The sequence below is a fragment of the Saimiri boliviensis genome, chromosome 11 (assembly GCF_048565385.1).
Source record: "Saimiri boliviensis isolate mSaiBol1 chromosome 11, mSaiBol1.pri, whole genome shotgun sequence".
Classification (NCBI taxonomy): domain Eukaryota; kingdom Metazoa; phylum Chordata; class Mammalia; order Primates; family Cebidae; genus Saimiri; species Saimiri boliviensis.
Genome location: NC_133459.1, coordinates 71,250,445 through 71,538,802, shown reverse-complemented (window position 1 = coordinate 71,538,802; position 288,358 = coordinate 71,250,445).

Sequence of the window (288,358 nt, the reverse complement as noted above, 5' to 3'; positions counted from 1 at the left end):
GATGCAAGATGTCCGAATAGGAACAGCTCCAGAGTGCAGTTCCCAGCAAGAACAACACAGAGGGTGAGTGCCCACAGAATTTCCAAACAAATTTTCACTGCCCACAGACCAGAAGATTCCCAGGCCAAAAAGCACCAGGAGTATTCAGCATGGCAGTTTCAGCCAGTGCTGGGTTGGCGCATAGAAACTCACACAAATCTGGGTGTCAGTTTCAACTGGAACCTGGAACGCCTGGGAGATAGAGCTGCCTATTCAACTGAAAGGAGAGGGCAGAGACAGGGAGCTAGGCGATCTGGCTTGGTAGGTACCATCCCAACAAAACAAGCAATCTGAAACGCTTTGGATTGAGAGTTTTGCAGCAAGCACAGCTGGACCCAGGACCATACAGCTCAGTCGGGGGAAGGGCGACCACCACTACCGAGGCAGTCCACCAATACCAAGGCTGTTCACACAGCAGCTGGGCAGAGCCTGCGGCAGCTCAGCAATGCCTCTGCTGGCAGACTGTGACTAGACTACTGCATGTGGGGCAGGGTATCGATGAGAAAAGGCAGCAGCATGACAGGAACATATAAATAAAGCCAAACTTCCTAGGACAGAGCACCTGGGAAAAGAGACAGTTATGAGTTCCCCTGCAGCAGACTTTAAAGTACCTGCCCAGCAGCTCTGCATGGAACAATGGAGCTCCCCAGCACAGCACTTGAGCACCTATATGGGACAGATTGTCTCCTTAAGCAGGTCCCCAACCCCCATATATGCAGAGACATCTCATAAAGGAGAACTCAGGTCGACATCTGGTAGGTACCCTTCTAGGATGAAGATAACAGAAGAAGAAACCAGCAGCAACCCTTACTGTTCTGCAGCCCCTGCAGGTGATTCCCAGGCAAGCAGGGTCTGGAGTGGACCTCCAGTGGTCCTGCCACAGAGGGGCCTGACTGTTAGACAGAAAACTAAGAAACAAAAAAAAAAACTTCATTATCAACAAAAAGGATGTCCACTGAGAGACCCCATCTGAAAGTCACTAACTACAAAGACCACAGGTAGATAAAGCCACTAAGATGGGAAGAAACCAGAATAAAAAGGATGAAAACACCAAAAACCAGAATGCCTCTCCTGCTCCAAAGGATCACATCTCCTCACCAGCTAGGGATCAAAGATGGATGGAGATTGAATCTGATGAATTGACAGAAAGAGGCTTCCGAAAGCGGGTAATAACAAACTTCTCAGAGCTAAAAGAACATGTGCTAACCCAATGCAAAGAAACTAAGAACCTAGAAAAAAGGTTAGATGAGATGTTAACTAGAATAAACAGCTTAGAGAAGAATATAAACAACTCGATGGAGCTGAAAACACAGCGTGAGATCTTCACAAAGCATACACAAGTTTCAGTATTCTAAACTACCAAGCAGAAGAAAGGATATCAGAGACTGAAGATCAACTCAATGAAATAAAATGAGATGGCAAGATTAGCAAAAAAAAAAAAAAGTGAAAACAAATGAACAAAGCCTCCAAGAAATAGGACTATGTGAAAAGACCTAGTCTACCTTTGATAGGTGTACCTGAATGTAACAGAGAGAATGAATCCAAGCTGGAAAACACTCTTCAGGATATTTTCCAGGAGAACTTCCCCAACCAAGCAAGGCAGGCCAACATTCTTGTCCAGGAAATACAGAGAACATCACAAAGATATTCTTTAAGAAGAGCAAACCCAAGGCACTTAATCATCAGATTCACCAGGGTTGAAATGAAAGAAGAACTGCTAAGGGCAGACAGAAAGAAACGTTGGGTTACCCACAAAGGGAAGCCCATCAGACTCACAGCAGATCTCTCTGCAGAAACCCGACAAGCCAGCAGAGAGTGGGGGACAATATTCAACATCCTTAAAGAAAATAACTTTCAACCCAGAATTTCATATCCAGCCAAACTAAGCTTCATAAGTGAAGGAGAAATAAAATCCTTTATGGATAACCAATTGCTGAGAGACTTTGCCACCACCAGGCCTACCTTACAAGAGCTCCTGAAAGAAGCATTAAACAAGGAAAGGAACAATCAGTACCAGCCACTCCAAAAATGTACCAAATGGTAAAGACCATTGATACACCAAATAAAATGCATCAACTGACAGGCAAAAAATCCAGCTAGCAACAAAATGGCAGGATAAAATTCACACATAATAATATTAACCTTAAATGTAAATGGGCTAAATGCCCCAATCAAAAGACACATACTGGCAAATTGGGTTAAAAGTCAAGACCCATCAGTGTGCTGTATTCAGAAAACCCATCTCATGTGCAAGGATACACATAGGCTCAAAATAAAGGGATGGAGGAAGATTTATCAAGAAAATGGAGAGCAAAAAAAAGCAGGAGTTGCAATCCTAGTCTCTGGTAAAATAGACTTTAAACCAACAAAGATCAAAAGAGATAAAGAAGTGCATTACATAATGGTAAAAGGATCAATGCATCGAGAAGAGCTAACAATCCTAAATATATACACACCCAATATAGGAGCACCAAGGTACATAAAGCAAGTTCTTAATGACCTACAAAAAGACTTAGACTCCCACACAATAATAGTGGGAGACTTTAACACTCCACTGTCAATATTAGACAGATCAATGAGACAGAAATTAACAAGGATATCCAGGACTTGACCCAGATGACCTAATACACATCAACAAAAATCTCCACCCCAAATCCACAAAATATACATTCTACTCAGCACCACATCACACCTAGTGTAATATTGACCACATAATTGGAAGTAAATTATTCCTCAGCAAGTGCAAAAGAACTGAAATCATAATAAACAGTCTATCAGACCACAAGGCAATCAAATTACAACTCAGAATTAAGAAACTAACTCAGAACCACACAGCTTCATGGAAACAGAACAACTGGCTCCTAAATGTCAACTGGATAAACAATGAAATGAAGGAAAAAATAAAGATGTTCTTCAAAACCAATGAAAACGAAGATGCAGCATACTAGAATCTCTGGGACACATTTAAAGCAGTATCTAGAGGGAAATTTATAGCAATAAATGCCCACATGAGAAGCAAGGAAAGATCTAAAATTGACACCATATTGTCAAATTTGAAAGAGCTAGAGGGGCAAGATTTAAAAAACTCAAAAGCTAGCAGAAGACAAGAAATAACTAAGATCAGAGCAGAACTGAAGGAGACAGAAACAAAAAGCCCTTCAAAAAAATCAATAAACCCAGGATCTGATTTTTTTGAAAAGATCAACAAAATAGACAGACCACTAGCCAGTATAATAAAAAAGAAAAGGGAGAGAAATCAAATAGATGCAATTAAAAATGATATAGGGGACAACACCACTGATTCCACAGAAATACAAACTACAATCAGACATTACTACAAACAACTCTCTGCACATAAACCAGTAAACCTGGAAGAAATGGATGAATTCCTGGACACTTGCACCCTCCTAAGCCTAAACCAGGCAGAAGTTGAAACTTGAATAGACCAATAACAAGGGGTGAAGTTGGGGCAGCAATTCATAGCCTATCAATCAAAAACGTCCAGGTCCAGGTGGGTTCACAGCTGAATTATACCAGACATATGAAGAGGAGCTATTACTATTCCTTCTGAAATTATTCCAAACAATACAAAAAGAGGGAATGCTTCCCAAATCATTTTATGAGACCAACATCATCCTGATACCAAAACACAGCAGAGACTCAACAAAAAAAGAAAACTTCAGGCCAGTATCCATGGTGAACATAGATGCAAAAATCTTCAATAAAATACTGACAAGCCAATTACAATGGCACATCAAAAAGCTTATCCATCATGATCAAGTAGGTTTCATTCCAGGGATACAAGGCTGGTTCGACATACACCAGTCAATAAAAATTAAACCACCACATAAACAGAACCAAAGAGAAAAACCACGATTATCTCAATAAATGCAGAGAAGGCCTTCGGCAAAATTCAACAGCCTTTTTGCTAAAAACTCTCAATAAACTAGGTATCAAATGAACATACCTCAAAATGATAAAATCTATTTACAACAAACCTACAACCAGTATCATAGTGAATTGGCAAAAACTGGAAACATTCCCTTTGAAATCTGGCAGTAGACAAGGATGCCCTCTCACCACTCCTATTCAACATAGTATTGAAAGTTCTAGCCAGAGCAATTAGGCAAGAAATAAAAATAAAACATATTCAATTAGAAAAGGAGGAAGTCAAATTGTCTCTATTTGCAGACAACATTATCGTATATTTAGAAGACCCTATCATCTCAGCCCCAAATCTCCTAAAACTGATAAGCAACTTCAGGAAATTCTCAGGTTACAAAATCAGTGTGCAGAAATCACAAGCATTTCTATACACAAATAAAAGACTAACAGAGAGCCAAATCATGAGCAAACTCCCATTCACAATTTCTATAAAGAGAATAAAATACCTAGGAATACAAGTAACAAAGGATAAAAGGACTTCTTCAAGGAGAACTACAAACCACTGCTTAAGGAAATAAGAGAGGGCACAAACAGATGGAGAAACATTCCATGCTGATGGTTAGGAAGAATCAATATCATGAAAATAGCCATACTGCTCAAAGTAATTTATAGATTCAATGGTATCCCCATCAAGCTACCAGTGACCTTCTTCACAGAACTGGAAAAAAACACCTTAAACTTCATATGGAACCAAAAGAGAGCCCACATAGCCAAGACAATCCTAAGCAAAAAGAACAAAGCTGGAGGCATCACGCTATCTGACTTCAAACTATACTACAAGGCTACAGTAATCAAAACAGCATGGTACTGGTACCAAAACAGAGATATAGACCAATGGAACAGAACAGAGGCCCTGGAGGCACTGCAACATGTCTAAAGACATCTGATCTTTGACAAACCTGACAAAAACAAGCAATGGGGAAAGGATTCCCTGTTTAATAAATGGTGTTGGGAAAATGGGCTAGCAGCATGCAGAAAGAAGTAACTGGAGCCCTTCCTGACACCTTACACTACAGTTAACTCAAGATGGATTAAAGACTTAAACATAAGACCTAACACCATAAAACTCCTAGAAGAAAACCTAGGCAAAACCATTCAGGACATTGGCATAGGCAAGGACCTCATGACTAAAACACCAAAAACATTAGCAACAAAAGCCAAAATAGACAAATAGGATCTGATTAAACTCCAGAGCTTCTGTACAGCAAAAGAAACAATCATTAGAGTGAAGTGGCAACCAACAGAATGGGAAAAAATTTTTGCAATCTACCCATCTAACAAAGAGCTAATATCCAGAATCTACAAAGAACTAAAATAGATTTACCAAAAAAATGCAAGCAAGCCCATGCAAAAGTGGGCAAATGATATGAAAAGTCACTTTTCAAAAGAAGACATAGATGAGGCCAACAAACACGTGAAGAAATGCTCGTCATCACTGATTATTAGAGAAATGCAAATCAAAGTCACATTGAGACACCACTTCACACCAGTTAGAATGGCGATCATTAAAAAATCTGGATACAACAGTTGCTGGAGAAGATATGGAGAAATAGGGACACTTTACACTGTTGGTGGGAGTGTAAACTAGTTCAACCATTTGTGGAAGACAGTGTGGTGCTTCCTCAAGGACCTAGAAATAGAAATTCCATTTGACCCAACAATCCCATTACTGGATATATACCCTAAGTATTATAAATCATTCTATTATGAAGACATATGCATATGTATATTCATAGCAGCACTATTTACAATAGCAAAGACCTGGAATCAACCCAAATGCCCATCAACAATAGACTGAACAAGGAAAATGTGGCACATATACATCATGGAGTACTATGCAGTCATAAAAACGATGAGTTTGTGTCTTTTGTAGAGACATGGATGAATCGGGAAACCATAATTCTCAGCCACCTGACACAATAATAAAAAATCAAACACCATATGTTCTCACTTATAAGTGGAAGTTAAACAATGAGAACACATGGACACAGGGAGGGGAGCACCACACATCTGGGATCTGTTGGGGGGGCCAAGGGAGGGGGAGGGGTGGGGAGATCAGAGAGGAATAACATAGGGAGAAATGCCAGATGTAGGTGACGGTGGGGATGGAGGCAGCAAACCACATTGCCATGTGCGTACCTATGCAACAATCCTGCATGATCTGCACATGTACCCCAGAACCTAAAGTACAATTAAAATAAAATAAAATAAAAAAGGATTCAGAAACCAGGCATCCTATGTTTGAATCTTGCCTCTACCATTTATTATGTAATCTTTGGTAAATAGTCTTTTACACCTTTATTCACTTAAAAAAATGGACATTATAGTAGTTCCTGGTTTATAGGATATTCTGAAGAATTTAAAAAATGAGATAAATAAACTACTTGGAAATGTACCTGGCATATAAACATACTCAAAAGTTATCTATTATTATTAATTAATTAATTAATTAATTTTACTTTAGGTATATACTATATCTGGCATTTCTCCCCATGTTATCCCTCCCTACCCTCCCCTCCCTCCCCACCCCCTGCTGTCTGTCCCCTATGCCCTCCAACTGTCCCCAGTGTGTGATGCTCCTCTCCCCTGAGTCTATGTGTTCTCGTTGTTCAACACCCACCTATGAGTGAGAACATACGGTGTTTGGCTTTCTGTTGTTGTGTCAGTTTGCTGAGAAGGATGCTTTACTTATTTATTTATTTATTTTAATGCTTCACCCTTAAATTATCAAGAAAGAGAACAAACATTTCGCCATAAGACATTTCACACTCTATGCTTCTCTTGCAGAAAATTCTCTTCTTTGGAATGGAATAAAGTTGCTAATCTGTAGATAAGAGCATACATTCAATGCCTTTAGATAGGCTCACTTTTAATAACATTGTAGTTAAATTGTACACTAAAGACAAACTACACAGAGTAACGGAGCTGCACCTATTAAAGAGAAAGATACATGGAGAGTCCTTCCAAAACCAGTCTTTCCAGGAAGAATCACACTTGATATTAAAAGCAAAAAGTCAAAATCAGTAAGTGAAAAATATTAATAAAATCCTCAGTTTACTATGGATAAGTTTTAAGGTAGGGAGTATTCACTGATCATTAAGGAATATAAAGAAGGTAATGGAGAACATTGAGAATGGATCTCCAGATTATTTTCTTTTGGGAAACTCTAAAATGTTAGCTGAAATAGAATTTTTTTTTTTACTTCTGTGGCCAAATAGCCAAAGGAATTCATCTGATGAAGTACAGTCCAACAGGCACCCCTCTTTGCTACTGTGGGCCAGGTGTGTTAGTCAACTTATTTCCACAGCAAATCAAAGTTTACACGGCAAATTTAAATTTTCAGAAGCAGTTCAGTGTTTCCATCTGCAGTTCTTAAGAATTGATTACAAAGTGACGGAAAAGAGTGGTTTTCACAATATTCTAACAAGAGACACTTCATACTGACTTAGAAAAATCATGCTAGATCCTGTTCAGTGAAGCACTAGAACAAAAAACACAAGTGGTTTGACCATGCTACACCATGCATAAGGTACTGGATCCACTGTCACTGGTTGCCAGATAAAAACAAAGACCTTGAAAAGTAAGGCACTCATTGATTTGTTTTTGAAGCTTTGATTGCATGTCATCAGCCTGGGTGAGTTTGGTGAAAACAGAGAAGCAAAATGCAGCATGTTCTGGGCAAGTCACTGACAGGAGCTGAGGTAGATGCTTTTGGGAAAGCTGCTCACTGAGCTGTGACTTGTGAGCTCAAGCATTTGTCCACATGGTTTTTGCTATGTGGCTGTGTATCCTGTCTCAGAAGTTGATTTATGAGGTTTGACATGGTGCTGTATAAACACAACAGTGTGCTACATGGAAAACAGGAGAAAATGATATATTAATTCACAGCAGTCCAGTTGTCTTGAGATCTTAAGTCCCATACCATGGCAGGACAAATGAAAACTCATTAGAAGTAAATATTTCTGTCCTTCATACTTGAAAATGGGCTTTTGGGCAACTGCCAGGAAGATCTCCGTAGACTCTAGGAAGTTTTTACATCCTGTGCATAAGTGATCTCTACTTACGTGATTTACACTCTATCACTATATTCCATTTTGCTTTCTGATAATTCTGTCAAATCATCTCAAAGAAAAAAAAAGATATTTAAATTTAACATAGATTTTCATAAAGTTACACATGGAAGTAATCTGGACTGTTCAATTTAGTACATACCCAATTTTACCCACAAGATAATTTATCTAACAATGAATCTTTAAACTGATTTTATGGTAGGCAGGTGATAAATGTTTTCATATATGATAGCAGAACTATGACTTGATCTGTTAAAAAAAAAAAGTAAGTGGGAAACTCTTTGTAGTTACATTTCTTTTGGATGCATATGCACCTGATGCAAATCTTGGCAAGTAATTCAAGTATAAACATGTTACATTCTCTCTATAATTTGAATGAAAATTATTTTTCAGAACTATTATTCCAGTGAAGGAGATAATTATAATCCCTGTCAATTTAGTGTATCACCTTGCCACTTTGTTATCCAGGAGTCTATCCTTTGTTCTGGGAGGCTCTAGTAACGGTACAGGACGGGGCAATGGATGGCCTCTAGGCTTCAGTCACACGGCTGTGTTGTCCTCCTTTAAAATGCCCTCTTTCAGGTTGGAACACTGTTGCAACACACTGAACCTAAATACCTGCCCTTTTCTAGCGACTTTTTTCCCGCTCAGCTACTAATTCACCATTCCCTGGTGCTTAGGAAACATCTGCTCTTTCTAAAGCAGCCTGGGATCATGAGGTAACAGGTAAAACTTAAGGATCTTTGTCCCAGGTGCACCACATGCTAGAAGCAAGAAAAACTGGGCATTTTAAAACATTTTCTGGTGATCCAGTTGGGAACATAGCACAGATTTGTCTGCTCTTCAATATTCCCAAGGTTATATGAGATTTCCTTTTCCAACCCACTGAGACTATCTTAGAGAAGCTGGGAAGGCTATAAGTTTATTGAAATTTCCTTGCAGTGACCAAGATAAAACTATTTCTTGTAAAATGGAGTCATGAACTAGAAATTAAGTTTATTATAAATGAAGAGTTTCCCATTTGAATAAATATCTTGGACCCAGAGTTTTGCAGAAAAGTGAATTACTAGGCAGAGGGAGAAAAAAAAAAAAAGAGTGAGAGAGAGCTCCCAAGCTATTGTGGGAGGGGAACCTGGAGAGGGATTTTCTTTCAGGTAAGGAGTAGAGGGAGTTTTAACCCTTGAGCTATTCCCTACCCATTCATGTTCTAGTCCAATGAGAAGAGTTATTTCAAACTTCCTCTGGAGTAATTGATCTTTGACTCTGATACCGGATTGGCTACTTGGTCCACAGCAGAGATCCCTCCTCCCAGAGCTTCTGAAGCTTTGGACAAAGGAGCCCACCTGGATTTCTCTACCTAGCCTGTGCACAGGAAATCCAGGAAAAGAACTTTACATTCCTGGATGAAGGTGTGGAGCCAGGAAACTCCCGTCTTTGAAACTATGCTCCTTGTGGACCTGGGAAAAGAAGTCTTTCTTTAACACAGTCCCTCTTTAACACAGATACGTGACTCTGGTATAGCAAGCCATTAATTGTTTTCCATTTTATATTCAGTAACCACATTTGAAATAATTGAGGCAGATACCATCATATGAAGATAATTTGATGGAGTAGCTTTGTAGTCAATATGGTAACTAGACTCCAAGATTTCCCTATAACGATTCCTGTCTCCAAGTGTCCATCTCCTTGCAGTTTCCCTCCACATTGAATCTGGGCTGGTTAAAATGCAGCAGAATGGCATTGCTTTGTCTCACAGGCTACTGTAGATCACAAAAAGGGTCTTGCAGTTTCTTTTTCAGTCCTTTTGAACTATTGCTTTTGTGAATCTTCCTTCTGGAAACAACTACCATGCTGAAGAGTCTAAACCATGTGGAGAAATGATGTGTAATCACTGTTTTACAGCCCAAGAGAAATGACCAATCAATAGACAACATCAGCTTTGTTAGGTAGGTGAACTGTCTTTGATATTCCAAACTAAACAGGCAACTGATGTTTATAGCACTAGTTGACATCATGCGGAGCAGCTGATCCTAATCAATGGACCAAAGAAGGAGCAATAACAAAAGAGTTTTTCTTTTAAGTTATTGGATTAATGCGGGGCTAAGGTGATATGGTTTGGTTGTGTTCCCATTATAATCTTCATCTTGAATTATAGTTCTCATAATCTCTATGTGTTGCAGGGGGGAGCTAGTGGGAGGTAATTTAATCATGAGTGCAGTTTCCCCCATGCTGTTCTCCTGATAATGAGTTAGTTTTCTTGGAATCTGATGGTTTTATAAGTGTCTGGTCAATTTCCCCCTGCTGGCACTCGTTCGTTCTCCTGCCACACTCTGAAGAGGTGCCTTCCACCATGATTGCAAGCTTCCTGAGGCCTCCCCAGCCATGTGAAACTGTGAGTCAATTAAACCTCTTTTCTTTATAAGTTATCCAGAGTCAGGCAGTTCTTTATAGCAGTGTGAAAATTGACTAACACGTAAAGGAAGGTTGTTAATTAGGGATAAATAATCGTAATAGTCAGAAAACCTGACTCTGTCCCTAATTTCTATGGGGCTTTAGAAAAGTCACTAAAGCCACATACACTTCAATTTTCTTATCTGTAAAATTGAGAAAATAATAGTACGTCCACAGGAGTAGAATGAAATTAGATATAATGCGAGTGGATTTTTTTTTAAAACTCTACAGCAGCTATAAGTATATATTAACAGTATTCACTGTTTTGTTTTTCTGATAAGGTATCATGTGTTGAAAAATTAAGTGACTTGCTTAAGACAAATAACTAGTAAGTGACCTGAAACTTAATAGCTTTTATGAACAATACTCTTTCTATTTCTTTGTGTGTCTAATTATATCTTCTATTTGTAAATTTTTTATTTTATTTTATGATACCCTTCACATGTAAGGCATTTCCTCATACATAATAGAAAGTTACTTTTTTGTCAAGGAACAGATAAGTATTTCATTTGAAAATGTATGCCTTTGGCACGTTTTATTGATGGTCGTTGAATATAATTTTGTCTAAAACAAAAGCAAAATATCTCTTTGTCAGTATGCAACAACAGTATTGATTATAATATTTTCTATCACAACTTTATGCCATTATTGCATATTTATATTATGCTTTTACAACAAATCTCACATTCTTTATTACCTATTGGTGCATAGGTGGAAGTAAAAATTGTTTCTTAGTTAAGAATTTTATGACCAAATTATCCTAGATAGATAGGCTTTAGAAAGAAAGTAAATAAATATAAAGGAATACCAAAGAATATATTTATATTATATATTTAAGAACAAAAAATACAGTGGTTATTTGCTTGTTTGATATTTAAAATATTTTCAAATATTTTAATTAATAAAATAAATAAAAATTTATTGTTAAAAACTACTCATTTTGCAACTATTTTTTTTAGATTGCAAATAATAGAGAAAATTTTAAAAAACCAGATAGTTGGTTTTATTTTTTATTTTTTAATATCAAAAAGGCAAAGTATAACAAAGCTGATTCATTGACTTAGTATAAGGTGGCAGATACTTTGCCTCTTTTCATGAGTTAAACCTAAGATCTCGTTAGACTACAAATCTAACATTTGTTTATGACCTGTAATATAACACACATTGAACTGTGTTTTTTGTTTTTTCCCTTTGGTAAATTCTAAAGGTTTATGAAAATTTAAGGAGTAACATGATAACATGATCTTTCTGTATATGCAGAGCTTGATGCTTTTGTTGTTTTTTTTATAACCAGAATGAATGTAACCATTATGCTGAAAGAACAGGATTCTATAAGGTTTGAATAGGAAACATTTTTTTGTTTTTCATGTAAATTTGTGGACTCATTCTTTGTATCTTGGGTGAAATCTCAGAAGGCTGTAACTATTTGATCATTCTAATATATTAAAATTTATTTTTATTACTTTGGTCAAATAACAGTTATAATTTAACTGTTAAACAATACCCAACACAGTCTAATATAGAAATTCTGAACATCTTTTAAAGTTGTGTCTTCTTACTTCACTTGTCTTGGAACAACTTGAATCTGGGAAGCCTGCAATGGTGAAGAAGAGTCTACTAAACCTCTTCTCTATGTTTTTAAGTTAATATGTATTTTCCTTTTACCTCAGTCCCATTGTCTAATTGCTGTTTCCAACCTTCTAGTTATAGCTGTGAATAAGGCAGAAGATATGATAGGAGACTTGAAAAGGCCTATTTTACTGGTACATACGTGTGAATGGCATTGGTGCATACTGCAAACAGTGAATTTTAAATCTGGCATTTCTCTCATGAATGCTTCTGCAGGTTTCTCAGAGATTTTCTCATTGAGAATATCCAACTAAACGTTCTGTTTGAGCTGGATTTTTTCTGGTTTTCTTATTATTTGAGCCCTCAGTTGCTGGCATTTTAAAACCTTTTCAACATGACTCTATACTGGAGTACCACAATGCCTCCAGGAGACTCTCTTGGGCAAAGTCCCTGTGAAGTTAATTCCTGGCTGGCTCTCTACAAGATGTCCCACATCTGGTTCATGGGTGGTACTCGTATCTACTATACACAGCTTCCTCCCAACCTAGTCAGTTTTTCTCCCTCTGCCCCTAGAGAGGGCATTCCAGCCCCAGATTTTTATCTTTAGTCTTTTGGATTTAGGCCAACTACCATTAATTTCTGCCGCTTCATCCCATCACCTCTCCTAAAAAAGATTCCAGGTAATAATTATCAAATTTTCCATGTGTCCCTCTAAAGTTTCTCATACTAGGCTTGAGGTGGATGAAAAGCCTCCCTTTAAAGTACTGTGAACCACCTATCTTGTCATGGCAGCAAGGAGACACAGGGAAAATTTATCTTAAAAAAATTATTTTGGCCAGGATTTTTCAATTTCAGCTTTTTTTGATTATCAAGTCAACTGATTGAGTGGGGGAAGATTCACCCATAATGGACAGGCGCCATGTCCAATGGATGGATAGGCACCATTCACTTGATTGGGACCCTGGATTTAAAAAAAAGAGAGAGAGAGAGAAAAGAAACATTTATACCCTTTCTCTTCTGGAGCTGGGACATGCTTCTCTTGCTCTCGGACAGCGTAATTCCAGGATCCTTTGGCCTGTGGACTCAGGACTTACAATACACTCTCCTCTCCCTTCACCCCAGGTTATCAGGTCTTTGTACAGATAGCCTATTATTTTTTACAGTATTAAGATTGAAAAGATGAGAACAAACCAAATATATGACATTATAGGAGTAGTTTAGTTATAGTACAGCTATACAATTAGACATTTAGGAAAAATTGATATTTTATAATAATTACCTATAACAAATATGGGAGAATGAGGGTACTGAAAATCTGGAAATGGAAAATGGGAGAAAGAGTTGATAATCAAAATGTCCAAACCAAGTTGAAGCTTTCAGAGACATCAAAGAAACCAAACATATATGGACACTAAAGAGGAACCATGAACAGGTACCCCCTGACAAGTTCTGTTGAAACTAAACTGCCAACTCTGAGGAAGCTGTTCCTTATGTGTAGTCATCACTGCTGTAGATCTACAGCCAAGCCCTTAATGGTGTGCTTGAATCCACTTTTGATTTAGTATGGCCAGGAGTCAGGAAGACGAGCTTATGTGAAACAGAGAAAAGTGAGAAATAGATGGGCATCTCCATGTGTCTGTTACTTTGGCTGATTGTGACAACATTCTGCAAGTAGTGGTTTCTGCTTCACTGCTGCCAGATCTCATGTACTTTCCTCTTTTAGCTAACTTTTACCCAGAAATGTACAGAGCAGATGATTCTGGAAAACAATGTCCAGACTTAACCAACTTTACATAACATGTTCCAGCATATTCTTTTTAGGGTACTTAATTCCAAATACTAAGAATAATTTCATTACTACTAATCAGTTTAACTTGTCCAATAATTACTTATTACCTACTATGTTCCAGTCACTGTGCTAACATAGTCCAAGCATGTGCAAAAATGGATTCTACCCTCACAAGAGGCATAATCTAGTAGAGAGCAAGAATGCAGGTGAAGATAAAAGCCCAGAATGAGAAGCACAGTAACAGGGGCAATATAAAAGGTTTTGAAAGTACCTAAACACTGTATCAAGTCCAGCCATGGGATCAGAGAAGGTTTCCCAGATGCAGTTACTTTTACATGGGTCAGTTAAAAAAAAAAAAATCGAATTTGTCAGAAGCATTTGTCAGAGTGAGTGTACCTGTATTAGGGGATAATTATATGACACGGTGGGGAGTAAATGGCACAAAGTGAATGCTCCACAAAAAGCAAATATTTTAACACTTGCAAATATGCTGTAGCAGATATTGTAATGTTCTAGGTTTTGCATCCCTGACTTTCTGCCTGAAGGCTTTCTGACTACAAGTGCATGTTTAGCCTAGGGCCGTATTATGACTTCTATGAACCCTAGACTAATTGGTCTTTGAGGGACCCTTTCTCTATTGAAAACAGTATTAAACTCTATGCTTTATGACTATGTTCAAATAAGATAAAGACCAAGATAATCTATACTAGCTTGTAAAATTTGAATCCAAGTTAGTTATTTAGACTTAAATATTTTCTTTGAGCATTTTTTAAAATGAAATTGCCACTTTTCAAATAAGACTATGGAAGTATGTGTAATGGAAACTAGTAATTATTTAGCTAATTTGATCACTGCCAGTGTCTAATTGAAGTTATTCCTGTGTCCAAAAGATACATGTACAGTATTTCAATCTCATGGATAAGAACAGTAGACTAGTTGACTAGTCTAACTTCAGACTAGTTAACTTCAGAGTTTGAACATTTCTTAAGAATTCACCATTTCCTTTTTCCAGACTTTAATATTTTAAAATGTATCTTAAGAAAGTAGTTACCAGTTCTAGTGTGTTGCTTGTGGTTTTCCTTACAAATACAAGTTAGGTAACCTGTTGGAAGGGTTAGTTTGTAGAATACCCTTTGAGTCTATCCACAAAACTTATCTGTAACAAGGAATTCAAGCAAATCTGATATATTTGGTATTGTTGCATATTTCTCAAGGGTATCTCAGCCAAATGGGTGGATAAACTTTTTCTTCCTCTAGCCAAACTAAATGAAACATGCCTACTCCTAAATTTTAAAGTTGGTCAATAGTTAGGATTGCTAATAATTTACATTCCCTACTTTTTATTGCCCCTTGGTATTCCAGACAACTTATCTGACATGGCATGAAATGACAAGTTCCTTTAGAGAGGTGTATACACAGTAATTATTGTCCTCTATTTTATCTAACTGTAATTTTCTGTGGAGTTCTTATCCTCTTGGTGATACACTTTGCTTTATTGTTCTTGCTTACTTATTTGCGTATTTTTTGGCTTATGCTTAAAAAATAAAATCCGTTTCTATGAACATGTATCCTCATTATGAAAATAAAAATGCATCTCCTGATAAAGAAACTCAAAGCTCTAAAATAGTTTTACTAATATGGAGTTACCCTAATGCCTTTGAAGTATCAACAAATACTTTTCTTTCCACATTTCTGAATCTTTTATGATAAATCAACTTCCTAACACTCAACAGAAGAAAAAGTGGAAGACTTTGTTTGTCCTTTTACTCTTTTATTCATCAAACATATTTTTTTCTATGTTATAGAGTCCTTGCCGTCATGTAGTAGAACAACTAAAAGGAAAGCCAAAAATTTCAAAAATTATTAAATTGTGAATTAATTTCTATCAATAAACAATTGGTAAACAAAAAGTAAAGTTTTGAGTCTTCCAACTCACTGACTGGATCCCTCTCTTAGCCAAAATAATTCCAAAGAAACCTGAAAAATTAGCTCAGGCCATGATGCACATGTGGGTTGGACATGCCTCATTATGCTCTCCTCCCTTTGAAATTCAGGCACAAATGACCTACTTTGACATAACAGAAATCGTAAGATCGACAAAACAGACTATAGCAATAAGATGCCAAATTTCAACCTGACTCTAGTAGAGCATCGCATGACACATAGCAAGCCCTAATGGAAAAGAAACGTATTTTACCCTAAAATAAGTTTCTTTGACATATTTCAAAATGGCCTTGCAAAGCTGTCTCTTTTACAGGAGATTTGCATTCTGTAAATATTTAAATTCCCTTTTCAGGTTTTTTTTCTATCTCTGAAGAGATTATCTGAGAGTTTAACACCTTTTAAAAGTCTGAATAGAAAACATTTGCCAGCTATTGCCTGTAAAGTTAGCCACTTATGAGACTTAATCTACATAATAAGAACCTTGGTTTCCATAACTCTTAATCTTAACCCAGATATTCCTGTCTATTGAATCCAAGTCTTTAGATAATAAATTAAATCTTTCAACCAATTGCCAATCAGAAAATCTTTAAATCTGCCTATGACCGGTAAGCCCTGCTTTGGGTTGTCCTGACTTTCTGAACCAAACCACTGTAACCTCACATGTACTAACTGATGTCTGATGTCTCCCCCAAACATTTAAAAAACCAAGTTGTAACCCAACCACTGGGGGCACATGTTCTCAGGGCATCCTAAGGCTGTTTCATGGGTCATGGTTCTCACACTTGAATTAAAATAAATCTATTTAAATATTTTAGAGTTTGGCTTTTTTTTCATAAAGAAATATAATACCTTGATGTATTAATACAGTGTCTGAACTGCTTTTCTATGGTAAATAAAATTAATTCTTTATTTTTTTAAAAAAGAAAAGCATTCTTAAGAGGACAGAGTCATTTCAACTTTTCGAGTTCTATGTATTCAAATTCTGACCACTCTTTTAAGAAAGGCCCACTATAAATGTTCCATGACACCTTACCTGATTTTCCATCCATAAGTGCTTCCATCTTTCAAAACAACAATAGAATTTAATGTTAAACTTTCTTCTGAAATGTATGACTTTCTTTCTTTCTTTTTTAAACATGCAGTTATATGTACTTCTGTCACTAGAGAGTAAGAAGTCTGAAATTTTAGACTATGATATTTAAATTTTAATATTCAGTCATTCACTGCAATATGTAACTAATAAATATTGGTAAATTAACAGATGAATAAAGAGAGCAACATTGGCAACATAATGTAGTGGGAGACTCCTAACTATTCTTCCTACAAACACACCTGATAAACACATACACATGGATCAATTCTGTCCAGAGAAAGCCAGAATCCAGATTAGTTTTTAAAAAGTGCTTTTAAAAAACAACAAGAATTAATTTTCTTTACCATGAAAAGGAGCTCAGACACTGCGTTTAATATACATCAGGTTATTATATTTGTCGATGAAAAACTTTTTTGATGAAAAATACTCAGATAACTAACAAGATATCCACATTGAAATGGGTGGTAAAGTGGAGATCCACTCCTGCACTAGCCCCACCCTGAGCAGAATGCCTTACACTCAGGAAAAAAATCACAACTCTCAGGTTCTTCCCAAGGGATCTGAAGGGCTTTTATCATACATATAGTGCCCAACTTTTGTAGTTCCTGCCAGAGGATTTGGCTGTTAAATCACTGTGCTAGAGGAATGACAGGGACAGGGCAGAGAAGGATTTCCCTCAAGCACAAAGAACAAAGGGGATTTTGAGCTGCATAAGCACTCCCAGCAGCTGCAGCCCTAGGGATCAGCCCATCTTCCAACTTTCCCCTGGAAGAGGGTTTGGCTGCATGCTTTTCCAGCACCTCCCAGTGGTTCTGGCCTCTACTTATCAAATAAAGAACAAATCTCCTCCAGCCTAAAGGGAAGGAATGGCATTCCCAGTGCCTTCTTCCCCGGCTTGCTCCAGAAATAATTTTAGCCCTATAATCTCTCCATGAAAAGAGGCTACAGGCTTTTGTCAGCAACAACAGAAAGGCAGCACTCCCACACCCTCTTCCCTGGTTTGTTCCTGAGAAAAGATAAAGTTCTGCAATCTCTCATGTTCATAAAAATTTCAACAAATATCAGTCATACTTTTGACCGATAGGCAAAGGGCCTGAAACAGAACAATGGTTGAAGATTTGGGGAAAAGAAGGTAGAGTCTGTAATTATTTAGAAGTTAAGGTTGGCAGCATTTTGTGTTTATTTGGTAGTGGGTGCTAGGAAGGAAGGAGAAGTAAAAAGCACCTCTCCAGTTTTGTACTCAGTTTTCGATAACTGATTGGACCATTATGAGACTGCAATATTAAGCGGATAACTAAACTGGTTTTGGATCTTGGCATCATCACTCATTAACTGCATTATCTAAGAATATTATTTAGCCTTTTGAACATTTAAGTTTTCTTGCTGTCAGAATGGAGATCACATTACCTACTTCATAGGGTTGTTATATGTGCTAAATAACACAGCATATCCAGTGGTAGTTGTCGATGAAAAAAATTTGTTGATGAAAAATACTCAGCAACTACCACAGTTCCTAGAAGGAAGCATCAGATACTATAAACATTAGCTCTTGGCTGTAATAAACCAAGAACTCTCCACTACACTCCAGCCAGGTGGCAGAGTGAGACCTTGTCTAAAATTAACAACAACAAAACCAACCAACCAAGCAAATAAACACAAACAAACAAAAACTCATTAGTCTGTATTCATCTTCTATTTCTATGTTTTCTCCAGCCCATATACAGAGAGAGTGTACAGCTTGGTGAATAAATGTTTTGACTTTGAGTTAAACAAAATGAACTCAAATTCTGGCTGTACTGAACACTATTTGATAATAATGAGTTACTTAATATTTCTAAACTTCAGTATCATAATCTGTGACATGAGGATAGACATGTCAACATTTCAATGTTTTCCTGGGGATTGAGTGGGATAATATATTTAAATTGTCTTTCATAGTGCATGACATATTATAACTACACTTAATAAACAATAATTATTTGTAGAGTGCTCCTAGAGGACGATTTAAGAGAGTCCCCATAACAGATTCAAGATTCCTTTTTTGATGCCTGTATTATTTGTTGTGCATACTTACTCAAAAGACATATGTCTATTGTTACCAGTAGCAATAAATTTCAAGTCTGAATAACTAGGACAATTGTGTATCTACACTCATGATGCATAATACAATGGAAATGTCATTCAATTGAAACTATTATTATTATTTTACTTGAACTTCAGAACCAAGAGCAATTATTCTTTAACTGTTCTCCTGCCGGTGTTTGAAGCATGATGTGACAGTCTGAAGCATTTATATAGTCCACATGATTACTAGCTTCCATGCCATTTGTACTATGAAAAAATATTCTGTTTACTTTAAGTTCTAAGTAATGCTTTTCAATTTTTGGAAAGCTTGATAAGCTAAACCAAGTCTGGCTGAAACGGAATATAGCAGTATTATAGAAATTCTGTTGGGGTATGTTTTTTAAAGATTGTAGAAAAAAACTGCCAAATTTGAGCCATCTGTTCACATATTAGTTCTTCAATATTAATAGGCTGGGCAACAGGGAAATTTATTTAATTATTCTTCATGGCTGGTGCATCAGGTAACAATGATTATCTTTACTTTCATCACAGCAGTGCTACTGTGCAATATAAGCTCAATTTGTGTTCAGAATATGATTTTAACTGATTCTGATACTCTGGCAATTTTAACAGTATTATAATATTACTACTTACAGAACAACAAGCAAGTCAATAAAAGCAAAAATCAAAAGCAGTTTGAGTGAGAACTGACTGGACCAAAAAAACATTTCTGAAAATGTCAGTACTAAAGTATTTTCTGTAGGATCGGATTTATGTAGACTGGTTTATTGGAACTTTCATGGTGCAGAAAGTGAGGGTTCCCCCTTAGTTTTGCACTTTGTATTGGTTTGGACAAACATATAACAGTATCAATCATTTTTAATAATTTTGAAATGATGGGTCTTCATCTGTTATCAATGCACACTTTGGTAGAATTAGCTAAAGATAAGAAGGTAAAAATAAGAGATTTTTAGAAGAATGGTTTATGGAGATCTCAGCTCACTGCAACTGAGATCACGCCATTGCACTCCAGCCCAGATAACAATGTGAGACTCCATCTCAAAAAACAAAAACAAACAAACAAACAAAAAAAACACCCTGCAACCATTTAAAAAATTTTCCTCTGGGCTAAAGCATTTTTCTGGTTACAGTTTCTCACCAGTCTTGTACCAGTTATGTTTTTATCTTGACCCTAATATTTATGAGCAGTCATGGTTAATCTCTGTGTCAATTTGGTTGGCTTAACCACAGTACTCAGATATTTGATCTAACACTAATCTAGATGTCACTGTGAAGATTTCTTTTAGACGATAATAGCAGTTAAATCTGTAGACTTTGAGTAGAGCAGATTACCCTCTATAATGTGAACGAGCTTCACCCAATCAGTTGAAAGGGAAAATTATGTAGTCTTCACTGGGTTATTATTGAGATTAAATAAACTTGTATATCTTTAGCATATCTGGAAAAGAGGAAAGTATATTATGTGTTATATGCATACTTTCTATTATTTTAAAGAATTTAAGGCCATGCTTTCTGTTTCAAATTACCTGCTCTACAGTGTCTTCCAGAGAAATCCTGCCAGAGTGGAACAGGAAGCATTTTTACTGAGGATATAAATTTTAAAATCAGAGGTCTTTGATGCTTAACAAGAGCACATAAATTGCATTTATTTATTTTTTTTATCTCTCCCAGTCTACATAAGCACTGTCTTATTTGTTCTTCTGCATGAGATCTTCTAATATAAAATTACAGTTTTCAGAGTCAGACAGGATATATGATTCTTAAAACCCTGAAACTTTTTACTCTTTCTTGGTTGTGCACAAGACCTTTAGTCAGGATAATCAGCATATTAAAAGTAGGTGTACATACTAGTTTTATTTTCAGATGAAAAGGTATGGTACAGTTTAAAGAACAATGAAGTCACTAATGGTTTAATAGGGCACTTAGTGAAGAGTATATGTTCCATGAGTTAGAAAAAAAGCACTTTCAAAAAGTCCATTAAGAATCAAAAAGCAAAAAATTTTTGGGCTGCATACAGCCCCCAAATGAATTATACTACAACTTCTTTTAAAATAGAAAAATCGATTTTATCAAAGCTAAATTCCTTACTAAACCCAGGTCCTAATAATATCACTTCTGAAGTGCTTCAACGGCATTCCGACTGACTTCCCAACCACCCAATCTTTCTCACAGCCTCACCATTAACCATACTATTAAAAATGATCTCCATCCAGCAAATAAAAAATAAAAAGAGAAAAGGGAGGGTAAGAATGAAGGTAGAAGGAAACTAGATCTGATTATGTCATTCAGATTCTTTTTTTTTTTTTATTGTACTTTAGGGTCTGGGGTACATGTGCAGATCATGCAGGATTGTTGCATAGCTACACACATGGTAATGTGGTTTGCTGCCTCTATTTACATTCTTTTGCTTTAAACATATTTTCATCTCTTGGTTTCCTTTTCCCTTCCTTGATTTATAAATCTCTCCAAAGACATTCAACTTACTGTCCTATTTCCTGACATTTCTTTAAAAGTCCACTCTGCATTTCTGCAGAATAACATAAACACTCTCCACTGACGGAGACTGTTCTAAGGATATTCCACTAATTTTCAGAATGAACAGATTAAATATGTTTATACATGCCATTCCTTATTCCTAAAGTGCTCTTCATTCCGTTGTCTGGAGAGCTCTCATTAATTCTTCAACTTTCAATATATTAACTGGATATAGCAAGGGCAGTACGTTAGTAACGATAGAATAAATGCTGTAACAAACAGCTTCAAAATCTCAGTGGCTGTCACACTATTGGGTATTTGGCAAGTTGCCTTCCAGAGTAATTCAGGGACTCAGGCAACTTGTATTTCAACACTGATTTTCTATGGCTTTAGAGTCCTCCACTGGATTCTCTATGTTTAATCAAGTGTTGAGAGAAGAAATGTCTTCTGAGTAATTTTAAGAGCCACTTCTGGAAATAGTATGTGTCATTTCTGTTTCCATTGGTGAGAAATAGTCACATGGCCTCACCTAGTTTCAAAGCTCCAGGAAAGGCAACCTAGCAGGAAGATTCAATGGAGAAATCGCAGGGCAGTTGATGAACATCCAGGGAACCTCTGTTAAAACAAGTTACATGTCACCACATCAGTATATCCTCCAAAGTACATCTCAGGCGGAAATATTTACTTCAATCTTAATGACAAAACCATTTTTTGTCTTGTTGTGACTTATATCATATTGAATTGCAGTTTATTTTCATGTCTACCTCTTTCAGAGGACTATGAGTTCTTAGAAGAGAAAAGCTATGTCTTATTTTTTTTCATCTGTAGCAATTATCATATTTGACATATAACAGTGTATAATATGCTTGTAGGTGAGTGATTTAAGTAATAAATACCATTCATAAATGGTATTTATACCATTATACCAAATAAATACCATTATGTAATTATAGGGAATTCATTGGCTACCATTAAAATCATTAAGTAGAATATGAAAAAAGTTTTGTGACTTAGTATTTCACAAAGAAAGTAGGGTTTCATTGTCAAAGTATGAGAAATAAGGAGAGAAGTAGTAGTGAGGTAGTATTATGGAAGGTAAATTTTTTTTTTTTTTTTTGGTCTTTTTACTTCTCTAACAATGTATTTGAGTACTACATGCCAAATTGACCTTTGGTTATGGAAGGAAGAAGATTGCCTTTAATTATAGAAATCTTAAAGTGTTGCACTTAATGAAGACAGAGAAGCTCTAAGTGCTAGCTAAAAATAATTCTGAATGTAATATTTGACAACAGACCTTGAGTTGGAGGTCATACACCCTTTTATACAGCAGCCATTATAACAAACATTTAAAACATTTATATAAGCCAATATATGGTTTCCATGTGCAATCTAAAAATCTATTGCCACATTATTTTATCATAACATGTAAATATTAATGTAAATGTACCTCCATCTAAAGACTCTACTTATAAAGTAGTATAATATAAAAATAAATAAATGAAGATTACTTGGGTAATTATAAATAGATATTAGCATAGCATTCTAAGTAAAAATAGTATTGTATTAGTTTTGTAGGGCCAGCATAACAAAGTATTGCAAGTTGGGAGGCTTATAGAAACCCAGAAATTTATTCTCTCACAGTTCCGGAGGCCAGAAGGGTGAAATCAAAGTGTCAGGGCCCTGCCACTATCAAAGCCTCTAGGGGAGGATCCTTCTTTGCTTCTTCCAGTTTCTCATGTTTCTCATCAATCCTTGGCATTTCTTGGTTTATAGATGCTTTATTCCAATCTCTGCCTGTCTCATGTAATTTTCTATGTGTGTGTCTCTCTTCAAATTTTCCTCTTTCTATAAGTACACCAGTCTTATTGGATTAAGTACTCGTCTTAAGTTGATTAAATCTGGGAAGACCCTGTTTACAAATAAAGTCACATTTACAGACACTTGGTATTACAACTTCAACTTATCGTTTTTGGAGAGACACGGCTCCACCCATAACAAACGTGTAGGAAAAACCACACCCAGGTAATTAGTTTATATCTTTCTTGTTTGTTTTCTGCACTTTCCAATTATAGTTTTATTGTTGTTTATTGATGTTTGTGTGAAGAAATAAGGACATTTTACATTTGGAAAGGAATTGTTGTCACTTCTTTCTTTAGCTTCTGGAAAAGCACTAACATCCCATCCTGGCAGATGCTAGCAGCTCTCTTTTCTCTTCTTGTGCCTAATGAGAGCAGCTGGTATTCACACACCAAGTTCCCAAACAATGCAATCATTCCAAACTGCCAGTGATTTCCATAGCCCCAACCTTGTAGGAATCAAGCCTTTCAGGCTCAATTTTAGCACAGTTTTGACAGGTTTTTGAGGTTTATTTTCCATCCATAGCCTAATGAGAATATTTGGTATGTGAATCCAATGGACATACAGCTTAAGAAACTGCACTGTAATTCATATACCTAGCTGTCCCCAAGGAGCGCTAATGTACCACAAAGTCGTCTCTCAAATATATTAGCATTAAACTAAAACATCAAAGTAGTCTCTTCCATGCAGAAACTTCTTGTCTCAAAGACAAATTAAATGTGAATTTTGTCATTTTCCTGCTAAAATGCTAAGGAAGACATTCAGTTTTTTTCTTGGCCCTTTCTTTGGTTTCCTGCAGTAAAATGCATCAAATTATTCAATAAAAATCTTAATGCCAAAGAGAAAAAGAAGAAAGCTGTATATTGCCAGGAAATTAAACAATACTATACCTGGAAGGGATCATGCTGGGATAGCTAATTAAACATTTGAAATATTGTATGTATGAATTTATAATATTTGCTTCAAGCTTGGTTGCTTTTCTGGTTCTCTTTAATATATTTCACCAGCATAAAGTCATATGAAGTTAACTTATTAAGCACACACTCATATCTCTTGGTTCCACAAATATAACACTATAGGTTGTTTTGATTTGGAGACCAGGAGTTGGAGAGGCATAGGTTTTAAATTCATTCAGACAAGAGGTTTTCTTTTTTATATGCAGATCATGGGAAAATACAATTTATATGTAGGGTATGTTTCCTAATGACAATCTATTCAAAAAATGTTTTAGCGCTTACTATATGCAAAACTGTGTGTTAAGTGCTATCAGGGACGGAAGTGTGGCATTAGAGAGGAAAAAAATTATAATGTTTGAAAATGTGATAGAAACATCAAAGGTAAATGAAATTAGCTATGTAAATTATGAAACATTAGTCATCACTACTCCATAGCTTCTTTGAGAGTATAAAATCTCTACCATCTCTCAAGGTAACCAAGGAGTTGTCACCCTCTTAAAGCACTACAATTAAATCTAGATTGCTATTCCCATCTGAGTATTTATGATAAGAAGTTAAATTCTTGAAAACAAAGACTGAATAATACACGTTAGCTGTAAATATTTCTCTGAATGAACAAGCTTAAAAATTTTAAATGATCCAAAATCCCACAACCTACATTTACTTATATGGCCTTTTTCTTCTTGTATCTATCCCAATAAACAAGCAACTCTCTATCTTCTTAAACTATAAGAACGTAAGTTTCTGATTATATCTGGAACATTTAATTTCCTTAGAAATTTATGTTCCATTGAATCCATTGAATATAAAAGTAAAGTATCAATTAAGTATAGATTTGAAACTCATTTGTCAGCTAGGTTCACCGTGTGGATATATGTATATATATATGTGTGTGTGTGTGTGTGTGTGTCTGTGTGTATGTGTGTGTGTGTATATATATATGTATATATATACACAGAGAGAGAGAGAGAGACTGTATCTTATTATAATAATTGTAATACACTATTAAAAAATCAAAGACAGTTGATATATGTCATAGAATGAAGAACAATGGTGCATTCTCTATCACTTTTCAGTTTCTTTATCTTTGGAATCATTTCACATTAGAGATTCAACAAATATGTATTGGATCATATTAGGAGACAGACACTGTTCTAGATAGTAGCATACAGAAAGGACTGAATAAAAGGGCAGAGGTACCTGCCTTTAGGTAGCTCACCTCCTAGGACAAAGAGGAAGGCAATGTGCAAGCAAACAAATAAACACAATAATTTCAAAAACCAAAAAGTTTAATAAATGTAATCCCAGTACTTTGGGAGGCCAAGGTGGGAAGATCACAAGATCAGGAGTTCAAAACCAGTCTGGCCAGCATGGTGAAACCATGTCCCTACTAAAGATACAAAAACAAACAAACAAACAAAAATTAGCCCAGCATGGTGGCCTGTGCCTGTAATCCCAACTATTTGGGAGTCTGAGATAGGAGAATTGCTTTGACCCCAGGAAGCAGAGGTCGCAGTGAGCCAAGATTGTGCCACTGCACTCCAGCCTGGGAGACAGAGCAAGACTCCATCTCAAGAAAAAAGTTAATAAAATAAAAATATCTCAGTAATATAAAAGAGAAAGATTGAGAGTGATAATAACTCAATGGAACCCCTCTCTTAGAAGATCTAAATGAGGAAAATGATTTGCCTTTGTAGAGAACATTGAGGTAATAAGTCTTTAACCAGAGGAAACATTTAAGAACTAAAGACCAAAAGCAGGGACAAGCTGTTCAAGGAACAGCAAAAAGGCCAATGTGGCTGGAGCTGAGAGTAGTCAGGTAACAGCTGGGAAGGAAGGTATTTGCCAATTTTAAAAAGCCTTTTAAAGCCAACTTTAGAAAAAAGAAAAAAAAAAGGTGTAGATTTTCTTTAGAATAAAACACATTAGAGGTATAGGAAGATTTTAAACAAAGCATTGAGGTGCTCTGAGTGACATCTGAAGTAATTAGGGTAGGTTTGCAGTAAATGAATTGCTGAGGAATGTATCCTAAGGGGTAAAGAGTAACCTCTGTAATAGCCACCAAAATCGGTGGATTATGTAAGATGCAAGTTTCTCTCTGAGGTAGACAGAGAGGCAGGTAGCTGACAGTACATAGGCATTTCTCTTTCTCCTCCACAGGATCATCCCAGAGCCCAGATTCTCCTATTTTGTTGCTTCCATGGTAATGTAATTCTCTGTTATCGCTATTATTTTGTGATAGCTCCATTTTCCCCATTGCAGCTGATCCACTAGCATTATGTTCACATTCCAGCCTACAGAGAGCAAAAAGAGAGTGGAAGATAAGTAATTTATCTTTTTGTTGAATGTTACACACATTACTTCTGCTCACACTTCACTGACTAGAATTAAATATATGGCCACATAACCAGCTAAAACTTGTGGTTCGATTACTAAATGGAAAAAAAGAAATATGAGTATGGAAATAGGAAAACCAATACAAAGGTATATACAGCCATCCTGATCATATAACAAAGGATGGTCTCTTGGACTAGAGAAGTAACAATAAAGAAATTACCTCGTGAACACAAGGTGTTCTGCCACACATTGACTAAGCTGTAGAGCTCAGTCCTTACACTCAATGGGTCCAAGGTCAAATGGCTTTACGTCAAATATTACCACCAAATTTACTACTTTGAGACATTCATTAAATCACTCAAACCTTCTTTTCATTTTTCACATCTGTAAATATCAGACGATAATAACAGCTGTCTTTTGGATCGATGGTGATAATTAGTGGCAGTGTTACATATGAATACAGTAAAATAATGCTGGAGGTGCAGTAAGTGCTCAATAAATGCTAGGAGTTGCTTCTCTGGGAGTTGTTGGAGTTTGCATCTTAGCAGAATAAATATGCTAAAATAGAATACCAGACATTATTCTTTTTAATAATGCATTGATTATTTTCTGGAACTAAAAATCTAGCCACCTTCCTTGGTAGTTTAATCTATTGCATTTCTTCTCTGCCCCTTCATCTGGGTGCCAAAGAAAGATAAAATATTCTTCCATTTGGTTATGCAAAAATTGCATAAAATTAAGAATGCTTATTTGTCCTTAAATTTATTTGCATAAAATTAAGAATGCTTATCTGTAAATCCCTTACAGTTAATGGCATTGCTCACTTAAGGCACCTGTGTCATTATATATTTAACAACCTCACAGGATATATCACATTGTTAAATTTATCTGTGTTCTTTAACCTTGGAGCTAGATATACTTTCAAAAGGCAACTGGTGACAGCTGCCTCATGCCTCACTACATATTTGTAGGAAAAAAAGTAGCTGCAGTTGATAGGGAATAACAAAGACCAATAAAAAATGCTGTTGTCATAATTTCAGGAAGGAAAGGAATGGCTCTGTTCTAGTGAGTCCACAAGCCGATTTTGAAAAACTCAGGATTATTCATCAGACTTGGCCTAAAAGATGGAAAAGGAGAAAGTAGAATAAGCAATGATCAGTAACAAGGTATTCAGGATCACAGGACATGGGGAAAGGGAGATAGAAGCTGACGTGTGTCTTAGTCCTTTTTGTGTTAGTGAAACAGAATAACAAACTGTGTAATTTATAAACAGTAGAAATTTGTTTCACAGTTCTGGATGGTAGAAAATTCAAGATGGCGTGGTCACATCTGGTAAGGGCTCTCTGGCTGCGTCATAACATGGTAGAGGATATCATGTGGTGAGAGAGCATGTGAGAGAGGACAGAGAGCAAGAGGGGGCCAAGTTCAGTTTTATAAAAAGCCCACTCTCACAATAACTAACCTACTTCTGTGATAATGACCTTAAACCATTCATGAGGGCAGAGGCCTCATGATCTAATTACTTCTTAATAGGACCTGACTCCCAACACTGTTGCACTGGGGAAAATGTTTTCAGCACATGAACTTTGGGGGACACATTCAAGCCATAGCAATCTATATACTTGTCTATGAGAGATACTAGTGAGAAAAGATGTGTGAGACAGTTCCCATAGCATCTCAAAGACAAGGACATTTTCCAGATTTGTTTACTTGGAGATAAAGATAAGTTTTCAGTAGTAGCATAATAAGTACACATAGACATGAAGTTCATGTGTGGTGGAAATCCTTAAAGGAAACTCTCCTCAAAGTAATACGAAGATAGAAGAAAAGCAAGTTTATTGTCATCATGTTTATTATGAATGCAATTTTGTTATGGCTACTAGAAAAACAGCTTGACCCTTGTACAAATTGAATTAGTGGTTCACTGTCTTGTTCATAATTCTTGTAGAAGAAAAGAGGTAAAGATTACATTATGGCAGAAAATCAAAATCTCTGGACACACTTCCCAGGAGAACTGTACCCAAAGCCAACGATAAGAAAGGGTTCAAATAACATGGGTAGGATTGATTACAGGTGGCTAGACGTTGCTTTCTGCAAAATGAGGCATTTAGTGAATAGATTTGAAAGGAAAAACAGTAAATAATAAGAATATGAGAAAAATGCAGAATATCAGAATGCCCTCTGGTGGGAGAGATAGTTTCAAGCAGGACTAGAAGCCATATAAAATGTGACAGATTTGATTGTATACAAACTACTAAAATGTTTGCATGGCAAATATACTCAAACAAAATAAAAAGGCAAATAATAGACTGAGAAAATGTAGTTATACAGGATATGATAAATGGACAGTTAATATGTCCTTAGTATATGAAGGGTTCCAATAAATTAATTTCAAAATGTGGAAACAATTTCAAAGAATATCACTTCATGAAGAGGATATACACTTGATCAATAATCATATGAAAAGAACTTTTGGGCCGGGCGCGGTGGCTCAAGCCTGTAATCCCAGCACTTTGGGAGGCCGAGGCGGGTGGATCACGAGGTCGAGAGATCGAGACCATCCTGGTCAACAAGGTGAAACCCCGTCTCTACTAAAAATACAAAAAAAGTTGGCTGGGCATGGTGGTGTGTGCCTGTAATCCCAGCTACTCAGGAGGCTGAGGCAGGAGAATTGCCTGAGCCCAGGAGGCGGAGGTTGCGGTGAGCCGAGATCGCGCCATTGCACTCCAGCCTGGGTAACAAGAGCGAAACTCCGTCTCAAAAAAAAAAAAAAAAAAGAACTTTTGCTTAATTATGGGACACGTAAGTTAAAAAAAAAGAGGTTTTGTCCATCAAATTTAAAATGTTTAAAAATTGAAGTTATCTAATTCTGACAAAAATGTACAAAACTGGGCTTTTTCTTTGGTTTATCTGAGAAGGTGAGTTGCTACAACATTGCTAGAAAATAATATGGTATTATAAAATACATTTTGAAATGCATATAATCTTTGGCCCAGATATCACACTTTTTAGATCTTTCTCATACACCAAAACACAAATACCTCTCTATAAGATTAATTGAATAAGAAATTTTTAGTCACAAAAATATTGTTTAGAATGAGTTTAGAGTGAGGGGAATACTATAAGTACCTGAATATCGGTTTGCTGAAAAGAATATTGTATTGATATTATGATGGAAGAAAAATTCAATATCCATATGAATTAAAGAAAGATTGGGTATCAAGGCAGAGGAGAAGTGGATCCCCAACCAAACAAAGGGCAGGATGCACGGGGCTGATCACACGGTGGCATCGTGCTACCTAAGATCTAAAAACATTATCTAGGCCTAAGTTAATGAGGAAAAAGAGCAGCAGCAAGATAAAATGAAAATTCACATCTTTCCATTTTAAGATAGTAGGTTTCCAAATCTAGCTCAACTCTATGATCCTCAAATTTTCTCATCTGAAGAAATGGAGGTAAAATACTGAAATCCCAGGACTGCTGTGAGAATTAAAACAGATAACTTTAAATCATTAAGTGTGGCTCCTGGTAGAGTGAAGGTTCTCAAATCTGGGAAAGAAGATGCCGTAGGTATCTGAAGACTGCCCAGAATCAGATTTGCTAGGACTGATCTCGATATTGAGATCTAAGATTGGCACCGTACAAGAAGAGAAAGCCTGACCCATTGTTCATGCCAGCCTTGCATATGAGAAAAATTATTTTGGGTTTAGTTGCTTTGAAATATTGTTGTTATTGTTTTCAGACACTTCCTGAACATATAAATATTCATGAGTGCAAAACAAATGTTGCAGTTATCATCCAAATTAAAAGATGCAACACCGCTTAAGAGGAAAATACGCTGTAAAGATATATTTTTTAAAGTTTAGTGCCTTCAAAAGAGAATAGAAAGCTCCAAAAGAGAATAGAAATTTATAGAACTTAATTTTTTGTTTGTATTCAGCAGAGAACAAAGAAACTAAGACTGATAATAAACGTCCCTGTTTTCTACAAAGGAATAAAATTTGCTTCTGTCACCACTTCAGGCAAGCCTTTTCACAAACCTCCCCACCCCCCACAAATGCATATTCCGTCAAGAAAACCTAGAGTTGAAATTTTTACAAAGAATATGTAAAACAAAACTACCAAAGAAATAATGATTTATACACATTTGTTCATTTTGCTCAGAAAAAGAGGCAAGTCTATATAACCCTCATGAGTTTTTTGTATACTTTCTCTGTAGAAGTTAATGGATATGCAGCATTGAGTGATGGTTAGCTACATAGCAAATATAGAATTTTTCTATTAATCCATTTTAGCTATTTATTGGCAATTTTTAAAAAAACAACCCAGGTGATAATCTATAATAATCTTTTAGTTGCAGATTTAGAATAGTTTTTATAATAGACTTTAATTTTACAGTTTAAATTTTATATTCTAAAGCTTTAGAAAGGTACATTACACTTGACAAAGCAATTCCAAATTCCAAGAAAAAAATATTAAGGTGCTAGTTATATAAAATTAAATTACAAAGATATTTATCATGATATTTTATGTATGAGTAAAAATAAGGAATAAACATAAGTGTTTTATAATAGAGGATTGGGTTGAGCAACATTGAGTACTTACTCAACATGATGCTATTGAACAATTGATATAGTTTGGCTCTGCATTCACACCTGAATCTCATGTCCAATCGTCATCACTACATGTAAAAATGGGTCTGGTGAGAGGTGATTGGATCATGGGGACAGTTTCTAATGGTTTAGTACCATCCTCCTAGTGCTGTCTTGTGAGTTCTCACAAAATCTGGTTGTTTAAAAGTTTTTAGCATTTCTGCCTTTGCTGTATCTCTCTCCTGCTTCACTATGGTAAGACATGTTTGCTTCCCCTTCACCTTCTGCCATAATTGTAAGTTTCCTGGGGCTTCCCAGCCACACTTCTGTATAGCATGTAGAATGCTGAGTCATTTAAACCTCCCTTCTTTATAAATTACACAGTCTCAGATTGTTCTTTACAGTGGTGTGAGAATGGATTGATAAAGAAAATTGGTACCAGAAGTGTGAAACTATAAAAATATCTGAAAATGTGGAAGTTAGTTTGGAACTGAATAAAGGATAAGATAGGAACAGTTTGAAGGGCTCAGAAAAAGTAAGATGAGTGAAAGTTTGTCACTTCCTAGAGAACTATTGAATGATTGTGACAAAAATGCTGACAGTGAAGTTCAAGCTGAGGTGGTCTCAGATGGCGATGAGAAACTTTTTGGGAACTAGAGTTCATGTCACTCTTGCTATGCTTTAGCAAAGAGACTGGTGGCATTTTGTCCCTGCTCTAGCAATCTGTGGAACTTTGAATATGAAAGAGATGATTTAGGGTATCTGTTGGAAGAACTTTCTAAACAGCAAAGCATTCGAGACATAACCTGGCTGCTGCTAAAATGTACAGTCATGTGCATTCACAAAGAGATAGTATGAAATTGGAACTTACATGTAAAAGGGAAGTAGAGCTTAAAAGTTTAAAAAATTGCAGCTTGACCATATGGTAGAAAAAAACCTCATTTTCAGTGGAGAAATGTAAGCCAGCTATGAAAGTTGTGTAAGTAACAAGGAGCCATATGTCAACAGCTAAGACAATAGGAAAAAATGTCTCCAGAGCATTTCAGAGAGATCTTCATGGCAGCACCTCTTATTATAGGCCTGGAGGCCTGGTAGGTAAAAGTACTTTCATGGACTGGGCCCAGAACCTGCTGCTCTGTGTAGCCTCTGGACATGGAATCCTTCCTCCTAGCTGCTCCAGCTCCAGCCAAGGCTAACTGGAGAAAAGGTACAGTTTGGGCCACGACTTCAGAGGGTGAAAGCCTCAGGCTTTGGTAGTTTCCACATGATGCTGGACCTACAGGTTCACATAAGGCAAGAACTGAGGTTTGGGAACCTCCACCTACATTTCAGAGGATATATGGAAATGCCTGTATGCCCAGGCAGAAGTCTGCTGCAAGGGCAGAGCTCACATGGAGAATCTCCGCTAGAGCAGTGCGGAAAGGAAACATCGTGCTGGAGACTCCATACAGAGTCCCCTTTGGGGCACTGCCTGGTGGAGCTGTGAGAAGAAGGCCATCATTTTCCAGACCCCAGAATGGTAGATCTACCAAAAGCTTGTACCATGCACCTGAATGCCAAGCATCAGGCAGTCAATGCCAGCCTATGAAAACTGCTGAGAGGGCTAAACCCTGCAGAGGCACGGGGTAGAGTTACCAAAGGCCTTGAGAGCCCATCCCTTTCATCAACATACCCTGGATGTGAGACATAGTGTCAAAGGAGATTATTTCGAAGCTTTAAGATTTAATGACTGCCCTGCTATGTTTCAGACTTACATGGGGCCTGGAGCCCCTTTGTTTTGGCCATTTTCTTCCATGTTCAGCAGGAGCATTTACCCAGTGGCTGCATCCCATTGCAAACTGGAAGTAACTCACACTTTTTTTATTTTACAGGCTCATACACTGAAGGGACTTGCCTTGTCTCAGCTGAGAATTTGGACTTGGACTTTGGGTTAATGCTTGAATGATTTAAGACTTGGAGTATTAATGTTGGGAAGGCATGGTTGTGTTTTGAACTGAGAGAAGTACATGAGATATGGGAGAGGCCAAGTTCAGAAGGTTGTGGTTTGAATCTGAGTTCACACTCAAATCTCATGTAAAATTGTAATCCCCACGGGCTGAAGGATGGGTCTGGTGGGAAGTGATTGAATCATGGAGGTAATTTCTAATGGTTTAGCACTATCCCCCTAGTGCTCTCATTAGTGAGTTCTCACAAGATCTGGTTATTTAAAAGTATTTAGCATATCCCCCTTTGCTCTCTCTCTCTCCTGCTTTGCCATGGTAAGATGTGCTTTCTTCCCCTTTGCCTTCCACTATGCCTAAAAGTTTCCTAAGGTCTCCCAGCCCTGCTTCTCTAAAGCCTGCAGAACTGTGAGTCAATTAAACTTCTTTTCTTCATCAATCATTCATTCTCAGGCAGTTTTCTATAGCAGTGTGAGAATGGACTAATACAACCATCAAGAAAAATGTAAATCAGTATTTATTGAGATGATTTCTACAATACTTGATAAGTAAAAAAAAAGTTTACTTAATGTATGAAAGAATTCTCATATGCATACACAGTGACAAGCAAGAAAACAATAGGTAATCACACAAATGAAGATAACTATAAATATTGTTAATAGTTATTTTCAGGGATATATTGTAGATTTTAAAAATATTTTGCTTATTTACATGTTTTCATTGTTTCTAAAATCAGCAGATACTACTTTGGTCACAAAAACATAATTACAGAAATAATGCAGCCAACATTTATTGATGACTCACAATGTACCAGAACCTATTCTGATCATGTCCTGTGTATTTTTCATTAATGCTTTTGACAAACATGTCACATTGATACTACTTTTTAAAAATTTTATTTGACTGATGAGAAAACTTGGAACATAGAGTGGATACAGCAGGGATAAGCGTGCTTACCTAGGCAGCCTGCCTTCAGAGAAAATTTAAAAATTTAATGTGTTTCTGTGATGCCCCCAACAAACCTCCATTCCAGCACTCAGTATTCTCAGTATTCTTTATGTTGTTGATTTATTTATGTTTTTTTGCCTTTAGAATTTACAATCCACTTATTTTCCCCAATATTTGAAAAATTTCCCCCACCATCCATAAAAAATGCTGGTCAAATGGGAGATCCTCAATACATAATTGATGAATTAATGAGTGAATGAACAGAATTCAAAGATATTCCTTAGATGTGTAAAACTATGTTATTTTCTACTGTACATGATTTACACATCTGTGTGGGTGTGATGTTTCAGAATAGTGGCAAGCCTTTCAAATAAGAGAAGAAAGTATGTCTTTGCTTCCCTGTATTCTCTCCCCACTCAAAAAAATTTTAAAGAATACTCAGTGGGCACACACAGATCATTAATTTCAAGAGAAGGAGTCTTTCAAGATAAAGCACAAAAATATAAGATTGTCTGAGAAGAAAATTCAAGAGGCAAAGAAGGAATTTTATGTCTTTTATTCTTACAGAGAAATAACTATATCTAAAAGTTTATTTAATTTTAAGAAAGTAGAAATAGAGATGAGGTGAGAAAAACTTGCACAGATTTAACAAACTCGTGTCAAATCATTCGTTGATTTAAATTAGGTGGATTTCAATCATAATAAGTTTTCAATCAAAATAAGTTTTGTTTTTATTGTTGTTAGTTTAACTTCACTGTGTAATACAAAGTCAAAGCGATTGGGAGATTGGAAATTTAGAGAGAGTTATAACTTTGTAACCACAGATTGATAGTAATAGCCACCACCCTGGAATTAGACTCTCTAACAGATTATACAGGAAAAGTTGCAGGCATAGAAAAGTAAATGTTTGAATTTATCTAAGAATAAAAAAACAAGGTAACCATGTTTTTAAAGTTATATAAACTGATGTGAAGAAATATTAAGTATCATAAAATCACCAAATTTCAGATAATTAACAGGTGCTATAGATTAAACTTTTACTTTAAAAGCAGGTAAATGGCCCATCAATGGAGATGTTTTAGTTCCTGATTGAATGAACAGAGGGATTACAATTTACCTCTCCATTTTTCATATAGAAATAAGACTTGAAGATAAAGCGAGCCATGCAATTGAGGAAGATGAAAGATTCCATTGACAGAATGTACATTGTAATATATTGGCTAACCAATGTCAAATGAATTTTGACCATCAAGGCAAATAAATGTGCAAATTGCTCAATATCTGCTGGTACATCAGTTTAGCAAACATCTGAACGTTCTTCACATACTTTTATAAAAAATTGGCTTATAATTATGCTTTTTATTTTAATCATGGTTTATTTGATGACTTTGTTTAGTAGTCTGATTGCTGAGTGCAAAATGAGCCTGTCTGCCAACATTATATCCACAACTTTCAGAGAATGTTTTAGAACATGTTTTAGTAGCTATTAAGTGAGGTGCTGTTGAGTTGGATGTGTAAGGGAAAAGCATAATCAACCTCTTCCTGTCAATGCTAGCAGCTTGAAGCAGTCATTTCATATTCCCTGAAGCAAAAGCTATCTGAACACTTTCATTAAATAAGGTTCATAAAAATAGTACTAGTAAATGTTACAAAGAGAATCATTTTGTTAGTTTTCCTAGGTTTCCATTAATCAATTCCACAGTGTAACAAGATTTATTAGTGGTCTGTGAGTGCCACTAAAATTGGCCAACTCAGAAAGCAAGAGTCCCAAAATAGTACTCCCCCTTTACCCACAGGGGACATGTTCCTAGACCATCCAGTGGATGTCTGAAACTACAGACAATAACAAATCACTGTTTATATATATGAACACCTATGATGAAGTTTAATTCAAAATTAGGTGCAGTAAGAGACTAACAAGAATAAACGACAATAAAATAGAGCATTGTTTTTCACTGAGGTTCACCAACAAAAATTTAAAAAATAGAACAATTATGAATGATATGCTATACAAGTTATGTGAATGTGACCTCTCTCTCTCTCAAGGTACTGTAATGTTTTTGGACCATGGTTGAATGCGGGTAACTGAAATCACAGAAAGCAAAATCATGGATGATGGAGGTCACCTAAAGTCATTTCAGGAGACTCCTTTCTGTCCTTACTCTTGGAAGGAGACCAAGGAACATGCCATTTAAGATGCATGATTTGCTGTCCTGATTTTTTTAAAGCCTTTTGGTGGCAATACGATGGAGAAGGGCAGTGTTTAAGCTACGCCTCAGAGACCTACTTACCAAAGGCCAACACTGAGGTTTTACACTTCTCAGCACACCTGAGACTTTAAATTATGAGGAAAGTACGGGTCTTGTATTGTCTCCAACTGAAAGCAAAAGCCTGGAGGGGATGCAGGCATAGCCAACCATTCAATGTGACAACAAAACAAAACACAAGCTCTACCAATGGTGGCCACAAATGTTATCTTCCTGTGAAAATAAATGCACATTATTACTCTTCGGTCAACTGGAATATCACTGTTAGTTTTGCAAATGTAGCAGCAATTCTTGAGTGTAGTGTGTATCAGATAGATATGTACCCTAGGTACACTTGTTTAATATATGTGAGGGGCTGTTGGATATTCATTATTTTAGTCATGCCTAGGCGTTGAGATTTCCTTCCCATCATCTTGGACATTAAAACCTTTAAAATTGAAAAACATTAAGAATAGTGTTTTTGTAAGCCACAACTTAATAATATTATGCAGCTTACCTAAATTTTTAAGCTATGATAATCTAAGTTGGATCAATCTAGTAGTTTAATATCTTGGGCCTCTTTTTATCCCATACTCAATGTTTCTTTCTCCAATTATCATCACTGCAGTATGAAAATGAAATAAATGACAGTAGAACACTTGTGGTTAGCTGAAAATGTCCATGGCTTTTAAAAAACCATTTAAGTCACAAGGAGAATATTACTATTCCTCTGAAGTTTGCTATGAAAGTGCTTCATAATTACACCATAATCTCAGTTATCTTTAGTAGTATTTCAAGGCCATAATCTTTTTACAATTTAGGTTTAGAGAATTACCTTATTTGCAATGACTATTCAGAAAAAGGAGAAGGAGATTTACAATACAGGTCATAATATTTTTCTTCTTTTGAATTTTTTACCAACATATGATTTTCTACACAATATACCTTACTGAGTCTGAGTCTCGAGGGATTTAGTTTTATTGATAGAAGAAGAGAGAATCAAGTCTGCTGTGCGGATAATTTATTTGATTTTACTATGCTGGGTGTTTTTATAAGAAAATTTTAAAACAAAATTAAACTCATTTCAAAAGCAAATAAATTGTTTTTGCAACAAAGCAATTAAGGAAGTCTGCTTCTCAAAAGTGATGGGTAATAGTCTAAGCACACAAAAAAAGGCTAAATTGCCTTCTTTTTGGGAACTGTGTTATATCTCTTGAGGTTTAATAAGAAAGGGATGTTTGGGATTAATATGAAGATTTAGAGCTCTCTCATCTGAAATCATTAAAAAAACCATCAAATATATAGAAACGGAGTAGAATAGTGGCTACCAGAGATAGGGATTGGGGAGGGAATAGGAGATGAGGAGATGTGGGTCAACGGGTACAAAGTTGTGGTCATGTAAAGCAAATAAGAAGTATAGAGATGGAACATACAGCATGAGAACTCTAGTTAGCAATATCATACTGTACACTGCATGTGTGCTACGAAAGCAGATTTTAGAAGATTATAACACACACACAAATACGCACACAAGATAATTATGTGATAAAATGGATATCTTAATGAGCATGACCGTAGCAATTCTCTCTTTATGTGAATGTGTATCAAGACATTATGTTGTACACCCTACCTTTAAACAGCAAAAAAAGATTCAGTCCACACTGTGATTTTTGAATTAAAAAATTCACTTCAATTTTTAAAGTTAAAAATCAATTCAAATAAATCATTTTATAAATATTTCTTTAGTCAGTTTCTGAAATAAGAACTATTTTGAGGTAATGTGTAACAGTTAAAACTCAAAAATTACCTTTGTTATTTATGTAGATATGAGCAGGTATATTTTACAGCAGTAGAAGGGATAGCTATCTAGTTTTAATTAACAGAATCCACAAATATTAAACATAAAAGGATGCAGAAAGTGCTTTTACTATCTCTATGCCATGTTCAACACTATATTAAGAGCAAAGGGAGTCTATGCTAGAAATATAGTTTGCGTCTGTTTATACAAGATTGATATACATGAGGAAAGGAAGAGAATCAAGATAGAATGTGTCATTGTGAGTAATTACGTGAATTTTTATCGCTGAAATTTAAAATGTGAAGAATGAAGGAGTAATATAGATAAAGCTGATGTAAACTACAGTAGTCAGATAATAAAAACTTCAACCTCTCACGCTGAAACAATTATAAATCATCACAGAGGCAACCTTATTCCAAGGAATAATTTTAATCCTAAAATTGATACAATCAAATTTGCATGGGTTGTTTTGATATATATTTGAAGGATCGATTTGAGGAAATCAGAGCTACGCTAAACGTTCACCAGGACATTTCCAAGACTAGAAGACTACTGCCGTAATACAGAACCACAATGAGTACAGCTTCAGCTAGGACTCTAAGAATAAGGATAAATGAGAGGGATATACATATATGTGTGTGTATCAAGACATTATGTTGTATACCCTACCTATAAACAATAAAAAAGTTTCAGTACCTATTATTTTTGAATTGAAAAATGCATTTCAATTTTTAAAGTTAAAAATCAATTCAAATAAATTGATTTATAAATAATACGTTCTCCAGTCAGTTTCTGAAATTAGAATTATTTTGAGCTAATGCATAACACATAAGCTACCTGTGGGCCAGAGGAGAACTTCCTGCCCCTGCATTGCTGCTGTACTTCACCCTCTGCCCAACTCAATCTTCTCTCTATTCACTGGAATTGACTCCAAGAGTACTCTCTGATTGAAGGTACTGCTTGTTAATCTCTATCTTATCATCTGCTCCCTGGAAAAATTAACCTGCAACTATGCATGATTGGCTTAAATTATGTATAATTTCAGCCAGTGAGATGTAAAGGAAAGTATACTGGCTTGTCTGAAGGAGACTTTGGAATGTGGACTTTTGAGATGATGCTAAAATCCGTTGAGAATTTGGGGAACTGTTGGGAAGGCATGATTGGTTTTTAAATGTAAAGATATGAGATTTGGAGAAGCCAGGGGCAGAATAATATGGTTTGGCTCTTTGTCCTCACCCAAATGTCATCCTGTACCCTGCAAAGTCAATAGGGCAGAGCTGTCCAAGACCATGGAAATCTACCTCTTGCATCAACATGACCTGGATATGAGACATGGAGTCAAATAAGATAATTTTGGAGCTTTAAGATTTGATGGCCCCACTAGATTTCAGACTTGCATAGGGACTGTAGCCTCTTTGTTTTGGCCAATTTCTACCATTTGGAATGGCTGTATTTATCCAAGGCCTGTACCACATAATATTTCTTTTTAAACAAAAATACAAAATCTTGAGTAAAGAAGCTTTCTTTTCCATCTTCCATTCTGTTTGACTGCTGGAAGCTCTCCTTTGACCATGAGAATGAATCAATATTATATTTGATATGAATATATCCCACAGTATCAATGAACCTCTGGAAATAGCTACATTCTGATACTTTGTTATATAGAAACATTTAACTTTATATCTACAGAGACACTGTTATTTGGTTCTCAGTTACTTGTAGCCAAAATCATACTATATGACATTGGGGTGAGAACATAGGTGTCGATGGAGGTAATGAAGGTCTAGTGTGGGAATTGCTTTTCCTGTGCGTTTTGAATGTAGTGTTTAATTAACCATCCTAACAAGGGTCCTAGAGACCTTTCTTAATCTTAGTATTTACTGATTTATTCTGGGTATACCACTGATACTTCTTTAAATTTGATATGTTTTTATCCTTTTTTATTTGTGGGCTGTTACTTATGTTAGTCTTCTTTTTTCAGTCAATCAAATATTATGTTCTTCATATTCTAATTATTTTTCAACTCATATATAGTTGATGATACTCTTTCTGCTTTTTTCAGTACTGTAATGTATTTATTATTTTAAGTACATTATTCTGCAATTTAAGATGATACATAACAATAAAATGGGAGAACTCATACTACCTGATTTCTAGACTTATTGTAAGTATGTAGTAGTTAATAAAGCATGCTTTTGACTTATGAACAAAAAAAATTTTTCACAAAGTAACAGAATATAGAGCCCACTGATAGACCCACACATATGTCGTCAATACATTTTTAACAAAGCTTCTTAAGTAACTCTTTTCAACATATGATGATAGAAAATGTTCACATAAAATAAGAAAAGAAATGATGAAACTCAATCACTTCCTTATATGCAAAAAAATAATTAACTAAAAAGGGGTTGTGATCCTAAACAGAGGAGATAAAATTATAACATGTCAAGAATTAGCCAGATGTGGCATTTTCATGACCTTGGATTGGGCAACACTTTATTTGGTAAGAGACATACATATAAACTATATTGGGAAAAAATGATAGCTTTGATGGCCTTCATCAAAATTAATAATGTCTTCCTTGAAAGACACTATTAAAAATAATAAGTCACCGAGTTTGTTTTTTTTTTAAATATATATACTGTATTAGTCCATTTTCATGCTACTGATAAAGACATATTCAAGACTGGGCAATTTACAAAAGAAAGGTTTACTGGACTTACAGTTTCATGTGGCTAGGGAGGCCTCACAATCATGGTGGAAGGCAAGGAGGAGCAAGTCACATCTTATGTGGATGGCAGCTGGCAAAGACTGCTTGTGCAGAACTCCCATTTTTAAAACTCAGATCTTGTGAGATCCATTCACTATCACAGGAACGGCACAGGAAATATCCACTCCCATGATTCAATCATCTCCCATTGGGTCCCTCCCACAACATATGGGAATTATGGGAGCTACAAGATGACATTTGGGTGGGGACACAGAGCTAAACCATATTATTCTGCCCCTGGCTTCTCCAAATCTCATATCTTTACATTTAAAAATGAATCATACATTCCCAACAGTTCCCCAAATTCTCAACTAATTTTAGCATCATCTCAAAAGTCCACAGTCCAAAGTCTCATTGAGACAAGCCAAGTGCCTTCCACCTATGAGCCTGTAAAATCAAAAGCAAGTTAGTTACTTCCTAGACATTATGTGGTACAGGCTTGGATAAATACAGCCATTGCAAATGGTAGAAATTGGCCAAAACAAAGGGGCTACAGTCCCTATACATGTCTGAAATCTAGTGGGGCCATAAAATCTTAAAGCTCCAAAATCATCTTCTTTGATTCTATATCTCACATTCAGGTCATGTTGATGCAAGAGGTAGCTTTCCATGGTCTTGGACAGCTCTGCCCTTTTGACTTTGCAGGGTACAGGCTTTCTTCTGGCTGCTTTCATGGGCTGGCATTGAGTGTTTGTGGCTTTTCCAGGTGCATGGTGCAAAATGTTGGTGGCTCTACTATTTTGGGGTCTGGAGGATGGTGGCTGTCTTCTCATAGCTCCACTAGGCAATGGCCAGTAGAAACTATGTGTGGGCTCTGACCCTAAACTTCCCTTCTGCATTGCCCTAACAGAGATTCTCCATGAGGTCCCTGCCCCTGCAGGAAACTTCTGCCTGGGCATCCAGACGTTTCCATGCATCCTCTGAAATCTAGGTGGAGGTTCCCAAATCTCAATTCCTGACTTCTGTGCACTTGAAGGTGCAATGCCCCATGTAGAAGCTGCCAAAATTGGGGCTTGCACCATCTGAAGCAACAGCTCAAGCTGTACCTTGGCCCCTTTTAGCCATGGCTAGAGCAGCTGGGAAACAGGGCATCAAGTCCTTAGGCTGAACACAGCATGGGGACCCTGGACTTGGACGACAAAACCACATTTCTCTCCTAGGCCTCTGGGCCTGTAATGGGAGGGCTGTTGTGAAGACCTCTGACATGCCAAGGAAACATTTTCCCAATTGCGTTGGCAATTAACATTTTGCTTCTCATTACTTATGCAAATTTATGTAGCCAGTTTGGATTTCTACAGAAAAAATGGGATTTTCTTTATCACATTTCAGGCTGTAAAGTATCTGAACTTTTATACTCTGCCTCCCTTATAAAACTGAATGCATTTAACAGTACCCAAGTCACCTCTTGAATGCTTTGCTGCTTAGAAATTTCTTCCGCCAGATACCGTAAATCATCTCTCTCAAGTTCAAAGTTCCACAGATCTCTAGGGCAGGGGCAAAATGTCACCAGTCTCTTTGCTAAAGCATAACAAGAATAACCTTTGCTCCAGTTCCCAAAGAGTTCCTCATCTCCATCTGAGGTTGACAAAGTTCAGTTACAAAGTTCAATTGGCTTATCAGTTAGGGCTGGAATAAGGAACAATAGAGAATGTCTCAAGGTTAAGTAGGTGCCCCAGGGGTTGATTATTTCTTCCTTTTTTCATGGTTTTCTAGTTACTTTAGATTTTCCAGAAACTCATCTGGAGTGTCCATGCAGGTCATGGAGGTTAACATGGCATCCATGGCACTGTCAGTCAGCCTAAAAGAACTTACATTACTGTCTTTTTATATTAGCAATATAAAGGAAAAATAAATGATGAGTGGAGGGCAGTGGAATATCTGGATGGGTGGCAAAGAGGGTTGAGGGGTGATGTTTCTCAGGGCTTCTTCAATCAGGATTGGGTGCAGTGCAGAAACCTAAAAATGGGAAACAATTTAGGTTGCTGGGAGATTTCAGGGCAAGGAGTTGACATTGTGGCATTGTTGGAAGGAGCATTTGTCCTATTGACTAACTGGTTATCTTGTATACAATTTTGTCGGAATTGAGAGATTAATTGGAAAACATAGGGTCCAAATAAGAGAAGTAGAAAGAGTATCAGAGGACTAGGGATTGGAAGAAACCATGACTCCCAGTTAGAGTGTGCAGCCAGTCCAGTCCACTTTAATTTATTGATGGCATCATATACAAGACCAGACTGGTTCACAGAATTAAAATTGAAAGTGCTGTTTTCTGTCCATTTGGATTGAGGCCAGGCCATGTTACAGAGGTGTTTAGCTTTCAGATTGGATGACAGTTGAAGAGGTTTTAGGTTTTTTATGTTGCACTCTAGAGGTCAAAACTAAAGAATAGAGGGCAAAATATTGCCCCTGGGAAAGGAGATAAGTTTTAAGGAAAGAAGTAGAGTAGAGACTAGGAGAAGGAGCGAGCAGCTACCAGGGTTTTCAGTAGGCATCCCTGACTGAGTCCTGGGCTATAATGTGGGTGAGTGATCAAGGCAGGTGTCACCACAATTGACCACTCTCTCTCTTTCTTTAAGAGAGGAGGAGACAACTCTCTTCCCCATCTCTCTCTCTTTCTCTCACTCTCTCTCTCTTCCTTTAGAGAAAAGGAGACAAGTTTTTCCCTCCTTGTCTCTCTTTTCCTTTAGAAAAAAGGAGACAAGTCTCTCCTTTCTCTTTTCCTTTAAATCTTTCCAGTAGAGATGGAGGAGACACTCTATCCGTGTAGAGCCAGAGGAGACAAGTCTCTCCCTCTAGCCCAAAAACTCCAATGTGGGTCAAGGACTTGGGAAGACAGTCTTCCCTTGGTGTCTGGTTTTCAAGTTAAATATAATATCATTTAATCTGGCATTTCCACTTATGGTTTCTGTCTAAAAGAAACTAAAACATATGTCCATAGATGGATCTCTAAACTAATGCTAACAGCACTTTATAATAAATTTTGTAAAAGACTTGATACGGTTTGACTCTGTGTCCCGTTCCAAATCTCATCCTGAATTGTAGCTCCCGACGTTGGGGAATGGACCTGGTAGGAGATAATTGTATCATGGGGGTAGATTTTCTGCTATTCTCATGATAGTGAGTGAGTTCTCAAGACATCATGTGGTTTAAAAGTGTGTGGTGGCAGGTTCAGTGGCTCTCGCCTGTAATCCTAGCATTTTGGGAGGCTGAGGCAGATGGATCACCTGAGGTCAGGAGTTCAAGACCTGCCTGGCCACCATGGTGAAACCGCATCTCTACTAAAAATTCAAAAGATTAGCTGGTCATGGTAGTACACCCCTGTAATCCCAGCTACTTGGGAAGCTGAGGCAGGAAAATGACTTGAACCCAGGAGGCAGGGGTTGCAATGAGCCAAGATTGCACTATTGCACTCCAGCCTGGGCAACAAGCGTAAGACTCCATCTCAAAAAAACAAAACAAATAAAAAGTATGTGGCACGTTCCCCCTCCTGCCCTTCTGCTCCCTCCCTCCCTCCCTCCCTCTCTCTCTCTCTCTCTCTCTCCCCCCACCCCACAACCCACTTCTCTCTCACTCTCTCTCCTGCCACCATGTGAAGAAAGTGTTAAAGTATTTGCTTCCCTTTTGCCTTCCATCCTGATTGTAAGTTTCCTGTGGCCTCCCAGTCATATTTCCTGTTATGCGTGAAGAACTGTGAGTCAATGAAACCTCTTTTATTCATAAATTACCCAGTCTCAGGTAGTTCTTCATAACAGTATGAAAACGAACTAATATAAGACTTTGTTTTTTAGAGCAGTTTTAGATTCATAGCAATTTGACAGAAAAGAACAGAGATATGCTACATATCCCACATCCCACATATGTATAGCCTCCCCAGTGTCGGCATCCCCTATCAGTGTCACATTTGCTATAATTGATGACGGAACATTCACACACTTACTACCCAAAGTCCATAATTAACATTAAAGTTCACTCTTGGTGTTGTACATTGTATGGGTTTGAACAAATGTATATTGACATGTATTCACCATTATAGTATCATACATATAGTTTTACTGCTCTAAAAATTCTGTGTTCTACTTATTTATCCCTCTTTCTCCCTAGTCTCTGGCAACCACTAATCATTTTTTCCCCGTCTCCATAGTATTGCCTTTTTCAGAAAGTCATATAGTTGAATTATAGAGTTTGCAGCCTCTTCAGATTGGCTTATTTCAATTAGTGCTACACATTTAACTTTCCTCCATGTCTTTTCATGGATGGATAGCTCATTTATTTTCACCATTGAATAATAAATAGTTCATGTCTCAATGTTCCACAGTTTATTCATTTACTTAGTGAAGGACATCTTGATTGCCTCCAGGATTTGACAATTATGGATAGAATTGCTATAAATATCCATATACAAGCTTTTGTGTGAACATAAGGTTTTAACTCCTTTGGGTCAATATCAAAGTGCATGATTGCTGGATTATATGGTAGAAGTATGTTTAGTTTTGTATGAAACTGCCAAACCATTTTGATAATGGTTTAGAACCAAATTATAAGAATCATTTTAGCAGTTCCATACAAGACATCAAAAAGTTCATAACAAAACTTCAAAAGTGGCTGTACCATTCTGTTTTTAATCTTCTTTGCTGGGGTGTCTCTTAAGGTCTTTGGCCCATTTTTTTAAGTGGGTTGTTTGGTTTCTTATTGTTTTAGTTCTAAGTATATTTTGGATAACAGTCCTATATCGGATATATCTTTTTGAAATGTGTTCTTTTAGTCTGTGACTTGACATTTCGTTCTCTTAATGGTGACTTTTGCAGAGCAGAAAATTTTAATTTTGATGCAGTCAGATTACCAAAATTTTCTTCAAGGGTTGTAGACTTTGGTGTTACCTAAGAAGTCATTAACAAATCTACTTTCATCAAGATTTTCTCCCATCTCTAAGGAGCTTTAATAGTTTTGCTTTTTACATTTAGGTGTTGTAATTCATTCTGAGTTAATTTTTGTAAAAGATGTAAAGTCTGTGTCTAGATTCATTTTTTGTCTATATGTATTCAATTGTTCCAGCATCATTTTTGAAAAATATTGTATTTTCTTTATTATGTTGAGTTTATTCCTTTGTCAAATATTAATTAACAAACAACAGCTTTCTTTTTAACAGCCTAAACTATAAGTAATCCAAGTGAATATCAATTAGGTAATTGATAAACAAAACGTGATATGATTATGCAACCCAAAAGCATGATGTTAAGGCTACATATTGCATAATTATGTGATTCTGCAGAAATTACAGAAAACAAACAAACAAATAAGCAAAGAAACAAACAAAAATGCTAGGGAAAGCAAAGGAATGAATGGTAAAAGAATCCATAGGGATGGGAGAACATTGAATATGCAGAGAGAAACGAAATATCTTTAGGAAGGTTCAAATTATTTTATATCTTCATGTGGTATTATTTCATTGTGGGTTATATTTGTTTAAACTTATTGAACTGAGCTCCATGGTGATGAGGATCACTGTCAACATGACATATATTCACACATATCATATTTTTTAAAACAAACAGCATATTTTTCATAAATTATTAATTGATTTTATTACATGTCTATTTAGTAATAAGTGCCTAATTCTTTTGTCAAGGATCAAAATGGAAGAATGTGTTCTTTTTTCCAAAAATATTTTGTTAAAGAAAATTGTATAGACTAATCAGTCTTAAGTAATAACTGCTTGCTCCGTTATTATACTTTTTGTTTTTAAATGTATTTCTACTGAACCATTCAGAAGCGTGGGTAGCTATGAACAATGTGTATACAAATTTACTTTGGCAGTATATATAAAGGTTAGTCCTATATCAGATGAAATATGCTAATGAGCTTTGTCTGGGTGTAGGTCTATGTATTCACAAAGACTCAGGTAAAGCAGGGAAGCCCTTGCACTCATTCAACGGAGAAAGTGCACATCATTTCCACTCTGACTCCTGGAAGAGCTTCAGAGAATAATTTTGAAACTTCATGCCTTTATTTCCTATTTGAGTGAAAATCACCTATTATAGAGTTCCTGTGATAAAGAGAAGTAAACATAACAGAACAAAACGAAATAAAAATGTTCAAATTTGTTAAAAAAGGACTTAAGAAATTACAATGCTAAATAAATGTAAAGAAATTAAAATGCTAAATAAATATAAAAAAACATTTTGGGAGACATAAACTCTGTTTTTATTTTGAGTTTGGAGCTGATTTTCTCTGCATCAGTTCTCTCAAACATATGCAACTATTTACCTCCTCCACAGATACTTATATTGCCATATGGATTATTTGTTAACAACCCAGTTTCTAGACCATTGGAAAGGACTAGAACTACAAAAAATAAAAAAAGATTACATTGCAAAGTCATTGAAGTTTAAACCTAAAAAGGAGTATTTACTTATAGAATTATATTCCTGTTCCATCTATAAAAATAGTAAATGTATAAAATTAAAATGTAAAAATTGAGCATACTGAAAAATAAAAGATATATAAAATAAAGAATATTTACAAGGTATCCTTCTTAAGAGAGTTTAGTATGTACATGTACTATCTCATATTTGATCATCCAGGGCAAACAATGCCATATTAAAATTAAGGCTGAGATGACAAGAGTGCACTTGGGAAGTTAAGGAGACTGCAGGATATGATGAAACCATATTTTTTTTTTTTTTTTTTGAGACGGAGTTTCGCTCTTGTTACCCAGGCTGGAGTGCAATGGCGCGATCTCGGCTCACCGCAACCTCCGCCTCCTGGGTTCAAGCAATTCTCCTGCCTCAGCCTCCTCAGTAGCTGGGATTACAGGCACGCACCACCATGCCCAGCTAATTTTTTGTATTTTTAGTAGAGACGGGGTTTCACCATGTTGACCAGGTTGGTCTCGATCTCTCGACCTCGTGATCCACCCGCCTCGGCCTCCCAAAGTGCTGGGATTACAGGCTTGAGCCACCGCGCCCGGCCGATGAAACCATATTTTTAAAGACTTCTCATTCTAATGAAAATTAGTTTGGAATCTTCATCAGTGTAGTCAGAGAAAAAATTATTTTGTCTACAGTACCAAGATTAAAACGAGATCTGCTGAAGAAGAAATAATGAATTTATTCTTCACATTTATTCTGTGGTACAGAAGACACATTGCTCTACATTATGCTTATATTAGACTTAAATAAATTTCATTATAAAAACAAGATTAGAAGAGAGCTTTGTAATTTGAAAACATACAGTACTATATGAATTTTTATAATAAAACATTTTCAGGATGATAATATGTTTCTGTGCTTTTAGATAATTAAATATCAAAGTACACAGAAGTAGTTTTTAGTCTAACTTTGTAGATTTAAATCAAGGGAATTTAAAATTCAATCACTAAACCTTTATAATTTCTGCTGCCATTTATAATGCTTGGCACTGATTACCTCTATTTAGAGTCAGTGTGCAAGTGATGTTTGTAACATCTGAAAATAAGAATGGCAAGTGCAGAGTGTGAAAGTAGTGAGCACTGAAATGTTACATTACCTGGTGATTGTACCTTTACAAAATCAAGTCTGTCAGAAAATATTAAAAGAAATAAAAATTCTATTGGACATATTTAGCTTTCAATACATAAACAAGTCATTTATTTATATATAGTAGTGTAACTGTAATTCTCTCTCTTTTATTTTTTGCCAAACTCTATACAACGTCTCACTCCATAAAGCAAAAATCATACCAGGCAAACCAATGTGGTTATTCTTCTTCCTACACATGATTGCCTATTACTCTTTGGTTGCAGAAATACTGTGACATAATTATAATAAGCTTTCTCTTCATATTTCTTATAGCCCTTCATCATAAAAGTAATGACTCCTGCTAGATCCAAGTTCAATGTAATACCAAATCAGAAGTATTTCCTTTTTAACAGTGCTACCCTAATTCTATGAGCCAACTAATTTCCTAGGTAAATCCATTAAATAATTTTCTGTTAAGCTATTGGTTAATATTAACACAGATAGATATTTAAGAGGTATTTTTTAAATGGTTGTGTAGAACTCTAGGTGATTGAGATGCTATAAGGGAATAAAAAAAGATTACATGGTAAAAGATAGCACCTTCTTGCCAATTCACTAGGAACTAATAATGTGCTTAGTTTTGTTTAATTCAGAATTTTTTAAAGTCATAAATATAAATCCTTAGATGTATAGGACATTTTGGGAAAACCTGTTTCAAAGGCTAACTTATTTGTGAGTAGAAAATAAACCTAATACAAACAAATGTACATTTTTTCTATATTTAATACATTTGACAATCATAGCAGATATGCTAAACAATACAATTTCTATTCATTTGTATAGCTATATTAGATTTACATTTTAAAAAATGGTCAGATATTCAAATTAAATTATTTTTGTTTATTTCAATCAAAATTACACATATATGCTTTTTAAAGAGACTGTTTATGATTCTAATTTTGGTTAAAATAAAATCAGTCCACTATAATCTATTTCTCCTGCTGATTACAGATAAAATTTCTGGAAAAATGAAAAAAGCAATTACCTGAAGACTCTCAAAGTCAATCAAAAGCAGGTGACTTGTGAAGGGTTACCAAAACTTGGGGAAGCAATCATCACATAGTTAAATTTCCCTCTGTCCTAGCCACCGTTTTTTCTCCTGCAACTTTGCCTAGAGGCCAGGACCCCATCATACTGCTGCTTGATGAAGCAGTAGTATGGTCAGCTAACGCTGCAACAGAAAATCAATTTTCTGGCCAGAGCAAATGATAAAAGGGCTTGGGCCGCTTTGTAGGCAGATTGTAGGGAAATCCAAAGAAGAAAAAACTGAAGAAAGATAACTTTTAATTCTGTATATAAAGCCATATGAGTGTTGTTTGGGGCTTATCTTTAAGGGGCACATGTGAAAAGAGTATAATAAAAGAATTTGAGAACTGAACTCAAACTTAAACTTCTGCCCGTGTTGCAAACTAATACTTAAGTGGTGTATCTATGAAACAGACCCAAAGCAGCATGAAAATCCTTGAAAACCAAAGTGACATTAAAGTCACTGCTCATAGAAAGTGAGGCAGAACTTGCAGACTGAACCCAATCAGGCTGATTTTCTGTGCAAATAAACACACCGAAACAACAGCATAGTTTGTAAGATTATAACAGAATTCAGTCTACAAAACATGCCATTCAGAATGTCTAGGATTCAATCCAAATTTACATGACATACAAATAACAGAAAATGTGAACAGTTTTCAAGTGAAACAATATTCAATGAATTTCAGCCCTGAGATGTTGGAATTCAAATATTGGATATATCAGACAAATTACTTTGAAGTGATTAATTGTAACTATGATCCATGAGGTAAAAGTAAACACTTGAAATAAATGAAAAAATATAAATATTCGGCAAAGAAATTAAGAACATTTTAAAAGGTCTGACTTGATATTCTAGAACTGAAAATTTTAATGCCTAGACTTTTTAAAAAAATCACTGATTGTGTTCAGTATTAGAGGGAAAGTAATGGAGATGCTAATCACTGAACTTGAGGAAATTGATAGCACTTATCCCATCTGGAAAATATGTCTTGAAATATATGAATAGAAATCCCAAAACCTGTGGAAAAATATTATAATGCAAACAGCTTTTAAAGGGGTTTCAGAAGGAAGAAAGAGATAAATACAGAAAATAAAATTTTGAGTAATAACTAAAACCTTTTCCAACTTGGCAAACATCACAATTTTAAAGATTTAAGAAATAAGCAAATTCCAGACAAGTTAAACACAGGCAGCAACAAATAGACACATTATAATCAACTGCTAAAAATCAAATATAATAAGAAATTCTTGAAATCAGAAAGAAAAAATAATACATGACATGGATATTAATCATAAATTTCACCGAAAAATGAAAACAAGTTTCTCATCAGAAAATATAAAGACCAGGAAGATGGCTTAATAAAGAAAATCTTAAATAAAAGATAACAATGATAATTTTTTTCCAGTGAGATTATTCTAAAATAAACCCTAAAGAAAGTACTTTAGAATAATGGAAAAAATTCCAGATGGAAATTTGGAGGCTTAAGTATGAAGAAGGAGAAAATCAATGGTAGATTTTTGGTAAATATAACCTAATCCTTTAAGAACGTTATATATGATTCTTTAGATTAAAATGATAACATTGTCTATTGGAGTTTGGTAAGTGTATAATAATATGTATGATAATAATACCATAAAGTTCAGTAGAGGATGATAAGGGAGCCTGTATGTTTGCCAAGCTTCCATATTTTACTTGAAGTATTATATTAAGTATTACTAGACTGTGAAATGTTAAATGTACATACAGTAATCACTAAGCAACCCTTTAAAAAATAATAGAAAGGTGTGACTAAAAATCCAATGAATAAATAAAATGCAGTACTAAAAACAAGCTAAACACTCCAAAATAAACCACAAAAGGATCACCAAAATGAAGTTAAAACAGAGTGGACAAACTGGAAAAAAAATTAGGTAATATGGTATCATTGAATCCAATCATATAAAAATTTAAATAAAATCTAAATTGCTAAAACACATTAGTTAGAAGACAGATTATTAAATTGGATTTAAAAAATCCAACTACGTGTTGTCTGATAAGAACCCAGTTTAAGTAGAAAGTGATATTAATTTTAGATAATGTAGACTTAAAAAAACAGAATAAAATCAGAAATGAAAATGACATGGCAATCTTGAATGTATGTGCGTCAATCAACAAGAGTGTTCCAAAATACATGAAGCGAAAACAGACAATACTGAAAAGCAAAACAGACAAATGCACAAGTATAGTTGAAGATTTCAACATTCTTCTCTCGAGAGTTAAAAAAACAATCAGGAAATCAATAAAGATATACAATACCTGAATAACTCTATCAATGACATTTATATAACTGACAATCAGAGACAATTCCACTCAGCTCCACATTATTTTCAAGGTCATATGAAACACTAAAAAATGACTACAGTCTAAATCATAACAATAAAGCAAATCAAGTCTTAAATAAAGATAATTAGAATAACTGAAGAAAATACAAAAATGTTATTTTACCGTAATAGAATTAAAGTGGCATGTAAAAAGGAAGAGTTATATTTGATAGGTTAAGCAGGCTTGAAAAGAGAAGAGTTATATTTGATAGGTTAAGCAGGCTTGAAAAGAAGAAAATTGAGGAAGTACATTTCTAGAATTCTTTCTTGCTACATTTTTTGGTGTGTGTAAAAAGGAGATACGAAGCACTTAGAGTGTAATGTTAAGAGAAAGCATTTATTTACAAAGCTATTTACTTACTTGTATGTTTATTTTCTTTTACAATGAAAGAGATGTAGCTAAGTCTTCCTTTCTGCTAACCAAAATCTCTGTACACCGCATACTAATTCCCCAGGCAGATAGGGCATAGTAAAAATAAAAGGAAATGTGATATATCATGTGCAACTTTTTTTTTTTTTTTTTTTTTTTGAGATATCACCTCACTCTGTCACCCAGACTGGTGTGCAGTAGAGCAATCTCAGCTTACTGCAACCTCCACCTCCCAGGTTCAAGCAATTATCTGCCTCAGCCTCCCAAGTAGCTAGGATTACAGGCACCCACCACCATGACCAGCTCATTTTTGTATTTTTAGTAGAGACAGAGTTTCACCGTCTTGGCCAGGCTGGTCTTGAACTCCTGACCTCATGATCTACCCACCTCCACCTCTCAAAGTGCTGGGGTTACAGGCTTGAGCCACCGTGGCTGGCCCATGTGCAACTTCTTACAAAGACTCTTACCAAAATGTAGAGCAGGTGGTTTAATCATTCTTTGATTTTTTAAAGTTAGATTCACATAATTTCCCACTATTTAGGTGAACAGTTTTTTGCACATACTTATGCACCACCACAGTCAAAATATATTCTGATAAATGAAAAAATTCTCATGATGCTCCTCCTGCTTCCTCCTACCCCCGCTGGCCCTGGCAACCACAGATCTGTGTTCTGTACAGGGACAGATAGCTTTTAACACTAGGCTTTATTCTTTAATCAACATCTCTTAAGAAATCCTGCTATAAAGCAGATTAAAGTAGAATTGCTCTGGGAACATGAGTTTAGGCATTCTAGGAAACTAGAAATTTAACCTGACCTTCATCTACTATGTTACATGGATGCCATTTCCAGTATACCTAGGTATCTCAGGAAGATTCTTGAAGCAATGGTTAAATTTCTTTTCTATTTTTTTTTAAATTTACATGTTTTGAAGCTAGAAAATATATTATTAGTATGTCAGTAGATTGCTTCTTTATAAAATATGCATTTCATGAACATAGGACCCTTGGAAATCTGGAAGAACATATTGTGCATGGGTGCTGAAAGTGTTGAGCTTAGTAATGTTGAAATCCATTCATGGTAGGTGATAAACTTTCTGCCCAAACTTTCTACATAGATAACTGATAGAACTCATGATTTCTCCACTTCTCCTAAAGACTTAAAAAATACTCTACACCTTTAATCATATTGCTAATGTATTTTTAAGTGGAAAGGTCACCAAACTGAAAAATTTGTTTTCTATTATTGTTAGGTTTTAGCTGTTGATTTTTTTAAATTTTTTTATTTATTTGTTTATTTTATTTTATTTTTATTTTTTGAGACAGAGTCTTGCTTCATCACCCAGGTCGGAGTGCAGTGGTGTGATTTTGGCTAACTGAAACCTGCGCCTCCCATGCTCAAGCAATTCTACTGCCTCAGTCTCCCAAACAGCTGGGACGACAGGTGCACTTCACCATGCCCAGCTAATTTTTGTATTTTTAGTAGAGACAGGGTTTCACCATGTTGGCTAGGCTGATCTTGGACTCCTGGCCTCAAGTGTTCCATCTGCCTCTCAAAGTGCTGGGATTACAGGCATGAGCCACCGTGCCTGGCCAGTTTTTTGTTTTGTTTTGTTTTGTTTTTTTTAAATGAAGGATCTTTTACATAAATAAAATATATAAAATTTTAGTTCTGCAATTATGTGAGTTTTGACAAATGCATGACCTCAATTCCATCATTTTAGACAGTTTATGCCTTTTATATTGTCAATCCCTGCACCACTACAAAGTGACTACTACATTTCTAATTTCTATCATCAAAGCTTTTTTTTTTTTTTTTGGCCTGCTCTAGAAATTCAGAGAAATGAAATTCTATAGTTTGTATTTTAAGTACAGTATGTACATGCAGTATGTTTTTCAGATTTATTTATATTGCTGTATTTTCCTTTCTATTGATGTGTAAATATATCATGATTTATTTATTCCTCTACTTATTGATGGACATTTGTATTGAATATATATTTTTATTTCCATGAATAAAACTGTTATGAACATTTGTGTACAAGTTATTCATAGACATACATTTTCATTTTTCTCTGATTACACCAGAAGTAGGGCCATAGAGTAGATTATATTTAACTTCATAGGATTTAGCTAAAATGTCTTTCAAAATGGTTGCATTAGAGCTCCAATTGCTCTACAGTCTCAGTACTAGACGTTGTCAGGATAAAACGTGTTTATGATTTTAACGTGCATTTCCATTACTACTAGTGATTTTACAGATTTTCGCTCCTTGTCATGTGTAACAGATTATTTATATATCATCTTTTTAAACTTTATGTTTAACATTTTTATCCAAATGTTAATTTTGTGTGTGGTTTTTTAAAAATTGTAAAACTTGTTACATGCATTAAACCATTGTTAGATATATGTGATGCAAATATTTTCCCTTTCTCTGTGCCTTTTCTTACCATTTTCTTCTTTGGAAGAACAGAATATTTGCTTTGCTAAAATCTATCTTACAAATTTTACATTTCATTGCAAGAATTTCTGCTTCCTAAAAAATGTTGCTTTATATTCGTATTTTATTCCAGAAGCCTTATAGTTATAAACTTCCCTACACTCTAAGGTCTTTCTCAATTGGCTTTCTGTGTATAATGTGAGGTAGTGGTTTAATTTTATAATTTCATGCAAATATCCAAACATTCCAGTACAGTAGCCACCACACAAAAGCAGCATGAACCCTCACAAAAGCTTTGGTTCAGATATAAAGTCTGATGATGGCACATATACCCACCAAGAGATTATAATAAGGTTTATTACTTACTTAATGAGGATTTCTGGAGAGAACAAATCCAGCTTCCCAACTTGGTTCAAAAAATGGTTTAAAAGACCTAGAAAATACTCTGGCTTGGACTTCTTATGGTAGCTGGGGTGTGTGCACCAAGTGAGGATTTAACTTCAAGTTAGCACTAAATGAGGAAGAGAGCACGTACAAATTCTTAGCATCCTGCCCAGGACATGGGTCATAAATGGAAGAGATAGAAGTGAGGCTAAAAGCTGTCAACTGTCAAACATCAAAAGATGGAGTCAGACTTTATTTCATCAGGCATCATTTGTTAAAAGGATTGATGTTTCCCCACTGCATTACCTTTGCACCTGTGTGGAATGTGTTGAATGCACACTTGTAGATCTATTTCTGAACTGTTTCTTCTAAAAATATTCCTATTATTGCAAACCATGACACCATCTTCATTAGTGTATCTTTACAGTAAGTCTTTACATTGTATAGAGTATGTTCCCCAAGCTTTTTTTCAACATTGTTTTGATTATTCTAGATAGATATATTTTAGATTTAATTTGTCAATTTTTATAGAAAGGTGTATTGATTTTTATTGATACTAAATTGAATTTATAGATTCATTTGGGAAGAATAGCTGTCTTAATATTGAGTTTTCCAATCCATAGTCATGTTGGCTTTCTATTCTTTATGTCTTTTTAGATTACTGATTTTAAAACTTTCTCTTTTTCCTAAAATAAGCACTTTGAGCTATACATTTACACCTAAGCACTACTTTGGCTGAATTCCATAAACATAGACGAATTATTTTATTATAATTCCTATAAATCATGCGCATATCTACATGTGTGCATGCATGCACACCCATTCATATATAGTTTTCATTGTGATTTTCATGAGCAATAGATCAATAGATTGTTTTAAAGTGTATTGCTTACTTTCTACTTATTTAGGACTTTTCTAGCTATCTCATGGTGCTCATTTCTAATTTAATTCTGTTGTAATTTAAAAGCATATTTTGCAAAGATTTAAACTATTAAGGTATTTTGAGGCTGATTTTATGACCTAGAATAAGATTCATATGAGTACATATTCCAGATGCATTCTCTCATACTTATAAGTAGTATTCTGTTAGTTACTGTTAGGTCACATTGGATAATAGTGTGTGGTTCATATCTCTTATACACTTACTAATGTTTTTGGCTGTTTATGATGTACTAAAAGAAGCAGTTTAAAAATTTGGGCCGGGTGTGGTGGCTCAAGCCTGTAATCCCAGAGGTTTGTGAGGCAGATGGAACATTTGAGGCCAGGAGTCCGAGACCAGCCTGGTTAACATGGTAAAACTCCATTTCTACTAAAAATACAAAAGATTGGCTGGGTGTGGTGGTGCCCACCTGGGGTCAGGAGTTCAAGACCAGCCTGGCTAACATGGTAAAATCCCATTTCTGCTCAAATTACAAAAAATTGGTTGGGTGTGGTGACGCCCACCTGTAATCTCAACTACTCGAGGGGCTAAGGCAGGAGAATTGCTTGAATCTGGGAGGTGTAGGTTTCAGTGAGCTGAGATCACATTGCATTCCAGCTTGGGCAACAAGAGTGAAATGCCATCTTAAAAAAAATTTGCCTTAGCATGAATTCATCCATTCTCTTTGTGTTTCTGACAACTTTTGTTCTATGTATTTTGAATTTTAATTATAGTTGCTATATATTTAAAATGGTTGAATTTTCTTTATAGAGATACTGTATATCTCTATGAACAAGCATTCATCATTACAAAATTTTTCTCTATTACTAGTAATACACCTTTTCTTAAATCCTGCTTTATTTGACATTGATATTGCCATACCAGCTTGCTTAGGCTTCATGTTTTCAACTTTTTAGTCTTTTTACTTGGCATCATTTCCCTGTCTTCCATGTTTCCTCAGCTAGAAAATATCTGCTTTTAAATGTTGAGTGTTTAATCCATTTACATTTATAGCATTTTTTGGTATGTTTAGGTTAGATTCTTTTTTTATTGTCTCTCTGTTCTTTGCTTTTGTTTTCCTGTCATTTGTGTCACTCCAGTCTTTTCTTTGCATACCATGCTCTTTACTCTCTGTAGGCTTATTATCCGTGATTATTTCGGCTGTCATTCGTGTTTCATTGTTGCTTCAGAGGTTAGAGTATGCATTTTTAAATTATCACAGTTTACTTGAAATCGTGTTTCATTGTTGCTTCAGAGGTTAGAGTATGCATTTTTAAATTATCACAGTTTACTTGAAATTAAAATTGTGCTACATGTGATTGTCATTGTAATTATTATTTCATAGTATTTGCTGAGCGTCCTGGACCTATGGCTTGATTAGTCAAATTTCAGTGAGGCCCTAATTTACATAGTGAATTCCTTAGTCCTTGGACAGACCTTTAGTTGTTGCATTTGACTTCTTGGTTACAATGGAAAATCTATGGTGTTAAATCTCTCTAATTTGCTGATAGTTGAACTCCACATTTGCTCTCCTCTATGATGGGAGCTAATGGGAACTTTGAATTTTTAAGCTTCTACCTATTGTTTTGATTTTGTGGTCTTTTGATACATCATAATTGTGTGTCTGTGAAGGATTTTAGGAGGTTTCTGTACATATTTTGGAGCTCTTACTCTGTGGGTCCTATCATTCCAATATTTTCTCCCTCAATTTTCAGCCCCTGCTGCAACCCTAAATCATACCTCTTGATCCTTTAAGAAATAAGTCTTCTTCAGACTTATTGATGGGCATTTGGGTTGGTTCCAAGTCTTTGCTATTGTAAACAGTGCTGCAATGAGCATTCATGTGCATGTGTCCTTATAATAGAATGCTTTATAATGCTTTGGATATATACCCAGTAATGGGATTGCTGGGTCAAATGGAATTTCTATTTCCAGGTCCTTGAGGAATCTCCACACTGATGGCATGGGGAGAAATGGCAGATATAGATAATGGGGAGGAAGCCAGTAAACCACATTGCCATGTGTGTACCTATGCAACAATCTCGCATGTTCTTCACATGTACCCAAAACCTAAAATGCAATTTTATATATATATTAAATAAACCTTCAGCATTCTATTTGAATTCTACCTAGTCGCCATGTAAACAAGAGGGTTTTCAGGGAAGAGCTATATAATTGTAGCTTTCACCCCGTGTTTTCCTGCTTTTGATGATTCAATCTCCTCCAGTATCTGCCTGCTTCTGTTCACTCTACAGTGTCTTCAATTAATGAATTGTTTTTTATATTTTGTCTACAGATTTTGATGTTTGTCAGCAGGAGGGTTAGACTGATATAACCTGTTTTGCCATTACTGAATGCTAAAAACTTGCTTTTAGGTTTGTTTTGAAAATATGGTTAATTATTATCTTCTGAGTATGAAAGTAATAAGGGTCATTATAAAATATTTTTGAAAACACATCACATGAAAATGAAGAACATAAAAATTACTCTATTATTACACTAATTAGAAATAAACACTTGATATTTTTATGTATATTCTGCAATTTTTATGTACTAAGAAAATATGTTCATAGTTAAAATCTGAAATGCTATAGAGATATTGCTGTATACTTAAAGTCAATTTTTGTATAGGCATATATTTAACAGCATAATATTCATTTTTAATTTTCATAGCCTTTTATGACAGTTTTAATAACTTTATATCGTATCCTCCATTTAGACATCATTTGTCTAATAATTCTAATGCCCTTTATAAGTTATAATTTGTAAATCATTCATCTCATAAATAACAATACTAAGTATCTTTGTATGCAATTCTTTGTCCATATTTATGATTATTTCTTCAGTTCAGGATTCTAGAAATGAATTACTGAAACAGAATAATAAGTATACTCTGAAATTTCGTATGTATTTTGCTAAATTCCTTTATAAAATTTTCTTATCAAATTTTTCTGAAAGCAGTGTGTGTTGGTGTTTATTTTATATTTTCAATCAGCACTTCTTGGTACTTGATTTTGAATTTATCTAATTGCGAGAGTTTGAATGGTTTTTGTTTGGTTATTTACTATTTGTGTTTTCTTTTACTATGATCATCTATACATATTCTTTATCCATTTTGTTGATTTGTATGAGCTTTTTTTAAGGAGAAAACAATACATTAGGGTTTATTAATCTCTAGAATAGGCTATAGGACTAGGTGGCTTGGTTTTGGGTTTTTTTTTTTTCCTAACTTTTAGGTTGATAGAGTACATGCACGGTTTTACGTGGGTAAATTGTGTGTCACTGAGGTTTGGTGTACATATTATTTTGTCATCCAGGTAATGAACACAGCATCTGACAGGCAGTTTCCCAATCTGTACCCTCCTTCCACCCTCCACCCTCAAGTAGTCCCCTATGTCTGTTATTCCCTTCTTTATGTCCACGTGTACTCGGTATTTAACTTCTAGTTATTAGGGAGAATTTGTGGTGTTTGGTTTTCTGTTTCTATGTTACTTCACTGGTTATAATGGACTCTAATTCCATCCCTGTTGCTGCAGTGACATGATCTTGTACTTTTTACGGCTGTGGATAGTCTGTGGTGTATATGTACCACGTTTTCTTTATTTAGTGTACCATTAATGGACATCTAGGTCGATTCCAGGTCTTTGCTATTGTGAATAGTGTATGACTTTACTTATCTGTATTATCTGCATTACACACTTTTATAGCCTATAGTTGTGTTGAGAACTATACATTTTGTTTCTGTTTATACCCTATAGTTGTGTTGAGAACTAGACGTTTTGAATATTGTAATGTTTTATCTCTGAATATTAGATTCTTCCAGGTTCTCATGTGTTCTTGTTTTCTGTTTCAATGGCTATAGCTGTCCATATCTTCAGTGAACTTCCAAACTATTTTTTTGTACAGACTGTATTTCTTGTTATGTAGTCACTGAAATCTGTGTTCTGCCATCACCTTGACAGCTAGTAACCTGACAGGAATTTCCTTGTGTGCCTGAACCCAATTGCTAAAAAAGTATCCTGTCTCTTTAAATTCTTTTGGCGGATACCACCTAGTAAGCTACTTTAGTTTAGTGAGGTTGAAACAATGGTCAGCCTCTGGGCAAGTTTCTCAGTGACCAACTGGGAAGATCAAAATACATGCCTCAAATGCTTGGAGGATTCTGTTCTTATTGCCCATCCTGGCACCAGCAAGCTACACCATGAAAGTAGGTGTTTCCTGAAGCTGCCTATTCAGAAGCCAGGGAGTGGCAGCTGCTATGGAAAAAACGCTGAGATGTGTAGAACATTGTCTGCCTCTTTCTTCATCATGTATTCTCCTGAATGTTGTAAATGTTAGATTACACAGTCACAAAATAGTTTATTTTCGTAGTTCTTACCACGTTAGCAGTTGTTTTGGTGGGGGACTGATTCCTGGAGCTTCTTACTCTGCCATCCTCTGTAATATCACTCGGATTCAGTTTTTGGCCACGAGACAAACAATGTTTACTTTTACCGTCGAACTTTTCAATAACATCGTAGAACTTACTGCCAAATTTCACCCACTCAGATGTGTCTGCTTCCTCAATAATAAACCTTAAATACACACTTTTCAGATGTCTTAACACAATTTTCATAGAATAACATCTCTGGAAGCAGTTTCACATTATACAAAATTTACGTTTGCAAAGTATGGGAAAATTTCCCCAAGAAGGTAATAAGAAATCTCACATGTTCTGACATCCTGTCTATCTTATTAATATGGTACTGCTATCTAGCATCAGAAGTTAAGGGTAAACACAGAAAGCTAGAAAAATATCCTGGAAAATCATAGGGGACCTGAATCAGCATTTGATCCATGTAAGGAGAATGAGAAAGAAATGAAAAAGGAGCTGTGAAAGACTGGTATATACTTCAAAATGTGATACAAAATATCTTAATATGAGCAGTTTCATTTTGGTATTTTTAATGTGGTAGTATTTAATGTAGCAGTATCAAGAGCATGATGTTGCTCCTGAAATTTAACTCAGAAAATTTTCTTCATAAATCTGTAACCACATTCTTTATATCCTAAAGGTCTTTCTATGCAATATTAATACATATTCTTTTTATGCAAACTCATTTTGACAGCAATGGTACAAGCATATGATTCATTTCCATTTAGATTTCTTACTTATTAAAAATAATTTAAGAAAAAAAATTCAACCAGCATAATTTATTAGGCAGTACAAAGACATTTGTATGATGCTTATAGTTCAAAATTGATTTCACATTTTAAAATAATTTATAAAGGCAAAGAAAAATATATTCATACTGACACATCTTGAAATTCAAAATATATGCTACATATGAATAGATGCAATACATTTCTTTCTGTATTGATTTGTTTTACAAATGGAGATAGCACATATTGAGAAATTTTTATTTGAATAAGAATAAAATATTCTGAGCATTAAAATGTGCTAAATTGATTTTATTTAAAGAATGCTAATGCTATTTTAGCCCTTCCCTCCCTTTCCGAATCAATTGTTTGGGAATTATAATGCTTTCATTGCATTATCATTGCTTTTATTTTGAAATGGAAAGGTATATATAAGATTGATAAACTCTAAAAGGAATTGCTGGGCCCATGCCTTGTATAAGGTGACACACAAAAAATCAGTAGAAAAGGGGAAGAAGAACACTGACATTGGGATGATAAAATCATGTACAAAAATGAGTTGTTATTTGGTTGTTTCATGCCTATGTAGCAGATTGGTTTCGGTTACCTTGATAATTTGAGGAAAAGTTACTTGAAAAAATATTTCTCTTCTCTATTTTAGTTTGGACTAATCTGATTGACACTTACATTGGAAAAAGACGCAAGGAACTTTATGGAACTATCAATCTGCTCAGGCTGTATTGGCAGCCTTCAGTTTAGCTATTTCATGGATTCAAAAGAACAATTAATATGTCCTTTCTCAAGGATCTCGCAGTCTAGTGAGGAAGGCAGACAATGTAGCAGATCCCTAATGAACAGTGTGATGGGGCTAAAATGCAGGAAGTCTCGGGTATGTTGGGAGTAAGGAAAGACACTGTACAGACAGCTAGGGAAGTTTTTCACCTGCAACTGAAAGGAATTATTTTTGCTCATAACTCCCTGGGGATTTTGTTGGATAGCTCTCTTCAGCTTTTACAGAACTGTGCTTTTTTCGTTTTTATATGTTTTATTTATTCTGGTTGAATTTTTTTTCTTAAATTATTTTTAATAAGTAAGAAATCTAAATGGAAATGAATCATATGCTTGTACCATTGCTGTCAAAATGATCATAGTTATTTATTCCTTCATTTATTTGTATAAGTTCATGGAGCACAAGTTCAATTTTATTACATGTATAGATTGTATAGTGGTGAAGTCAGAGCTTTTAGGGTATCCATCACCCAAATAATATACATTGTACCCATTAAAAAACTTAAACTGGGCACAGTGGTTCATGCCTGTAATTCCAGCACTTTGGGAGGCTGAGGTAGGTGGATCACCTGAGGTCAGGAGTTGGAGACCAGCCTTGCCAACACAGTGGTGAAACACCATCTCTACTAAAAGTACAAAAATTAGCCGGACATGGTGGTGGATGCCTGTAATCAAAGCTACTTGGGAGGTTGAGGGAGGAGAATTGCTTGAATCCAGGAGGCAGAGGTTGCAGTGAGTGGAGATAGTGCCACTGCACTCCAGCCTGGGTGACAGAGCTAGACTGTCTCAAAAAAAAAAAAAAAAAGAACCTTAAATTACATATTCTTACTATAAACTCTCATGTACTTTGCCGAGTTAGTAATTATATGATCATTTAGGGTAGGCTGTCACTTAAAGTTATATTGGATTAAATAAATCAGCATGAATTTCCTTCTCATATAAGGCTTCTTACAGCTTGGTATCCCTAAGAGCTATGGTAGTTCTGCTCTACAGAGTTATTCTGTATTCTGCAATGGATGGGTTTAATTTCCAAGGCCACTTTATGGTTTGCAATGCCTGCTTCAGCTACAACTAGAACATATTTCAGAGAGGAGGAAGCACAAGAAGGAGTGGTGGGCATACCCCATGCGTCTTTTAAGGCCAATTTCCAGAAGCTGATGTGGGGTATTTTAGTTTGCCTAACACCGGCAATTACTTAATCATCCAGTTACACCTAGCTGCCTTGGAAGCCTAAGAAATATAGTTTTTCTAAGTGGTCATTATTTTTATTGCAGAGATGACAAGAGACGTTTAAAAACCTCTTCTAAACTTGCTCACATAGGCCATGTGCTAGTGCCTTCTAAATTTATATGTCTTCATCTTCCTTGACATCTCAATGTAGTTGTTCAACCATTTACTGAATATTTGATTTAGGTCAATAAATTTATATTATGCACTTACTATGTGTTAGATTATGTGTTAAGTATTATGGATAAAATAGTAAATATAAATGTTCTTCATCTCTGCCCCTAAATAATTTATAGATTAATTCAGTGTCAATTAACATATAATTATTTCACAGTTTTATCAGTTGTGAATTAGGGAAAATTTAGGGTGCTATGATAGAAAACGAGAGGATACCTAACAGATTTGGTGGTCAGGAAAAATACTGTAGGTTAGATGACATCTAGGTTAATACACAAAATTAAAAGTTGACCAAATGTGTTTTAAGTGACAAAGTATTCCATAAATGCTCAGCAATACAAATATATTAAAGCAGGAAAAATCCAAGGAGCAGAAAGATGGTGTAGTGTTACAGTAGTAAGTGTGGAGTGCTGATGTCCTAGAGATGATGTGTAAAAAGTCAGGAGGAGAGAAATGAAGGGATGTTCAAGTCAATTAAAGAATTTTGGAATTTTAGAGAAAACAGCATTCTAATTTAATGCTTCTAAACATTAAATAGTTTAGAAGAATTTCTTCTACCAAAGACCAGGTAGAAGATTGTAAAAGCTACAGACCTCATCATAATAACTACACCATAATAAAATTCAAAAGAGGTAATCTAAAAGTTCATATGTATTTTTTATAGTTGGTGAAGAGAATGGTTGCACAGAATTGTAGATAAATTAATTCCAGAGAGAATGTGCCCTTCCTAAGTGGACAGAGACTGGTGCTGGAAAGATTTTTGAAAATTCACTATCTTGTGTTTTCTCTTAGCCTCTTCTGCAATCTTGTAATGCTTAGTCTTTGTGTTACAGTTTGGGTATCAGGCACTTAGGAAAGCCAAATTATGTGGTGATATTAAAGGACAGAAAGTTTATACAACTTATACCTCACTCTCTGACAGTACACATTTTGAGAGAGATAAGCACAATAATTAGGACAGAGTATACTACAAGCTTTACTCAAGGATAACTGGTATAAGGTTCTATAATTTGGTCAAGGAATAGGGGAGTTTTTCAAAAAGGCATCAAGTTTGTCGTACTTGGATTGGACTTTGAAAGATGATTGGAATACAATGGAAAACTCTCTATGGGCTTATACAACGAAGTAAATATATCCATGTTTACCACAAATCCTAAGTAATTCTCCTAGGTCCAAATGAGTTAAGTCATTCTTCTCCACTCAGTCCAATATACAATTTCTGACAGCAGAGTCTAACCTGCCTTTTTCCAGAATTTCTTAGACCAGGAACCATAAATCCAGGTTATATTCCTAACCTCTTAAGAATAATCATCTCCAAGGTAAAGGTAGCATTTTTACATTCCTAAGTGCATCACCTTTGCTGTCCTCTTTCACTCTTTTTCTTTAAAATTAATTGCATTCTATTTACATGCTAATAAGCACACCCAAAACCAGTCATCAATATTTCCTTGAGGAGAAAGTATCAGGTACACTCAGCAACCCAAATATGAGTGCAGCCCAATGCTTAAGCACATGGTCAGTTCTGTTATTTGCTATATGTATGAACCTGGGCAAGTTTTTTTTAAGATATCTAATCCTCAACTTCTGCATTTAGAAAATGTAGATGACACAATACAGGGCTGAAACTAAGGTTGTCCTATATGCAAAATTTAAGAGGTTACCCCAAAACATATTAATCTACATAACTAATATATTAATACCATATTTTACAAAATCAAAATGTAAAATACTGATGAACAAAATATCAAAGTTTTACATAAAGATAAGATTTGCCCTGAACTTACACAACTCATCTTTCTTACCTCACTCGAATCTCAACTGTGATAAAATACCTACTATATTAGTCAGGTGTCTCTCATATATATTGATGAAAAGATATTTATTAAGGGGATTGGCCCATGTGATTATAGAATCTGAGATATCCCAGAACATGTTTTTAGTAAGCTGGAGACCCTGGTTTTTTGGTATTTGGGCTTAATCTAAGTCTGAAATCTTCAGAACCAGGGAAGCTTAAGACATAACTCTCAGTCCCAGACTATAAGCCTAATGACCCCAGGGGACTGTTGGTGAAAATCCTGGAGTCCAGAAGCTGGAGAGCCTGAAGTTCTGATGTCCAAGGGGAGAAAAGGGATGTACCCACTTCCAAAGTGAGACAGAACATAAATCACCTTTCCTCTGCTTTTTTGTTTTATCTAAGCCCCCAGCCAATTGGATGGTTCCCACCCTCAGTGAAGGCAGATATTTCCCCCCTCAATTCTGCAGCTCACATGCCAATCTTCTCTAGAAACATCTTCACAGACACAACCATAAATCATGCTTTACCATTTCCCTGGGTATTCCTGAATCCAATTTAGTTGACACCTAAAATTAACCACCACACCTACTTCATTAAATTATTATAAGATTTTAATGAAATGATACATATAAAATGGTTAAGTAAAAGCTCAGTAAAACAAAATTATATCCATTATCTCATTTCAATTTGAATTAGACAATTAATTACGTTCATAAAAGAAGTACTGACACTTGTTTACGAATGTGTAATTCAATAATTTATTTCAGAAGTGGAAACATCACAATACAACACCGACAATAGAATTGATGATACCAGGTAGAATTTTTACTACATAAAACAGAATTGAAATTTTTCAATGAAAATGCAAGTGCTTGATTATGGCCTTGTTAACTACCAACTCAGCATTACAGCACTATTTATTTTTAGGCACAGCTGCTCTAACAGATTAATGGTGCTTTCTAACTTTTATCATTGATTAAGATCAACAAATTCACGTATAAATTCCAACATAGGTGAGTGTGGTGGCTCATGCTTATAATCCCAACATTTTGAGAGGCCAAGGTATGCAGATCACTGGAGGTCAGGAGTTTGAGATCAACCTGGGCAACATGGTAAAATCCTGTCTCTACTAAAAATGCAAAAATTAGCCAGGCATAGTTGTGTTCCCCTGTGGTCCCAGCTACTTGTGATGTTGAGGGAGGATCACCTAAGCCCAGGAGGTTCAGGCTGCAGTGAGCCATGGTCACTGCACTCCAGCCTGGGTGACAGAGTAAAACCTCATCTCAAACACAAACAGAAACAAAACGTAGTGAAGTGAAGATGGTATGACATAAATGGAGAGAAAAGTGGGGTATTTTGTGATTAACCAAAATACGATTGTTTCTATTTCTTTTAGATAGTAACAATAATTTGACACAATATTTTATTAAAAATTTATAGAAAACAATAGTCTGAGATTTAGCTCTGGGGTATATTTCTTTTCTTCATATCAAACACAAGGAGGGCTTTAGGACTTCTCCCATAAAAACAAGAATAATTTCTGCTGAAATGCTGCAGAACATTTTAAAGACCTATGACTCCTGAAATTGTAATAGAACACTAAGAATATTCAGCTTTCTAAAAGTTGAAACAAAAATATAGAAAAATAATTCCATATTTGACAAAATTTTAACTGCAAAACTAGTTATTGTTCAATTGAGGATGGACAGATTAAGAAATACTTTTACTAATATCTAACAGTAACATCTCTTATAAGGAAAGAAATCATAAATATAAATTAAGGAGGTTGTTCAGAGATTGACTGCCAAGATTCAAATCTCTGCTTAGCATCCTATTTTTTTCTTTTTCTTTCTGCTTTTTTTTTTTTTTTTTTTTTTTTCTGAGACAGTGTCGCACTCTGTCACCTGGGCTGGAGTGCATTAGCACAATCTCAGCTCACTGCAACCTCCGCCTCCTGGGTTCAAACTATTCTCCTGCCTCAGCCTCCCAAGTAGCTGGGATTACAGGCACCTGCACTCAGCATCTTAATAGCTGTGCAACGTTGGCTAATCTATTCAAACTCTACATTCTTACTTTTCCTTCCTCGGTTAGATGGGACTAGCATAATATAATAGAGCTGCTATATGTATAGCACTTATTAAAATGCACATCATTTCATGTATAATGAATGTTAGCTTTGGTACCTATTATTAAGCATAAATTCATTCATATATCCAGCAAATATCTATCAAGAGAATATCATGTGTTGTGGCCCCTCTCATTCTACAACATTTTCTTATTTTTTGCTGTTCTTTGCTCTTTATTAATTTTTTGATGACATATATGATGTGCATGCTGCATGGCTTAGAAATGTTTCTTTTTGCCTTCAATTATCAGTTAAAATATCACCTCCTCTGTGAAAGATATGCCAAACTACATTTGACTTCTCTGCATCCATAAAATTGCATTTAAAAGAGCTGTGCTGTAGTTAATTCCATATATTTTTATCCTTTACTGTTGCTTAAGGAAAGCCATTGTATCTTCTCTGTCTTTTAATACAGGGTCCTGAGAGAACAGTGTTGGGAATATAGATCCACAGGAATCATCATCTGAATTGATGGCTGGATAAATGTGTGCATTAGCTTGAGCTATTTGGCATCTTCAATCTGTTCACTTGAAATAGAGGAAAGAGGAAAAATCTATTTCAAAATTGTTTGGATTATCTTGTAAGTGTGACTGTCAAATTCTGAAGAGGAAATTATAATAATGAAGATCTCAAAGTTCATCATGGATCAGATATTCCTAATGATAAGCACTAGTTAATATCCAACATTAGGTAAGAACCATTATGCAAGAATCAGAGTTCTATCAGGAAGGTTAATAATTTAAGTGACAGAATATGATCCCCTATTTTAATAAGAAATTAGAATTTGCATGTGGTGTTTCTTTCGTTATAAATTCAGGCAACTTCTAAGGGTTTTCTGTGTCACAAAAAGTACGTTATTTTATTTTTATTTTAACCAGGCCATGGCTTCTATGTTGGGTTAAAATACTTTAAAATTGATGAGAGTGTTTCTGTGTGTGGCTCATAAATAGAACTTTTCATATTTCTTCCTTTCTCTAGACATTACCTGCTGTTTACCTTTAGGCCTGACCTAGACACAAAAGCATACTTTATAGCCAAAATAATTACAATACTCTTGTCTTCCCTTTTTTAATTTTCACTTTAATTTTCAATTGCCTTACAAATAGGTCAGATGATATGTCTATCATTTAAACATTTCCTCTGAGACAATATTTTTCTCTCATATCAGTGTCACTTGCCTGTGGCCCTAGTGATCAGGGGCAGATACAATTATTTATTTGTGACAGACCATGTGTGACACCATATTCTATTTTAATATAGCGTGTGCGAGAGCTAGCTCTTTCACTGCTGCCTTATCTTGTCCTCTCTCCCAACTCCACATTAAAAGAAAACGAAATGGGATATCAGATCTGTTTTCTGATAAACACTGAATGATAATTGAAAGATGTTTGATGTTGAAACAGGTGGTTACAAATTAAGTAAACAAGGAGTGTATTTGTGAAAGAAACATAGAGAGAACAAGGAACATAGAATTGCCTTTGTTGGTTTTACTCTGGACAGAAGGGGTACATCATGTGGCCCAGATTCCAGATGCTTTTTTTGCCATTTCACATGCCCTGCAGCTGCTACTTCTGTTGTGATTGCTGCATCACCTCCTGTCATTGCCCACTTGAAAGTGAAGAAATGTCTCTAACAAAATGAATGAAACAGTACTCACGGTGATTTTGCTTTTGTTCTTTAGTTGAAATAAGCACACATCACAGATCTCTCATATTTTTTTATTCCATGTGTACCTCTCCTAGATCTCTAATAATGTGAGAATGTAATTTGGCTCAGAGGCTTAAAAAGGAATTGTACATTGAAAAGCCATACAGTACATATTCAATTTGTCTTCTTCATAAATTTTTAAATATCAAAATTATTAGGTCGGATTTAGGACCAATTCTCTGAGAAAGTTTATGATTAAAAGGCTTAGTCTGTGCATGGCCATGAGATAATGAAGCAGTCAACACACCTTTATAATTTTATGAAGAAGGAGGAAAGAGGTTACTGATCTCTGCCTTCCATATTGCCAAACTGATGTGTACATGGAGTTTGGGTAATATAATACATATTCATGCTGACAGCTAATTTTCAGGCTAATGTAATTCAAAACAGAAAAGATAATGAACCCTAAAAAAACAGAGTTTGTAAATGGAAATGCTGACACTCAAATCTAATAGCTTTGGTATTGGGCACCAAAAAAAAAAGCTAATTTTAATGAAGATTTGAAAGTAGATGAGGCATTTATCTTAGGTAATTATGGTGCTTCTATACAACTAATATCTAAATGGAATTTAAACCATTTAAATGACCCAAGGGAAGGAACAATTGTAGGAATAATTCCTGCTCAGTATGATTCCATAAAGGTTATCGGTATGGGTATATTTCAAGAGCATTTTTCCCCATATAAGAACTTGGCACATTCCAATTATAAACATACTCTTATTTTCTAACTTTGATTTTAGAAAAACTGCTTCCAAAATCATTGTAGTTGAAGTTTTCTTAAATTATACTTTTTAGAATAAATTTATTATTTTTTCTGAGACAGAGCCTCCCTCTGTCACACAAGCATGTGTCACCCATGTCAGTCACAGCTCACTGCAGCCTTAATCTGTGGGGTGAAGTGATCCTCCCAGGTCAGTCTCCCAAGTAGCTAGGACTACAGGTTCATGTCCCAATGTGTGGCTATTTTTTAAATATTTTTAGAGACAGAGTCTCACTGTGTTGCACAGGCTAGTCTTGAACCCCTGAGCTCAAGCGATCTGCCTGCTTCAGCCTCCCAAAGTTCTGGGATTACAGACCTAAGCTATGATGCCAAATAATTTATTTTAAAAATTGTTGATAAGGGAAAAGATATGCTGCATGTCTTAGTGGCCACTTACTGAGTCTCTCAGTATCTTTTGCTAAACCTAGATTTAGCATCTTAGCTGACATCCCTGTCAGACTTGCTCATTTACTCTGGGTGTCAAATGAATTCATGTATATTATAACTATCTACTATGAATAGTTCATAATGTTAAGAAACATTTAATCCTTTGGGGAATATATGTAAACACATTCAAATGTAAATATAGTTCTCCTCCTGTAGAGATTTCCAACCCAACCGCAGAGATGGAATCCTAAAGAGATAAAATTTAAACACATGAACTAGTGAACACTCAAGGCTTCAAGTCTTATTCCATTGCATTATTCCCTGTTATTTTCTCAGAACTCTTCAAGAATAGGCATCGTTTTCATTTCCCCAGGACCATTTTGATAATTTGGATATTCTTTTCCATTACGAGACAAATGACTGAAGTTAAAACTCACTTACTTAAAAAAGTCTTCAGCACATCAATTATGTGACAAACCATTAGTAATACCACCTTGAAGTTTACTAAATGTTTTATCATGGTTTGTTTCCTTTGAACCTCATAACAATTTAATGAATTAGAAAACTGAGCTCTTATTTTTCACTTAAATGTATAAGAGGCAAATGAAGCATAGATAATAAGTGAATACCCAAATCATTTGACAGTTAAAAAGTGAAAATAAAAATAAAACTTTATCTTCTACCTTTATAAAATCAAAATAGCTATTTTAGAACAGTTTTAAATTCACAGAAAAAATGTGACAGTAATACAGACAGTTCTCATATACTGTGTACCTGATTGTTAAAATCTTATATTAAGATGGTACATTTGTGATGATGATGAAATAATATTGATGTATTATTGTGAAATGAAGTTAATCTATACCTGATTCATATATTCTTTTTTTGACCTATGTCATTTTTCAAAATTCTAGTATCCCATTAAAAATACCATCTTACACTTAGTCCTCATATATCCTTAGGCTTTTCTCAGTTGTGGCAGCTTCTTGAACTTTCCCTGTTTTTGATGAACTTAACAGTTTGGGGAATATTACTCATATATTTTGTAGATTATCTCTCAATTGGGATTTATCTAATGTCATTCATTATTAGATTGAGATTATGGGTTTTGGGAAGGAATACCAGAGAGGCAAAATGCCATTTTTATCACATAAAGGCTGCATACTATATACATGTCATCTCACTGTTTATTTTGTCCTCTATCACTTGGTTTAGGTAGTGTTTGTCAGGTTTCTCTACTGTAAATTTACTCTTCTCCCTTCATTCCACATTGAAAGAAAGTCACTATGTGCAGGTCACGCTTAGGGAGTAAGGAGCTGTGTTCTACCCCCTACAAAGTAGAATATCTATATAAATTATTTGGAGTTCTTCTGCATTGGAGATTTCTGTCTTCTCCATTTATTTATTTCTTCAATTGCTTACTTATATCAGTGTTGATTGTTGACTTAGGGATATTTGTTAGATACTCTAAGTTAGAATCCAGCACCACTTACTTTATTTTGTTGCTCAAATTATTCTACATTGGGCTATTACGAGCTCTTTCAGTTGGTTCTTGTGCCTCTGTGACATACATCTATCAATGTAGTGAGTTTTTGTTGTTTGTAGTGAGTTTTTGTTGTTTGTTTTGGCTTTGATCTTGGTTTGGTTTAGATTTGTTTTTTTTTGGCGGGGGTGGGGGGGGGGGCGTGCGGGGCAGGCCCTTACCCTCTAGCACTCCAAGTTGCTCTGAGCTCATCTTGAATATTTCCTTATCTTGTAATAGAAGTAGTCATGTCTTTTAGGAGTGCTTGTTTCTTTTTTTTTTTTAAGAATGGTATTAGAACCCAATCTTTGGGCGCTAAATGTGCTTGTTGTTTTATTCTTAATTTTCATCCAGTTCAATTTCCAAACCACATTTTGCATATCCTAGGAAAAAACAGATGAAGAATGAGAAACACTCTGCTCTGATCGAATTCCCTCTGAAGGGCTTGAGTTCTTTATTCTTGTTTTTGAAAACTGACTACCACTGAGACCAGCATTCTTCACAACTACTCCGGATGCAATTTTTACACTATTAGTTGAGATTGCTTTTTGTATTCCTATACTATATGTGTAAAAATAAAAAGGGAAGGCTTAATGTGTGCAAATAAATAATGTTTCTAAGGTCATGGAGATAATTGAGGGGTGAGCATGAATTAAAAATTAAAAATTGCCTTCCAAAAACATTACAGTGCTACCATACACTACCTCTTTCTTTGTTATTGACCCCATACCACCATGACTGCAATCACTATTACTTTTGGATTAAGTGTGGTTATAATCTGCTTGGGTTTCTAGAGAGTCACAGACCAGTGAAAGAATTTCAGTGGAACAAATTTATACTCCTAAGGAAAAATTAAATGAAAAAAAAAAATTTAATGAGAACATTTAAAGATGAATCTTGCCCAGCAAAGATAACTAGTACATTGTATACATTCAGTAACAGTTTAATAGATCCTGTTGTGCACAAAAATGCAATAAGCACTGGTGATCAACAATTTCATTATTCCTTCTACAGGCAAAGGGACTTATTCTTTACATAGGAGAGAAAACTATTTAAGCAAACATATAAAGGTAAAGAAATATAGAATTAAATGTTTGTCGATTTAAACAGTGGTCCTCAGACTTTAATGTGTCTAGGAATCATCCAGGAAGTCCAACAAAATACATATTCTGAATCAATCAACCTGAAGTTGTGTTACTGAAACTCCAGAGATTTTGTCTTAAGTTCTGCTACTCACAGCATAGAAAGCCAGTCACTGAGACAAAGAGTATTGCCAGAGTAAAAGGTATTATTTGGACACTGTAGCCAAGGAGATGAGAGATCAGTCTCATATCCATCTCCCTGATGAACTAAAATTAAAGTTTTATACAGCAGGTAAGAAATGTGACCATGTGCAGGAAAAGAGGAATTAGGAAGGGGTGAGGAAGATAAGTTTGTCAACAGGAAGCAGGTGATCATTTAGCCAATCATAATGGAAAGGTGCCCCATTGTTCAGATGCAGTAATCTGGTAAATTTCATTTCCTTGATACTACCTGGGAGGGCTGATGGTTGGTTTCCTGAGAAAGGAATTCAGATAAGACAATTGTAATTTTCTCAAGTTTTAAGACCAGGAGGACCAGTTTCTATGTTTATTCAAAAGAAACCTTATCAGCACAGGATGAATGGAATGGTTTCAGTTGGACTAACATTTCTGCCTTTTTCAAAAGTGTCAGGTGGCCAGGTGCAGTGGCTCATGCTTATCATCCCAGCATTTTGGGAGGCTTAGGTTGGTGGATCCTTTGAGGACAGGAGTTTGAGACCAGGTTGGGCAACATGGTGAGAACTGTCTCTATGAAAAATAAAAAATTAGCAAGCTTGATGATGCACATCTGTAATCCCAGCTACTGGTGAGGCTGAAGTAGAAGAATCACTTGAGGCAGAGGTTGCGGTGAGATGAGATATTGCCACTGCACTCCAGCCTGGGAGACAGACTGAGACTCCATCTCAAAAAAAAAAAAAGTGTTAGTACACTACACTTAAAATCAGTGGTGTTAAAAACAGTAGGCCACAAAAATAGTGGTTTCTTTTATAAGAGTCAGAAAGGTTTTATAAATAAAAAAGCACAACTTAGAGATACAATGGGTATCTGAATCAAGAAATAAAAGAATAAAAATTTTGAAAATAAAGCAATTCAAGATAAAACATTACCTGGAAAATTCTATGTTTTATTTTCATGAGGTTTTGTTAGAGGATATACATTTTTACTATATCTACTATCAAATTCGATGTTGTACCAACTTCTCTCTATTTCTGGTCAAATTTTTGAAAAGTCCATAAAAATTCCTTACAGTTCTAATGGACAGCATTTTCCCCATACATATGTTTCACCAAAACATATATAAGTAGGTTTGTGTGTGTGTGTTTGTGTGCCTAAGTATGTGCATGTGGGGAGATATGTATCGTGGGCTATAGAAATCTCAAAATGTATTTCTCTTCTGAGCTCTGTTATGTCTCAGTTTCTCAAGTTTATTTGATTGTATATAGATAAGTAGAGATTTGAAAGACTCGCTTTTTGAAGACAGATACAGTAACTTTCTATAGCATGATAATATGTACTTTTAATTATATTTTTAATTTCCTGGATTCTAGAAATAGTTTCCTGACTTATTTCCACAGCTCATTAATTTAAAAAGTATAAGAATTGGGCAAGAGTTCTTTTCTTTTGAGAAAAAAATGTTCTGTTTTCTTGGCAGCCAGATTCCATTAACCTTTTATCTTTTAACTGTTCTTCGGAGTGTGTTCTCTAAAACAAGTTGAGTATTCCTTTTGAGATAAATTATTCAGTCAAAACAGTTCTGTCACCATATTATGTAATGAAACAGCATGCTATTGATTTGGCATTGCAAATTAACTAGTTTTTTTTTTTTTCATTTTTTTATATTGTAATTTATCTCATTCTGTTTGTATCTACACAGGTATCTTGCAAGCCAATAATCATTTTACTCATATGAACTAGAGTTCAACTAAAATATATTAAATCATAAGACTGAGAATAAATATATCAGATATATTTAAATATGTGTGGTCATTAGAGTTCAGTGACATACACATGAAGTATTTCTAGGAGAAACACTCCAGTCTTCCAGCTGTGATAGAAGATGAACAAGATATCTGTAAACATTTTTTTTTAAAGCCTGAAGTTAATTAAATGAAATCTCATGCAGCACTACATTGGATGCGTGTCTTCAAAACCAAGAGAATGGAGAGCTAGACAAAGGTAACTTCATTCTTCAATCAGGTATATATATATATATCTATTGATACTTAAAAGGAGATTGGCACTGATTCTCACTGCTTGCAGATCTTTGTAGAAATAACCTAGATAAAATCCCATCTATTTAACAAAGCTCTTAAAATAACATTGCAAAAAGCATATCATAGTAAATGCATGCAAATAATGTAGCTCCATAATTACTAGAATCACATAAAATAATGTCTTTTGTAATGTACTGATGTAAATATAATACTTAAACTATGTAATTTCTTGAAGCCCCAGTTTCTTCCTCATTAAATTAGAGAAATAAATATCTACCTCATAGGCCTATTTTATGAGATGATTGCATGGGACAGTATATACTAAGTTATTAACACAATGCCTCAAATACAGAGTTTTATTTTTATCATTATTGTTAGTATCCAATTGCTGCATTTATTAGCTTAATTTGTGAATTAAATTTTAGATTTTGACATTTCAGTGCTGCCCTAAAACAATTTCAAGAAGACTTAAAAATTGACTTCCACTATCTCAGTTTTATGTAACCCAAGTGATCCATGTTGGCTAGTTCATATTGGGAGCAATAAAATTGAAAAGTTTCTTCATATCCCTTTCTCCTCATTCCTTTCTCCATATACCTTTCTAACCTTGCCTCCATTTTTAGGTAACCATAGGTGTTTTTTGTCACTGTGTATTAGTTTGCATTCCTGTATTTTTTTAAATAAATGGAAGCATTTAGTGGTTTTTTTGCTTTTCATATATTGCAGCATTATTAATAAATTAGTAAATTTATTAATAAATTAATTTTTATTTATTATGGCATTATTACTAATGGTGACATGTTATTCAGCATAATTATTTTGATATTCTTTCATATTGTGTTGTATAAAGAGTTCATTTCATCTTTCTAATATAGTAATATTCTCTTTTATGCTTATGCCATGTGTATATGTCTATTTAACTGCTGAAGATTAGAGTTGTTTTCAGTTTGGGGCCACTATGCAAAAGCTGCTATAAACATTCAGGTGCAAGTTCTTGTATGAACATACCTCATTTCTTGAGGAAACTTGATGTATCTTTAAATTTTTACAAAACTGCCAAATTGTTTTCAGAGTGGTTATTAGCTTGATGACATTTCCATCTATTTCTACTCTTTTGAGAGTGTATAACAGGAATGGATGGTAAATTTGGTTAATTCCAGAAAAAAAGATAACTGAAGAAGGCAAAGAGTCAAGATCTAGGATGCCACTGTCCAATAGACCTAGATATTACCTCATTTAATTTGATGTAGGAGGATGCAAAAGCCTGAAAGAGAGTAGTGAGAAAAATATTTATTTATAAGTGAGACTATAGCAAAGCATAATATATACATGTATTCATATACGTATGTGTGTTTATGTGTATATTTTCAATACTATTAGCAAATATAAAGCAATTAAGGTCCTAGATAAGTGATATAATAAAACTAATATTAGTAATAATGTATTAATAACTAATATTCCTGGCTCTGCAAAGTACAGTGTTTGCATATCCACTATAATATAAGCAATACTTACTAATATTAAATTTCATAAATGAACTACAGAAAATACACATAAAATTTAAAATTATGTTTCAGAAAAATGACATCATTAGCATTCACAATGCAAAAAATAATAGTTCAGTTGACGGAATTTGGGAAGGGAAGTTAGAAGAGTTGAAGAGAAGGGTCACCTTAAAAGCAAAGAAAAAGATAGTATAGGTGTCGAAATTTTTTTAATAACAAAAATAAAATTTGAAAATTATGAGTGAAAGTAGAATATAAATCCAAGTTATTTCTATATATACTTTATATATGTAAGATATACATTATATATATTACATAAATATATACTATACACTTATGTAAAATATATAATATAAAACATATATAATATATATTTATACATATATTAGCTTACATTCCTTGATAAATGGAAACTCAAGCAAGGATTAAGTGCTAATTCTTTATGTGTGGTGTGTAATCTTATAAAAGCTGAGACAGATTAAAAATGGATGTGAAGTTCTAAGGATGGAAAGAAATACAAATTGATATTTTACTTTCTGTCACTCTTTCACAATGAGCTAATCAACAGGAATAATTATTCAGAACAATTTCTCTGTCTAGGAGGAATTCTATAGACTTACTAAAGCCAGCAGCCATGCCTTGAAACAGTCCATCCAAGGGAGAAAGGGAACAGAAATGTATCCTTCATTTAACTGCCTCTTAAGTCTCTCCACATGGGAAATTACTTTCATTATTACAGATTTAATTGCCTAATCCTCCAATAGCTGCTCTGGAAGCCAGGTTCCATATTCCCTGGTGTGGTGTTCTTCTGATACCAGACGTAGTGGACAAGCCAGAGTCTGGTCTTGTGACTAGTCACACTTATCTGGCAAAACCTCAGCAGCCTCCACAAAGTAGACTGGCTATGGTTGGTGATGAAGGAGTAAGCAACTGATGATCTAGAAGACAGATGAATACCAGAGAATCTCACTCAGTCAACCTATGGAAATCTAGCAGATAGATGGTGGGAGGAGTTCAATCCCTGACATCACTCTCCTCTTACCACCCTATATACAGTAATGCCTCCGACTGGGCACACTCAGATGGAAGTCAGCAGTTAAGGAAGCCCATGTATGCAATCCTATAGCATCAGCCTTCTGCTCAGGTAGTGACAGGAAGGGAAAATCTGTTGGGGCACCAGGTGAGGTTGGGAAGAAGGCAGAAATAGTCAGTGCATCTGGTGTGGCAAATACAATACATCTAGGCAGCCTGCCCCTTATTTACTTATTGCTGCTCTTGATTCTTAAGTTCTGTTTGTTACAATGGGAATGCTTGTTAAGATTTTGTTGTTAACACTGACACTTTCAGAAAATGTCACTCTTGCTTCTTTTCCACACTCACTGTCTTCCTAGAACAAACAACTCTATCACCGACTTTGTCTTGCCTACAAAGTGCTTCCTTTTTCCCTTTTCTCTCAAAATTCCATTCATTCTTTATGAAGCATCATTTTAAATTTATCTGCCTGACATATGCAAAATAATTTTTTAAAAAATAAAATGAATGTCAATGTGGTACATTACCTTGAGTTAGAGAATTCTGCAACTAAAATAATGGGAAAGTTTTTTTTTTTCCTATCAGTTAACAGTTTTGATTGGGGAAAAATCATAAAGGAGTACTTAAGGATCATTGTTCAAACTGAAATGGAACTCCAAGACTTGTAATTGTTTTCTATATATGTTTTAGCATAATTTTTAACAAACTATTTTATATCTCATTGGTGTTGAAACATAACTTCAGTTAATGCATTCCATTAAGACTGCCAGCACCAAAATTGTCTAAACGTTGTGGACTTAATGTACAGATGGTTTAAATTCTGAATTAGTTGTGACTTTAGGCAAGCAATTGATCTTTCCAAGTCTTGTCTTCTTCTTTAATGGGTAATATCTACCTTACAGAGCTGTAGAGTGAACGCATTTCCTGTTAGACACTACTCCAAGATATAAAAATAAAAGTTTGAGAGGTTAAATCATCATTCAAATACAATATAGTAAAATGTGATATCATTTCATATACCAGAATAGCATGTAAAAAAAAACAAAAACAAAAAGAGAAGCACAAGTAATATGGGTACTCAGTTCTCCTAATATTTGACAAATACATACTTGCACATTAGATGTTAAAAAATACAAGAGTATGTGGGATGTAAATACTTAGATTAGGCAGCCATATAAGTTATGCAGAGTTTCTTTTGTTTTATCCAAAGATGTAATGTAAAGTGACCTCTGAAAAATGTGTTGATTCCATTCCGTCTCATGGTATTAAAATAGTTAACTATCTATGTTTGTGTGTAGTTTATTATAATAATCTCATGAAAGCACTTTTTTTTTTGGTAAGACAAAGGCTGCAGGATAAAGCAAGATACATGATAGAACTACTGACCTAGATCAGAAATTAGAAATTAGTTGTCATTAAAAATATACAAGGAACGGACAAAGATTTAATAGGAAGCTGACTTACTGGTTTGTACAGTGAACTCTACTATCAAAATAAATATGTGAACTGTACAATTTTCAATATGTTTATTGGCTTAGCATGCCATACTAAAGAGACAGTTATGGCAACTTTCTTCTTTGTGAGATTTAAATATATGTCAAAATACAATTAACATGCATACTTCTTATAAAGATGGTTATATTAAAACATTCAAGCATTTATAAGTAGAAAAAGAGAAGAGGATCCTTCATTTGTAGTCAGTGAAGTTTACATAATTGATGTAAGGAACAGATGCGCCTTCCAGTATTAATTGGTAAATTCTGAGTCCTAGTGCAAAGAAACCAAGAACTTTGCATAAATGGTATCTTGTATAACTGAAGAGAGGGCAAACAAACCAGGACAAACTTTGGATGCGACTGAGAATTTATTTTGAAAATAATAAATACGAGCAAAAGATTAATAAAACTTCACAAAATAATATATAAGTATGACAAATAACCACATGAAAAAGCTATATATACCATTTAATGTTCAGAGAAAAGCAAACAAAAATCACAATTTTACTACTGTGGACCCACTGGAATGGCTAAATTAAAAAATTGACTGCATTAATTGTCGGCGACAATGTGAGGTAATGGACTGTCATGCAAAGCTGGTAGGAGTTAAAATAGTACAAACAGATTGAAAGACTGACAATTTCCTATGCAGTCAAAAATAACTTATCCCGTGGCCCAGAAAGCCTACTCCTAGGTGTCGATTCAATAGGAACAAAAATTTAAGTCTACAAAATGACTTCCACTCGATTGCTTATAGTAGCAATATTAATAATGGAAAAAATGTTTTAAAAAAATCAAGCATAGTGCATCACCATGAGAACAGATAAACAAACTGGGGCATATTTATGCAATGGAATATTCATATCTCAGAAAAAAAGTATAAAAATACTGGTTATTTATTTTTCAAATGTCTTCTTCTCACCTAATAAAAATAACTTATATTACTTTTTCTTTGATATTCTAATATCATAATATAAGCAACATAAAATTGCTAAAAAGATTATATATTGGAAATATGTTTCAACCTCAATGTTATTTTGTTAATTTTCTGATATTGCAATAGTTTTACCTCCCTGTAATGAATTTTACATGCTAAAGTTTTAGTTTTCTCCTACTACTTTATAGCTTTTCATTTTTCTCTATATTTCAAGAAGTTTAGTAGTATATTCACTACCTGTGAACGTGCCTTGATTTAGTAAATAACATCTGTAAAAGTGCATAGGTTTAGAGCTAGTTATGTGCTATTATTTCTTACTTTTGTATAGTTCATTTTCTTTTGTAAACTTTGTTAATACGTATTTTCACAACAACATTCATTTTGTCAAGGCTTTTAAATTCAACAATAATAAAAAAGTTAAAAATTTCAAAGACTTGATTGTACTACAGGTAAACTGATCTTTTGAAAGTTGTCAGTTAAGTATCACTTCAACAAATTTTAGGTTATTCAATTTTCTTTTGACTGTTTAATCAATGTACACTCACTCCTTAACAAGCCCTTTCCCTCATTTAACTCTTAGACAGTTTTTATTTATCTTTCAAAACTCATCTCAGGGAACCTGTGATTATCAACAGTTTCTTCCATCTGATAGTTACTCTGCTGTGATGACATAGCAAATCACGAATATCAAAAATATTTTTTTCCAATAACCCCCTCATCATCTTATATTAAATAGTATGTTTCTTATTTTTGGTTATTTATTGTGTCCTTTTATGAGAATATAAGCTCCCTGGCCAGGTGCAGCGGCTCACACCTGTAATCCCAGCTTTTTGAGTGGCCAACGGAGGAGAATACCTTGAGCTCAGGAGTTTAAGAACAGCTTGGACAAGAGAGCTAGTCCTATCTCCACAAAAGAATTTTTAAAAAATAGCTGGGTGTGTTAGCATGGTGTTACACACTTGTAGTCCCACCTACTCAGAAGGCTGAGGTAGAACAATCGCTTGAGTATGGAGGTCAAGTATGCAGTGAGCAGAAATCCCACCTCTGCACTCCTGCCTGGGAGACAGAGTGAGACCTTGTCCCTAATAAATAAATAAATAAAATATACATATAAACTCCATCACAAAAATCAACATTTTTGCTTTATTTTCTTGCTGCTCTGCCTGCAAATCCTGGAACCTGTAGTAAGGGCCCAAATTGTACTTGAATGAATTTGTTTCTTGTCTGACTTCCTTGCTATACTGGGTTTTTCAAGCCACAAGCTGTCCTTTTCCTTTGTTATATCCCTAGTGACTATCACAGAGTCTGTCTACTGGTGGATATGCAATCAATTTTTATTGAATAAATGCCACAATGTAGTCTTACCTCATCAAATTAATTGCAAATTAAAAGTAGAATAGAATATAGAACAGAATGAACAGGAAAGTTTATTTGCAACTTTATTCTAAATGTGGTTTTTCATTTATGAGAAGCATTTCCTGTCTTTTTAAATTAGAATTCACCCGTGCTAAGCATACGTGATTGTGAATATCATATTCTATTACGATTGTGTATTACATTTATTTTCCATTAGATTTTGAATAGTTTGGGACAAGAATATATCTTATTCATCTTTGTGTACAAGAATAGTGTCATTTAGTGCTTTCAGGAAAAAAATAAAAATGGATGTTAAAGAGATCAATGATTCAAAGGCATGTACCTCTTGAGGTTTTCCTAATTCTTTGAAGAGAGGGTGTTGTTTTCATTAAATAAACTGGTCTCCAAATGAATAAAGAAAACTTTATCATCATATTTTCTTAATAGTAAGGGACCATAATTTAGCTATCTAGAATGACTAGATTTAGTGTATACTTCTAACGAGATTGAAGGCTTCAGTATGTAGTATCTCATCTCTCTGTTTCAGAACCTCAGGGTTTTGTTGTTGTTGTTGTTATTTAATAGTTGTGGTTTGAAAAGGCAAGGTTATTTTCTGGGAATAATTCTTTCATGGATCCTGTAAACTCCTTGAAAACATGGGACATATCTTGATCACCATTGCATTTCTTGTATTTAATAATTTTTTTTTTTTTTGGCTGGCTAGCTGATGATGAATGAATGAATAAATAGCATGTGACCTTGGGCAAGTTATTTTATATCCTATGATTCTTTGGCTGTCTTTGTGAATTATTTCCTTCCCATGGTTCATTCCTATAACCTTTTATATTTTATAACATTAATTTTTAACTCTGAATAACCAAAACTATCTATTTTCATAACCACATAATCATCTAATTATTAGAGTTGTATAAAAATTCACATAATACCCCATCCATGGAGCATACATTTAATTTTGTAATACATTTTTATTTTTATAAAGTACTTCCTTCTATATATTATCTTATTTTGCCTTTAAAAGTATGATAATCTCAATGTTATATCTATTATAAATATGAAGATACTCAGACTTACACAAGTTAACTTCCTGGAGAAAACTTCTGTGCTAGTTGTGTAAGCTTTGAAAACTGTTTTGTGAACAGTAAAAGATAACTATGGAGATATGGATAATTTGAAAAAAAAAGAGATGGATAATGGACTCTCCAATTCGGTGAAAATATTCAATTGAGGATAAATGTCAAATTGAACATAAATTTACCCTAGAGATAATTGAATTTCTCATTCTGCTTATCAGATGCTTAGATCCTCTCCCAAGAGAGGGCAGAATTGATCAAGAAGATAATCGAAATAAAAAGAAGCCAAATTAAATAGAAAGATATATGAACACTTTGAGATCATGTGGTTTTAATAATGGAATTTCAAACAAAACACTTTGTCCTCCAGTCCAACAATTTTAAGCTTTTTATTTTGGCAGCTGAATTAAGTCCTCTGCTTTTTACCCCAGACTTTGAATATCCTTATAGGCTAGTAATAATAACTTTGTACACTTATTGATCTGTGTCAATAATTTATAGTAATTGCATAAAGCCAAATAGCCTAAGTGATGGAGTTTGGGTATCCCTCTAAGGTTAGTCAAGAGTTGTAATCAATGTTTTGTGTTCTCATTAGTTACAATATGAGTGTAAACGGAACTAAAGCTTTGATTCGATTTGATTTCTGTGTGGATCAGTCAACACTTCTCTCTTCCATTCTACTGCCAGATGATTCTAAAGGCAGCTAAAAAGTAATAACTAACAAATATTAAATACTTAACAAATAGTTTTTAATTAAATCTAATTGAGCCAAATTCAGGATCTAGTAATATGTTATATTCAACACCTGTGTGGCAAGAACATCAAGAACCTGTTTTTACTACTAACTAAACTGCAAGCCTTACAGCCAGCCAAGTCAGTCATGATATCATCATCTAGAAAGAACTACAAATTATTTTAGTGTAAACCATTTTTTTCAGTCCATCAGAACTGTGAGAATAGAGAATAGAGTTGTTTTTTTTTTTTTTTTTTTTTTTTTTTTTTTTGAGACAGAGTTTCGCTCTTGTTACCCAGGCTGGAGTGCAGTGGCACGATCTCGGCTCACCGCAACCTCTGCCTCCTGGGTTCAGGCAGTTCTCCTGCCTCAGCGTCCTGAGTAGCTGGGATTACAGGCACGCGCCACCATGCCCAGCTAATTTTTTGTATTTTTAGTAGAGACGGGGTTTCACCATGTTGACCAGGATGGTCTCGATCTCTTGACCTCGTGATCCACCCTCCTTGGCCTCCCAAAGTGCTGGGATTACAGGTTTGAGCCACCGCGCCCGGCAAGAATAGAGTTTTTAAACTAAATCTAGCCCTAAGCTAAGATTTGTTAATTCTCTTAGGAAAAAAAAAATCAATATATCTATATTATTGGAGAGACAGAGCAGAAAGTGGTAGTCCACAAAAGATGTGACATAAATTTAGAATAACGCCTTTTAAAGTTTTGATCCTGTTAGTCATTTTATTCCTGAGGTATTTCCCATGCATTCCAGCATCATACAGGTTGATCAACTTATTCAAAGTCAATGTTTGTGAGATGGAATAGTTTTTATCAATGAACCTTAAGGCATGCATATCAGAATAGGAAGCACACCTTACTGCTAAACAGAAAATGTCAAGGTTGAGGCCTGAAAAGTCAGACTATAGTGGCTTCATCTCAGCAAGGTATTATTATCCCCATGTTGTACAGAAGCAAACTGAGTTGCAGAGTTCTCTTCCTTTGAATTTCAAAGATTTTTATATTCTACTATGATATACTGTGTGGATTTCAAGATCTTTAGCCACAGGTCTTTCCTTTAACAATGACAAATAAAAACCAAAATCCAACATTAAATTAGATTGTAAAATTATCAAAACATTGTGAAATTGTTTGCATCTACTTTATATCTCAGCATTATATAAAGAAAAGAATTTGAGCATTGGAAAGAAAGTCCATGGTATGAAGATTACACTTGCTAATTGTTATCACTATTAATATTTTTTAGTGTTGCCTTCAGCAAGGTCCTTAATATCTTGATTTTATTTTCTATAACATTGTGCTAATAATATTTTGCAAAGGTGACCTACATATTAAGGAGAACTATGGTGCAATAAAAACACTGACTACATGGTAGACATAATATTCAGCATTCATTCATTATGTCTTTAACAAATATTTATTGAGCAGTTCAATATTTCAACTGCTAGGTGATGAATTTCATATTAGTGAACAAGACAGATAAATGTCTAACACTCAAGAAGCTTATATTTAGTTTGGAAAAAACTAATTCAATATGAGAAATAAATATGTACAATATCAAGTTGTTTTGAGGGCTAAGGAAGCAATGAAGTATTAAAGGCATTTGAAGAGAGGGAAGACACCTCAGAAGGGAGACTGTTTGAACAGAGACATGAAGGATTTGTGAGAAAATAGGATACGTGGGCGAAGATGTTTCCAGGTCAAGGGAATAGCAAATGCCAAATTTCTGAGATAAAAGAGTGTGTTCAGGGAATGGGGGGAGGCCCATGTGGGTAGAAACCAGAGCCACTGATAACACAGTGGAAGAAGAGGTCAGAGAGGCAACGTAAGTAGATGACATAATGCCTTTGCTATGGACTGAATATGTCCCACAGAATTTTACATGGCAAGGTCCTCATGTTATCCTCAATCCCCAGTGTGATGATAATTTGAGATGTGAGGCTTTGGGAAGTAAGTAGGTCATGAGGATGGAGCCCTCATGATGGGATTCTTGCCCTTAAAAGAAAAGAAAAGAGAAATGACATGGGAACCCAACAAGAATATGGCTATCTGCAAGCCAGGAAGAGAGTATTCAAAAAACTGAATCAGCCAGCATCTATTTTTTGTTTTTTTCAGACAGTCTCTCTCTATGACCCAGGCACTATTTTTGGGCTCACTGCAGCCTCTGCATCCTGGGTTCAAGTGATTCTTATGCCTCAGTCTCCTAAGTAGTTGGGATTACAGGCATGACCCACCACACCGAGCTACTTTTTGTGTTTTTAGTAGAGACAAGGTTTCACCATGTTGGCCAGGCTGGTCTCGAACTCCTGACCTCAAGTGATTCACCAGCCTTTGCCTCCCAAAATGCTGGCATTACAGGCATGAGCCACCATGCCAGCCAGCCAGCATCTTGATTTGTGGCTTCCAAGCCTGCATAACTGTGAAAAATAAATGTCATTTATTTAAGCCACTTAGTGTATGGTATTCTTTTCCAACAGCCTGAGCTGACTAAGACAGCCTGATAAACCACTTTAAGGAATTTGATTTTTACTCTGAGATGGAAAATTTTTATAGGGCATAAAGAGAAGAATGACATGATCAAATTGAACTTTTAAAAGGATAATTCTGGCTATTGTATTGAAAACTAAAATAGGAAGGCAAAGGTAAGGGCAGATAGTTAAGATGTGAATGTCCCTTATCCTGGAGTAGAGGTGTGAATGTTAAATCCATTGCTTTGAATATTCTTTGTTATTCTCCTAGACTGACTACAACAAAGATCTGTGAGTATGACTAGAATGCATTTATGTATACCACACGACCTTCTCTATTGTGGCTCTCAGTGACATGACTCTAACTACTTACAGCATTTAATTTAGCAATTGTTTCTATTTATTTTTAATTTTTTAAATGTTTTTAGAATTTTTTTTGAGATGGAGTCTTGCTGTGTTGTCTGGGCTGGAGTGCAGTGGTGTGATCACTGCTCACTGCAACCTTTGCCTCCTGGATTCAAGCAATCCTCCTGCCTCAACCTCCTGAGTAGCTTGGATTGCAGTTTCCTGCCACCATACCCAATTAATTTTTATACTTTCATTAGAGACAGGGTTTTACCATGTTGGCCAGGCTGGTTTCAAACTCTTGGCCTCAAGTGATCTGTCCGCCTCAGCCTCCCAAAGTGCTGGGATTACAGTTGTGAGCCACCCACCAGACAATTTAGCAATTGTTTATAAAATGTCAGCCTTTGACTACATTACTATATTAGGTGGTATGGCAGAAAGAACTAAATATCCAAAAAAGGTTTTCTCCTTAAAATGCCTGTACTTTCATTTAAGTTAACAATATTACCGATTGTCTAATATGTATACCTGTGTTCAACATCAGGGTAGATGCAAAAGGCCTGCTCCCAGTCATCAAGCAGCCATATAAAATGAAGTTTATGAAAAAGAAGTAGCGTGAAATATATTTCATATACAATATGATGTGAAAACTGATCACAACTGTGTAAAACAACCCTTAGGGAGGAAAAGATACTAAGATGAAAAAAGGAAAAAATAATAATGCTATATTTAAGTAATGGGAACATGAGACTATTGGTGGATTCAATTTATCTTTTATTTTTATTTATTTTTGAAAATAAAAACATCAGTCTCTAACTGCGTTATTTTAAAATAAAAACACCTATATTGAGGGGAAATATGCTAGGTAAAGTTATTCAGATCAAATATTCTGCTGGGAAAAATAAAACTGTAGTACACATTAGGAAAATTGAACCTTAAGAATTTTTAAACGTTTCTTTTTTGTGCTAGAAATCTTAAGTGACGCAGAAAACTGTATGCATAATTGAGAATTGAATAGTTAAACACTTATTTTGTTCTGAGAGAATTTTCCAGTTTTAGGTAACTTAAAATTTGGGTTTGAGGACCTCTCAGGAAAAGAGAAGTAGAAATCAAAGCCCAGTGGCTTTTAAGTCAGGGAATTTAACAAAGTGACTCTCCTAACATTTATTTAGGAAATTCAAGTGGGAAAGACTGAGGTAAAAGATGTCTTCAACTCAATTTTTTTTTCAGGTATGCAAGTCTGATTCAATTTTAGAAAGTCAATCAATGTAGTACATCTAATCTACTTCTCAGACAGGTAAAAAAAGAAATATCATAACGATACAGAAAAGCTTTTGAAAACAATTCAACACTCTTCCATGATAACAATTCTTAGCAAATTAAGACTCAAAGGGGAAATCTTCAACTTCGTAAAGAAAATCTACAAAAAAAAAAGTATAGATAATACCATACTTAATCATGAAAGGCTGGATATATTCCCCCTAAGATCAGGAACAAGGCAAAAATACTCTATCTCACCATTCCTATACGAGGAAGTCCTAGCAAGTTCACTAACATTAAAAAGAAACTGTATATAGACTGTTCCTGAAGAAATAAAATTGTCTTCATTCAGAGATTATATCACTGTCTGCAGAGTCTATCCAAAAGATTCTACAAAAATTTCTGGAAGTAATGATTATAAGAAGGTCATAGAAGGCAAAATCAGTTCACTGTAGTCAATTTTGCTTTACATACAAGCCCAAATCATCAGAATTTGAAATAAAAATGATTATTTTATAATATTACACAAAAATGTAATACTCAAGTATAAATCTAATAAAATATGTACAATATCTGTATCAGAAAACTATAAAACATGATTAAAATTTATTTTAAAATCAACTAAATAACTAGAAAAATATTTTATGTTCATGAATTGTACGACACTGTTAACATGTCAATTATTCATGTTTGTCTATAGGTTCAACACAATCTCTATCAAAAGCCCAGCAAACTATTTTGCAGGTATCAATAAACCGATTTTAAAATTTATATTAAAGAGACAAAAAAACTAGGAGAACCAGCACAATACTGAAGAACTGACTCTATTAGATTTCAAGACTTACCATAAAACTGCAGTAAACAGGACAGCATGGTACTGATGAAAGAATAGCCATTCCTGAAAGAGCAACAAGCCTGGAAACAGACCCACGAGACACATACAAATGTAGTTAACTGATTTTTCCCAAACGCTCTATTGAATTTAAATGTGGAAATGCTAGTCTTGATAAGGTGCTAGAAAATGGTGTTAGAAAAAAATCAGACATTCCTAGAAATAGAAGGAGGAGGAGGAAGAGAAGTAGAAGGAATAAGAGGAGAAAAAAACAGAAGAAGTGGAAGAAGGCAAAGAAAAAGAAGAAAAGAGGAAGAGAAGAGGAAGAAGAGGAGGAGAGAGAAGGGTAAGAAGAAGGAAAAGAGGACAAACAAAACAACAAGACACCTACTCACAGAGTTTTCACCCTCACAAAATTTAAGTCAAAATAGAAAATACACATAAACGGAAAATACAAAACTACAAGACTCCTAAAAATAGCATACAGGAAATCTTAATTATGTTGATGACTTTTTAGATATGGCACCAAAAACATGGTCCATGACAGAAGAAATTTGATAAATTGGACTTATTTTTAAAACTTCTAATTTCTACCTGGGAGCATGTACCTGTCATCCCAGCTTCTGGGGAGGCTGAGGCAGGAGGATCACTTGAGGCCAGGATTTCCAGGCTGTAATGCACAATGAGCACGCCTATTAATATCAATTGATTTCCAGCCTGGGCAACATGGGGGAACCTATCTCAAAACGAAACAAAACAATTTTTTTTTTAAAAAAAGAGCATAGACTGGGAGAAAAATCTTTGTTAAGTTAAATATCTGATAAAGGACTAGTATCCAAAATATACAAAGAACCCTTAAACTGCAGTTGAGGAACATTCTACAAAATACAATATGCCTCATAAAACTGTCAAGGTCATCAAAATAACAGATTTCTGAGAAACTGTCAGAGCCAAAAGGAACCTAATGAGTCATGATGACTAAATTTAATGTGATGTCATGAATGGGATCTTAATATAAGAAAGGAATATTATATGAAAACTAAATAAATTAATAAATTATGAAGTTTAGTTGATAATGATATAGCAATATTGTAACAAATGTATCATATCAATCTAGGTTGTAATAATATGAGAAATTGGATATAAGGTGCTATGGACTGAATTTTGTTTCCCCAAAATTTATATGTTGATGCTTTAATTTTCAATTCAATGGCATTTGGAGGTCGGGCCTTGAGGCAATTAGGTTTAAATGAGGTCATGAGGGTGAATTCTCCAGAAGAGAGAATTAGCACTCTTATAGGAAGAGATCAGGGAGCTTGCCGTCCCTTCACATATCGCCACTATATGAAGATACAACAAGAAAGAGGTTATGGCAAACCTAAGAGGACTCATATCAGAGAGTGATTCTGTGGACACCGTAATCTTAGACTTCTGAGCCTCCAGAACTGTGAGAAATAGATACATATTGGCCATAAGAATTCCTTATTCTCAGACAAAATTCTATGTAAAATTTAATTTCTCTTATTCTTTCCCTAAATTACTACAAAATGTTGAGTTAAGCTCTAATGATATTATCTGTTTTTCAAAAATAAACATATGATTCAGTAAAAAAGAGCACAGATCTTATGGTTATAGATCTTATAGCTGCAAAATTTAGAATTTGAATTATCAAACACCTGGTTCAAAGATGTCACTCAGAAGAGGCATCCAGGAAAAGCAGAAATGACTTATTGCTTGCTACATACATGTTTAATCTCATTCAACAATTTGATTGAGCAAGTAAGCAATTAAGTCAGGGATTCTGAAAGAGTGGTACCTAAAGCAACAACACCAGCATTACCTGGAAATGTAGAATTGTAAATCCTCAGGCCCCACTCAGACCTACCATAACAGAAACTCTGGAATTAGGACCCAGAAGATGGTATTTCAACAAATCCTCCGGGTGATGCTGATACTTGCTCAAGTTTAAGAACTACTGAATTAGAGTAGTAAACGAGCATGTGAACTAACAACAGAAAATTATTCACTTACCCTGAAGATCTGGTCAGTCGCTTCCTTTCTCTGCCTTTTGCTGACATTGACTCCAAGCCAGAATGTCTGTTGACCTTTTTCTCACTAATATCCTTTACGCTCTAAGATCAAGAAGGTCATAGTAATCATCAGCCCTATGCAGAATGATTTGTAGACACCTCAGTATACTAAAAAAGCACTCTGAGAGATGCATGTTGTTTTCAAATAGACACATCTTACATTCTTTTGGTTTTGTATTGTATCATCCTTATTGGTGAATTTATTCAAAAAATATCACTTATTTATCAAAAAGTGGACAGATTGGAAGAAAAAGAAAAACACAACGAGTAAACATGCTTAAATGTTCACATGTTATGTTTCACATAAGCATGTTTAACTTCAGGTTATTTAAATAAAGATGATAAACACAATGCTGTTTATCTCTAAACAAAACAGCCTGTCTTTGAGGAAAGCAGCGCAGTGATCCAGCAAAGGTATTTAGAAATTTTAGGAAAAAATATGCTTGCCAGTGTAGTGGTGTCCCCGATCAAATTGAGGATTGGGCTGCTTATTCTCGCAGCCCAATAACAAGATGCAGATGAACTGGGAAAAAGGGGAGTTTATTTCTGTACCCAGGTACAAGGAGAAGGCATGGAAATTATCACCAGACCAACTCAAAATTACAACGTTTACCAGAGCGTATATACCTGCTGAGCTATATGTCTACATATTAAGTGTGCATTCATCTAAATACATAGTGATTAAATTCTTCTAATTTATAACTAAGATACGGGTCCCGAAGAATGTCCTCTGGAGCCTCAGTAAATTTACTTAATCTAAATGGTTCCAGATGCTTGAGTGATTACCCTTATCTTGTTTCCTGAAAAATCATGAAGGTCTGGGAGTTCCTTCAGACCCCCAGTAAATTTATTTAATCCCAAACAGGTCCTGTTAAGAATTCCTTCATTATTGTATAATTCTTCAAGGACCAGGAAAGGCCTGGTGGGAAAAACTCTTGTTGGGCTTTTGTTACATCCTAGTGTTTGTAAAAGGGCACTGGCTCTATCAGCTTTTAATAGCTAACTTAACCACTCAGTGCTGAAACAGATGTTAGGGAGGGCTGGGTTAGTGAGACTTGGCCTGCTACGGTAGGTCACCAAAAAAACACTGAAGCAAAAAACTCAAGGAGATAGCCTTCACATGATCTATAAATTACGCATGTCATACTCTATTTCCAAACTGGTCAGATTGCCTAAGCCAATGTCACATTCTCCTCATCTGCCAAATGGAAATGTTAATAATCACTCTATCATTTAGCATTGATAAGAGACTTAAATAATATATAAAACTGCTAGATACATAGTAAATAATAAATATTTAAAGGATATAATACCAGTTCCAGCTCTACCACCAAATTTTGAAGTGATTATGGAAAATTAGTTAATCTTGTGCTTTAATTGATTGAAAAATTAGTGGGTGGATGTGATAATCCTTAGGACCATTTCTGTAGAACTTTATTTGTGATACTTCAATTAAATAAATTGCAGATGCTCCTTGATTTACAATAGGCTTACATTCAGATAAACATATTGTAAGTTGAAAATATCACATTGAAAATGTGTCTAATACACCTAGCATACTAAACATCATAGCTTAGCCTAGCCTTTGTAAAACAGGCCCAGAACACTTACACTAGTCTGCAGTTGAACAAAATTATGAAACACAAAGCATATTTTATGATTGTTAAAATCTCATGTAATTTATTGATATTTATTGAAAGTGAAAAGTAGAATTTTTTTTTGTTGGTACTTGTAATATGGTTCTTACTGAAAGTGTATTGCTTTCACACAATACTAGAGTCAAAAAATCATAAGTGGAACCAATGGAAGTTGGAGACTCTGTACTAAAATAATTTCATCTACATTGCTTTGTATTTTACCGATGACATGTCTTAAAGAAATACACAAAAATTATTTCTAATCAATATTTGCAGGTTTCAAAGAATGATTAGTGACATCTTAGTTAATGAAGGTGTATATAATGGACAGTAATTTCCAGAAGACGATTACTAAAACTTTGAAATGTGCAAGTTTGAGAGCATTTAAAAGTGTCCGATTATTCAGTTCACCAAGACATTAAAAATAAAGAACAACCTTTTGACATGTTCTATCAAAAGAATTTAGATATCTGTTTCTTCTTGTTTTTTTCTTTTTTATGAATCCGTATTGGGAAGGTTTCAGAACATTTGCCATTGAAAACTACATTTAAGAATTTATGAGGTTTCAGCTCAGAATGCACTGGTCAGGCTGTTATTTCAGAGCTGAAAAGCATTTAAGATTTTATACAGTCTTCAATATGACACTGACATCTAACAGCTATGTTTATTTTATATTTGAAGTGAGGATGAGGGGCAATGAGGCTATTGTGGTAAGGGTGGACAGATTGGTAGAAAAACACAATGAGTAATATCTACCATGTTCATATTTAATATTTTTTCATTCTGAAAAAGTCATGGTAGAAGACATCTTATTAAATATACATGCTTCTGTCCCAAGAATTTTTTAAAATTCATGTTCTGTTCTATTCATTTGGGTTATTTTGACATAGCAAAGCTGTATAGTTTCCCCAAGTTGACAATTACACTTTAATGAAGTGTAGTCTTCATTATATTTCAAGAGAAAAAATATTGCCTTTACCCTGAGAACTCAACACTTTGTCATGTTGCGTTCTGTTTCTCAGATAGATTTCATAAGCAAATCTTACATGATATCACAGAATGCTAGTATTCAGGAGACAGTGCATAATACTACTTAAAAGGTCTTTTACTACGTTTTCAGTTGCTTTATCATGTCATTTTTGAACATTTTTATATATTCAAGTTATACTCTGCAGGGGAATTTATTATTGTATAAGGGACTGCAAGAGATTTTAAAGGGACATACAATCAATTCTTTTGCCTTCAGGCAACAAAGCGCCTGATTGTCTTCTTCCTTTTAAGCTTATATTACTGAATATTTAAATTTTTCTCCGTAATGTTTGTAAAATATTCATTATGTCTTGGAACATCTGGCTATGTTCCAATAACCCATGTAGAATTTGTTTAAATCTTTATTATTTAGGGTGAAAAACTACCATAATGTTATTTTGAATAAATTTCTTCTATATAATTTTATTTAAAAATTATCATTTTTTAAGTTTGTCTGGAAAAATATTCAAAAATAGCAGATACTATCCTAACTGACCCAATCAGAAAATAGAAAAAGGTGATGATATGGTTTGGCTGTGTCCCCATCCAAATCTCAACTTGAATTGTATCTCTCAGAATGCCCACGTGTTTAGGAGGGAAGAACGGGGAGGTAATTGAATCATGGGTGCCGGTATTTACCAGGCTATTCTCGTGATAGTGGGATAGTGAGAGATCTGATGGGTTTATCAGGGGTTTCCGCGTTTGCTTCCTCCTCATTTTTCTCTTCCTGCCACCATGTAAGATGTGCCTTTCTCCTCCAACTGTGATTCTGAGGCCTCCTGAGCCTTGTGGAACTGTTTAGTCCAATTAAACCTCTTTTTCTTCCCAGTCTCAGGTATGTCTTTATTAGCAGTGTGAAAACGGACTAATACATGTAGCTTGTTTGAAAATTTTAGATTGGAAATCAGCATATTTAGGTTCTAGTCTGGATTTTGACAATAAGTAGGGCTTGAACAAGTCACTTTAATAACATGAGATCACAATATCCTTTGTGTTAAGTGTGACAGTTGTCCCTTATCAGAGCTTTCCTGAATACAGATTGTTGAGCCCCGTTTCATCTTTACATATATTTATAAATAAGTTTGGCCTACAGTTTTTAAAAAATTTATTCCATCTTACTGGTTTGGTGTTTGTAACAGTGTTATACTAGCCTCAATAATTAAAAAGTAAATAAAAAATAAAGGCATATGAAGCTTCCTTCTCTTTTATCTGGGAAAATTTCCGTTAGATTATAATTTTTTTTCAATTTTTGATACAAATTGCTGTAGAAACAATCTGTCTAAATCTTACATATTATAAAGAACATGTGGCCTCATAGTTTTGAAATTATATTTTGTACAGTTAATTTTATTTTGCATGTCCAGTAAGTTCTCCATTTATGTTGTCTTTGAAACTGCCACTTTAAGCAAAACAACTACGATGAAACCAATTCATCATAGGCTAACATATAAACAAGAGTTAACTTCCTATGGCATATATCTGATCACAAATGGTCACCAAACTTTTACATAAGGATAAAAACACTTCTAATATTAAACATTCAAATAAATGTGAGCTGTACATATATTTAACAAAGATTAATAAAAACAAGGAAGGTATTTACTTACCTAAGTATTCCAGAGTCTCAGATTGCCAAAGCTCATCCCAGCAGCTTGGGAAATCAGGTGGGAACCCACGCCAGACAGGCTGCCATTCCACCTCAGGGTGCACTCACACACACACTCCACGTTCACTCACACTGGGATCTTTTAGACATGCCAGTTCAGCTGTCATACACAGCTTTGAAGTGCCCTGAGAAAACCCACGTAGACATAAGGTGAATATGTAAACTCCACGCAGGCAGTGGACCTACTAGGAATCATTTTTTTTTCTCATCAATGTTATAAGGAAATGACATTAAACCAAAACATGGTTATTCAAGATCTGACTGTACAGTAGTTGCCCTTATCCAAGAAAGATTTCACTTTCTGAGGTTTTGGAATATTACACGAAAAATTCCAAGAATAAACAGTTCACAAGTTTTAAATTGTACACACTCCAGATAGCATGATGAAATCTCACTGGGGGCCATGCATCATTCCTTTGTCCAGCATCTCCATGCTGTCTACAGCTCTCCACACAGTCCTTACTAGCCATCTTGGTTATCAGATTCACTGTGGCAGTATTGCAGGGCTTGTGCTCAAGTAACCCTTAATTTACTCAATAATGGTCTCAAAGCTCAAGAACAGTGGTGATGGCAACTCAGATATGCCAAAAAGAAGCCATAAAGTGCTCCTTTAAGTGAAAAGGTGAAAGTTTTCTTAATATAGAAAGAAAAAGAATCATACTGAGGTTGCTAAGATTTCCTATAGGAACAAATCTTCTCTTTGTGAAATTGCAAAAGGAAAAAGACATTCGTGCTAGTTTTGCTATCACATTACAAACTGAAAAATTTACTGCCACAGGTGCATCATAAGTGCTTAGTTAAGATAGAAAAATTATGGGTGGAATACAAGAACAAAAACGTGTTCTGATTGATTGCAATTTGTTTGGTACTAGCCTAGGTTTTAAGCATTCCTTGGGGATTCTGGACACCCTTGTGGATAAGAAGTACTGTATAATAAGGTAAAAAACATAAAAAATGTGTCTTGGGCTGGACACAGTGGTTCACGCCTGTAATGCCAGCATTTCGGAAGGCCAAGGTGGGTGGGTCACCTGAGGTCAGAAGTTTGAGACCTGCCTGGCCAACATGATGAAACCCCGTCTCTACTAAAAATACAAAAATTAGCTGAGTGTGGTGGTGCTTACCTGTAATCCCAGCTATTCGGGAGGCTGAGGCAGAAGAATTGCTTAAACCCCAGGAAACAGAGGTTGCAGTGAGCCGAGATCACCCCACTGCACTTCAGCCTGGATGACAGAGTGAGACTTCATCTGAAAAAAAAAAAAAAGAAGTGTGTCTTAATTGACACTCTAACATTAGATTTAAATCTGCCATTTATATGACTATTTGGACACAGTAACAAAAGCAAAATATGTAGGTAGTTGTTTATATCGTAGAATATTGATGAAGTCTATTTTTACAGTATGCAAGATAAATAAACACTTTTTGGTATCACAGGAACTAAAAAGAGCTAAAACAAGCTCATTTGAATATGCAAAGAATATGCCTCTGTCCCCTACATCAATGAACATAGATATACTTCTATCTGTAGGGAGAAAATACCCATTGGTTGATAGCTTTAGTGGCAAGATAAAAAATTACTTAAGTGAGGCTGCATTACTCTCATCAGTCTCTAAGCTGCTCAACAGCAAGGGAATACCTTGGGTTATGTTAGATTCAATGGGTCATAGTAATGAATCCCATTATTCATCTCCTGAGCAATTCACTTCCATCCCCAAGGGCACTCCAAAGCTAAAATGTACTTTAGTTTAAATTTTCCAGTTTTCAAAATATATCTGTGTGTATTCAAGTTCCTTTATGTAACTACCACTGCTGCTGACAGGAGAAACCCTTGAGATGACAAACAGAACCAAACTTTACCGATAGAATAAAAAGGAATGTTTTTCTATGATGATATCAGTGCCCTTAGAAATAAAAGATTCTTTAAACTCCATCACAATCCTTTGATACTATCTCATTGCAATAGAACTCCTATCTTCAACATATTAACTATTTTTTTCTTGTGGAAAACTCTACCGTCTTCCATTATGTCTTGGTCACCCTGAAAGGCTGTAAGTTTCCCAGAGTCTGGTCCCAAGCACTTTTCCCAACCTCCTGTTTCTCCAGTCTCCACTAAACCAAACTCAGATGCACACCTGATCTCAGTGCTGTACCACCTGGGCAAAGCCATCATTAATATTGTCTGTGTTCCTCCAACACTTGCAGCCCACAGTCTTTTTCTTTCCTTCTGAAATCCCCACCTGAATATAAGGTAAGGGTTCTGGAGCCTACTCTGCTTGTCTTGAATGTTTATTTCCCCATTTCAATGTCACCTTTTATGTGTGGGCTCTGTATGATTTAAATTACTTTCCATGTTTCCCTGCACAGTTTTTGGAGTCTGTGAAGAGTGGTTCATTTTTCAACAGTTAGCACTATTTTATCAGAGCCTGGGTGGGTTGGAGGTGGGCAAATTTCAAGTCATGTAAACCATAACAAGTTTTGCATTACAGGAGGGAAACAATCATACTATGAGGTCGATTATAATTTTGGCTTACTCTGGTCACTATTCACGTGGACTCCCCAAAGCATTTATGCCCGCAAGCAAATTAACAACAAGGTAAATAATTAGCCTGAATAGTTCCTTTATCTTAGTGCAGGACTTTTGTAATTTTCTATAAGAACATGTAAATTGAACTCAAGGCTCAAGCAAAGCACCTTTTCCCCCATTTTCTTCCAATGTTGCTACAAGTTTGTCACATGAAGAAAGTGTCACTTAGCACATGTAAGTGAAAAAAAAAAACAAATACAATCCAGGAGTTATCCAGAGGACATATGGCATGGAAAATAAAAAAAGGGAGGACCACATGTGTGTCAACGATCTTTTAGAATAGTGATTTACATGTGCCATTGGTGTCTTGAAATCTGAGTATTAGTGTTAATTTCTTCTCTTATCTGAGGAGGAAAACATAGAGTATTCCAAAAAGAGCATCTATGTCCTCTACAGGCAGTGAAGCACGGCATTTGTCATGCTGAGGTTTCTCAATACTTGTTTGTTAAGTTAACAAATACTTGTTTGTTAAGTTAACAAAAAATGAATGAATGGAAAGTAAATGTTGGTAACCTCATACTTCATTTTACCACCTTTTAGAAACATGTATTGAATACCAAAACAATAATTCTCAAACAGGGTTAATATAACTGTGCTCGTCAGTTCTTGTTCTTATATAAAGAAGTATCTGAGGCTGAGTAATTGATAAAGAAACGAGGTTTAATTGGCTCACAGTTCAGCAGGTTGCATAGGAAGCATGGTATTTGCTTATGGTGAAGGCCTCAGGAAGTTTATAATCGTGATGGAAGGTGAAGAGGGTGTAAGCACATCACATGGTGAGAGAGAGAGCAAGAGAGCAAGGTGGGGATGTCCCAGACCTTTAAAAAGCCAGAACTCACTTGAACTAACTGAGCGAGAAATCACTTATTACCTAGGAGATGGTGCTAAATCATTCATGAGGTATCTGTCCTCATGATCCAATCACCTCCCTCCAGTCCAACCTCTGACATTTAGAATCGCATTTCAACTTGAGATTTGGAGGGGACGAACACCCCAACCATATCCATAACCTATTAGCCAACAGTTTCATATGTGTGAACTTGTTTTGGGCTGTCTGGTGACTGGGGACCAGGGATGTTAGGATGTTGGGGTCAAGGACAATACACACTGTGCAGTGTGTGAGACAGTCCTTTACAGGAAAGATTTATCCCACCTAAAATGCCAAAAGTGCTCTCATTAACAGATACTGATGCCAACGTCTAGGGTACAGTCTGTACTGGGTGGCAATGACATTACCAAGACAATAAAATGTGTCCTTATTTCAAAAACCGAAAGTATGAAATTAAAGTGTAGTATGCATCATTATCCTGATTTTAACACTGGGACCTCCAAGGGAACAAAGGAATTAATTGTGGAAAATGAAAAATATTAATAAAAGAAAGTTGTTCTTATACCACAGCTCCCCAGGAGTAAAATTTCTTACAAATCACACCCCTGCCACAAAGGGTGCTTTGAGATTCCTGCCTGTTTATGTCACTAAAGACATTATCTGTTTCAAGTCATACTTCAGAGGGGCATGACTCAGGTCAATATCCTAACTGTAATTAACCCATTTAACATAACACCATCATACTCTCTGTGGAAGGCAGAATGAAGATCCCCCAAATATATCCTTCGAACTTAATTCTTGGAACTGTTATCCTACACGGCAAAAGGTAGCTTGCATACACAATTAAGTTTACGGACATTGAGTAGGGAAATTACCCTGTATTATCCAGGTAGGCATAATCTACATACATAAATTCTCAAAAGAAGAGAATCTTCCCAGGCTCTAGTCAGGGAGATGTGAAATGAAAGATACTTTACTTGCCATTATGATTCTGAAAATAGAGGTTGTGATCACTATCCACAGAATGCAATTGAGACTTAAAACTCAGCGTGATGGTGACTTGAGGATAGGGCTGAAACATTAAATTTTGATCAGGCTCTCATCTAACTGAGAACCTGACCAAAAGGGGATAATTGTTAAGCAAAATTTGTAGGAGGCCATTGTTTCAGGCTAGGCTTCTGCATTGGTTTCCCACAGACCAGACCAATTAGAATGGAGTCACTCATGCTAGGTACCACATAATCAAACTAAACTTTGAAATGCTGCTAGTTTTCACAAAAGATGCTGGTGAAGTTGTAGAGAAAATAGAACGCTTTTACTCTGTTTGTGGGAATGCAAATTAGTTCAACTATTGTGGAAGACCTTGCAGAGATACCTCAAAGACCTAGAGGCAGAAATGCCATTTGACCCAGCAATTCCATTGCTGGGTACATACCCAAAGGAATAGAAATCATTCCATTATAAGGATACACACATGTGCATGTTCACTGCAGCACTATTCTCAATAGCAAAGACATGGAATCACCCTAACAGTCCATCAGTGATAGACTGGATCAAGCAAATGTGGTACGTATATACCATGGAATACTCTGCAGCCATAAAAAGGAATGATATCACGTCCTTTGCAGGGACATGGATGGAGCTGGAAGCCATTATCCTCAGCAGATTAACACAAGAACAGTAAAACAAATACTGTTCTCATTTAAAAGTGAGAACTGAATACTGAGGGCACATGGCACATGAGGGAATACAATAGATAGACACTAGGGTCCGTCAAAAGGTGGGGGATGGGAGGGGGATACCATCAAGAAGAATAGCAAATGGATGGTAGGCTTAATACTTAAGTGATGGGTTGATCTGTGTAGCAAACCACCATGCCACACATTTACCTATGTAACAAACCTACACATCCTGTGCATGTATTCCTGATTAAAAGTTGGAATCAAAAAGAAAAAAGAAATGGGCCAGTTTTCCAACAAAACAAAACAAGAAAACAAAAACAGGAGATTCACAGCAATCAGACATAAGGAGACCAGTTTACCTGAGTTGGCATGATAAGAAAGTCCCCTCTGTTTTAACACTATAAGGAAGGAAAATAACTTTGAAAGGGCCTATCCCTTTTTATTCTATTCTGCTTTCTTCAGCCTTTTTCTCCCTATAAAGCCAAACTTCTATGCTCAGCTCATTGGAACACCCATTCTATTTTATAGAATGTCACCCATTTATAGAATCGCTAATAAAAGCCAATTAGATCTTTAAACTAAATTTGCTATAATTTTGTCTTTTGACAGTGTAAATTACACAATAGCTCATAGCTTTCTCAAGGCTGAAAAAACAAGGAGCCTTTGGGTTATTTGTCTGCCTTAAAACTTTCTATTCTTTCAATTAGGTATAGTTATCCAAATTATAAAGTGCTTCTTAGAAGGCTGCACACATTTATACTTGGAATTGGATTGTTGTATCATATTAAACATAGGGTATAACAATTCCTATTGAATTTGTTTATGTATAAATAGGAAATAAATGCCAATAATAAAAAACAGAGAATGTTGAGAGGCATATATGAGCCTTAACAGCATATGATTCTTATTTGGAGGGCTCTGGCTGCTTGTGATTTGAGCTGAGCAAATTTAGTGTCTGTTATCACCAAGTACTAGCATCATACAGGAAATACTTTGGGAAAATTCCTACTTCCTATAGCTAAAACTACAGATAGGAACAGAGGCAATATATTTTGAGGAAGCTTTTCAGCACAGATTGCAGCAGCAGGAGTGTTTTATCTTATTGTCATTTTATGTAACAAAATACGTTAATGATACCATAAATTAAAAGAAATAAAAATTATTTACATTTTACCATAAAAATTTAATATAAAGGAAACAAGTTGCTTTTCAATACATAATAGAGGGCAATTTATTTGTCATTAAAGGATATTTATCAAAATGAATCTCAATTATTCTCATAAAATTGACAGTTTAAAACTAGTAATTGAGACAATAATCTTTTGATGTTATTTTTTAAAGTTAAGTGATTTGAAAAATTTTTCTAGCAAGGTCTCCAAATGAAGAGTATTTTTGCCTGGGAACAACTATCAAATATTATAAATATGTATTTTAATTGCCATTCAATTTAGATAAACTTTGAGATTTGTGAAATATGATAAAAGCAACATGAAAAAGTGTAATCTCTAGTGAGAAAGCTACATAATTGTAGTCACTCCAACTAATCCACCATTAATGCCCACATACACTGGCGAAAGCCAAGGCATTTGGCAGCAAAATGTAATGACGGTCCAAGAAAGTATGGGCTTAATCCTGAAGGTTACCATTTCTGTCATTAATAGTGACAGCTTACTTACCATCTGATTGATTTTACACCTAGCTCAATTTCTTTCACACCCAGTGGCTGCAGGTTTCTACTAATCTGCATTGCTGATTATCAGTACCTTTAATTCCAATTGAGCATTATTAGCACTTAATATTTGTTACTCAACAGTGCTCTCTACCATATCTGTGAATAGTTTTCTATTAAACAATTGTGCAAACACCAGTAAGTGAGTAAAGATAGGGTTAAGAGAAAGTGAGTGAAAAGGTGAAAGAGAGGAAAATCAGAGAGAAAGGAGCAGAGGAGCGATAAGGAGAAGACATAGGAAAAGCAGTATTATTTGAAGTGGAGGAAGACATTAATTTATTACAATAAGTAGAGTAAATAACACCATGTTCCATGGAGGAGAGTGTTTGGGTGCCTCACTAAATGTTTTCTCTATAACAATAATGTTTTAATGTTTGCTAATTTAATATTTAATATGTGCCAGATACTCAACTATGAATATTATCATATTTGTTTCTCATCTTAAGAGACTTAGACTTTTCCTTGTACCCAGTGGAAAGCCATTTAAAATATGATGTCAGTCAGATGATCAGTTCAAATGTATGATTTTAAGAAGATAATTTTTCAATATGGACGTTAGATGATTGGAGAACAAAGGCAAATTGGGAGCGATCAAGAAGATTGCTGTCCATACTAATAAAGAAAGAGGTTATTTAAATACATAACTAAATTCCTGCTACCTCTTTCTTTGTTAGTATTGACAGTAGTCTTCTTGATCTCTCCAATTTGCCTATGTTCTCCAATAATTTAATGTTCATACTGAAAAATTATCCTCCTAAAATCATAAATTTGAACTTATCATCTGACTAATTTAATATTTTAAGCCAGGTGTGGTGGCTCACCCCTGTAATCCCAGCACTTTGGGAGGCTGAGGTGAGTGGATCGCCTGAGATTGGGAGTTGGAGACCAGCATGACCAACAGGGAGAAACCCAGTCTCTACGAAAAATACAAAAAATTAGCTGGGCCTAGTGGTGCATGCCTGCAATCCCAGCAACTTGGGAGGCTGAGGCAGGAGAATTGCTTAAACCCAGGAGGTGGAGGTTACAGTGAGCCGAGATCGGGCTATTGCACTCCAACCTAGGCAATAAGAGCAAAACTCTGTCTCAAAAAAAAATAAAAAATAAAAAGAATAGAGAAGAGGCAAATGTAACTGTGGTAGAGAGAGTTAGGGAGAGGATAATAGTAGGATGTAATGTGAGAAAAGAAATAGGGGAGGAGCAGTTTACCTAGGGCAATGTAGCCCAATATAAGATTTTTGTTTTGTTGGGAACATGGAATGTGATCGATGGTTTTCTGTGGAAGAGTGTCAAGATCTGACATATATTTAAAGGGGATTACTATGTATGATATGAGGATAAAAGTTAGTAGGGTTAATATGTTAGTCCTTTTTCATGCTGCTGATAAAGACATAGTCGAGAATGGGCAATTTACAAAAAAAAAAAAAAAAAAAAAAAAAAAAAAAGAGGTTTGGTAGACTTACAGTTCCATGTGTCTGGGGAAACCTCACAATCAGGGTGGAAGGTGAAAGTCACATCTCACATAGTAGCAGACAAGAGAAGAGAGAGAACTTGTGCAGAGGATCTACGCTTTTTAAAACCATCAGATCTTGTGAGATTCACTCGCCATCCCCAGAACAGCACAAAAAAGACCCACCCCCATGATTCAATTGCCACCCACATGTCTCTCCCAAGACATGTGGAAATTGTGGGAGCTACAATGCAAGTTAAGATATGGGTGGGGACACAGCCTGACCATATCAATTAAGGAAAGACAAAAGCCACCTAGGAAACTATTTCCCTTAAGCCTGGAAAAGAAACTTCCGCCCTAAATTCTACTCTCGCTCCTTTCTCTGTGAGAAATCTGTGAAGCACAAAAGGATACACTCCCACCAACCCAGATCCCACCACTCCTCTTCCATCCTCTACTAAGCTTGAGCCCTGGATCTTGATCCGTCATGACTCAGCTCCAGGTTTGCCTCTCCAAGAGCAGAACACGCATAGTGTATGCCAGGCTGGCTTTATGGGCACACATCCTTGTAGTCACATAGGACCCCAAACTGAAAAGGTACCCCAGTTGGCTTAATGCATTCATCATCATTTGAATAATTTTATATTTGAACTTCTGCCTTGTGATGAGGTTCAGTGAAGTCCAATCAAACTTAAGCATAAGCAGAGGATATATAGGCAAGATGTGTGTAAATCATTTCTTGGTACTCATAGAAAAGTAGTTTGCGATACTCATGAACACAGAATTTCATATATATATATATATATATATGTACACACACACATATATCTATTTAAATATATTCGTCTTTCTGGTAAGTGTGTATGTGTAGAATGGTGTTAAATAGCCAATAAAAAACATCATGACAAGGAAAAAGACCACAGAAGAAAGGAAATATGTTTATATTTAATAACTTTATAGGCATTCTTTTTTACTCTTTTAAACAAAGGGCTCTCTTTTAACTTTGCACTGGGCTCCACAAATTATTTAACCACCTCTGGGTATATGTATCGAAGTCCAAGGGGTGGTCAAAAACAGGTCGTTGTCAGAGGTTTGGAACTAAACTTGAATGTGCAAGCTAAATGGTATGTATTTGTATGAGAAACCTGATGTATGATGGGAGTAGGGAGTAGTGGTAAGAGAAGGACACAGGCTACAAACAGACACCTGGTGCCCAAGGTCAATACCTGGCTTTCTGTGCTGCCAAATTTTAACCATTTTTGGAATGTTATTTACATTTTTATATATTTAGATATATGATAAGTGGCTTCCATTTCTACTCTTACCATTGCCTGATAAATTTTCAGGATTTGACTAATTGCTATAGTCCAGACAAGAGATGATAGTGAATAAACTAGAGATGGGAAGAAGAGCCTAGATGTATTTTCAATGTAAAACTATGGTCTTTGTTTAGAAGTCAAATGTATAATGCCCAAGAAAAAGTGGTGTCAATGAAGATTTTAGCTTGAAGCACGGAAGTGCAAATATATATGAATATACCAATTTGTTTATAGACATTCCGGCTATTTCCAATTTTTGGTGATTATAAATAATGCTGCTATAAACAGTCACATAATTTTTGTAAATTTTTTTTAATTCTTATTGGTAAATTAGGAGTGAAATTGCTGTGTTAGATAGTAAGTATACTTTTAACTCTATAAAAGATTGCCATATTTCAAATAGAGCTGCTTTTTTTTTTTTTTTTTTTTTTTTTGAGAGTGAGTCTCACTCTCTCACGCAGGCTGGAGTGCAATGGTGCGATCTTGGCTCACTGCAAACTCCGTCCCCTAGCTTCAAGTGATTCTCTTGCTTCAGCCTCTTGAGTAGCTGGGTTTACAGGCGCACGCCACAGCACCCAGCTAATTATTGTATTTTTAGTAGAGATGGGGTTTCAACATCTTTGCCAGGCTGGTCTTGAACTCCTGACCTCACTATCCACCTGCCTCGGCCTCCCAAAGTGCTAGGATTACAGGTGTGAGCCATCGCGCCCAGTGGAGCTGCATTATTTTATAGCCTCACAAGCAAAATGTAAGGGTTCTAGTTGTTCAACATTATTTCTAGCACTTGGTAATGTTCAGCTTTTTATTTTTTTTTTAATTGTTTTGCCATTGTAATAGGCATGAAGTGGTACTTCATAATAGTTTTAGTATTCTGTTACCTAATGACTAACGCAATTGAGTATATTTTTATGTGTTTATTATCCAGATATAATGTATTATTTGGTAAAATGTCTGCCCAAGTATGTTGCCTATGTTTTATTGCTTTTTATTTCTGATACTGACTTTTGTGAGAGTCCATAACATGTTTAGAAAGCAAATTCATTGTCATAAATAAAAAAAAGGGATGTTGCTTTTCTTCTATTTTATAGGTTATCTTTTCATTCTCTCTTATATGATCTATCAAAGACCAAAAGTTTTAAATTGTGAGGAAGTCTAATTGTTTAACCTGTTCATTTATGGAGAGTGTTTTGGTTTCATATGAAAGATTAGAACTGCAGATACTACTTGAGAATACTGAACATAAAGATTGCTGTAAAACTATAAAATTAGATGAAATTACTTAGGAAATGAGCAGGAATAAAGAGTAGAGATCTGTCATTCCCTAGAATACTACAAATGTTACCATTGAGAAAGATGAGAGGTATCCAGCAGAGAGATTAGAATGGAGCAACCTGTGAGACAGGAATATAACTAGAAGAACACGATGAAACTCAATTGGTGGAATTATTTCAGAGAGAAGGGAATGATCACCTGTGTCAGATCTCATCAAAAGTCAAGTGAGCTGAAGCCTAAGAGGTGACATTAGAATAGCAATGGGGTGACCACTGGTGAGTTTCAACAAAAGTAAGTATGTATAATAACTGAAAAAAAAAGTCCTGGTTAAGGATTAATTTAAGAAGACAGTCCAGAGAGGCAAAGGATAGTCAACACATCTGAATTTTTTTTCTTTTATTAAATTGACAAAAATGCTTAGGAAAGAGATTGTAAGTTGAATGGGATTGAAGAAAGTTTTGTTGTTGTTTAGTTTAAGATGGAAGACATTATTGTACTGTGCTCTTATGCTGATGGGGATGGTACAGTAGAAAGAGAGGAATACAATAAATTAGGTAACAAAATTTTGAGGAGATTCTAAAAATAAAGTCAACAGGAAATAGGATCTATACATAAGTACAGAGTTTGATCTTTTATTCCATAAAACAGAACAAGATTATATTTCATATTTCAATATGAGACTTCTGCATAATCAAAAAATAAACCACCACAGTAAAATGAATGAGAAAAAACATATTTGCAATTCTAGACAAAATATTAACATCATTAATCATAAACGAACTCTTCAGATATCAGTACAAAGAGACTAACATTACAAGGGAAGTGAAAATAAAAGGAACAGAGGAAAATGGAATAGCACAAATGAGTTATAGGCTATATGAAGATGATTCGGTTAACAAAATAGCTGAGAAAGTAATGTCATTATAAACTACATTATCGATCCTTACAAATATTGATTATCTGATGTTTGTACAGCTTTAGGATATGAAGAATTTGCAAATACACAGGAAACTTACTCTAGTCATGGGACATTTACTCAAAAATATAGATTTTTGCCTAATCTTGGTCCCAGCAATTCCAAACCATAGGAATCACTCCAACAAAGTAGTTAGATACACACCCTCACACATACGCATACATGTGTACTACATCGAAAATGTGTAAGTAATATATCATCCCCCAAGGAATCACTTATGTATCAACTAGTTTATAAAATAATAGACTGGGGGGGTAGAAACAGACAAAAGGCATTTAAGTTAAAAATACTATATTTCACACAATTACTATGTCCTGTGAATTCTTATAATCTTAGAAATGAGGGGACCAGTTCACTCATTGAAATATGAGAAGAAACAGAGAATGTGGGCATAGGTACACAGATAAATTGGTGGATTTATTGGTAGAGAAGCCTGTGAAGAAGTTCATGTAATTTCTAGTTCCTTTAGTTTTTCAGTAAAATAAAAATCAAGTAATACATTAAATACTCTCCTTTTAATGACTACTATTACCATACCATTATGTACCCATGTAGACAAGTCCCCCTTTTTTGATATACTCTTTCTTAAAATCTCCAAATAGATGAGTGCTGTGTTTTTAAATATTTTACAGTTAAGAAACGTGCCTATCATTTCCATGTGTAGTTTGGGTCTTAAAGCATTCCTGAGGCTAGTTCAGGGATTATCTGGGTCCTAACTGTGCTTACTTAAAAGTAAAATAACTTAGTTTGCCCAGTCCCTTCTCACCCCCCTAGTAGATTTATTGTATGAAACTCATAAAATTTCCCCTCCCTGGTTATATCACTGTTCCTGTTCTAACAACAAAATTGTCAGTTTTCAGGAGTTATAAGCAATGGAAAATAGTGGTGGCAATTTTCGATACCATCACTCTGTACTAGTTTTGTCATTGTTCTGACATTGCAGTATACAGAAATCAATCACTGCCACTAGGATGCAGGCAAACCAAATCTGGAACTTCCAGATTGAATTAACTTTCTGTCTATTCCCTAGACCACACCCCTTCAATTGCCTTGTAACAGTAATGACTAATACAGCAATATAGTACTTATATTTACCTGAATATAAAATTATATTCAGGTAAGTGTATATAAGTACTTTTATATAATATAGTACTATAAGTACTATATTATATAAAACTATATAAATATATTTGTCTGAATATAAAACTATAAAAATATAAAAAGTTTAAAAAAAGTTTTGTTTTATAAAAATTTGTTCAAATAAAAAAATTATGACTGAAAACAAGATAACGTCACTGAAAATTAATGCTATCTGCCATGCACATTATTTCATGGTTCTTGGAATATTGTTGCTATTTAAATAGTTGCTAAACCAAACGAGTTCGTCATACAAAAGATGAATTGTTAGTACAAAACCCCAAATTTTTATTCAAAATACCTGATAATTTTTTTTTCATTTCTTCTAGCAAAATTATATTATTCCAATGAATTCAATGGAAGACACAAAAAAACATAAAAGTTTTTGTTTTTTTTTTAAGTTTTAAAAAGTTCAATTTCTCAGTTCTTTAGGATTTGCTTTATGCCATGTCCCTATCTGGGAAATTCACAAGTCTTAGAAATACATTAAAGTTGCCAATAAGCTTTTTAGGAAAGAAACTTACTTGATTTGTTAACTAAGTCCTACTCAAGCTAATTAGACTTTCTTTTTCATATATATATGAATAGGAGTTTTTTGCTACATATTACAGTTGCTGATATAAAATTGCCAATTTTATAAGGCCAGTTAAATATTTTAAGAATAGAACTTTCTATCTATCTTAACAGCATCTTAAATATCTGTTGATATTTAAATGGCCTAAACTGGAAGCAAAACATATAGTCATCATTTACACACAATACATAGAATCAAAGCTGTCAATCTAAATTAGAGCGCTATTCAACTATATAGCTATGGAAAAGGAAATATTTTTAAAATGCTTTTGAGGAAGTTAATGCATTATAAGAATCTTTAAAGACTAAATGGAGTAAACTTTATAGCTAAAAGCAAAACAATACTAGGGCTTTGCCATTTGTGATGAAAATAGACAAAAATAACAAATTGAATTGTCCCATCTAGAACTTGTCAAATATAAAACATGAGGCAGAAAATATAGAGATGTGAAGTGTTTTTCTTTTTACCAATAAACTTGGTGGCACCCCAAAATAGCATCTTTCCCTCTTCGGTGCTGCAGAGCCAATACATGAAACTGAAAGTGAGGATCAAGCACAGCCAGTTCTGCTCCGTGACCAGCGGGTGGAGAGTGGGAGCATGACTTGCAAATCAACTTTTTGACTAGTGAGAGGACAGAGAGTTAAAATATAGGGTTTCTCTAATGAAGGGATTGGACATTAAAAGTGAGGGGAGGAATTCTTCAAGTCTTTTCTGGAAATGAGTGGTGAACTCCTCTGAACTGATAGTGCCATCTTCCTTTTTGTCCTTTAATGAGTTCTTCCAGTCGTTATCAGGGCAATTCTTAACTGTCATGGTGCTCATGGGAGTATCTTCTAGGTGGAAATGAGATTCTAATGAAGCCTGAGGTTTTTCTGAAGCTTCATGTTGGCTATCTTGGTTCTAACCAGTCTCAGCTGGTCTGATTATAAAGGGAAGTTCTTATAGCAGGCATTTTATTTCTTAAAGATAAGCAGAATTCGAGTGAGTAGAAGTTCAGCTATGTCATATAGGCATTACATTTGGTAACATTTTTATAATACATGATATTATGTGACACAGGGGAAGCAGGCAGTAGAACAGAGTTCATCTCCCACTGCACTTCATAAAGTCTTCCTGGAAAACAAAGACCAGATTTGTGAACCAGCACAGTAGTGTCTTGCTCTCCTCTTACTTTAAACTTTTAAGAACCGAATTCTTTGAAATTATCAGAGGTTGACATGTTCCTATGAGATGAGGCTCTGGCATATTTTCTGGAGCACAGCAATGATGCCAAAGACATATACACATACTACAACACGATATCCAAATAATAAGAAAACTACAGTTGTTGAAGTGTTTCTTTTGAAATAGAACTAACAGTAATCGAGGGATTTGGAACACTTAATATAAAATCAAAATGAGAACACTGATTGCCTCTCTATATTGAGTGGGTAGTGGGAAAATAAAGAGACAGGAATGAAAGAAGATAAAGCAGCAGAGGCAACAAACTTTTCTTATTTAGAACGTTATCTGGGCCTGATAAGACCCACTCTCCCTTCCATTAAATATACCACTATTCAATCTGGAATACATTCATAATCTAATAAAACTAAAGTCATCAAACACACATTTGAGAAATGAAGATTGTCTCAAGGCTTTTGAATATCCTTTCTGATTTAAACTTCAAATTTTACTCAGATTGACACTGGATGTGGCATACAAAAGAGAGTAATATTAAGGATAGAAAAGAAATATTGACTCATGTAATCAGAAAAGTAGTGTTCTAATCTATATAAAAGTAGTACAGAACATAATCAAGTTTTTTTTGTTTGTGTTTTTTTTTACTCAAAGTAGATTGTGATGAGCAAGAAAAATTTTGTAAGTTAAATATCTAAAATCTTAACATAGCTTTCAGGTCAAATTCCTCTAATTACAGAATGAATTTTTTTTTGTGAATTAGATAAATAGATTTAATATATTTTTTGTAGTTAATATTTTTTACTTCTTTTTATACATAAAAAGACATATTTACAGGCACTACCGAAAACTGTAATATCAATAGAAAGCAACTTTGCAACATTGAGAGTCTTCTACAACAGAAGGTAATGTCTTCACACAGATGTTAGATCTCTCCTGGTTGTGAGAACTTCAACGCTGAATAAACTCACAAAGAGTGGAATGTGGCATCAGCAAAGTCATTCAACTGCTAGGCATACTGTATATCTTCTTACAAAATAGAGATTATGTACCAGGCAATGCAGCACAAAACCTTGAAGGGCTTCATTATTGCTTTTGATTTTGCTGATTGCTTATTAACTGGCTCTCTTCAGCCACCTGGTTGTTCTAAATGAAAAGAATCCACTTGTATTCTAAGTGATTATTGGCATAGTGATTGAAAGAGGGAATCATTCCAAGAACATGTTTAGTATGCCCTTGACCATGTGAGAAGCAACCAATAAAGAAAATAGCTTGCTGAATAGAGCCCATTACACATGATACATCTGCAAATAACTGCAAATTGAAAGATTGCAAACTAATACAATGACTACAAGGACACACTAATGAAGCATTTCTTATGTTAACTTCTCATTGGGCATAAATATGGAGAACATGCTGTAGTTATTTGACAGCTGTCACATTTTTTAGATTAAGATTTCTATACCACTTAAAATGATTTCAGCTCTAGTAGAATACAGTTAAGTAATCACTGAAAAACAAAAATATTTTTGCTTCCAGTAACATACCTAAACTTAAACTAGCATGACTAAACTAAGACGTTTCAAGTACCCTAGTGTTTCTGACAGAATTCATCCTTTTAATATTTAAATCATTTTCAAACAAATATTTGGATGCAATAAATAATAGTCTAAAGTGATTTATTGGATATCCTTATTTCAGCAGCACCACTGTGTCCTTCATATGTGTTGTTGCCATTTAGTTAAACACCCGGGTTGTTAAAATTTTTTCCATACCTACATTTTACCTATGAGGAAATATAGTCAGACTATTGCTAGGGCACCATCAAGTCCTTGTATCTTAACTTAAACCACTCAAACGGCTTGCTTCCTGCCAAAATTTTTCATGTAGTGAGGCAAAGAAGAAGAATGCAAGTGTTAAGATAGGAGTTTGTAACGTAGTTAATTGCATGGTGATCTCTATATAGGCCATTTATAATTGCCCTACCATCCTCTGGTGAAAAAAGTACCCTATTTATATGTAGGTCCTCAATCCTCTTTTCTAGGTCCGTGGTCCTTGGTAAATGTTAGAAGTTAATAGTCTCATTATAGAAAACTATATCAATAAATCATCTCAATTTCAGTAAGTCAGCTATGACTATATGCTGTTGCATTATCTACAAAAGCAGACTTAATATTGCCAAAATGGCAGTCTTCCCAAAAGAGTACACTCTGCCTACAGAGGGAAATACTAAGCCAATGACCATGTTCCCTTTCTTACATAACCTTTAGCTTTTAATTTAAGTATTAGTCATCCTGTTTTCTAGTGAGAAAATGGCCTTAAAATGAAATAAATAAATAAATAAATAAATAAAAGATTTAAAGAGGGCAAATGATCTTTAGATTCTTCTTATTTTGTGTTCCTTTCTGTTGTAGAGGCTTGCAATTTTTAACAAGTTGTCAGAGGTAGCACATAAGTTCTAGTGTAAAATAAAAATCTCAAGAGAAAACGGTAAGGCAAGTTTAACCATATATCTTTCAGAGAGTACAATGTTTAAAATACAGATAGCATTCATTCAAAAAGTATAGTTATTTTACAGGCTTGTGAGTAAAAGGCTATAAAAGAATGTAAAACTGCAGGTCTCAAAGTGTCATTGAAGTAAAATATGATGGATTATTTCTACTAGGATACTGGAACCTATATTTATTTTTAGTGAATGCATATTCTCAAAGTCTGGCAATCAGACTTACATAAACTTCGGTGTTCAAAGGTGGACACAGTTCAGCTGAGAGCAATGATTTTGCATCATCTGCCTTTAGCCACAAAATATTTAAGAGTTATTCTTCAGTTAAGTGACTACAAATGTCAGGGAAACTAAATCTTAGTTGTCTTCAGAGAGTTATGCAAGCGTTGCAATTGGTATGTTAGGGAAATTTGGTCGTGTGATATCTTAATTTTCCTCCTGGAGTTTCTCATGTTTTACTTGGAATTAAGTGTGATGCTATTAAGACATGATTAAGTGTAATGCTATTACAATTTATAATTTTATCTTTTCAAAGATAGTACAAAACACATAGTTGATCTTTCCTCTTTATTTTTAGTAAACACTACCTTAAAGCTACAGTGTAAGAAAAATCAATTGAGTATTCATGTTCTACACAAAGTAATGGATTGAGAAGGTGGGCTAAGGAACTAATTTGTTATGGAAGATATTTATGTAAGGAAAGAAAGTGAAAGAAGTTTCAAATACATAGATTACAACCTGTCTAGCCAAGAAATGAACATTCAACACGTTTTAATATGGAAATTTAAGTATGTTCTCTTTCCTTTATCTGTATTGTATAATCATTCAGTCATTGAAAAATTCAACAAATATTTATTGAGTTACTACTACCTGTCAGAAACTTCTAGGCACTGAGGATTCATTATAATAGGCATTATAATTAAATGAAGAGTTAAACTCACTGTAGAAGGGACATCTTCTCACATAGATTACATTTCCAGCATAGATTGCATCATTATCTCTCATTACCCCAAGGAAGAGTTTGAAGATACAGCATAACAGAAACTAAAACCAGTTTTGCAGTTGCTAATGTTTGGGATTTTGTTTTATAATCCATAGATTTTTATAGTGAAAGAAAATGAGAATAGAATCTCTGAGGGGTCAAGAAAAAAAACCTAGGGTAGAAAAATGTAAATGAAAGGAATATTGTAGTCAAGGAAGAAGAGACCCCAGTAAATCAGGGTCAGTTGGAAGCTCCAGGGTGTGACCTTGGCTCCAGGACCTTATTTGCCTACCGGTAACAACTTTGGCCTATGCCCAGGACTTTCATTTGAAAATGCTGGTAAGACCAGTTATAATATTCTGTGTTGCTAACATGCCCTCATCTGTTATTAGACAGAGCTGGGCAGAATAATTTTATGACCCCTGAGTTGTAACAGTGGTTAATAATGCTTCCATTATACTTTCAATAGAGGATAACTGTTAAGTTGTGAGGCTGAATTTATGGCCCTGGAGATGTTTGCTGAGCTACTTAACATCCCAGTTCTTCAGTTACCAGCTGAGATGTTTGGTGAATTACTTAACATTCTAGTTCTTCAGTTTATTCTAGTGTAAAATGGAGATAATAAAATTGTCTTGCTAATAGGGTTGTCTGTTGCAAAGAATAAATGTGTTGCTGTGTATATAGCACTTCCAATGGCATCAGTGCCATAGTAAAACCCAGTAGATGTTAGCATTATCTTCATGCTTTCAAATATGTATATTGATAAAAGCATTGATTTCCAGAGGCTAATGTTTTTATTAAAGTTCTTACCTTTATTATGCATTTCTTTCCTTCAAGTTTCTGCATCTAATCCATCATTGAGATTTTAAGTCTTTTTAACATTTCTAACACCGGAATTGCTGATAACATATCTGTGGAGTGAGCCATTCAGCAGTAAGTTGGAAGTATAATAGAAGGGGCAAAATTATGACTGACCATTCTCACAGATCAGAAGGAACTCCACACTTGTATTAATAGTGTCTTCTTAAAATCTTTTCTGGAATGTTTTCACGGAAGGACGTAATTTGGAAAGCCCAGTAATTGGGTCATCTTGAGACAGAATTTCTGAATTATGTTTCATTATTCATGCAGATTTTTAGGACTCAAAGACTGATCATTACATGTTACTTTTTATGTATCAGGTGTATTTCCCAGAATACGATAAAACTCTTAATTGATGATAATGCATAGGTGATGCAGATGCTATTAAAATTACTTACATTTTAAGTGTTATTTTAATTATTTGCAGTTAAAAGTAGAAGACTGAAATAATAATATTTGAAACCTGCAGTATTTCTCATTTATGGGGCCAGTTCTGTTACTTATGTATATTGGCTTTGGAAGCTATACCTAGATGAAGCTGCACGATTGTATGTGTTCAGAGTTAGCATAAATAAATGTTTACAAAATACATTGCCATCTAATGGTTTTATATTAAAATGCATTCTTCTATTTGTTATTGTAGTCAATCTCCTAAAATATACTGAGCAATGAAATTTGTTATTTTAAAAATGAAAAACTCAATTTGTTACTTATTGGTGGTAATACATGATGAAGGCTGCAATATAATGGTTTATTTAATGAGACTTATTTATTCTATAAAACTGAGGATTTAAAAAGTTTTTAATTTAAATATCTCTTCAAGTCATGAGGAAATCAGATGGTTTAGAATTATCCTCCCATGATAAACAGTTGGACAAGTTGACAAGATACCTAAAATAAGAATTTTCAAACAGAAAATAGGCAGAACAGGACTGTGATTCCTGAGAGAAAGGAAACTAAGGAGGGGAGTCCTAAAATCTTCCAAGCTTTTGCCTAGGAGCAATTTCTGGACCACAGTTCAGGGAAGAGAGTGCAAGTGGAACCAAGAACTGTTCATGGCTTGAGGAGACACAGATCAGAGTTTAGGGAGACTAAGGCACCTAGATTTTGTAGTGCAGACTAAACTACAGGAGCATACAGAGAAAGAGCCCCAGAAATTTGCGTAAATTTTTAGATTTTTCCTAAGGTCTCTGAGCAAATACCAATCTGCATAGACATGAAGTGAATATCCAGGAGGATAGGCACAAACAATCTTGACTCATCAAACTTCCCAGAGTAAAAAGACCTAATTAAGGCCAGGAGATACTCAGTAAAGACAATAGAAAGATTCTTGAGCTTGTAGATGCTTTTGTAGATGTATAGTTTTCACTTGATAAATCTGTATCCATTTTTTTAACTGTTTCTATTCCTCTTCTTTCTCTCTTCCTGTAATTTCAAACATCACTATATATAAATTGCTTAATGTTGTCACTCTGGTCAATAAGTCCAAGTTTTTTTCTTTTTCTTTTTTAGTCGTATTTCACTCTGTGCTTCACTTTGCGTAATTTTATTTCTATGTAAAATGTAAGTTAAAAGAAACAAAAGCAAATAATAATATAGCAAAAAAATGAAGATTTTTCCAGGAAATGTATGGTGACAACACACATAATTTATTAGTATAATTCTTGTATTAACCAATTAAAAACTATATAGTCATCACAATGGCAATCAACATAATGGAAGCATAAAAATGATTTAGTATTTATTACTAAACATTCCATTTTAAATCCTAGCAAGATAGGTAACAAGGGAGCACTTACTACATGCAGGCATTCATCTACTCACTACTGAACAAAATTGAAAAAGACAGAGCAAGTCAAATGGAAAGAAAAGCAGGAAGACATAAATTAAAAGAAAAAAATAAGTAACACACAAAAGGAAACAGAGAGAGAGAGAGAGAGAAAGAGGGAGGAAGGGAAAGAGGGAAAAAGAAATAAAGCAAGATAGAAAGCAAAGCAGAAAAAAGTGGAGAAGCAAAGAAGTGAAGAAAGGAAAGAAGAAGAGAAAAAAAGATGAATTCTTGATATGAGCAACAATATGGATAAATCTTAAATTAGTCATTTGAGTAAAAAAAGCTAGATCTCCCAAAAATGTACATACTGCATTGTCAGTATAATTAATTTGAGATTTATCCATTCTGTTGCTCATATCAAGAAACTAACATGTACTGACAGGAAAGAAAATCAGTGGTTGGTTGTCCTGAGGATTAGGGGTTAAGTGGGCTGGACAGGGTTACAATAAAGAATAAGAAAACTTATTGCTGGGCAACATTCCATTACAGATTATAGATCTATACTAAAATTTGTTCATGTATTCACCTCTTGACTAATATTTAAGTTGTTTCGAATTTTGTGCTATTGCATGTAAACCTGTGATGAACCTTAATGTTCAACATTTTGTATGTGTATTTGCTTTCAGTTCCCTTGTGCAGTAAAAACCTGGAAGCGGAATTGTTGGGTCACATGGTAGGTACATATTTAATGTTTTAAGAATATAAGAGTTTTCAAACTGTAGCATTTTATAAGCTCACAAGCAGTTCTTCCACATCCTTGCAACACTTGTTTTTTTAAATTTTAGACAAACTAATAAACATGTAGTCGTATAACTTTGTAGTTATAATTTGCATTACTCTAATGAATCATGATGTTTAGCATATGTTCATTGCTTATTTGTCATCTATGTATCTTCTTGGTGAAGCATCCATTAAAATACTTTCTTCATTTTGGGGAGTTTGATTTTTTTAAATAATCGAGTCTTGAGTGTTTTATATATATTCCAGATAGAAATTATTTATTAAACTCTTAGATTTTCAATATTTTTTCAATTGTAAGCTTGTATTTTCATTCTCTTAACAGTATCTTTTGCAGATCATAAAATATTAATTTTAACAAATTCTAATTTATCAATTTTTTGTTTTATTTATTTTGCTCTTTGTGTCATATCAAAGAGAGCTTTGCCTAACTCAGGTTATAGATAACTTATTTTATATTTTTTCTAGAATTTTTGTGGTTTTAGGTTTTACATTTAGGTCTATGATGTATTTTTTTAAATATTCTTATATGGTGCAAAGTATAGATTAAGTCTTATTTTACTGGATATTCAATTCAATCACCATCTGTTTAAAAGATTATCATGCTTCCACTGACTTAGCACCTATATTAATCAGAATTCTCCAGAGTTTTCTAAGAAACAAAAACAACAGTGTGTGTGTGTGTGTGTGTGTGTGTATAGATTTACTAGTATAAGGAATTGGTTCATGTAATTATGAAGGCCAGCAAGTTCAAAATGTTTAGGGTAAACCAGCAGGCGAGAGACCCAGGAAAGCCAATGTTTTAGTTTGAGTCTGATAATGCTCTACTGTAGAATTCTCTCTTCCTCAAAGAAGACTGGCCTCTTTGTTCTATTCACATCTTCAGCTGCTTGAATGAGACCCATCTGCATCAGGGAGAGGAAACTGCTTTACTCAGTGTTCATCAATTTAATTGTTAATCTTATCCCAAAACACCCTTGCAGAAACATCCAGAAGAATGTTTGATCAAATATCTTTTAGTCAAATATTTTGGCCAAAATAATATTTGACCAACTTGGGCCCTCAGTGGCAACAGCCAAGTTGAAAGGTAAAATTAACCATCACAACTCCTTTGTTAAAAATCAAATTACCATATATGTGTGTGTCTATTTCTACACTCTCAGGTTTTTTTTCCGTGAGCCTAGTAGTCTATCTCTACTTCATGATGCATGATGTCTTGGCTTTATAGTAATTATTGATATCCAAGCTTGTTTTTTTTTTTCCTTCAAAGTTGTTTTTGGTGATTCTAAGTCCTTTTATTGCCCTATTAATTTTAGACTAAGGCTTGATAAATTCTACCAAAAAGCACATGAGCTTTTGATTGGTATAATATTGAATACAGAAATAAAGTTGGAGATAATCAATACTTTAACAATATTTTCATGTCAGATTTATTTCTAACCATTTTATTTTTAATGTCATTATAAATCATATTTTAATTTAAAATTTAAAATGTTAGTCTATGAGTATTGGTGCTGATATGTGGAAATACTTTGATCATTTTTATCTATCTTGAATTTGCATTCTTGCTAAACTAGCAAATATTTGGAAATTTTCCAGAGTTTTTTCTTTTCTTTTCTTTTCTTTTTTTTTTCAGTTTTTGAGATGGAGTCTCCCTTTGTCACCAGACTGGAGTGCAGTGGCGCAATCTTGGCTCACTGCAACCTCTGTCTCCTGGGTTCAAGTGATTCTCCTGCTTCAGCATCCCGAGTAGCTGAGACTAGAGGTAAGCCACCACACACAGCTAATTTTTTGCATTTTTAGTAAAGACAGGGTTTCACCATGGTAGCCAGGATGGTCTGGATTTTTTGACCTTGTAATCTCCCCACCTCAGTCTCCCAAAATGCTGGATTACATGTGTGAGTCACGGCACCAGGCTGAGATTTTCTGTAATTAATTTCCAGAGATCTTGTAGTATTAATTTCTCATTAATTCTAATTTCCTCAGGTAACATAGAGACTTGTTTCATGGACAAGATGATGATCATGTTTTGGTAAATGTTTTACATGTATCTGAAAAAAATGCATTGAGACAAAAAATTAAAAACCTGCTCTTGGGCAGAATGTTCTATAAACATCAATTAGATCAATTTGGTTGGTAGTATAATTCACTTCCCTTATGAGTTCTATCATTAAAAAAAGTATTTGTTACTTTTCTATCAATTATTGAGGTAAATTTTGAAATTTCATGTGAATTCATCTATTTTTTCATGCAATTCTTTTCTTTGCACTTTATGTTACTATACTACACACTCATTGATGCTCTATACGTTTTTTCTCTCATCCGTTTTAGAGATTCTCTGTTCTAGCTCTTCGCCAACCTTTAATTTTTCATTGTTGAATCTGATGTTAATCCCATCCAGTGTATTTTTTATCTCAGACATTGTGGTTATCATCTATGGAAGTTGTAAATTATGCTTCTTTTAAAATTATCTTCCATGTGTCTACTAACCATACTCCATATTTATTCTACTTTTTTAACCTATTGAGTACCTAATAATGGCTGCTCTTACTAATTCCCTCACTGGTGTCATTTCTGGTTCAGTTTTGATTGGTTGTTTTTCCTCCTTATATGGGGTATATTTTTTGGCTTTTTTTCCCCATGAGTGGTAAGTTTTTATTAGATATAGCCATGCTTGGTTGCTGTTGAATATTTTTTTTATTTCTATAAATAGTCTTTAGTTTTTTTCTTGAGCAGAGTGTTGATTGAAAACATTAATACTTTTAGTTTTTGCTTTTAAATTTTCTCAGGAGAGTTCATAGCAGCCTAGTCTACGGAGAATTTTCTTCCATTACTGAAGCAAAATAATTCAGAGAACCTTACTTCATATGTCATGACTTAAGTGGTTTTCCACTCCGTCTGTTGAGATCAGGAATTACTTCTCCTAGCCCTGTGTGAGTTCTAAGAATTGTTTTCACAATTTTTTTCTGTGTTTTTCTTCATAGACATGGTAGTTTCCTCACATAAATACACTGATCAGAACTCAGCTGAAGCCTTCAGGACTACTTTCTGCATGACATTGGGTATTCTTTCTGTCTCTTTTTCTCTCTCACTCAGTCTCACTCTCCCTCTCTGTCTCTTTCTCGGTCTCTCTCACTCTCTGTTTCCCTTGGTAGCACTAATGTCTCTGATGAATTTCCTGTAAACCCTAGCCAACTTGGCCTTTTTCTCCCAGACTCTCAGCCTCATTTCCTCAACTTAGAGAAACTTCTGGGTTCTGTCAAGATTCCCATTCTCCACACCACATTCTGAGAACTCTGGCCTGGTGGTAGCTAAGAAAACTATAGGACTTGCCTCTTTCATTTTCAATTTCTCAGTTATCAATGTCCTTCATTCCTTGCTGTCTAACATCTTTAAAACTGTGGTTTCATTTTTCATACTTTATACTTTAGCTGTTTAGGGGGACTGGCAAATTTATTCCTGTTATTTCATCTTTTTCAAAAGCCAAAATCCTCTAAATTTTCTTAATAACTTTTGTTGTAGATATTGATTTTGGCTTTAGATTTGCTCAATATTTTAATGTAGTTTGATTTCTAATGAAGAACATATTTTTTAAGATAAAAGTATAGAGCATTTTAGATGCTCAATCTGTGTAGAAATGAAAGTCACTTACTTAGGATGTAATATAAATGCACATGGAAAACATTAAAACATGACTTTTCTGGGTGAATACTCTGCTCTGCAATAATGATAGGAGTCTCACAAATGTCTACTTAAGCTTTACTTATATTATACAGGGGAGTACACAATGGTAGATGGTATGGATTTGAAAAAGAATGACCAAGGGTCTCTAAGCTGCACAAAAGAATACTATAGTTCTTCAGCATGACAAAATGTACAGGAGAATAATAAGAAACTACCCTTTGTCCTTCTACGCTCTTATTTCACATTTTAGAGAAAGAGAAGGAAACAACTTGTTTCCAGCTGTGAGAAACACACATTCAGTTAGCCAAACCCAAAGAATGGACTGGGAGACACAAAGAACAAAGGAAGGGAGACTTTTAATGGCAGTCTTGCAAGATCAAGTATCTGGCAGTTACAGCAGCTAATTTATTTCCTATCACACAAGACTCTCCCCCAGTTCCTCATTGGTTGAGTACTATGTGGTTACAATCTTCCCGGATGTTCCCTAAGTTTCATTATCCCCCTTATAAGGTTATACCGTACCCCATTCCCTGCTTAAGTTTCAATTTCCCAATTAAAAAAAAAACCTTTCTTCCCTTTTATGAACTGACCCCTCCTCTACATTCTGTACACTTATCATGACTTTCTAGGAGCCTGAGCCCTGTGGTTTGTTACATCTGCAGGCTGGCTGGCTGCCAATGCTTAGATTTATCATGCCTTGAAGATAGATCATTTAAAATGTTTTCTCACACAGTTAAGATGTAATGAATAAAAATATTCAAGCTCATAGTGCAAGAGATAAAATTGTATCCATCAATATCAGATGGAAAATGAGGGAGACAGGAGTTTTTTTTTTTTAACCTGACTTTATCTATATGTTTAAAGTCAATCATGTGATAACCCCTGTGCCCTCTACCTCGAGTATCATGTCTTCCTATAATCATGGAGTCATTCATCCTCCTGTATTATCCACTTAACACAGACTGCCAACTAAATAAATACTGGGGCAATCAGAGCAATTTATTAGTTTACTATTCATTTTTCATTTTATTCATTCATTGACCTATCTATACAGCATGTATTTATTTAGCACTCGTGCCAATCATTGTGAGAAAATGCTCCATATATTACTTAATATATCATAAAAGAACCCAAATGAAGAACAATGAATTTATAGGTTTAGAAATGTTAGGCAATTCCCCCAAATCACCCTCCCCCAACATGATACGTGCTAAAGGTAAACTTTGAATACATTTTTGTCTAATATTAAACTTGACTACTTAAAAACTCAATATTGCCCTTTACAGAAATTGCCTGTGAAAAGTAATCTGAAGTCTAGAACAAGCTTATTAATTAGCATGTGACAATTGCCCAAGTGGATGATCCTGGCAAATTCTTCCCCTTTACAAACTATTACACATTGTGTTATGACATCTTTGACTATATGATGGAAACATATTAATTTCCATTACAATTAGAAAGCTGACAAATTTGAATTTGATTGAAGAAAGGACACTATATGTAATAAATGTTTTATAAAATTCAGTAAGGTATAATTTATATGCTATAAAACACATTCTCATTATATGTGAATTTAACAATTGTATACATATATATACCTGTACACCTAACACTACAAAGGAGACATAGAATATTTCCACCACTCCAAAAGTTTTCCTTCTCAATAACCATAACATCCAGAACCAGACAATCACTGCTTTGCTTTGTGTCAATATATGTTTGCTATATGTTGTCCTTATGGTTTGTTATTAGATTACATACATATCATGTTGGATTACATATACATCTGAAATCATATCACATATTCTCTCTTTTGTTTGGATCCTTTCACTTAGCATAATGGTTTGAGATGCATTCATGTTATCACATGCATCTATAATTCCTCACTTTTTATTGTGAAATAGTACTTTGTTGTATGAATATATCACATTTGTTTATCCACTTTCCTTTTTTTTTTTCCATTATACTTTAAGTTCTAGGGTAAAGGTGCAGAATATGTATGATTGTTATGTAGGTATTTTGTAAATAAAAGTTTATTTCTCATATTTTATAGTAATCAGATGTTAAAGACTTTAAGAAGTTGTCAAACTTTTGCAAATCGGTTGTACCACTTTACATTCCCAAGAGCCACACAGCTGAAAGAGAGTTCAATTACTCCACATTCTCATCAATACTTCAGTATGGTGAAACTTTTAAATTTTAGCCATTACAATGAATACACAATGATATCTTCTTGTGGTTTTACTTAGAATCTCCATGATGACTAACAAGGTTGACTATCTTTTCATGCACTTGCTGACGATCTGTATATCGTCTTTGTGAAGTATTGTTTTAAATCTCCCATCTTTTTTATATTGCAATGTCATGTTTTTGAGATAACAAAAAACAATTTTTCATAAACTGTGTTTTTCATTCATGTTTAACCAAACACACAGTAAATGCACACTTTTGTGTACAGTTATTTAAATTTTTTCTAATGCATGCACTCAAATAATTATCACAATAAAGGTATGGAAAAGTCCCATTGTATTAATTTGCTTGGACTATGCTAATCAAGAACCACACACTAGGTGGTTAACCCTAATCCTAACCCTAATACAACAAAAAGGTATTATCTAATGGCTTTTGAAAATAGAAGTTCAGAATCAAAGTGACAGCAGGATTGATTCCTTCTGAGGCCAGAGGAATAATCTGTTCCAGGCCTCTCTCTCTGGCTTGTATCTGGCCATCTCCTCCCTGTGTCTCTGTATCTTGTCTTCCCTCTCTGAATATCCCACTGACCAAATTTCTCTTTTTATCAGATTAGATCTGCAGTTATGTTGTTAATATGGTTTGGCTGTGTCTCCACCCAAATCTCATCTTGAATTGTAGCTCCCACAATTCCCACATGTCATGGGAGAGGGAGACCTGATGGGGGGGGGTAATTGAATCATAAGGGTGAGTCTTTCCAATGCTGTTCCTGTGATAGTGATTAAGTCTCATGAGCTCTGTTGGTATTATAAAGGAAAGTTCCACTATACATGCTCTCTTGTCTGCCGCCCTGTAGGACATGACTGTGCTCCTCATTCACTTTCAGCCATGAGTGTGAGGCCTCCCCAGCCATGTGGAACTGTGAGTCAATTAAACCTCTTTCATTTATAAATTACCAAGTCTTGGATATGTCTTTATTAGCAATGTGAGAACAGACTAATACAATTGTATTAGAGCCCAACTTAATGACCATATTTTAACTTGATTACTTCTATAATCAAAAGACCCTATCTTCAAATAATGTCACAATATAAGTCCTGAGGATTAAGACTTGACATATGATTTTTTTTGGTAAGAGGGGCACAATTAAATCTATAACGTCTGTTAAATTAAAATTTTTCCTTGTACTGTTACTGTGTAGCCAATATCCTTTACAACCTCCAGCCCTTTCTAACTACTGATTTATTTCCTTCCCTAAGGTTTTGTCTTTTTCAGGATGTCATTTATGAGAATTATAAAGTATGTGATCTTTTGAGTTTGGCTCCTTTCATCTATCACAATGCTATGGACATTCATCTATTTTGTTTCATGCATCTGTATATTTTTCCTTTTTATCATTGAATCATATTGAACAGATAGAACAGTTCATTTATTCAATAAGCAGTTGAAAGGTATTTGGATTTTTTAACAGGTGTTTTGTGATAAAAATTAAATTATTAAAAATTTAGTAATGTTTGATACTGAGTAAACTATCCCATTCTTATGAGTCTGGTATAATAATAAAATATTTTCTGTTATCTAACTGTAGTTGTTTGTAATTTAATGATGTATTAAGTTCCAATGAAACAACCACTTACATGGAAACTAGATTTTTAAGAAAAACTTACTTTTGTTGCCTGGCTCTCTACTATTGTATGCTTTGGCTTTCCACAATCCAAAGGCACTGCTATATCAGATGATCATCCCCTTGAGTAAACAGAACATTCCAACATTCTGAAGTCATCCCACTACTTACTGCACAAGGTATGTGATTTGCATCCCAAGATACAGCATATGTCAAATGGAATACATGCCCCACTACTGTAAAACAAGACTCATCAACTTTCTAGCCTAGTCAGTACTCTCATTTCCTAATATACCCTACCTCTTACATTTCCAATTCTACCTTTTAGGTTCTGTTTTGCACAATTCCAAGTCCACATAACTTATAAAACTCTGCATAATATAAGTTAACAATATACTTGCCTACCAAAATAGAAACCCTAAAAAATATTTTAAACAACTAATGGTATTTATTTCATGCAATAAAATATTTACTAGTAAATAGTTTAGGGCTCAAAAATGCCATTAAGAAACCAAGATCCTTATATCATTTATTGCCGTTATGCTTAGAATAAAGTCTTGATGCCAAGATGGTCACTTCTTCAAGGTTTCAGTTTATATTCTAAGCTTGAAACAAGAGAAAAATAGTTTTTGATACACAGCACCAGCATATTTCTGCTAAATCTTATTAGTTAGAACCATGTAATACAAACATCATTACCTACTAGAGAAACTGATGAATTGAGTTCTTAGCTCTTATAGCCTCTATGTTTCAGGTAGAAAAATAAGAACGGGTGTGAATGACTTTTATGTAGGCACTCAAGTGATTTCCATAATAACAAATAACTAATAATCTATTCTCTAAATTCTTACATAATCTGAAATTGTTTTCCTTGTTCTTAGCAAGGAATGAATTCTTGACTGAGTGTGGTTCTTGTGTTGCTGTTTAGTGTTCTGCTGAAGGTATTCCACCATCTTCTAGCTTCCAGTGGCACAGATGAAAAGTCCAATATCAATTTGATTATAATCTGAGAGATAACTTGTTCCTTATGGTTGGAAACATGTAAGAATTTTTTGTTTGTCAGAAGAGTTCAATAATTCACCGATGTGTGAGCACACAAGGGTAGGCATTAGTTTTATCTCATATGACACATGATACATTAGTTATTTTTCCCTCTGCATACTTTGTCTCCAAATCAGCAAGGTATGTTCTATCATGGTTAAAGTATTACATCTTTTCCTTCTATTGCATTTCTCCCTGGAATAGCTGTTGTTTATATAATTGGTCTCTTGATCACTCTTCAAAATCTATTATCTTTTGCCTTTGATTCTCCTGTATTTATGTTATCCTGTATTTCAAAGTGATTCTCATTCACCAGAGATTTTATAGGTTACAAAACCAAGTCTCAATAGCAACTGTTCTCTTCCTTTAATTCCTCTATAATTATTTTTGTGAATTTTTCTCCTGAATTTCAGAAATACACATATTACTATTATTTGTTCATAATGTCATTCCCATTCCTCTGCAGCTTTATTTCACAATTTTCAATTTCTCTTTTTCTCTCTCTCTTTCGTCTTTGCTCTTCTCTATGATTGCAGGGCTTTATGCTTTTTTGGATCAAGATTGGTTATTAAAGTATAGCAAATGATGAAAAGCAAATCAATATCTGCTATCACAGGCTGAGACATAGTGCCTGGCCCTTAAAACAAGCAATTCTGCTCCAAAATTGTATTTTTGAAGCTTCAGTAGCATGAAAGACTCAATGTATCTTTCTACCTCTTTCTTAGACTCTAGAAGGCTAGGGAGATGTAAAGTTCATTCACATATTATTCCAGAGCTCCAAACACCTCTGGGTACCAAGTCCTCGAGGACTTGATGCTTTCTGATCTTCTCCTAGGCTCATAACTAACTAAGCTCGATTGTAGTCTCCCTCAGAGTGGTTGGAGGTGGTAGAATTAAGTAGAGAATAAGAGGGTAGGAGGGCCAAACGGTAACATCTGGAGACGAAAACTTTCATTATATTTTTCTATTGGAAACCCATTAGGGATTAGCAACTCTCTTGAACTTTCATCCCTATTGTCTCATATCCTACTCAGCTCATAAAGACTGTTAGCTTGGAGTTGAGATAGGAACTGGGAGCTGTGTTTGGATTGCCACGTTTCTAGCGCACACCATTCTTCTACAGCATCCTTACTTTAAGATCATTCTTATCTTCTTCTACTGTGTTGATTAGATTGAAATCAGATTACATCTCGGTTACAGTTTTGTGTTGTTGTCTTGCTTCGTTTTGGCTTTTCTCTTGCAATTTGAATTTTAATTCATTAATAGTGTAATGTTCAGTGGGAGCTTGTGTTATTTTTGTTATTTTGTTTGTTTCTTCTTGTTCTCGTTCTCTACACTCCCCCATGCTACTTTCAAAGTGAATGCTGTGTCTTCATGGCTCCCCTGGCTGCCAGTCCAGAACCAAATATATGACAGCAACTAGAGTTCTTATCCTACAGTGATACTGTTGATCTCACAGATATCCCTCCTAAGAAAAAGTTGTTGTATTTTCTGGATTTCTTTCACATGTTTTCTACTTACAGTTGTTTACTTCCTTTCAAATAATTTGATGTATACCAATAGAAAAAAAATTCAATTTTTTAATTTCCTAATACACATATGTATATATGAGGAAAAGAAACCTTTAAGAACAAAACATGTGCAGGTTTACTTGTGATGCACTGTAATATTATTACATTCTAATTTATTTTTATAAAAAATACTTGTTATGTCAGTCTAGATTGATTTCAAATCCAATAATGGTTGTAACTTGTAGTTTGAAAACACTGATCCACCTTCTCCGAGTATAAAGCTTTATTAAAACTAAGCTCTCAAGGTCAGGCACAGTGGCTCAAGCCTGTAATCCCAGCACTTTGGGAGGCTGAGGTGGACAGATCACAAGGTCAGCAGTTCAAGACCACTGGCCAACATGGTAAAAACCCATCTCCACTAAAAATACAAAAATTGCTGGGCATGGTGGCAGTCGCCTGTAATCCCAGCTACTCAGGAGGCTGAGGCAGTAGAATCATTTGAACCTAGGAGGTGGAAGTTGCAGTGAGCCACGATCATGCCGCTGCTGTCCAGCCTGGGCAACACGGTGGAGCTCTGTCTCAAAACAACAACAACAACAACAACAAACCTTATCTCCTCCTGAGAGTGTTTCACCAGTTTTAATCAAATTATTTTTATGGCAGTAGAACCTCACAAAATTTTCTGATGTCAGTCAGTAAATGTGTCTCTGGTACTTTGTTTCTCAAAGGATATATGACTGTATACTAGACACATCTGGAGTCTCAAAAGTTGGAAGCATCATCACCTGCTACTATCATATTTTTCTATTCTGCAATGTCCCATAAAGACCTTTGCCTGGTTTTTGAATGTGAACATGTCATTTTTTTAATTTGTGCTGTGTGTTTACAGATCAGAGGGAAATTCACAATATAAACTTAGGATATCTATCATGATCAGAAATAATGAATACGATTAATTTATAAAGACTTGAGAAACCCAAATATCAATGATTATAATATAAAATTTATATATAATTATAAACACGTAAAATACTGACTACAAAAGCAATGTATTATGGAAAATATATATTTATATGATAGAGCAAGAGGTACATAAACAAAAATTAAACACACCGTTCAAATAAGTGCTGGAAAAAAAATCTGCCACTTTAAATTTGTAAAATAATTTTTTACTGTGTTTCTAAAGTAAGATAACTGTAAGTTAGTCCTTTTTTGTATTGATAAACATCTTTCTTCTCTTTTGATTATCTGCCCTGCTCCCTTGTCTATATTTTACATCTATTACTGTTACAGGTACTTGTATAACACACAAGAATGTCATCAAAAGATGAATACTATCAGTGTTGTAAAAATACTTCCAGCATAGCAGAATAAATGTATTATGTAAATGTAGCATATGATTACCTTTAGCTTTATTATTTTCCATTAGAAGGCCAAATGTACTTTATCTAAAAGCTAGGTAAATGAATGACTCTTTAAAAAGTCGTTTAATGTTTTATTTAGGCAGGCATTAAATAAAGTTGCTCATACATATTTTTTCTTTAATTATGAAATATATGAACACCTCAGACTTTTACTTGTTTTTTCTTATCATAAAATGCTTCCATGCTCATTTCTCTCCTTGTATATAATGACCTAATATGTGTATCTATAATGGTTTTCCTTTATCAAGTGTTTTGCAATTTTAAATGTAATATTTCTTTAACATACACAATCATTTACTCAGCACATGTCAACAAGCTTTATTTGTAAGATAGTGGAATAACAGTCCTTTACTTAGCTTACTTATAAATATACAAAATCACAAGGAAAATATGTTAGTTATTGCAGATTGCATGGTCGGTGGCAGAGCTGAAATTAGCACTCCAATTTCTAGCTTTCATATTCTACACCAGTGCTTTTTAAACTTGGAATTTGGAAACCCTGCCGGGAAATTTTTTATGCCTTATAACTTCAACTTTTGTGGTAGTATTGAGACATAGTCTAAGGTGACAGATCAGATATAAATTAAATATGAAGATAGTGATCATACTTTCTTCCCTGAAAGCCAAAGAAATGCCTCACAGTGTCCTAATGTTCTTTTGAACCTGGTTTGAAAATGATTGGTCTAAGCCAGTATATCTGAAAGTGTGTTGTGGGCAAAATTTGAGACTACTTAAAATAATATTTTATTGGCATGAAGATAAAGAAGAAATTCATACATATTTTTAAAGTTTTTGTTTGTTTTGTTAAATGAAGGAAATCACAGAGACTGTGCTATGCTCATTTGCAATAGGACTATGGAGAAGGTGGATTGAGTCTGTGGTATTTCCTGAAAATCTTTTGCCATAGAATTATTTCATCAAAAATACATCTATTTTACACAAATGACTGTCAGAACACAGCTTAAACTAAAAATTGATATATATTGTGTAAAATATTTGTAAGGTACCAAATATATATTTCATTTAGAGTAGGTTCTAATAAAAGTTATAAGAACTAAAGTTGCATTTGTCAATTGTTGCATTTGTTATTTTAAAAATTAAATATTCATGTTCTCTTATTTTTTTAGAAAAAACAAAGTAAACATGTTTAGAAGTACAATGGCTTCTGATATCCATGCCCCTAATCCATTAACTGACATGATCAGCAAAGATTCAAAGAGAGCAATCCTTTTACACATTATTTAATATCTTATTTGCCTGTTGTTCCCAAACACAGACAGTGCATCAGAATCATCTACAGATCTAATAAAGGTAGCATCTTCTGATCTAGTATGGTTGGAATAGAACCTAGAAATTTCTTTTTTAAAAAAACAAATGCCCAAGTAATTCTATTGAATGTAGAAAACGCAAAATTTAAAATTAAAAAAAAAATTCTTTGTCAAATATTACCAAGTAGAAAGCCAGACAAAAGATGTTCCACTCTCTACTTCCATCCCTTCTCTTCCAACACTCGAAAGTACTTGAAGGTTAGATGCAGAAGCAAGTCAAAGAGTTGGATCATTGTCACTTTTAAAACCAGCTCTTCTTCCTACAACTCTTCATCAATCAGAAAGTCTTTCTTTAACTGTCTGGAAAATACTGCCTATATTATCTCTATTTTTTCTATGATAGTGTTAACCCTCCTGTCTCTTTATAGAGCCATAATATAAAAATGGTTGCCAGAAATGTGACTGGCACTACAGATGAAAATCTATAAGATTCGTGTTTTGAAGTATTGTTATCTTTACACCTTAATTGTGTTCCCATAGTTATTGAATCCCTACTAAGTTCTTTGCTTAATTCTAGATACAATGAGGGCAAATAGATCTACCCTTAAAAATTTAGGTCCAAGAAAATAGTCATAAACCCATTCTAAGGCCTAAAAAATAGTTCACTTATGATGAGACTTTGACTTGTTTCAGTAGATCAAATGCAGTTGCCTAGATGTTTCTACTATAATAGAAATAATTTTATTTTTTAAAAAAAACTAGCTTTTAAAAGTACTACCTGTATTTTATTATATTCTTTGGGTATTTTTGTACTTTATAACTGAATAAAATATCTAAGAGATGCTGTTTAGATTAAGGTACAAATTTGCATAATAAAGGACCTATGATTATTTTTTGAAGGAAGGAATAAAGAAACTAATATTTAGTATGTTCAGATTTTAATAACATAAAATTTGGTTATCAAAATATCTGCCTCTCTCTCTCCCTCCCTCTTTCTACACACGTGTGCACACCCACACACACATGCGTGTGCACACGTCTTTCGATCCTAATTTTAATCAGTTATTTCACAGAGCATATAGACTTATCTCCTTCTAGATACCTGCTTCCTCTTTTACAATGCTTGCATCATATTTTTAGCATGGAATATTACTAACCAAATAAAATTCCAAACATCAAGGAAACATTCCAAACATGGATTGGAAAACATAGAAAGATGTTTTCTTCTGATATAATAACAAAAAATAATAGCATGAACTCAGATTTATATATTGTTACTCATGTGCCAAACGCAGCACTAAAAGTTTTATACTCTTTTTTCATGTAAACCTTAAAACAATCCCATATTACAGATAAGGAAACTGTTTTACATAATAATTACAGAACTAGTTCAATGTCTCATACTTATTATCTTACAGAGCCTGAAGCCTATATTCAAATGAGTTCTATGGGGTGACAGAATCTGCATCTTAAGCATGAGACTAAAAGTCTCTTAAAAAAATCATCAATTAAATATGCTTTGTTTTTTAACTCTTGAAAAAAAATAAGGCATTTCAGTTTTGCAGAATACACCCTGGTGCCATAAGTGTGTGTGTGTGTTTGTACATGCGTGCCTGTGTGTGTGTGTGATTTTCAAACTACAATGTGAAATAAGAAGTTTCTAGAAAAGGCCAATAGGGAAATGGATATTTCTCTGAAAATATAAAATGTAATTAGGAAGAGTTATATTTTTCTCCTTCAACTATCTTTTAAAAGAGTAGCCAGTCTTCACTATCAAACAAATTCAATGTCCTCTGCAAAGCCTTCCATAATCACTCTGGATATGAGTAAGTCTTCATTTCCTCTGGAACCTGATAGCAAGCTGTATTTTGTTTTACCCCACAGTTCACCCTCTGTAGCTATGTCACTAAATACATGTTGAGAATCTAATCTGTATCTGTACTTATTATTTTACCTAGTTTGATATGATGTGTGATAGTTTTATATATATCAACCACAAGAACACATGCAAATCATTCTACTTTTAAGTAACAGTCAATGAAATTATAATATCTCTTTTAGTTTGTCTCCTTGTATCTATCCCATCCCATACAACTTCAAATAAGTCAATTTTTTGTAGGCCTTTGTGAACCCAGTACTTCAAACCCAACATTACATACATTCATTGGTCTGAGCCTTCACTGAACATCCCGAGCAGAGAATCAAAATTTTTATTGTGTTTGTTGCCATAGTTTCTCTTATTGAATTCCACTTGGCTTTTCTGCTTAAAGAGATTTTCTGTGTAACATCACAAGACCATGACTGACATGGTTAGAAAGACAGAACATTGAGACTTAACACATATTCCGCTTAATCTCTGACTAATTAATATTAAAGTCTTCACACTCAAACTCAAGGGATTGAGATTCAAATAAAAACAATTATGCAGCTTTTAAGTACACGAAGCATCAGGATTTGTAAATGTTGAAAAATATATATTCAAGTAACATGCTAAAAGGAAATGCAATGTAAATTTTTATTTATAACAATATGGCAATTAACTATTTAAATACATTTGATTTGCTTCATAGTCTGTGTATCTAGTCAGTAAAAGTCCTTACATGTCTGCTCTTTACAGGGCTTTAACAGGTACAGAAAGATCTGGGGTGATAGGGAATGTGGTTTATTGATCTAAAATATACAACACACGAAATTTTCTTCGGTGAATCTTCATAATAGTTATGATTTATAATTTTATTTTGTGAGAATTAATTTTTTATGAAGGGAAAAATCCAGTACAAACATTTACTAGGTTCTAAGTTAAAATGACAGTAATTTTCTGTTACATGTTTTTGCTGTGTTCTGCTTCTGAAGCAGGACTTACCCTCATTTTACAAATGAGAAAATGAAGTAGATAAAACTTTTCAAGTAGACAATTGATGAAAGATTGCAAACTAGGCCAGCCGGGATATAATACCTACCTATGCACTACATTGCTCCATTCAGTGCACGTACTATTTAGTACATGGCCAGCCAGGATGCAAAAAGGCCAGCCAGGATGCAAAACCTACATACTGCATTGTACCATTCCGTGCATGTACTACTTAGTACATGGCCAGCCAGAATACAAAAAAGCCAGCCAGGATACAAAACCTACATGCTGCATTGTACCACCCAGTGCATGGAACTAAAATGTACATGCACTGGATGTTACAAGTACCATTGTAAAAAAATTATGTAATAAAAGATCTATATAATATTTTGAAATCTTTCTCATATATTTATATGTTATTTACTCAATCATCTATTCAGCTATTATATCATGCCTTCAATCATCCAATGTAGTGGATTCTCTGCTCATGAACTAAATAAATATGCACTTATCTCTCCATATATTTTTCATGAACCAAGGCTAAAGCAAATTTGCTCAACTGGCAAATTTTTATACCAATATTTCCTGGGATATTGGAGAGAGCTTGTATAACTTCACATGTAAGAAGGGTGAAAAAGATATCTCTAAAATGGAACACATCAACCACACATGATGCTATTCTTCCACGGTGTTTCAATCAGTGATGCGATTGGTTAGAAGCCATAAATAAAAAAGCTGTAAACTTTTACAAGTTTTTTCTTTTTCTTTTTCTCACATACCAAGCAATTTTAAGAAAATGAGGTCAGGTCTGCGGTAACGCAGATTTATTATAAAAAAAACCAAGACCTCTGCCTGTGTTCCAGGTGTTCAGGTGTTGTCTTTTGCCTCACTGTAAAACGGCTTGAAGCTTGTAATACTGAAATTGTTTAAGGCAGGACTATCAAGAAGAAAACAGCAGGCCTATCAAGAGTCATCTTCAACTGTATTTCAATTATAAAATCTAGGCATTTCACAATAATTAATTGGGAACAAAATTGACAAAATAAGCAAGTTGTGGGTTTGCCATGTTTTTTCAGCATAATACAAAGATGATTTGGGATAATTTTTCTTCAAGACTTACAAATTGCTTTTACTTGTATGCAAAAATCAATTTGTTCTTTATGTGGATTTTTAAAATGTTTCTAAAATTCATCCATTTTTTATATGATTACCAAAAAGTATAACCTTAGAGGCTTTAATTTAGTTGGTAGTTGCCTTAAATTTTCCTGAAGGCTAGCTTTCCCTATGACTTCTGACCAGTGGTTACAGTCAGCCATTGCTACTTTCCACTCGGCCCCCAATATTGGTATTTAAAGACTTGTTCTTTGCTTTCTTTCTTTTATTTTTTAAATGTACTATGAAAGTGTAATTTTTGACTATCTATCCAGATATAGATATTGAGACATATGTGCTATAGTAACTTAACTAAACTTTTCATTTTCCTTTAAGTATGGAAGCATGAAGCAGATACTTTGCATATGTTTTCTCAAACTTTTTCCTCAGTGTTTAGTTCTGTGCCTGTCTCCTAGTAGGAGTTTAATAAATATTAATTGAATACATGATTATATTTTTTCTTTTGATTTTTTTCTTCATGTACTTGTATAAAAAGCAAATTCCATCCTGAAATCAAGATGGTTTCCTATACTATATTTAATTTACACTTTCAAAGAAAATATGCTGTTTTTTATACCAGTCTTAATTTATTTAAAAACTCACATTTAGGATATGTTTCTGTAAATTTTGAGAAGTGTGTAGTTAAATTCCTCTTCCATTTGAAATGAAATGCCAGCTTTACCAGTATCATGAATTAGTACTTAAAAAGAGTGATATTTGTTTGTGTAACTATTTGAATAATATGATTAACATTTTTGGTTTACTGAAAAACAGCTACATCTTCTCAGTTATTGACAAAATACATATTTAGAAACATGAGTGAACGTCTGATATTTACATGCTCTACAAGTGGGTAACAAGAAAATAACTTGAAATAATGACTAGCTTTTTCTATCTCAGTTTTTATAAGTAATCTTGGTATAATTGATGAAAGTAAATACATTAGTTTAATATAAATTGGATAAATTTTATAGGTAAGCTTTGCATGCAATTTGAAATTTTAAAGTTATGTAGGTGATACTCAAATGTCTGGGTTATTTTCAGATAAGAAAAACATTGAAACACTAATGAATATAAACATATGTTTGTTTTTGGCTTCTTAAATTTTACAGAAGAGTAAATATGTCTAGGTTTATTGACACACATAAAATCATGGTAGGGCAAATGATGTTTCTAAAAATTAAAAACACCTAGAAAATTACCATGTAGAAAATACCAGTTTGTGGTAAATCAGTTTAATTTTCTTATTTTCTAGGTTATCACTAGAAAGTAAGGTGACTAAGAGTTAAAAAATGTATACTTCTGTATTTTAACATACTTTAATAAGAAAACTATAATAAAGGCATAAAAATGTGTTCTCTATTAAAAAAATTTTTTTATTCTAAATTTGAGATTATTTATATTAGTCTATTTTCATGCTGTTGATAAAGACATACCCAAGACTGGGCAATTTACAAAAAAAAAAAAAAAAAGAGTTTTAATTGCACTTACAGTGCCAAGTGGCTGAGGAAGTCTCATGATCATTGTGGACGGCAAGGAGGAGCAATTTTCATAAATGGTGGTGGGAAAAGAGAGGACCACTTGTGCAGGCCACCTCCACTTTTTATAATCATCATATCTCATGAGACTTATTCATTATCACAAGCACAGCATGGGAAATACGTGCCCCCATGATTCAATTACCTCCCACCAGGTTCCTCTCACAACACATGGGAATTCAAGATCAGATTTGGGTGGAGACAGAGTCAAACCATGTCATGCATCCCCTGGACCCCTCAAAATCTCATGTCCTCACATTTCATAACCAGTTATGTGTTCCCAGTAGTCCCCCAATGTCTTAACTCACTTACTCATTTAGCATTAACTCAAAAGTCAACAGTTCAAAGTCTCATACAAGACATCGCAAGTCCCTTTTGCCTATAAGCCTGATCAAAAGCAGGTTAGTTACTTTGTAGTTACAGTTCAGGTACAGGCATTGGGTAAATACAGCCATTCCATATGACAGAATTTGGCCAAAACAAAGGGGCTTACAGGCCCCGTGCAAGTCCAAAGTCTAGCAGGGCAGTCATATCTTAAAGTTCCAAAATGATCTCCTTTGATGCCATGTCTCAAATCCAGGTCATGCTGATGCAAGAGATAGTTTCCCATGGTCTTGGACAGCTATGCCCCAATGGGTTTGCAAAGTAGAGCCTCCCTCCTGGCTGCTTTCACAGGCTGGCATTAGTGTCTGTGACTTTTCCAGGTGCATGGTGCAAGGTGTCAGTGGATCTACCATTTGGAAGTCTGGAGGATGATGGCGCTCTTCTCACAGCTTCACTACATCATGCACCAGTAGGGACTCTGTTAGGGTTCTGACCCTACATTTCCCTCTGCCCTAGCAGAGGTTCTCCTTGAGAGCTCACCTTTGCAGCAAACCTCTGCCTGGACATCCAGGCATTTCCATGCATCCTCTGAAATCTTGGCAGAGGCTCCCAAACCTCAATTATTGGCTCTGTATACCTTCATATTCAATCACATTTGGAAGCTTTTGAGGCTTGAGGCTTGCATCCTCTTAAGTCACAGCTCAAGCTCTATGTTGCCCCCTTTCAGACATGGCTGGAGTGGCTGGGAGGCAGAGCACCAGTTCCTAGGGTACACATAGCAGGGGTCCCTGGGCCTGACCCACAAAAACATGTTTTCCTCCTAGGTGTCTGTCCCTGTGATGAGAGGGGCTGCCATGAAGACCTTTGACATGTCTTGGAGACATTTTTCCCATTGTTTTGGGATTAACATTCAATTCCCCATTACTTATGCAAATTCCTGTCACTAGCTTGAATTTCTCAAAAAATAGGATTTTATTTTCAATTCCATTGTCAGGCTGCAAATTTTCCAAACTTTTACGCTCTGCTTCCCACTAAATCTGAATTCCTTTAACAGTACTAAAGTCACCTCTTGAATACTTTGCTGCTTAGAAATGTCTTCTGCCAGATACCCTAAATCATCTCTCTCAAGTTCAAAGTTCTACAAATCTCTAGGTAAAGAGCAAAATGCTTCCAGTCTCTTTGCCAAACATAACAAGAGTCACCTGTGTTTCAGTTCCCAACAAGTCCTTCATTTCCATCTAAGACAACCTCGGCCTGGACTTTATGGTCTATATTGCTATCAGGCTTTTGGTTAAAGCCATTCAACAAGTCTCTAGGAAGTTCCAAACTTTCCCACATTTTCTTGTCTCCTTCTGAGCCCTCCAAAATGTTTCAACCTCTGCTTGTTACCCACTTCCAAAGTTGCCTTCACATATTTGGTTATCTTTTCAGCAGTGCTCCACTGTATTGTTAACAATTTACTGTATTGGTCCAACTTCATGCTGCTGATAACAACACACCTGAGCGTGGGCAATTTACAAAAGGAAGAAATTTAACTGGACTTACAGTTTCACATGGATAGGGAAACCTCAAAATCATGGTAGAAGGCAAGGAGGAGAAAGTCACATCTTACCTCGATGGTAGCAGGCAAAAAGAGAAGCACTTGTGCAGGCAGACTCCCCTTTTTATAACCATTATATCTCCTGACTTATTCACTATCACAAGAATAGCATGGGAGAGGCCTGCACCCATGATTCAATTACCTCCCACTGGGTCCCTACCACAACATGAGAGAAAATCAAGACAAAATTTGAGTGGGGACACACCTAAACCATATCACTATTTAAAAGCCATTTCAAAAAGTAAACTTAGAAAATAAATAGAAACAAGATAGAAATAACTTACTTTATATATAACTTACTTGAGAGAGAGAGAGAGAGAGAGAGAGAGAGAGAGAGAGAGAAAGTTGTAAGTATGAAGATGCATTTGGTTTAATGAAAGTTAAAAAGGAAAGAGCAAAAAGTAAAAAGTAAAATCTATTTTTCTTTTTTCTTGAAATGATAAGGGAAAAAGAAAGTACATTTTGTTCAAATGTAAAATGACTGGTTATTAAAGAAAGAGTAAACACAGGACAAAGCATAAGACCTAAGTATGTTGTGAATGGTCTGTCATGAAAGGTTTGTGAAGGATGAATTTATGAAAAAAATGTTGTGTTTGATCAAGTTGAGTATAATTAGAAGGGAAGTCTATAAGTTTTTTAAAAACTATTGAGCTGGCCGGGCGCGGTGGTTCAAGCCTGTAATCCCAGCACTTTGGGAGGCCGAGGCAGGTGGATCACGAGGTCGAGAGATCGAGACCATCCTGGTCAACATGGTGAAACTCCGTCTCTACTAAAAGTGCAAAAAATTAGCTGGGCATGGTGGCACGTACCTGTAATCCCAGCTACTCAGGAGGCTGAGGCAGGAGAATTGCCTGACCCCAGGAGGCGGAGGTTGCGGTGAGCTGAGATCGCGCCATTGCACTCCAACCTGGGTAACAAGAGCCAAACTCCGTCTCAAAAAAAAAAAAAAAAAAAAACTATTGAGCTTTAATGTTAAGATACACTAACATAAAACTAGAGTTTTATGTTAGAACAACAAGGTTTCCTTGAATTATAGATTTGCTCTTAGTGAATTTTGCAAGAGGCTTTGATTTAATTCTGAAATCAGTTTCTTTCATTGTTCAACCAGCTTCTAAACCAGCATTTTTTTTCCTTCTCTTTTACAGTCTCCATGTAGTCTCCCCAGTTCCTGGTCAGAAGTGTTATTTTCTTCATTTAGAATGATTTTGTTTATCAAGATAAGATTTTGCTCTTGAAACCTCAGCTTCATACCTTAGAAGTTCCACCTTCGCCATGTCTCGCAGCATATAACTTTTGAGTCATGCATCATTGTCTTAGGCCCTCCTCTCCTCGAGAGTATACATATTTTCTTCATTTGGAGTGATGCTTTAACTTTTTTTTTTTCAGCTACTGTAACTATTTTCTTCAATTCCAACTCTGTAGTTAGGACCTGACAGTAAAATGTTCTTTTTCAATGGACCGGAAAAAAAATTTCCTTCAGGATAATCTAATTTTTTACTCTTGGCTTTTCTTGATTTGTTGCTCCTTGTAACTAGAAATCTTCCTCTGGTGTTATAAAAGCCATGTATTCCTCTGTTCAAGGTACTAGTTTTTGTGTTTACATTCATTCTTTTATTATATTATGGATACTCGTAACGTTGGACACAAACTGTTCCTGTGTCTTGATTAAATTCAAGTACATTTCATCAAGTTTGACTTCCAGGTTATCTAAATGGACTTTTCATTAAGAGAAACAATTACACTTCAGAAACTTTTTCTTTACATTTTTTGTAACTGGTCAAGAAAACATATTTTACATTTTATACAGGCAATTTCTTCTTTTCTTTATTAGAGTTTTTGATTACTTAGAAAAAAAATAAGATTTTAAAGAATTAAACTTTATAGGGACATGTATGAACCTGGAAACCATTATTCTCAGCAAACTGACACAAGAACAAGAAATCAAACACCACATGTTCTCACTCATAGGCAGGTGTTGAACAATGAGAACACATGGACACAAGGAGGGGAGCATCACCCACTGGGGTTTGTTGGGGGGAAATAGAGGAGGGACAGCTGGGGGTGGGGAGTTGGGGAGAGATAGCATGGGGAAAAATGCCAGATATAGGTGATGGGGAGGAAGGCAGCAAATCACACTGCCATGTGTGTACCTATGCAACACTCTTGCATGTTCTTCGCATGTACCCCAAAACTTAAAATGCAATTAAAAGGAAACAAGAAGAAAAAAGATCTATAAATCCTTAAAAAAAAAAAGAATTAAACTTCTGTGTTTTTTTGTTTGTCTGTTACATCTATGTAGCATATTACTCTTTTTGAAGTCTTTCATTATCACTCTGGTTAACGGCATTACTATTATACTACAGTGACCTGTGTTTTGATCATGTGTTTTGAACTCTTTGACTTATTTAGTGAAATTCCTCAGAATAAAATTCTCAATTAAGTTTTCTTGACCTTAAAGTGACTTTGGGATTTTTTTTCCCAAAAGAAAAATCCAGGAAGCCTTGGACCTTCTCAAAGTTCTCTAAAATAGAGATACTCTGCTAAAATAGGCTTATTTTAGGCCAGCGCGGTGGCTCACACCTTTAATCTCAGCACTTTGTGAAGCCAAGGCAGAAAGATTATGAGGTCAGGAGTTTGAGATGAGCCTGGCCAACAGGGTGAAAGCCCATCTCTACTGAAAATACAGAACTTAGCCCAGTATGTTGGTGGGCACCTGTAATCTCAGCTACTCAGGAGGCTAAGGCAGGAGAATAGCTTGAACCTGGGAGGCGGCGTTTGAAGTGGGCTGAGATCTTTCAACTACAATCCAGCCTGGTGACAGAGCAAGACTCCCTCCAGAAAATCAAAACAAAACAAAAGAAAAATGGCTTATTTTAGATGTTGAGTACTATGTAAATCATTGTCAAGTAATAGATGATGTTAGGTCTTTCACTTACATTTATGGGTAAGTTAAAAATTAATATTCAAAAATTGCATACAGTTTCTAAAAATCTTATAGTTACCAGTCATAATTTTGTTCACTATTTTTTGTGTCACAAAAAGAGTCAAATTTCCTTGTCAGTTTTTGGTTATAATAAACTTTTATCGCATTCTTAACCATGGCTATTCTGTCTCTGCCACATACTCTTTTGATACTTCTTTTTAAAGCCCTTGCAACCAGATTCATAGAAAAAGACTCTAAGAAGTGCTCTTAAAAATACAGGTTTCTAATAACTTTAATATTAATGAACTAAATAAATATGTTTCAGAACTCTAATGATGAACCCGATGAATTCATTAAATTACCAGTCAAGATAGAACAGGGCAAAAATTAATCACAAGATATTAAGTATAATAAAAACAATGTTTCATGACTTTTGTTAGAAACATTTTGGTTGTTCATTTAGATGCTTTGTTTTCCACATTTAGGAAATAAAAGACATTTTCTCTTAAGCTTTCCATAGTTTAATAGCAATTTGCTAAAGTAAACTTTTATGAGCAAATGTGAAAACATGTACATTTTACTTTATTTCTCCCCAATCTGGAAACTATTCATGAGTATACTTTATTTTAATGGCAATTTAGTTATTTGTACATGTTCAATAAAAATTTGCCCTTTCTTTATAATAGAATAAAATTAAAAACATTGGTTATGTTACCAAAGCTTCGATACATATATCATATTTGAGAATGTTTATAGAAACACTTTCACATTTCACAGCCTTATAGTAAGTATCACTTCCTAGCAGGTACAGAATCCTTACAATGGTAGGTAAAATCTGAATTCTGTCTTGGTTTTGCTGCCTATCCTCAAGGAGATTTTAACTAAAATTATGATGTGGCAAATTGCTATTCTGGCTGCACTTATGTAAATAATAAGAAAAAAATTGATGAGACTAAAGTAATTTTATAAACAAATTTGTCTCACTCTGATTATCTTTGGTAGCAATCAGGACAACTATGGAGAAAAAAAAATGTTTCTAAAGGAAAGTTATAACACCTGTTATCTACCTGTCAACTGGATTAGATCCTGAATTCTTCTACATTCCTCCAATCCAAGTTTCTTTCAGGGAATTACTAAGAATGGAAACCTCTCTGTTCCTAAAGATATATATGCTAAAACTAGATAAATTTATATTATATAAATTCATATTTATATTTTGTTAAATTTATACTACTATATTTCCTGTCTAGCCTGCAGAACCATGAGCCAATTAAACTTTTTTAATATAAATTACTGAGTTTCAGTTATTTCTTTATAGCAACACAAGAACAGCCTATCACAGGAACTGAAAAATCTCAATAGCCAGAAAAAATTGAAAAATGGCAAAAAATCTGGACAGACATTTCTCAAAAGAGGACATATAATTGGCAAATACTTACATAAAAAAGTGCTCTGCATCAATAATCATTTGGGAAATGCAAACTAAATTCACAAGATATCACTTTGTACCTGTTAGAATGGCCATTATCCAAAAGATGAAAGATAACAAATATTGGAGAGGATATGAGAAAAACTCTCATATATTGTTGGTGGCAATATAAATGAATACAGTCATTATGAAAAATGATACGAAGCTTTCTCAAAAAAGTGAAAACAAAAGTACCCTGTGATCCAGTAATCCCACTTTTGGACACCTATCTAAAGGAACTGACATCTTACCTTGAAGGTATATCTGATTTCCCATGTTCATTACAGCGTTATTCACATGACTCAAAATATAGAATCAACTTAAGTGTCCATCAATGAATAAATGGATTAAAAATGTGATGCATAGGTCGGATGCAGTGGCTCATGCCTGTAATCCCAGCACTTTGGGAGGCCGAGGTGGGCAGATCACGAGGTCAAGAGATCGAAACCATCCTGACCAACATGGTGAAACCCTGTCTCTACTAAAGTACAAAAATTAGCTGAGTGTGGTGGCGCATGCCTGTAGTTTCAGCTACTCAGGAGGCTGAGGCAGGAGAGTTGCTTGAACCCAGGAAGCAGAGATTGCAGTGAGCCGAGATTGCACCACTGCACTCCAGCCTGGTGCCTGGTGACAGAGCAAGACTGTCTCAAAAAAAAAAAAAAAAAAAATGTGATGCATATACATGCTAGGATACTATTCAGTCTTAAGAAAGGGAAATATTCTATCATTTGTGATGAAATGAAAGAATCTAGAGGACATTATGCTAAGTGTAAGATAAGAACAGAAAGACAAATATTGCATGATCTCATTTATTTGTAGAATCTAATAAAATTAAACTCATACAAGTATAAAGTAGAATGATTGTTAGCCAAGGCTGGGGGATTATTGATAAAGGAAGAGAAGTTGTTGAAAAAAAGATATAACAGGTGAAACATATTTTGAGATACATTTCACAGCAGAGTACTATAGTGTACCATAATAATGTACTATATATTTCAAAATAACCCAGAGTAAATTTCAAACGTCTCACCATAAAAAAGTCAAAGGCAAGCAAAGTGATATATGTGTTGGTTAGCTTGATGTATTCATTACACATTGTATATATGCAGTAAAATCACATTTTATTCCATAGATGTATATAATCATAATTTGTCAGTCAAAAACAATTTTTTTGAGACAGAGTTTTGCTCTTGTTGCCCAGACTGGAGTGCAATGGCACAATATTGGCTCACCACAATCTCCGCCTCACAGGGTCAAGGGATTCTCCTACCTTAGCCTCCCAAGTAACTGGGATTACAGGCAGGTGCCACCACTCTCAGCTGATTTTTTGTATTTTTAGTAGAGATGGGGTTTCTCCATGTTGGTCAGGCTGGTCTCGAGCTCCCAACCTCAGGTGATATGCCCGTCTCAGCCTCCCAAAGCACTGGCATTACAGGCATGAGATACTGCACCCGGCCAAAAAAAAATATTTCTAATTATTTAAAAGAAATAATATGCATCACTTGGAATTATTTAAAAATAAAGTAATTTAATTTTAGAAATTACTGGCAATTTGATAAACAAACATCTGCTAATGTACACGTTTCAATTAAGACTTTATTTTAATATCTTTCTTTACCATAACATTAAATCTGTTAGTAAAAACTGATGATAGATTCAAATTAGTGTGAAGAGCAGGACTTTTCTTTTCTTTTCTTTTCTTTTTTTAGATGGAATTTTGCTCTTGTTACCCAGGCTAGAGTGCAATGGCAAGATCTTGGCTCACCACAACCTGCACCTCCTGGATTCAAGCAATTCTCCTGCCTCAACCTCCCAAGTAGCTGGGACCACAGGGGTAAGACAGCATGCCCAGCTAATTTTTCTATTTTTAGTAGAGACAGAGTTTCACCATGTTGACCAGGATGGTCTCAATTTCCTGACCTCTTGATCCACCCGCCTCAGCCTCCTAAAGTTCTGGGATTACAGGCATGAGCCACCATGCCCGGCAAGAGCAGGACATTTTTAAGCAGGTTTCCTACCATTTATTCGATCACAATTTTGCTATAGACAAAATAGTTTGTATAGACAAATGATTGCTAACATGCTTTATTGTCTTAAAATGGCCACGATCTAAAAGATGTCTATTCAAATTTCAGATTTGTGATCATCATAGATTGTAAGATAGCATAAAAATATTGATTCCCAGAATATAGTACATGTATTTAAAACACAGGAAAGTGAAGGGAAAATACTCAGTATTAGAAAATTAACACTAGTACTGAATGTGTTACATCATGCATAAAATGTAGTACATTCAGTAACAAAAACACAAGACTAGCCAGTAAGATGTTGAAAATAGATAATTTATATCTTGTTAGTGAAGCTTTCAAAAGGAAATGGGAAAAATTTCTTCAGAGCCAACCACATAGAGCAACTCTTTTTCACATAAAGTTTCCTTGAGCCATTTCCAAAATCATCGATATTGTTGGCAAAGTTTAAATGGAAAGGCAATAGTGTTAATTGGTACTTAAAAATATATAAATAAGAGTGTATTTTAATCACAGAAGTGGTGATGTTTTGTTAAAAATTTAGCTGCAGTTTTACTACATTTTTTTTCTTATTTTTTGCCATATTTGGATAAAGGAATGGAATACAAATTAAAACAGGACTGAAAAAAGGGAAAAATTATAACAGGACTGAAAACCTTCAGCAAAAGATTAATTGAGAATATAGCCATTTCAGGACCATTAAAACTAAGATTATGACATTACTGAATATACAGTTTTAACCATATATGTATTAAAATTATTCTGCACTTAAAACAATCCATATTGATGACTCATTCTGTTTTCATTTTTTCTTTATGTATCTCTTTTTTAGGGACCAGTGTGGAATATACCTAAGGATGTATACATTAAAAGTGTTTAGTTGATAGATTCCTACAAAGTCAGCATTTATTTATATAATGCCCAGCTCAAGAAATAGAACATTATCAGCATGTCAGAAGCTCCACTAAATTTCTTTTCCAGTAATCCCTTCCACTCACCAAATGTAACCATTATCCTAACTTTCTGTATCCATTTTTTTATTTCTGTGTAACAAATTACAATAAACTAATTGATGTTAAGTAAGACAAATTTATGATCTCATAATCACTGTATGTTTGGAGTTTGGGTATACTTTGATCCGCTACTGACAATCTCACCAGGCTACAATCAAGATTTTAATCATACTGAATTCCATCTGCAGATCAGAGTCACCTTTCATGTGTTTGTAGGAATAAAGTTATGTTTATTGACTGGCTGCCCAATGGATATCACTCTTACTTTCTAGAGGCTTCCTTCAGGTCCTTTTACCATGGCCTCTGTCATAGGGAGTTCACAATATTGCTGCTTGTTTCTTCTAGGGTAGCTGGAGAAACTCTACTTTCAAATCTTTCTCTAAAGGAAATGTCTGTATTCTGTTTTAAAGGGCTCATCTGATTAAATTTGCCCAGTATAATCTCCTTTTTGATGAATTCAAACACGATCTATTAGGAACACTAATTTCATTTAAAAAAGACTTTACAGTTACCATTTGATGGAACCTAATCACTGGAGAGAAATCAAATCATAGTCACAAGTCCCAGTCACATTCAAAGGGTAAGGATTACTCAAGCACATAAATCTAAACTAGTAAAACCCTTTAACTAGTGCAACACTTACTGTTCTGCAGAAACCACAGGTGATCCCCAGGCAAGCAGGGTCTGGAGTGGACCTCCAGCAGTCCTACAGCAGAGGGGCCAGACTGTTAGAAGGAAAACTAAAAAACAGAAAGAAATAACTTCAACATCAACAAAACGGATGTCTACTCAGAGACCCCATCCGAAAGTCCCCAACTACAAAGACCACAGGTAGATAAATCCACAAAAATGGGAAGAAACCAGCACAAAAAGGATGAAAACATCTAAAACCAGAACTCTTCTCCTCCTAAAAAGAATCACAACTCCACACCAGCAAGAGAACAAAGCTGGATGGAGAGTAAGTCTGATGAATTGACAGAAACAGGCTTCAGAAAGTGGGTAATAACGAACTTCCCTAAGCTAAAAGACCATGTTTTCACCCAATGCAAAGAAACTAAGAACCTTGAAAAAAGGTTAGACAAAATAGTAATGAGAATAAACAGCTTAAAGAAGAATATAAATGACTTGACAGAGCTGAAAAACACAACATGAGAACTTTGTGAAGCATACACAAGTTTCAATAGCCAAAACATCCAAGCAGAAGAGAGAATATCAGAGATTGATGATCATCTCAATAAAATAAAATGAGAAGGCAAGAATAGAGAAAAAAGAGTGAAAAGAAATGAACAAAGCCTCCAAAAAATATAGGATTATGTGAAAAGACCTAATCTACATTTGATAACTGTAGCTGAATGTGATGGAGATAATAAATTCAAGCTGGAAAACACTATTCAAGATATTATCCAGGAGAACTTCCCCAACCAAGCAAGGCAGGCCAACATTCAACTACAGGAAATACAAAGAACACAACAAAGATAAGGCCAAACCCAAGACACATAATCGTGAAATTCACCAGCATTGAAATGAAGGAAAAAACACTAAGGGCAGATAGAGAGAAAGGTTGAGTTACTCACAAAGGGAAACCCATCAGTCTCACAGTGGACCTCTTGGCAGAAACCCTACAAGTCAGAAGAGAGTGGGGGCCAATGTTCAATATCCTAAAAGTAAAGAACTTTCAAACCATAATTTCATATCCAGCCAAACTAAGCCTCATAAGTGAAGGAAAAATAAAATCCTTTGCGAACAAGCATTTGCTGAGCTATTTCATCACCACCAGGCCTGTGTTGTAAGAGCTTCTGAAAGAAGCACTAAACATAGAAAGAAAAAACCAGTACCAGCCACTCCAAAAACATACCAAGTGATAAAGACCATTGACACAATGAAGAAACTGTGTCAACTAATGGGCAAAACAACCACCTAGCATCAAAATGGCAGGATCAAATTCACACATAACAAGATTAACTTTAAGTGTAAATGAACTAAATGCCCCTATCCAAAGACACAGACTGAAAAATTGGATAACAATTCAAAACCCATTGGTTTGCTGTATCCAGGAAACCCACCTCACATGCAAGGAAACACATAGGCTCAAGATAAAGGGTTGGAGGAAGATGTACCAAGCAAATGGAGAGGAAAAAAAAAAGCAGGAGAGCAAAAAAACAAAAATCCTAGTCTCTGATAAAATAGACTTTAAACCAACAAGATCAAAACAGACAAAGAAGAGCATTACATAATGATAAAAGGATCAATGTAACAAGAAGAGCTAATGATCCTAAATGTATATGCACCCAATACAGGAGCACCTAGATACATAAAGCAAGTTCTTAATGACCTACAAATGGACTTAGTCTCCCACACAATAATAGTGGGAGCCTTTAACACTCCACTGTCAATGTTAGATCAATGAGACAGAAAATTAAAAGGACATCCAGGACTTGAACTCAGATCTGGACCAAGCTGACCTAATAGACATCTACAGGACTCTCCACCCAAAATCCACAGAATATACATTCTTTTCAGCACCACATTTCACATACTCTAAAATTTACCACATAATTGGAAATAAATCACTCCTCAGCAAATGCAAAGAACGGAAATCATAACAAACAATCTCTCAGACCACAGTGAAATCAAGTTAGAACTCAGGATTAAGGAATTAACTCAGAACTACACAACTTCATGGAAACTGAACAACTGGCTCTTGAATGTTGACTGAACAAACAATGAAATGGAGGCAAAAATAAAGATGTTCTTCAAAACCAATGAGAATGAATACACAACATACCAGAATCTCTGGGATACATTTCAAGCAGTGTCTATTGGAAAAATTACAGCAATAAATGCCCAGAAGAGAAGCAAGGAAAGATCTAAAATTGATACTCTATCATCAAAATTGAAAAAGCTAGAGGAGTAAGATTAAAAAAACCTCAAAAGCTAGAAGAAGACAAGAAATAACTAAGATAAGTACAGAACTAAAGGAGATAGACACACAAAAAAACCTTCAAAAAATCAATACATCCTGGAGTTGGTTTTTTGAAAAGATTAACAAAATAGAGAGACCCCTTAGCCAGATTAATATAAAAGAAAAGAGAGAAGAATCAAATAGATGCAATAAAAAATGATAAATGGGATATTATCACCAATTCCACAGAAATATGAACTACCATCAGAGATTTCTACAAACAGCTCTATACACATAAACCAGTAACCTGGAAGAAATGGATAAATTTCTGGACACTTGCATCTTCCTAAGCCTAAACCAGGAAGAAGTTGAAACCCTGAATAGACCAATAACAAGGGCTGATGTTGAGACAGCAATTAACAGTTTACCAACCAAAAAAAGCACAGGTCCAGATGGGTTCAAAGCTGAATTCTACTAGATGTAAACAGCAGAGCTGGTACACTCCTTCTGAAACTATTCCAAACAAAATAAAAAGGGACTCCTTCCCAAATGATTTTATGAGATCAATACCATCCTGATACCAAAACGCGGCAGAGACTCAACAAGAAAGGAAAAAACTTCAGGCCAATATCCATGATGAACATAGATGCAAAAATCTTCAATAGAATACTGGCAGACTGATTGCAACAGCACATCAAAAAGCTTATTCATCAGGAGGCTGAGGCAGGAGAATTGCCTGAACCCAGGAGGCGGAGGTTGCGGTGAGCCGAGGTCGCGCCATTGCACTCCAGCCTGGGTAACAAGAGCGAAACTCCGTCTCAAAAAAAAAAAAAAAAAAAACCACATAAACAGAACCAAAGACAAAAACCACATGATTATCTCAATAGACGCAGAGAAGACATTTGGCAAAATTCAGTAGCCCTTTATGCTAACAACTCTCAAGAAACTAGGTATTGATGGAACGTATCTCAAAATAACAAAAGCTATTTATAATAAACCCATAGCCAATATCACACTGAATGGGCAAAACCTGGAAGCTTTCCCTTTGAAATCTGGCACTAGACAAGGATGCCCTCTCTCACCACTCCTATTTAATATAGTATTGGAAGTTCTACCCAGAGTAATCAGGGAAGAAAAAGATATATAGGGTATTCAATTAGGAAAAGAGAATGTCAAATTGTCTCTATTTGCAGACAACATGACTGTGTATCTAGAAGACCCCATCGTCTCAGCCCCAAATCTCCTTAAACTGATAAACTACTTCAGCAAAGTCTCAGGATACAAAATCCATGTGCAGAAATCACAAGCATTCTTATACACCTGTAACAGACTAAAAGAGAGCCAGATCAAGAATGAACTCCCATTCACAATTGCTACAGATAGAATAAAATACCTAAGATAAAATACCTGACCTCTTCAAGGAGAACTATGAACCACACTGTTCAAGGAAATAAGAGAGGACACAAACAGATGAAATAACATTCCATGCTCATGGTTAGGAAGAATCAATATTGTGAAAATGGCCATGCTGCCCAAAATAATTTATAGATTCAAAGCTATCCCCATCAAGCCACCTATGACAGTCTACACAGAACCGGAAAAAAAAAAAAAAAAAAAAAAAAAAAAACCCTTAAACTTCATATGGAACCAAAAGAGAGCCCACATAGCCTGACTTCAAATTTTACTACAAATTTATAGTAACTATAACAGCATGGTGCTGGCACAAAAACAGACAAATATATCAATGCAACAGAATAGAGAACCCAGAAATAAAACCACATACATACAATCACTGGTCAATCTTTAATAAAGTAAAAAAAAAAATGAGGAAAGAACACCCTATTCTACAAATGGTACCCAGAAAACTGGCTAACCCTATCAAGAAGAATGAAACTGGACCTCTGCCCCTCACCACTTACCAAAATTGTTTGAAGATAAATAAAATCCTAAAAATATGAGCTGAAACTATAAAAGTCATAGGAGAAAACCTAGAGAAAATACTTCTGGATTTTGACCTAGGCAAAGAACTTATAACAAACACTTTTATATAAAAAGCAAATGCAACAAAACCAAAAATAGATAAATGAGACAATTAAAATAAAAATCACAGCAAAAGGAATAATCAAAAGAATAAGCAGACAACCTAAATAATGCGAGAAAATATTTTCAAATTATGCCTCCAACAATTGACAGATATTCAGAATCTACAAGCAGCTCAAACTAACAGGAAAAAAAAATGAGCAACTCCATTAAAAATTGGGGAAAGGACATAATCATATTTTTTTTTCTCAAAAAAAGAAATACATATGGCCAGGAAAAAATGTAAACAAAAATGCTCAGCATCACTAATCATTAGAAAAATGCGAATTTAAACCACAATGAGACAGCATTTTACAGCAGTCAGAATGGCTTTTATTAAAAAGGCAAAAAACAACAGATATTGGCATGGATGTGAAGTAAATAGAATGCTCATAAGCTGTTGGTGAGAATGTAAATTAGTTCAATGACTGTGGCAAACAGCATATAGATATCTCAAATAACTAAAAACAGAATTTCCATTCAACCTAGCATTCTCATTATTGGGTTTGTACCCAAAGAAAAATAAATCATTATGTATAAAAAAGACACCTGTTAGCAGGGTGTGGTGGCATGCTCCTGTAGTTTTGGCTGTGAGAGGACAGTTTACACCCTGGGATTGAGGCTGCAGCTTTGTGATCATGCCACTGCACTCTAACCTGGGTCACAGAGTGAGACCCTGTCTTAAAAAAAAAAAAAATAGAAAACAAAAACTTCTATTTCAAGGTTACTTTGATTGGCATGCTTATTGAAGCGCTGTTTACAATAGCAAAGTTGTGAAACCAACCTAAGTGCCCACAAGTAGTTAATTGGATAAAGAAATGTTAGTGTATAGCCACACCACTGAACACTATGTAGCAATAAAAAAGAATGAAATCATATCCTTTGTGGCAATATGGATGGAGCTGGGTGCCATTATCCTAAGTGAAATAATTCAGAAACAAAAAATCAAATATTGCATGTTCTCATTTGTAGGTAGGAGCTAAGCAATGGTTACACGTGGACATAAAGATGGAGAGAAAAGGCTCTGGAGACTAAAACTGGGGGAAAGTGTGGGGGGGAAATAGGAGTTTAAAAAACTACCTATTGGATACAGTGTTCAATATTCGGTTGATGGGTACGGTAGAAACCCAATTCCTACCATTACACATGTAATCCCTATGTAACAACAACCAAAAATCACATATACCCCCTGAATCTAAAATGTAAAAGATGATAAATAAAAACAACAAAAATAAAACATTATTGAAAGAAATTAAAGAGGATCTATATAAATGGTTCTGGTTTATTTTTCCTTTTGTTTTCTTTTCTCACTTTATTTCTTTCCTGTCACATTTTACTATAAGCAACAAAGGGAAGCCAGGCCATGTCTTCCACTTTTAGATTGGAAATCTCTTCAGTTAATTATTCAAGCTTATGACTTAGAAATTCTACTTTGCATCACTGAACAGGAAACACAATTAAGTTCTATGCTACTTTATAATAAGAATAGCTCTTTCACTTTCCAAGAACATGTTTCTCATTTCCATCTGAGACTTCTTCAGAAGTACCTTTGACATTCATAATTAAAGCTAATCTGTTCCTGTATTCTCTAAGATGATAGAAGCTTTCTCTGCAACTGCCCTACTTCCTACTTCTTTCTGAGCCATCACCAGAATTAACTATAAAGACCATATTTCTTCCAGCAATATCTTCAAGGCTTTTTTATCAAACATCCCCAAATTCTTTCAGCCTCTATCCAATATCCAGTTCCAAAGACACTTCCTCATTTTTAGCTATTTATGACACTACACTTCAATTCCATTACCAAAATATGTATTCAACTTCGATGGCTGCTCTAAAAATGTACCACAAATTGTTTAACTTAAAACAACACATCATTCTACTATAAGGACACATGCACATGAATGTTCATTGCAGCACTGTTTACAATAGCAAAGACCTGGAACCAACCCAAATGCCCATCAATGATAGACTGGACAGGGAAAATGTGGTACATATACACCATGGAATATTATGCAGCCATCAAAAACGATGAGTTCGTGTCCTTTGTAGGGACATGGATGAACCTGGAAACCATCATTCTCAGCAAACTGACACAAGAGCAGAAAATCAAACACCGCATGTTCTCACTCATAGTTGGGTGTTGAACAATGAAAACACATGGACATGGGGAGGGGAGCACTACACACTGGGGTCCGTTGGGGGAAATGGGGGAAGGATGGGGGGTGGGGAGGTGGGAAGAGATAGCATGGGGAGAAATGACAGATACAGGTGAGGGGAAGGAAGGTAGCAAACCACACTGCCATGTGTGTACCTATGCAACGATCTTGCATGTCCTCCACATGTACCCCAAAACCTAAAATGCAATACATAAATAATAAAAAAAAAACCCACAAAATGTGTTGTGTAAAAGTTCTGCAGGCAAGAAATCAGAAACCAAGGTGCTAGCACATCCATACTCCCTCTGAGATTATGAATTAAATGATTCTTTGCATATTACTACCTTCTGGTAATGGCAAAGAATATTTTGAAATATTTGGCTTGAAGCTGCATCACTCTGTTCTCTGTTTCTGTCATCACATGTCATGCTCTCTGTGTGTCTTTGGCTTGAAATGAGATTTTCTTTGTCTTATAAGGACTCTGATCTATTGGATTTAGGGTTTGCCCTAACTAATTGCTTCTGAAATGACCCTCTTTTCAGGAAAGATCACATTCTTAAGTACTTGGGGTTAAGGCTTCAATATAGCTTTTTTGAGGACCCATAACAGAGCTATTCATCGTGCCATACACAAATATTAACTTGAAACTGATTGTAGACTTACATCTGAGAGCTATATCTATAAAGCATTTTGATAAAATGTAGAAGTTAATTTTGGTAACTTTGAATCAGGCAAAGCCAGTCTAGATATGAAACTAAAAGCAGAAGTGACAAAATAAAAAAGTGTACAAATAGTACAACATCAACATGAAAACATTTGTTCTTTAAAAGATATCAACAAGGAAGTGAAAAGACAGCATAGAGAAACAGAGAACATATTGCAAATCATATAGCTCATAAGGGACTTATATCTAAACTACATAAAGAAAAAGTACAAATCAATAACAACAAGACAAATCAATTACAATGGTTAACGAAAATAGATGTTTCTCCAAATAAAAAGTATTGAGGAATAAGCACATGAAACAATTTTCAACATCATTAGTCATCAAGAGAATGCAAGTAAAAACCACAATGAGACATCATTTCAGACACACACCAGGCTATATTTTATTTGAAAAATGATAACAGGTTTTGGCAAGAATGTGGAGAGAACTTGACCCTCATACATGGCTGGTGAAAATGTACAATGGTACAATGCTTTGGAAGAGAGTCCAGAAGTTCCACAGAAAGTTAAACATATAATTACCTAGTAACCCTTCAGTTATACTCCGAGGAATATACCTAAGAGAAATAAAAGCATGTCCACAAAATATTGTTCATAGCAGAATATTTTGTAATAGCTAAAAAGTGGAAACGAGAAAAATGTCCATTGATTGTAAAAGGATTTTAAAGATGAGGTTGATCTATACAGCATCATATTTTTTCAATTATAAAAGGGAATGGCATATTGATGCATATGTAATACCAGAATAAACCTTGAAAACAGTGTAAGTGAAAAAAGCCAGTTAAAAAAGAATACATACTATTGATTCCATTTATATAAAGTGCACAGAATAGCAAGTTTAAAGAGATCTAAAATAGATCATTGGCTTCCTAGGACTAGGGAGGTTGGAGAAAAAAATGGGAAGTAATTGCTTCTACATACTGGGTTTCTTGTCGTGGTGATTTAAATGTTCTCAAATTGATCCAATGATGGTTGCAAAATTCTGTGGATGTACTAAAATCCATTGAGTTGTACACTTTAAATGTATAAATTGTATGTTATATAAATTATATCTAACATACTTGAAAACTTTCTATTAACTGAGTTGTCTTTGTATGATTTTATTAAACCTTCCCATGTCTATAAGTTGGGAATATATTATGATTTCCTTCATTTCTCAGGTAGAAAAGATTAGATTTGTGTTATTTTTCTTAAACTTGAGGTGTAACATAAAGCAAAATAAATAATTTTATGGACAGTTGAAGTTCTAAAGCATACTTTAATTAGAAATATCAACTAAAGATGGATTAGCCTGAGAAACACAACTGACACATTAAACGATAGAAAGCAGTGGAAGTCATCTACATGAAGTTTATCCAGCTATTCTACTTGTCATTATTGATATCACTGTTGATAAACTGAATAACCTGGGAAGATCTCTGAAAAGAACACTTGCCACAAATTCCAGAAACTAGGTTATTAATTCTCAGTTTACTAGTCAGATACCTTTAGGCATGCAATTTAATGTTCTTTTCTTGTAGTTTCATCATAATTTTCAGTTTCTTTTTTAAAAAATACTTTGTTCTGGGCTACATGTGCAGAACGTAGAGGTTTGTTACATAGGTATACATATACCATGGTGGTTTGCTGCATTCATCACCTTGTTATCTACATTAGGTATTTCTGCTAACGTTGTCCCTCCCCTAGTCCCTCACCTCCTGACAGGCCCTAGTGTGTGATATTCCCCTCCCTGTGTCCATGTGTTCTCATTGTTCAACATCCACTTATGAGTGAGAACATGTGGTAGTTAGCTTTCTGTTCTTGTGTCATTTTGCTGAGAATGAGGATTTCCAGCTTTATCCATGTCCATGCAAAAGACATGAATTCATCCTTTTTATGGCTGCATAGTATTCAATGGTGTATGTATGCCGTATTTTCTTCATCCAGTATATCATTGTTGGGCATTTGAGTTGGTTCCAAGTCTTTGCTATTGTGAAGAGTGCAGCAATAAAAATACGTGTGCACGTGTCTTTAAAAAAGAATAATTTATAATCTTTTGGGTATATATCCAGTAATGAGATTGCTGGGTCAAATGGTATTTCTATTTCTAGATCCCCACACTGTCTTCCACAATGGTTGAACTAATATACACTGCCACCAACAGTGTAGAAGAGTTCCTATGTCTCCACATCTTCTTCAACTTCTGTTGTCTCCAGATTTTTTAATGATCACCATTCTAACTGGTGTGAGATGGTATATCAATGTGGTTTAGATTTGATTCATGTTAATGACCATTGACAATGAGATTTTTATTCATGTTTATTGGCTTCATAAATGTCTTCTTTTGAAAAGTGTCTGTTTATATCCTTTGCCCACTTTTTGATGTGGTTGTTTATTTCTTGTAAATTTGTTTAAGTTCTTTGAAGATTCTGGATATTAGTCCTTTGTCAGATGGGTAGATTGTAAAAATTTTTTCCAATTCTGTTGGTTGCCAGTTCACTCTAATGATAATTTTTTTTGCTGCGCAGAAGCTCTTTAATTAGATCCCATTTGTCTTTTTTGGCTTTTGTTGCCATTACATTTTGTGTTTTAGGCATGAAGTCCTTGCCCATGCCTATGTCCTGAGTGGCATTGCTTAGATTTTCTTCTAGGGTTTTTATAGTGTTATGTCTTATGTTTAAATCTTCAATCCCTCTGGAGTTAATTTTTGTATAAGGTGTAAGGAAGGGATCCAGTTTCAGCTTTCTGCATATGGCTAGCGAGTTTTCCCAACACCAAACAAAATACCTAGGAATACAACTAACAAGGGATGTGAAGAACCTCTTCAAGGAGAACTACAAGGCACTGCTCAAAGAAATAAGAGAGAACACAAGCAGATGGAAAAACATTCCATGCTCATGATTAGAAATAATCAATATCATAAAAATGGGCATACTTCCCAAAGTAATTTATAGATTCAATGATATCTCCATCAAGCTACCATTGACTTTCTTCACAGAATTGAAAAAAAACGACCTTAAATTTTGTGTGGAACCAAAAAAGAGTCCACATAGCCAAGACAATCCTAAGGAAGGAAAAAAAAAAAGCTGGAGGCATCATGCTAACTGACTTCAAAGTATACTAAAAGACTGCAATCAAAATAGCATGGTACTGGTATCTTCAGTTTATTTCTATATATTGATCCTAAAAACCCTGTTAATTGCTTCCAAAGAATTATTTTAATTAATGTGAATGGTCACCATGCTTTTTGTTAGGGATTGAATAGTATCCTCTATAAAGGCATGTTTAAATAGAAAATCCAGTACCTCAGTAAAAGACCTTACTTGGAAATAGAGTCTCTGCAGATGTGATTATTTAAGATGAGGTAACACTGTAGTAGGATGAGCACTTAGCCCAATATGACTGGTGTTCTTGTAAGATGGGTAGAGAAGACACAGACAAACAAGAAGTGAATACTGTGTCACAGTGGAGAAAGAAACCAAAGTGAGGCAACTGCAAAGGATTGCTGGTAACCACCAGAAGCTAACAAGAGGTAAAGACAGATTCACTTCTACAGGCTTTAGAGGAAGCACGGCCCTGCTAACACTTTTATTTTGAGTTTTTATCTTTCGGAATTGTGACACAATATATTTCTGTTGCTCTAAGCCACCCAATTTGTGATATTTTGTTATGGCAGCCCAAGGAAACTAATATACTCTCAAATCTACCTTGTCTAAGTAGCCCTTATAAATTAAAACATATATGTATGACATGCTTACTAACTTCTATGGCCAAAGCTTTTCATATTCCATTCATTCTCATCTATAGAACATTAAAGTCTAAAAATCTCAACAAAGTAAGCAAGCATACAAAATCCTTGAAAATATGACACAATATTTATCACTATTGTCAGATTGTCAGGTAAGAAACTGAGGTTAAGAAATTGGCCTCAGATTAAAAATATTGTTAAGAGTGATAATTTAGATCCAATGCTGGATCTCACTATAATCCAGTCCTTATCCTAGGTATGTGTAATAAATCACTATGCAGTTTAGTTTGCAATCAAATTTGTAATCCTTGGAATGTTTTTTAATTGTTATAAATGTGAATTGTATATTTTCTCCATTTCTACTTAATCTCCATTAAACAAAAAGCTAGCTCCAGAAATAGCCTATGAAATAATGAAACAGTTTTCAAATTGTCTAGCAATCAGTACTTTTACTGGAATACTCAACACAAAAGTTCACAATCAATTTAAAGAGTTAAATCCTGTCTTTAATTTCATAGAATTTTTTTCTCTTTTACTGAAGGTATTCTATTTCTGTGTTTGAATAAAGATAAATCAATAAAGAAGTTTCTTTATGTATTGAAGGCTAATGCTTTTAATATATAAACAAAGTATTTGGGAAACATTTTTTACTTCATCATGAATGTTTCAAAAATGACATTAAAGTTATATGGTTCTCTTTGTCTTTTTTTTTTACACATCTGAAAATGTTGCATATTAATACTAAGAGGTTAAGAAATTGACCTCAGATGAAAAATATTTTAAGAGCGGTAAGTTAGATCAATTTTTAGGGGATCTTAAATAATTATAATGAGTACAAATATTGTAATCATTCAATTTTTCAGAGAATCTTAAATAATTGTAATGAGTACAAATATTGTAATAGTACAAATTGTAATGAGTACAATCTATGTGATAGACTGTTTTAATTTTTTTAACAATACACCTATGTTATTAATTAGTAGGCTCTTCAAGTTTAGAATTATTGCCACAAAATTAATGATGTGTGAATGCTGTAAAAAAGAGTAATGCAAAGTTTGATTATAATTTCTTAATTATTTAACATTTTGTTAAAATATTTTAACAAACATCTTTTATCTTTTCCATGGATTTTGCTATTTTTTTTGTGTTTTTCTCATTTAACAGCACAATGACACACAATATTCATTTACTCATGAATATGTGTCCTAAGAGAGATGAGCTGGGAGATTTTACCTTATTTGCTGTGTGGAATAGTTTTCTGTTTTATAATCTTGACACTCATTTTGACATGTTAGCGTTTACATTGTACAATCACTGAATCATATATTATGTTACAGTGTAATTTTTGGTGATACATATAGTTGGCACCCACAGACAAAATATGTACAGGGAAAAGGAAGTATTGTTTTGTTTGTTTTACAAGTTGAGTTTATAAGCCAGTTCAATTTTTCAGAGAATCTTAAATAATTGTCATGAGTACAAATATAATATCCTCATTACACTTTTTTTTTTTTTTTTGATACATATTTTCGCTCTTGTTACCCAGGCTGGAGTGCAATGGCGCCATCTGGGCTCACCGCAACCTCCGCCTCCTGGGTTCAGGCAATTCTCCTGCCTCAGCCTCCTGAGTAGCTGAGATTTCAGGAACGTGCCACCATGCCCAGCTAATTTGTGTGTGTGTGTGTGTTTTTAGTAGAGACGGGGTTTCACCATGTTGACCAGGATGGTCTCGATCTCTTGACCTTGTGATCCACCCACCTCGGCCTCCCAAAGTGCTGGGATTACAGGCTTGAGCCACTGCGCCCGGCCCTCATTACACTTATCTATTTTATTATGTATTTTTCCATCACATCATTGCATATGTATCACATCATTAAGATCAGTACTTTCTTAGGTCCTATGAAGACTCCTTCTAGTTTCTACTGATAGAAATGGAGCTAGAAAACATATTTTCAGAATAATGTCTAAGAAATTGTTTATAGAGTTAATTGATTGTAAGTACCAGGAAAAGTAATAAAAACATTCATTCATTATTTATCCTTCTGGCATTGTAAATTGCTTTCCTTTGAATTTTAGTCCTCCTATTGCAATTTTTTATTATTATAAACAAATTTAATTATTTTACATTGATGTATCACCAAATATCCTGGTAATTTCACTTTAAGTAATGTGTTTTTATTGATCTAAAAAATAATCTTATCATGATAATTTATTTTTGGTCTAAACAAAGAAAAATACATATACATGGATGTGCACATACATACATATAAAAATGTATATAATACACACACACACACACATATATATATATATGTTTATATTTTTTTATGGGAGCAGAAAAAAAATTGGTGAAGTGAAGGACTAACTGATTTTATTACTATAAGGTTGCTCTTAAAATCAATTATAAAACATTATTAAACTATGTCTATATAAACACTGATATATATTCATTTATATGTGCTTACATTTCTATGTAAAGCTATAAATATTTCTATAGCTATATGTTTATCTGTAACTTTTCATCTATCTCTAGATAGACAGCATAATAAACTAATTAATGTTAGGGATTCTGGATCCAACTGCCTGAGTTTGATTACCAATCCTACTATTTACTTCAGTGTGATGAGCATGATTTTTTTTCTTTTAGACTCTAGGCCTCAGGTTTCTCAAATAAAATGAAAATAACCATAATAATGATATCATTTTGTTGCTATGAAAATTAAAGAAGTTAATTCCTGTAAATTCTGTAGAAAAAAATGTGTTTCATAGCAAAACAACTGTATTTGTTAAAATGTTATGGGGCTTACTTGGGGAAGAATTGTGATTACTTCAATATTTAATATTTCAATCTATGTGTTTCTTACCATTTATTCAAATCGTCTTTCTCTCAAAAATGCTATATTGTTTTCCGGGTAAAAATACTGGCTATCTTTTCTTAAAATTCTTAAATATTCGATGTTTTAAATGTTACTGAAAATATTTTAAATTTTTTTCATTTGTTTCTGCCAGATATATATATATATATATATATATATATTTATGTTGACCTTATATAAAACACCCCTGCTAAGTTGATTGATTAATTCTAATAGTATATAGAATGCTTTATTAAATTTTCAATGTACTAAATCATGGGTCTCCAAAGAATTACATTTTTGTTTCTTTCCAGTAATTGTTTTACTCTACTATTGTAGATACACTGATTACTAATTCTTTCCATTTTTTTTTTCAAAAATGTCTTTATTTCACTTTCATTTCAAAATAATAGCTTAGCTAGGCATACAATTATATTGCTGGAAGTCATTTTCTTTTAGCATCATAAAAAAGTCCTTCCATTATCTACTGTTTTTTTATTACTTCTTTGGGGAAAATAGCTATCAGTATTGTTTTTCTTTAAAGCATGATACATCTTCTACTACGATTTCTTTTAAGGTTTGCATTTGTTAACTTTCTGAAATACATTGTGCCTAGTTATTTCTTAAATTGATCTTATTTGTCCTTTATATTGTTTCTTTAGCTATGTTATTAAATGCCTTTCATCATTTTTGAATAATTTTATTTCTAAATGCAGCTTTTGTCCATTCTTTTTTTGAAACACTTTGCTGTGTTTTATATTCTTTTGTCTTTTGGTGATCTATTTAGGATATATTTTCCCCCATTTCCCACTTTCTACCTATCTTCTTATCATTCATGTCTAATCAGTTCTTAATTTCATCTGGAGTCTTTAATTTTAATTGTAATTTTGGTTCTACAATTTCTATTTAAAAGTTTCTAGTTTTCTGAAAATTACTCTAAAATGTGTGCTTTTCCATTACTGCACATACAAAGTATACGCATCTTAAAGCTTGTGTCTGATAACTCTTATCTTAATTAGCTTTCAATTTCTGTTTTTTATTTATTTTTGTTATGCATATTACTGTGTGTATGTCTATTTTATTTGATTGCTTGATATTTTATAGGAAAAAAGTACATAAATTATTTGTAACACTGGATGGTATTACATTCCCTATAGTTTAGTTAATATTTTCTCTGGTTAGTAACTGAACATGAGCACTCCAAAATTCCTAGCTTCTATCTGGATTTACAAAGTTTTAAAACTGTGTGTGGCTGGGTATGGTGGGTCAAGCCTATAATCCAAATATTTGGGAATTCAAGAAGAAGAATCACTTGAGCCTAGGAATTTATGACCAACCTGGGCATCATGCAGATCATGTGCAGATCATGCAGGATTGTTGCATAAGTACATACATGGCAAGATGGTTTGCTGCCTCCATCTCCCGTCACCTATATGTGTCATTTCTCCCCATGTTATCCCTCACCAACCTCCCCACCCCGACACTGTCCCTACCCTAACCTCCTCCAACTGACCCCAGTGTGTGATTTTCCCCTCCGTGTGTCAATGTGGTCTTATTGTTCAACACCCACCTATGAGTGACAGCACGCAGTGTTTGATTTTCTGTTCTTGTGTCAGTTTGCTGAGAATGATGGTTTCCAGATTCATCCATGTCTCTACAAAGGACACAAACTCATTGTTTTTTATGGCTGCATAGTATTCCATGGTGTATATGTGCCACCTTTTCCTTGTTCAGTCTATCATTGATGGGCATTTGGGTTGGTTCCAGGTCTTTGCTATTGTAAACAGTGCTGCAATAAACATATGTGTGCATGTGTCTTTCGAATAGAATGATTTATAATCTTTTGGATATATACCCAGTAATGGGATTGCTGGGTCACATGGAATTTCTGTTTCTAGGTCCTTGAGGCATTGCCACACTGTCTTCCACAATGGTTGAACTAATTTACACTCCCACCAACAGTGTAAAAGCGTTCCTATTGCTCCAGATCCTCTCCAGCATCTGTTGTCTCCAGATTTTTTAATGATTGCCATTCTAACTGACATGAGATGATATCTCGATATGGTTTTGATTTTCATTTCTCTAATGACCAGTGATGATGAGCATTTTTCCACATGTTTGTTGACCTCATATATCCGTTCTTTTGAAAAGTGTCTGTTCATATCCTTCACCCACTTTTGAATGTTTTTTGGGGGGATTTCTTGTTTGTTTGTTTTTTGTTTTTTGTCAATCTGTTTTAGTTGTTTGTGGATTCTGGATATTAGCCCTTTGTCAGATGGGTAGATTGCAAAAATTTTTGCCCATTCTGTTAGTTGCTGGTTCTCTCTAATTATAGTTTCTTTTGCTGTACAGAAGCTCTGGAGTTTAATTAAATCCCAATTGTCTATTTTGGCTTTTGTTGCCAATGCTTTTGGTGTTTTAGTCATGAAGTCCTTGCCTATGCCTATGTCCTGAATGGTATTGCCTAGATTTTCTTCTAGGATTTTTAAGGTGTTAGGTCTTACGTTTAAGTCTTTAATCCATCTGGAGTTAACTTTTGTATAAGGTGTAAGGAAGGGGTCCAGTTTCTGCTTTCTGGACACTGCTAGCTTGTTTTACCAACACCATTTATTAAACAGGGAATGTTTTCCCCATTGCTTGCTTTTGTTAGGTTTGTCAAAGATCAGATGGCTGTAGATGTGTAACATTGCCTCCGAGTCCTCTGTTCTGTTCCATTGATCTATCTCTCTGTTTAGATACTAGAATCATTCTGTTTTGATTAGGAGGATTTCTGGAGCCCAGGAGGCTGAGGTTGCAGTGAGCTGAGATTGAGCTGGGACACTTCAGCCTAGATGGCAGTGTGAGTTAGTGTCTCAAACACAAATAAATAAATAAATAAATAAATAAATAAATAAATAAATAAATAAATAGATGTGGGGTTTGTTTTTGTTTGTTTTTGTTTTTTCCTTTGTTAGTACTGGGCCCTGATTGGTTTACTCTTACTCTGCAAATGTAGTTGTTTAATGCTCCAATCTATATCCTGGAGACATTACTCTATCTTGTAAAGTAAGTTTCCTAATTTGTTAGACTATAGATTGGATATCCTAACAAATTAGGGAACTTACATTATAAGAAACAAAATACATTTTTTCTCTCTGCCTTCATGACTGCATTAATTTTTTTCTACTTCTCAGGCCTTCAACTGCTGCATAGAGATACTTGTAATTCCTTGAACGTGAAATAATGCCGAGCTCATTTTATGTTTCTGTTCTTGAAAGAATTTCAAGACATTTCTTAAAAGCAGCACTGCTTATACTTACAACCTTGAAAAGTTCCTAGATTTTTGAAACACACTTTAAGATTTTGCCCATATTTGCTCATTTATTTTTAGCAGATTAACTAGTGTTTACCAGCTATTCCACAAATTGATCAATGTATATTCTCAATTGGGATGACAATATCTTTATGAATTCTGAATTTTGTAACATCAGTAGGAATTCTCAAGATGTTAAAAATTATCCTAATTTTAATATAGGATTCTAAGTCTTTCTCTTTCCTTCTTCTTTCTCTCTCTCTCTCTCTCTCTCTCTCTCTCATACACATATACCTCACACATACTGACTTATATTTTTGCATGTTTTAACATTTCAAAATATAGAGGACATTGCACTAAATATTTACATTTGAAAAAAGTATTTCCTCAATTTAAAGCATAAGTGTTTAAAATGTGAGTGAGGTTCTTCCTCATAGTTCCACCCAACTCCAAGATCATCATTAGCCTACAATTAATGTATATTCTTTCCATAGACATTTTTATACTTGAATATTATTGTATTAGTCGGTTCTCACACTACTAATAAAGACATAACTGAGACTGAGTTGTTTATAAAGGAAAGAGGTTTAATTGACTCACAGTTCCACACGACTGTGGAGGCCTCAAAATCATGGCAGAAGGCAAATGAGAAGCAAGACACATCTTACATGGCAAAAGGCAAGAGAGCCTATGAAGGGAAACTTCCTTTTATAAAATCATCAGACCTCATGAGACTTATTCATTACCAGGAGAACAGTATGGAATAATCTATTCCCATTATTCAATTTTCTCCACCTGATCCTGCCCTTGACACTTGGGGATTACTACAATTCCAGGTGAGATTTGGGTGGGGACACAGCCAAACAGTATCAGTTATATAAAAATCTATACAGAGCATACAGAGTGTGGTTTTTTTTAATGTCTTATACTCAATAAACCACTTTTTGAGCACTTTATATTCTTACACTCAATAAGCTTTTTTCTGAACACTTTATGTTTTGAAAATTCATTCATATTGGTACCAATATAATTACTCTAATCACTGAATTTTTAAAAAATGTTTTATTAAAAATATAAAACAATGAATTTCTTTTTATCAACTCGATATAGGTTACTTTCAGCTTTCCACTATTATCATGTAGTACATGTAATTTGTAATAAATGTTCCCTTATCATAATGCACTTGAAGGGATTCCTTTAGGGAATCAGTTCTCAAAAGTTTGGTCTCTAGACCCATTTACATTCTTAAAAAGTATTGAGCCTCCCAAAGATCATCGATTTATGGGGATTATAACTATTAAGCATTCAATATATTAAAAATCAAGACTGAGAATGGTATAAAATAGTAGTTTATTTCAAAAATAACAAAACAATTATTTTATGGTAAAAGAAAATCCTGTTTAAAATGTTACTATTTTTCTAAGAAAATGACATGGTTTTACCTTTTTGCAAGAGCTACATGCAGTTTTAATTCGGTTATATACTGCCAAAGTCTCTCCAATGTGGTATGACTTATTTACTGGTTCATTCTCAGGATCCAAGAGCTTCCACATTCCCATCAACATTTGCTGACTGCTTAATTGGCTAAGCCTATGGATATGCAATGGACTCTATTTTAACATGCATTTCTCTGATTATCATTGAATTTGAGCCTTTTAATATTTTATTAGGTATTAGAGCTTCCTTTTCTCAAAATTGCTTATTCAAATTCCCTTTCAAGATGGGATTTAAGTAATTTGCATGCCAATCTTTATTAGTTACAAATGTGATAAATATCTTTTACAAATGTTGTAACTTTCTATGGGATATATTTTGTTAAATAGACTTTTTAAAATATTGTCAAATCTTTCAATGTTCTTAAATAAACTTTTTATTTTAGGTTGGTTTTAGATGTAAAGAAATGTCGCAGTAACCAGCTCAAGTCTGGCTTTTTGTCCCTTAGAGATGGAAAACATCAGAAGTGAGATGTGAGTAAAAGGAAAGAGATTTTATTCAAATGCTAGCAGTTGGGGAATCTCAGGCTCTTCCCTTTAAAAGACCGTATCAACTTTTTGGGCTGAGTGGGGTTTCAGAAGAAAAACTTGCTGTGGGAAACATGGACGCAGTGCAGGAAGGTGCAGGTCTGTGTGTCTTGTTTCCATCATTATCTTGAGAAATTACCTGTTCTGAAGCCCAGTTTGCATCATCCTGGCTTCAGTCCAGCAGTGATGGGTTAACTCTTCCTAACACCCAGCCTGCAGGATTCTGCAGCTGGGTCTCTCTGCCTAGTTTGTTTCAAAATTGGCCCCTGGAATTTTCTAAGAAAGCACATAATTAGTTAATTGAGCATTATTCACAGAGGTGGCTGGAGAAAAGAGGGGAGCAAAGAGTTTTGAAGTATGTTTCAAGGATGAGATGCAGAGAGGAAAAAACAACCTAAGTGTCTTTTGAGGCTGGGATATGCGGTTATGTCACAATGATTCTACAGAGTTTATACATATATCATGCCCAGTTTCTCCTACAACTGCCATATTATGCTAGAATATTTGTCACCATTAATGAATTAATATTAATATGTTTTAATATGTTATGATTATTTCATGTCCATACTTTATTCAGCTTTTCTTTTTTTTCCCCTTTGCTTTGAGAGCTTTTTAATTTTTAAACAATTGCTAGGTTCTTTTCTTATGGTGATTCTCCTGAGGAGTTTGTTATTATTTTCTTTTTTTGCCATTTCAACTTTCAATTGGCAAACCTGTAACTAAGATTTCCACTTGCTATTTTTTTATTGTATTCAGATTTTCTTAGTTTTTTATGTAGTTAAGTTTCTTTTCAGCATATAAAATTACATTTATTTATGGCTCCTTAGGGTCTTTTTGGCTGCAGCAGTTTCACAGACATTTCTTGCTTTTTATAATCTTGATAGATTTGAGCAATACTGCTCAGATTATTTTGTAAAATTTTCCTAGATTGAGGTTTATCTAATTTTAATCCATGATGGAACTGGGACAATGAACTTTTTAGCGGAACACCAAAGAGGTAAAATGCCATTCTTACCACATCATTTCAAAGATACATATTATCAACATAATATATAACTGCTGTTAACTTTGATACCTGGCTGAAGTAGTATTGATCAGATTTCCAACTGTTAAGTTACTCTTGTCTCCTCTCTCTATACACTACTTTTGGGAAAGAAGTCACAAACTGCATGTCACGCCAAAAAAAATTAAAAAAAAAAAGGAATTATATTTTCCCTGCTTGAGGACTAATCATCTACATAAATTATTTGGAATTCGTCTGCATGGGATGTTTGTCTCATTTTCTACAATTATTTATTTATTTATTTACTTTTTAAAATCAGTATAAACGCATGAATATTCACTTTATACTTTGGTTTATAATTCAGTACAACTTATTTATCAGGTTGCTCAAAGTATTCCTGCTTGGCCATTAGGAACTCATTTAGTTGGCTCCTGTTCTCCTTTGATATACCCCATCATTGTAGCTATTTTAGTACCTCTTTCCTTTATGGTAGTACAAGAAGCTCCAGGATCCATTTCGATATTTTTTGTCCTGAACTTAGAGGCAGACATTCTTCAAAGAGACTTTGTTACTTTTATTGAAGAATAATTTTGGAATCCAAGATCTGGGCACTAGGCCTGCTGTGGTGGCATTGTTTTGAGGACCACTAAGCTGTAGAACAAGACAATGTATTTGTACATATTAATCAGTACATATACAGACAAGTAGAAATATTTCTGTATGTATATACCACTACGTTTATAGTATAAGCTAAAAATGAGTTTGTACTGATGTCAAGTTTAATATACTGCACAAAGATCATTCAAGAGTTCTGTCTTATTTATCTTTAACCACAATCCAAAAGTGAAAACAAGGCCTCTGCCACCTGCCATTTATGTACTTAACTATCTGATTCTGTTATACATGTATTACGGTTTCAGAATTGTTAGCGTAGGAAACAAACAGCTTTATCAGGTAGAGTACTTTTTTCCCCTTTAACATTGTACTCTCCAGCTACTTCCAAAATTATCAAGTTCAGAGCCTTTTATTCTCATTCCTCTTATTGAGATTATTTCATACATTCGTAATGCATTTGTACTTTTTTCACAGCTTATCTTCCAACTAGGGATACTCAGGTATCCTAAATGATTTATTTTGCATAAATTAAGGTTTATTATTTATGTTGGAAATGTTCATGAGTTTTGACAAATTCAGTGTCATGTATCCACTGTTACCATATCACTCAAAATATTCTCCCTAAAAAGTCCCCCATGTTTTTGTTCCTGCACACTTTCCCCACCATTAACACCGGGGAACTCTTTTCTTGTGTGTACAGTTTTGCCATTTCAAAAATGTCATATAAATAGAATCATACATTATGTAGTATTTTCAAACTTGTTTTGTTTACTTAGCAATATGTATGTAAAATTCATCAATGTTTTGACATGGCTCATTCCTTTTAATATCTAAATAGTATTCCATCATATTAGATGTATCACTGTTTGTTTATTCATTCATATATTTAAAGGACAACTTGATTGCTTCTAGGTTTTGTTGATTATGAATAAAGTTCTACAAACTTTTAAATGTTGGTGTTTGTATGAACATTCTTTCAATTCGGCTGGGTAAACACCTAGGAGGGAATTGCTGAATAATGTGATAAAACTATGCTTTGAAAGAAACTGATAACCTGTCTTCCAAAGCAGATGTATAATTTTGTATTCCTACTAGTAGTTATTGAGAGTTCCTTTTCTCCATATTCTTGCCAAATATTTTCATCTTCAGGTTTTTTAAATTATTTTTTTAAATTTTTTCCCATTCTAATTGTAGTATGCCATTCTTGTGTTAGCTTACAATTTCTTAGTTTCAAATGATATTTACTTTCTTTTCATATATTACCATTGACTATCTTAGATAATATGTTTGTTCAGATTTTTTGCCCCTGTTCTGAGTGGATTGTTTTCTTATAATTGAGTTTTTAAAGCTCTTTGTACATTATGATAAAGGTTCTTCATCAGATACAGTTTGCTCTTTCAATTTGTGGTTTAGTTATTTATTCTATTAGTGATATCTTTCACAGAACACAAGTCCCACAAAAGTCACTGATGTATAGTGTGTCTACCTTTTTTTAAAAACTGAAATCCATAGAGTGAGGATGTACTAGCACTTTGCCTGTCAGAACTGTAACTCTAAATGATTTTTTATTTTTTTTATTTTAATTGATATACTAAATAATTTTATCAAGTCTTTTTAAAAAATTTTTGACTGATATATGTTGTTCTATGTATAGTATGAGACAGAAATTAAGTTATATTTTTACACTAATTAGAAAATATAATTGTTTAGAAAGTGCATTCTGTTATTCCCTGCTCCAGAATATAAGCTAAATAAGGACAGCTTTTGATCTTTTGATCCCTAATGTTTTCACAGCCTAAAAACAGTCTCTGACTTAGCAATACCTATATATTTGTTGAATAAGTACATATTGTTGAATGAGTGATTGTGAACAAGGACCTATGTCTGAGTTCTTAGGAATTTGATTAACAGCTACTTTGGTTTATTTTCTTTCCCTATGTCAATATAATGTTTTTTACTATAATGATTTCATATTATGTTAATAATTTTAAAAATAACATTTCTACATACATTTTTTAGAATCAGAATAAAATTTCAGGAGAAACAATATATCAAATCATTTTAAAAGCACCTATATCCTTATAATAGTGAACTTTTTCTGTAAGAACATATTTCCTAATTTATTTGGATCTTTACGTCTTTGTTATGTTAACAGTAAAGTTTTAGAAAACATAAAACATCTAAACTATTTTAAACAGAACATTATTTAATTGCTAACAAAGTACAGGAAGAGTTGGAGGGGCAATGTTTAGGTTAGATCTCCAGAAATGGTTCCTTGGACAAAAATCGCATTAGTGACCTGGTGAACTTCTTCCATTGCCGTAATCAGAAACTTGGTACAGAGAAAGTCCACAATCCCAGCCGCTGGCTTTACGATCACGCTATTTTTGCCATTTTGCCTGGATCAGCGAGGTGATACCATACATGTTGGCTTCAGGAGAACACCAGCTTTACTGCAATCCGGAGATCAGAAAGCTTTTTGAAGAATTATTGGCTCCAGAGTCAAACTGGGTCTAAAAGAAATGCAACAGCAAAAATAAATGCCTTGCACACTGGCAAAATCCCCAAAGGAACTTGACTCCAAATTCAAGTCCAAGTTCAGCTGGGAACAATACTCAAATTGAAGTTTGATTGATAGAGCTTAAATATTTTCTGGAATCTAAACTGCAAAGGAATGTGAGAAACGTGGTTTTCAGTTTTTTTTTTTTTTTAAATTGATGTAATAAAATAGTGCACATTTAGAAGAAAATTTAAAAAGTGGTGGTTGACCTAATTTTCTGCTACACTCTATCAAAGACTTTTCTAATTATCTCTATAAATGTGTTATCTTTTCTTAGATTTCCTTCTGACATTTTTTATTGTTTTGTTTCTATTCTAAAATGGAACAAAATAAAAACAACATTTTCTAGTTTATTATAATTTGTTATTGGTTATATAATTATTAATATCTGAAAATGGGAGAATTTATTGGTTCTAACTGCTATAAATCACACTTAAATATTTGTGTAGGTAACATTTTGTGTATAAATGATGGCATTTTAAACTATTTTATATTATTTATTATTTATTTATACATTTATTTATTTGTGGGTATTATTGCACTGGTTCTGCGTGTAAGACCTAAAATTAAAAATCTGTATTTGACATCTGGTCAAATCAATGGGGACTTGTTACTGCCTAATTGCCAGCTCTCTTCCTTATTATTAATTTTTTTTACCCTGGATAAGCTCCCAAACTCAAAAAATCCAACTTTTCAAAGGGAACAGGCATAGGTTTTGCCTATTCCTGAATAGCAGGTTCAGTTCCCAGCAAGCCTGAAGAATTACTAAAACAAGATAATCTCTTCCTTACCAGGAACTAGAAAACATCCCAACTAACCCTCTTAATAGCAAAAGGTTTGCCTCCCACATCTTCTAGTTGTTCACTTCTTTCCAAGTGTAACATCCATGTATCCCTCTGTGGTATGCAGTGTCTTTTCCCTCAGGCTCTGAGTGCAGGTGACCAACAAACGGTCAGTCCACATCTGTATAGTGTCCACTGGTTTGTGTCCAAGTCATCCTCCCAGCTACGGCAGGAATATCTCCCTCAATAATAAGGTGACTAGAAGACAGTTAAAATACATTTTGGCTTTCAATTCAACTTGAAAAAAATAGGTTCAATGTGGTCTTTTTACTGAATCAAATTTCATTTTGAAAATCTCCTCCTTTTAATCTTAACCATTTGTTTCATTACTCATAATTTACTTGAGTGTATGCTTTATTATCTTTATTTCTTAAATTGGATGTCTCTTGAATTTTCAAAAATTTTTGTAGTAATTGACATTGTAAACTTTATTATATTCCATGAAGTTGATATTTGGTGATTATATTATCATTCAATTCTAAGTGTATTCAAAAGTTCATTTTGATAACTTCTTTGACTCATGAGTTATATGGATATATATTGTGCTTTGTACACCTTCTTTGGTGTTTAAATCCAATCAAAATTCTACAACAAACAGAATACATTGTATTTATAATATTGAATCTTTGTAATTTTTTGAGGCTTGCTTTAAGGCTTTATGATGGTTTATATTTTGTAATAATTTTATGTAAGTTTTGAACATGTTTCTTCAAATTATTGTACACAGATTCTATATCTGCTTCTTAAATAATATATTAATTATGTTTTTCAAATTTCTTATACATTTCCTAATTATTTTTACTTTGTTGGTCAATACTTTAGAGAGATAGCTTGAGTTGTTTTATGATATATAGTTTCTTCTTATAATTCTAATCACCTGTCTTTATATATCTAGACCGTAGTATTAACTGAAATTAAATGTAAAATTATTAAATATATCTGAATAATTGAAGCTTTCCAATTACTATACCCATATCTTTTTCTGAAAACACTATTGAGTTTAGTGTCTACTTTGTGATATTTATATAGCTATTCTAACTTTATTTTGGTGAATACACACTAAATGTATTTTTTCCAAATAGTTTTATATAAGCTTTACAAGTTTTTACATTATAAATATTTCTCCTGTAAATGACATAATTCTTATGGTAATTAGTTTCATTTCAAACTGACGATCTCTTCCTTCAGTGGATAAACTTTGTACTTTAACATTTATTATCCTGATTGGAATATATGACATTTTTAAGAATCATCTTACTTCATGGCTTTTTCTCTAATGATTATCTTAAGCTTTTTTCTCCCTTTTTTAAAAAAATTATTAATTGATCTTTACTCTGTTTACTGATTTTTTTTCTTAAATTCAACCTCTATAATTGTTGAAAAGTGCAACAATTTATATTTAATTTAAATATTGATTCTGGAAATTTTATATGGCTTACTTAAGTAGTATAGATCAAGGTTAATCTATGTTTTAGTCCTGCCATTTCTGTTTCCAAATAGGGACCTTACAATACTTTTATTTTGTGATTAACTGCCACTGCCTTAATGTCTTCCACATACTATGCCAAGTGGTACTGGTATAAAAAATATGTATATTTCACCTGAAAATTGACTTGTTTAAAAATTTCTAATAACTTCCAAAATTTCTTTAACCCACCTAAGCAGCTGAGAGTTGATAATACTCCTAATAAGATATAGCAAGGCCATATTGTAAGATTCAGTCAATTTTATTGTGTTCCACATCAACTAGCAGGTGTGATATTAATATATATTTGCTTAGTCAAATTTTCTGTAAAGATTGTCTCATATATCTCAAGAATTAACAATCACACAATACTAGATGAAGTTCTGTACTGGGTAATACTAAGACTTTTTTTTTTTCTCTTACAAATGTGGAGCTGGTGTTTAGAGTGCAAATTAAATGTTTATAAATTTTAAGTGTATCAGTTTGTGTTTAAAATAACATTGTGATAAAATAAAGGCAAGACATCCCTGAAGTCATCATAGAAGTTATAATTGCTGAAAAGTCAACACTTCAGTGAAATAAAAATGTTCACTTTAGCTGAATTTAAAATAGAGATAATTTCATATCCTTATTCTCATCATATGTTAAAAATAATAATATATGAATTCACCTAAAATACTGTCCAGACAAAAAAAGCCACTGTTCTAATTTTCTAGCTACTTGCAAATGCAAAGTCAATATTGCCTGGGGCTTTATTTTCATGGTTGGAAAGGTTGGACAATTATAGGGTTAATTTAATGTTTAAGTTAAATAATCAATTTTGAATTTATGTCCTAAAAATTAACAACTGAAAGAAATCAAGTCTTTGAGAATGAAAAGTACTTTAAAGCTCAGCTTAGTCAACTATTTCTCCATTCTATATGTGACTATTTATATTCAAAAGAAGTAATCACTATTAGTAATTAATAGTTCTCAATTTGTCTTTAACTCTGCTATTCTCCTAGATTATTAAATGTTGGCCACTAGCTGAATAAAATATTTTAGGATTAATTTAATTAGCATGAAGCTGTGAATCATAACCACCTCACTCATTCTATATATTATTTATAACATACACACACATATGTACACACATATATAAATCCAAAAATACACTATTAATTTTTGGAATATATATACTATTATTTATGATATACTATTATCATCTGATATAGCATATATAATAGCATATTATATATGATAGTATATATGAGATCATATTATCATCTGATAATATAATCTTTTTTGGTCACAAAGTTCCAGGCAACTATCAGCTATTTCTGTCCTCCATACACGAAACATATACTCTGTGTGTGACACAGTTGATTTTAGAGTCTCAAGTCTAGAACTTTACATCAATCTCTCTTTGCCCTCTTTATTATAACAAGCTATTGATTTAATTTCTTAAGGTATCTTTGCATTATGCCATTGAAATTGAACATATTCACTGTACTTTTGCTTTTAATGCCAAAGTTTAGAAGCACATAAAGGGGATAATATTACAGTTTCCACAGAGTGTGTTATTTCTTGTAGTAATTTAAAAGTCTGACTCTGAGCTCCAGTCTGTCTGAAGCTAAAATGTTAATCTGGATGCTTTGGGCCAAATTAGCTCAATTCCAGTGATTTATCAGTCACTTCAATTTAATATTTCATCAATTCAAGGAGCTGCTCATTTGCCTCATATATTGGGATTATGTCTGGATTCAGGGTAAGTTTAGCGCCATTGTGGAAGGATGCAACTGGTCTGTGCTCATGCTGATAAAAAATACATCTATGGTTGTTTGGCACAATCTGAGGTTATTGCTCCAGCAAGCATTTACGGTCTTTTTCTGTTAATTCAGTTCTATCTTGGCTTTTGCGGCACTAATTCCCTGATGTCTCGTTGCATCTCCTATTTGATGTCTGCTTGGGATTCTTCCCTACTAGCTTCTACAGTGACTTTGTCTCATGCTGGGAAATGCTCTGTACCCAACTCTGCTCCACCCTATTAGACTGGAATTGTTTACTTTCAGCCACACTCTGTCTTGCTGAAGACACATTTCCCCCAACTAAATATCACCTTTAGAGCATTAAGAGTATATTTTTTAACGCTCAAGAGTCCTTTATCTTCCATTTCTTTGGCCCTCTGCTGCTGGGATACATCTGAAGTCCACTTCCACTGATTTTCGTATTTATATTGACAGCATAAGCATATTTATGTGTAAAGCATTGTGGCTGCCTTCAGAGTTTTGGGCAAGAAAAAAGGCACAGCCTATTTATTCCCAGTTCTCCTAATTCAACTTTATGTTTGCTCATTGCCTTGAAAAGCAGGGTAACTATGATGTGATTGAAGGAGGTTGGCCTTATGTTGAAATATGAAACTTGCCAGTGGATGTTTTAGTTTATTGAAGTAACTGAAGTTTAATGAAGTAAATTGTCATTTCATAGGATATCCTGCTATTCATACCTTTTCTTTATCAAAAATACTTCTATTACTTCTTTAAGTAGATTTCCCTTCAGTGGCAGACTGGTGACATGATTTCTTCTTTTTCAGAATGTTCTCTGTACAATGGAGGTAAACACTGTAGCAATATCTAGCTATATTGACAGTGCCTCTCCTGTCATAGCTGAATTATCCAAAAGGAGAAAACAGACCTGAGCTGAGACAATTGGATTCTTTCTCTTTGGAACGTGATACCTGAAAAAAAGAGAAATTGAAATATACAAGGAGATGAGTCATATAATTGAGCTGGTACCATAAAGAGAATCTTGTTCATTCTTTTACCAAGATTTGTATGTTTTATCTTCTTTCTCTTTTTAAAAGATACTAGTTTTATTCTGTTTAATTCCCGTTTTCTGTGTAACCTTAATTAATATGAATTTCCCTCAATTACAATGTGGTTTGTTCTGGCTAATGAATTATGATCAGAACTGACAATGAAATCTTCTGGACTTAGGCAAAGAAAATTCTCCACATGACCCTCCTGTTCTCTCTTTCTAGGCTGCAGCACCCTGGAAGGCATTGTTGATAAGTCTGAGCCATAAAATCTCTGAGTTGCTGCATGGGAGGAAGTTGCCATCAAGAACTATTGAAAACACCACTGACTTTGCATATGTGAAAAATAAACATCCAATGCATTAAATCATTAGGAATTCTTAGTTTGTTACTGCATCATAATCTACTATATCATTACTAATAAAACCACTTTCAATACTTAAAGCAGTATATTTCTCCTGCCTTTCTGTTGTTATATATGTAATACTCTTTATAAAAATTCTCTCTTTGACCACATTTTAGCCAGGCTCCTCTGAACCTTCTTCTCAATTAGGCCTCAGCCTCGACATGAAAAGACCTGAAGAAAACACAAACATTGTTTCTGACACCTGAAGGCTACACCCCTAGAATGACCCCCAGACCCCTTAAAGTGCCTGCCTGAGGAAACTCGAGACTGCCAATGGACTTCAGCATTTGTCAGTCAACACCTAAAGACAGAGACCCTGTCTCCCAGCCTGTATGAGAAGGTAGGAGCCTAATTCTGATAACTCTCAGTAAGCAAACCCATATGGGATTTGCATGGACTACACCCCCACTCCTTTTTTAAATAACTTTTTATTTCCCTGACTCTAGTTAGCCCATGTCCATTCCCCTTATTCCCTCGTATATTCTAAAATGCCTAGTTACTTGTATGAAAAGCAAGTTGAATTCAGTTCATGCTGGACTCTTAGTCCTCTACACTAGTATATTGCTGATAACAGTCCATCCTTACCACTTTAATGTTCAGCGTTATCTTTGACAATTTCTTACTGGAATGTCCTTTTCTTTATCTCGCCCTTATTCTCACATCAATAATCTGGCTAACTATGCATTAACTAGCATTGACCTTTGAACTACATGGAGGTTGGGGTGTTGAGCCCCACACAGTTAAAAATCCATGTGTAACTTTTAACTTCTCAAATCTTAACTATAAATAACCTACTTTTACCAAAAGCCTTGTCAATAACATATACAGTCAATTAACACATATTATATATGTTATATGCATTATATACTGTTTTCTTACAAGAAAGTAAAAAAGAGAACATAAAATGTTATTAAGGAGATATCACCACTGATTCCACAGAAATATCAGGTACCATCAGAGATTACTACAAACACCTCTATGCACACAAATAGGTAAATCTAGAAGAAATGGATAAATTCCTGGACACTTACACTCTCCCAAGACTAAACCAGGAAGAAGTTGAATCTTTGAATAGACCAATAACAAGGGCTAAGTTGAGGCAGCAATTAAGAGCCTACCAACCCAAAGAAGTCCAGGACCTGATGGGTTCACAGCTGAATCCCACCAGGCATACAAAGAGGAGCTGGTACCATTCCTTCTGAAATTATTCCAAACAATACAAAAAGAGGGAATCCTCCCTAACTCATTTTATGATACCAACATCATCCTGATACCAAAACCTGGCAGAGACACAACATAAAAGGAAATTTCAGGCCAATATCCATGATGAACATTGATGCAAAAATCTTCAGTAAAATACTGGCAAATCAAATCCAACAACGCATCAAAAAGCTTATCCATCACGATCAAGTTGGCTTCATCCCTGGGATGCAAGGCTAGTTCAACATACACAAATCTGTAAATGTAATACATCACATAAACAGAACCAAAGACAAAAACCACATGATTATCTCAATAGATGCAGAGAAGGCCTTCGACAAAATTTAGCAGCCCTTTATGCTAAAAACTCTCAATAAGCTAGATATTGACAGAACATATCTCAAAATAATAAAAGCTATTTATGACAAACCCACAGCCAATATCATACTGAACGGGCAAAAACTGGAAGCATTCCCTTTGAAATGTGCCACTAGACAAGGATGTCCTCTGTCACCACTCCTATTCAACATAGTATTGGAAGTTCTAACCAGAGCAATCAGGCAAGTAAAAGAAATAAGGCGTATTCAATTAGGAAAGGAGAAAGTCAAATTATCTCTATTTGCAGATGACATAATTGTATATTTAGAAGACCCCTTTGTCTCAGCCCAGAATCTCCTGAAACTGATAAGCAGCTTCAGCAAAGTCTCAGGTTACAAAATCAATGTGCAAAAATCACAAGAATTCCTATACACCAATAACAAACAGAGAGCCAAATCATGAGTGAAAACCCATTCATAATTGCTACAAAGAGAATAAAATTCCTAGGAATACAACTAACAAGGGATATGAAGGACCTCTTCAAGGAGAACTACAAACTACTGCTCAAGGAAATAAGAGAGGACACAAACAGATGAAAAAGCATTCCATGCTCATGGTTAGGAATAATCAATATCGTTAAAATGGCCACACTCTCCAAAGTAATTTATAGATTCAATGATATCCCCATCAAGCTATGATTGATCTTCTTCACAGAACTAGAAAAAAAACACTTTAACCTTTATATGGAGCCAAAAGAGAGCTTGCATAGCCTAGAAAATCCTAAGCCAAAGCAACAAAGCTGGAGGCATCACATTACTTGACTTCAAACTATCCTACAAGGCTACAGTAACCAAAGCATCATGGTACTGGTACCAAAACAGAGATATAGAACAATGGAACAGAACAGAGGCCTTGGAAGTAATGTCACATATCTACAAACATCTGATCTTTGGCAAACCTGACAAAAACAAGGAATGGGGAAAGGATTCCCTATTTAATAAATGGTTGGAAAAACTGGTTAGCCAAGTGCAGAAAGCTGAAACTGGACCCTTCCCTTACACATTATACAAAAATTAACTCCAGGTGAATTAAAGATTTAAACATAAGACCTAACATCCTAAAAACCCTGGAAGAAAATCTAGGCAGTATCATTCAGGACATAGGCATAGGCAAGGACTTCATGACTAAAACACCAAAAGCAATGGCAACAAAAACCAAAATAGACAAATGGGATCGAATTAAACTTAAGAGCTTCTGCACAGTAAAAGAAACTATCATTAGATTGAACTGACAATCAACAGAATTGGAAAAAAAAATTGCAATAACCCATCTGACAAAGGGCTAATATCCAGAATCTACCAAGAACTTAAACAAATTTACAAGGAAAAAACAAACAACCCCAACAAAAATTGGGCAAAGGATATGAACAGAAACTCCTCAAAAGAAGACATTTATGCAGCCAACAAACATGAAAAAATACTCATCATCACTGGTCATTAGCACAGTGCAAATCAAAACCACATTGAGATATCATCTCATGCCAGTTAGAATGGCGATTATCAAAAAATCTGGAGACAACAGATGCTAGAGACGATGTGGAGAAATTGGAATACTGTTGGTGGGAGTATAAATTAGTTCAACCATTGTGGAATATAGTGTGGAAATTCCTCAAGGATCTAGAAATAGAAATACCAATTAGCCCATCAATTCCATTAATGGGTATACACCCAAAGGATTATAAATTGTTCTACTATGAAGACACATGCACACATATATGTTCCTTGTGGCACTGTTTACAATAGCAAAGACTTGGAACCAACCCAAATTCCCATCTGCGATAGATTGAATAAAGAAAATGTGGCACATATATGCCATGGAGTACTATGTAGCCATAAAAAGGATGAGTTCGTGCCCTTTGAAGGGACATGGAAACCATCATTCTCAGCAAACTGACAAGAACAGAAAACCAAACACAGCATGTTCTCACTAAGTGGGTGTTGAATGATGAGCACACATGGACACAGGGAGGAGAACATCACACACCGGGGTCTACTGGGGGATGAAGGAGCTAGGAGAGGGTGAGCAGGTGGTGGGGTGATTGGGGAGGGATAAAATTAGGAGAAATAACTAATGTAGGTGATGCTGGGATGGATACAGCAAACCACCATGACATGTGTATAACTATGTAAAAATCCTGCATGATCTGCACATGTACCCTAGAACTTAAAGTATAATAATAATAATAAAAATGATAATCATGAGAGAAAGTATATTTACCTTTTATTAAGTGGAAGTGGATTATCATAAGTTCTTCATCCTCTTTATGTCATCTTCATATTGAGTAGGTTGAGGAGGTGGAAGAAAGGCATGGATTTGTCTTGCTTTTTCAGGGGTGGTAAAGTTGACAGAAACTTTCCTTATAAGTGGACTTGCACAGTTATTTCCTGTGTTGTTCAAGAGTTACCTGTTTATCTAAGGTCATGACTTTGAAGCTGCTCTTTGACAAAGCTATTCCTGTCATTGCTCACCCAGGATAGGCTAGGTGACTTCTTATATTTCCTCTAAAGTGAATATTTGCCTCAATTGCTATTGTTTGAATGTATGTGTCCAACCAAAATTCATATATTGCCTCATATACCCCAAGTTAATGGCATTAAGAGGTGGAACCTTTTGCGAAATGATTAAGTCATTAGGTTTCCACCATCATGAATTGGATTTATGCCCTTATAAAAGAGCCTTCAGAGAACTGCTTCTCCTTTCTATCTCTTCTACCACATAAGGACATATTTGTCCCTATTTTGTTTGTCTTTTTTTGCCATTTGAGGAGGACAAGAAGATGCCATCACCAGACACCAATTCTTCTGGTGTTCTAATTCCAGCCTCCAGAACTGTGAGAAATAAATTTCTATTATTTACAAATTATGAAGCTTATGGTATTATCTGCAGCAGCAGAAATGAACTAAGGCAACTTTTATTGCACTAATTACACAATATTGCAATTTTTTCATTTCTTGACTCCACTAAGAAATCATGAACTCGAGGTCACAAAGCATTTATGACTCTGAGAAAGTAGCATAGAGCTTGGTGATTGGTGAACAGCTCTTAAATAAGTATAGATTTGTAGCTAGTTATAAACGAAATAATGATTAAAACACTCAGAGCATAAAAAAATTGCTGAATGAATAAAAATATAACTATTACAAATTAGTGCTACAATATGCTGTCAACCTCATCTAACATTTACCAAAATTCCATTATTAGATGGATATAAAATTATCTAAATGAACAAAGATACCTTCAGATATACCTCTGAGAGCCCTTACATAATTAAAAGTATAGTAAAATTTTGCTGAAAAAAAAATGTTAAATGGCAGAGCATGCTGCTGTAATGGGGAAGGGAAGATTTTAAGTAGTTTTATTCAGGAAAGGCGAATCATGTTATATTTGCTTCAAGAAGAAGGTCCTTTTTTCTTTCTTTCTTTCTTTCTTTCTTTCTTTCTTTCTTTCTTTCTTCTTTCTTTTTCTTTCTTTCTTTCTTTCTTTTTTGAGACAGAGACTTGCTTTGTTGCCCAGGCTGGAGTGCTGTGGCATGATCTATCCTCACTGTAACCTCTGCCTCCCAGATTCAAGTGATCATCCTGCCTCAACCTCCTAAGTAGCCAGGATTACAGGCACCTGCCACCACATCTGGCTAATTTTTGTATTTTTAGTAGAAACGGGGTTTCACTATATTGGCCAGGCTGGTCTCAAGCTCCTGACTTCAAGAGATCCGCCTGTCTCGGTCTCCCAAAATGCTGGGATTAGGGGAGTGAGCCACTGAGCCAAGCCAGAAATTGCTCTTAACTGAAAATTAATTAAGAAATAACTGTTCTTCTTACCTCACTTCAGAATGTTGGTCTTCTCTGCTTAAAAATTATTATGCAACTACTGTGTTCCAAGCACTGATTGATTCTAGATTTCGTAGGGAACAGAGAGAAAAATACGGCTTTAGGTAAATGATGTGATTTAGCACTGTGTCCCCACCCAAATCTCATCTTGAATTATACTTCCGTAATTCCCACATGTTGTAGGAGGGAGCCAGTGAGAGATAATTTGAATCATGAGGGCAGTTTCTCCTATACTGTTCTTACAGTAGTGAGTAAGTCTCATGAAATCTGATGGTTTTCATCAGGGGTTTCTGCTTTTGCATCTTCCTCATTTTCTCTTACTGCTGACAGGTAAGAAGTGACTTTTGCCTCCTTCCATGATTCTGAGGCCTCCCCAGCCATATGGAACTGTGAGTCCAATAAAACCTCCTTCATTTCCAAGTCTCTAGTATGTCTTTAGCAGGAGTGTTAAAACAGACTGATACAGTAAAGCAAGTGGATCCTTGATTAATTATCACTAAACAAAGAGAAAGAAGCCTTTCTTAGCAAGTTAAGAGCAGGGAGCAGTATTTGCAGCATACTGAATGGATGCATCCCCTTCAAAAGATAAGTAATAATAATAAAGCTTATATAAAAAGCAATTAGAGAAGAAAGTATAATAGTGTTTCACTACACTATAGATTCCTAATATTACAGAGCGGGTTCAAGAAAAATGTAGAGCACGCATGTTCACAGTGTAAAGATTAGTACTAGCTGGGAGAGAAAAACGTGGATTGGAATGAAGTATTCCCCTGGCAAAGAGATTTCATTATTGGAAAGAAGTTGATTTTAAATATTTTCAGTTATAAACACATTCATTCACACATGCAAGAGTTTCCAGGTATGCTTAAATTAATGGTCTGTGTATACTAAAGTACACATAGTTCTCATTATATAGTGTGTACTACCTTTTAAAAATTATTTTGTAAATAAGATAGAGCTTGGTAGATAAAGCCAAGTTTATGTATGCTTCAATATACTATAATATTTGAAATACACATAAAATCTCTCTCACACACACACACACACACACACACACACACAAACATACATATTATATATATGACATATATATATAATAGGGTTTTAAATATTATTAAGGATATTTGCATTTGTGAGGGATATAGTATAGAGTTGTAGTTTTCTTGTTGGGTATTATTTTCATGGTGTGTAATGACTTCTAAAAGAAACTTGGAGAACTGTTTTCTTTGTCATATAATGACTGACATACTTTTCTGTATTTTCTGCCTCTAAAACACCCTGGTATTTTTTTATATGAGGTGATTCTGACTCATATATTTCACTAAACTGTTTGGATGCTAGAATGAAATGTTCAATATTTATGTTCAGAAAGTTCATGTTTAATTGAAGTATAGTCAAACCAAACCATTATGACAAATTCTCACATAAAGATTCTTGAAAAAGAATAAAAAATATATATTATTAAAGCATTGTAATAAATAAGATATTGCATTTAAGACACACACATCTTTGAAGAGTCTCTAACCAGCAGTTTAGGTCCCTTAGCATGAGTTTATTGCCATATCATTTCTTGAATTTAAAACATCAAATTTCTAGGTAATCTCATACACCTTTCTTATTCAGACCTAAACTGTTCTACTACAGGCAAATTCTAAATTGCCCTGTACATTTTAAAGTCCTATAAAATGGAAATCTGTGCTTAACTAGTTTACATATACCATTTTATATAATTCACATTCATCACTCTTTCAACAGGTTATTAGTTCTATGAATTCAAGTGTGAGAAATTAAGGTGGTTCACTTTCATGACTTAAATACTTAAGTATGAAGAATACTGCCAACCCAATGTCTTATTTAAGTTTTTATGAAAACAAACTTTAAGAGAAAGTCTTAGGTGCAGATCTTGGGAGCTGACACAGGAGGAACATGTGAGGCAATGGGAGATATGAAAGAGGAAAGGGAAAAAGCCAATAAAATGGGCATTAATGATTGGGTTGTTTTTTTCTTAAATGGGCTTAGAATTGTCCCACCAGAATACGGTGAATCTGGCTTATTCACATCTTGTCCTTTAGGAACTGAGGATTACGTTGAAGTCATTAATTTCTTCTTACATCCATTTTTTACAAGCAAGCTGCAATGTTTCTGGAAAAAGTCCTTAGAGGAGTGGTGGGAAACTATAAGCATGAAAACTACACTGGCTGCAGGCAAACTCAGAGGTGGAAATGAATGTAATCTTATTTTATACAAATCCTGAGAGTTTCAATAGGTGAATGACATGAAAATACAGGGATGCATATCAAATCCAAATCAATACTATAGCTTTTAAATTGCATTAAAGGCCAATCAAAATTATCTTGAATCACAATTTTCAATCAATAGCATGTTGATTTGTTATAGTCTTTCTCAATATTATTAAGCACTTCATAAGTATTACTTAGTTCAACTAAGTGGCTATGCTGTAATCCCTAAGTAAATTAGTTCAGGACAGAATATTTAAATGTAAAGAAGCACAAGTTATTATTTGCAGATGAATCAGTAAAAGTTGTGATTAACATTGAAGAACCCCTATATCAATTTGCTCTTGACAAGATTTTATTTATCCTCTGTTAGTGCAAAATAAATGGACTTTTTAAAAGATGATGTAGTTTAGCAGAAAACACTCAACAGGTACTCAAGAATCTGATTTATCTTCCAGATTTTAAACTAGATGCACGGTTTATAATTCACAAATGGGTGTGTGATTGGGGGTTAGGGGAAAGTGGGATTATTTTTCCTCCCCTGTGAAATGATAAAAAGTTGAATCAGAAAGACTGAGGTTTGTTTTGAATTCTCTCTTATCATGTTTATGAATGAATGTTTGCAAAATAATACATTTCTCTGTTTCTGCAAATGAGTAGATATCCCCTTCTTTTCTAATTTTATAGTATTATTGTGAACTTCAAAGAAAGATCTGGATCTGAAGCAAATTCCCAGTGGTACAAAAAACTGTCCTTGGTAGATACTGTTTAAGTAAGTAAGAGAAGACACCTAAACAATTATATTGCTTCTTTATGACTTGTTTTTGTTAAAATAATAATTAAAAATGCACTATTTCTGATTTATTTTTACTTAACTAGATTAGAGTTAAAAGTAAGTAGTTTACTAGTTAAGATTCCAAAAGAATCCCACTATGTTACATAGACAAAAGCATATAAAAATTTGGTTTCTAAAAAGATAGAAAGTGAAATTTGATTAACAATAAAATAATAACTTTTAGCATCATTTTAGTAAATCAGTACCTAGTTTTGTTGTTGATTGCATAAAAAAGATTCACACAGTAGGATATAATTTTGAAAGTGTTAAAATTTGCATTCATTAGAGTTGCAGTGGCTAATCAAGGAATTTCCAATTAAACACCACTTCAACTGCATTTTCATCAACCATGAGAACTGTGTATATAGTTATAATAAATTTCATACTGCAGCAAACTATTCTTGATCTGCTCTGTTCTGAATATTTCTATCAAAATTTTGTTATCTGTCTCTGATGTTAGGAGTGTGCCTTTTATATTTTTGAATAATTGCTATACCTTCACATATAAACAAGAAACTTCAGAAATTATATATTTTTGTTTCAAAGAAATTTATAGCATAAATTTCCTTATATTTGACAAGCAAATTGTGTTGACTGAAATGACTGTTAAAGATGATATAGCCAAATTTTCATTTCTCATTAAGAAGCTTGAGACCTGGGATGGTGAAATTATTTTTCAAGAAAGAAGAGCTGAACTAGAACCTACCTCTCCTTAATATCATTCAATTTGAGGTTTATTTAGTACACTAAATTTCAGTTGTAGTCATTAGTCAATAGATATATGTCGTCTACATTCTCCTAAATGCCGAAATAGATACGAATAAATTGTGTTTAAAGAGAAATTACAATGAGTGTGTATAAATAAATGGTAATTCTGCCTTATTCTCAGTATTAATCTACTCATGTCCCAACTGTTAGCCCAATTGCTTTGGAATTTTTGTTAATGATCTTAATTTCTTATTCCTATATCTTAAATTGGTACACACTTAACATTTAGAAACTAGTCTATATCAGATTTACTTAATGACAAAATTGTGAAGTAGGAAAATATTTTGTTCAATTAGTGCTTTTTGAGTAGCTCTGTGTCATCCTTTAGTAAGACTTTCAGATGGCTAGGAACCTGCAGTGCTTCTTTATCCATGGGACAGGGATATCTAAAGCATTATATTCCATATTAGGAGCATAAGTATTATCATGACCATGGCCATGGACTCCACAATAAGACTGCCACATCCTAGCCTAGACTCTCTCACTTGGTAATATGGACTTTGCTCAAATTATCTACTTTGTTTGTGCCTCACTTTACTCTTTGGGCTTCAATTTCCTTATGCAGATGCTATAAGCAATAAGTTAGTTAATTTGTACAAAGATGAAACTATTTACTAAACATTATTTAGCAAGTAACCCATAAAAATAAACTTCAGTCCTGATCTATGGATTATGACTGCATTTCAATTTTTTTTTTTTTTTTTTTTTTTGAGACGGACTTTCGCTCTTGTTACCCAGGCTGGAGTGCAATGGCGCGATGTCAGCTCACCGCAACCTCTGCCTCCTGGGTTCAGGCAATTCTCCTGCCTCAGCCTCCTGAGTAGCTGGGATTACAGGCACGCGCCACCATGCCCAGCTAATTTTTTGTATTTTTAGTAGAGACGGGGTTTCACCATGTTGACCAGGATGGTCTCGATCTCCTGACCTTGTGATCCACCCCCCTCGGCCTCCCAAAGTGCTGGGATTACAGGCGTGAGCCACTGCGCCCAGCCTGCATTCCAATTTTTAACTGCAATAATGTGAATCCAAAAGTTTGTCAAAACATTAAACTTTTAAAAGCTATCTTTAAGTATTTTATTGTTAGACTAAGTTGGTTTCCCATTCTTCAGCTATCGGTTGTATTTACTGCTTAGTAGAGCACAATTCTATGATATAAAGTTTCCCATTACTGTAATGGTGTTTTAAGAATGCCCCCAGGCTGGGCACGGTGGCTCAAGCCTGTAATCCCAGCACTTTGGGAGGCCGAGGCGGGTGGATCACAAGGTCAAGAGATCGAGACCATCCTGGTCAACATGGTGAAACCCCCGTCTCTACTAAAAATACAAAAAAAAAAAAAAAAAAAAAAAAAAAAAAAAAGAAAGAAATTAGCTGGGCATGGTGGCACGTTCCTGTAATCCCAGCTACTCAGGAGGCTGAGGCAGGAGAATTGCCTGAACCCAGGAGGCGGAGGTTGCGGTGAGCCGAGATCGCGCCATTGCACTCCAGCCTGGGTAACAAGAGTGAAACTCCTTCTCAAAAAAAAAAAAAAAAAAAAAAAAGAATGCCCCCAAACTAGCTTTTTAATAAAAACTATGAGATCCCCTTGAGATTTGTCATTATCAACTTTTTAAGAACTTGATAAATTAATTTCGATCATCCAAAATGAGTGAATTAAAGAAAAATGACTGAATACTGATAAAAACAGATTTTTTAGCTTTTTATTTTGCCTTAATGGTATTTTCTTCTGATCACTCAATCATAGTCTTGCAAACCAGGAATTTCACAAGTATGGTAACTATTAAAACAAGTATCTTAGTAGCATCTGGAGGGGGTAGATGGATTTGGAGCTCTCCAGGAAACTCATTCTTAGAGAATTACCATTTTCTAACTTTGTAGCTTGTTGAACACCACTATTCTTAGAGCTTACTATTATTTTTATCTAACTTTGAGTTCACTTTGTTCAAATAGCCTTATCCTCAGGGAATTTGTCAAAACTAATAAACAAGAATTATTTAATATAAGAACTGTCTGTGGCAGTGTTACCGGTTAATTGAAGAAGACATTGGCCAGAAAAAAAGGTTGGAAGTGGCTGTACCTGGGAAATTTTTATAGACTCAATCTATTCCTGGAAACATAAAAGGCCATGAACATTTGAAGTGTTGCGTACAGCCAAGAAAAGACTGGAGAAGGCCTTAATTTCTCAATTCTGGCTGACCTTAAAGTATTTCTCAAGTGGGAAATAGAGGCCCAAACAGAGTGGTAAACTGCCTTTTATAGTACAGAGACTAGTCTCAGCATACATACAGAATCACTCACTCAGCTGTCTAAAAAACATATTGATTTAAAATATTTAACAGGAATCTTTGTCCAATAATTTAATGATTACTAGGCTAATCAAGCAAAGACATCAGTGGTTGCACCTGAAAAACTATGTAGATATTACAGTATTAACTCAATAAATTTACTGAGTCACAAACACACAGAATAATGAAAAAGCTCTATAATCAATCACAAGAAGAAACCCTGTGAGGAAATTTGATTTAAAAAGTTATTCATTAGATTATAAAAATGGAAACTTTTAAAAAATAACAAAAAATTAAAATATGGAAAACTTTGTCTTATACACATGATAGAAAGCAGTTAAGAGAATTATCCCTGAAAAAGCCCAAATGTTGAATGAACCAAACAAAGATTTTTAAAACAGCCTTAAAACAGCAATCAGGCAAATTGATAAAAATATAACCATGATTTCTCACTCAATAAAGAATATGAACACAGAAATAGAATTATAAAAAATAACCAAATATAAATTCTGGAGCTGAAAATACAGTAATTGAAATGAAAAATTTTCTAGAATGTCTCAACAGAAAAACAACAGAAAAGTTTGAAGTTAGTTGAGGGTTGGTTTATGACATTTAAATAAAGAAGCCATATCCTTAAGATAAAAGGGAAGATGAATCAGCAAGTGCCTATCTTAATATTGGAGCAAGTTATCCAGGTCTACCTAAAATAACTCATGTAGGTGGCTGCACTAAAGAACAGTTTTGGAGATTCACTGTTTAGTTTTTTCTCATTTACTAATATGGTCATCAAAGGCATTCTTTATTTCTGTTAGAGTGTTTTTGATCTCCAGTATTTTTGTTTACTTCTTTCTTAATATTTTTATCTCTCTGCTTGTATTTTCTACCTGTTTTTGCATTTAAAAAATCCAGAATGCCTTTATGATAAAAGCACTCAGCAAACCAGCAATAAGTGAACACTTGTTCAACCTAATAAAGGCAAAATTATTAACTAGTATACTTACTGGTGAAGCATTCAAAGCTTACCAAATGATCAGTAAAAAAAACTTTATGTCAATATTTTACTGGAGGTTCTATTCAGGGAAATTAGGCATAAAAATGAAATAATAGGCATGCAGATTAGAAAAAAAAACATAAAACCATATTTATTTCCAGATGGTATGATTCCATATATGAAAAATCTGACGAAATCCACTAAAGTGCTTACTATTAAACAAGTTCATCAAGATTAAAAGTCATAAGATAAATATATAAAAATCTGTTGGAAGTTTCTGTACATAAAAAGCTTGAAGTTTACTATCACCCCAACAAATAAGAAGCTGAACAGACTGGAAAAATCAACTTCTTTTTGGATCTATAAGAGAGGCACAGACAAAAGTCAAACTGCTGTTTTCATGATTGAAGAAAAAGACAAACAAATGAGTCATTGCCAAAGAAAGTAGAGAATCACAAGCAAAAGCAACCAAAGGAACTAGTGCCATTGTAGGAAAACCTGAATTGTAATTAAGATATTGTTGGAGAATCTTGTCAGAATCTAAGTGATAAACCCTTCAAGAGAACTACTCTTAGTGGGGCTACTGCACTTTGTGAGTTTTACCTTCAGGATCACAACCAGGCTCTCACAGTAAATACTAGACAAAAACCCCTCGTTGTTTCTGGCAGGAATGGGGTTGGAGGAGGTTTCATTTTGAAACATGCTAGATCATTCTGTTATTTTTAATAAGACCTACTATTAATAGAAACTGCTTAACCAGAGCCAAACTTGTGGGGCTTTTTATCAGAACCTGACTTGGGGGAAGAGAAATATCTACTCCAGCCAGCAATAACCTTTTATGTGAGAGAAGAGGTACCCAACTTCAGCCCACTCTAGCCTTCCACTTGGCAGAATAAAAATATCCAACTAGAGTCCACACTAACCATCCTGTTCCACCTCAGAAGGAAAACCCAGAAGTACATGTGAAGTACTTCATAGTCAAGAGACATAGGCTCACTAAAAGACTGGGACCTAATCATAGGACTCCACTCATTGCACAGCTTACCATCACATTACTAGGGGTCTACTAGCAGCAATTTCTTTTACACAGTATATTAAATTCAGCTATCAGGAAAAATTTGCAAGGTATACAACAAGAGAAAACAACATACACTTTGAAGAGACAGGGCAAGCATCAGACAAGACATGGTACAAATGTTGACATCAGATGCAGAATTTAAAATAGCTATAATTAATATGCTAATGGCTCCAGTGGATGAAATAGACAGCATGCAAAAACAGGTAGAAAATGTAAGTAGAGAGATTAAAATCATAAGAAAGCAAACAGATGGAAAAATATTCTATGCTCATGGTTAGGAAGAATAAAAATTGTGAAAATGGCCATACTGCCCAAAGTAATTTATAGATTCAATGATATCCCATCAAGCTACTATTGACCTTCTTCATAGAACTGGAAAAAAATAAAACACCTTGACTTCATATGAAACCAAAAAAAGAGCCCACATAGACAAGACAATCCTAAGTTAAAAAACAAAGCTAGAAGCATCACACTCCTGACTTCAAAGTATCTGGTACCAAAGCAGAGATATAGACCAATGGAACAGAACAGAGGCCTCAGAGGCAACACCACACGTCGGCAACCATCTGATCTTTGACAAACCTGACAAAAACAAGCAATGGTGAAAGGATTCCTTATTTAATAAATGGTGTTAGAAAAACTGGTTAGCCATATGCAGAAAACAGAAACTGGATGCCTTCATAACACCTTACACTAAAATTAACTCCAGATTGATTAAGATTTAAACATAATACCTAACACTCTAAAAACCTTAGAAGAAAATCTAGGCAATATCATTAAGGGCATAGGCATAGGCAAGGGCTTCACAATTAAAACATCAAAAACAATGGCAACAAAAGCCAAAATAGACAAATGGGATCTAATTAAACTAAAGAGCTTCTGCACAGCAAAAGAAAAAATCATTAGAGTGAATCGGCAACCAAAAGAATGGGTAAAAATTTTGCAACCTACCCATCTGACAAAGGGCTAATATCCAGAACCTACGAAGAACTTAAACAAAATTACAAGAAAAAAAATAAACCCATTGGAAACTGTGTCAAGGAGATAAACAGACACTTTTCAAAAAAAGACATTTATGCAGCCAACAAACATTTTAAAAAAACCTCATCATCACTGCTCATTAGAGAAATGCAAATCAAAACCACATTGAGATGCCATCTCACACCAGTTAGATGCTGGGAGGATGAGGAGAAATAGGAACACCTGAACATTGCTGGTGAGAGTGTAAATTAGTTTGACCATTGTGGAAGACAGTGTGGCAATTTCTCAAGGATCTAGAAATAGAAATTCCATTTGACTCAGCAATCCCATTACTGGGTATATACCCATAGGATTATATATCATTCTACATAAAGACACATGCACACATGTATGTTCCTTGCAGCACTGTTTACAATAGAAAAGGCTTGGAACCAACCCAAATGCCCATCGATGATAGACTGGATAAAGAAAATGTGACACATATACATCATGGAATACTATGCATCCATTAAAAAGGATGAGTTCATGTCCTTTTCTGGGACAAGGATGAAGCTGAAAACCATCATTCTCAGCAAACTGACACAAGAACAGAAAACCAAACATCTCATGTTCTCACTCATAAGTGGATGTTGAACAATGAGAACACATGGACACAGGGAGGGGAACATCATGAACTAGGACCTGTTGGGGCAGGGGGAAATTGGAGGTGGATAATATTAGGAGAAATACCTAACGTAGGTGATGGAGAGATGGATGCAGCAAACCACCATGGCATGCGTATACCTATGTAACAATCCTGCACCATCAGCACATGTACCCCAGAACTTAAAGTATATATTAAAACACACACACACACACACACACATACACACACACACACACACACACTACCCATAAAAAAGAAAGAAAACAAAAAAAATATCTGGTTTCAGGCAGTTGCCACAAATCCTAAGCTTTCTTGCTAGTATTAAAAACAATTATTTTGCTGGACAAAAAACAAACTGATCTAATAAAAATTGGTGATCCATTTCCAATGAGAAAGTCTTAAGAATAAATAAGCTTGTGGAAAGTTAGAAAATAAAAGAAGTAAACAGAAATGACAGAGATCAAAAACACTGTAACAGAAATTAATAAACAGAAAAAAAATCTAAGGAGTGAATCTCCAAAACTGAGCCTCTTTTAATAGAAATTTGAGGGTAATTTACACAAAATAAGGGTACTAGAAGGGGAATAAAGAGGAAAATAGAAGAAATATTTGAAATAATAATGGCTGAGAACATACCCAAATTAATATCAATAAAGATACAGAAAACTCCGAAAACACCAAGCAGGATAAATTAACCAAAATAAAACACACAAACAAGAACTTCTGCACCCAGACATGGCATTTTCAAGATAAAAATTTCTAAAAGAAGTTGGAGTGAACAAAAAAAAACCTTATCTATAATGTAACAAAGACAAGAATTATATATGACTTTTTTTTAGAAACCATTCAAGGAAGAAGAGAATGGGGTGTAAAACTCACAAGTATTGAGTGAAAACCCCACTAACAGAATTCTGTGACTTCTGCAATTATTCTTTTAAAATGTGGGAAAAATCATTCCCCAGACAAACAGAGATTGAGGAAATTTGTTGCTACTATATCTGCCTTGCAGATAATGTGAGTAGAAGTTACTCTGAGTTATGGAAAATAATATAGGTGAGGAACTCTGATCTACATAAAGAAAGGAAGAGCATCAAAGAAGAAACAAGTAAAGTGAAACCGAAAACTTCTATTTTTTTTGTTTTTGTTTTTTGTTTTTTGTTTTTAATTTAACAGATAACAGACCAAATAATAATACAAGGGTATTTGATTATGTATGCTTATGTATATATCATTTACATATCATATACATTGTTTATAAGCTTACCTAAGTGAAATGAATGACAGTAATGATAAAAGAGTAGAGAAGGGAGAAATTAGGTTTATTTTGTTATAAATCATTCATTCTACCTGTGAAGCAATAAAGAGTTAAAGTATACTTGGATGAGGTTTGCCATAAATGTATAATGGCAAACTCTAGGGCAACTATTAAAAAAATAAAAAATAAAAAGCATAACTAAGGAATCTCTTTTATTATTTTTTTATTGCATCTATTTGATTCTTCTCTCTTTTCTTTTTTATTAATCTGGCTAGTAGTCTATCTGTTTTGTTGATCTTTTCAAAAACCAGCTCCTGGATTTATTGTTTTTTTAAGGGTTTTTTTGTGTCTCTATCTCCTTCAGTTCTGCTCTGATCTTAGTTATTTCTTGTCTTCTGCTCACTTTTGAGGTTTTTTTTATCTTGCTTCACTAGCTCTTTCAATCTTGATAATAGGGTGTTGATTTTAGCTCTTTCCTTGCTTCTCATGTGGGCATTTATTGCTATAAATATCCCTCTATACACTGCTTCAAATGTGTCCCAGAGATTCTGGTACCTTGTGTATTTGTTCTCATTGGTTTTGAAGAACATCTTTACTTCTGCCTTCATTTCATTGTTTTTCCAGTGAACATTCAAGAGCCAGTTGTCCACTTTCCATAAAGTTGTGCAGTTCTGAGTTAGCTTCTTAATCCTGAGTTCCAATTTGATTGCACTGTGGTCTGAGAGACTGTTTGTTATGATTTCCATTCTTTTGCATTTGCTGAGGAGTGATTTACTTCCAATTATGTGGTTAGTTTTAGAGTAGGTGCTATGTGGTTCTGAAAAGAATGTATATTCTGTGGATTTAGGGTGGAGTGTTCTGTAGATGTCTATTAGATCCTCTTGGTCCAGATCTGAGTTCAAGCCCTGGATATCGTTGTTAATTTTCTGTCTCCTTGATCTGTCTAATATTGACAGTGGTTTGTTAAAGTCTCCCACTATTATTGTGTGGGAGTCTAAGTCTGTTTGTAGGTCATTAAGAACTTGCTTTATGTATCTGGGTGCTCCTGTATTGGGTGTGTATATATTTAGGATCATTAGTTCTTCTTGTTGCATTGATCCTTTTACCATTATGTAATGCCCTTCTTTGTCTCTTTTGATCTTTGTTGGTTTGAAGTCCATTTTATAAGAGACTAGGATTGCAACTCCAGCTTTTTTTTTTCTCTCCATTTGTTTGGTAAATCTTTCTGCATCCCTTTATTTTGAGCCTATGTGTGTCCTTGCACATGAGATGGGTTTCCTGAATACAGCACACCAATGAGTCTTGACTTTGTATCCAATTCGTCAGTCTGTGTCTTTTAATTGGGGCATTTAGACCATTTACCTTTAAGGTTAATATTGTTATGTCTGAATTGGATCCTGCCATTTTGATCCTAACTGGTAGTTTTGCCCATTAGTTGACACAATTTCTTCATTGTGTTAATGGTCTTTACCCTTTGATATGGTTTTGGAGTGGCTGGTACTGGTTGTTCCTTTCCATGTTTAGTGCTCCTTTCTGGAGCTCTTGTAAAGCAGGCCTGGTGGTGATGAAATATCTCAGCTATTGATTGTTCATAAAGGATTTTATTTCTCCGTCACTTATGAAGCTTAGTTTGGCTGGATATGAAATTCTAGGTTGCAAGTTCTTTTCCTTAACAATGTTGAATATTGGCCCCGACTCACTTCTCTTTTGTAGGGTTTCTATCTGCTGAGAGTCTGATGGGCTTCCCTTTGTGGGTAACCTAACCTTTCTCTCTGGCTGCCTTTAGCATTTTTTCCTCATTTCAACCCTGTTGAATCTGACAATTACGTGCCTTGGGATTGCTCCTCTTGAGACATATCTTTGTGGTGTTCTCTGTATTTCCTGGACTTGAATGTTGATCTGCCTTGCTAGGTTGGAGAATACATTTCTAATAATTAAATTAACTTTAAAAATATACAACCTTTTAAAAGACCTTATTCAAGAGATTTATCCAAATTCTATTCTGGTTTTAAGATAATTAAGGATTAGCCTTGAAACTGACGGACTGAAAAAATTTTGAACGTTTTCTGGGAGTGTATGGTGTCCTCATTTCTAGATTTCTTGAAAAATATGAATTATCTCCCTCTGTGGTAACAAAATCTGGGTCATGCGCAAGTGTTGAGTCTAGAACTAGGAAATATAACTTTAATAGTGAAAAGTCAAGTGGGCCCAATTTAGTGGCAGAATTCTAGATGCTGTCACATGGATACAATGCCATAAATTAAAAGAGCAATAGTTTTCTCATGTTCATTTAAATACTTGGCCAACACTTTGAACACTTGACCAAATAAAATAGGTACATAAAAGAAACGTAAATATTCAATAAGAAGTAATTTTACTCAAATTTCTTCTTGGGATCAAAGTAAAACTCGTATATATTACCCATTCCACATTACATTTTTTCAAAGACATTCACAAGCTATAAATTACATAAAATACATAGGTAATATAGTAGACAATTCTGGCAATGTTTGACATTTGATTAATTATAGAATATTAATCAGCTAGCATAGTATGATTATTTTGTTGTTTTAATATGCTAATTGAAGATTTCATGTAGTTACCATATAGTGGAATCAAATATGAATTTGAAATAGGATATATGTCATTAAAGATAACATAATTTATGACTGTTTACATTAAAAAGTATACATCAATAGTTTTTTGTTTATTTAATATTATGAGACAAATACTAGAAATTATATTTTTAAATTTGTAAACCAGATTTCTTTTGACGATTATGTTTTAAAACTTCAAGATTTCCTTTTTTAATATTGATTTTCAATTCTACTGTGTAGGGATTATTTTGCAGACATCTGTTTCATTCTCATTTTCTTCATTTCCAATCAAAGACAATTATACTATTAATAGACAATTATTTTCCATGGGAAACAAACAAATTATAAAAATTGAAGTGGCAAGCAGTTGTCAAAATGTAATTTATATATAGTTTTCCTTATCAAAAACTCTGAATTATTATTATTAAACCTCAAAATATATATTTCTTAATATCCTCTAAGAAGTGATATAGCTTTAATTTTGAAATGTCTTTGGAACTGAACATTTAGTGCTTGCTTATCTCATGTGAGCACTGATATTTTCAGTAAGTGAAACTGAGCATGTTAAGATCACACATATGCACACACATGTGCTCATGCTCACAAACCCACAAGGAAAAATAGCATTTCTTTAAGTTTTGTCCACTTACAAAATCTATACAATCTTTCATATTTAAAATTTATATTTTTTTCTCTTGGTTTTACAGGCAAAATATTACCACTCAAGTGTTAAGATATTACATCTTAATCTCTGAATTTTTTTCATCTCTATCTAAAACTCTGTTGGAGTCCTTTTAATAAAAAATTCTCATATTTAGGGTTGCTGGATTTAGCAAATGAAACTACAAGGCATTCAGTTCAATTTGAATTTCATATCAACAATGGACATTTTAGTATAAATATTCCTCCCTGCCAATACTGCGTGGGCTATCCAGATTAATATATTAATAATTTGGAGACACACATATTAAAAATTATAAATTGTTTATCTGAAATTTAAATTTAACTGGGTGCTCTACATTTGATCTGGTAGCCTACTAAAAATAGAACATATATGTTGAAACCATTAAGACTGTCATGTATGCGTAATGATCAGTATCTAATTTCTTGTGGCTGAGAAAGACCACACTTTAAATTCAGAGGGCTGGATTCTGTTTATCTAAGGGACTGGCAAGAGAAGAGGATTTTATTATCTGAGCACCTCTCCAAATTTATCTCCTACACTGTAATTCAAATCCTATCCATTGCAGAGTTTACATTCTACTACTATATAAAACATTTTCCTGCAGTGGCTTTAGTCCCTGGAATACAGATTTCCAGTTTACAGAGCCAATTCTACCCATAGGGCAATGTATAAGATATTTATGCCATAGGATGTAAAGACTCCAAAATACTCAGCTGCCCCAAGCTGTCATCTTAATTAGGCTATTACATGTATAAAATTAATAGCAGTAGAGTTGGATCTCTAAATAGGAAATAGAAATAAGACATTATCAATAATCAGTGTTTCCCAAATCTGGTGTTCATTGAAACTTCAGGGATTTCCTTTTATAATAGTTATTCTTGATTTTACTCCTAGTAAGTATGATTCAGTAGGCTTGGGGTCATAATGTCTTGTTCTGTTTTGTTTTAGTAAGTTCTCCTATGAATGGCATTTGATAATACTTACACTTCAACCCCTTAATGTTAGGGAGAAAAAGACATGAAGATGAGAGGCTAAAGTTATTCTCCTAATACCTTAGAAACTATGCTGATTGGGAACAAAACTTGGGTTTTTGTGTTTCTTTTTTCCAGGATTACCAGGTGCTATTTGATGTACTGAGGAAACAATGTAAAGTGAACATTTTTGTAGGCAAGTTAAATCCAGTGTTATGCTATTACCACCAGTTTATCACATTATTTATCTTTATTTTTATTTTTTTGAGACAGAGTCTTGCTCTGTCACTCAGGCTGGAAAGCAGTGGTCACTGAAGCCTTCACCTCCCAGGTTCAAGCAATTCTCATTCCTCAGCCTCCCAAGAAGCTATTATTACAGGCACGTACCACCACACCCAGCTAATTTTTGTGTTTTTAGTAGAGAATGTATTTCACCAGGTTGGCCAGGCTTATCTCGAACTCTAGGCCTCAACCAATCTGCCTGCCTTGGCTTCCCAAAGTTCTGGGATTACAGACATGAGCCACCTTGCCCAGTCTATTACTTTATTTCTGTACTTAAATTTTTAACTATCTGCCTTGTTGTACATTAAGCTGGAATCACCAATCTTTTTGTCAGTCTGGAAAACTAAAAATTGCCAGGGAAATGGCAATTGTCATCAGGAAAATAAGAGAGAAATAAATTAGATATAAAGTGCAGGTGTAACAAACTGTTACCTATGGTCCTTTACAAGATTATCACAGTGGAGATTTTTTAAAATTCACTTTATCCCATTACATAAGAGGACACAGACAATCAGAATGGGAACCAATGAAGTAAAATACTGGATGATGGGACAGAGGAGAAAGAAGACTAATTTTAGACCAATTTTACCTAGTTTATCCTCTTCTGAGCTTGACAACATTAATTTTTAATGTCATGGTAGGAGAGTTTAACAATTACTTTATTACCATTATCCGAAGAATCTTATAATTTTCGGCAAATTTTGATAAGAATGATTGAAACTGATGTTCATTAACCACTGATACAAAATTTTTAGTTGAACATTTTAAAAATTATCTGCTGGAGTTTAAGAAACTTTAATACAAAATTATGATATTTGTGAGAGAAAAGATAACGTAGAAAGAAAGCTAGAGAAGAGAGTATTATCTATCCATATCACCAGGCTTCACTGTTTTAAGATAAATGACTGGGGAGAATATTTTCTATGTAATCTCTGGTCAGAAGAGAATATTTGTGTAATTATTTTATTATTAAAATGGTATAAAGCTATATTTAATAACATCTGAAAGCTTAAAATCAGAGTATACAAAAGATTTACTCAAATTTAAAAATAGGGAGAAATAAAATGAATTAGGTACCTTTCAGCTTCTGAATATGAAATAACAGTATGGGTGTTGTAATACAGCAGAACACATTGGTAATTTTTTTAAAGCACAGCCATTGTCTTCTTTGAATCTCTCAAAACAAAAACCATTTTGTGGGAGTGAGAATCACTGTCATCTTTGTCAGGTAATTATCCAACTTCTGGTAAAATGGATATTATCTTTTCTCCTTTTAGAAATAAAATTAAAATATTCCTGCCTTTGAAAGAAGTGCTTTCTCTCATCACAAGATAGAAATTATTCCAATATGCTTTCTACAGAGTATTTTTAAACAAATATCTTTGAATGAAGCAAGCATTTGACTCCACCCATTTTGAGGTCCACTACTTTGTGTAAGGGAATTTACTTGATTCGATGAGAAATGATGAGTCTAATTTAAGTGCCTACTATGTGCCAGGAATTAAACAAAATACTAGAAATTAATAGAACTGAGTATAAATTGAACCTAGTTACACTGAGCTTAATATAGGCTCCAATGTTTTTCTGCTTCTTAAGAATTTAGCAAATTATTTAACCCCTTTGTTACTGAAGCTGCTAATCTTTAAACAGATTTTAATAACTGATACCTCACAGAGGTGTTAAAAGGATTTTATAAGTATACATACATAAATATGAGCATATATATTATAAGAATAGAAGTACATTCTATACTTATACAGAAGTATTTTATTTGGCAGACCGTATGTCACTTAGAAAGTACTCAATAGTTGCAGCTATTACTAAATAGATGGGAGATATTTATTTATGATATATGCACTATGTAGTAATTATTGTAATAGGTTTAAGGCTTGTCAAAGCAAACACGATTGGGCAGATTGAAAATGCCCAATTAAAGCTAAATGTTAGGCAAGATCTTAGAAATCCCTGAGTCCCTGTTCCATCTGGGGGTAAAAAAAAAAAAAGGTGACTAAATTATGTAAGTAATATAATTGTGAAGACTAATGGAATATAGCATGTGTAAATTCTTAACACACTGAATTCATACATTTTGCGTGGTACAAAATAGAAAAATATATAAATATATAAGACAAAAAACAACTTAAAAGAAGGATTTTTAGCTCCATATTGGTTATAGAGCATTTAGATCTAAACCAAGAGGATTCCTGAGAAAGGTCATTCATTCACTTTGACAACAACATAGTAAAATAAATAAGTAAATGAATAAAGAAGGGAAAGGGAAAGAAGGAAGGAAGGGAGAAATAAAAGAAGGAAGGAAAAGGAAGGGAAGAAAAGGAAGCAAAGAAAGGAGAAAAAGATTGTATTAACAAGGTGGATCTGGAATTGAAAATTTTCCTCTGATTCGCTGACATTTTTAGGGGCTTTACTTTCCTAAATATAAAATAACAGTTAAAGAGACAGTTAAGTGATAAAACAAAACAAAACATAACTTTTGGGATAGGATAATGAAGCAGTGATTAGGTTTTTAAATTTGCTAGCAAAGAGCACCTACTTCAAGAATAATGTTGCTTTTGGACCCTTCCGCAATTAAAGCTTGAAACTTATATTTGCTTTGTCTGAGTTTTTTCTTTGGGGAAGAAACCCTCAGGCCTCTCACAGTAAGTATCGAAGAACTAAAACCAGATCACTATATCAGATGCTGGACCCCTCATTCACCTTGATTGCTTCCTTGCCCCTCCCAAACTCCTGTTTCCTTACACATTGTTATATTTCTTGCCTGCTACATAAACCCCTGGTTCTAGTCAGTCAGGGAGATGGATTTGAGACTGAGCTCTCATCTCCTTGGCAGCAGCACCCTATAACAGCCTTATTTCTTGGCAACACTGGTTATCTTAGTGATTGGCTTTCTGTACCGTGAGCAGCAGGACCTAGACCAAAACCCTGGTGTTTCAGTAACAGTGTTAGTTTTAAATACTCTAACATTCTTGATTGTTCAGACTAAAGACCACCTAAAAAGGCTGATGCATAATAAATATTTAATAAATTTAAACTAAATGAAAGAACTCTGAGCCTTTCTCTAGGCCTGGTTTTGGCTTTCAGTGGATTTTAGATTTTGTCATATTATTTGACTAATATTTAATATTACAGCAGCAAAGTAATACTCTATTCTATCCTAAAGAGACCAGGATGCCAAAGGTTTAATATCTCCCTGTTTTGTATGGGAATTTTCCTTCTTGGTCAATTCTTCTCTAAATTACCAGGACACTTACAAAGAAAACTTGCATTATGTATATCAGAGCCAAAACTTTACATGATACATTTATTTTTAATAAAGCATTATAATCAATAGTAAATTGTTTCAACTTTAATACCCTATGAATGACAATATTTAGTAATAAATGTTCTGAAAAGGGAGTGCCTTTTGGAAAATTTTACAAGCTCTATTGACAGGATAATAGAGTAATAATATTTTTCTCTTAATAGGAAGAAAACAATATAGCAAAAATTTATTGGTAGAGTCTATCACTTTCTTCCAGCAATCTGAATTTGGCTTGATTTTCTCCATTTAACTTAGTATTATTTAATTCCAATGACCAAATAAATTTCCTGAGTAGGCATTTATTACAGCTGGACATATAACTTATAGGAAATATATGATCCATATTAACTGAAATAAAATGCTGTATATTTATCTTCAAGTACTTGAGATTAACCTTTGTAGTAGATTCACAGATATTTACAGAGTAGTGTCAATTGTACTTCAAGTTCAGATACTGTTGTTAATGGAGTGTTAAGAAAAAAATTTATTTCTGTGGAAACAGCACAAATGTATAGTCAGGAAAACATATTTTATGCATTTAAAAACAAATTATTTGTTCTTTATTAAAACAAGACAACAGTTCAGTTTTAGAAATGGTTGGTGAGTGACCAAAAGAATGTTCTGGAATACTCTCAAATTAAAAGAAAAATACACATTATCACTTGCTGCACATATTTTATCAAACTCATTTTTTCTTAGTTTGTAACTTATTTTGCTATGTGTACATGTTACTGAAGTTGCAGTAAGAAAACAAATTGTAGTTTTTCTGTATTTTCTAAAATCATGCACTATGTTATTTGTCCTTTTTAATTGCTCATTGTGTTTTTAAATGACATAAACTGAAGTTGTAAAGGCATCTTGAAATGATGTGTTTCAGTTTTATTCTCTTCCATGTTCTCTCACATCATTCCTGGAAAATGGTATCTCTATTTATTGCTGCTGTCTCAAAGTAAAATTTAATATTTTTGTTGCTCTGTTACATATAGAAAATATTCTTGAGAAATTATGGCATTTGAAACATGCAAATTGTGAATAATATGTAATCTCAATAATCTGACATTAATAGTAAGAAAACAATTTATCTCAACTGCTTTAACCACTATGAAAAACATAATATACATTTTAACAAACTTTCTGACCTACCAGAGTTTTGCATGGATCACAAACTTATGTATATATCAACTTTTATTTTGCTTTTTTACCTTCCTAATCAGTTTCTTAATTACTCAAGTCTCCTTGCTTTAGCGTAGAAATAAGTGGTTAAACTATAAATATAAATACATGTCACATATTATGCAATTACAAGATAAATAAATATCTCCCTAACTTTCTAACATATTTGTAGACTAAAAATTATATCATGATTAGAAAAAATAGTATTTTCAAGTTTAAATAAAAGCTTCATGGGAAGTTGTGTCTATACCTTTATAAATATGCAAGAGGTCTAAAAACAATATTGGACAAGGTTTTCTTAAAGAAAGATTAACATTATGAAAGACAAAGAATAGAAACAACAACTTAAATGGCTACCGATTGCTGAGTGAATAAACAAAATATAACATATACATCCAATGGAATATAAAAGGTAATAAAGTACGATACTATGACATGGAGAAACCTTGAAATTATTGTAAGTGAAGGAAGCCAGGTTCAAGAGGTCACATATCATTTATAAAATATCCAGAATAGACAGATCTATAGAGAAAGAAAGCATATTAGCGATTGCCAGAACTTGGAAGAGTGATGAATAAGGAATGATTTTTTAGTGGGTATGAGGCTTTATTTTCAGGTGGTAAAATGTTCGGTTAATAGATATGTGTGATAGTCATACAACCATGTGAATGTACTAAAAGGTACTGAATTATATGCTATAAAATGGTCAAAATGGTAAATTATATATTATGTGAATTTTACCCAATTTAAAAAAAGCATGGTATAGAAGTGTGAGATAACGTGACACAGTTTAGGTTACTATAAAAAGTAAATGGCATAAAATAATTATACTACCTAGCATATTAACTATCAAAATGTTTTTTGAAAAAAAGTAATGAATAAGGTAAAGGAAAATTTTTGGAAGACTTTGCCAATAGTGTTAAAAAACTTAACTATGTGCCATTGAAGTTCTGGAATCTAGAAAGTGGTCTTTTTAATGTAATACTTTAGTATATTTACTGTCATTTTAAAAATCGCAGCAAATATTACCAGTTTAGTCAAGAAATAATGAAGTCTTGAACTAGAACAGAGATCACTAGGTTGTAGAGGAGAGAGAAATTTACATTGCAAGAAGGCATTTCAAAAACTAGTGGTTTATCAAATATTACATGAAGATAGACACTGGGTCATAATCAGTCCCTGTCTTCAATGAAACTGCTGCTAATGAAAGTATGCTTATTTTGATATTGCAAAATATACAGCAAAAATAATATTATTGACATTTGTAGAATTTTATATATTCATATTTTTATACAGAATATTTACTGGAGTGTATCATATATATTATTTTACATATATAACATTTATGTATAGATGAATGTATATACAAACATATATATCTATATATGTATCTACAAATACATAGTTAAAATGTGACTAACAGAAATTATCAACTTTCAATGACTGTTAAAATTACAGTCCAAGATGGTTAATTCATTTTTACCAGTTCAGTCTGTCAGAAAGATAATTAATATCACCTTTATTTCTATTCTTATTTCAGGTGTTCTTCTTTTTGTTCAATGCGTTTTCGTTTGAATTTTCTGGCAAACATAAATAGGAGAATAACTAAATTTGAAAATATTTGGCCTTCCCTAAGTTAACCGAAAAAGGAAGAATGAGAAGAAAATCATATTAAACCGACTCTGATATTCTGAAAGAATTGATGCACCTCTCAGTGTTAGCAAAATACATCTCTTGCACTGGAAAAATCAGAGTTACTGTCTGAAAAAAATTAAATAACCATCCAGAATTATAATATTGTGTCTGCCTGGGCACAAGCACGCAAATGGAAAACTAAAAAAGTCTTATTCAACTTTATTAGATACATATTTTACCCAAGATGAAGTCTCTATGACCCTCTATACTGTAATTCACATTTGAGACAGCTGCACTTTGCCTTTTTCACAAAACAAACCACCAGATGACGGTGATAACAAAATAGGAGATGGTGAATACATCATCTTCCACAAAACAGAGTCAATTACTCCTGGCTTTTATATGAAAAAAATATGAATATGATAACATCTTTCACCACATCATTCCAAACCAGCTGAGGAAAAACAATTGCTTGAGAAACCTATGCTGTTTTGAGAAACAGAAAGTGAAGTTTGCAATCAAGATTCTGCATTAGCTATTTACTAAATGCATTTTCACTTGCAGGACCAGGCATAAAGTTTATAACAAAAATCTATTTAACTTACTAAAATATATGAATAATATTACAAAAAACTTCTATACAAATGTTCATGTGTAATTACGTGATAGTGATTTTAAATTGAATGTATGAAATCTTCTATATGATTTGTGGGTCTTTTCATTATTATATAAGACACAGACTAATTTCTGAAACCTTATGCCTACAGTATAAGACTTAAGAGATTATACAGTTATTGACTGGGACAATTTTAGACTGGCTAATATACCATTTTGTTATATTTTAGTGTACGTGATAGAAATCTGTTGAACAATGTTCAGCCAGCTAAGCTTTCTATTTCACCAGTGCATTTTATATGCTAATGAGTTAATTCATTGCTCATTACCAAAATCTATTTGAAGCCCCATTGTTCACTACTTAGTCTGCAGTACCACACTAAAATGTTGGTGTGTTGGTAGGTTTATATACAGACACACACACACAAGCATACACACATACACATTTATATATGCCTTTCTATGTGTATATATATATATATATATATATATATATATATACCATGAATGTACGTATATATAAAAGCCACCAATACACCAACATTTTAGTGACTGTGATGCACATATATACACACACACAAAGTCATGCATCACTTAATGATAAGGATACATTCTGAGAAATACATGGTCCTTAGACCAACATTGTGTGAACATCATAGAGTGTACTTACACAAACCTAGATAGTATAGCCTACTACACACCTAAGCTATGTGGTATAGACTATTTCTCCTAGGCTGCAAACTCGTACTGCATGCTATTGTACTGAATATTGCAGGTCTTGGTAGCACAAGTATTTGTGTATCTTAACATATCTAAACATAGAGAAGGTACAGTAAAAGCATGGTATTATAAACTAAGGGACCACCATTTGATATGTGATTTATCATTGACCAAAACACCATTATGCAGCACATGATAGCTTGTGTGTGTTTGTGTGTGTTTTACATATTTGCTATGTATACATTTTATAGGCAATATGTACATTATAGGCAATATACACGTTATAGGCAATATACTTACTGCTATGTATACATTTTATAGGTAATATGTGTATTTATAGGCAATATGTTTATTGCCTATAAAAAGGTACACATGAAAATCATATATTTATCATATATTTATCAACAAATATAGAAGTTAATAGTCAATTTGAGTACAGTTTTAATAATTACAAATCATAAACTATGTTAATTGTGTAAATAGAATATTATTTGCATATATGGGCAACCAGTAGCCAAGAATAAACGGAGGATATACCCACTATGTAAAAAGAAAACCACTGGGTTTTATTATTTGAATGACATTCTTGGTAATCTATTGATGGTAGGTCACAAACTATAATTTTTTTAATGATAGCATATGTGCTTTATAAAATCTTTGATTTAGACATATTACAAATAACTTTCATTGAAGTTGTTTAGTGGTACTGAAAAAAAGAGATACCTTAATGTAGCTTTTTGAATCTTTTTTGTAGTAGAATATATATTAAAATTCTTAGAAATTTTTGAAATTTTCTTAGTTTATATATGTACATGTCTCAACTTTTAATTAGGCTAGAAAGGGCTATGTTTAGCCAATAATTTAAAAACTTAGTTCTGAGGCAAGAATATTCTTTTGGATATGAAGGAACTACTTGACATACCAACAGGTGTTTCTTCTACTTAAGATAAGGAAAATATTTTTTTCTCCTATAGAAATGAAACCAGAAATTTGAGTATGAACTCAAATTTATATAAGATCCCTATGAATACATGGTATGGAGAGATTTGAAGCAGGTAAGACAGTATTTGAAACTACAAATCCAGCCAACAAAATCGAGTTCATTCTATACAGGTACAAGAAATAATTCATGTTCAGAAAAAGCACATTTATTCTAATAATGACTGTGTTTTATATCATTTTACTAAAGCTGTTCACATTTTAAAATGCCTCTTTTATATTAAAACAGTTGGCATAATATTAGACAGTTCTTACATCGACAGCCATATAGCACACAAAAGGCAAAGCAAATTGAGAGCTCAGAAAGGATGAAATTTATAACCCTTAATTGAGAATTATTTAATAGTTTGAAGTGATTGAGAAAGATTGTTTTAAAAACAATTAATTTTAGCCTTAATTCACAATACTTAATAAGAAAAATCACTGTATATTATAAATAAATAGAGGATATTTTCTAGAAAATTTGCTGTTGCATATATTCAATTAGGGATCTGGTCTGGTAGTATCAAAGAATACTAACACTGAGTAGATTAAAAATATGCTGCTAAGAAATATACATGATTCTCTTTGCACAGCTTCACAATTAAGTTAAATAGGACATTCTGTGCTAAGAAACCTAGAAAAACTTCTTAAAATTTTTAGCTACTTTTATTTCATAACTAGGTATGACTAGTTATGAAATAACAAATGGAGGAAACTCAGAAAATTCATAATGGCATTTGTAGGAACAAAATGCCAATTTAAAAATAAACAGGAAAGCATGTTTCATGGATAACATGTAAGAAAATTGGAAGTGATGTATTTAAAATTGTCCCATATCATAAGTTAAAGTGAACAGACAGGGTTCGCAACCTTTTGTTTTATCAAAAAAAAAATGAGATTGAGATGATATATATCTTCTATCATTTTAGTATGTGAAATCTTTATTGTGGTACAAATTGGCTGTGTGTGAGAACACAGAAGTGTGTCATTCTCAGAAGTATAAAATTGTCAGAAACTAGGCAAGAAAAGGGAGATAAATAAATACAGGATTCGTTATAGAGCTTCCAGTTGTTTGTTTATTGCATTTGATGAAAAACACCAAAGATAACTCTTTTTTCTCAAGAAGATAAAAGGACTACAACTAACAAGGAACATGAAGAACCTCTTCAAGGAAGAACTGAAAACCACTGCTCAAGGAAATAAGAAAGGATACAAACAGTTGGAAAAACATGCCATGCTCATGGTTAGGAAGAATCAATATTGTGTAAATGGCCATGCTGCCCAAAATTATTTATATATTCAATGCTATCCCGTCAAGCTACCATTGGCCTTCTTCATACACTGGAAAAAGCAACGTTAAACTTCATATGGAACGAAAAAAGAACCCACAAAGCCAAGACAATCCTAAGGAAAAAAAAAAGAAAAAGAAAAAGCTGGAGGGATCATGCTACCTGACTTCAAACTATACTGTAATCAAAACAGCATGGTACTAGTACCAAAACAGAGATATAGAACAATGGAACTGAACAGAGGCTTCAGAAGTAATGCCACACATCTACAACAATCTGATTTTGACAAACCTGACAAAAACAAGCAATGGGGGAAGCATTCCCTGTTTAGTAAATGGTGTTGGGAAAACTGGCTAGCTATGAGCAGAAAGCAGAAACTGGACCCACTCCTTACACCTTACACAAAAATTAACTGCAAATGGATTAAAGATTTAAACATAAGACCTAGCACCCTAAAAACCCTAGAAGAAAACCTAGGCAATACCATTCAGGACATAGGCATAGGCAAGGATTTCATGACTAAAACAACAAAAGCATTGGCAACAAAAGCCAAAATAGACAAATGGGAACTAATTAAATGTAAGAGCTTCTGAGCAGCAAAAGACACAGGCAACCAACAGAATGATGGTTTTCAGATTCATCCATGTCCTTGCAAAGGACATGAACTCATCCTTTTTAATGGATGTATAGTATTCCATGGTGTATATGTGCCACATTTTCTTTATCCAGTCTATCATTGATAGGCATTTGGGTTGGTTCCAAGTCTTTGCCATTGTAAACAGTGCCATAATGAACATATGTGTGCATGTGTCTGTATAATAGAACTATTTATAATCCCTTGGGTATATTCCCAGTAATGGGATTGCCGGGTCAAATCATAACTTTATTTTTAGATCTTTGAGAGATCACCACATTGTCTTCCACAATGGTTGAACTAATTTACACTCCCACCAACAGTGTAAAAGGATTCCTATTTCTCCACATCCTCTCCAGTATCTGTTGTCTCCAGATTTTTTAATAATTGCCATTCTAACTGGTATGAGATAGTATCTCAATGTGGTTATGATTTGCATTTTTTTAATGATCAGTGATGATGAGCATTTTTTCATATGTTTGTTGGCTGCATAAATGTCTTCTTTTGAAAAGTGTCTATTCATATCCTTTGCCCACTTTTCTTTTTTTAAGGGGTTGCTTTTTTCTTGTAAATTTGTTTTTGTTCTTTGTAGATTCTGGATATTAGTCCTTTGTCAGATGGGTAGCTTGTAAAAATGTTTTCCCATTCTGTTGCTTGTCTGTTGACTCTAATGATTGTTTCTTTTGCTGTGCAGAAGCTCCGAAGTTTAATTAGATCCCATTTGTCTATTTTGGTTTTTGTTGCCAATGCTTCTGGTGTTTTAATCATGATGTCTTTGCCTATGCCTATGTCCTGAATGGTATTGCCTAGGTTTTCCTCTAGAGTTTTTAGGGTGTTAGGTCTTATGTTTAAATCTTTAATCCATCTGGAATTAATTTTTATGTAAGGTGTAAGGAATGGGTCCAGTTTCTGCTTTCTGCTCATGGCTAGCCAGTTTTTCCAATACCATTTATTAAACAGGGAATGCTTTCCCCGTAGCTTATTTTTGTCAGGTTTGTCAAAGATCAGATTGTTGTAGAAATGTGGCAATCCTTCCAAGGCCTCTGTTCTGTTCCATTGTTCTATATCTCTGTTTTGGTACTAGTACCATGCTGTTTTGATTACTGTAGCCTTGTATAGTATATATTAGTACCCGTAAGCTACATGGTAGTACAAAGGAAAAACCTGCCAAAGTAATTTATCCTAGCTCTTGTTATAAGAGGAATGCCTATTAGCTAGGTCATCAAAGACAAATGTAATAAATTAGTAAAACTTTGATGTGCAAAAATTATATATAATTATGTTTTCAATTTACATTTTATAGTTTGGAATTTTTAATACAATCTATTATTTTTATTATTATTATACATCACTATGCTTATTACACATTTTACAGAACAGGGCAATGATACTCATGATGTCTCAACAAAATTTTAATAAGTAATATTGTAAGCTAGAGTTGGAGCAAAGAGTCAAACATTATTTGTGAAATTCCCATATTCTTCCCACTGTACCACACTTACACTCATTATAAATGTACAGGCCAAAGTGCTTCCTAAGTTGTCTTATATTAAATATTTTATTCTGTCACTACTGATAATTCACTAAACAAATATTATAAATAAGAATAAATATGAAATATAAAAGATTATAATAGTATTAGTAATTTATACTGGTTACCATTTTGTTTTAGAAAAATTAAAATTTTCCTTAGAAATGTCTAGATATTTGGCAGCAGCATAAATCACAATTCTAAACTACTCTAAAGAAGGGACAAAGAATATTACACTTCCCTTTGACTACAATGCCACCTTTAAAATAGTCTTATGATTGAGAAAATATTTTCCATGATAAATGTTCTTCAAGAAAGTACTTTATGTCAGTGACAAAGTAAAATAAAATAGTATTTAAAATATATGTATTCAATAGGTATGTGAAAATGTTCAACATTACTAATCATCAGAAAAATGCACTTTACAATCATAATGAGTAAAATCATATCTATTAGAATAGTCATTATCAAAAAGACAAAAGATAAGTGTCGGCTAGAAGGTGGAAAAACAGAACTCTTGTACACTGTTGATGATTAGCACAGACGTTATGGAAGAGAATGGTGGTTCTTCAAAAGCTTAAAAATAGGATTATTATGCAGCCCAGCAATCTCACTTCACTTTAAATGTATCATTGTATACATTTAAAGGAAATAAAATTAGTATGTTGAAGAGATGTCTGCACTGTTGTGTCATTGCTACATTCTTTATAATAGACAAGATTTGGACTCAGCCTAAGTGCTAGTCAACAGATAAATGTATGAAGAAAGTATATTATGGATATACAATAGAGTACTTTTCAGCCTTAAGAAAGAAGGAAATTCTCTCATTTACAATGACATGAATGAACTTAGAAGACCTTATGTTAAGTGAAATAAGTCAGGCACAGAAAGGCAGATACTGCATAATCTCATATGTGTAATCTTAAAAAGTTGAACTCACAGAAGCAGAAAGTAAAATGGTGATATCAGGATCTGGGGCCTTGAGGGTAGGGAGATGTTGATAAAAGGGCATAGAGCTTCAGTTAGGAAGTATAAGTTCTAGAGATCTTGTGCAACATGGTGAGTATAGTTAATAACAAATGTATACCTGAAAATTGTGATGAGTAGATCTTAAATATCTCTCCATGAAAAATTGATACGTATGTGAAGTGATGGTTATATCAAATATCTTGATTTAATCATTTCACATTGTATGCATATATCAAAACAACACATTGTAACCCATAAATATACACAATTTTTATTTGTCAATTATACCTTAATAAAGCTGGGGAAAATAAAAATATAAGTTAATTAATTAGGGATAAAACAAAAAATATACATTGATGAAAGACAAAATTTTTATGTCTTGTTATGTTCATCTTATTCTACCCTGAAGAGATGACATTTAATGAAAGAAACACAGTTTGAAAGTAATTTGTTATTTCAATACACTTAATTTTTCTAAATACTTTTATGAGCTTTTGAGAGAATCACAAATGGAAATGTCAATCAGAAAGTTCTACTGAAAGTTTGTGAAAGGATTCCGAAGAAGTCATGAAACAGACATATTTTCCTGAGCTACGTGTGCCCAGCACTGTACTAGATTGTGAGTATAACAATAGTGGGATCAACATGTAGTGTCTGACCAGAGTTATTTGATGTGTAAAGAAAATGCTTGAGGATTGGAAGATTGTTTGTATGTGTAAGGTAATTTAATTCATTCGTATGCAATGGAAATATAAGCAAATGGATAAACAGGGATATATACATGCATGTCTACCTATACACATAAACATAAAATTTCAACATTTCTGGAAAGATTTTCTCATTTCATCTAGTTACAATGATGCCATGTCTAGAAAATAAGTTGCTTTTTGTGTTATGTGTACAGGAAGACCTGAATAAATTAAGAAATTTTCTAGTTCAAACTTTAACTTATTCAGTTCCTTCAATGCATTTCCCTTGATCACATTCTCAGGCTAAATTAATTTCTCCCTCTTCAGTTTCCATAGGATTTAGAATATACCTTACTATTTTATTTTTATAGCTTCATAATAAGTAATAGCATCTCTTTATAATAACAAATTAGAAACAGTGATAATGATGGAAAGTATATAAAGCAGTCAAAGAGATCTTAATTTTCTTTATCAATTTGCTCTTGTTAAGTGTTCTATTATCTTTTCACATCCAGAAATTTATTTTTATTAAGTTTCTAAGGTTAAAGTACATTTTTAAAAGTTGGCTTCTAATAACTCATCTTACAGAAGATTGATATATAAATTATATCATCCAATTAATTCATCTATAGTATAAAGATAAATGTCATTATCTGGAATAGAAATATTCAAGATAAGTCACATTTATTGTTGTTTGGTGAGTTCAAAATTAATCAGAAAAGTGATTTTAAGCTTCCAAGTTTCAATAATATAGTAATAGGAATATTTTGGCTGGTGCAATGGTGTCAAGTCATGGGTTCCCATCTCAGATTTTCATGCTAAACATTTTTTTCTTTATATAAGATTCTTAGTTGCACTTCATAAACCTCTCTCTGCTTTCTTCCATTTAATCTGATTTGAAAAGTCGTAGGCCTTAAGTTTCATTTGCATTATATAATCCATGCTGTGTTGACTTTATCTTTTGAATTTTGCACACCACTTTTGTACCTGGTATCATTTACAATGAAGTTCCAATGTCTTCAGTGCATATTGGCTGGGTTTTGACCACTGCATATTCCTGTGTAAACCAAATACCTATAATGACAAAAAACATTTCCATCATTCCATAAAATTATTTTATTTTCTTTTCCAATCAATCCTCTCATCACAAGTAGCATTATTACAATTTTTCTTCACCATAACATTTTTCCTGTTCCAAAAATTCAAAAATTATGCATTATATATTATTATGTGTAATGCTTCTGTCACTCAGCCTAATGTTTCTGAGATTCATCCTTTTTGTCCGATGTATTAGTATCATATTCTTACATTTGCGGAGTATGATTTTATTGGTATGAATATATGACAGTTTGCTGGTTCATTCTGCCACTGATGGACATGCAGGGGGCTATTATCAATAAAGCTGTTATGGATAGTCCTACGTTGTTCTTTTCAGGAACATATGTTTTCATTTATTTTTGGCAAACTGCAGTTAGGAATAAGAGTGCCAGGTTTTAGGATATTTAATTTTATAAAGCATTGTCAGGAGACTTCTGTTTTGAACTCTAACAAGAAGTTGTCAGCTCTTCTCTGAAGTGTTGTACAATTTTACAATTTCATGAACAATTTGTTACAAAGCATCAATAAAATTTGGTGATGTAGTTCTTTTAAATTTAGACATTGTGGTAGATGTTTACTGTTTTCTCATTGGTTTTAATTTACCTTTTCTTGATGATTAGTGACCTCCAGAACTTTTCCAAGAGCATATTACCTATTAATATATTTTGCTTTTTTAGTGTCTGTTCTGTTTTCCATTTTATTGAGTTGATTATTCCATTTATTATTCAGCTGCAAGAGGTCTCTATATGTCATGGGCATTGTACTTTTGCTTGATGTGTGTTTTGAAAATATTTTTTCCAGTGTGTGCCTTCTAGATTTATTTGCTTAGGATTTTTTTTTAATGAATGGAACTTTAATTTCTGATTAAGTCTAACTTACCACTTTTTAAAAATTTAATTATTACTGTTTTCTGCGAACTATGAAATCTTTACCTCTAAGTCGCATACAGATCATTTCAGGTATAAAAGTGTTCTTGTAAAAGTTTTATGATTTCAATAACTGAAGCATACATGAATTTGATTCTGTTTGTTGTCAACTTCCTGCCTCTTTTCATATCTAGTAATTATTTTTAACCTTATTTTTAGAGTGGTTTTAGGTTTACAGAAAATTGAGCATAAGATAGAGTTCCCATATGCCTCCTGCCCCAACGCATGCATGGCCACCCCCTGTTTCGGCATCCCCTCTCTGAGTAGCGTATTTGTAAAAACTGAGAGCCTGCAATAATGCATCCTTATCATTCAAAGTCCATAGTTAAATTAAGATTTGCTCTTGGTATACATTCTATAGGCTTGGACAAACATGTAATGACAGGTATCCACCACTGTGACACTGTACAGGATAGTTTCACTGTTCTAAAGCTCCTCTCTACTCCACCAGTTAATCCCTCCCCACTCTGAAGTTCTGGCAACCACTGCTCTTTTATTGTTTCCATAGTTCTGCCTTTCCCAGAATGTCAGACAGTATGTGTAGCCTTTTGAGTTTGTTTGTTTGTTTGTTTGTTTGTTTTTCACTTAGCAATATAATTTAGGGATCTTCCATGTCTTTCCATGGCTTTATAGCTCATGCTTTTCAAGTTTCGAGTAATATTCAATTTTCTGGAGTTACCACTGTTTATTTTTTCACTCACCTACTGATGGGCATCTTGGTTACTTTCATGTTTTAGCAATTATTAATAAAGCAACTATAAAGATTTATGGGCAGGTTTTTGTGTGGACACAAATTTTAAACTCCTTTGAGTAAATTCCAAGAAACGTGATTGCTGCATCATATGGTAAAAGTATGTTTAGTTTTATAAGAAACTGCCAAACTCTGTCTCAAAGTTGCTGTACCATTTTGCAATCCCACCTGCCACCAATGAAAGTTCCTCTTCCTCCACATCCTCACCAGCATTTGGTGTCAGTGTTCTGGAAGTTGGCCATTTTAATAGGTGAGTGGTGGTAACTCATTGTCGTTTTCATTTGCAATTCCCTGATGACATAAAATGTGGAGCATCTTTTTATCTGCATATCTTCTTTGATGAAGTATCTGTTAAGGTATTTGGCCCATTTTGTAATCAAGTTGTTGGGATTTTTATTGTTCAATTTTAAAAGTTATTTGTATTTTTGGATAACAGTTTTTTGTCATTGCTATTGTTTTTTTTGTTTTGTTTTGAGACTGAGTCTCATTGTTGGCCCAGGCTGGAGTGCAATGGCATGATCTCAGCTCACTGCAACCTCCACCTCCCAGATTCCAGCAATTCTCCTCCCTCAGCCTCCCATGTAGCTAAGATTACAGATGTCCCCACCATTCCCAGAAAATTTTTGCATTTTTAGTAAGACAGGGTTTCACCATGTTGGCCAGGCTGTTTTTGAACTCCTGACCTCAGGTGATCCACCTGCCTCAGCCTCCCATTGCTGGGATTACAGGTGTGAGTCACTGCACCCAGCCTGGCTAACAGTTCTTTAACAGAAGTCTCATTTGCAAATATTTTCTTCCAGTCTGTCCCTTGTCTCTTCATTCTCTAGATAGTGTCTTTCACAAATCAGAAATATTTAATTTTAATGAAATCCCAATCATCTAGTAATTTTTAATTTTATGCTTAGCATTACATATAAAAGATCATGGAAAATTCACATGTCTTCCACTAGCCAGGGTTCTCCTTTTCCAGTGTCAAACTATGCAACAAAGTTTCTACCATTTGAATTCATTCAGGGCTTGAGCTGAGTTAATACTTAATTGCCATTTTATTTCACCTCTGATTTATTACTACTCCTTGGCCCTGACTTTTCTGGAATTGTGATTGAGAGCCTGGCAGTTCCCTAACATATCAGCTCTGAAATACAGTTGTGCAGTATTTTGGAGCTAAGTTTTTTATTTTTTTGGTCCATGCTATTATAAATTGTGGGTAAGAATCTGAGGCCCACTGTGTTTTTGTTTGTAGCAGGATTTTTCTAGCAGGGTTTTGTCTCTAAGCACCTCCAGGCACAGATACCCCACCTTTTAACTTTTGTTCTCACTTCTGCCCACCACCTACACTGCCCAAGATGTATTATGGAGAGAAATGGTTTTACATTTGGGACTCTTCTGGCTTTCAATCAGTCATGCCAGTGTCACAGGTCGCAGATCTGCCAATTCTCTGCTGGTTTCTCTTTTCCTCAGTTGAGTTTAATTCAGCTGGCCCCAGCAAAATCTTCTGCCCACCATCTCCTTTGGAAGCAGATAAATGCATGCTGTTCTTGAGAATTTTCCTAACTAGAGGGGTTTTCCTTGCTAAAATTTTAGTTCCTCTAGTGTTTGTTGCTTCTGAAGCTAGCCATTGTTTATAAAATACAATATTTGTAAGTTTTCTATTTGCAGAAATATTCAGCTGCCATAATATATTTGAGTTTAATCAGATGTAGAAGTTAATGGCACAACTTGAAAATTTCTTATTATTTTTGCTGTATTTGGCAATTTTTAATTGAAAGTTAAATAGGCTATATTTAAAAAGCTGTCAAGACCCTAAATGATATTAACTTTCAGCAAAAATTCACCTTTGCTTCTGACAAATAGTTAGAATATGGGCAAATTTGTCCAGGTTGGCTTGAGCTGATTTGAACCTGAGTTCAATTTTTGAGAGCAGATCTATTCCCAGTTTATGCTTACTGCAACAGAATAACTAGGAGATATAAATGGCTGTGTTTTTAGAGCCTCTTCTCTAGCCATCTGTGGATTCTGATTTGTTATATTACTGCTGAAAGTTCTTCTTAGCGTCTCAGTCTTTAACCACCATTTACTGCTGAGTTTCTCAGCCTGTCACCGGCTTCTTACAAATTAACAAGTGCTTCAAGAGGAAAAACAATAAATGTTTGACTGACTTCTCTAAGTTTATCTTCCTCTGGGAGCTCTGTCTCTCAAATCCCAGTTATCTTAATAGCTCTCTTTTTTCAGTTTTGCATTTTGTCCTTCTCTTATTATTGTTCTTGGTGGAAGAATTTATCTACTTTGCCATAATCAAACGTGGAAGTGTGCACCTGACATTTTGCAACCCAAACACTCTTTCCAAATCAATACCTTTACCCTAAACTTGAATGTGTTAAGATATTGAATATGAGTAAATTTATTTGGGCTTTTCATATCCAGATTATAGTTTTTCTCAAATTTCATGTGCTTCAACTATGTTGGAAAAGTTAGTTGGCCATACAGACAGTCTCAATAGTAACTAAGTTTCATACCTTCTTCATATTCAATTTCTCACCATACTGTGTTTCAATCCAGAACCCTGACCATATTATAAATCTTGCTATCACATGGAATTTTAATACTTTACAATTTTTAAAATTTTATCTTAAAATCTAATAATCAACTTTCTGCTTTTATATCTACAACTTGTTCACATTTTCAATTTTGCTACATCTTCTTATGAATTTCAAAACGTTTCTTAATTATCCAATTTCTAGTAAGCATCTTGTCTTCTTCCAAATATGTTTCCTATAATGATATGCTTGTATAACCTGGTTATTGATGTTTTAAAAGATCTTCATAATAGTTCTGAATGTCCTAACATAAATAAATTCCATGAAATTTAGTCTCTGCTCAAGGATATTGATTATTTACTAAGAACATCTCACCATCACGCTGATTGTTATTATACATTTTCCATCTGTAGCAATTTCCAGTTTCACAAAGCTTTGGCTTACATTTTAAAACACTTTTATTAATATATAATACTTGTACGCATCTTTGGGGACAGGTAATATTTTGATATGTGTGTAGAATATGTAATGCTTAAATCAGGGTAATTGAGTGAGGTATCCATCTCCTCAAGCATTTATCTTTTGTTTGTGTTGGGAAAATTCTAATTCTTCTCTTCAAGCTTTTTTGAAATATACAATAAATTATTGTTAACTATTATATTCCGTGGCATTATAGAATACTAGAACTTATTCCTTCTAACTATATTTTTGTACTCATTAACAGATGCTCAATATCACAAATCATCAGTGAAATGGAAATCAAAACAAGAATGAGATATCCTCTGACCCCAGTTAAAATGGATATTACCCAAAATATTTAAAAATACCAGATGTTGATGAGCCTGTGGAGAAAGAGTAATTTCATACACTGTTAGTGTGAATGTAAAGTAGTACAGCCATAATGAAAAACATTACGGAGTTTCCTTAAAAAACTAAAAATAGGGACAGGTGTGGTGGCTCACACCTGTAATCCCAGCACTTTGGGAGGTGGAGACATGTGGATCACAAAGTCAAGAGTTCAAGATTGGCCTGGCCAAGATAGCGAAACCCCGTTTCTACCAAAAATACCAGGCACCTGTAATGCCAGCTACTCGGAAGGCTTAGACAGGAGAATCAGTTGAACCCAGGGGGCGGAGGTTGCAGTAAGCTGAGATCACGCCACTACACTCCAGGCTGGGTGACAGAGCAAGACTTCATCTCAAAAAAGAAACCACAAGAAAACTAAACATATAGCTACTAGATGATCCAGCAATCCCACTGAGGGTATGTACTCAAAAGAAAGGAAATTAGTGTATTAAAGAGATATCTGCACTCCCATGTTTATTGCAATGCTATTCACAATAGCCAGAATAAGTAATCAACCTGTGTTTATCATTGGATGAATGATGAAAGAAAATGTAGTATAGATACAGAGTGGAATGTTATTCTGCCATAAAAAATAATAAAATTTTATCATTTTCAGCAACATGGATGATATTGGTGGTCATTATGTTAATTAAAATAAACCAGGCTCAGACAAACAAACATTGTGTGCTTACTCACATGGAGTTAAAAATGTGGACCTTATGGAGGTAGAGAGTAGAATGGTGGTTTCCAGAGGTTGGGAAAGGTAGTGGAAAGTGAGGGATGAAAACAAGTATGTTTACATATTAAACAAGTTTACCTAGATGCTACATGCCAGTTCGAATTCCAGGAGTCTAATGATTTTGCATGTGTGCAGGGAATGGAGGAGCAGTTGAGAGTATTACTGTGCTGTAAAATGCAAATAAAATCAGGCATTATAAAAATGCAAACAGGTAACACTGAGAGAGAATTGATCAGATTTTAGACAATAAAATATAGACTGCATATAGGGGATAATCAACAAAGATGATAAGAAAGGATAAAACAGAACTTGTAGATAGTCTAAGAAATTATAATATGATCATGGAACTTTGAAGTCAAAGAGCTCTATCCTTGAAGTAAACACATTGCACTTATGGTATATTAAGATTAAATATCTTCATATCAATTCTTTAAGAATACCATGATATTGTTGAAAGAACAAAGTCTGTTTTGTTTATTTGTCTGTTTCTGTGTCCAACAAAATGCTCCAATCCTGTGTGGCACTTAGCACATATTGATTCTATTAAAATAAAAAACAATTCAGCTATATACAAATAATACAGTCTGCAATTTTATTTTCAAGTTGAGGTTCAAAAGGTTACACTTCATGATTTGTACTATATTTTTACAAATATCCAAGATGGGTAAATATGTAAACTGAGAAGACTATTTTAGCAAAATTTAATTGCTTCACATTACCAAAGCTAAATGTGTAAATTACGTTTTGACATCAAAAAAATAGGCACATGTTCTTCTTTGCTAAGAAAAATTATAATGATATTTGAATGCAGAAACAGGTCCTTCATCCCTTTTAGTGATGGAATATTAGACACATACTAAGCAGGTGTGAAAAGTAATGTAACATGTTTGTGGATCAGGGATGATTTGTGGCTGTGGAACATATGATGTAAATAATAATGAAAAGGTTTTTTTTTTTTTAGTTTTCTTTAATAAAGAAAAATAAATTGTTATTTGGATGCAAATAAAAAGTTCTTCATTAGAAACAAAAATTTGAAAATCTGAAGTAAGAACCTCTCTCATACAGTTTACTACCTGTATGACATCAGGAACTCTTGATCTCATAGTATCTCAATTTTCACTGTTTCTAAAATGAACAAATAACATCAGTGATTGTGAGAATTAATTCATGTGATAATATGATTTGTGTAGTACCGTATTTGGCACACATTAGATATATAAAAAATTATGAAAGGATGTTTCCAAAAGTATTAAATATATGATTACTATTAGCAAATAAATATTAAAACTTGGAAATAAGAACTACCTAGGGACATACTGAATAAGACAATTGATATATTCATAGCCACAGACAATTGATATGTTTATAGCAAATGACATCTCAGATGTTAGTTTCTAGAACTATTTAGAGTACTTAAAAAATGAGTTCTGCCGGGCGCGGTGGCTCAAGCCTGTAATCCCAGCACTTTGGGAGGCCGAGGAGGGTGGATCACGAGGTCGAGAGATCGAGACCATCCTGGTCAACATGGTGAAACCCCGTCTCTACTAAAGGTGCAAAAAATTAGCTGAATATGGTGGCACGTGCCTGTAACCCCAGCTACTCAGGAGGCTGAGGCAGGAGAATTACCTGAGCCCAGGAGGCGGAGGTTGCGGTGAGCCGAGATCGCGCCATTGCACTCCAGCCTGGGTAACAAGAGCGAAACTCCGTCTCAAAAAAAAAAAAAAATGAGTTCTATGTTAATATTTTAACAAAAAGAATAAGCTTCCCGTATTTTATTTTTCTTGATTTTGTCAAAATTAAGAAAAGTATTGATTATATTGTCTGACTAAAACGTGCTGAAATTAACCCATTATCTATAATCTTAATAGTTTTATTTGAAGAGACATTTGGTCCTGAAAAATATTATGTTTTTAATATTGGAAAAGTTTCACCTTATCCAATCGACATATGTTCCAAGACTCCCAATGGAAGCCTAAAATCAAAGATAGCACTCAATTCTATTAATGGCATTTTATTTTTCCTATACACACATATTTATGAAAGAGTGTAACTTATGAATTAGGCACAGTAACAGATTAACAACGGTAATAATGAAATGAACAACCATGAAAAGCAAAACCGTGGACAGGAACTACTGTACTACAAAATGGAGATGCCAACAGTGGCCTTATATGCAGCAAAGTGGCCTTAAATGTTAACAACCTGCTTTCTGACGGTGTGGCAGTTGAGGGTGGAAGGATTTTTATAGCACTTGCTAAGTTCTGTGGTGTACCACCATGGCCAATTTCTAGCTACTAATGTTGTGTCACCTACATCACAGGAGTTCTGGCAATTTACCAAATGGCTCTCTTGAAGTATCACAAGCCAATTCCAGTGCATCACCGCTTTATGTATCATGATAAAATGATATTTGAATGCAGAATACATACTTATATCCTTTGAACCCTGCCAGTCTCCCAATTTTAGTCTTTCTGACAACCATCTTAGACTTTCATTTATTTGCAGTTTATAGCTTAATGAATATTTGATAATGTAGATTGCCCTGAGAGATTAGCAATAAGTTAGGAAAAAATACTTTGCTATAGAAAACAGTTGAGGTCTTCGTATTCTAAGATTAACATTAAAAGTCAGTTTAGGTTGAGATATGGGGTTTGAATTATCGTTGTTGTCATTGTTATTAAGACAGGGTCTCTGTCACCCAGGCTGGAGTGCAGTGGTGCAATTTTGACTCAATGTAGCCTCAACCTCCTAGGATCAGGTGATTCTCTCACCTCAGCTTCCCAAGTACCTTGGACTGTAGGCATGTACCACAACACCCAGCTAATTTTTGTATTTTTCACAGAGACGGTGTTTCATCATGTTGCCTAGGCTGATATAGAACTCTTGGGCTCAAGGGATCCACCCATCTTGGCCTCCTAAAGTGCTGGGATTACAGGTATGAGCCACCAACCCTGGCCAGAATTTGAAATATTTTGTTAAAATTACCAATTTGGTTACATCATCAGGAGATAGCAACTATGCAGGGATGGTCTTTGAAACTAAAAAAAGAAGAAAGAAATTTTTTTTTCTTAAATTTTATATTTTATGGTTAAAAATATAGAATATAGTTAAATGAAGGATGATGAGACACTTATTAAAATAATAAACTGCTAATGTTATACAAGAGGAGTTTCTACCACATGATTTTACCAAAATAGAAAAGAAATTGAAATATGAAAAGTTCAAGAATATCTATCCAGTCCAGTTTATCTGTTTCTAACAGAGGCTTCCAGGAACATGCCATGAGTAGCTTTTGTTTTTTGCCATGATATTTGTTTGATGGTCCAACGTCCTAATTTGAATGCAAAAAGCCACTAAAACAGAAGGCAGATCTCAAAGGGGTAGCTTGAGGGTGCCTGAGAATTGATAACAGAAGGAGTTCAATTTTGCACTTGGATTTTGTATCTTGGCAAAGGATGCTGTTTGTTCCTCTGGCCCTTTACAAAGCTTGTATTTTTAATGTTCAATATCACTTTTTTGTTTAAGTGGCACACTGGGACAACTATGAAGCAGGCCTTCTGTTCTTTAATAATGAAAGCCTAGTCTTTCCAAGAGATGAAAGTTTCCAGAGTAACTCAGAAGACTGACCAAAAAGTCAAGCAGCTCTGTGGCCTTAGGCAAATGATCCTGCATCATGCCTCTTCCTCATGGTTAACATGAATTTATAGCCTGTATATTGCTTCCCAAGGGGTTTGCATTTTTTTTCTTTAATTCTTATAATTAATTAGGGTGGCAAAACTGCATAGGACAATATTATTCTAAAGTTACTTTCCTGTCAATCAGTAATATGGATGCACTATAGAAATGCAGCTTTATACCAAATTCAATGTATATGCATTATGAACCTTATTCTATAAATTTAATTGAGTAACAAATATTCATTCTTATATGTTTTAGCTCAAATTTAATCTGACTTTGAATTCCTATTAGGCTTTTATGAAAGAAGCTTCTGGAAATTGAGTTATCCTTTTTAGCTGAAAATTAGTTGCTAATTGCTAAGATGAGTTACACTGGACTTCCCAATCAAATCAGAAGTGATTCCTTGGAATTTGATGGTATCATCATCCACTATTCATATAAGATAAGAAAAATCTTATTAAACTTGAGTATTATTTTGGTGACAAGAACCTCCATACCCTATGCTTACTATAGAATTATCCCCTATAACTATCTTTCCATTCCTTTGAGTCACAATTTCAATTCTTGCAGTAATAAGTCTTCAAGAACTAAGGTCATTACTTTCTACAGATGCTGATATGGTTTGGCTGAGTCCCCACATAAATATCATCTTGAATTCCTATGTGTTGTAGGAGGAACCTAGTGAGAGGTGACTGAATCACAGGGTCAGGCCTTTGCAGTGCTGTTCTCATGATGGTAAGTCTCACAAGATCTGACTCTTTTTTTTTTTTTTTTTTTTTTTTTGGTATCAAGTCTTGCTCTGATGCTCAGGCTGGAGTGCAAGGGCACAATCTTGGATCACTGCAGCTTCTACCTCCTGGGTTCAAGCTAATCTCCTGCCTCAGCCTCCTTTGTAGTTGGGATTACAGTCATGCATCACCACACCAGGCTAATTTTTATATTTTTAGTAAAGATGGGGTTTAACCATGTTGGTCAGGTTGGTCTCAAACTCCTGACCTCATGATCCCCCCTGGCTTGAGCCTCCCAAAGTGCTGAGATTACAGGAATGAGCCACCACACCCAGTAGATCTGATGGTTTTTATAAGGGGGAGTTTTCCTGCACAAGTTCTATTTTGCTTGCTGGCATCCATGTAAGATGTGACTTGCTCCACTTCCCCAGACATGTGGAACTGTAAGTCCAATTAAACCTCTTTCCTTTGTAAATTGCCCAGCCTCATGTGTGTCTTTATCAGCAGGATGAAACCAGATTAATACAATAAGTTGGGACCAGGAATGGGGTGCCCCAAAAAAGATACCAAAAAATGTGGAAGCAACTTTGGAACTAGGTAACAGGAAGAGATTGGAACAGTCTGGAGGGCTCAGAAGAAGAAGGAAAATGGGGGAAAGTTTTGAACTTCATAGAGATTTATTGAATGACTTTTACCAAAAGCTTGATAGCAATGTAGACAGTAAGGTTCAGGCTAAGGTGGTCTTAGATGGAGATGGTGAACTTTTTGAGAAGTGGAGCAAAGGCCACTCTGATTATGTTTTAGCAAGGAAACTGTTGGCATTTTGCCCCAGCTTTAGAGATTTGTGAAACTTTAAACTGGAGGGAGATTATTTAGGGTATCTAGTGGAAGAAATTTCTAAGCAGCAAAGCAATCATGATGTGACTTGGGTTCTATGAACGGCATTCAGTTTTATAAAGGAAGCAGACCATAACAGTTTGGAAAATTTGCAGTCTGACAATGTGATAGAAAAGAAAAAAAGATTTTCTGAGAAGACATTAAAGCTGGCTACAGAAATTTTCATAAGAAACTAGGAGCAGAATGTGAATCCCAAGACAATGGGGAAAATGTATCCAGGTCATGTCAGAGGTCTTCACAGTAGCCCCTCCCATCACAGTCCTGGAAGCCTAAGGAGAAAATGGTTTAATGGGCCAGGGCCAGGGTCCCCATGCTGTGTGCAGTCTAGGGACTTGGCGGCCTCTCTCCCAGCCACTCCAGCTATGACTAAAAGGGGCCAAGGTACACTTCGAGCTGTTGTTTCACAGGGTGGAAATTTGTAGGCTTGGCAGCTTCTACATGATGTTGATCCTGCAGGTGCACAGAAGTCAAGAATTGAGGTTTTGGAACCTCCACCTAGATTTCAGAGGATGTATAGAAATGCCTGGATGCCCAAGCAAAAGTTTGCTACAGGAACAGGGCCCTCATGAAGAATCTCTGCTAGGGCAGTGCAGAAGGGAAATGTGGGGCCAGATGCTCTTACACAGAGTGCCTACTGGGGCACTACCTAGTGGAGTGTGAGAAGAAGGTAATCATCCTCCAGACCTCAGAATGGTAGATCCACCAACAGTTTGCACCGTGTGCCTGGAAAAGCTGCAGACACTCAATGCCAGCACATGTAAGCAGCCAGGAGTGCGGCTATGCCCTGCAAAGCCACAGGAACAGAGCAACCCAAGACTTTGGGAACCCAGATCTTACATCAGTGTGACCTGGATGTGAGACCTGGAGTCAAAGGATATCATTTTGGAACTTTAATATTTGACTGCCCCCACCCCCCGGATTTTGGACTTTCATGGGATCTGTAACCCCTTTGTTTCAGCCAATTTCTCCCATTTGAAATCTCTGTATTTACCCAACACCTGTATCCCCATTGTATCTAGAAAGTAACCAACTTGCTTTGGATTTTACAAGCTGATAAGTGGAAAAGAATTACCTTGTCTCAGATGAGACTTTGGACTGTGGACTTTTGAGTTAATGCTGAAACGAGTTAAGACTTTGGGGAACTATTGATAAGACATGACTGGTTTTGAAATGTGAGGACATGAGACTTCAGAGGAGCCAGGAATGGAATCATATGGTTTTCCTGTGTCCCCAACCAGATCTCATCTTTAATTCCAGTGTATTATGGGAGGTGATAGAATCATGGAGGCAAGTCTGTTCCATGCTATTCTTGGATAGTGATTGAGTCTCATGATATTTGATGGCTATTTTAAGGGGGAGTTTCCCTGCACAAGATTTCTTTTGCCTGCTGCCATTCTCTTAAAATGTGACTTGCTCCTCCTTGCCTTCCCATGATTGTCAGGCTTCCCCAGCCATGTGGAAGTGCAAGTCCAATTAAATCTCTTTCCATTGTAAATTGCCCAGTCTTGGGTATGTCTTTATCAGCAGTGTGAAAATGGACTAATACAGATCCCAAGTTGCTAACCTTGATTAAATCTCTCTTCCAATCTCACTCTCTCTCTGTCTCTGTCTCTCACTTTTTCTCTCTTTTCTTTAGATCCTATTTTGTTGTCTTCAGATATACTTCCTTCTTGCCCTCTGTGCCTTTGCACAATTCCTACCATTAACTAAGGCTATGAAAAGCATGTGCTAGGAAAAGAACTCGCTTGGAAGCAATTTTTGCTTTTGACTTCTAATAAAATTAATCTTAAGGCAAAAGAGTAAAGACAAATAAGAAGAGGTTCAAGGGAGTGTAGATATATTTGTGGGTAATACACTTGAATATATAGGTGTATAGTTGAATGGCTGGGCATACAGATATTAAAACAGTATTAACAAATCATTAAATTTTCTTACCTCAATCTACTTTTCAGTCATTATCCACTGTATTCTGAGATATGGGGTCAGCAGATATTAAAGAAGTAATTCCTGTGGAGAGGAATGGTAGTTATGAAAAGAGATATGAAAGAACACTTCACAAACCTGTTTCTCAGAGTAAATAATATTTATATGATATAACATAATGCATACAATTACCTAAGAAAAAAAATAGAAAAGCAATATGAAGTTTTTAGGAGTCTCTCAAAACATTTCAAATTCCTTAGATCAGAAGTTCTCAAATTTTTTGGTCTCAGGACTCCTTACATTTTAAAAAAATTTTGAGAATCACAAAATGTTTTCAATCTTGTTTATGTGAGTTATATCTGTTGATATTTACATATTAAACACTAAGCATCAGAAATATTTTAAATATTTTAATTTGCTTAAAAATAATAAAATCTCATTGCATGTGAATATAACATATTCTTTGGAAAAATAACTATATTTTGTAAAAAGCAAGATAAAAGTGGCATTCTATTACATGTTTCTAATCTTTTCAATGTCTGGCTTCACAGAAGACAGCTGGATTCTCCAATTCCATAGAGAATAAATAAAATACGACATAGCTTCTGTATTCAATCTTTTGCAATATTATGTATTACACAGACATCTAAAAATTTTACACTTGTGAGTAAGAGTAAAAAAGGCAATTAAAATTTTAATATTGCTATGGAAAAAGTTTTGACCACAGGAACCTTCAGAAAACAGTTCATGGAAGCCCGGACATCCTAATGCTATGATTTGAAAAATCCCTCAAAGTGGTAGCAAATATAAGGAGATGGTTAGCTTTGCATGATTGCTCTACAGGTTGCACGAAATTAAATATTCACAGCTAAAACATTCCGTTATTCATCCTGGGAAGAATCAGAAGAATCAGCCTTCCAAAAGAAAACACATTCTTCTTTCATATTCTTCACAAAATTTCACACTTTCCTTCACCTAGCTTTTACTGTCAAGTCTTCTTCCTTGGAATAAATCCATGTCTATAACAAGCAGAAGGATTTAAATGCTTCCACACTTATAAATAGCATTATATCACTGACACCATTCATTTCTTTGAGCTTCGCTAGATTTCCAATCTTGACAGCAAGTCATCATAGAGCATTCACAATCAGTATTGCTACCTAAACTGTGACAGAAAAATTTAAGGATAGTTTAGTAGGAACACTTAAGGAAAGTGTGAGAAGTTGATGAGAAGATTAAATGGCTTCTACTGAGATTTGAATAGGTTATTTTACTAAAAATAATTATTCACAGTGAAATTGTAAAAGATAGTACCTATCTTTAAGAGTGTGGAATGAATACACAGGTACCAGCTTGGTATATCTAGCTTGGTATTTAAAGCAGAAGTTATAAAAATTCTGGAAAAGTTGCAAACCTTTTAAGAAATAACTATGTGCCACCAAGACCAGTCTAATTCCAAGAGTTGGAAGAAAGATCACTGTTTTATGTAAATATATATATTCCAATAATTTTGTTAATGGGGAAATAAACCAAATTAAAGCTGAATGATTGAAAGTGTTTCAACCTATATCAGTCTCAACTCCCAAATAGTCAGGAGCAATTGACAAATAATATTTTATTCCCATAATTTCTGAAAATAATAATTTCCAAGCAACATCCTTGAGTGTCATTTATGTCTTCATTCAATGAACATTGATTCTTATATGATATCAACAATTGTTTTAAGCAAGAGATAAGATCTCCACTGCATCCTCAGTACCGAGTAAAGATATTTAATAGGTAATAAATAAAGTAGTTTTTTTTTATTTTTGAGATGGAGTTTTGCTATTGTGGTGCAGGTTGGAGTGCAGTGGTGTGATGTGATCTCTGCTCACTGCAACCTGCATCCCCTGGGTTCAAGCAATTCTCCTGCCCCTGGCCTCCTGAGAAACTGGGATTGTAGGTGCCACCATGCCCAGCTAATTTTTATATTTTTAATAGAGATGGGGTTTCACCCTATTGGCCAGGCTCAAACTCCTGACCTCAAGTGATTCACCCACCTCGGCCTTTCAAATTGCTGGGATCACAGGCATGAGCCACCATTCCTGGCCAATAAAAGTATTTTTATTGATTGGAGAACAAATCAAACACAACATAGCTTATCCTCTCAAGAAGTTCACAATCTACAAGAAGGAACAAATGTATGTATACCCTTGCATAAATGGTATAAATAAGAGTACATAGAAGCAAAGGAAACAGAATAGGTAATTCTGTGTTAGAGAAAAGTAGTACAGAAAGGTTTCAAAGAGGAAGTGATAAATTTTTAAAAACTTGAATAACACATGGTTAAAATTATTTTTTTCCAATTTAACAAGGGGATGTGGAATTAAAATGAGAACCAAAATTATAAAATATATATGGCATAAATAGGAAGTTTTGATTTTTAGTGTTGCATGTTTGCATGATACAGAAAGTTTAGTGAAGCTAGAAAGTTGAAAAAAAGCCAGTTGGGACCAGCTTAAATTCCACTGTAGATATTGAACAGTATTAAGTAGGTAATAGGAATCCTCTGAAATCTTTTAAGCAAGTAAGTGACAAAATTGGGAATATGTGCTAGGAAGATGACTCAGATAACCTTGAAGGTTGTATGGGAGTTGAGATGAAAAACAATTGTAATGGGCATTAATTAGTTTAATTTTGCTCCCAAATGCCTGAAATAACTATGATTATAATTCAAAGGAAAGCCAGAGAGATAGTCTTTCTCTCTATGGTCTGAAATCTAGGATGAGCATCCATCTCCTAGTTTGGAAATTCAGAAATTTCTACTAGAGTAGATAATATACAGGTAAATGTTCACAACAGGACACTAAGTATAGTCAGTTTCCAGCGGTAGTGGTGGCCTTTTGACAGCAGTGGCTATAGATCCAGGTATCAGATTTCAAATGTGTCTGTAGGATGAATTTGCTTATGATTTCTATGGCTTAGCTTTCCTTGGTTCCTGGAAAGTTTGCTGAGACTCTCTCTAATATTCCTGTTTACTCTGTGAAGTATCCCAGATTTTTTCAATTTATTTTTTTTCCTGTTTTGTTTTATTTTGCCAGGATAGTTTTCAACTGCTTGGAACCAAAACCGGTGTTTTCTCACTGTTAACAGGTGGGCAATTCATTTAAATAATCAAGCTCAATACTTCAAAACCTCTTAGTTCACTTATTGCTATAACTAACATCCTTCCAGATGAACTCTATTTCATTGACCTGTTTTAGCCTTTTCTCTCACTGTCACTAGAAATAATGTTCCCTACCATAGCTATTTCAAGTGTGGTGTAAGTACCTTCAGCATTAGCACTCCCTAGGATCTTGAAAATTCAGAACTCAGGCAATTTATAGCCTCAGAAGTATACTGACAGGAAGATTATTGGCCAATGATACTCAAAAATATATTACAAACAGGTTAAACTCTACATAGAGACCGAAAGCATGAAATCTTGTGGGAAAAAATGATAAATTTAAACTTGTGTAATTGAATGCTTGGGACTGAACATCTATATACCAGAAAAGAAGGGAGTCTTGAGTAAAAAGGTAAACACCCAGTAATTTCATCTGAGATGGTTAACAGTTTAATAAACATCAAGATATTTACCCAAATTAGTTTTCAAGAGTGCTTTTAATAAAATGGAGTACCAAATTTAAAACTTACGATGAACAAAGTCCACTTCCAAAAATCAGCTTCTGATTTGTCTTTGAAATAATTTTCAAGGTCATATTTCATACAATATCATAATTATATATTTATGTACCTCTTTCCTAGTAGACATTCAAGGTTTGGGAAGTAGAGATGTTGCCTTACTTATATTTTAATATTTTAACCCAAAATTTTCAGGGATCTAGAAATTGTGCAATCAATTAATTGAAGGAAATCATTATTTTCCCCTCATTTACTGCTTTTGTGATAATGTTTTGATAACAATGCAGAAAAAGACTTGATGAGATGATACCCCTGCTTCTCAGCATCTAAAACTCTCATAATTGTGTATCAACTACCATCAAACAAGTACAGTGTATGCAAATTGGTGTATTATTTCTGTTTCTGGATTTAGTTTTTCAGTCAGAGTTGGTGAGTTCCTCACTCACAGAAAGCCCAGTGCTATGGTTTCAATGTCCCCTTAAAATTCATGTTGAAAATTAATAAACATCCCTAATGTGGGAGTACTGAGAGGTAGAGCTTTTAGGAGGTGATTGAATTATAATTACTCTGCCTTTATTAATGGATTAATTAATTCATGGATTGATGGGTTCATGGATTAATGGGTCATCATGGGAGGAACCAGTGTTTTTTGTTTTGTTTTGTTTTTGAAATAGGGTCTCTCTCTGTCACCCAGGCTGGATTGCGGTGGCATGATCTTGGCTCACTGCAACCTCCGCCTCCCAGGTTCAAGCTATTCTCCTTCCTCAGCCTCTGAAGTGGCTGGGATTACAGGTGTGCACCACCATGCCTGGAAAATTTTTGTATTTTTAGTAGAGACAGGGTTTCACCATGTTGGTCAGGCTGGTCTCGAACTCCTGACCTCGTGATCCACCCACATCAGCCTCCCAAAGTGCTAAAATTACATCTGTATGCCACCACTCCCAGCCAGAACAGGTGGTTTTATAAGAAGATAGAGAGATTTGAGATTGCATGTGACTACCTTGAGCCTCCTTGCCATTTAACATCCTGCACCAACTTGGGACTTTGCACTGAGTACTCAACAGCAAGAAGGCTCCCACAAGATATAGCCCTCAATGTTAGACTTCTCAGCTTCCGTAACTGTTATGAAATAAATTAATTTTTTTAAAAAAATTACACAGATTCTGGTACTCTGTTATAAGCAACATAAAATGGACTAAGACACCCAATATGATTTATATAAAAAATAGTTTTCTAGTTTTCTTTTAAAAGAGTTAAAAACTAGAGGATAAAGTCAGTCTAATAAACTATTTGGTAATGCCTTTATTTTCAAGGATCAGAAGGCTGTATTAGTTTTACTACAATAGTGATGAATAACTCAGAATTTTTATTTTATTAAAAAAGGGTTACACACATATTAATGAGTTTACATGCTATGAGGAACACATATTATATCTTAATATATACATATAAACCTAATTTAACTAGAACCATAATCAAATGTTCACTAGCATGGCATTCTAAATGGGGATTTTACTATATTAATGTTTTTCTTTGCATTTATAGATATCCCAACATTTTACAATGTGGTTTACTTTATTTTCAATATATTTTTTTTGCCAACATTCAGATATTATATACAGTTTATGTTTACATATATAAAGATTTAATTTATAAACATAAAAATTTAGGGCTTGAAGCTCATTAAACCTGAATATGAGCATTCAGACGGAGTGGCTCAGAAATTAGTTTTTGAAGGACCTAAACTAGACAATATATACAAAGACTTTCTGTGCATTTTGTATCTTTTCATAGTAAGTATAAAGTTAGCCTTGAAAAGTTAGCGATTTATATTGTGGAAAAATACACAGTAGGCAAAATGCTGTAAAAATAATGCGCTGTTTGCCTTTTTGGCAATATATTTAAAAACGAATACTGTCATTGTATTACATATCAATGCATTAGGCAGACTGATTCTTTGCATGAAGATGTTTAATTTAGGAAGTAGATGGCACTTACCTTGTGCAGTTTTCAGTGGGAGCATAGCATTGCTTTATTGGTAAACACATTTGGACAAGACGGTGTTTGCAGGGTAAAGTTTCTTTCACTTACATTCTAATAGAATGTTATGCTTTAAATCCATGTTGACTTTGCTAACATCAAAGAAGTATTAAATAACTTATGACCTTGTTTGTATAAGTTAAGTCATTAACCTTCTTTTCCAGAAAGTAAATTTACAATTAAAAATGACTCACGTATTTTTTTGTTTCTGAAAACATTCAGGAGAAGTTGCAAAGATCCACACCACAAAGAGAAAAAAAATGTATAAGCTCATGTTTCTACAAGTATTACTAGAGTATCTGTGGTATCATGGAAATATTACTGGTTCTGCCATCTCACAAGGCTTTGCTGATAATCTCTTTGTGTCACTTTCTAATTGTAGCAAACAGTACAATCTCTTTGAAGTTTGGATTGTTCAGTAAATGCAATGCAATTAGTAGTACTTATTTTGTAGGATTCTTCTGCTGGTCATGAGTATAACATCCTCCATGTTTTGGATGCTGATTTAAAAAGCTTAGGAGAGACTCAGTTTACCTTGACTACTCCTGTGCAGTTTTTTTGTTAAGGATAATCAGTTGTGGAATTATGTTTATTCTAAGAAAATAATAGTAAATAAGTAAATAAATAAAGCATATTTTCTAATCATACAATTTCGCCCACCATGACATTTTTATCTCTGAATTATAGCATGAAGTTTTATTGCAGTTTATTTCCAAGTAAGCCTCTCTCTTTATATTATTAGCATAATGACTGAAGGTTAAGACATAATTTTATTGTTATGACATACATTCTCAATACAAGATAGTGTTTCAGTAAATGTTACTGCCTTTAAAGAAAATTGTTATTTATTTATTTATTTATTTTTACTTTCTATCACTAGGGTTTAGCAAAATATTTAAGACATAAGAAAGGAAAAACAAAAAAAACATTCTGGGAAAAAACTGAATTGCTAATTTTTTAATTGCTAAAATTTTCTCAGAACTTTTCTCTTAAATGCTGTATTTATAAAATGTTCTTGAAAGGAAATACAAGCATAGCACACAAGACAGATTTATTGCTTCAGCTGAAATTTTCACAAGCTCAATATGAGAAAAGAAAAAATCCATTTTTCACTATTATGTATAAATCTTATCAGTTAGGGATATATTATGAGTGGCAAACTGTATTTTCAAAAGGAGATTGGAGACTTGTTTGTTAGAAATATACATAGAAAAGAAAGTCATGATAATTTAGTATGAGATTTTGTGGATTAGAAAATGTTTATCGTGTACAAAATGTCCTTAAGTAGCTGATATATATTCAGCAAAATCACATTGCCCCAATATGATTTGGATCTGTGTCTCCATCCAAATGTCATTTTCAGTTATAGTCCTCAATGTTGTAGATGGGGGCTGGTGGGGGTTGACTGGACCATGAGGATTTCTCGTAAATGGTTTAGTACCATCTTCTTGATACTGTCCTTGCAATAGTGCATGAGTTGTTCAGAAACCTGATCGTTTAAATGTGTTTATCACCTCTTCTATCTCTCTCTTGCTCCTCCTCTGCTCATGTGACATGTCTGTTCCATCTTAAGCTTCTGCCACGATTGTAAGTTTCCTGAGGCCTCCACAGAAGACAAGCAGATGCCAGCATATGCTCTGTGTATAGCCTGCAGAACTGCGAGCCAATTAAAGCTCTTTTCTTTATAGATTACCCAGTCTCATGTTGATATGCTTTGACTGTGTTCCCACCAAAATCTCATCTTGAATTGTAGTTCCATAATCCCCACATGTCATGGGAAGGAGTCAGTGGGAGGAAATGAGTGGGAGATGGGTTTTCCCCTTCTGTTCTCATGAGAGTGAGTGTCACAAGATCTGATGGTTTTATAAAGAGCAGTTCCTCTGCCCACACTCTCTTGCCTGATGCCATGTAAGATGTACCTTTGCTCCTCCTTTGCCTTCCACCATAATTGTGAGGCCTCCCCAGTCATGTGGAACTGTGAGTCCATTAAACCACGTTTTCATTACAAATTATCTAGCCTCAGGATTTACTTATGGTGGTATGAAAAGGGACAGATACACCAGTATTTATACAATATGAGAATAGTCCTTCCCTGGAATATACCTTTTCTGGAAGAAGTTAATAAAGGACTACAAAATTCCAGGTGATCTAGGTATGACTACCTCTCATTCAGCATTCAGAACTTCAGCACTGAAGCTCTAGTGTGGTCCCAGAGCTAGGTGGGAGCATCAGGCATGCTAGTATTTTGATACAGATCATCAATTTTCTAGATGCTATACCACATAAGGAGTTAAACAACAGTTCCAAAATTCTGCATACTTTTAGCAAGGTCCACACTTCTCCTCCCCTAAAACAATCTCAAGCAATTATCTCTGAAACTATCTGTAAGAATAAAGTTTAATCATTTCATCACTATGTCAATTCTACCAAACATCCTGGATTACCACTCTTGTTTATTCTCCAAAGGTGCTGATCCCATCTATTGCAGTTTTTTTTACTCCTAATACTCATTTAATGTACTTTCTGGAACTCTTGAAATCTTCAGCTTTCAAACTCAATTCTTTTTCTATATCTTCTTGCTATAAGACAAATTGAGTGGCTCCTTTTGCACACTGACCTTCATATCATGAGGCTTGAGTGACATATGTAGGCACAGTTCTTATATTTCATTATCATTTCCTGAATTTTCTCTCTCATTCCATCCTAAAAATCTAAACGTTTTCAACAAATTAAGCCATGCAATTCTACCTTGCAAACCTCTAACTCTTCAACTACAACTTTTGATTCCTTGAAGATGTTAAATGCTGGATCACTGCTACTCTGTGTAATCACTCCTGTCATAATTTTCAGAAATTCAAATATCCATATAGACTATATCTCCAATAATTTAGTATCTCAATTACTTGATCTCTTTGCCTTTGATGATCTCATCTACCTCCCTTCCTAAGCAATGCATTCCTATGTTCATCCTACGGAACTACCATAATTTTATTCTTACCCCTTAAATTCATTTTCAAACCCCTTAATCTCTAACCACAGATTCTTAATAGCTCACTGTTTTAAATACTTCAACTCCAATAATATTTTCACACCACAAATCCTAATTCACTGCCTTTCAAACCTCTGATCTCTTACTTCCCTCATTTTTTAGCTTGAAGCAAAATTAATTATTATAATTACTTCCTTTGACACTTTAGTTCCCTTGGTCCTTTTTTGCTATTTCTTATTCACTCATAAAAACCATAACTTTAAAAAAACATAATCATGCGGACTGTTACCACTTTGAAATGATAACCACTAACCTCAAGTTGATCTTTAATAATGTCAGCAATCTTTTTATTTTTAAGTGGCTATAAATATATTTAATTCTATTTTCTAATGTCATTTTTCTATCTGACCTCAATAACAGCAGGTTGTAAAGAAAGATTTGACTTTTCTGTCTTTTATGAAATGATTAACTTTAATTTGGCTGAGAAAATCAAGTGAAATTATTATTCTTTAGGATTTTAAGATACATGAGTTATCTTCTTTTTAATTTCAATTTTTATTTTAGATATAAGGGGTACACATGAAGACTTATTACATGTGAATATTGCATGATGTTGAGGTTTGGTGTACTAATCCTGTTTCCCTGGTAGTGAGTGTTGTTTGAATGGGTAGTTTTTTAACTCAAGCGCCTGCTTCTACCCTCCAATAGTCCACAGTGTCTGTCGTTCCTATATTTATGTCCATGATGTGCTGCTCAATGCTTAGCTCTCACTTATAAATAAGCACATGACTATTTGGTTGAATTTCTGTGCCTACATTAATTTTGTTAGAATTGTGACCTCCAGCACTATCTATATTGCTGCAAAGATGTGATTTCATTCTTTTTTATAGCTGTGCAGTTTTCCATGGTGTATATATACCACATTTTCTTTATCCAATCTGTCTTTGGTAGCTAACTATGTTGACTCCATGTCTTTTCTACTGTGACCAGCACAGCAATGAAAATATGAGTTCATGTATTTTTGCTAGAACGATTTATTTCCTTTTGGGTATATACCCAGTGATGGTATTGCTGGGTTGAATGGTAGTTCAAAGTTGTTTGAGGAAGCTCCAAATTGGTTTCCACAATGACTGAACTAATTCACATTCCTACCAATAGTGTGTAAGCATTCCCTTTTCTTGCTTGCCTCTTGCATCTGTTGTTTTTAACTTTTTAATTATAGCCATTCTGACTGTTATAAAATGGTGTCTCATTGCATTTCTCTGATTATTGGTGATGATAATCATTTTGTCATTGTTTTTTCATGTCTGTTGGCCACTTGTATGTTTTCTTTTGAGAAGTGTCTGTTCATGTCATTTGCCCATTTTTTAATGAGCTTATTTATTTTTGCTTGTTGATTTAAATTCCTTATAGATACCGGATGTTGGATCTTCATTGGATGCGTACTTTGCAAATATCTTCTCCCATCTGTAGAGTATCCATTTGTTCAGTTGATAGTTTCTTTATTGTGCAGAAGCTCTTTTGTTTAATTAGGTCTCACTTGTCAATTTTGGTTTTTCTTGCAGTTACTTTTGGGGACTTAGACAAAAATTATTTGCTAGGGCCAATGTCAAGATTATTTCCTAAGATGTCTTCTAGGATTTTTATAATTTGAGGTCTCAAATCTTTAATACATTATGAGTTAATATTTTGCATATAGTGAAAGGTAGGGATCCTGCTTCATTCTTCTGCATGTGGCTAGCCAGTTATCCTAGCATCATTTATTGAATAGAAAGCCACTTTTCCACTCCTTGCTTTTTGTCAGCCTTGTCAAAGATCAGATAATTATATGTGTATTGCTTTATTTCTGAATTTTCTATTCTGTTTTCTTGTTCTATGTCTGATTTTTATTAGTATCCAACTGTTTTGATTACTGTGGCTTTATAGTATAATTGGAAGTCGAGTAATGTGATGCCTCCAGCTTTATTATTTCTGCTTATAATTGCTTTAATTGCTTTGACTATTTGAGCAATTCTTTGATTCCATTATAATTTTAAAACATATATTTTTTTAATTCTGTGAATACAATGTTCATAGTTTGATTTAATAAATAGTGTTAAATTTGTAAATTGCTTTTGGCAGTTGATCATTTCTTCAATATTGAATCTTCCAATCCATGAGCATGGAATGATCGTGCACTTATTTGACATGTCTCTGATTTTCTTTTTCAGCAGTATTTTGTAGTTCTCCTTGTAAAGATTTTTCACCTCCTTGGTTAGCTGTATTACTATTTGGTTCATTTTCTTTCTGACTATCATAAGTGAGATTCTGTTTTTCTGGTGTGTGTGTGTGTGTGTGTGTGTGTGTGTGTGTGTGTGTGTTTTGTTTTGTTTTGTTTTTTGAGATAAAAATCTTCAAAAATCTTGCCCTGTCACTCAGGCTGAAATGCAGTGGTGCAATCTTGACTGACTGCAGCCTCTGCCCGCCGGGTTCCAGTGATTATCCTGCCTCAGCCTCCTGGGTAGCTGGATTACAGGCAAACACCACCATGCCTGGCTAATTTTTGTATTCTTAGTAGAGATGAAGTTTCACCATGTTGGCCAGGCTGATCTCAAACTCCTGACCTCAGGTGATCTGCCCACCTTGGACCCTCAAAGTGTTGAGTTTACAGGTGTGAGCCACCAAACCTGGCCAGGACTGATTCCACTTTCAGTCTGGAGGTTGTTGGTGTATAGAAATTCTACTAATTTTTGTGCATGGATTTTGTATTTTGAAACATTACTAAAGTCGCTTATAAATACTAGGGATCTTTTGACAGAGGGTTTAAGGATTTTCTAGGTATCGAATTACATCAGCAGTGAAGAGAGAAAGTTTGACTTTTTCTTTTCCTATACAGTTACCTTTTATTTCTTTCTCTTGCCTGATTAGGACTATGACTTCTAATACTATGTTGAATAGGAGTGGTGAGAGTGGGGCATTATTGTCTTACTCCAGTTCTCAAAAGGAGTGATTCAAGATTTTGCCTCCTGAATAGCTGGGATTACAGGTGCACATCACCACATCTGGTTAACGTTTTGTATATTTAGTAGAGACAGGACTTTGCTGTGTTGGTCAGACTGTGTCAAACTCTTAACCTTGTGATCCGCCTGCCTCAGCCTCCCAAACTGTTGGTATTACAGGTGTGAGCCACAGCGCCCCACCCAGCTCTTATTATTTTGACTTTCCTTCATTGCATAGTCTGTTGAGGATTTTATCATGAAAAAATGTTGAATTTTATCAAAAGCTTTTATGTGTTTATTGAGATGATCATATGGTTTTTGGTTTTGATTCTGTTTATATTGTAAATTGCATTTATTGATTTGCATGTTTAGCCAGTCTGGCATCCCAGGAATAAAACCTACTGTACTGTGGTGTATATTTTGTTGTGTCTCTGCCAGGATTTGTTATCAGACTGATGCTAGCTTTTTAGAACAAGTTAGGGAGGAGCTCCTCCTCCCACCATTTTTTGGAAAAGTTTCGGTAAGAGTGACAACAGTTCTTTATATATCTTGTAGATTTGGCTGCAAATCTATCCAGTCCTGGGCTTTGTCTGGCTTAATCAGTAGTTTATTCACTACTGATTCCATTTCAGAAGTTGATATTGGTCTATTTAGGTTTTAATTTTCTCCTGATTGAGTCCTGGGAGAGTGTGTTCTTCCAGGAATTTATACATTATTTCTAGAATTCCTAACTTTTGTATGTATAGAGTCGTTCATGATAGTCTCTGAGGAGTATTTCTGTAGGATCAGTTTTAACATCATCTTGTCATTTCTGATTGTGCTTATTTGTATTTTTTGTTTATTTTTCTTTGTTAACCTAGCTAGAGGTATATTGATTTTATTTATTTTGCAAAAGAAAACAACTGGTTTCATTTGTATTTTGTATTCATTCTTTGCATCTCATTTTCATTAAGTTCTTACCTAATTTTAATTATTTCTTTTCTTCTGCTAGTTTTGAGGTTGGTTTGTTCTTCCTTTAAGTGCAATGCTAGATTGTTCATTTGAAACCTTCTAACTTCTTGATAAAGGCATTTAGGGCTACACAATTTCCTTTTAATATTACTTTGCTTTTGAGAGATTTTGGTAAGTTGTGTTCCAGTTTTAATTGACGTCCAAGAATTATTTTTATTTCTAACTTAATTTTGATATTCATCCAGGAGTTACTCAGAGGTAAGTTTTCAATTTTCTCACTTAACATAATGTCCTCAAGAGTCACCTATGTTGTACATATGGCAGGATTTCCTCCTTTTACGAGGCTGAAAAATATTTCATTGTATATATGTACCACAGTTTTTTTGTTTGTTTGTTTGTTTGTTTACCAATTCATGTGTCAATTATGGATATTTAGGTTATTTCCACTTCTTGTCTATTGTGGATAATCCTCCAGTAAACACAGGATTGCAAATATCTCTGACATTCTGTGTTCAATACTTTTACATAAATACCCAGAAGAGGAATTCCTGAATCATATGATTCAGTACTATTTTTAATTTTCTGAGGAACCTAGATACTGTTTTTCATAATGACTGAGTCATTTATATCCACACCAATAGCACACAATGGTTACAATTTCTTCACCTCTTCACCAGCATTTGTTGTTTTCTATTTTTTGGATAATTAACATACCAATAGGTATGAGGTGGTACCTTATTGTGGGTTTAATTTGCAATTCCCTAATGATAAGTGATGGTTTGTATCTTTTCATACATGTGTTGGATATGCACGTCTCCTTTGGAGAAATATCCATGTAAGTTATTTGTCCATTTTTAAATTGGGTTATTTGTTTTTGTTAATGAGTAACAGAATTTTTTTGCACATTTTGGATATTAATTCCTTATCAGATATATGTTTTATAAATATTTCCTCCTATTTTGTAAATTGCCTTTTACTTTGTTGATTGTTTTCTTTGATGTAGTCACACTTGTCTATTATAGCTTTTGTTGCCTGAACCTCTTAATTAAATTAAATCTAACAAATTGTTACCAAGACCATGTTTTCAAGCTTTCTTCTTTTTTCAATTCTAGGCTTTTCATAGTTGAAAGGTTTTACATTTAAGTCTTTAACCTATTTTGTGTTTATTCTTGTGTAATGTATAAGAAAAGAGTCTAATTTCACTATTTTGCATATAAATATCCAGTTTTCCTAATACCATTTGTTGAATAGACTATCCTTTCCCCATTGTGTAGTCATAGTAGCCTTGTCAAAAATTATTTGAAGCCAGGTATGATAGGTTATACATGTAACTCCAGCATTTGGTGAGGCTGAGACAGGAGAATAATTTGAGACAGAAATTCAAGACCAGTCCAAGAAACATAGCAAGAGCTCATCTCTACAAAACTTAAAAATAGCTGGGCATGGTGGTGTGCACCTATAGTCCCAGATACTTAGGAGGCTGAGGCAGGAGGATTGCTTGAGCCCAGGAGTTTGAGATTACAATGAGCTATGAACATGCCCCTGCACTCCAGACTAAGTGACAGAGTGAAATCCTGTCTCTAAAATTAAAGATATATGTATTTATTTATTTATTTAAATTAAATACATGTATTATATTTATTGAATTCAATAGCACATTAGAAGATTAAAAAATTAGATTAGAAGATTGAAAAATCAGTCTTGGTCATGGTGTATAATCCTCCTAACATGCTGTTGAATTCAGTTTGCTAATTTTTTTGAAGATTTTTATATCTTTTATATATTTTTTAAATTTAATTAAAAATTAAAATGGTTAATGGTCCATTGACTATTTTATATATAAACATATATGAGTATATATGATTCTATATTCTGTTCCATTGGTCTATATGTGTGTCTTCCTGCTAGTACACAGTATTTTACTTACTGTAGCATGAACTTCCAACTTTATTCTTTCTCAGTGTTATTTTGGCTACTTGGGATTTTTTACGCTTTTGTATAAATTTTGGAATGCTTTTTCTATTTATCTAAAAAAATGCCTTTGTGATTTTGATAGTGATTGCAGTGAATCTGTGGATCACTTTTGGTAGTATGAACATTTAATTAATACTAAGTTTTCCAATTCATGGGCACGAGGTATCTTTGCATTTATCTGTGTTTTTGTATTCTTTCAGCAATTATTTTGCAGATTTTAGTATGTAGGTCTCTACGTCCATGGTTAAGTTTATTTTTTTGTTATATCTTAATTTTGTATCCTGCAACTTTGCAGAATTTTCTTATTATATCTAACATACTAATTTCTCTTGGAAATTTTAGGATTTTCTACATATAAAATCTTACTATATGTGAACAGCAATATTTTTACTTCTTTTTCTTCCTTTTTTTTTTTCTCTTGACTAATTGCTTTAGCTGGTACTTCTAGTGCTATCTTGAATAGAAGAGTGGGCATCTTTACCTTATTTCCAGTATTCTAAGAAAAGTTTTCAGTTGTCACCATTGAGTATGATAGTAGCTATGGCTAGTAATATATGGGTTTTATTATGTTGAGGGAATTCGTAGTTTGTTAAGTGCTTCTATTAAAAAAATTAGAATTTAAAGTTTTCTACCATTTTGTCTGCATTTGTTGAGATAATCCTGTGGTTTGTATCTTTCATTCTGTCATTGTGGTATATCACATAGATTATTTTCATGTGATGAACACTCCTTGTATCCCAGGAAAAAATCAATTTTGGTCAGGATGTATAATCCTTTTAATACACCATTGAATTCAGTTTGCTAACAAGTTTTGAGAATTTTTGCATTTATATTTATTAAGATATTGTCCTGTAGTTTTCTTGTAGTATAGTGTCTTTGCTGGCTTTAACATTATATGATGCTGGCATCATAAAATGAGTTTGCAAATGTTTTCTCCTTTTCAATTTTTTGGAACAAGTTGATGAACATTGATGTAAATTATTTAAATGTTTGGTGGAATTTTTCAGTGAATCTACCTAGAACTGGGCTTTTTTTTTTTTTTTTTACTAGGAGGGTTTTAATTACTGACTCAATATTCTTACAAATTATATTTCTGTTCAGACTTCTATTTCTTCATGATTCAGTCTTGGTAGGCTGTGTTTCTTGGAATTTATCCATTTCTTCTAGGCTCTTCGATTTGTTGGCATATAATTGTTTGTTGTAGTTTATTATAATCCTTCATATTTCTGTGTCATCAATTGTAAGGTCTCTTCCTTCTTTTCTGCTTTTGCTTGAGTATTCTTATTCTTAGGCTGTCTAGCTACAGGTTTGTAAATATTGTTGAATTTTTTCAAAAAACAAAATTTTCATTTATTGATTTTGTTCTATTGTTTTTATATTCTTTATTTCTGCTCTAAATAATTTCCGTCTTTCTGCTAACATTGCTAAATCATATAAATTTTGTATACTGTATTTCTGTGTTTGTCGCAAGATAGTATCTAAGACTCTAGTAATTTATTGGTATTTAAAACACAGACTGCTTAAAAGTATGTTGTTTAGCTGGCTGGGCACAGTGGATCATACCAGCAATACCCAAGGTGTGTAGATCATGAGCTCAGGAGTTCCAGACCAGTCTGGGCAATATGGCAAAACCTTGTCTCTACTAAAAATACTAAAAATTACAAAATGCATCTGTGGTCCCAGGTCCTACTGAGTAGGAGAATGAGGTGGATTGCTTGAGCCTGGGGACAGAGATTACAGTAAACCAAAATTGTACCACTGCACTCCAGCCTGATGACAGAGTGAGTGAGACTCTCTCTCTCTCTCTCTCTTTCTCTCTTCTTCTCTCTCTCTCTCTCCCTCTCTCTCTCTCTCTCTCTCTCTCACACACACACACACACACACACACACACACACCTGTGTTGTTAATATTCACGTTTGTTAATTTTCCAGTTTTCTCCTGGTATTAATTTCTAATTTCATTCCATTGTGCTTGTAAAATATATTTAGTATGACTTCAAGCATCTTAAATTTGTTAAAACTGGTTTTGTGACCTAATGTATGATCTTTTCTGGATAATTTTTTAACATTAGTTTGAGAAAAAAACAATGAATTATGCTGCTGTTTGGTGGAATGTTTGGATATGTCTGTTAGGTTCAGTTGATCTGTAGAGTTATTCAAATTCTTTCTTTATTGTCTCATGATTCTATCCATAATTAAAATGGGATAACAATATTTCAAACTATTTTTTGTAATTCTATCTATTTCTCCCTTCAGTTCTGCCAATATTTATTTTTATATTTTGTTTTCTAAACACATATGGGCATATGTGTATATGTATATGTGTGTGGGTGTTTATGTATGTATGTGTATAAGCATAATATCTTTATAATTATATCTTCCTGGTGAATTTATTTTTATCATGAGAGAATGTCCTCCTTTGTCTTTTGTGAAAGTTTTTGATTTTTTGTCTATTTTTTCCAATATAGGCATGGTTTTTCCTGCTTTTTTTTGTTAACATTTGCATGGAATGCCCTTTTAAATCTGGTCACTTTCAGACTCTTTGTGTCTTTAAATTTAAAGGGAGTCTCTCACAGACCACATAGAGTTGAGTCTTGTTTTATATCCACCCAATCATTATGACTTTTGATTGGGGAGTTTGTTTATATTTGAAGTAATTACTGAGAGCAAACGACTTGTTGATTTGTTAATTAATTTTATCTCTTATAATTTTTTGCCTATCTTCTCCTCTCTGGCTGGTTCCTTTGTGTCTCATTCATATGATTTTTCTGTCATTTTATTTTGTGTATAAATACACAAAATACTTTTCTTGAGACAGGATCTCACTCCAGTGCCCTGGCTGAAGTACAGTGGAGTAAACTGCAGCCTCCTGGGCTCAAGCAATACTCTCATCTCAGCTTTCCAAGTAGTATTATAGCTGGGACTACAGGTATATGTCACCACATCCAGCTAATTTTTGTACTTTTTGTAACTCTCTATGTTGCTTAGGCTGGTCTTGAACTCCTGGGTCAAGCAATCCTCCTGCCTTCATCTCCCAAAATTCTTGGATTACAGGCATGAGCCACTATGCCCAGCTGTATGTATCTTTTATGGGTATTTCCTTTATGTTTACCATGACACTTTCATAAAACATAGCAATCTATTTTACACTGATGTCAACCTAAAGTTAATTGCATATGAATATTGTACTCAATTATTTCTATACTCCACTATTGATGTTATTGATATCACAAATTATATCTTTTTATATTGTTTATCTATTTACATATTATATAGTTTAAACTACTTTGTCTTTTTGTTTTTTAAATTCTATACCAATATTCATGATTTACACACTACCATTACAATATTACAGTATTCTTTATTTGTCTATATATTTACCTGTATCATAAAGCTTATATTTACTCTCATATTACATGTACCCTCATGTTGTTATCTACTGTCCTTTCTTTTTGACTTCAAAGGTGACTTTTAGCTAATTATAAACCAGATGTAGTGGTAATAAATTCTCTCAGCTTTTGTTTATCTGGGAAGGTTTTTATTTCTCCTTCATTTTTGAACATATATTTTCTAGATATCATATTCTTGCTGGTAGATTTTTTTTTCTTTCATCATCGTGAATGGAATTTCATAATTCTATTTCATTCTGTCCCTCAAGATTTTCACTAAGGATTTTGCTGAAGAGATTTTATGAATAAGCGTTCCTTTGTAGATGATGATTCTCTTCTCTTTTGCTACTTTCAAAATGCTGTCTTTTAATTTTGACAGTTTGATTATAACATGGCTCAATATAGTTCATTCTATTTAGTATCTACTGGGCTTCTTGAATCTGTATGTCCATTTTCTTTCCCAGATTTGGGAAATGTGTGGCCATTATTTCTGTAAATACACTTTCTATCCTCTTTTCTCTCTCTTTATTTTCTGGAACTGCCATAATGTACACATTGGTCTGCTTCATGATGCCCCATTCTACTTCATTCATTTTTCTGGTTGCTTCTCTGACTGAATAATTTTAAGTAACCTGTCTTTGAATTTGCCAATCCTGTCTTCTGTTTGATCAAGTCGGCTGCTGAAATTTTGCTAACTTTTAATTCAGCTTTTATATTATTTCAAGCTAAAATCTCTGGTTCTTTTACATTTTTAGTATTTTCTTTGGGTTGAAATTTCAATTTTACACATGTATCATTTTCCTGAGCCAAATGATCATCTTATAAAAATAAATTTGAATTAGTTGTCGGGTAACTTATAGACCTCCATATTTTTATAAAAAGTTGATGGAGATTTAGTTTGTTTCTCTAATTATGCAGTGTTTTCCTGTTTCTACGTGTCTTAAAACTTTGTTGTTATCTCCACATTTGAATAAAAAAGCAACCTCTCCTACCTAGCCTTTACAGCCTAGCTTCTTTGAAAGTCAGCCTGGCTATAGATTCTAAAGAAGTCTCAAATATTTCCTGTGGGTATATCTTCTCCAGAATGTCCAACTACAGGGGTTTTCTTTACTGATTTCTCTTTACAGTAGCTCATAAGCTATTGCTGTGACAGGTATCTATTTGTGGCTGTATTACAGGTTCTCTGGAGCAGCAGCAGCTACTTCTTTTTTGTTCTCAGCAACTCCCAAGCATGTAGAATATATTAGATGCCATCAGCACTCCAAGACAGGCAAGATAGAAACAAATTATTCTGATGCCCCTGGAAAAGCTGAAACACTGGATGCATGTTCCAACTCTTTCCCACCCTCTTGGAGAAACTGGAATTTGTTGGCTTCCCACTCACTCAGTGCTATGTTAGGTTAAGGGGCTCTCACAGATGCATGCTTTTTTTTTCTTTCTCAGCAGCTTCTAGTTTCATACAATACAGAAATCCATCAAATCCTCTGAAAAGTCAGAATGTTGAAAGTACAGCTCAGTCTTTTCCTTCCCAGGGAGAAGCCTGGAGTTGGAAATTTCTTCCCTATTGTACCTTGGTGTTGCATGGGAAGGAGCTCTAAAGAGAGGGCCCCACAAATTTCCTGCCAGCTTTAATGCAGCCATTTTTCTGTTTGCCTGGGATAAAGGAACCTATTAATTGGTTTATGGATTTCTCACGAAGGAAGTTGGTCTTTGTATTATTGTCAATTAGGTGTGTCCATCACAGAAAAAAGATTCCTGCTCTGCCATCTGCTTAATGTCATACTCTCACTGACATTTTTTCACTGGTATGATCCAAAATCCAGTTATCGGGCATTTTATTTTCTTCATTCATAATTACTGTCTTAGTAATCTCAAACATTTAATAATTTAAATTTTATCTATTAATTGATAACTTATAAATGCATATCTCAATGAACGCTAGTCATGTATTTTCAATTGCCTATTAACCATCCTAGAGATAGACATATAATAAGCATTTCAAACTTAGCATACCCCAAATTGAAATTTTGTATCCCTGATAGTAAAACCTTGAATCTGCTATAGTTTTATTTACTTCAGTAAGCAATGTTTTTATTCTCTTTATTCATCCAGCATGCTTAGAGTCATCTAAAATTTCTTAATTTCTCTCAAATCCAACATCCAGTCTGTCAGAAAATCCTATTGAAAATATAATGGTTATGTAAATAATTTTAAAATCTTAGTATAGTATCTTGAATTGTCTGCTTGCATATTCCTTTTCCTTTCCTCACATTAGTATTCCATACAACAGCTAGAGTTATCTATTTAAAGTATGTCAGATAATGTTATCACTCTCTTCAAAACTACTGAATCCTTAAAATAGCCTACAGGATTTTGACGATTTTTCACCTCTCTCCTACTTCTGACTTTACTGCTCTGACAATATCTCTAATTACTATTCTCTTGCTAACTACTGACCAGAATATAACCTTCTAGCTGTTCCTCAGATATATCATGTGTACTCCCAGCTAATGGACTTTGCAATTATTGTTCCTTTGACCTGAAAGGTTCTCTCACCTCACTGACTGTCTTCTCTTAACAAATTGTTCAAGTGTCGATGAAGATGAAGTCTTCACTGATCAGTATATTTTATAGAAGTCCCCATTTTACAGAGTTCCATACTTTCCTATTTTATTTTCAAATCACTTTTTGACATCTATTTTTTATAACTTAACCTTATTGATTACTTACTTAATAAAATATACCTGTGTTACATTCTGAGTCCTATGAGTTTTGACAAATGTACACACCTATATGTATCAACAAAATCAAGATATAGAATGTTTCAATAATCTAAAATGTACCCTTAGGCCTCACTGCAGTCTAAAGCCCCCCAAAGTCTTAGCCCTCAGTAACCACTCATCTGATGTTTGCATTTCCAGGTTTTCATATAAAGGGAATCATGTAGTGTACAAAATTTCCTTTCTCTTTTCTTTGGCTGAATATATGTTTTTTTTTTTATTTATTTGTGTCGTATATGAAAATTGAGTTTTAAATTTTAAGTAGTATTTCAATATATGAATATATATCATAATTTTTCTTATTTTGCTCTTGATGAATATTTGTATTAAGTTGAATTTGGGGGTATTATAAATGAAGCTGCTACAACTATCTAGGTACAAATTTTTTGTGTGAATATGTTTGCTTTTGATAATTAGGGTGAAATTTCTGTGTCTTATGGTGAATTAACTTTTTAAAAAATGGCAAAATGTTTTCTAAAACAGTTTAGCATTTTTATTCACTATTATAACATATTAATATCCCAGTTTCCCCAAGTCCCTACCAAGAGTTGATTTTGCCAGGCTTTTTAATTTTAACCATTCTAGTGGATGTGTATGATATCTCTCTGGTTTTGATTTGCATTTCTCTAATGGCTAAAAATATTGAGCATCTTTGATGTGTTAAATGTGATTACTTATCTTCCTTTGTGAGCTGCCTATCCAAATATTTACCCACTTTGTAGTTTTCTGCTATTTTCTTATCACTGAGATATTGGAGATTTTTATCAACTTAATGAAGGTCAGATATATACTTTCTTCAAGTTTGTGTCTTCCTTTTTCATTTTTCATAATAGTGTCTATTAATGAGCAGAAGTTCAAACATTTTTTTAAAAAATTTTATGACTTGTGCCTTTTGGGTCACATTTAAGAAATGTTGGCCTACGCAAATGCTACAGTTTTATCCCTTGAGTTTTCTATTCTGGAAATTTAATAATTTTGCCTTTTTACATTTTTTCTTTAATGATTTTTTTTTTTTTTTTGAGACATGGTATTGTTCTGTCACTCTGGCTGGAGTGCAGTGGTGCCATCATGGCTCACTACAACTGCTGCCTCCTGGGCTCAAGTCATCTTTGCACTTCAGCCTCTCAAGTAGCTGGGACTACAAGTGCATGCCACGATACCCAGCTGTTTTTTGTAGAGACAGGGTTTCCCTGTGTTGCCCAGGCTAGTCTCAAACCCCTGAGCTCAAGCCATCCTCCTGCCTCAGCCTCCCAAATTGTTGGGATTACAGGTATTCATGAGCCACCGCACCAGGCTACATTTTCACTTTTACAGCATATGTGTATTCAGTTACTCCAGGACTATTTGTTAAAAAGACAATCATTTCTCAATTGAATTAGTTTGATTCCTTTGGCAAAATAAAAATTGACCACTTATATGTGAGTTTATTTCTGTACACTCTAGTCTCTTGCACTGACGTATATAACTATTGCGAATATCATATTATCTTGACCACCTAAACGAGTACTAAATGCTGAAATCAGCTAGTGGAAAATTGCTAATGTTGTTTATCTTCCCCCCCCCCCTTTTTTTTTTCTGAGATGGAGTCTCACTTTGTGGCCTAGGCTGGAGTGCAGTGGCATGATCTCAGCTCACTGCAACCTGCCACCTCAGATTCAAGAGATTCTCCTGCCTCAACCTCCTGAGTAGCTGGGATTACAGGTGTGCACTACCACACCCAGCTAATTTTGTATTTAAATAGAGATGGGGTTTCACCATGTTGGCCAGGCTGGTCTCTAACTCCTGACCTCACATAATCTGCCTGCCTAGGGCTCCCAAAGTGCTGAGATTACAGGCATGAGCCATGGCGCTCAGTCATTTATCTTTTTCAAACACTAATGTTGGTGATTCCTGGTCTTTTGCATTTCCATTTATGATAGATAGGTATTAAGATGCTCTGCTGTGATCCTCACCTCCTGGTATTCATAGCCCTTTTAAAAACAAACACTCTAATTGAAATGAAGATGTTATAATAATTACAAAAGAATGAATAGTCTTGCCAGCAACTTCTTTTTCTTACACATTTTTATGAAACAAGTTGCCCTTGTGAGGGAGGCTCTATGGCAGGGAATTGAGGATGGCCTCTAGCCAACAACCAGCTAAGAATTGAGGCCCTTGGTTCAATAACCCACAAAGGAAATGAATTCTACCGACAACCTTGTAAGTAATACTAAAAATATATCTTTTCCTTGGTGAGTATTCAGATGAGATGCCAGCCCTGTCTAGCACATTGATTGAAGCTAGAAAGATGCTGAGTCAGAGGAAAAGCTAAGCTGTAACCTTTATTCCTGACACATAATTTATGAGAAAATAAATGCAATGTTTTAAGCTAGTAAGTTTGTAGTAATTTTTTATACAGCAATAGATGACTAATGTACCATGTAAGCTTTAGAAACAAGTTAACAAATTCTTCAAAAAAACTGTTATTTTATTAAAAGGAGTGGTCTTTATCTTTCTGTCAATATGGGAATATTGTTACACTAAAATATTTGGTTGTCCAATCCAGTAACATGGTAGAGTTTCCCATTTATTTGGAACTTCTTTGTTTCAAATCTATATTTTATACTTTTCAGAATATAGGTTTTGCACACATTTGTGTCAAATATTTAGATAAGTCTTTACCTGTTTTGATGCTATTTTAAATGACAAATCTAAATTTTATGTTTCCTTTAATCATTGCTCATCTATAAAAATACAATAGATTTTTTTTACTGATCTTTTATACTGTTGTATCACAAAATTTATTTGCTACAATTTTTTGAATACACATTTTTGTTTTTTAAGTACATAATTTCAACAAAAAGGTCTTACTTTTAACTACACAATATTTCTTATTATACACAAGCTACAGAATATTTATCTTATTTTAAATATGCATCTTTAACCTTTCACAGTTCAGACAAGTTTACATATATATTTGCTATAGACAAAATATTTATGTCTCTAAAATGCATATGTTGAAATCCTAACCACTTGATGTCTCTCCCAAAATTCATTTGTTGAAATCCTAACTACTAAGGTGATGAGATAGAAGGTAGGGCCTTTGGTAAGTATTTAAGTCCTGGAGATGGAGCCCTAATGAGTGGATTAGTGCATTTATAAAAGAGACTGAGGGAATTCCCTCAACCCTTCTTTCTTGCGTAGATACAGTGAAAAGAGAGTTGTTTATGGACCAGGAAGAAGGCTCTCATTGGACACCAATCTGCCAGCATCTTGATCCTGGATTTATGAATGTTCAGAACAGTAAGAAATAAATTTATGTTGTTTATAAGTTACCCAGGATATGGTATCCTTCTTATAGTAGCCTGAACTGATTAAGACAAAAAATGGTACCAAGAAATGAGGTATTATCATTACAAATACCTAAAGATGTGGAAGCATATTTAGAACTGTATAATGGGTAGATGCTGAGTTTTGAAGTACATGTTAGACAAAGCCAATTTTGCTTTGAAGAGACTTTTAAAGGTGATTCTGATAAGACTTCAGAAAGAAAAGAAAAGAACAAGGCTGGCCACAAAGCATCTTCTTAAACAATACTTAAACCACGAGAAACCAATGAAGTCTCATATGGAAATTAGGAACATTGACTTTGTCTGGTAGCCTGCCTTAACAAAGTACCATAAACAGAGTAGCCTATGAGCAACAGAAATTCATTTCTCACAGTTCTGAAAGAAGGAAGTCCAAGATCAAGGCTCTGGCAAGTTTAGGTTCTGGTGAGGGCCTGTTTTCTAGTTCATAAATGGTGGATTCTCATTACATCCCATAGAGGGAGGGGTCAATAATCTCCCTTGGGCTTATTTTATATGTGCACTAATCCCATTCATGAGTGCTCTTTCTCACATGCAAAATACATTCATTCCATCTCAATAGCCCTAAACATTTTAACCAATTCCAGCATCAACTTAAACGTCTAAAGTCCCATCTTATTTAAATATAATCTAATTAAGATATGAGTGAGATTCAAGGTGTAATTTATCCTAAAGCAAATTGCTCTCCAGCTGTGAATCTGTAAAATTAAACGTTACGTGCTTCCAAAATTCAATGGTGGGATAGGCTCATGACAGACATTGCCATTCCCAAACAGAAAAATAGGGATGTGAGGGCGATCTGGGTAGTTGGGCATGTTTCCCCTTTCTCCTTCATTGCTCCACATGCTCAGTTGATGAGAATGGCCTCCCCAATAGACTGTTCTTCAGTCAAGAGCATATGAGTAACTGCGCACCCCTGCTAGAACCTCCAAACAAGCTCTCCAAAGGGATACATAGGAAAAAAGAAAGAAGAAAGCAGTGACGATTTCTGAGCAAGTCTAAAACCAGTCTTCTTAGGCTCAGTGCTCTATGTTCTAGGACTATTGGAAATGCTGTCCCAACTTCCAGGATCACTAAGATGTAGGTTCCACTCCTACAGACTTTCCTGCATGGATTGGGCCCCGAAGCTCCAGGTGGCCCTGCACTCACATTCTAGCTCACACGTGTTGGGTATGGGCCTACTGCCCTTCCTGGCTGGAATCACATACACGCGGCTCTACCAGTCCAGGTTCTAGCGGTAGCACTGCCCCATGACTCTGTTGGGCACTGTTGCCATGGGGGTTCTGTGTTAGGGCCCCATGCCTAGCCATGGCTGTCTGTGGCATCATTTGAAATCTAGGTGAAGGCAGCCATGCCCTCACAGCATCTGGGCCTGTGGGAGCCAAATCAGAGATAGCTGACAAGTACAGCAAAAAGGTTATATGAGGAGGTGCAGGCAGAAATCTTAACATATCCTTATCTTAGGACTTTTGGAGCTGTTGGTGTGTGATATGGTTTGGCTGTATCCCCACCGAAATCTCATCTTGAATTGTAGCTCTCATAATTCCCACATGTTGTAGGAGGCATCCCATGGGAGATAATTGAAACATGGAGGTGGTTTCTCCCATACGGTTCTCGTGGTAATAAGTATCCTGAGATCTGATGGTTTTATAAGGGAAAACCCCTTGTGCTTGGCTCTCATTATCTCTTGCCTGCTGCTATGTGAGATTTGTCTTTTGTTTTTGCCTTTTGCCATGATTGTGAGGCCTCCTCAGCCACATTAAACTATGGGTCTATTAAACCTCTTTTTTCTTTATAAATTACTCAGTCTCAGGTATGTCTTTATCAGCAGTGTGAAAACAGACTAATACCATGTGAAATCAATGTATTTGGCATGTGAGACTGAGGGAGTTCCCTCAACCCTTCTTCTACGTGAGGACACGTGAAAAGAGAGTTGTTTATGAACCAGGAAGAAGGCTCTCATTGGACACCAATCTGCCAGCACCTTGATCCTGGATGTATGAATGTTCAGTACAGTGAGAAATAAATTTATGTTATGAGACATATGTGAGAAAGATAGAACTCTCATGAATGGGATTAGTGCATATATAAAATAGGCCCAAGGGAGATTATTGACCCCTCCCTCTATGGGATGCAATGAGAATCCACCATTTATGAACTAGAAAACAGGACCTCACCAGAACCGTTTGCCAGAACCTTGATCTTGGACATGAAGTTTGAAGGCCAGGGGTGGAATGTTATGTTCTAATTGCTTGCATTTCCCTTATATGTATAAGCTGAAGCCCTAAAATCTAAGGTGATGGAATTAGGAGGTGTGCCCTCTGGGAGGTAATTTGGCCATGAAAGGGGAACCTTCACAAATGGGATTAGTACTCTTATGAGAGTTCCCTACTCTCATGTGAGGGCACAGCAAAAATACAGTCATTTTTGAACCAAAAAGTAGGTCCCATGCAGACACTGAAATCTGTTGGTGTCTTGATCTTGAAATTCCCAGCATTCAGAACTGTGAGAAATAATTTTTTGTTGTTTGTAATCCACCCAGTCTATGGTATTCTGTTATAGCAGCATGAATAGACTAAGAAAATCTTGGAAAATTAAGTGTAGTACCTGGCACTAAAACATTTTTATAATAAACTTGTTACTAGTTTTCATTTAGAATAATTAATTGTTTTTTTTTCAAATAGAAAACATATTTTCTCTATATTCATATATTTACCTTCTTTTGGCGGTCCTTTTCTATTTGTCTAGATTCAGATTTTCACCTGGTATCCTGATTAAAGAATATGCTTTAACTTTTCTCATAAGTTACTGATAACGGTTTTCTCTTCAATTTTTTTTTCCAGAAAAGGTCTTTATTTTACATTAATGTCTGAACACCATCTTCTCTAGTTGTAAAATTGTAGACTGACAATTGTTTTCTATTTTTATTTTTAAAGATACCCCAATTTTCTGCTTTCATAGTATACCATGATAACTGTGATAGTTTTTCTATTTCTCTGCACATAAAATAAACTTTGTCTTGCCGTTAAATTTTTTCTGTTTTACCTTTTTTCAACAATTGATTACAATCTACCTAAGACTAGTTGCTTTACTTTTTGCTTTTAGAGGTTTGCTGAACTGTTTAAATCTAGGAATTTATAGTTTACAACAATTTTTTTAATAGGTTATCATGAAACAATATCGTCCCATGTTTTCACTAAAGTTCTGGGAGTTTGTGTGTGTGTGTGTGTGCGTGTGTTTTCTCAATCTCTGTTTCAATGTGGATAGTACTTATAGCTTTGACTTTAGCTATTATGATCCTCATATTCAGCAATATTTTTAATTTGTTATTACGCCACCCAAGTGAATTGTTTTTACACATTGTACTTTTAGAAATATCACCTGAGTTTTTAAAAATATATCTTATCTTTGGAATTCCAGAGTTCCCCACTCTTAATGGTTGAAACTCAAATGTCTTTCAATCCTGTGTTCTCTCTAACTTTTATCTCACATACCCCCGGTTATTTTCTCCCTGTTCTTATGATGTTTCTACCTATATATGTATTGCCTAGAATTCAGTAACAGACAGATTCTGCCCCTATGCAGAATTTTGCAGCTTTTTCTCCTTATCACTGTATTCTTCTAGGTAGTCTCTCTTACGAAGTGAAACCATCTCCACTTCCCTGAACTTAGAGCTCTGTCTTGTCACCTTAGCCAGGCCAAGACGACACAGGTTTCCTCTGTGTAGAAACCTAAACCTGCACTGAGATTTTGTAAAATATTTCCAAGTAGAAAGTCAATGTTTTTATTTATTTATTTTTCATTTATTCATTTTTTTCTCTCAACAATCACAGTCACATCTTTCTTAGTTTCTACTTTATCTTAAAATTATGTACATGAAAAGGATAAATCAATTTCCAGTTACCTCATTATCAATATAAATAGAAGTCTCTGCCATACTATATCTCATTTGTTTTTTTATTATATTCTGATTTTCCTAAAATTCAATAGAGCAGAGATTTTTGTCTTCTTTTCTGTTCACTGCATTTCTATGATTTATCTGGTACACAGGCACTGAATGAGTCTGTGTTGAATGAATTCTTGTAAATATATATAAAGAAATTGCCTGTTATACAAAGTCAATGTAAATGTTATTTAAATAATATACAGGAACAATTTTGGACCCAAAGAGAAATGTTGGTTATATCATTTTCTTTCTCAATTGTTATTAGCTTTCTTAAGTAAATTATATTATCATATGCTTAGTTTGAGTAGTTGGTGTCTGTAGGAAAGAACAAATGCACATTTGAAATGTTATCATTTCATAAGAGTAGAAGATAAACACTCAAAGTTAATTTGAGGTGGATCTACGTAGATGTAATATTTATCTAAAAAATTCAAATAGACCTCTTAGACCCAGAGTCAATAATGGACTAAATTAAACTCTACATATAGATGTCTTCAAGTAATAGATATGATTCTCTGGGTTTCATACAATAATGTTTGTCTTTACTTATCCTTTATCCATAGTATTTATCTGATACCCACAGGCTTGCCAGCCATCTCACCTAACCAGCCCATGTTTTAACCTAGAAATTCAACTTCTATTTCTAACTGTTTTAGACTGGTGATAGTCCCAAGCCTAGACTAAAAGCTACTATATTCCTTCACTTGCTTATTATCTTCAACACTCTGAAAGGATTCGATGGCAAATTTTAAGTAAATTTACCCTCAAAATCTGAGGGTAAAGAATTTCCCTTTGTGGCCACAATGAAATGGCAGAAGCAGAATGGCAATAATTTTCAAGATGCAGTAGGGAGGAGAGAAACTCAAATAGAAGTCAGCAGTCCTGCTGCAGTGATGAGACAGAGCGAAGTTACAATGCCTTGTTCTCATAGGACAATTGTTAGACTTTAGTGCAACAAAGAGGCTGTGTAAGGAGAGAGCTCTGGAGAGATGTAGAAAGCTTCCTTTAAGTGTTTTCCTTAGAATTTATCAGTCTCTGTGTGGAAAATACCTGTAGCCAGATAAAGAACAATCAGAAAGAACAGAAAGAAGAAGTAGGAGCATTCGTTGGGGCATTTTAAAGACAAAAAAAAAAAAAATCATGCTCTTACCACTACAATTGAAAGAGCTTCTGATCTGTAGGAAATTGCTTAGAATTTTTAGGAAGGAATTAGTTTCGAAGGGAGATTACCAGGCATACTACTAGGACCATCAAAAAAACCTTAAAAGCAAGCCCTAAAGGAACAAACTAATTCTTAGCATATAAAATATGTCCCCAAATAAAGGCAAAATACTTTTTAAAAAATCGTACAAAATTGTAAAATTTATAATAGTTTGCATTCAATAAAAATATTAGCACATGGTATATAAAAAGTGACACGTAACTAGGAAAGAAACATGTTCAAAATGAAAGATAAAAATATGAAGAGAGAAATGGAAGATGAAAAAGATGGAAGATGAAGAGAGAAATGGAAGATGAAAAGATAAAATAAAACTTCCACCAATGAAATATACATTATCTGTAATTAAAAAGACACTATAGGGAATAAATTGCAGAAAATTCATTGGAGAAGTAAAGGCCACTGAACTTGAATACACAGTAATAGAATTCCAAAATGAAGCATAAGAGGAGAAAGAAAAAAATAAACTGACCATTAATGATTTGTAGAAAATATTAGCAATATGGGAAAGTTTTACAACCTAGAGTCATATTCCTCAACAAATCAAGGTGGGCCATTCTTTTCTCCTGGACTGGTCAATATCGTTATAATAGGATTTAACTTACCAAATCTGTGAGTCTATATGATCTATTTTATGATGAACAGCTCTATGAGAAATGATTGGCATGCCATTCAGAATATATAAAAGAATAGCCACACCTTGATGTTTATGTAACTCTACTTCAAGAATTTCTGAGTGAAGTTGTAATGCCAGAACAAGTAATTTTATTTTTTATTTAACTTCCATAAGGAATCCCAGTTGCTTTGAAATTAAGCAATAAGCTTTTAAAGGAGTACTTTTTCAACTGTGGAATGTATTGAATTTTGGCAGTTTTAATTTTACTTCTTTGTGCTGTAGTTATTATTCTAGTGCTTTTTTTCAGTACATTTCTGTGTCATTCTTAAAATCATTTTCCCACATTGCCTTTGAAAATATTGAGGCATTCTAAACAGTGTCTAACACAAAAGATATGCATCCCTGATGTACAGTAACTCTTTGCACTCTATTATCTAGCTGACATTCTAACTGAGCCTTTTATATTTTCTGTAAGAGTAAGCTTTCTCCAGATCCTGCATAAGATCTGCTTAGGTCTCTTATTGTATTATTAAAAATCAAATATTAATTGTTCTGAATTCACATTGAATTTTCATATATCTTTTATGTAACCTCATAATCTGACATCAAATTTTTATTAAAGATAAAAGTATTTTATAGAAAAATAAATAGACCCTTCTCTATTCTTTAATCTCATGCATTTTGTTGCTAAATCTTTCGCTGCTAGATATATGTATATTTTCCCAATATCTAAAACTTCTGCCATTCCTCTAATGTCAGGTCACACTCTTCACGAGTCTATTCTCACCATTAAAGAATAAAACCATTCAGTTTGTTATGCTGTGCTATATTTCAATTTTTCAAATTGAATACACATTTTTCAAAAATTATGTATTGCTAATCAGAATTTTATAAGTAAATTGGAATTTACAGTTTTCCCACAGTTATAAAGAAATGCCTTACAATCTTTCTCAGAATATAGGTTGCATTATAATAACAATAATAGTTTACAAGAAGGAATAAAGAAGTCAAACACACAGAAAACTTTTTAACTATTAGCCTCTCCCATTCTCTTTCAAAACTTTTGAAATATCTGGCTTGAATGGCCATATAATTGCTTATAATTGCATAATAAACTTCATTTGTTAATATTTTGGCTCCAACTTTTCCTTTAGTAAAGTGTAATTTCCTTCATCTCCTGAGACTATTTCTAAAATATGAACTTCAGTTACCTAGTTTTTTTAAAGAACAATGAAAAGTGCATTGATGCAGTTATAAATCTTGCGATATCAAAGTTTTAATCAGAATTCTCCAGAGAAACAGAACCAATAGGAGATATAAACACACCAACCCGTAGAAAGAGAGAACGAGAAGGTGAGAGAATGAGATTATAAGGATTCAGTTTAAGTGATTATGGGGGCTGAGTAGTCCCACTGTCTGCTGTCTATAATCTGCAGACCCACGAGAGTCTGTTGTGTAGTTCTAGTTCAAGTTCAAAGACTTGAGTACCTGGAGAATCCTAATGTAAGTTCTAGCTCAAGGGCAGGAAAAGACCAATGTCCCAGGTTAAAAACGTTCAGTTAGAGAGAGCAGACTGTCTCCTATCACACATTTTGTTCTATTCAGACCCTCAGCCAATTCAATGAGACCCACTTATGCTGGGGAGAGCAATCTTCTTTGCTCAGTGTACTAATTCAAATGCTAATCTCATCCAGAAAACACCCTCAGAGACATATTCAGTGTAATGTTTAATCAAATGTCTGGGTAAAGTTGACAATTAAAATTAACCATTACAGAATCCCTAGAAAAAGATAGCATTAATAACCGTTCATTGGATCCTTGGTGATGATGGCAGAGGGATGAGACTAGAAGACTGAAGATACTATGATCACGTATTATCTTATTAATCTTATTTTGTAGGATATCTAATACATATTTTAGTTTTACTTCTCTTTTTATTGTCATGTGGTATTGAGCAAGGTAAAATTTACCAGATTTTAGGCAAAATAATCAATAAGATGTGACTGCCTAATTCACAGAACCTTTATAGGTAACAAATTAGATCAGTGATTACATCATGGAACTGCTGAAATATATTTTATTATATTGTTTTAACTTAATAGTCAAATACTTAGATGTTCATTAAAATGAGAATATGGCTATGATTATTCATTGCCCTACAATTAAACAACATTCAATAAATTTTAGATATTAAAAATTATTCAGTTTAACCAAATTTTTGATAAATTGTATAACCTCATGTTGTTACCTGAGCCACCACATAACCTTATTAAAGTACTGAGTAACAATTTCTGTATTAATACACACCCAAATAATCCCCTTGAGCAGCAAAAGGAGAAGCTTGAACTCACCATAATTAAAGAGGGTATAATTAGGCAATGGGTAACCTATAAGCAGAGGAATATTCAGGCCTACGCTGGCTTCTGATTAATTATACAAGCAATTTTCCAGCATACCTCCTGCTAGAACTGTCTAATCATGCCTGCTAGTAAGGGATATTATCAAAACACTTAACATATCTCTATTAGATATTAAGCCATGATGCGTTATTAGGACAGTTAAGAGCACAGGATCATCATCTCATTGTGAAGAATCGTTCTACAATGACTTTAAGGTTGATGCTCTTGTAAACACTGTAGAAGGCAGTGGTTTTAGGAAACCAAAAAGTTATTTTAAAAAAAGTCTACAAATTTTTAGGTATTTAAATAAATTATAGCTAATATTTAATTATACAATTATTTTTCTATTTATTTCCAGCTTTGAAATGATGTAGAAATATTTTGAAACTTCAGAAAACATTAATTTATTTTCAAAAGGAAGTTTCAAAATAATCATTTAATTTTGTTATTAGAATCAACTTTTTTCTAGTTTTTGAACTTTTAATTCTTTTTATCTGATTGTGGTTGATCGAAAGCTGCTCTTAGGGAAGACCTGTTATTTCTTTTTCTGGATCTTTTTCTTCCCTACACTGAAAGCACCTGGCTTGTGGAAATGAAACAATGCCATATCCTGGCCCATTAGTCAATACTTGACTCAGATCAAACTCAGAATGAATTATCTGGACAAGATGGATAACAAAATACTCAAATGGACACAATGAATAAAATGCTTTAACAAACAGAATAAACCAGGCTGGCGAAATCAAGAGTCAAAATAGGATGCTTTACCATTTGGAGCATGTTATTCAAATAGCATTCTACAAAACAAAAACAAAAAAACTGTGTTCTTCAAAATATTCATACTTGTTCTGTTAATAAAGAGTTCCTGGCTAAGCCTTGAAAGACATTAGATGTAATAACTATATACATTTTCTTTGTGCAAATGCCTTTAATATAATGGGCCTTTGAATTTCTAAAAAGTAAGATCTGATATTAAAAGTTATTCCTGATTATTTACTGCTAAACTAGTTACTGTCTAGAATGTAGAATGTCAGTATTCTAGAAAACACAGTTTAAAAATGGGTAGAACAAAGATGCAACTGTACAAGGCACTTTCATTGTACCAGAACACTACACTTTACTAACTGGAAGAACTTCTACAACTCTTTTTCTCATAAAATCACTTCAACCTTTTCTCCATCAACACACACACACACACACACACACACACACACACATGCCTCGCCATTTCAGCTGAAGCTAAATCGACTTTCTCAATTGATATATTCCACCTTGCAGCATATATCTTAGCACTCATGGATTCCTAAGGTTTCAATAATTATTATTTTTTCATTACTCCTTTTAATTACAATTAACTTTAAACTCTAGGGCTGGAATATGGCTTATATCTTTAATAGCCTAAAACTTTGCACCTAGTAAATTAGAATTAAAATTTGAATGGCTCAAGGAAAAGTGGACAAAATTAATATGTTTAGTTTTTGAGGAGAGGTACAGGATATGATGGAAATAACATCTGTCCAGGAAGTGAGACTTAATATAAGCTTTCTAGCACATAGCTGTGTGACCGGGGTAATATAGTTAAACCCATAGAACATCAGTTATGTATTCTGATATTTATAAAAGGAATGTTAAACTATGATTTTGGAGCTGAAAAGAATATGGAAATTTTATTATTCCTGGTCTGTTTCCTACCTTACTCCCAGCTATTCCCATACAAAAACATGATTCCTGCCTAGCATCTACCTAACGTCTTCATATAAACTGTAATGGGTAGAGAATTACTAAATCCAGAGTAGCCTAAACCTTTGATGCCTTAGATGATGTTGAAATCCATTTTCACCTCTGAAATTCCATGAGTTATTAATTTGGTTGCGTGGGTAGATCATTATACTTTGAATGATGAAAAAAAAATGGAACCGATATCAAATTCAGTTAATGGAGACAGATCTTTGTCCTAAATATGAAAGTGATGGCAGCCACCACTACAGATGGCCTGCCACTGCCAACGCCCAGCTGCAGCAGAGAGGCCCGCCAAGCCTGCATGCTCCCCGGAGTCTGCAGGAGCCCTGCCCCTTCTGTGTTGGGGCAGGAGCTCCCTAGGTGCTGTTACAGCTGCCCCCCTCCTCGGTGGGGCTGCAACCACCCAAGTTGTGACTGCAGATCAGAGCCTCCCTGTGCCTTCAGGGTGTTGCAGGGACAGGAGCTCCCTGTGCCTTTGGGGTGTCACAGGGGTAGGAGCAGGCAGGATCTCTATGTGCAGCTGCAGTCGTGCAATGCACAGCTGCAGACCCAAGCCTCCTGCTCCAGAGAGCAGGCAGGAGCCCAGTCTCAGGCACAGCTGCAACCACCCAAATGGCCACTGCAGACTCAGGCATCCCTGAACTCTTGGGGGCTAGGGAATGCCCCCACCCTCACTGGCTAGGAAGTAGCTGCTCCTGCTGCCTGGCTTCTCCCTGCTGTCTGTGCCTGCTCTGATCTGGAAGCAGGGTAGGGGCTGAGTCCATGTCCTGTCACAGCTTGGTTAACTGTGTGCATGCTCAAGGCAGCACTGACACATCAACTTCTAGATGCCTCAGCCTTCTGTGGACTTTGGGCCCCAAGGACCATGAAAGAGGAAGCCGAAGGAGTCTGAGGGAGGCTGGATGCTGGCCTGCAATTGCTCCTTGTTTCAAGCAGCCTGGGAGTCATGGATGGCTGTGGGAGGCAGACAGGCTCCTGGGCAGAAGCGGGTGGTTACCAGTAAAGCTCCACCTTCAGGCCAGAGAGAACCTGAAGGCTGGGGGCTGGACTCCAGTCCGGGGAACCCCAGTGGAAGCTTGAGGTGGCTTCATCAGGCCTTCCCATGGCCACCCATGGACCAATCAGCACACACTTCCTTCCCTCTGAAGTCAGTAAAAGCCCTGAGCTCAGCCAGAGCAGAGCAGAAGAGGGAGAGATGATGGATGGAGCAGCTGCAGAGAGGAGCTATCCTCTCTGCTGATAGCAGGAAATGACAGGACGGCCAGCAGCAAAGAGGAGCCAACCTCTCACCTGAGAGCTTCAGAGACCTGCAGAGATGTCGGGACTACCGGCTGCAAAGAGTAGCCACCCTTTCCCGGCCTCCTATCTGCTGATAACTGCAGACAGGATGGGAGGAGCTGCTTGCAGAGAGGAGCCACCCACTCCAGGGTCTCTTCTCTGGTGAGAGCTGAATACTCTACGGGATGATATGCCTGGACAGAGGAGCTCCTCTGAGCTGTTCTAACACTCAGTAAAACTCCTGTTTGTCTCGCTGACCCTCCACTTGTCTGTGTATCTCATTTTTCCTTGATGCAGGACAAGAACTCAGGCAAAGGAGCCACCAGCCACAGAGGTTTCCAGCCAGAAAAGCAACACCCCAAATATCCTGTAACAAAAGCTAAAATAATACAAACACCATAAGAATACAGATATAAGAATGCAGGTAAATGCTCACCTAGTCCACAAGTGCTGATCACAAAGTGCTTTAAATATCATTACCATGTATCATTTTATTAAGCAAATAAAAGAGTTGTGCTGTAAAGAGATTTTTTTTTCTTTTTTCTTTTTCTTTTCTTTTTTTCATCAAGAAGACACTAAGGAAAAACAAAGAGCTCACTCTTGATTCAATAATCTGGTGGAAAATATTTTAATTAATTTCTCTCTCATTCTCCAACCTCTACTAGCAAGAGCAGAGTGGCACTATAAGACTAAACACTGTATACAGAATTAGAATCTTGATTAATCATCTTGTTTATTCTAATGATGTATATAGATATGATTCAACATGTGAATTTTCCTATACCATGAATAAAATAAATCAGATAGTTTATGATCAAGATAGATAGGAAAGTAAGGGCCTGACTATAAAGGAGGTATCCTCTTAAGGTGGTTTACCTGAATACTACATGTTAGGGTGCTTTCAAATAATTTTAAATAAAAAGTGATATGATTATATATATCTAAATGTTAGAAAATATACCCACTGAGAAGCAATCTGAAAAATATAAAGGAAACCAGAAGACAGACTAGAGAAATTGACTGTAGAATAGCAGCAGCAGGGCAAATGTCGAACACCATTTGGAACATGATAGGTCATTGTCAGTGTCAATGAGGGTCTAAATAGAGTGGTGATAGCAGTGGTAATGAAGTCATTTCACTTAAACTTTTGTAGCATTCACACTGTATTCTGCCATCTCCCTCTTTGCAGTAACTGTGTGTGCTCGTGGTGCTCCTAAAAGCTGAGTGGTTTAGCCTGCATATGGCTAATTAGGTCTGCAACAATTTTCCTCAGTATATTTAGTTTGGAATTTTAAATTCTCATTATCGTATATGCCCAGCCCCCGCACCATGGATGCTTTAACATAGGCATGGCAGAAAGCCACACTTTTAAAGGTTAAGGCTCTTCCTACATGACCCCCACTGGAGCTTGGCTGGTAAGAGGCAATAGAAATCTGCTTAACTCTCAATTGCTTATGTTTAATTGTATGAGCAAATCCATTTCTTGAAGTATGAGTCTTGAGTGCCAAGAAGATTCACATACGTTTGAGAGAAACATTTAGTCCCAGAATATCCCATGTTAATACTTTAAAAGTTAACACTGATTTTATGTAGCATAATTTGGTGTGGTGAAGAATATCAAATGAGGAGGATATCTTAACAGTATAACATTGAAAATGTAATGGGCCCACATTCTTTCAGCAGATGAGAGGAGGCTTGTAAAATTATATTTCTAAGAAAACAAACACAATGTGTCATTCCTGCTATTATCAGCCTCCCTTCATTTTACCTCTCTTCCTTCCCTAACTGCAGAACATTCTGAGAAATTTCAAAACAAAGATAAACAATTCTTAAGAGAGTTGGGCAGTTCTGGGATCCATCCAAATATGATGATTAATTAATAGAAAAGAGCCATAGCTCCAAGACTTAAGTGGCATGTTTAATATTCCAGTGGGGCAACTGTCATGCTAATAAAGATTCAGGAACACGGTTTTTTGTTTGCTTAAGATACTGTAGTGCCTATTACTTTATTATCCATGTATCAGAGGTTTTCAAAGCAGAATTGAGACCATGGTTACATACTGCAACATTGAAAATTTCTTTTTTTTTTTTAACCAAATAATCAGGTTGGATACTGTGTTTGAGAGTTAAAATGGTCATATAACTAGATTCTTTTAACCAGACAGAAAATCTTACTAATCAAAATACAGTGACTTATTAAATAAATAATCTACTCTTTTGGCAATGAGTTAAATGCATGTTGAGAAGAAGTGTGGATTTTTTTCCCCGTTTATGGCACTTAGGATTATATAGTATAATTTGGTTTACATTTTTAAGGGTCATGCAGAAACTAAGTATCCTTAATTTTTTTCTGATAAAAGTTACTTCTGTTTTATACTTCACATATCAGGTAAAAATAATAATAATTTGTAAACATTAAAACACAAATGTATGTAACCCACTAACCAAAATAAAAGCATTAGAAAAAGAAACCATGTTCAACAAGATGAAATAGATCAGTGCTTTGTATGTTTCATAGCCTAAATCTTTGAGTAATTAATTGTGTCATTCCAGAAATAGTCTTAGGATACTTTGTTTCTACGTGGACTATGAAGTTTATTCACCAGAAATTGCTGGAGTTTATTTGCTAATAATCCAACTACTTGGAACATAGACAATATTGTGCATATTTATTATTTAATAAAGCATTTGTCTGGTCTTCGTCCTGAGTTCCTGGGACACAATTACTAAATCTTTGAAATTTACCAAGTGATAAAGTGTCTTTGTTATTCATGATGTGTCCCTGGGATAATGGTTGAGTTTATGCTAATGAGATGTCTCACAGTTGCCCCTAGATAGTTTAAGGATAGGGCTGGCCATGTAGGAAAGAGCAATCATGTGATTAGAGGGTTAGAGCTTTGAGCCACTTAATACCAGTCTGACCTCTGAAGAGGAGAGGGAGACTGAAAATTGAGTTCAGTACCATAGCCAGCAATTCAATCAGTCATGTCTATGTTATAAAATCTCATAAATACTTAACACTTCTAGTCAGGTTGAGCTTTCTGGTTGGTGATACCTACTGATAGGCTGGGAGGGTGACACATCCTGAGGAGATGGATACTTTCGATCTGGGACCCTTCCAGACTTCATCCTGTGCCTCTCTTCGAGTGCTCCTGACTTGTATCCTTTGCAACCTGTAATTGCAAGTAGAGCACTTTTCCACATTCTGTGGTTCATTCTAGTGAATTATTGAAACTGAAAGTGTAATGGGAACTGCCAAAGGTATAACTAATGAGAAGTATGGTCATATGTGGAACCCAAGAACTTGTAGCTGGTAGCTGAAGTGAGGGGACTCAGTCTTAGGAAGGACTTTGCCCTTAACTTGGGAATTCTGTTCCAATTCTGGGTTGTTAGTATCAGTACTGCTTTACAATGTCCTGCCCTAGCTAAGAAGGAAACTCTGAAATCTATATAAGGCCAGCATCGATATATGATAGAGCAGAGCAGGAAACCACCAACAAACAACAAATCCTCTAGTGATGGCCCTATTGACAGTAGGAACCTTAGAATCTCAATGCCAAAAGGTAGCATAAGAGATGGCTTACTGGATTTCTATATAAGCATAACCTCAACACTTTGCCACCTTTAGCAGGCTATAGATGCCTTGATTCACACTGCACATACAACACTGGAAATATACGTATAGCTGCATCAAGCTGTAGTCCAGACAAGTTTATCTCAGTACCACGGTTAGTGACAATTAGCCTTGGTAAATGGAGAGTCTTTAATAAGTTGCAAGTATTCTGGGCCTATACTCAGTCTAAGATGAAAAAAATTGAGACCTTGCCAGGTGCAGTGGCTCAGGCCTATAATCTTAGCACTTTGGGAGGTCAAGGTGGAAGGATTGCTAGAGACCAGCCTAGGCAACATAACAAGACCCATCTCTACCAAAAAAAAAAAAAAATTATCCCGGCTTGGTGGCTCACACCTGTTGTCCCAACTACTCAGGAGGCTGAGGTAAGAGGATCACTTGAGCCTGGGAGATAGAGTCTGCAGTGAGCTGAGATTACACCACTGAGCGCCAGCCTGAGTGATAAGAATAAGACCCCATCTCAAAACGAAACAAAACAAAAGAATAGAAAAAGAAAAAGAAAAAAAGAAATCAAGAAAAACCAGCACAACTATGTTGCCCTAGAGTAATTATTTTGATTTATTTCTTTTATTTTTTTCCTTTTGAGACACAGTTAGGCACTGTCGTCTGGGCTGGAGTGCAATGATGCAATCTTGGCCGGAACCTCCACTCCTGGGTTCAAGTGATTCACTTGCCTCAACTTCCCAAGTAGCTGAAATTACAGGCACCTGCCAACACTCCCAGCGAATTTTTTGTATTTTTTTAGTAGAGACAAGGTTTCACTATGTTGGTCAGGCTTGTCACAATCTCCTGACCTCGTGATCTGCCCACCTTCACCGCCCAAACTGCTAGGATTAGGGGAGTGAACCATCGCGCCCAGCCGCCCTAGAGTAATTATTAATAGTGACCTTGTAACAGAAGCTCAGACTTCAATATTTTCTTATGCACTAAATGTGTGCCAACTTACAGCTGTGAGTCTTTGCATCACTCTGTCTGAAGGCTTTTTCCTGAAAGTACTGATGATCACTGTATGCTACATGGATGGGAGGCTAGAATTGCTAAGAAATAACACCCCTCCATATTAGCCCTCAAACAATAACTGACAGACATCAACAACCTAGTACTCAAACAACTATATTACCCTGAAAAACAGTCTGCAAATCTTCCCAGGGTGATCTCATGACCTCAGTCACCACGAGTAATGGTTTAGACAAATCTTCTCATTCTTGCATTTGCTTTTCATTCCTGTATATATATACAGGAATATATATATATATATATATATATATATATATATATATATATATATATATATTTGGCTGTATAGCCAACATTAGCTACTTAAAATTGAACCCTTATCTCAGAATCTGCATCTTAGGAAATCCAACATTAAACAATTCAAATTAAAAGTGATTAGAAAGTGATTTCAAGGAGAAGTTTCTGGAACTGGATCACTAACTAGGAGGAAGTAAATGGAGTGGTAATAATCCCTGGCTTGCTCTAGCATAATAGTTACTAAGAATCTCACTTGTAAAATAAGAGCTGTAATGTTGAAAAAGCCAAGAAAATATTTGTAAAACTATGACTCCCCAAGCCCTGGGCATGTTAAGTTAGAAGCCATAATAGAGAGATTAGTGCCACCTGAGAACCTTAAAGGATGCAGGATTGGTGGTCACCTTTATATTTAATTCACCTGTCTTGCCTTTTCAAAACTTGACTGAATAATGGCTTTTTATGGGGACTATTATAAACTTAACTGTCAGCCTCATTTGGAGCTGCTATGTTGTGTATATTTAATGTACAATAATTGATCTATAAAATAGATAATAATAGACAATAACACTTATGACAGGAATTCATGAGAACACATTCGCCAGATCAGCAGCTTCATAGCACCAGAAGCTATTGATCTGGCAAATGTCATCTTTTCAATCCCATTATGAAGAATAACTTGAAGCAATTCACAAAGAATAGACAGTGGGATACAGTCATTAAACAAACAATAAGATGCATTCATGGTCTTGTTCCAAAGCCATATTATGTTTGTATTATTCTTCTCACAGGACTCATTGGACATTCTACAGAACAATAAGCTTGTCTCACTATATTGATAATATTCTATTAATTAAGCATGGAGAAAAAAAGTAGATCATACTTTAGGTGCCCTAGTGAGGTGCACGTACACCAGATAATAGAAGATAAAACATAAATAGCTTCAGATTCTTGCCACATAGGTGAATCTTTTGAGGACCTATTAGAGTGAAAAATTCTGACATACCTCTCCCAAAGAACCCATACACTTTAAATCCTTTATGTTATAGAGGCAGTATACCATTTGAGAATAATGCTCTAGCTAATTTATCTGTTGAGCCAATGATGCTAATTTTGATGAAGGGCCATAACAAGAAAGGTCACTGCAGCAGTACACAGACCTGCTGCTTATGTAATATAATTCAAGTAATCCTATGTTGCTGGGGGTATTTTTAGTCAATAACAGAAGCATTTAGAATATTTGGAAAGTTTCAATAAGAGAGCTACAATAGAGGTTCTAGTGTTCTAGAGCCACAGTGTATGGTCCGTAGCAGAAAACTGTTCAGAATTTGAGAAACTGCTGTTATCATGCTCCTAGTTTTAGCAGAGAATGAATGGCTAACCATGGCAATCAAATTCCTTTGCATTCAGAACTATCATGAATTGGGTATTATGAGACCCAACAGCAGAAAGCTGTTATATGATGGGGATTATTCACTGAGTGGAAGGTGCAAGCAAGACTATAGGGCGCATGTAATTTACATAAACACATGACCCAGCTTATAATAAGTAGGTTTAGTTCATTGATCATAGCTAAAAATTGTTCATTATATTATATCCCCATATTTTCAAGTGGCTTTGGAAGGTAGGTAAAATTCTACCAGTGGCCAGTTTTAAATGGTCTTCAATTCATGCAAAAACATGTTTTTTTTTTGAGCAGTGAAAATGGATTAGCTGGTTGTTTGAGGGCCTGGAAAAAACAAAGTTAAATGATTGGAAGTAAAGAAAGGTATCTAGGGATTCATCTGAGAGTGCCAGGAAGCATGAGGGTCTTCATTCATTCCTGAAGTCATGGCTATTCCATGCACTGTGTAAAAACTGTACTGGCCAAGAATAAAGACTGGTCTCTGTTGAAAGAGCTCTACTGCCCATCTTGTTCAGTGTCTTTTGTGGGCTTACCCTTTCAGCAGAAGAATGAAGGCTATGCATGAGCCTAACATTATTGGCTCCTTCTCATTCAGGCTGATCTAGTTAATAACATGGTATGTTTAACTTTTTAGTAATAAAAACCAACACTAAACTTAGGTATACTATCCTCCCTTAAAGAAACCATGCACCCACATAGGAAAGTTCATTTCATTAAATCCTTCCATCCTAGAGGAGGCAATGATTGATCTATACAGAGTTTGACCCAAGCCCACAATGCTAGGGAACAAAAAGTAATTTACCATGATGGAATCCCACATGACAAGTGTGATCATGGGCAAATGACCAGGGTATCCACTGATCCTACCATGTACTCCACAATCCAGGAATGCCTATCCTAATAGAATGTTGAGATTATCTTTTAAAAACACAGTTAATGTATATTATTAGAAGTGATATCTGTATGCTTGGTTGGGGTGGTACTCTGAACCAATGAGCATTATATGATGCTTCATGCTGACAGGTATTTGTTTATTCCTTGGCATAATAAGCAAGTAATGAAAGGAATGAGTGTCTCAACCTTACTCTCAATAATCCACTTAAGAATGTTGTGCTTTTTGTCTTTACAAACTTAGGCCTTGCTGGAATACAGATTTTTGTTCCCGGGAGAAGTACACTTTTACCTTTAGATAGTAAGAGTTCCACTAAACGTAAAGTTATAATTTGGATTGGTTATGCTGGGTTAATATTCTAATGCATTAGCAGTCAAAGAAAGGAGTAACTATGCTGGCAAGTATGATTTACTCTGATTATCATTACATCTTGAGGTTGCTACTATAGAATAAGTTGGGTGGAATACATCTGGAACCCAGGAGATTCACTGTGGTATTACCTGGTGCTTTAATGTCCAGTAATAACTGTCAATGGACAATTACAGTAATTGTGGTCTGTTGGTGTTAATCTGGGATTCAGAACCTCAGAAATATACCTCAGGTAAAAGAAAATTAGAATGGATGGAAGAAGACAGAGAAAATGAAAACCAGTTGTGTTCTTGGGACCAACTGCATCATCTTGTCCTACTTGTCTGACTTGTCCCACTACTTCTCTGTTGTAACTCTTTTTATTTTAGTTTAGTTTTCTTCAAATATCTTGAGTTAGCAGTGACAGATGGAGTGAGCTTCATGAAGGGAGAAAATGAATCTGAGCATTGCAAAGGTAGCAGTCACTGTATATGTCCCTTAGACATTACTGCTTCGCTGTAATAAAAATTACTTCCAGCTGTCAATATGTGCATCTTGGTGCCAGAGAGGTTTCTTTTGAAACCATGGAAGTCGGTTCTTTTCACATTAAAGAAGTACCAAGAAATAAACATGTCTCAAGAACAGCCCTTAACCAATGATTGTAGGAGATGGTGCGTAAATACTCCAATTCCCTGTCCTTTTAAGTGGGATAATTTTGTGCTGAGTGTTTTTCACCATTTCACGGCATTTTCCCTGCAGAATTATGTTTTATTTGTTCTCTGTGATACTTTGTTTAGCAATTCACCCTTTATTGGCTGGCTCTATTTCTGTGGAAAACTTCTCTATCTGTTGGCATCTGCTGCACCCTCAAAATAAACTACTTGCTGTGATAATTTTGTGATATTTAGTGGTTCCAACCTACTTAATGCATTCTTATCCTTTCCCATACATGCTATCAATTTGGCACTTCCATACCTTTTCTTGTACCATAATCTTTTTTTTTTTTTTTTTTTTTTTTGAGATGGAGTAGCCAGGCTGGAGTGCAGTGGCATGATCTCAGCTCCCTGCAACCTCTGCCTCTCTGATTCAAGCAATTCACCTGCCTCAGCCTCCCGAGTAGCTGGGACTACAGGCACGCATCACCACACCCAGCTAATTTTTGTATTTTTATAGAGACAGAGTTTCACCATGTTGGCCAGGATGGTCTCCATCTCTTGACCTCGTCATCCACCTGCCATGGCCATAATCTTTATATTTTATTCTCTTTCTATTATTCATAGAATTTTAGGTTTTGTGTGTCTTCAAGCTGATGTAATGTGGGGTCCTTTTTTTTTCTGATGAGTAACAATTTTATTATGGCTAATGAGACCCACAAATTGGCAGACGTGCATCAGGCGTTTGTTCAGTTGCCTCTATTTTGGTTAAGATACAATAAGAGGTTTCAGCAAATGAATTCTATAGCTGCCCTCCTTAATTACCAGAGCCTAATGTTGTAAGGTTTCATCTGAACATTGGATGTTAACCTAAAATGCAATAAAAAAAAAATTTTTTAAAAAGAAAGTCTATTGTACAATTGTGGGGTCCATTTTTACCAGTAAATGCTACAAACTTTAAATATAAATTTGGTTATAAATCTAGGTATTTATTCAGAAAGACCAAACTGATACAAATTTTAAAGGGTGACAAACACTATAAACATCACAAACTCCAAAATAATTACGTTTTTATTAATTGCTTGACTTTTTTTATTTACTTCACTTAGATACATACACATTGATGATCTCTTTGAATGAAAATGATTTTGTAATATTATTTTCCTTAGAGAAATTACAATTAAATCAATCTTCACTTTAGTGTGATTGGCAGGATATTTTTATTATTACAAGAAGAGATGTATAAATATGTCATACCACATATTGTTTTTGTTCTTTTTTTTTTTTTTTGTATAACACTGCTGAACATTTGATCCTTTGAACAGAAGAGTTCTGAAAAAATTTATTTTTTGAATCCCATTAAAACAGGGAGGAAAAACTAAGATTTGCCTTTTTATCATTTTATATACCACAGTATCAACTAGATTCCTGACAGGATAGAAGGTTCATTCTGACTGTGCATTGAGGCAAACTCTTATCTTCTGCTTACAGTTTTCCACGTCTATTTGATGTTTAGAAGAAATTTTCACTGAATATCTTCTTGCTCCATACACTATTTTTCTACACTAACCACATACTTATAACGTTCAGTGCTTAAAAAGTGTGAATAAAGATACATCTAATGATCCTGCACTTTCATGTCATAATACCACGTATGTCATCTATACGTTAAGGGCAGAAAGAAGTATTCCAGGAATACATTTCTACATTAGTTCAGTTATTAAAAAATTGACACAGAAGTGGCTAGGAAACACACATTTATATCATTAAACCCAAATAAGTGTATTCACCATTCAACTGACTCTTAGTCAGATTCCGAAAATATTCGTGTTCACTCAAAAACTACATAAAATAAGAGCAATAAAGGGGAGTGAGTGTGTAAAAAGAAAATAATCTTCACAGTAGTTTAAAATTGCATTACAGAAAGATTTTACCTTGTAATCATGCTGTTTTGCAAAACACCCTCTACCCACAGTTTTGGAAGATTCAGTGCAAGCAAAGGAATTGATGTTTAAATTCAAGCTTTATTCACTTCATAGTAAACCTCTCTCTCATATGATGCATATGTACTCAACATGCATGATCCGATTTTTCATATCACCTGCAAATGACAGGTTGGTTACCACTTTTTCTTTGAAGAAACCGTAATCTCTCCTGAGCTGAACTACCATGGCAATTGATTTCCACTTCTCTGAATGATACTTCTGTCTCCTCTTTTTGACTTGTCTTACCTCCTCTCCTTCTCCCCTTCTCTATACTTTTCTCTTTCTACATATGTCATCAAGTTATTAGTTATTGGCTAGGGTTAGGAATATACATACACACACACTACAACCTTTGTAATGGCATGGCCTCTGCAGAACAGATTTATTTAAATAGCCCACAATAAATATAGCATTTAATGTCAACTTCAGCAGTTATCCAGTGAAATATTTGCAACCATATCAAATAAATAAGAATATTAAATTTGAACATGATGACAAAAAGGTTCAAAGAAACAAATCAAAGAAATAATTTCAGAGAAGACTAGTAAAAAAAATACATTAGTACCAGAAACAGCACCCTGGTTTGCCTCAGGAAGAAAAATCCATAGACTGATGTATAGGATTATTAGGTGTCAACTTGATTGGATTGAAGAGTGATGGTTATTATTAGGTGTCAACTTGATTGGATTGAAGGATATCTAGATAGCTGGTAAAGTAAAAACAATTTCTGGGTGTGTCCATGAGGGTGAGGCTGTTGCTAGAGGAGATTAACTGGGAGGGGAAGACCCACCCTCAGTGTTGGTGGGCACCATCCAGTTGGCTGCCAGTGAGAACAGGTATAAGAAGGTGGGATATGCTGGCTTCCTGAGCCTTCTAGCCTTTATCTTTCTCTCGTGCTGGTTGCTTCCTGTCCTTAGACATCAGACTCCAGGTTCTTTGGTCTTTGAATTCTTGGACTTACACCACTGGTTTGCCTGTGGCTTTTCTCAGGCCTTTGGCTACAGACTGAAGGCTGCCCTGTCGGCTCCGCTATTTTTGAGACTTTTGGTCTTGGACTGAGGCACTACTGGCTTCTTTCTCAGCTTGCAGACGGCCTATCGTGGGATTTCCCCTTGTGATCGTGTGAGCCAGTTCTCCTTAATAAACTTCTTTTCCTGTATACATCTGTCCTATCCTGTCCCGCTGGAGAACCCTAATACACACAGTGAGTAATTCCTTAGCTTTTTTACAGTTTCCAATCACAACTCCTGAGTTCAGCTTCAGTGTCTGCCTGAGAGTGAGGAAAACAGGCAAGGTATTTCTATCCTAGAACCATCAGGTGAAAGCTGCAGCAAGCGTATGTCTCTTTGGAGACATATATCCTGAACTATTGCTTAACCGGCAAAACAAAAAGTGGGTACCCAAAAGATACTCAGACAGGGAAAATAATGGAAATATAGTAGAAAACTAATTGCATCAGTAAATATAGGCTAAGTTACGCTACAGTAAAAACTACCACAGGAATCTTAGTCAGTCATAGCAACAAAATTATATTTCTCTTTAACAATGTATGTCTATGTTGGGTTGACTATGGCTTTTTATGTTATAGCCACTGTGGGACCCAGGCGATGAGCAGCTGCTACATAATACATTGCTACTCATTTGGACAGAAGAGAAAGAGATATGTCAGCTTGTGAACTTCTGCCCCAGAGTGACTCATGTCTCTTCTGCCTATATTTCATCAGTCAAAGCAAGTCTTAAGGCCACATCAAAGTTCAACAGAGCATCATCTTCTCACATGAAAAGGCGCTACAGGGCCAGGAACTGGAACTTTTGGCAACAAGTAATATAATCTACCATACTAATAAACTGTATTTTATCCATGCCATATTTTGCCATGACCCTTGATTCCTCTTTCAGAAATATGTGTTTAGAAACATTCAAACACTCTCTATTTAGAAAAATAAAATCCATTAAGATACCAATAGATTGATCCCAACAAAAAGGTCAACAATATTTGAGTGGCAATTTAAAGCTTTCAAAGCACTTTTAACTAAATATCTCATTTGTTCTTTCAAAGTACTCTATGAATATCTGAACTCTAAACTTTGACCTTAAATTTACCTGTTCTTTTTATTAACCCGTATTATACTTATTTCCAAGTAAAAAACTATTATATGTCTAGGTATTTTATTTCTTTTTAGTGTTTCATGATTTGAATTAGATCATAGTAAACTGGGATTAATAAAAATTATTATTAAAATGTTTATGGATTTATTAATTCATCTGTATTTCCTTTGTGTTCTATGTTATATCTTTTATTTTCACACCATCTCCTGTGACAATTTTTGTTCTTATTAATAACCTTTTGTCATTAGCAAATCCTACACATTACCTGTCCTGCTGCTCTCTTAATTTTCTTTAAGCAGGTCATTGCTATTTCATAATTAACCTGCTTTCTTAAATAATTCTGAATCTCATTTCCCAAAGTCATTCTCTTCACAGACTTTGTATAGGAATTTAGATGGGCATAATTATGGATTGTAAGAGCCTGAATAAACCCTAGAGTTTATGGAACTCTTTTAATAGATGACATAACAGACACAGAGAGATAGTGACTTGCCTGAAATATCAAAAATAATCAGGTATATTAAAGTACTATAACTGAAGTCTTTCCATTTCTGGTGCAACAGTCTCTCTCATAGTCTGCCTTTCTTCCGCTTCATGAATTAGCATACCATTCTCGATCTGGAGCTTTAGTATTTTGGTCTAGTCTTTATTTCTCTTGCCAAATCCACTCTTCACTCTGTGCTGGTCCTATTCTCTGTGTGCAGGCTGTCCTCTACCTGGCCCTCCAGCTTCCGGCTGAGCTTAGCCCATGGCATGCACCAGTGACAGCTGGGATCCTGGCAAGAGTGAGAGGTCTCTGTTTGTGTTCTTAATGGCTTCTTGCATGCTAGGCCATGGTTGGTTCATGGCTAAACTTTTTTTCTCTTCTGTAAGAGAAATTCCTGTCCCAGCCTTAGCTGAACATTCTGTTGAGCCCTGGTAACCATCTCTTACCCATACTCCTTACAGGCTTAGGGGTAGTGAGGACTTCCTGCTTTGCTAATTAGATTTTTATAGTCTCCATGTCAAATTTTGTTCTTGGTAACAAATTATGTAACAACCTTCTGAGTTTGCTTAGGCCTGTCCACACCTTTGTAAATAGTGTCTTCATTAAAGTTTTAAAATTGTCGCCTTTGAGTATATATCGATTTCCTGTCCAAATCCTTACTGATACAAGGTATATTGCTCTGTTTTCAGCAAAGGGGCTATGGTAAAAATTATTTGTCTGCTAATAGAAGTGCTTTGTGGGAAGAAATAGGTTCTTCTTGTCCTGTTGCTTGGTTATTTCTAAGTGTAAGCTGTTGAAGTTTGAGTTCTATGAAAGCAAACATGAAGACAACGTTTGAGGATCCAAGTATTTATTAAGGATTGACATCTCTGAAAGAAAGGCAAATGAGGTAGAGTTGGTCAATCAGAAAGTCATAAACGGCTTGGACCTTAGAGTCAATATTACCTATTAGAGGTGTCTGGCATTGGGCTACACTACCTCGGCTTTTATACACACCCTGCTCAGTCAGCAGATGCCAGCTGCCATAGAAAGAGAATGGTCAGACAGACCTCATGCAGACCCTAAGGAAGTGCTGGGTTGAGGCTTGTCTTACATTCCACACTCCACAGTTTGAAAGCACACTATTTCTTAAAGGTTATCTGGGTGACATATCTCTCTATCTACCACATAAATTGTCATACTTCTGTTTACATGTATATCATTATTGGTATTTGTAGAAAGACTGGATATAAGATACCCAGTCAAATTTGAATTTCAGATAAATAAATAAATTTTAGTATAATTATGTTCCCTGCAATATTTAGGAAATACTTATTTTAAAATCATTTGTTGTTTACGGAAATACTGATTTTAAAATCATTTGTTGTTTACTTGAAATTCAAATTTAACTAATACTTTGTTTTGCTTTGTTCAGTTTTATTTCTAAGTCAGGACATTCTAATATTTCTCATCTATTAATAGAAGCAGTTTTACAGCATATTTAAACATTTCAGCCTCTAAAACTGGGCCTCACTGATTCAAAGATTGTTTTCTCACTTAGCAGCACTTTAACCTTAGGAAGATTTTTCAGTTACCATGTGCTGTAGTTGTTTTATCTTAAAAATGGGGAATACAGGAGAGCTTCACTTAAAAACTGTTTTGAGGATTACATAAGTTATTAAAGGTGGAATATTGAAAAAATAATGATACATATAGTAAGTGTTCAATAAACCTTAGCAATGGGAATTATTATTTTTACTAGATTCCATCTTTTTTAGTAATGCAATACTATTCAATATATCTTTTTAGAGTGCTGTAAGATGATTGACTAAGATGTAGTCTCTCTTCCCTAAAACACTATATTCTAATAGGACAGTCATATGTCAGTTGAAAATAATATAAGCACCTTACAAATAATGCTATGAAAAAAAGTCTTGTGGTGAATGTAGTAATTTTTTTAATTGTACTTTAGGTTCTGGGGTACATGTGCAGATCATGCAGGATTGTTGCATAGGTACATACATGGCAGTGTGGTTTGGGGCCTCCATCCCGGCATCACCTTTATCTGGCATTTCTCCCCATCTTACTTCTCCCCAACCTCCCCACCCCTTGCTAGCCCTCCCCTGCTCCCCCCCAACAGACCCCAGTGTGTGATGCTCCCCTCCCTGTATTCATGTGTTCTCATTGTTCAACACCCCCCTATGAGTGAGAATGTGTGGTATTTGATTTTCTGTTCATGTGTCAGTTTGCTGAGAATGGTGGTTTCCAGATTCATCTGTGTCCCTACAAAAGAAACTAACTTATTGTTTTTTTTATGGCTGCATAGTATTCCATGGTGTATATATGCCACCTTTTCATTGTCCAGTCTATCATTGAGGGACATTTGGGTTGGTTCCAGGTCTTTGCTATTGTAAACAGTGCCACAATGAACATATGTGTGCATGTGTCTTTATAATATTTTTTAATTACCAATTACAGAATTGGTCATTTAAAAATTGAACAATATTGTGATTTCATAGAGATTGTGAAATTTAAGCTGGACCTGGAGGAAGACTATGATTTTGACTCAGGAAGGTGAAGCTGAAACACACTTGAAAAGAAAAATCAACTAAATTTCAATCTTAAATGTAAGCTAGCTAGCATTCCACCTGAATTTTCTATGGATGAACAAGAACAGAGAGAAGATGAAGACAAAAAATACAGTCAAAAACCAACGTGGACAAACAACTTCTTAAAATATATGAGAAGAAGCGAGTTATATTACAGCATGCAGATGGACTAAAAACTGGTTAAAAGATATTTCATACTTCCCTTTTTTTCTGTCAAAATATTCTCTTATGTTTTTTAGAAGGTTTATAGAGATACTTTTTAATTCTTGGTTCATCTGATGTAACATTTTGCTGGTGATGAAAGTGGTAAGCCAATATTTGTTTTTCTTTAGGGATGGCTGTTCTCCTCAAGGGTATTGTTAATTTGGCATTGAACCTCCTACCCCCCAGAGGTTATCAGTTATTTTGTCAGTGTTTCCAGTGTCCCAGGGATGCCCACACATTTCATGATCCATTAAAAGGACTCAAGAATCTTAGCATATGGTTGTACTCACAGCTAAGATTTACTAGAGCAAGAATCAACAAAGAGAAAAAAACAGTGTCTAGAGAAATCCATGTGTAGATTTCCTATGCTGTCTCCTTTCCACATGGGGTCACAGAGAATATGCACATCCTCTAGCACCAAAAATGCGGGCACACCTGTATGATATTTCTACCCAGGTAATCTTGTTTGAGACATAATTTAGGGTTTTTAGTGGAGGCTGATCACACAGGCATTCTCAGTCTAGCAACTACAAACATTCCAGACTTGCAGAAGAAAAGCGTGTTTTCACCATAAAGCACACTGTATAAACAATGCAGACTTAAAGACACAATCATGTCATTTTGAGAATGTTTCAGAAGTCAAGATTCCAGACAGCAGACAAGGGCCACCCTTGTAAGGAGCTCTTTTAAAGTTACAGCCTCCAACCTGCCATATTATCACATCTGTGTACAGTCAATATGTGAACAAGGCCATACCTCATCCATCTCCATGAGTTCAGGGGCTCAGGATAGATTGAGCTCTGAGATGAAGAGAGCTGATATCAGAGTATTCCTCACTCTATGAAATAACTTCTGATTATAACCTCATTTATTTTACCCCAATAATAGGGCGAGGATACTTTCTAAATGGTTGCAGAAGCAACAACAAGAAGTTAATGAGGGTGGTGGAAGAACTCTACAGCTTCTGCCCTGCTAAGGTTTTTTTTCTTGTAGTAGGTCTTACTACCCCTACCACCACTCACACAGCAGGTTTAAAACAGCCACCCATCATCCAAGGATTTCTTACAGTTTTCTCCTTTCCTTGAGGTTTTACCCTTTGCAATTCATCTGGGTTTTCTTTCCAGTTTGTCTTAGGGTTGAAATCCAGCAGTCCTGCTACTTCAGCATCTGGGTAGGCACTAGATAGACTGTCATTAAAAAATTTTTTTCTCTTATTTAATTTTAAATTTTCATATACCATTATTAAAGTTCTCTTGAAAAGTACAGATCCAGCCAAAAAATAAAAAATAAGAAAAGAAACCAAAACTCATGTGCAACTCTACTGTAAAGAAATAATCAGTTAGCAGCTTGTGGTAGATCTTGCCAGTAAGTTTCTGTTTTTCTCCCTATGTGCCTTTTGTTTGAAGTGTAACACTGACATCACGTTTAGCCCACACTTGGTCTATTACTAAGTGATGGAATATCTAAAGACATCTGGCGAATTGTCTAGCAATTCCTAATTGAAATCTCTTCGTCTGTGTAGTGGAAGAAACCTCTGGGGAATAATATAAACTAGGACCATTTAGGGGATTCAGACACTGCAGTTATGTGTAGAAAACTGGTGGGACTATTCAAGAGAAGTCTATTAATGGAAAATAATTAGCTTTTTAGGAGAAAATAAATTTTAAAGTAAGAGAACAAGATATAAAACTATTAACTTGATCTTAATTGTTAAGGAGTAATACTGGACAGAATATGGAATTGGTCTGCAGGATTTACATTTCTACTCATTCCCCATTGGACTCATTTCTGAGACCAATGAAGAGCAAGGATAGAGTACTTTAAATATGTTCCTAAAATACTGAATTAGCTTGTTCATTGAAGTATGAAATATATTACTGTACAAACACTGTCTGGCATCACTCTAACAGGAAATAGTGTTTCTTTGATTCTATCTTTCAGGTGTCCTTAGTAACAGGCCACCTTAGAGCTTTGCCATTGAGAAATCCAGACACCACAGAAACCAGGTCCTTCTGTACAGTGGTGGCAATCAGTGAGTAAATGCCATGCCTGGTGAAACAAGAGACAGAAGTGCCAAGGGTAGTAACTATAGTTAGAGTGCATTTTATGTGTGCTGGGGATTTTCACAGCCTGCAATTCAGCAACAGTATTTATTGGCCAAATGAACCAGTAGTAAAAATAAACATAAACTGTTTACCTAGAATTTAATGAAGGGACTCACTTACCCCTTGGACAAGTAGGAGAGGAGCATCAAAACCTTGCAGGTATGAGGTTGTTTGTGAGTTCAGTTGGATAGGTTCTGGCCTCCAATAAATTCCCTAGGGTTCCTACTACTGGAATATCCTCGGGCTGGTGATGCTTGCGAAATATGAATTGCAAAATGTGCAAACCTGTGTGGTGACTATGATATGCCTAATTTAATCCCAAAATTAAAAACACAGTTTTGCAAAATATTTGTGACATATGGCAGAAAACGTTGATATTTTTTAGATAACATAATGTTGAAAATTCTAGGATCTTTAATATTTCATTTGTTTGTTGAATAAAAATTGAATTTGAATTATTTATGGTAGTCCATTTGGTGAGTTTATGTTGATAGCAAAACAAAGTATTAAAAATCATTATGCTAGGGGTTTCCTGGATATGTGCTGCCCAGACAAGTGTAATAGCTCTCAATTTTTCTATGAGATGTCTGAAACTTAGAAAAGTGTCTCTGGAAGAATTGGGACTATGGCTCAGTTTTGATTCCCAACCCACTAGAAATCCTTCTATATTGCCGTACTTCATGTGAGATGCCTCACTTCATTATATCAGGGCAGCAGTGTTATTTTCCATTCTCAGCTAATGTATCACACGTTGAGTCTGCTGATCTGTACTTAGTCAAACAACTTTATCTCCACTTGAAGAATTGTTACTTATACATGAACCAGCTATTTTACTTAAAGACAATCTGCAACACGTTTCTTTGCTTTCTTGTTCTTTTACTTTGTTTCTTTTCTCTTCTTTTTTCCTGGCTTTCATTTTCTGGTCAATTAATAGTTATTTTTAATAAGCTTATAGCATGATTGAGTTCAAGCAAACAAAACTTCAGTAATTCAGAAATAAAAGAAATTTAAAACGTCTGAAGTAACATCTGAGTAACTGAAAGATAAAAGCAGCAAAGTAGAAAAAAATATCCTACTTTTGTAGGAACTCTAAATTTACAGAAATGTTTTTATTTTGTATATATGAAGAGTGTACCCTAGTGTAACAGTCGGTATTTAAAGAAAGAGAAATAATTATAAATGATATGGAGAGGGTAAGAGAATTAGGTGCAGGGAAAAAGGGACAGAGATATGGAGGGAGGAAGTTGGTATGTATTCCCAAACAAAAATACTGATAAAGAAAATTCTGAAAAACTAAAAAAGCTAGAATTTGTTGATTTGATAGACACTTGTGTTTTCTTAATTGCTTGATTTGTGTTATAAGTTTATGTTTATCCGACTTTTTAGGTAAAGTTAGGTAATTGTGGCTAGGTTATTTTTGAAGACAGAGTGCATCCAATTCTTTAGATTTTATCTGCATTCATTTAGTAAAGGTGATCATTACACTATAAAAAAATAAAGAAAAGGCATCTGAAAGGCATCGGATGCCTGTGAAGTCAGTCTTGCTTCCTTTAACATTAAAAACCAGAGCAAAGGGCGGGATGGAGACTTCTGAATTGAAAATATTTAGTCAGAAATGGATCTTATTACACGGCCTTTAATATATAATTCACTGGAGGATCCTAGCAGTGTTCTGTCTATTGGCAATTGTAGGACTTAACATAGATTTTAATTTTTCATTACAAAATTTCAATCTTTTCCTACTTCAAAGATCCCCAGTCTGAAGGTGCAGATGAAATTTTTGTGGCTGTTTTCTCCATAGGAGGGGATCTCCTGGTTTCTCCCAGTTCTTTTGCAACTGCCTTTGTTTCTTTGACCTTCAACTTACATGCAAAACATTTAGGTTTGTAGTCATATCTCTACTTAGACATCTGGGTTGAAATCTCTAGAAGATCTACTTTCTAAGAGGAGAATGAAAAACCCTTAAGTTAGGAGCTTTATAATTTATCACTGAACAAATTAATTTTGCTTTTTAATTCTATATATTTCTTACAATTAAATACTCAGAGCTATGAATATTTCATACTAAATGAGAAGATAATTTTATATTTCTGGTATTAATTAGTTGGCTAAAAATATATTTGGCTCAGGGAAAAAACAGATACAAAGGAATTTTTGTGAGTTTTTTTAGGATAAGTCCGTGTATGGAATATAAAAACGTTTTTATAAAATTACTTTTATATTTTCACATTTAATTCAAAAATTAATAAATAAAAAGAAGGAAGAAACAATTTAGTTATGGGAATCAACAATTAACATAATATTGTGGAATAGAAAGCAGGTTTTTTTCAAGTTTAAGGTTCAATTGACAAGTAGAAATTAATATATGTGATATACCACATTAGCAGATTGAAGGACAAAAACTATGATTATCTCATTAGATTAAGATGAAGCATTTGAAAAAAATCAATATTCTTTAATGATGAAAAGCTCTCAAAAATTACATATAGAAAAATGTTACTCATCATAATAAAGGCCATATACACCAAGCCCACAGCTAATATCATAATTAATGGTGAAAAGTTGAAGGCTTTTTCTCTAAGATCAGAAACAAAACAAGGATACTCATTTTCAATACTTTCCTTAAATACAGTACTAGAAGTTCTGGCTGGGACAACTGGGAAGAAAAATAAGTAAAATACATTCAAATGAAAAGTTTGCAGATAACATGATATTTTATTTAAAAAATGCTAAAGACTTCTTAAATATACTGTTAAAACTAATAAACAAATTCATTAAAGTTGCACAATATAAAATCAACATACAAAACTTAGCTGTGTTCACATTAACAGTGAACATTTTTTGCAAAAATAAAATATCTCTTAAAATTTGTATGGAAACTCAAAAAAAAACAAAAAAACAACAACAACAACAACAAAAAACACGCCAAAAACAAACCACCAAATAGCCAAAGTAGTCTTGGGCAGAGCAAAAAAAGCTAGAGACATGGCATTACCTGATTTTGAACTATATTACAAAAGTATAGTTATTGATCAGGCATGGTAGCTCACACCTCTAATCCTATAACTTTGGGAGGCCAAGGCAGACAATTGTATGAGCCTGGGGTTTGAGACCAGGCTGAAGGCAGTGGCTCATGACTGTAATCCCAGCACTTTGGGAGGCTGAGGTGGGTGGGAGTCCAGGTTGAGAAACAAGGTAAGAAAGCACAGTTATCAGAACAACATGATATTCAAGTTCGAGAGATCTGTTACACAATATTGTGGCTAGTGTTAAAAACTTCGTGTTGTATTCTTTAGATGTACTCAGAGCATAGATTTTAAGTGTTAAATATAGAGAATGATTTTTATAGTAACAAAAATGTTAATTAACTTAATCTGTTCATTCTACAATGTATATACATATGTCTTTAAAAATATATTGTATATCATAAATACATAACATTTTTATCTGTTAAGATATAAATATGATAATTTTTCTGAGAAACAAAACCCAGCAGAGTATTGGCATAGAAACAGACATATAGACCAAATATACAGAAGAGTGACCCCAGAAATAAATACAGTCAACTGATCTTGAACAAATGTGCCAGAACACATAATAGGGAAAGTACAGTCTTTTAAATAAATAATGTTAGGAAAACTGGATGTCAATATGTAGAAAAATAAAATTAGATCCTTATCTCACATCATACACAAAACTCAACTCAAAAAGGCCTTAAACGTAAGGCCTGAAGCTAGAAAACAGGCAGAGGGTGGAATTGTTTGGAGGGCTCAAAGGAAGATAGGAAAATGTGGGCAAGTTTGAAACTTCCTAGAGACTTGGAGGACTCTGAAGACAGGAAGATGTGGGAAAGTTTGGAACTTCCTAGGGAAATGTTGATTTTTTTAGGTAGGGGCATATTGCAAAATCTTTCAAATTATATCACATTGACTAACACTATTCTTCCTTTAGGTGAAGATCTGCCTAGAAATAGAAAAACCACATGATATCCTATGGTTGTGTCCTCACCCAAATCTTATCTTGAATTAGTTTCCATGATATCCATGTGTCATGGGAGGGACCCAGTGGGAAGTAATTAAATCATGGGATCTGATGGTTTCACACGGACTTTTTCCCCTTTTGCTTGGAAGTTCTCTCTCCTACCATCCAGTGAAGAAGGACATGTTTGCTTCCCCTTCTGCCATGGTAAGTTTCCTGAGGGTTCCCCAGCCATGCAAGACTGTGAATCAATTAATCCTCTTTTACCTTTAAATTCCCCAATCTTGATTATGTCTTTATTAGCAGCATGAGAATGAACTAACACAGTAAATTGTTAGCAGGAGTGGGATGCTGCAATAAAGATACCTAAAGACGTAGAAATGTAGAAGCAACTTTGGAACTGCGTAACAGGCAGAGGTTGGAATTGTTTGGAGGGCTCAAAGAAAGATAGGAAAATGTGGGCTAGTTTGAAATTTCCTAGAGACTTGGAGGACTCTGAAGACAGGAGAAAGTTTGGAACTTCCTAGAGAAATGATGAGTGGAAAATACTGATGGTGATATGGACAATGAAGTCCAGGCTGAAGTGATCTCAGATGGAGATGGGGAACTTGTTGGGAATTGAAGTAAAGGTCACTCTTGTTATGCAAAGATACTGGTGGCATTTTGCTCCTGCCCTAGAGATCTGTGGAACCTTGAACTTGAGAGAGATGATGTAGGGTATCTGGCAAAAGAAATTACTAAACAACAAAGTGTTTAAGAGAAAAGAGAGCATAAAACTTTGAAGAGTCTGGAAAATTTGTAGTATGATGATGCAATAGAGAAAATATCCATTTTATGGGAAAATGTCAAGCTGGCTGCATAAATTTGCATAAGTAATAAGGAGCCAAATGTTAATGACCAAGAGAATGGGAAAACATCTTCATGGCATGTCAGTGAGCTTCACAGCAGACTCTCCCATCACAGACCTGGAAACCTACTAGAAAAAAATGGTTTTGTGGGCCAGGTCCAGGGCCCCTTTGCTCTATGCAGCCTCGAAACATTGTGCCTCAAGTCCCAGCTGCTTCAGCTCCAGCCATGGCTAAAGGGACCAAGGTACAACTTGGGCCATTATTTAAGAGGGTGCAAGCCCCAAGCCTTTGCAGGTTTCAATTAATGTTGTGCCTGCAGTGCACAGAAGTCGAGAATTGAGATTTGAGAACCTTTGTCTAGATTTCAGAGGATGTATGGGAACACCTGGATGTTCTGACAGAAGTTTGCTGTAGGGGTGGAGGCCTCATGGAAAACCTCTGCTAGGACAGTGTGGAAGTGGAATGTAGGTCAAAGCCTTCACACAGAGTTCCCACCAGGGCACTGCTTAGTGGAGCTGTGAGAAGAGGGTCACCATTCTCCAGACCCCAGAATGATAAATAAACTGATAGCTTCCACCATGCACCTGGAAAATCTGCAGACACTCAGTGCCAGCTCATTAAAGCAGCTGGTAGTGGGGCTGTATTCTGCAAAGCCACAATGGTGGAGCAGCCCAGGCCATGGGAGGCCACTTCTTCTATCAGTATGACCTGGATGTGAGACATGGAGTCAAAGGAGACCATTTTGGAAATTTAAAGTTTAATGAATGCTCTATTGGATTTCAGACTTACATGGGATATGTAGCCTCTTTGTTTTGGCCAATTTCTCTCACTTGGAAAGGATGCATTTACCCAATTCCTGTATTTCCACTATATCTAGGAAATAACTAACTTGCTTTTGATTTTATAGGCTCATAGGCAGAAGGGTCTTGCCTTGTCTCAGTTGAGACTTTGGACTTGGACTTTGGAGTTAATGCTGGAATGAGTTAACACTTTTGAGACTGTTGGAGGGGCGTGATTGTGTTTTAAGATGTGAGGACATAAGATTTGGGAGGGGCCAGGATGAAATGATGTGGTTTGGTTGTGTCCCCACCCAAACCCCATTTTGAATTTTAGTTCCCATAATCCACATGTGTTGTAGGAGGGACCTAGTGGGAGAAAATTAAATCATAACTGTGGTTAACCCCATGCTGCTCTTGTGATAGTGAGTTCTCATGAGAGCTGATGGTATAAGGGGATTTTTCCCCTTTTGCTTAGCACTTCTCTCTTCTGCCACCATATGAAGAAGAGAGTGTTTGCTTCTCCTTCCACCATGATTGTAAGTTTCCTGACATATCCCTAGCCATGTGAAACTGTGGGTCAATTAAACCTCTTTTCTTTATAAATTACACAGTCTCAGGTATGCCTTTATTCGCAGTGTGAAAATGGACTGATACACCACAGTTTAGAGTTTATTTCCTATTCCCCAAAGAAAACATGTATAACATTGTAATAGTAGTATAGATTTGTGGATACCATGCTGAACCAAAAATAAAGTGAATTCTTCAATGCTAGCTCTCACTGGAGCTCATTATTTTCATTCTGGTGATGTGAATTCATATTAGAGAAGTAGATTTTTACATTTCTCCCCTTGGGGTATCATCATCATATCAAACATTCAGATATTTAATTCAACAAATGTTGTCATCAAATAAACCCCATTTGTTCAGATAGCCTTTGTATTTATTTCATTTCATTGTGTTGCTATTTTTCTGGTCAGGGAAAAAAAGAATACTTTTTTTTCCCTGTGGCATCAATTGGGCTGCATAGGCCACTACCTGACTGTGAAATGTCAGGCTGATTCAAATACCATTTTAAGTGATGTTAAGTGTTTTCTGGTATGGGGCTGAACATCATCTTTATGGAAGCTGAATTTTGACTGAAAGGGTCACATAGGCAAGGCAGTGTTCATGAGTTTTAAAATAGGAGCATGTATTAGAAGTTCATTGGGATTTAATATTTGAACAGCCAGGATGAGCATGAAACATGAAGAAAGGATTGTATAGTTTGTAAGTCCTATTTCTCCTGATCCCATATCTTTGGTAATTATTCATTCTACTCTTAAATAATGGACATTAACATCAATATGGGCCGAGGTCAATATTAGATGGTGATTAAAAAATTATAGACACTCCATGCCCTCCAGGCAGCACTAGATAATTGGGAAGAGCAGATATGCAGCAAGAAAATTCAAGTGCAAGATGGAAAGTGCTCTAACAGATATGTGTGAGGTCCTAAAACAGTAGAAAAAGATACACTTTCTACTCTCTGTGGAAAGAGAATAAATCAAGAGCTTTTACAGAGAAGATAATATTTGAGTACCTGCCTTTACAGTCAAGCACTTCACAATTTTATTCATAGAATGTGTACATATATACTATACCCCTGTGTGTGTGTGTGTGTGTCTGTGTGTGTGTGTTTGTGTGTGTGTGTAGGTATATAAAATCTGTATCCTGCTCAAACTAGTGTGTGTGTGTTTGTGTACGTGTGTGTGTGTGTGTGTGTGTGTTTCAGTAGGACACAGACTAGGCACAATATATTGTAACATGTTGGCAGCAAATTATCACAGTCTAAGGCCACCAAATGTCAAAAACCATCAGAAATAACAAAATTAATATAAAAAACAGAACATAAAAACATACATTTTGCAGCTTGTAGTTGGTCCATTTTAGCAAAACAGAAAAAAAAAAGTTTCTACACAAAAAATGCAGTTTTTGTCACCAACGGAAGATTTGTCTACTCCGTTTTTTTGTTGCTGTGACATTTTCAGGCTGATTCAAGGCACCGTGGTTGACATTACTTCTATTAATAAAATGTAGTTGTTACTGAGTACCAGATATTCTTAGATTTAATGTTGAGAGATGTTTTGTATATCCATCCTTTATGTATCTGAGCATTATCTGGTAGTCACTATGGACTCAGTGGGAAGAACAATGAACTTAGAAGCAAGAAACCTTGGGTATATTCTGTGACCTTAGAGCAGCCAGATAATATCCCTACATCTCAATTTCCTCATCAATTAATTCTGAATGACTTTTGCAAATTAATTTATAAGACATGTTACAATGAAATTAGATAATAATTATTAATGTAAAATTGAAAATATGCAAGTACTAGACACCATGCATTGTAGATTGGATTGAACACGTCTCATGAAAGGTTAAAACTGTGACATCACATAATTCAAATACATAAATTTGTAGCCATTTTGAATAAGCAAAAATAATTTGTTTTACAAAATTTTTAAAAAGCTGGAATAGCTTTCATATTCTCAATAAGAATTATTTAGAAAAATACATATATGCCAAGCATTTTATATACCTATTTTAATTTACTATCATGATACTATAAGGATATAAGTATTGTTTATATTTTTGATGAAAATACTATAAGTTTAAGAGTTTAACCACCTTAATGTGTAATTGGTAGTAATAGAGTGAAGATAGCCATAATTCTGAATCCAGTGTTTTCCAGTAAAGGAGAAAAAGGATAAGATCAGACTCACCGGGGAACCATTTTGAATCTTGGGCTTCTAATTTGATAAATTCTTAGAAGCGCCAAGACTGGGAAATTGGGTGAATTTATTTTGAATTTTTCACCCATCTTTTTAGAATATGGACACAATTATTCTTCACTAACTAGGCTGCTCATGTTAAAAATATAACAGTAAAACATGTAGCTTCCTTGTTACCAGGCAGCAATTTTTGGGGCAGTGATAAGCCAAAACCGAAATATTTCTCATGGATACTTCTTACATATTTTCCACACTCTGCGCGCAACATTCGTACAGGGTTTACTTCGATCTTGAATGTGGATTTAAAAAATACAAGAAGACTTATACTATAAAGTAAGTCACCTATAAATCTACCCACATTAAAATTTCTATTAAGATAAAAGTGAGAATTGCCACTTTCCAAACCTCCAGTGCCAGCCAGCTTCCTGGGAGAAATCATGGAGAATCATTTGATATGTACTTTTTGAAAGAGTCCTTTAATTCAAGTCCTTTAATTCAGCAAGAGATTTATCAGCGGTTGAATCTATACTGTGGAACAAGAACTATCAGCCTACTGCTGTTTCTGAATTTAGGCAAGTGTATGTTTTTAGCTAGGATAGGATAGGTGGACTGAGGTAATAAACACATAAAATGTCATTGACTTAACATATTTTTAAATGTTTACTCTTGACTGAGGAACCTTGTGCTGCATGCTCAGGCTACTGTCCAGGGATGCCCCGCCCTCCATGTGTTGGACCAGATTCCCCACACCACTGTCATATCAACACTATGCCCTGCCACCTTCACACCAGGGTAAGAAGTGGAAAGGCAAACACTCGCCTTTATAACTTTCCACCTGGATGTGACACGTGCCACTTTTATTTAAATCTTATTTGCCTAAGAATGATGTGAAGCCACACTTAACCTCAGAAGAGGCTATAAGTAGCTTCCTACAGAATACCTCGATAAAGAAAAAAAGATATTAGTAAATGGTTGTAATGCTCACAGTATCTGCTATATTTGACAAGCACATTTTATATGAAAGATAGTAGTAATACAGCTTATTAGTCTTCGGGTGAAATCAAAGTAACCTCTCTTGTGTTTGATTCTGAATTCTGTCATTCATGTATTGCCCAGAGGCTATTGTTTCTTTCTCTGTGACTGGTTTTATTTCTTCCTTTATTGTAGCAGATACCTTTTTAATTTTCACTATCTGTCACAAATTCTTAGTCTTCAGTTATGTACTTGATACTTACATTTAAGAACCATGTCACAATTATCGCATCGGGGAATATTCAGTTATGTAGTAGAGCTGCCTTTTCTGAATCTTGAGAATTGAGAACTTCCTAACAATATGTTTAGTGATATGCTAGTACTTTGATAGAAGCCATAGTGAAAGTTTTAATACTATGGATATCAACAAACTCAGGTTTGTTTACTGCCTGTTTGTCTCATTTTCCCAGAGAGCCGAATGTTTAATACATACCAACATATCACTGAGAGCATTGCTTCATCCCACGTATTCTGCAATATGTGGAGGAGAAAACAGAAAGAGTTTTTATCTACATCCATAGTACTAGGAATGGGAAAATTTTACATAAGATTATGAGCCAAGAGTAAAGTCAGAAAAGTATGTCCAAATTATTTAAAAGGGCAAACAGAGCCATGGGAGATCCAGAAAGAATGGGGAAGAGGAACAATGCGTTTTTAATGAATTCTAGTATGTGTTTGCTCTTGCCGGATAGATCGTTTTAACGAGATCCCATAGTAAGTAAAACAAAATTTAAAATAATACTCTTATTCAAAGAAGCAGAGTTTTGAAGAAATATGAGGTATTTTAATTCAATGTATTGTTTAACTTCTGAACTTAAAACAGATCCCATGATGGATTTAGAAAATAGATTCTATGACATTGAATTGGAGACCTGCTCTCCCTGTGATGTAATCTACTTACTCATATACCCTGCAAGACTGAGTTTTAGGAAGTGTCTCGGTTGGGTTCTAGAACAGCAGACCCCAACCTTTTTGGCACCAGGGACAGATTTTGTGGAAGACAATATTTCCACAGACCAGAGAACAGTGAGGATGATTTCAGAATGATTCAAGTGCATTACATTTATTGTACACTTTATCTCTATCATTATTAAATTATCATATATAATGAAATAGTTATACAACTCACCATTGTGTTGAATCAGTGAGAGCATTGAGCTTGTTTTCCTGGAACTAGACGTTCCCATCTGGGAGTGATGGGAGACAGTGACAGATCATTAGGCATTGGATTCTCATAACAAGCAGGCAACCTAGATCCCTTGCATGTGCTGTTCACTACTGGGTTAGCTCTCCTATGAGAATCTAATGCTGCTGCTAATGGGACAGGAGGCAGACAGTAATGCAAGTGATGAGGAGCAACTGTAAATACAGATGCAGCTGTGCTTGCTCACTGTGACTCTCCTCTGCTGTGCAGCCTGGATCCTAACAGGCCATTATCCAGTACCAATATGTAGCATGGGGTATGGGGAGCCCTGTTCTAGAGAGCTATATATACCCATGTCTTGTCATGGAATCTTTAGCATAGAAAAATCCTAGTAAATATGTTAAATTGACGTAAATTTTAAACTCTGATACAATTGTAGTCCATTTACCTAGTTTGCTTCAAGTATCCTATAGGCATTGCTGAATAAAAACACACATGCATTTTAGAAAGATATTTTTCTGGAAGGCATGAGGATACAAGAGTGTTGGTTAAACATGATCCTGAGATCTCTGTTAGGAATATAACCTTGACCTCTAGTGGCTCTGTTGTTGCAACTTAGTTGGATTCAGATTATGAGATCCAGTTAAAAAATAAAAGATAACTCTGTAGGGTAATGCATATGTTCTTAAGAAAAATATCACAGAATTTTATATTAATAGGAACACTGGGGTTTCTACAAGGTTATTGCACAAAGAGATACAGACTCTTCATTATCAAGTGATAAGAAATGTCTTCTAATTTATTAATATTGCCAAAAATTATACTTATTTATATTAATATAAAACATAGTTTGAACAAGGAGGACGAAGAACATTAAATGTCAGTTATAGTAAGTTTTGCTCAAATTTACATATAGTTCAAATCATATTTATCATGTGTATGCCATGGACCTTCTCCAGGTGGTTTCCATTTTTCTCATGGAATAGGAGTCCATAAGCCATAGATAAATCCATCAGGGTTTACTGTTACTAGGGAAATTAAAAAATATTTCTGGGAACAAAAGATTGTTCCAGAGCCACTGAATCAAGAGTTTGGATAAGACTTTCAGAGAAGCCAAGGCAACCCAAATTTATTCTATCTTTGGCTGTGATATATGAGAACTCTGGTAATCTATTAGAAATTCAGGAACCCAAGTTTCCTTGAGGTTATGAAACCATTGCACATTGGACAGTGGGAATTCAGAAAGAAGAAAAATATCTATTCTTCAATTTCTTTTATTTTGTAGCACAAAACATGCTTATGTTTGTTTGAAAACAAATAAATTATAATGAAATGCTAAAGTGTTAATAACTCAGAGCGAGTGGCTACTTGTGTCTGCTGAAAGTCCATAGGCTCAGGCCTATGCCTTTTATAGAGTGAATAGTAAGGAATATTCTACATTCAACATGGTTATCTTACATAACTTTTTATTATGCAATAAGCAAGTATATGATGAATACAGAAGCACATACAAATTTTTCCTAAAGAAAAGCATGATTTTGTTAGAGAAAAGAAAACATACAATTTTGTCATCCTTTTATTTTAACCCATAGAATTGTATTAAACTACCTTTTATAAAGCAGAGAAATAGTCCCACTACATATGTGTGTGTGTGTGTGTATATATATATATATATATATATATATATTCCATAAGTCAGTATGTATTTCTATTATATGAAACCCTAAATTCATGGCCAAAGCTCATTTTAAGAAATAGACACAATTTGAACAGCATTTCACATACTAATCACATTGTCTTTAATGTGCATTGTCTTTTATCTTATAGAGAGTGTTGTTTGTATTTTAAAGTAAACCACATTACCTAAATTTGTAATGAGTATATTTTGTTTACTGTTTTCAGAGTATCACAAATACAAACAATGAACTGCACATCTCTCATATTGCAGAGAAGACCAAAAGGTAGAGATATACTGAGGTCTTGCAAGTCTTTTTGTTAAAGGACACAGATTCAAAAAAAAAAAAAAAAAAGAACCAAAGTAATTTTTATTGATACATTCAAGAACTTTTTATCTAGGAAAAGGAATATAAGAGAGAAAGGAATTTAAAAAAAATTGCAAGTGAACTGAAAAAAAGTCACCTTAAACACAAAGCCTAAAATTTCCTTTTTCTTATGAATATTTCAACAGGTAATATGTTAAAATGGGTCAGAAAGTAGCTTCAAGGACAAGTTGAAATTATGCTAAGGTTTTTATCCCAAATTCAATTTCATTAATTATTTTAATAATTGAAGATGTTATCTAAAGCGAGTTGTAAATCAGCTAATTATTTGCTCTGTTTATGTTTTCTATCAAATTATACATTTCAATTGCTGTAACAAATGTTACCATTCAGAAGATGCAGGTATAATGTCTATGTAAAACTAACCAGGAACAAAATCAATATCAGCATCAAATTAAACAGGTGTATGTATAAACAAGCTAATTGAGGGAAACAAAAAAGACAGTTTAAAGGGGTTTGTGTCACATATATACTTTCATAGTCTTAGCAAAATACAAGTATGGAAATTGACTTTACTTAAATAATTGCTATATTTGGGTTTTCAGAATCATGGTTGTTTTTAAAGACCCTGGATTTGACTTTTCTCTTTGATTCACGTCTTTGGTCTTCTATCTTAAGTTTTTATCCACCTTTCCCTTTCTGTTTCCTAGACACCACCAATTTTTTCTTCATCAAACATGTCAAGCCCAGATGACCCAGCCACTAACATTGTAGTCATGACCACACTCATTAGAGATTAAACAAGGAAAACACTGAGTGAGTCAGTGACAGAGAGAGAGGCGAGAGTTTTGTTTCTTGGTAAGGCCCAGGTCACCAGAAAAAGGGGAGTGGAAAGTATATTTATAGGTATAGTATTGCCAAAGGCATCAGAAAAAATATGACAGAGGCTGGAACAAACACTGTAATGTACTGATAAGCTTAAGCCCTTGACAACTCCTACTTCTATTTAGGTATGAAACACAATGCATTTACATATTGATATCCTGGGAATAGGGAGACC